At 36.7% G+C, this 247,559-nt stretch overlaps 1 protein-coding gene and 1 non-coding gene across 5 annotated transcripts; one reads left to right on the top strand and one right to left on the bottom strand.

Annotated features, from left to right (window-relative positions):
* Positions 1-26,862: 26,862 nt before the first annotated feature.
* On the bottom strand, positions 26,863-187,728 carry SNCA (synuclein alpha). Of its 4 annotated transcripts, none has more exons than XM_044388082.3 (7): positions 187,654-187,728; positions 186,006-186,150; positions 174,161-174,202; positions 166,269-166,411; positions 71,358-71,434; positions 37,868-37,951; positions 26,863-35,144 (listed from the first exon to the last, which is right to left on the bottom strand). In XM_044388082.3, the coding sequence occupies exons 2-7, from the start codon at positions 186,124-186,126 to the stop codon at positions 35,075-35,077; spliced, it is 537 nt and encodes a 178-aa protein (XP_044244017.2). In that variant the 5' UTR covers positions 186,127-186,150; positions 187,654-187,728; the 3' UTR covers positions 26,863-35,074. The 4 variants fall into 4 exon arrangements, with proteins under 4 accessions (XP_044244017.2, XP_044244018.3, XP_026365507.2 ...); XM_044388083.3 differs by having other exon boundaries at positions 187,686-187,720; XM_026509722.4 differs by lacking the exon at positions 71,358-71,434.
* Positions 187,729-219,181: 31,453 nt separating this feature from the next.
* Positions 219,182-219,288, top strand: LOC113263325 (U6 spliceosomal RNA). Its single transcript, XR_003319135.1, has one exon. It is a non-coding gene; the product is annotated as a U6 spliceosomal RNA (small nuclear RNA).
* The last annotated feature ends 28,271 nt before the right edge of the window (positions 219,289-247,559 follow it).

The raw sequence follows: 247,559 nt of genomic DNA on the forward strand, positions 1-247,559 counted from the left end.
ATGAGGTAGGTTTATTTTATTACTTTCTCTGTCTTTTTCCCATTAAACTAGAGTCTTACTGTGCTCAGAAGACGTAATACATTGAAATTCTACTTAAGAGAATTTTTAGAGATTTTCTTTGTAGCTGAAGAGGTTTTTGTAATTGTTCTGTAAGACTTTGAAAAGAATGTAAATTATGTTTTTTGTCAGATGTAAAGATTTCTGAAACCTAGCTGTATTACAGTATTATACTGTAGTACTGTATAATGTTGGGCTATGCATAATCATTTCTGAGAGTGGTTATGGTAAGCTTGGACCATTGTGGCTTTATTTCTCCCTCTACATCTTTATATTTCAAAAGCATGTTGTTTGCAACACAAATACCATAATTATTTCATATTTCATCAAAATGAAATATCTATTTTAGCCGTTAATCATTTTTTCATACTTAAGACTATTTTTTTTAGCAGTTTTAGATTTACAGCAAAATTGAGATGCGCAGAAAGTTCCCATGTACTCCTTCATACTTGCATAGCCTCCCCATCATCAATATGCCCACCAGAAAGGTACATTTGTTACAATTGATGAACCTATGTTGACATGTAATTATCACCCTAAATCCATGGTTTACATCAGGGTTCCCTCTTGGTTGTACCTCGTAGGGGTTTGATCAAATGTGTAATGACATGATGTGTACATCATTATAGGATCATGCAGAGTATTTTCACTTCTCTAAAAATCCTCAGTGGTCAACCTATTCATCCCTCCTCCTTTCCAAGCTCTGGCAACCCCTGACATGTTTACTATCTCATAGTTGTGCTTTTCCAGCATGTCACTTAGAATCACACCACATGTAGCTTTTCCAGATTGACTTCTTTCACTTGTAATATGCAGTTACGTAAGTTACCTCCATATCTTTTCATGCCTTAATAGATTCTTTCTTTCTCTTTTTCTTTCTTTCCCTCTTCCTTTCTCTTCCATTCTTTTCTTTCTTTCCCTTTACTTCCCTTTCATTCTTTCACATTTGTTCTTTCGCATTTGTTCTTTGCCTTTCTTTCTTTCCCTTTTTTTCCCTTTCATCTTTCCCTATCTTTCCCTCTTTAGCACGGAATAGTATTTTATTGTCTGGATGGACCACTTTATCCATTGGAGGGCACCTGGGCTGTTTTCAAGTTACAAAACTAAACATAAAGCTGCTATAAACATCTGTATGTGGGTGAACCTGTGACCTTGATGGTGTTTTAGGTGCCTTATTCTCATTCCCCTTTCACCAGCTCTGTGGTGGCCTTAAAAACCAACAGCCTTGCAACTGCAGCCATGGTAGCTATGAAAACCACTGGCATAGAAGTCAATGGAGGGGGAAGTAGGGGCTTGGAACTCCCCCCAAATCCCTACCCATATTATTGAGAAGCTACTTGAAAAGCTCAGTGTTTATCTAGCCGTATTCCCAGGGTACATATCTAAAACAATCCGATAGTTATTTCAAATCATGGCTTCCTGAGTGGAGATACCATATGGAGCTAATAATCCCATTGAGGATGACGCTAGCAGTATATTTTTTATATAAGGCCTTTATTATGTTGATGTATGTTCCCTCTAAACCTACTTGCATCTTTTTTAATTTGTTGAGACTTGTTTTGTGACCAAATATGTGATTTATCTTGGAAATGTTCCCTGTGCACTTGAAAAGAATGTGTATTTTGCTGTTTTAGGGTGGAATGTTCTGAATGTATCTGTTAGATCCATTGGTCCAGTGTTTCATTCAAAGTCACTGTTTCCTTGTCGATTTTCTGTTTGGACGATCTGTCCATTGATGTATGTGGGGTGTTAAAAGTCCCCTACTATTATTATATTACTATCAGTTAGTTCCTTCTTGTTATTAACTGTTTTATGTATTTGGGTGCTCCCATGTTGAGTGCATAAATAGTTAAATTAGTATATATTAAAAATCTTCCCGTTGGATTGTCCCCTTATGATTATATAGTGTCCTTATCTCTTGTGACGGTCTTTGTTTTAGTCTGTTTTGTCTTTTGATGTAAGTATTGGTATTCCGGCTTTCTTTTGACATCCATTTTCATGATAAATGTTTCTCCATCCCCTCACTTTCAATCTACATGTGTCTTTAGGTCTGAAATGACTCTCTTGTAGGCAGCATATAGATGGCTCTTACTTTTTGTTTTTGTTGTGTGTGTGTGTGTGTGTGCGCGCATTCCATCACCCCATGTCTTTTGATTGGAGCAATTAGTCCATTTCGTTCAAAATAGTTGATAGATATATATTTATTGCCATTTTGGTAATTGTTTTGTGGTTGCTTTTGTAATTCTCCAATTCTTTCTTCTCTTGCTCTCTTTCACAGTTTTCTGGATTTCTTTAGTGATACACTTGAATTTCTTTCTCTTCATTTTTTGCATACCTGTTATTGGTTTTTGATTTGTGGTTACCATTAGGTTGGTATATAACGTCTTCTGCATGTAGCAGTCTGTATAAAGTTGATGGTCACTTGAGTTTGAAATCATTCTTTATTCTTCTCCCGCCCCCTATTTTATGTATATGATGTCATATTTTACATCCCTTTATTTCGTGAATTCCTTGACTGATTTCTACAGATATACTTTTTACTGCTCTTGTGTTTTCTACTTTTCTTACTCATACTTATTGTCTTTCCTTTCCATTCAAAAAGTCCCCCTTAACAGTTCTTGCAGGGATGGTTTCAAGGTCATGAACTCCTTTGGTTTTTGTTTGAGAAACTCTTTATTTCTCCTTCTAAATTGAATGTTAGCCTTGCTGGATGGAATATTATTGGCTGTATATTTTTCCCACTCAGCACTTTGAGTGTATTGTGCCATCCTCTTCTGATCTGCTAAGTTCATGCCAAAACGTCTGCTGATATCCTTATGGGGCTTCCCTTACATGTAACTGTGTTATTTTCTCTTGGTGCTTTTAAAATTCTCTTTATCACGACTTATTGCCATTTTATTAACTATGTGTCTTGGTATGGATCTCCTAGGGTTGATTTTGATGAGGTATTTCTGTGCCTCCTGGATCTGGATATCTGTTTTCTTCCCCAGATTAGAGAAGTTTTCAGCTATTTTTTCTTCAAATAAATTTTCTGGCCCTCTTTCCCTCTCTTATTCTTCTGGGATCCCTGTAATGCAAATGTTATTAGGCTTGATGGAACCTATGAGTTCCCTAAGTCTATTCTCATTTTGCATACTTCTTTTTTTCTCTCACCTGCCCAGCTTGATTACTTCCCATTACTCTGTCCTCCAGGTCACTGATTCATTCTTCTGCTTCCTCTAGCCTGCTATTTATTCCACCTAGTGTATTTTTAATTTTACTTATTGTTCTTTGTTTCTTTTTTTATCTCTTTGTTAAAGGTCTCACTGATGTCTTCCACTCTTTTCTCAAGTCCAGTGAGTGTCTTTATCATCATTACTTTAAATACTCTGTCAGGCATATTACTTATATGTGTTTTGCTTAGGTCACTTGCTGTGGTTTTGTTCTGTTCTTTCACTTGGGACATATTCCTTTGTCTAACTCTCTGCTTGACTTTGTGTGTTAGGAAAGTCAGGTAATTTAGAAGGCCACATGTATGTGCAGGACTGTGATCATGTCTAAGAAACAGCTGAGATTGCCCAATTCTCTCACCCGTGATCGACCTTGGGTCTGCATTAAGCGATAATTGAAGGTTAAGGCAGAGTTGTAAATTATCTGCTAGAATGTTGAAGATGTGCAAAACAAACACAGAGCACCTCAAAGTCTGAGACTTAGTTGTCCAAGACACTTAAGAAAATCTCTGTCTAATAATTAGTTCATGACTAAACTAGCCAAACAAGTATTTCAGTGGCTGCATAAAGCAGAGACACAGATCAACTGAATTACTTTGGTAAAGTCACAAACAAAAGGAAAGCCATACAAAGAGAACAACCAATAACAAATAGCAACAGCAACAAACCCTGGAAAGTGAAGGGAACTAGTTTTCATTTGATTTCCAGAGTTGCCAAAATTAATTATTTTAAATGTATGTTTTTTCAATAAGGCATTACAAGACACAAAAAAATAAAGTATGCCCCATACATAGGAAACTAGTCAATAGAAGCTGCCCCTGAGGAAAGGCCAGACATAGAACTTAGTAGACAAAAAAGATTGTAAATCAGCTTTATAAGTATCTTTAAGAACTAAAGGTTAGCATATATAAAGAATTAGAGGAAAGTATGAGAATTATATCTCAAACAAAGAATAAATAGAAACATTAAAAAAGAATTAAATTGAAACATTTCACTTAAAACGTAAAATAACTTTTAGGAAAAATTTACTGGAGAAACTCAAAAGATTTTAAATGGCAGAAGAAAGAATAAGTGAAATTTAAGATAGATCTTTTGAAGTGATTTAGTCACTTCCCACGTGGGACACCATCAAGCATGCTGGCATACACAAAATGGGATTCTCAGAGGGAGAGGAGTAAGAAAAAGAGGCACAAAGAGAAAATAAGTTAGGAGTAAAAAATTTTAATGGAATCGCCAAAAATTAGTACTCATTGTCAAGTGAAAAGATACAAAATAAACATACAAAACCCAAGAGTTTTCATATATACAAGTCATTACCGGTGAGATACTATACTGGGAAAAAATGTGTAATTCACAGTAGTACCTAGTGTATAAAATATACATAAATAAATAAAAATTTGGAACAAAATATTTATAGTCTATGTAGTAAATTAAATATTAATGAACATCCAATAGAAATAAGCATACAATAGAAATGTTTCTTATAAATCATGATGAAGACAATACAATAGAAAATAGCAAGGTATACAAAATTTATCCGATAAATAATTTAAAGTGACAAACCACTTTAAAAGTGTGAAAGATGATTAACTTTGTGAGTAAACAGGAAAATACAAATAATATCAAATCTCATTTTGTGTATAACTGCACTATTCAGTGTGTACACACTAGCCACATGTGGCATTTAAATTTAAAATAATTTAAATGAAATTTAGGATTTGATTCCTTAATTTAGTAACCAAATTTCAGGTGCTTAATAACCATATACAGCTAGAGGCTACTGTATTAGCATGGATATAGGACAGGTCTATAACTGCAGTCTGCTTCTCCCTCTGCCCTCTCCCCTGCTTGTTCTCAATCTCTCTCTCTCTCTCTCTCTCTCAAATAAGTAAAATCTTAAAAAAATTTATCTAACTTATATAGCCTATTAGCTAAAAAAAGTAAAACAATATGAATAGTATGATATAGTGTGTGTTTGTGTGTGTATTTGCTTGTGTGTAAGATCTGTGGGTATTTGTAACTAGAAGGAAATAAGCTCTTAAGGATATTCAGGAAACTTTTATAATGATGTAATGGTCTACCTTAGATGGGGTTAAAGATTAAAAAAAGACTGTCATATTTTGCTTTTTTTTTTTTTTTTTTTGGTAGCATTAGGGTTTTATTCCTTTTATGATTAAAAAAAAAAAAAGAAAGAGAGTTTATAGAAGCCAGGTAGTGGTAAAAGCAATGCCCTAAGTATTTTTTCCACCATCATAGAGATTTCCTCCATATCGGGGAAATGGTGTTAAGTAAACATTGCCACATATGCTAAGAAATTATGAGTATCATACATCATTTGTCTTCATTGTTTCATTTAGATGTGGAATACTCAATATGAGGAATTGTACACACTTGAGAAAAAATATTAACGCTTTCATATTTCCTGATGCAGTACTAGAGACAGTGAGTTCGAATAGAATTCAATCAGTGGCTCGATTACAGCTATAGCAAAACAGCCGTAGAATGAACTACTATGCAGTTTTTCATGCCTGACTGTTATGTACGCTGTTAGCTTTAAGCCTGGTTCTTCTCTTGAGGGTTCAGGGTGACATATCCACTTATGTTCTAATACAGCCAAAACAATGGAAAAGAAATGTGAATAATTATTTTTGTAGAAGTGAAGAGTGTATACCTATATTACTCTAGTTGGGACCTTAAATCAGTTAGTGGAAAAAGATTTCATGGTAACATCAAAGCTTACAGTTGTGAGGCATCAAAAAAAAAAAAAACGTATCCAGTTCTCCTTTAATACACACAAACAGTTTCTGGTGGGAAACATTTATATCCTGTACCTCCCCATCCCATCACTTTCCATGTTAATTTTAATAATTTTAGTATGTTTTTTACAAGATTCATACCTAACATTTGTGAAGACTTTTATTTTACTGTATACATGAAAATAAAACAGTAAAATAGTAGAGTGTATTTCTAAGATATCCTTCTCTAAAGTCTTTTCAATATTTCTCTCCCCGTTTTGATTTACTGCCCCCCACCATCCTCTACCCTTAACTCACTTGTGTCTCTGCGTTAGGTTCCCATCACAATGATCCATAATGACCAGCCCTTCCTTATCATGGCTTAATGTTTGTTCCAACGAAATTTAATTATCTTGTGTTTTATAACATCAGAATGTTGATTTCAGTTAGTATTCTTTTGGGAAGCATGTAAAACATGGATGGTAACAAAAAAGTTCTTTTCTGAGATTTTTGTATCTAGATGTAACCAATATGAGTAAAAACAATGGCAAAATTAAAGATAACCAAAGAGGTAAGGCCTTTGGGGGGGGGGGTGTCTCTGGGTTACTCTAAGACATATTACACAAAGCCGTTCTTAGCCCCAAATGATGTTTCAAATTAAGTGTTAAAATTAGTACATCCAATGTGTTCTTTTTGTGGATGTGGAATTTCTCCCATTCATCATATTTCAATAGAGGATGGATATGTTATCAGCATTATTCTTGTCCTATAGACAGTAAGACTCAATGCGTATGACCTCTCAGAGGCATTTCTAAGAGCAGCAACAGAAAATAGACACCCGAAATCCTTAAAGTTAGTTATTCAAGCTTGTTTCCAGGATTTCAAGAGTATTTGCTAAAGATGCTTTCTTAAAGTACAATATGAAGTGATTTTACGAAGTTCTATATTAGTACTAAGAATCACAAAGATGGCTCAGAAAAAAAAAATCATCTTTATTAAAGGCTGTAGATAGAAATACAACAACCCCAGAGTTAGAACAGTAACGAATGCTTAGATATCAAGGACTCCTCTTCAAAAGTATACTTAGATTTGGGTAATAAAACCAAGGGGATTAGGACACAACATTTTTGGCTGGCTGTGTCAACAACTAGCTACATGTTGTCCAAGTCCGTTAACTGCCTTGGGCTTCCTTCTGCCATTTGTGGAATGACTCCTTTATGTGATTTGTAACATAATGGCAAATGAATCATTGAATTTTGAAAATTTCTCTCAGCTGTACCCCTATATTATGAACTGAGGTTCTCCTTCCTCTCATTACAGACTTCTTAAAATCCAACTTTTTGTGTTTAAATAATTGTGGATTCACATGAGTTGCAAGCAACACAGTAGAGCCATCCCATCTACTCTTTACTCAGTTTCCTCCAAAGGTTAACACCTTATAAAAATAGTATAATATTACAACCAGAGTATTTACATTGATTCCATTAAGATCTATAATAGCTTGGTATGGATTTCATTCTTCATTATTTATCAGATAAAGGGATTAACATTTTTGAGAGCTTAATGTATGCTGTGTTTTATATGCTTCCTTTCATTTAATTCTAATTATAGGCTACTTTAGAGGCCCAGCTAAAAGTGAAAGAGTCAGGTTCAAGGTCTGTTGACATCACAGCACTCATTCTTTCTATTATGAAAAATCTCCAAGATCTTTCTCTTCACTTCACGTGGCATTAAGTCGCACCACACACATCGTTGCATATATATGTGTGTTTGTTTCCATCAGGAAGATTTTGCTTATGCAGCTTTGCAGAGCCACAGATCTAGGAAGATTTGAAAACTTTCCAGGTCTAGGTCACCCAGCCCACCATCCATTTAGTTAGGATTAAGTTTGTCATCTGGACTCCCTCCTTTTTTTTTTCCCCCATTTTTATACCATAGCTTCATTCTCTGAATGATAAATGATGTTAGAACACAGCAGAGAAAGAAGCAAGGGCATTTTGAAAGGAGTCATTTGTCTGTTCCAAAGGAAGAAGGATAGTTTTACTACAAGAAAATCTGCTCAGACGAGTTGCTTATTTATGTAAAACAAAACAAAAAACAACAAACAGAAAACCCCACCGTACATTGAACTAAGCAAATTAAAATGCAAAATGGAAAATTTTGCTGTTCTGTCTTCTGCCATCACCCTTTCAGTCTTCTACGGTAACAAAAACTGGAGTCTTCCTGAACATCTAGGAATTCTCAGACCATCGGTGCCTCGGCTTCTTAGAGGTAAATTTGGAGTAATAGGAGTAACAATTGATTTACACAACAAATAGGTATTGAATGTCTACGAAGCATTGGAATTAAAACACTAGGGACATAGGGCATACCAAAAAGAAACAGCTCCTGATCCCTATGGGGGGCAGAGCACAGAATTTTAATGAATAACTGTACAAATAAATACATACTTCTCTTCCATGTGCATTATGAAGGGAATCCACGAAGTATTATGATAACATAGAAAAGGGCAATTTAATTGAATCTGAGAGTTCAAAAAATCCTCTTTGAGGGAGTAGCATACCTAGATACATACATACACACATACATTTATTTATTTGAAGATTTTATTTATTTGCGAGAGAGACAGATGGAGATAGAGCACACGCGGGGAGGAGAGGGAGAAGCAGGCTCCCCGCTGAGCAGGGAGCCTGACATGGGACTCGATCCCAGGACTCTGGGATCATGACCTGAGCCAAGGCAGACACCCAATTGACTGAACCACCCAGGCACCCCAGGAAGTAACATTTAATTTGAGAACTGAAAGATGAGAAGATGGGTTTTATATTCAGAGAGAAGCCTTGGGGACTGGTGTCATCTGAGGATTTGCCCGTTTTACTTGGCAGTCAACCTTGTGGTCCACAGTCCCTCACTGGGATTAGCAGCTGGAACACTTACTCGTGGCCACTGCTTGTAGCCTGGGATTCCTCATAGCATGCTGTCTGGGTTTCAAGGCTGAGGAAGGAGAGGGACTTAATGCATGATAAAATCTACTTGTGAATCAGCCCCTTAATCACTTAATTCCTAGAGATCTAAATATAAAAGACATTACACATTGTTAAAATATATGGAAATTGATATATGAAAAAATACATATATGTGATAAATGTTCCTTTTTTTTTTTTTTTACTGAATATTAAATATAGAGTGGTGCCTGGGTGGCTCAGTCAGGTGAGTGACCAACTCTTGATTTCAGCTCAGGTCATGACCTCAGGGTTGTGACGTCCAGCCTGTGTTAGGCTCCGCACTCAGCAAGGAGTCTGCTGAAGATTCTCTCCTTCTTCCTCTGCCCCTCCCCCTAGTCACACACACTCTCTCTAAAATACATAAATCTTTAAAAAAAATAATGTAATCTAGAATTAAAATTTAGATTTTGCACCTATGGTACCAGCTGTTTTCCACTTGGCTAAAAGCGTTCAAGGTGGCATCTGACCTGTGCTCTGTGTTATAGGTTTGAACTATGATAGTTAATTGTTCTTTACTTTCTGCCCCTCTGAACAAAAAATTACTTGCCTTCTAAATGAATCGGCTCCATTCACATTAACCAATGTTATTTTCTTTTGGTTACTTCTATCTTGCCACTTTTTCCTAGGTGAGCAAACATAATATTATGTCTATAGCAAATATATTCAGCTGTCCTAACAGAGAGAGTCCCAAGTGAAAATGGAAATAAACAGTGAAAGGGAAAACACCGTCCCGCGCTTAGTGGTTGCAGCGCTCAGGCTCTGAGGTCATTTATGTGAGTTTGAAATCAAGTCGCACATGTTACCATTTACGTGACTTGTTTGCTTAACCTCTTTATACTTGGTTTCATTTCTGTGACATTAAGATTCATAAGAGGACCAAACAAATCATTTACGTATAAAAGAAGATAAAGCTTAACCAACACAGCCCAGTGCTTGGCATATTATAAGCCCTCAGAAAATGTTAACTCTTATGCCATAATTAATTTGACAAATAAGAAAACATGCCACCCAGTTGCTTTCCAGTGAGGGTGGGCACGCGGGGAAATAGGGTATGGTATGTGAGTCTTAGCATATGCTCCATCCTCAGGCATCAAATCCTCTGGCAGAATGGGCTTCAAGGAGACCTAGGAGAAGAGCTTAGTGTCACTGCGAATACAGCATAAGTGCAAGTGACACTGGCCTCTCTACCTCTGTGTGAGCTCTCACGCTTCCCTAAGAATCTCATTGGGCTGGCTTCGTTACCAGCCGCGGTGGCCTCTGTGTTTTCAGCAGATATAGTTACTGTAGCACTGTGTCTGGTTGGTTCAGGTTTGTTTGCTTTTCTCACACTGGCTCAGGAGAGAATCATTTGTGCCTTAAAGAGAACTGTGGGCCTGGCAGGCTTCTAGTGTTTCATCAGTTCTCTCTGAAAATAGGCATGTTTGGGCAAAAAGAATATACAGCTGGGTTCTTATCCATCTCAGGGAGAAGAGGAATGCCTTCCCCCAATGTCCTTGTCACTGCTGTTAGTCTCTGGCCATTTAAACATTGCCTCCCTCTGTTGTGAGGCCCTCATTGCTCAGCCTTCCATTCTGGTGACTGTTAAGTCCCAAGTTGACTGGGACTTAACTAGGGTTAGGGTTGTCCAGAGGAATGGGAATGGTGGGATAATATAAAAGATTTTTTTGTGGAGATTATGAGAAGAGATTATGATTGATTTTCTCAGTTATGGAGGATGAGAAGTCCTACAGTCTGTCATCAGCAAGCTAGAGGTCCAGAAAAGCTGGTGGTATAATTCAGTTCGAGTCCACAGGCCTGAGAACCAGGAAAACCAGTGGTGTCAACTCCCTGTCTGAGGCCAGAGGCCTGAAAGCCAGGGGGATGCTGGTGTAAATCCTAGAGTCTGAACACCAGACAACAGCATCTTCACTGTCTGAGGGCAGGAGAAGACGGATGTGTCAGCTCAAAAAAAGAGAACAAGGATTTACACTTCCTTTGCCTTTTTTATTTTGGGGGGGGGACCTCAAAAGATTGCATATAACACCAAACCACTTTGGTGAAGATGGATTTTCTTTACTCAGTCTGATTTAAATGCTAATTTCTTCTGGAAACAGCCTCACACACATACCCAGAAATAATGTGTACCAGCTCTCTGAGCATCTCTTAGGCTAGTCCAGATGACACATGAAATGAACCACCATGTTGAGCAAATGTCTATCACTCACTATCCTGCACTTTTCTGTGAGACCTGAGATCAACCTGCCTCACGTTCTTACTTTTTTTCGCCGTCACTCACGTGTAGATTCTTGGCTAAGTGGTGCTTTTTCTTATTCTCATATCAGTACCACTTTATGTTTCTGTTTTTTGACCCCATACTCTCTCTTCTGTGCCTCCTAAACTCCTTCTTCCCTGAGTCTATCAGTTCCATTAGTAACGAACTCCAGGTCCCCAAACTCTTTACAAAATATTTTGTGCTCCTTGGATTTAAATGAAATCTTGTTTTCCCTGGAAGACCTGGATTAACCTTTTCTTCTTTCAAGCAGAGCTGCGCGTTCTCCCTTTTCTTACCTCTCGGGTTGAGGGACAGCATCTGCGCGCCCTGTGCTCCTCACTGTCCCTTTCAGACTCAATCTTCAGTCCTCTTATTAAAATTCTATGCTCTATTATGGTTCATGCCAGTCAGCTATACACTCCCCATCTCTGTTAGGGCTAAAGAGCAACCCAGAAGTTGTTTTTATTTTTTTTATTATGTTATGGCAGTCACCATACAAAAACATCATTAGTTTTTGATGTAATGTTCTATGATTCATTGTTTGCGTATAACACCCAGTGCTCCATGCAATACGTGCCCTCCTTAACACCCATCACTGGGAAGAAGTTTGTTTGTTTGTTTGTTTCAGTGATGTTTAGTTCTCTGTTGTAGGTACATAGCATTCTCTAGTTCCAAAACCCTTAGGATTTATGCTGTGAAATTCCTACTGGAACTTGCCAGAAATTACTTACATTTTTCCCCCCACTCCAAGTGATCACATTTTTAAGTCTGAAACTGTGATCTGAGATCTTACTTGACTTTCCAGTTAACAAGTTAGCTGGCTTTTCTTCTACCAATCTATCTACAAACAGAAACTGCATGCCTCTGGATACGGGAGGACAATGTATTCACCAAGCATCTTAGCAGTGCCTAACTCCCTTTTGGGCAACACAAGGAGGGGCAGATATTACTCGTGCATACAGAGGTTGCACTATAAATGGGGAGCCCTTCAATTATGACACGCCTGCCTTCTTCCTCTCCAGAAGAGACTTTTGCTCTGGGATACAAACAAATCTTCTCCAGGGAGGAGGAAAAGTCTCTAGTATTTTTTTTTTTTTTTTTTTTTTTACCACGTTGGAATATAAACAGATGGCTCTAGGGACTGTCTCTAGGGTTGCTATTCAGTCATCCTCTACTTTAGCCTGGACCATGCAGAAATGTGGAAGTAGTTTCACAGGACTATGGCCCGGGTAGTAAAACTGCTTTCATAGCAGCTTGGACTTGCTCCAGGGAACTTTTCTCCCCTGGATCCCACTCCCATTTGGTGACTTCATTCCATCTACTAAAAGTCAGGGCACTATTCCCACCAGTGGAATGTGCTGCCACAGACCCCAAAATGCTATCTTCTTAGCTTTCTTCACACCAAAGTCCCCTTAGGTGTGAGATGCAATAATTTTGTAGGGGACATCCAGCATGACCCAGGCCACTGAGCCCCTCAAGACTTTACCAACGTATTGGCCCTGATTCTTCATCAGGTCTACCTCCTATCCTCTGTAGTTTAGGCATTTCATCAAAACTGCTGACATATTGTGACATCTTGCTCATCTGGTTCCATTAACATGATATTATCCATAAAGTGTACTCGTGTGCTATTCTGTAAATGTTCAGACAGTCCAGATCACTTTGAAATATATTACAAAGATGACAGAGTTAATGTAGGCCTGAGGCATAAAAGTGTACTTATGTCTGTTCCAAATCACTACAACTTTGAAAACATTTGTTAGGTCAATGGCTACGCACCATATATCTGAGCCCATGTTAATTATCCATATCCTGCACAGCAAAGAGAATTCATCTACTTGACTAGTGAATTAATGTGGAATATAATGAGGACCATGATTCCTGCATGCTTTGAGCCTTTAAAGGTGGCGCTAATCACTGCCATTCCCTCCAAGATGCAATATTGTTTTTGATTTACCAGCTTGACCAGTGGGGGGAGGGTGGGATGGTGGCAGTTTTAAATGCTTCCATGTAGCCTTCCCCACAGCAATATAATCGATGAATCAGGAGAAGGAACTTATGTGGGAATTCTCAGAACAACCAAGTGTATCCATTATCAATGATCTATTCAGGGCCAGGTAGAGAATTAAACACTGGAAGTTTCTGGGAACCCAGTGAATTCCCTGTAAAATAACCTGGGTAGTATTACATTTATTATATTCTTTACTTTCCTGAGAATCAAATTAACTCAGACCCAGCAACTAACCTTCTTTGAAATATTTTTGTATTCCCTTTTTCTCAATATTACATGGTTACTCGAGTAAATGTCTGTTAAGTCTCTCTGGGGACAATGGGGATCATTTTTCTACATACTTGCCCAGTTTCATAGTTTTGCAGGGTCCTTTCTTCTGAGGAGCTCAGTCTGTATATTTCAGATCTGTAAAATGACTGAGGTCTGAAATCTGGGCAAGCATTTGAAATATTTTATTGGGCCTGGTACTAATGGTCTCCTTTCTTGATTTCTTTTGATTGTATAGATTGAGCAATACCTTTGTTATTTACCCATCTACGTTGCCCCTAGGGAAACTATGTTTTATCAGCCATTTCCACGGTACCCTGTGACTCAGGCCCCCCGTTTGCCCTACCAACCTTGCAGCTCCTTTAGTTCATTGGAACAGCCTAATATTGAGTTTATTTTATTTCTGATAGTTAAGTGCCACCACCTGGTCTCATTATTTGGAAATTCTGTAATTCCCAATTCTATTGAGCCCAGTTGTAATAGAATCTCCCATTGTTTTCTCTTACGGAGTAAAAGTCACACTCGGTTTTTTAATAATACTGGTGCCCCTCTGACTAGAGTGTAATTGGTCATTTTAGTACAAGTACCCTCCAACTCCATCCATGGAGCATGGTCAGCTGGTAGATTTTTCTAACTCATACAGATATCCATCTGGCATGCCTGCTTTTACTCTCTGCTACTGTAGTTATTCCATTTCTATTTCACTTGCTGCGGGCCAATACTGTTTCCAAGCTTCTAAGTGTCACGCCATTTAGAATTAGAACCATCTAATTAGCATATTAAGAATCAGTATACTACTACCATCTTCTGAGGTCCTTGCCACATTATTAGATACTGTATTTTGGAGAATATCCCCTTGTCAATAAACTCTTCATTATTCAACCTTCTGTTTTATCCATATTCCCTCTTCCCTTCCCCACTCTGAACTCCGTGGTCCCATACATAATTTCCAGGCTCCTGCAGGTACATGTTGACTAAATCATGAAGCTTTTTCAGTATGTAGTCCATTTCTTCTCCTCCAGTGCCAGCATTTCATTAGCCATGCTTAGCTCTGGCCTGATGCTATGTCTTGATCTGGTGGCTAAGAGGGAACATGGGACTAGATCCTTACGGTGGGGTGGGGTACAGTCTAGAGACTGTTGCATTGTTTTTAAGCAGGGGAAAACTGGGACCTTTTGATTCCTCTCCTAAGAGAGAGGGACAAAACCTTCTTGTAGACCCAGGGTGTTAAAGGGGGTCTGAGGCTTTAATATTCTCTACACACATGGCCTTCTCCTGTCTCAGAGTCCCAGTGCTATCCAAGCGCAGCCTTGACTTTATGTAGTTGAGATTTCAAACTTCTGTGGAGATTTGCTACTGGCCTAGATCCTCTGCTTTTTCTGTCCTCGGCTTTAAAAGATGAGAATTACTTTACATGCAGCCTAAGAGGATCTCTGAATTTCACATTTGCTTTTGATTTGTGAAATTACCCTCAGCCTTTCTGTGTCTTTCTCCAGTGCATCAATTACACTCAGCAAGAGCCATCCAATTCCATTGTCCTCATAATTAGTACTCCCACTGAACCTTCCAAAAGCTCTGTATGTTCCACAAGCCTGTGCAGTCCCTGTTTCATCCATTTTGACTGAAGAAAGTTTGATAACAATCAATTGCATCAAACCTCATTCTATCTTCTTGTTTGATACCTTTTCCACTAAACAAAATTTAAACTGAGTTGCCAGGCCGTCTTCAGCATCCAGCAGAGCATAATTACTCCATTAAATATGTAAATATTAGATTCGTTTGGACCTATGCGATGATTTTCACTAAGTCCAATCATTTACTCCTTTTTAATATATTGTAAATAGAACAAGGCTAATTTTATTTTGTTTTGAAGATTTTTATTTATTTACTTGACAGAGAGAGAGAAAGCACACAAGCAGGGGGAGTGGCAGAGGGAGAGGAAGAAGCAGGCTCCCCGCTGAACAGGGAGCCCAGTGCGGGACTCTGTCCTAGGACCCTGAGATCATGACCTGAGCCAAAGGCAGACCTTAACGACTGAGCCACCCAGGTGCCCCGAACAAGGCTAATTTTAATAGCTTGTGTATTGGAACTTGGTTCTGTCTACTGGAATGCCTGATTCACATTAAGACACAGATTGCAACTAAGCCAATGGTTACCACTGATCTAAAACTGGCTTAGTCACCCCACCAGATGTGTTGAGGTCTGATCTGGAAGGTTCCAGCCCATAGCTGTTGCTCAAGCTTATTGGGAGTACACAGTAGGATTCTTGACAAAGACCCAGTCATAGTTCTAGGTTAATTTTAGAATCAACTGTGTCAAAATTAGTTGCATCAACCATTTACTTATATGGAGAAGTTAGCCCCATTACATACACAGATACACATACACTTCCTATTAAAATTCAATTGATTATGGCTCACAATGGATACCAGCAAAATTCTAGTAATGATGTCTTAACCTGTGGAACATAATGGAATCGGTTTTCACAGCCTCCCTTATCTATATTCCCAGAAACCTCTGCCTTTCATTCCCAGTGCAATTCCTTTCCAGGCAGCATGGCATGCTGTCACAGACGGAATGCCATTCTTGCCAATTTGCATCCTTCAGGGTGAAGGTCAAGGGCTCCAAGTTTAATTGATTTCCTTCTTCGAAGAAAGAAAGGACAAGAGAGATGGAGCTTTGTGAAAAATCCCTGGTGTTTCCATGCACGTCCTTCGCCAGTGTGCAAAACAGCAAGGCTTTCATCTCTGCACAGACATCCATGCTTGGTTCCTGTCTTCCGTTCACTGCTAGTATCTGGCCCTGAATCTAACATACCACTGAATGTACAAAGGAATCTGTTGTACTTTTTTTGTCATTTCTGTTTTGGCTCGAGCCCCCCTGATGTGGCTCCAGCTCAGCAGTCAGCTGCTCAGACAATGAGAGCCTGTCTCTTCATCTTGCAATTTCCTGCTTTCCATTCTTCACTCGAATGATCCAACCAGAGGAATTCATTAAAAGAGTTAAGTGCTTGGCTATTATCAGAAAGGGGAAAACAAATTCAGCTATTTTTGACCATGGAGGTCTTTCATAAGCCCCTGAAATCAGCTCCTTCTTCACCTACAGTGATCATAAAGGATCACCCGCAATTTCTATTGGTCACCCCAATAGCGTGGGAAGATTTGTGTTGTCCAAAAATCAAGGGCAGATTATGTAATTATTCAAAGAACTCATTGGGTTTCTTTGCTTATTTATGTGCCACTTGTATAGCCCCTGCCTTTCTTGGTAAATTCTGAATGTTGAAGCAAATAAGGCTGATAGATTATTATTAACTTTCTTGGAAAACAAGTAAAACAAAACAAAACAACTTCTTTACTGCCTCCAGCAAATGCAGTCAGTAACAGAGTAACATCCTTTAATCTAAGAGCAGTCAGAAGCTCTAGAATCTGGTAATGCTTATAAAGAAACCCTAGATTCTTTGTTAAAAGTTATCAAACTCACATATTGTTTTAGAGATGCATTCATGTATAGAAAAGTTACCTTATTCTTTTACATACCATTAGGTTTTCAACTTTCTATAAAATGTAATAGAGTTGAATGATTACATTTCACATCTAAAACTTTGCAAAGGCACAAAAGGAAAAATATTGACGCCTACTGAGCTGAGTTTTAAAAATCTGAGTGTTTACTTGTAAAATGAATCAATTTTATTTATATAATGTTTCTCTCTGTGTACTACAGAGGAAGACTGAGCACACATTTTCGTTGTATTGCTGAACTAGGGAATAATCTGCCCATACCTGGTGAACAGTTATTCTTAAAGGTATAATCATCAACTTTAATAATCATTAAAATTTAATTTGTTAGCTATTGTACTCTTTCCTTTCTAGTTTTAGGAACCATCTCTTGGTTTAGTGTCTACATGACAGTCCTTATCCATCTTTGGAAATAAAGGGGGTCTGTCTCAGTCATGGCTGTTCCATGTGGTCTGCTATGGTTGCTTGGGTCAGAGGTGGACACCTCATTTAACCAGTGGTCATCACATGACCCAACAATTCAGGAAGTTGAAATGAGAGACACAGAGACTGGGAGCTTCTAGTAGTTGAGTTTTATTAATGGCAATACCCTGAGGCCTGTGAACTCCCACAGAGGGAACATGCTCTGATACCTGCTTTCCCTGAGACCCAGTTCAGCTCTAGCTTAGCTTCTGTGAGATGCAGCAGTGTTTTCCTAAAAGTATGTTTATTTGTCTAATCAGTTGGTGTCTGTTACTTGCAACCAAATAAAACTCAAGCAATACATTACGACTATATTTATCATGTGTATACATTTGTTTTCACATTGTAAACATTAATGACCTTTTACATTTCTCCTACCTACTAACAAATGTGTGACAGGTATGTTTCTCCAAAAATCTGTACTCAAAGTAGAATGCTTACATTAACTATAATGAAACAAAATTCCAAAGGTATCCATACTAGGAAATCCACATTTAATACTGCCGTTTTCTGAAATAAAATTGTTGATGGAATATACCTTTAATATAACTATACAAAAGGTAGTCTGTCTGAATCTAGTGAATTTAAATCAATTCAGTTATTATATTTTTGGACAGCTATATTCTTACCTCATTTCAGTACATTTTCAATACACCACATAAATATTTTCATAATTCAGTGTTCTATCCAATAACAGATAAAAGATAGTTATCAAAGGATATTTCAATAAAAATCAGGTCAGCATTTAAAATATTGTTTTATGTCTAACATAGAGCTTTTTAATAATGTAGACTTACTAAAAATATTCGTAATTATTTTTTAAATGTACAACCTCTTGCCAGTTTACCAATGAGGAGCAATAGCTTCCCAAGCACACTTTAGGTAATATCAAAATCGCATTTTACAAATGAGAAGTAAGTGAGTCTTTCTCTCATTTACTGTACACACAAAAAAACTATCAAAATTTCATCTTATTCTTGTTGGATAAAGTAGCAGCTATTTTTTTCATTTACCCCCTTGTAAGGTTGTCAACTTCATCAGTCTTGAAACAAATCTTCCCAAATGGATATATTCGGTCTTGTGCTCGTCATGGGTGCTCCGTAAATATTGTTGGATGAAAACTTACCTCTCTGGGAGGCTAATGAAGAACAGATGTAGGCAAAAACAAGACGGCGCAGTTAGGGGGGGAACATAGAAGCTAAAAGACATCAGTGTGAGCAGAGGGAATAAAAGAAAAATACCAGTTGTCAACTTAAATGGAGTTCATGGATATAATCGAACAGCTGATAAAGTAGGTAGGGAAGAGCATAACCTGCAATCTTATTTTCTTTCTTTAGCTGTGTGTTACAGTTGTGATTCTTGTAGAAATAAAATGTGTTTCCAATTCATTCATAAGGAACATCAATCCTATAGGTCTTTATAACACCAGAAGCAGTTACATAGAATGTTTGAGTCTTAGGAAGTATGACAATGGAGACCAACTATTCTTCAAGTTTAATTTACAGAGTGTTTCTTTTTATAAACGTCTAGTTTGTTTTGATATAGGTTTACAATGGATTGAACTTCAAATTCTGATAATTCTGTAGCAAAAAAATATAGCTCTTGGCTATACTTATCACATTTTATACAATTTCTCCAATGACTAATACCTGCAGCTTGCTGATGAAAGTCTTTTTTTTTTTTTCTGCCCTTTTACTATTCTGATGTGGTTTTTGTTTTTTTGTTTTGTTTTTTGTTTTTTGTTTTTTTTCTGTTTACCTACTGACTGGTTAGGGAGGAGGAAGAAGCAAGGATCTTGTGACAAAAGAGCCAGACATTATACTTTTCAGAGGTAATTTGCCCATATAATTAAGGAATATGTGAAGAATTACTTATCAGTTGGGACCAGTCAAATTACCCAGTTACACAAACTATGATTATTGCTCGCTGGAGAATTAGCATGGTGTCACAGGCACAGTTGCCGTTTTTCTCACTAAAAATTGGTTGATTCTAACGGTATTTTGAAATTTTTACTTTGTTATCTATCACTGAATGTTTTGTCAGGAAGTGCATTTTTAAATCATCATTTCCTTAAGTGTTTTCCTTAAAATACTGGAGCTGGACAATGCTCCCTAGATAAAGAAGTTTCTCTGGGTACCTGAGTTTTTGAAGCAGTGCCCTTTATGTTGCAATGAACATATGTTCTTGGCGATGAACAGGGTTAATTAAAATATTGATGGCTCTGAAAAGTACTGAGGTTATAGAAGTTTTATTTATCCAACAAATTCTTTTCTATCTATTTAACTCTGCAGGAGCTATTCTTTTATGGAATACATTTTGTGAAAGTAAGGTTTATAGTAGTTGGTTCTGAGATGCATCTAGTAATTACACACAATATTATTCTTTAATTTCTTAACCTCTCCTGAGTCACACCCACTTTAGAAGTAGATGAAGGCCATACTATTTTTATCCACGAAAAGTTACACAGACATATATTAAATTTTACATAAAGTTCAAAATTTTGCATGTACTTAAGGGCGATAGTTAAAATCTATCATCAGGGTGTGCCTGGGTGGCTCAGTTGGTTAAATGTCTGCCTTCAGCTCAGGTCATGATCTCAGGGTCTTGGGATCGAGCCCTGCCTCGGGCTCCTTGCTCGGCAGGGAGCCTGCTTCTCCCTCTGCCTGCCTCTCTCTCTCTCTCTCTCTGACAAAGAAATTAAACAAATCTTAAAAAAAAAAAAATACAATCTATCATTGGTACCACGTGAAGAAATTTGACCTTTTGGTCCACTCACAAATGAAGCTTCCCCTTTGGAACTGCTACTATGAAGCATAGTCCGCTCTTGGTAAGTCAAGTTTTGCAGGTTTACTCCTGCCCTTCACATTATGTAATATGTGCCTTTTACCTTTGTCGTTGCCCTTTTGAATCACCTGCAAGTGGAAAGATAGAGCCATTATCAGAGAACCAAGAACAAGAAAGCCAATGATTCCCCCTGTTGTATATATTCTGAAATACATTATTTAGAAACCAAAATTTTAAATATATTTCTTTAGTGGATAAAATGTAAGGATATATTAGAATTTCCTTACTGCATTTATATTACTGATCCTCACAAGCATAATATTGAGACAGTTCAACAGCTTGTAAAACATTTCTGTGCTCTGTTGCAACCAAAAGTACAAAATGCACGCTATATTTGGTTAGCGTGCGGTCTATTTCAGATGTATGTCTAAGGATGGAGTGCTTGTGGTTTTCTATAATTTTTCTTTTTCCTCCACATAAGTTAGGCTGGTGTAAGTAAACAAAAAGATTTTACTTTGCAATTTAATTTAAATTTCTTTGTTTATGTATCTCTTACTGAATCAAAGGCTTCTTGGAAATTATCCAGTTTTCTCCAACAAAATGTACAGAAAGGTATTTCTACACTGATAACAAAGTTGGAATCTATTTAAAACATTTTTCTTTCCATTTCTTTTGCCCTAAGCTCTTATTGTTTAAGGTGTTCCCCCCTTTTTAAATAATATTCACCATAGTAATATAAAGAATTACTACATTTTAAATTCAAACAGGTAATAAATATTTGTAATGCACATTTATTTGAATAATATAACATTTTAATTATATTACATCTTACTCTTATAATTTTGACTTTTATAACAATGAAGATGAGAAAATAGAAATGAGGAAATACTAGATATTAAGAGTAATTTAACTATAGTAGAGTTTATTTGATTTTTACAACAAAGTATATAAGTTCCATTATATCCAATTTCCATGTTATTTTCAGAGGGATTAAGATATTTCCTAGGATGACATAGGTAGAATGTGGTAGAGGTAAGATTTGAACCCAAGGATTCTGATTTAAAAATAGTGTGTTTTCATTTTTTTTTTTAAACAATTTCAAAATAACTGGCAGAACAAGTATTTGGGATGAGGTTGTCAAAATAAGTAAGAATTTGCCTTTAGAGAAACCTATTCTGAAGATGGAAAGTAGACTGAGTTCGTTTGCACAATAGCTGGGAATGAGGTTCTTCCTTTTTTACTTTGGTATCTCTAACCTCTGCTTGCACATGCTTATTGTCTCTGTCCTAGGAGCTAGATCCATGGTACGTCACATAGAAAAATACATAACTTTTAACGCCTTACATGCGTGCGCGCGCGCACACACACACACATGCGTGCGCGCACACACATGCACACACACACACGCACACACACACACTGTTTGATGTCTTTTCTAGTCTGTCTATTCCCTAACCTCAATTGTTGAAGGCCTTAAGTGGCTGGCCTAGTTTAGAATCTTGTCTCTTGTATATTTGCTGAGTTCACACCTGCTGCTATTCCATCTGCTACAATTTTAGATCACTAAGACCTTCTTGAAATATGTGGAAAATGTCAAACATACTCCCAAAAAAAGTGCTGCCTTCTTTTATGCTGATGGTGTCCTGAAATGACTGAGTTTTTCTTTTCCTAAAGATAAGCACTCGCCCCCCCCCCCCCGCCTTTTTTTTTTTTCCCCAATGACCTAAAGTCCCTTTATTTAAAGGATCAGGACAATTGGTCGTGGTTTCAAGGACAGAGAAATAGCATTTCAAAAGTAAGCGTCATTCTACTTGATGGTAGGCACTTGAAAGGTTATCTATGCTATACTTATGTTAATTGTATACCTTAATATAACATGTTTTAATCATATTTCCATATTTAGTGAATGTACAAATGGGTTTCTTTCTATCTCAATCTTTATATATCCCAATCTTAATATATCCAGGATAAGATATTTTATGTTTATGAACAACATCTAATAGCTGATTCATTCATTCAGATATTTACTCTTGCAAGAGTCTACCTGGAACTGTACAATAAGGGCCCCAAAATGTGTTCAGTAAGGAATATAAGATTATATTTGTATGAGTATATGGATCATTCTTTACTTAAATAGTAAGTTCTTATTTTTGCGTTTAAAATTCAGACATGGAATTTTATGTTTCTTTTCTTGTACACTTACATGCCAATTTATTATACCTTTCTTAAATTACTTAAAAATTACATTTTTTCCCCACAAGCAATAAGGAAGGTATGGGGATGGGGTGGATACAATGGCTCAAAGGAGCCGGAAGGAGTGAATCCCGAATCTGTTGTTCAGAAGAATTATCACCATTTGGGAGCATTATTAGGCTTCCAGTGTATGTTGGATTTTAGTGTTAATATTTTTTTTATTCCTTCTAGAAATTATGTCTTAGCGTATTGCTATGAATTAGGGTAGAATTCACGTTTAATAGGTTTTGCTACATTTTATTGGTTGAAAGTTTGTTTTAATTCTTTCCAAAGTGGCAAGACCATGCAATCTTGGGTGTTCCTTCTTTATAAAACAAAGGCATTGGACAGTTACAAAATTAGATGATTTTCCTGACCCTCAGCCAATCTGTAGCTTCGTGGTCACAGTGGGGCAGGGTTTCCCTACCACTGGGAGGAAAGGTAACATTAATCTTCTGGAAAAGCTGTCAGCACTAACTGATAGATTCCGATGTACAGAACGATGGAGATTGATTTTTCGTCCTACATCTCTGTTGGATCCTAAGTCTTGACCTGGACTCACTCTTAATTTTTTTGTAACTTTTAACAATCTAGACTGTTTTGAACAGTTGTCTCTTTGCTGTCACTTGGGGAATTTTACTACAGTAGACTCACTCACAACTCCTGTCTGAACTTAAGATGAAGGCATCCATCAAAAAGGAAATTAACTAGATCAGCACAGGAAACATAAATGCGGTCAAGATTCTACCCAGGAATTTAAACTTTTCAAACGTGTGCTTTGAGGATTTTCTTTCAATCCCATGGCCCTGGGAAAGCACGATGCTACTTAATCCGCTCCCTGGAATTTATAGTTGGGGGCTTTGATTCTTCTCTGCAAGAAAACACAGCAAAAAATTAACTAAAGAATGCATTGTATCTTAGAGATTGTGAGGCCCAAATACATGTTCACTGAAACAGCATTTTTCATATTTCTGCTTTACCTTGGCCTAAGATATGTATGAAATCTTTTGCTTCTGTATGAGATTGTCAACACCAATTCTTCTTAAAATTTTTAAATTTCTCTAAGTATCAAAAGCATGGTAAGAACTCTGCCAATTATTTTGCCAACTGCTTCTGAGTCAAGGCTCACATTAGCTTATTGCTAACCTATGCAAAACTCTGGTTTTTTGGTCTATAGCCTGACCTGGGTATTGCCAATGTACTGAAAGCTCTGGAATTGCATTACTAAATTTCTGGGTTGGGGTGGAGGGAGGGCTGCTCCCTCCTGTCAGACTTCTGTCTTGCTTCCTGGACAAATGGTACTTGTTCCTATGTTCCTAGCACTGCATCTCACCGGAATGCTCCTGGCTTCTTGTCAGACCCTTCACGCACTGTCATCTGTTGCATAGTTTCCTCCCTATTGCCTCCATCTCTAGACTTCTTCCCAACATTTCATTCTTCCTAGAGAGGAGTAAATTTCAAAACGTTGTTCCTCCCAAAGTGTCCTATACTACAAATACCTGAGCCCCCTCTACCTGAATGTCATAAGATACCTTTGCAATTTGTACTGATCACCTCATAGGACCTTCTCCTTGAGGAAAAGTAATGCTTTTAATTCTGTCGCTGAGTAGGCAGTGCTCGGGACTGTGGCTCACTGCTTTTAGAAACCTGGAAGGGATGATAAACGGAAACATCTGTCCCTGTCTGTTCTGCCCATAATGTGGGCCTGCACTGAAGGGGAAGACAGTATGGTTTGCCCAGTCACTCATCCTTTGGATGGCCTGGGACTTTAACTATTTCTTTCTCAGCAATGATCCTGGTTATGAATATGTCTTTGACAATAGGGAGTTATGATTTGGAAGGGTTCCACTCGACATGTTTTGTTTTTAAGAGTTGTTTGGTGAGAAATTTCTACTGGACATAAAAGCAGGAAAAATTAAAAGAGTTTTTCTATTCCTCTGCAAAGTAATAATAATCACCGCCTCCATCAACAAAATATCTTCTTTCTGCAGACATTGAAAATTATATAATCTTTGTGTTTCCCAGATATTGCTACCAAGAAACTTAGATCTCAATGTAGAGTTTAAACATATTATTCCATAGCATATTCTCAGTAGACTTATTTCTCTACTCTATAAATAATTTGTCACTTAAAAAAGTTTCAGGGGGCATGTGGGTGGCTTAGCCAGCTGAGCGTCCAACTCTTGGTTTCAACTCAGGTCATGATTTCAGGGCCATGGGATTGAGCCCTGCATCAGGCTTCATGCTCAGTGGGGAGTCTGCTTGAGATTCTCCTTCTGACACTTCCCCCCACTCAAACATGCATTCTCTCTCTCAAATAAATAAATAATCTTTAAAAAAATTTAGTTTTATTTTACAATTTGGTTTGATGGGTTTTTTGGTTTGGTGATTAGCTTATTTGTTTTATTGCAATTCTTGTCTGAATTTTTTTGGAGGTAAATTTGATATAAATGATAAATACATTCAGAATCTGGAACATTATACAGATACTAAATGTTAAAGATCAAAACATCAACACCTTCATATTGAATGTATTCCACTGTTAAATATGCAAAATTATAGATTGGTCTGTCTTAAACTGGTGATGGGTGTATGTGGGAGTAGGGGTGGGAAGGCTTGTCAGTAAAGAAACTGCTTGAGGAATTCAAGTCAATTACAAACTGTCAATATGAGTTATCATTTATAAAAGGTGTCTATTATGTAAAAATCCTTTTTATTCCAGAAAGAATTACTTTGAGCAAACTGTTTCTGCTGCATCCAGGAATTGTTGGCATGAAAATGATGACTAAAAGCTATGTCTAATGACCTGGAACTCAGTCTGATAGTGAAAAACCCAACAGAGTGTAGCGTTTGAATGTCTATTCTCACTATGGGCAGTAACAAAACGGCCAGATCAAAACACCTTAATATTGGTTTGCAAAGCTGTTCTTAAACACAACTTTGAGTTGTGCCAAACTTCTTATCAGAATGGCACCAAGTACCCCCAGTATTTCATCTCTAAACGTTGCTATGATAACTAGAGCTCAGAATCCTTTATTAACAATACATAATTTACAATTGCTTTAAATGATGTATTTGCTTCTGGTTCAGATGAGGTTTTAACCATTATAGAAGAGGACTTTATCTCAGCTTTACACTTTTGCTCATAATTGTCAGGCAAACAGCCTAGCTGAAAACTTGGTACAAGCCACTAAGGGTGCTCATGGCTTATTGCTGGGGAAGTTTGCCAAGAAGACTTGCCAGACTTCTCATCGTTCAACATGGCACTTCATCTTCAACAGCAGGAGTCAATCCTGCTGAATTACAAATGCTTGGCAGCCTCTCAAGACTTGCCTTAACCATTTCCACAGAGATTAGGGCGAGGTCTCATATGAGAAATAATATGTTCTGGATGCTCATCTGTGTGGATTTAATCTTTGGTTATTTCTACCACAAGAGTTAATCTTTGTTAGGAAATACAGCATTGAATAATAATTTTTTGCTACTCTAATTTAGTTCCCTAGGCTGTGTCAAACAGTACTGAGGGTTAAAGGGCAAGTGTGTGTTGTCCCACTGATGAATGATCAGTGTGCGCTACAGATGATGATTTGATTTGACCAAACAGAACCATGGCAAGCATCCTACCACATCCCTTGCTCTTTTGCAGCAATGATTTCCAGGGACTCACTGAAGAGCTAAAGAGAAACAACACTTTTCCTGGAACCATTGTAATTGCTGGTGTTTCTGTGGCTTCTAGTGTAATGCAGAAGTGTTAGGTAAAATGTTGCTTCCTTTTGGGTCAAAAATAAGACCACCAAATGACAGAAGGTTGGGGGAAAGATATTAGGGAATGGATGAGATTTAGGAAATGGGTGGGTTCAAGTTTCTTTTTGTCCCCCGTGGTCGATGATAACCTGTTTTGGACCAATGAATTTTACTTCTATATATGCTTCTCCTTTTTTCTGGTGATCAGAACCCAAATCAGTGAATATATGGTACAAACAGAAGAATATCTCACTTTGATATGAAGCTAATGTGGCTCGATGAGCACAGCTGAATCTAAAGACAGATGTGTTCTGTAAAGCTAGCATTTACAGATTTGGTGCATGTTCACCTCTTAGTAAGTTATGCTTTCCCAGTTTATTTGGGGCTTATTGATAGTCCACTAATATCCATACTGGTTATTAAACCATTAAAATGCTCTCATAGCTATTAATTAATAACCTCTATTCAAGTCTCCGCAGTGTTTCTACCATCATCCTAATCTTGATTACTATGAGAGATGTGTGTGTGTGTGTGTGTGTGTGTGTGTGTGTGTGTATTTGAGATATAATTAATAGATAACATTATATGAGTTTCAGGGGTACAACATGATTTAATATTTGCACATACTGCAAAATGATCACACTCAGTCTAGTTAACATCCATTGCCATAGACAGTTACAGATTTTTTTCTTTGTGATAAAAACTTTCAAATATACAATATTATTAGCTATAGTCACTATGCTATACATTACATCCCCATGACTTACTCGTTTTATAACTGGAAGTTTGTATTTTTTTGACTCCCCTTACCCATTTTATACCCTCCCCCTCTGCTCACCTCTGGCAACTACCTAATTTATTTTCTGTATCTATAAATTCCACTGTTATTTTAAATTCTACATATAAGTGAGATGATACCCTCTTCATCTGTCTGAGTGATTTCACTTAGCATAATGTTCTCGAGTTCCATCCAAGTTGTCTCAAATGGCAAGATTTCCTTCTTTTTTATGGTTGAATAATATTCCATTACATAGACACATCACATTTTCTTTATCCATTCATCCATTGATGGACATTTAGGTGGCTTCCATACGTGGCTATTGTAAATAATGCTGCAGTGAACATGGGACGCATATTTCCTTTCAAGACAGTGTTTTTATTTCCTTCAGATAAATACCTAGAAGTGAAATTCCTGGATCATATGGTAGTTCTATTTTTAATTTTTTAAGGAAACTTCATATTGTTTTCCATAATGGCCCCACCAACAGCACACAAAGATTTTCTTTTCTCCACTTCTTCTCCAATGTTTGTTATCTCTTGTATTTTTGATAATAGCCATTGTAACAGGTGTGAGGTGATATCTCATTGTGACTGATTTCCCTGATGTTGAACACCTTCTCAAGTACCTGTTGGCCATCTGTTTGTCTTCCTTGGGAAAATGTCTGTTCAGAACCTTGGCCCAGTTTTAAATCATGTTAGTTTTTCTTGGTTGTTTTTGAGTTGTGTGAGTTCTTTGTATATTTTGGATATTAACCCTTTATCAGATACAGGGTTTGCAAATATTTTCTCCCATTCATTAGGTTGCCTTTTCATTTTGTTAATGGTTTTCTTTGCTGTGCAGAAACTTTTTAGTTTTATGTAGTCCCACTTGTTTATTTTTGCATATGTTGCCTTTGCTTTTGGTGTCAGACCCAAAAAATCATTGGCAAGACTGATGTCAAAGGGCTTACCACCTATGTTTCCCTCTAGAAGTTAGATGGTTTCAAGTCTTACATGTATGTCTTTAATCCATCTTTGAGTTCATTTTTATGTAGAGTGTAAGGTAGTGGTTCAGTTTCATTCTTTTGCATGTGGCTGTCCAGGTTTCCTAATATCATTTATTGAAAAGACTGTCCTTTCCCCTTTCATATTCTTGGCTCCTTTATTGCAAATTAGTTGACCATATAAGCATGGCTTTATTTCTGGGCTCTCTATTCTGTTCCCTTGACCTATGTTGTTTTAATGAAATATCATACTGGTTTGCTTACTATAGTTTCGTAATATAGTTTGAGATCCTGAAGTTTGATGCCTCCAGCTTTGTTCTTTCTTGAGATTGCTTTGGCTATTAATACTTTTTTAAGGATAAGATACAAATAAATATATCTGCACATTTTAAATCTTTCTTATTGGCCTTTAAAAATACAATGTATTCTACTACCACTGCTACCAGTACTACTGCTACAAATAGCATCATTGATTCATTGATCACTTACTAAGGACTATGCCTAACCCAAAGTATTCTACTTACATTAACTTATTTAATCTGTATGACAATGCTATGAAGCACTATTCTTATTATCTGTGTTTTTACAGACAAGAAAATAGAGGCACTGAGGGATTAAGGAACTTGCTTAAAGTAAAAAAGGTAGGAAGTGACATAACTGAGTCAGCCTACCTAGTCTAGTTTTAAATCCAATACTCTTAACTACTACTCCTGCCAGCCTAATTAAGCAAACATCCTTGACTATTTTAGGTAAAGAGTATTGTATTCTTTTCTAAAATAAACACATAGACTTGCTACTATTATTTGTTTAGATTTGACTTTACTGGAGCCAAGCTTAGCTTTGACATTTGCAGACATGGGTTAGCTTTCATCTCACTGCAAGATATAGGGCAACCTGGTATTTAGTTTACCTACAAAAGGCAGTTAGGAAGCCCTAGAGGAACCTAATTAAAATGCAGCACATTTCCAAGGCACCTATCTTGCTGTGTTGCCATAGAAACAGTGGAAATTTCTGGTCATTGACCTTTAAGGGAAATTGAGGATACATTTTCATAAGGTTCATAAGAGAAGCTACCCCAGTATATTAACTTATAGTGGCAGGACAAATTTGGAAATCCCCTATGCAATCCTACCTGAATTAGAAGTATATTGTATCAGCAAAATTCATTAGAGGCTCAAACTCAGGCTTTTTTGAAGAAACATTTTTTTAACTACTTCCAATATACCATCTGTGTTATTGGTTTTAAAATAATCAAATATAGTGCTCTTGTAACACAGAAACATTAAAGGAAATCTTAGATAATTATACAAGAAACATCAGAACCAATATCATATTTCAAAATAGTTTGTATTACATCTATTCTGCTTTTGGAGTCTTTAAATCTAGGTTTACTCAAATAATAAAATGCAGCATTACTGTATCAAAAAGATACACCTCGAAAATAAGAGTTTATTATAAAATATTATGTTAATACTATTTAAAAATAGAAATTCTTAATTCTTGCCCTTTCTGGTTTATTCATATGTAAATTCAGACATTATATTACTAAGTATGTATAATTGAAAATCTTATATGATATGTTTAAATATATACTTCGTATGTGTATGTATATATACATACACATATATATATCCATTTGACAGAAGGCAAGTGCCCATGATTCAACAGAAAAAATGAGGAAGTTTTCCTTACTATAGACTGTTTTTACTATATTAACATTTTTACTTTCCACCTAAAATGAATAACTTAGTCTATTGTCATGCTATGCATAGTTTAATTATAAGGAAATGTCAGTCAGGGGGAATTGGGGCTAGCTAATTTCTCCTAGAATTAGAAATATATCTCCAGATATACGAGTATCACTTATTCTAGACATAGACATCTGAAGAAAAATAGAAATATTCTAAATTATATGTAGAAAAGCTAGGCCACTACCCCATTCCCTAAACTTCTGCAAGGTTCTTTTACATAACTGTATGTCCTCGCTCGGAGAGACAATGGGGGCTAGGGGAGAACACAGACTCTGGCCCTATATGGATTGGGACTCCTGGTTCTCCCACTTACTAGCCATGTGGCTGTGAGAAAGTTACTTAGTCCACAGGAACCTCAATTTGCTCAAGTATAAAATGAGGATGATAATGGAACTTCTTAGGGTTGTTTTGAGAATTAAATGAGCTAATATTGATAAATCATGTATCTATATTTGGCACGGTAATAAAAAATATATTTTGTCTTCCAATGCCAGGGACAGAGCTCACAGGGAAATGCCATCCCTGTTGCACTCCTGTCCAAGACAGAAAGAATGCAGTCAGATGACTCATCCCAGATAACAACAGAGTACTGTCAGTACAATGGAAGAGGAGTCTATAGTTTGCAGTTAGGAAAATGTTTTTCTTTCTCAGTATGGATATAGACAGCACTATCTCTGAGAATTAATGGTTGCCCTTGAGGGGTGTGTGTGTGTGTGTGTGTGTGTGTGTGTGTTGAATCCAATAGTTGCCTAATGCATGAGCCAGAAAGATGAGTAAACATATTTTGCACCTCACACTAGGGGAGAGATTTTTGAAAACCCAATTTATAAGGCCAAACCACATATTAGATTGTTATGTTGCCATTTGGGTGCCAAAGCCCACCTGCACTTGTTTTGTTAAAGCCCCCATGGAGTCATATGAGGCTGAATAACTCAAACTTGAGGGAATGATATCTGCAGAATAAACCTAGAACCAGACTAACCCTCAGGCTACCTGTCAGGTGGATGCCTCAGCAGTGGATATGAGATAACCTTCCTGAAAAGGCTTGTGTGCCTTATACAACTTTTTGTTTAAGTGCTTGGCACAAGATAACCACTGCTGGTGTGTATTAGTACGAGAATACTTTTTGAACAAAGATATTTTAATTTTCCAAGTTGTTTTCCTAATTAGGAATACTCATTAATGTACCGAAATAAAACAAGAAGCCTATCACTTTTTCCAGTTTAAGACTACACAGACAGTTTAACACTCATCGCGGTCCCTTTCCAATGAGACAAAAAAGGAAGTTTCTATGGTGATCATGCTTATAGTCATTGCAGTCATTCCTCTTTCTTTCCTTGCCAATGCCCAATATACACCAAATTACTCACAATTACATACAAACTGCCTTGCACCTCTGAATCTTCTTAAAATTATACTTTTACTGGTGACTTTAAAAAGTAACTGCTATTTTTCTCCTGAATAATTAAAAGGATAAACCAAATAAATTTTCAATTAATTTATGTAGGGTTTTCATAGTTAAAATTACTGTCAGCACCCGTGGAGAGTTAATGAATCTCCCAAAGAGAAAAACCATCCCCAAAAAAGTATCCTGAAATTCATATATTCAAAATTTAAAAGAATTCAAGAGATTTTTATAAATCTAGAGAATTAACATTTTTTTCCGTTAATTGTGTTCCCTATGCTGAATTTTCATCTCCGTGACTTATTTATTTGATAACTCAAAGTTTGGACCTCATAATCTCTTTTATCTGTTTCACCCATTCCCTTACCTACCTCCCCTCTGGCAGCCACCAGTTTGTTCTCTGTATTTATGAATCTGTATTTTTGTTGTTTCTTCATTTACTTGTTTGTTTTTAGATTCTGCATATAAGTAATATCAGATGGTATTTGTCTTTCTCTTACTTCACTTAGCATAACACCCTCCAGGTCCCTCCATGTTGACACAAATGGCAAGAGCTCATCCTTTTTTGATAACTGAGTAATACTCCACATGCCACATTTTCTTTATCAATTCATCTGTCAAAGAATACTTGGAGTACTTCCATATCTTAGCCATTGTAAATAATGCTGTAATAAACATAGAGGAGCATATATCTTTTTGAATTGGTGGGTTCCCCCCCTTTTGGATAATTAAGCAGTAGTAGTGGAATTACTAAATCATATGGTATTTCTTCTATTTTTAATTTTTTTGAAAAAATTCCATACTGTTTTCTAGACTGGCTGAACTAATTTTCATTCCCGCCAACAGTGCACAGGTGTTCCTTTTTCTTCATATCCTCACCAACACTGTATTTCTTGTCTTTTTGATTCTAGCCATTCTGACAGGTGTCAGGTAATATTGTGGTTTTGATTTACATTTCCCTGATGATGAGTGATGTTGAACATCTTTTCATGGGTCTGTTGGCCATCTATACGTCTTCTTTGGAAAATGTCTATTCAAGTCCTCTGCTCGTTTTTTTATTGCAATTTTTTTTATTGTATAAATTCTTTATATATTTTTGACATTAGCCCCTTATCAGATATATCATTTGCAAATATCTTCTCCCATTCAGTAGGCTGCCTTTTAATTTTGTTGATAGCTTCCTTCACTCTGCAAAGCTTTTTATTTTGGTATAGTCTCAATAGTTTATTTTTTCTTTTGTTGCCCTTGCCTGAGGAAATTGGTCCAAAAATATATTGCTAAGACCAGTAATAGATTACTGCCTATGTTTACTTCCAGAAGTTTTATGGTTTCAGGTCTTATATTCTAGTCTTTAGTCCATTTTGAATTTCTTTTTGTATATGTTGTAAGACAGTGGTCTAGTTTTGTCAACACTATTAAAGGGACAGTTTTTTCCCCGTTATATATTCTTATCTCCTTTCTCATAGGTTGACTATATAAGCATGGGTTTATTTCTGGGGTGTCTATTCTAGTCCATTGATCTATTTGTCTGTTTTTGTGCCATACCATACTGTTGTTATTATTATAGTTTTGTAATATAGCTTGAAATCAGGGAGCATTATTCTTCCAGCTTTGTTCTTATTTCTCAAGATTGCTTTGGCTATTGAGTCATTTGTGTTCCATAAACATCTAACGCTTCTTTGTTCTAGTTCTGTGAAAAATGCCACTGGCATTTTGATGGGAATTGTATTGAATCTGTAGAGGGCTTTGGGTAGTATGGACATTTTAACAACATTAATTCTTCCAATTCGTGAGCACAATATATCTTTCCATTTATTTCTGTAATGTTTAATTTCTTTCCTCATTGACTTAAAGTTTTCAGAGTACAGTCTTTCATCTCCTCAGTTAAATTTATGTCTAAGTATTTTATTTTTTGGGTGCATTTATAAATGAGATTGTTTTCCCAATTTCTCACTCTGCTACTTTGTTATTAGTATATAGAAATGCAACAGATTTCTGTAAATAATTTTGTATCCTGCAATTGTACTGAATTTATCAGTTCTAGTAGGATTTTTTTTTTTTTTTTGGTGGAGTCTTTAGTGTTTTCTACATATAGTATCATGTCATCTGCAAATAGTGAAAGTTTTACTTCTTATCAATTTGTATGCCTTTTATTTTTCTTGTCTGATTGCTGCAGCTAGAACTTCCAGTACCATGCTGAATAGAAGTGGTGGGTGGACATCCTTGTCTTGTTCTTGATCTTAGGGGAAAAGCCGTCCATTTTTCACAACTGAGTATGATGTTAGCTGTGGGTTTTTCACATATGGACTTTATTATGTTGAAATATGTTCCCTCTAGGCCTGCTTTACAGAGGGTTTTTAGCATGAATAGATGTTATATTTTATCAAATGCTTTTTCTGAATTTATTGAGATGATCATATGGTTATCCTAGCTTTTATTAATGTGATGTATCACACTGATTGATTAGCAGATACTGAACCACCCTGCATCCCTGGAATAAATCACAATTTATTGTGGCAAATGATTTTGTAATGTATTGCCAAATTCTGTTTGCTAATACTGTATTCAGGATTTTACATCTATGTTCATCAGAGATATTGGCCTGCGGTTTCTTTTTTTGCAGTGTCTTTGTCTGGTTTTGGTATGAGGATAATGCTGGCCTCACAGAATGAACTTAGAAGCGTTCCTTCCTCTTTTTTTTTTGGAATAGTTTGAGAAGAACAGTTATTAGCTCTTCTTTAAATATTTGGTAGAATTCCTCTGTTAAGTTATCTGATCCTGGACTTTTGTTTGTTGGGAGTTTTTGATTACTAATTCAATTTCATTGCTGGTGGTCATTTTTTTTTTCAAATTTTCTATTTCTCCCTGATTCAGTTCTGAAAGATATATTTCTAGGACTTTATCCATTTAAATTGACATTTCTTAAGGTAATGGTTTGGTAGTTTCCAGAAATGTTTAAAGGCATTTCCAAGGGTGATAGATGGGGGGATTTGCTTAAAAAATAAATAAATGCTGGGTTAACAAAGTTAACCAGATTCTTTGAGAGCCTTAAGGTGCTAATATGTTTTATTAATACTTGAAGTAGACATAGTCAAAATCATTTCTTAAACTTACTGTTCCATGGACCCCGTTTTTTCTGTATAGCCTCTTAAGACACCACCGCATGTCGGGACATACTTTGGGTAGTGTTGCTTCAGTGAATTAAGAGTAAAGGGTTAATGATCCATCTTGTCTGCTTACTTCTTCTAAAATTCCTTCTCCTTCAAATGGCTGTCAAGAACTTTAATTGTGTCAGTTCTCAGTTCATATTATTATAAGCATGATTTTATTATTAAAGTGAGATGGGATTAAAAATATTTGTAATGAGATAACATTTTAATCTTCACCATTTATATATAAACACAAGTTAATAAAACACATCACAAAACAGTAAAACTTCATAGTTAATATTTATAGGTGCATAGTTTCATGCTCACATGTTTTTAGGTATTGTATATATTAACAAATTGCACAACACATCATTATTTTTAAACAGAAATAATCATTGAAAGACACCTAGAAATCTTATAATATATGATAGTAAATCACAACTTCTCAATAACAGCAACAAAAAATAGTGAAGATTTAGAAATAAGTGGTAGTCACTTAGGTGTTTTAATTTAACATTTTAGATTTGAAGCCACAATATCCACACAGCACACTAGGACCCTGCTACCATATAATCACTTCAGTGAGAGGGAAGCACTGAAATGCTGACTAGGGGCAGGTACAGAGAACTTCAATCACTGCTGATGGAAGAGTTTAAAATACACTGTAAAAACTTTGAGAAAATGTCATGGCTGGGTATGTTGGAACTGAGTACTTGTACAGGATGGAACATCTGTCAGTAGGTCTCAAGAAACTGGGAGCAAAAGTATTTCTTAGGCTTCGGGTTCATAGTCTTGATACCCTTCCTAATATGAAGAAAATCAAAGAAAACATGCAGTATTATTAGTTTTAGTCATAGTAATGAAGGATTAGGGTGAATGAGATCGGACATGGCTCACTACCTTGAATGAAGGTTATACTCACAACAGCTGTGCAACTATTCAGTTATACACAATGTAATTTCATTTTTAATAGTTTTGTCTGCCTGTCAAATATAAAAGTGAATTATGCTGCTCAGAGTTCACGTATCTGAATTTTACTCTCAGGTGACATTTAACAATCATATGTTCTAGTCCTGTAGGACAAGTTAGTTTGTCTATCTTGCTCCCAGTTTCCTCAACTGTACATTTTGAGAGCCAAATCAAGTGGCTTAAAAAGCCTCTTCCAGGGGCGCCTGGGTGGCACAGCGGTTAAGCATCTGCCTTCGGCTCAGGGCGTGATCCCGGCGTTATGGGATCGAGCCCCACATCAGGCTCCTCCGCTATGAGCCTGCTTCTTCCTCTCCCACTCCCCCTGCTTGTGTTCCCTCTCTCACTGGCTGTCTCTATCTCTGTTGAATAAATAAAATCTTTAAAAAAAAAAAAAAAAGCCTCTTCCAGGGCTAAGATCCTCTAATTTTTAAAAGGAGACAAAGACATTTAAAGACAAGTGACATTTTCTCTCCTTTTGCTCTCTCAACAAAAATCTCTTCTTCATCCATGGCTTCAATTATTACTTTTATTCTAACCCCCCCTCCCCATACAATATATGGATAGCATCCACAATAAAAATATTAAAGATCTTAGCTAAAGTGGTCAGATTAGTCCTAAACAACAACTCTAATTAGGATCTTGCTTTAAAATGAACAAATGTACCTTCAATAACTAAAGTTGCTTTCTGGGTATAGTACAAACTTAAATGGAAATGTTCTTCTAGTATTCTACAAATTGTCTTTGACCCATATCTGCAGCCTTAATCTGTCAACTAGTCTCTCTAACCTCAAATCTTATTTATTTATTTATTTATATTTTATTTTTATTATGTTCAGTAAGCCATTGTATAGCACATAATTAGTTTTTGTTGTGGTGTTCAATGATTCATTAATTAAGTATAACACCCAGTGCTCATCACAACACATGCCCTCCTCAATACTCATCACCCTGTTATGCCCTCCACCCACCCTCCTCCCCTCTGAAACCCTCAGATTGTTTCCCGGGGTCCATAGTCTCTCATGGTTCATCTCCCTCTCTGATTTCTCCCCCTTTGGATTTTCTTCTCTTCCCCTGTGGTCCTCCGTGGTATTGCTTATGTTCCACATATGAGTGGAAACCATGTGATAATTGTCTTTCATTGCTTGACTTCTTTCACTTAACATCACTTACTGTTCCTCAGACACATCCTTATGCATGTTTAGACACGCATGCCTTTGCTTCTGATATTACCTTGTGCTAGGATGTCTTCCTTTCAGTTTGGCCTATCATATCTCCCATCCCCTCCCACACGGATCAACACCAACTCTTCTATAAAACTCCTGATCACTCTAACCAGATCCTGTAGAACATTATACTTTTTTGTGTGTCTTGAATATTTTTGCCTCTGTGATGCCTGATACATAAAAGACAGTCAATAATGTTTAAAGGAATCATCATGAATAAATGGAGTAAATTTGTATTTGTTTTTATCTAATCTATTAGAATGTAAACTCCTTGTGTACTGATATTATCAATTAATCTTTCGTACTTTCTGTCATATCTAGCATTGTGCTCTGCATAAATATTAATATGCCTTTAACTGATGCCATGAAGAATATATAACCTAACTACAAAGACATTTTAACTTAATTTTTAATTAATAGTAATTTCTTGTTAATAATCACATCTTTTTGATGTCTGATGCCGGTATCAGGGTAACACTCCTCATGGAATTAGGTGGGGAGTAATCTTTCCTCTTTTTTGGGGGGAAGAGAAATTAATTGGCATTAATTGGCATTAATAGTTATTATTCCTTAAATGTTTGGTAGAATTCATCAGTGAAGCTGTCTGGTCCTGAGATTTTCTTTGTAGGTAGATTCTTTTTAAACAATAATCCAGTCTCTTTACTTTGTTATAGGTCTATTCAGATTTTTTATTTCTCCTTGAGTCAGCTTCATTCATCTAAAAGTATTTTTAAATTTTACTTAAGATACATTTTCTATTAAAGAAACTTATTTTCAAATTAAAATTAATCATCAAAAGGCTAGATTGAAGTACATCAGTTGCTGCAAACCATGCATTTGTCATATTTCTACTCTATATTTTTTGTGGGTAACTTTTATTTTACCATGCAAATACCTTGCTGGAAATGTATGGCAAATAATAATTACTTTAGGCATTCAGTTGATTTCTCTAACTTTCCATTTGGGGGATTTATTTTAGAAAGTAAGGTTTTTAATAAGATATTTTTCTAATGCAGGGATCAGCAAACACTTTCTGTAAAGGGTCATTAAATACATATATTAGGTTGTGTGAACCACAGAGTATCTCTGATGCTTTTTTTTTTTTTTTTTTAAACAACCCTTTATAAATGTAAAAACCACTTTTAGCCTTCAGGTTGTCTGCACAATATATATTCTGGATTTGGCCAATTTGTCCCTCTAGAGAGTAAATCACTTTCACTACGGATAAATGGAAGGAAAATCTGACAATGACAGATTTTTGGTACTGCTTATTAAAAAGACCCAACTTGAACTCCTGAAGTTTATTTTCAGAGTTGTGGGTATATAAAATTTTACCTCAGAAGGCATTTCATATGCCTCATTGTCAGGATCAACCGGCATATCTTCCAGAATTCCTTCCTGTGGGCCTCCTTCTTCACTCTAAATGGGAAGCACAAAAGGAATATGATGAGGTACCAGTTTTTACTTTTTAAAAATTAAGCACGCTTTAAAAACATCTTATATATAATACTGGTAAGAATGTTGTAAAAGTGGAACTCCTTAATATTACTGCTGGCATTCTAAACTATATAGTACCTTTGCAGAAATATTGTAGTGGTATGTGTTGTTAACACTAAAAATGTACAAATTTTTTGCCCAAGTAATTTACTGCACAGGAAGTAGTCCAAAGCTATTGTCCAAAGATGTTTTTCACAGCATCAATGACAGCGGTAAAAGAAATTGTTAACTTAAATGTTCAACAGAAGATGAAAAATTTAGAAAATTATAATTAATCTATTCAACAGATTATGAAGATATGTATTTACTAGGGCATGAGAATTATATAACAAAATGAGAACCTATTTATAATAGCATGTTTAGAAAGATATAGAGTTGTGTATCCTATGGACATAACCAATGTATTATTCAGATGTAAAGCTAAAAAGATTGAAGAAAATCCAACAAAATATTAAAGCACTTTTTATTGGGTAACTTTTTTGTAAATTATATAACCATTTATAATGTAAAAGCATACGTATTTTATAATTTATTTTTAAATGCTGGCAAAGAAATTATTTTCTAAAATTTCAAAATTGAAACTATATAAACTGTATAAATAATATATTAACTATATATATATGTATATATATATATATCACTAGAGAGAAAGAAAGAGAAAGAAAATCAAATACATTATCCACAAATTTCCCAGATCTCTCTCCTTAGAAATAAGATACCATAAAACTCGAACTCATGTCTTTACTAGTATCCTTCATTAAATACCTTTTGTTGCTTTGCATTTATTCCAGTGAAGATCACTGAAAATTGAAAAAGCAGAGAGGCAATGGGAGCCTAAAATGGACTTACTCAGAGATCGAATACTTCCTCAGCCAATGTAGTTGATGTTTAAAAATATGCCTGATGTAAGTAATTGCCTGTCAGTCACTTTCATGATGAAGACAGGAGGAGCTGAGAGATGAAGAAATGGCTCCCCATGTGAAAAGTCAAACTAAAGCTCACGCTTACGTTAGCTGGGCTGAGAAGTTTATAAATCCTCTTCTCCTGCCCAACTCCCTTTTTATAAACCAAAAAAGACCAAGTTATATATAAATAAAAAATAAACACTCCCCAGAATACCTTACTTATAAATGTGGAATAAAGATACTGTTTCCGTAGTGTTTCACCTCTTAGGAAAGTCAAGAATATAGGTTCTCTTGTATAGTGGTTAGACATGAGGTCTGTAGCATCATAAGACTTGAGTTCAAATATTAGTTTCTCTAGATTCTAGATTTTTTAAACAGAAGTACAATTAACATATAGTGTTTTATTAGTTTCAGGTGTACAATATAATGATTCAACAATTCTATACAATACCTTACTCAGTGCTTACCATGATGAGTGTAATCACCATCTGTCACCAAACAACGTTATTATAATCTTATTGACTATGTGCCCTATGTACTATTCATCTTTGTGACTTATTTATAACTGGATGTTTATACTCTTTTTTTTTTTTTTTTTAAGATTCTATTTATTTACCTGACAGAGACAGCCAGCGAGAGAGGGAACACAAGCAGGGGGAGTGGGAGAGGAAGAAGCAGGCTCACAGCGGAGGAGCCCGACGTGGGGCTCGATCCCACAACGCCGGGATCACGCCCTGAGCCGAAGGCAGATGCTTAACCGCTGTGCCACCCAGGCGCCCCTGGATGTTTATACTCTTAATCCCCTTTAATTCACCCATTCCCCCACCCACCTTCCTCTGGCTACCACCTATTCTCTGAATTTCAGTCTGTCTCTTTGTTCGTTTCTCTTATTTCTTAGATTCCACATATGAATGAAATTATTGGTATTTGTCTTTCTCTGACTTATTTAACTTAGCATTATACACTCTAGCTCTTAGAAGTGTTGTTGTAAATGGCAGCATTGTGTTCTTTTTTGTAATACTCCATTGTGTGTGTGTAAATACACCACACCTTCTTTATCCATTCATTTTACAATGGACACTTAAGTTGCTTCCATATGTTGGCTATTGTAAATAATGCTGCAATAAACATAGGGGTCCCTATATCTTTTCAAACTAGTGTTGTTTTCTTTGGGTAAATACCCAGTAGTGGAATCATGGGGTCATATGGTATTTCTATTTTTAATTTTTTGAGGAAACTCCATACTGTTTTCCAGACTGGCTGCACTAATTTTCATTTCCGCCAACAGTGTACAAGGTTTCTTTTTCCTCCACACCCTCACCAATACTTGTTATTTCTTGTCTTTTTTATTCCAGCCATTCTGAAAAGTATTAGGTAATATCTCATTATGGTTTTGCTTTGCATTTCCCTGATGATTAGTAATGTTGAGCATCTTTTCATGTGTCTGTTGGCCATCTGTCTGTCTTCTTTGGAAGATGTCTAACAGGTCCTTTACCCATTTTTTTTTTTATTGCACTGTTTTTATATTGTCTAAGTTCTTTATATATTTTGGATATTAACCCCCTATTGTATATATCATTTGCAAGTATCTTCTCCCATTCAGTATGTTGCCTTTTTGATAGTGCAAAAGCTTTTCATTTTTGTGTAGTATCAATAGTTTGTTTTTGCTTTTGCGTCTGTTGCCTAAGGAGACATATCTAAAAAAGTGTTTCTATGGCTGATGTCAAGGAAATTATTGCCTATGTTTTCTTTTAGGAGTTTTATGGTTTCAGGTCTCACATTTAGGTCTTTAATCCATTTTGAGTTTATTTTTGTGTATGGTGTATGAAAGTGGTCCAGTTTCATTGTTTTGCATGTAGCTATCCAGTTTTCCCAATACCATTTATTGAAGAGACTGTCTTTCCCCATTGTATATTCTTGCATCCTTTGTTGTAGAGTAATTGACCATGTAAGGATGGGCTTAGGTCTGGGTTCTCTATTCTTTTTGATTTATCTATGTGTCTATTTTTGTGCCAATACCATACTGTTTTGATTACTAAAGCTTTGTAGTATATCTTGAAATCTGGGAAGGTGATACCTTCAGCTTTGTTCTTCCTCAAGATTGCTTTGCTGTTTGGGGTCTTTTGTGGTTCCATACAAACTTAAAAATTCTTTATTCTATTTCTGTGAAAAATGCCATTGGTATTTTGATAGGGATTGTACTGAATCTGTAGAGGGCTCTGGGTAGTATGCACATTTTTACAGTATGAATTCTTCTATGAGCATGAATATCTTTCCATGTATTTGTGTCATCATCAATGTCTTTCCTCAATGTTTTACAGTTTTCAGAGGGCAGGTCTTTCACCTTCTTAAGTTTATTCCTAGGTATTTAATTCTGTTTAGTGCAATTGTAAACAGGACTGTTAATTTCTCTGTCTACAACTTTGTTATTAGTATATAGAAATGCAACAGATTTCTGTACATAATTTTGTATCCTGCAGCTGTACTGAATTCATTTATCAGTTCTAATAGGTATTTCTTTTGGTGGAGTCTTTAAGGTTTTCTAGATGTAGTATCGTGTCATCTGCAAATAGTGAAAGTTTTACTTATCAGTTTGTATGCTTTTTATGTTTCTTGTCTGATTGTTGCAGCTAGAACTTCCAGTACCATGCTGAACAGAAGTGGTAGGTGGACATCTTTGTCTTGTTCTTGGTCTTAGGGGAAAAGCTGTCAGTTTTTCACCATTAAGTATGATATTAGCTGAGGGATTTTCACATATGTACTTTATTATGTTGAAGTATGTTCCCTCTAAGCCTAACTTTGTTGAGAGTTTTTTTTTTTTTTTTTTTTTTTTTTTTTTATCATGAATGGATGTTGTCCTTTGTCAATGTTTTTTTGGCATCTATTGAGATGATCGTATGGTTGCTATCCTTTCTCCTGTTAATATGTATTATACTGATTGATTTGCAAATATTGAACCAGTCTTGCATCCCTGGGATAAATCCCAGTTTATTGTGCTGAATGATTTTTGTTAATGTATTGTCAAATTCTGTTTCCTAATTTGTTAAAGATTTTACTTATTTATATGCGAGACCATGCGAGAGAGAGAGAGAGAACACACACGAGAATAGCAGGGGGAGAGGCAGAGGGTGAAGAGAAGCCGGCTCCCCACTGATTAGGGAGCCTGACACAGGGCTCAATCCCAGGACTCTGGGATTGTGACCTGAGCTGAAGGCAGGTGCTTAACCGACTTAGCCACCCAGGTGTCCCCTGTTTGCTAATATATTATTGAAGATTTTACATCTATGTTTATCAGAGATATTGGCCTGTAGTTTTTTTCTTTTCTTTTTTTTTTTTTTTTGCACTGGTTTTGGTATCACGGCAATGCTGGCCTTGTAGAATGAATTTGGAAGTTTTCCTCCTCCTCTCTTTCTCCCTCTTCTTCTTCTTTTTCCTGAATACTTTCAGAAGAATAGTTATTAACTCTTTAAATGTTTGGTATGCACCTATGAAGCCATCTTGTCCTGAGCTTTTGTTGGGAGTTGTTAATTACTGATTCAGTTTCATTGCTAGTAATTACTCTGTTCAAATTTTCTATTTATTCCTGGTTCAGTTTTAGAAGATGATATTTTACTAGAAATTTATCTAGTTCTTTTAGGTTTTCCAATTTGTCCTATAATTTTTCATAATATTCACCTATAGCTTCTGTATTGTTATGGTATTATTATTTCTCCTCCTTCACTTCTAATTTCATTTGAGTACTTTCTTTTTTCTTGATGAGTCTGGCTAAAGGTTTATCAACTTTGTTGATTTTTTTGTTTGTTTTAACTTTGTTGAACTTTACAAAGAACCAGATCTTTGTCTCACTGATCTTTACTATTAGTTTGTCTAGTCTCTTTCATTTATTTCTGCTATAATCTTTATTATTCCTTTCTTTATACTAGATTTGGGCTTTGTTTGTTCTTCTTTTCTAGCTCCTTTAGATACAAGGTTGGGTTGTTTCAGATTTTTCTTGTTTCTTAAGGTAGGCCTATGTTGCCCTAAACTTTGAAATCCTTTTGCTGCATCGAAAGATTTTGGACTACTGTGTTTTCATTTTCATTTGTCTCCATTTATTTTATTTTTCCTCTTTGATCTTGGTAGATCCATTCATTGTTTGGTAGCATGTTGTTTAACCTCAATGATTTGTGGGTTTTTTCAGATTTTTCTGTAATTGATTTCTAGTTTCATACCATTATAGTCAGAAAAGATATATATTTTCATTCTTCTTGAATTTATTGAGACTTGTTTGGTGGCCTAACATGAGATCTATTCTGCTATCCTGGAGAATGTTTTCATGAGCACTTGAAAAGAATGTGTTTTCTTCTATTTTTAGATGGACTGTTTTATATATATAATGTATGTATGTATATGTTAGATCCATCTTTGTCTAACGTGTTGTTCAAAACCACTGTTTCCTTGTTAACTTTCTGCCTGACCCATCCATTGATGTAAGTGTAATATTAAAGAACCCTACTACTACTGTATTACTGCCAGTCCTCCTTTTACGTCTGTTAATAGTTGCTTTACGTATTTAGGTGCTCCCATGTTGAGCACATAGATATTTACAATTGCCTTATTCTCCTCCCTTTTTCATTACGTAGTTCCCTTCTTTGTCTCTTACTACAGTCTTTGTTTTAAAATCTATTTTGTCCGATAAGTATTACTACTCCAGATTTTTTGTTTCCATTTCCATTCTCATGGTAAATGTTTTTCTGTTTCTTCAGTGTCTCTTTAGGTGTGAAGTGAGTATCTTGTAGACTGCATATAGACGGGTCTTGTATTCTATCTGTTCAATCACCCTGTGTCTTTTGATTGGAGCATTTAGACCATTTACATTTAAAGTAATTATTGAGAGGTATGTACTTACTGCCATTTTGTGATTTATTTTATCGTTGTTTTTGTCATTCTTCTCTGCTCCTTTCTTCTCTTGCTCTCTTCCCTTTTGATGGCTTGCTTTAGTGTTATGCCTGGAATCCTTTCTTTTTTTGTGTGCATTTAAGTTCATGATTGGTGATTACCTTTAGGTTCAGATATAACATCTTAGGCTCATATATAGCATCAATATAACCCAGTCTCTATTAAGTTGATGGTCAGTTAAGTTTGAACACATTCTAAGAGCACTAAATTTTTATAACACCTCCCCCCCCCCCCAGTTTTTGTGTATGTGATGTCATATTTTACATCCTTTTATTTGTGGGTCTCTTGAGTGACTTTTGTAGATATATTTGATTTAAGTGCTTTTGCATTTTAATCTTCATTCTGGTTTACAAATAATTATTCTGCTATCTTTATTACATGTTTGCTTTAACCTGTGTTTTTCTTTCATAATTTTCTTTTAGTTATGGCTCTTTCCATTCAAAGAATTCCTTTTAATGTTTCTTAGAAGGCTGGTTTAGTAGTGATGAACTCCTTCAACTTTTTTTGTCTGGGAAACTCCTTATCTTTCCTTCTATTCTGAATGATAACCTTGCTGAATAGAGTATTCTTGGTTGCAGGTTTCTTTCTTTCTTTTTCTTTCTTTCTTTCTTTCTTTCTTTCTTTCTTTCTTTCTTTCTCTTTTTTTTAAAGATTTTGTTTATTTATTTGACAGAGAGAGACAGCAAGAGAGGGAATACAAGTAGGGGGAGTGGGAGAGGAAGAAGCAGGCTCCTAGCGGAGAAGCCTGATGTGGGGCTCCATCCCAGAACGCCGGGATCACGCCCTGAGCCAAAGGCAGGCGCTTAACAACTGCGCCACCCAGGCGCCCCTGCAGGTTTCTTTCTTTCAGCACTTTGCATATATCATGCCACTCTCTTCTGGCCTGCAAAGCTTCTGCTGAAAAATCAGCTGATAGCCTTATGTGGTTTCCTTGTATGTAACTGTTTTCTCCTCTCTTGCTGCTTTTAAAATTCTCTGATTATAACTGTTTTCTTGCCATTTTAATATTTTTGCCTTGGTGTGGACCTCCTTGGTTAATCTTGTTAGTTCTCTGTATTTCCTGAATCTGAATGTTTGTCTCTTTCCCCAGATTAGGAAAGTTTTCATCTATTATTTCTTCAAATAATTTTTTGCTTCTTTCTCTGTTCTCCTTCTGATATACCTATAATGCAAATGTTATTATACTTGAAATTGCTGAATTTCCTCAACCTGTTTTTTTTTTTTTTTTTGAGTGAGTGAGTGGGGGAGGAGGGGGAGGGAGAGAGAATCTTAAACAGGTTCCACACCCAGCACAGAGCTTGATATCACAACCCTGAGATCACGACCTCAGCCAAAATCAAGAGTCAGCTGCTTAACTGAGCCACCCAGGTGCCCCATAACCTATTTTCTTTTTGCTGTTTAGCTTGGATTCTTTCCCTTACTCTGTTTTCCAGATAACTGATTAATTCCCTCTAATATATATTTTATTTTAGTTATTGAGCTCTTCATCTCTGACTGGTTCTTTTTTTATATTTTCTATCTTTTTGCTGAAGGTCTCACTGAGACTGTCCACTCTTTTTTCAAGTCCAATGAGTATCCTTGTGACCATTCCTTTGAATTCTCTATCAGGCATATTGCTTATCTTACTTCATTTAGCTCTTTTACTTTGATTTTGTTCTTTCATTTGGAACATAGTCCTCTGTTTCCTTATTTTGTCTCACTCTGTGTTTGTTTCAATGTATTAGGATGGTAGCTACATTCTGTAGCACAATGTCTCCTGGTCAGCAGAACTGGGCATTTCAGGGGTGTCTCCTTTGTGGGCTCTATGTACCCTACTGTTGTGGCTGAGCTACATTTGCCTTCAGTCTAGTCAGCTGCAACGACCCACTTGCTGACTGTGGATGCACCAATCAAGATTTGGTCCTTGTGCTTTTGAGGGGTTTACGGATGCCACAGGCCTTTAGATGTGGCATGTCAGCAGTCAGGCTAGCTGTGTGCACTCTGTCTGCCATAGACACACATGCACCAAACAGCAAAATGCTCTCCTGGTTGGGCTCCTGAAAGGCTTTCAATGGTGGACAAGATTGGCAGTCAGACCCAATTTCTACACATAGTCTGTCTGCCAGGAATGCAGGTGCACCAAAAGGCAAAGCACTATCCCTGCACACCCAGCTGAAAAGCTCCACTGCTGGAACTGTGGGTGTGCTGGTGTTTTGTAGTTTTCTTCCCCTCCTGCCAGGGAAGGAATCACTTTGGAATGGCAACAGCCTTTGCTGGGGCTACTTACAGGGTGTGTTGGGGCAGGAGCTGCTTTGGAGGGATGCCCTGCTAACACAGGTGAGTTAGACAGAGTGGGTCTGCAGAGGAATATGGTGCCAGGCACTTGGTGTTAGCAAGAGAGGCGGAGAATGTTCACACTGATTCTTCTAAGTGTTCAGCTATCTAGTCTGCGAGATAGGAAGATAAATGGTAATCCCTGGCACTTTTGTTTTTGGATAAGTCTCCTCAAGATCCCTGCCCATTCAGCACATGTTCTGAGGCTAGTAAATAACTCTTCTTCATATATATCACAGGTTTTACTTAAGCTGCTGCATCTATGCTTTTTCTCCCCTGGGATATTTACTATGCTGATTCTTTAAGAGCATGGACTCAGGTTCTTATCACTCTCTAGCTCTCCCAGAATTAAGCCTGCTGGTTTTAAAAGTACCTGGAGTTAAGCCCTGCTGATAGTGAAAGCTCACAAAGTATGCCCCACTCCTTTTCAGATCCCAAAGGACTCATCTTCCCAGTGCTAATCCACCATGTCTGGGGTGGGGTTTGATCTCGTTTCTTCTGTTTATGATATTGTCCACCCCCCCAATCCCACTATTTGTGATTAGTCTCACTGGGGGTTTGGTTCCCAACTATCTGTATCTGCCCATCCTACACTCTTGCATGTGGCCTCCTCTTTATTAACTGTGGAAAGTCTGTTCTGCAAGTCTTTTAGATACAGATGTAGCTGTTATCTTGCTGTGTCCATGGGACCAGGTGAGTTCAAGATCTTCCTACTCTGCCGTATCTTCCTGATCTCCCAGATTCTAGATCTTTTGTGATGTTGGGCAACTTTCTTAAGCTTTTTTCTAAGCACCAAATAGCCTTAGTGAAAAAAATGGGGCAGCAGTTCATCTTTTAACTGGGAGGAAAAAAAGACATCATTAATCTACTAGTATTTAGGTAACTTTTAGTGATAGTCAAGTATGAGAAAAGTAAAATAAACCTATTATTAAAAAGAAAACCACAGGCTCAAGACAGAATCACTTGTGTTAAAGACCTATGTCAGTAAACCAAGTCTTACTACCTAACCTAACTACAGTTTTAACACCCCCAAGAATATAAATTTAACCAGCTAAACAAATTTCCTCATCAACACAAGGAGCTAAAGAGCATGACCTTGCCTAAACCAATGCATTCACTATTAATAATTTCCTTCCCCCCACCTTACCTTTCTGCCTTTACAAATCTTTCCTTTTCTGCAGCTTGATGGAACTCCATTCTGTTTGCCTGACTCATGAATCACTGAGTAAAGCTAATTAGTTCTTCAAATTTGCTCAATTGAATTTTGTTTTTTAACAGATTTGGTGGTAGTATTGACAATTAAAGTGACTTCTGACAGCCTTCAAGGACAACAAGAAACAAAGGCACAATGCCTCACCATTCCTTTAGAGTTCATTGTCTTTTTCACCATTTCTGAGGGCCACTGGTGAGTTACTCTCAATTTGAGCTCTATTCTTTCTGTACCGAGCTTCCAATCTAATTGGCTTTACAGTCTTGAGTTAATGGGGGAGTCTAGACTGACAGGAGTCTCTCTAACAACAGAGTGCCAGTCCTCAGCCCTTGTTTCAGTCTGCAATTTCAGTTTGGAATCTCTTCCTCAGTTCCAGCTCCAGTCTCCATTACTGGAGTCTGCTGGTTTAGTCCACATTGGGAATTGCTGGTGGTGCATGTAGGAACTTCCATTGGCAAGTCCACAGTGACTTCTTTAAATCCAGCCCTTGGTTCTATCCTCAGATTCCACATGGAGAACTGCATCTGCCACCAAAAGTTCTCAATTTGTTTGGCACCAGTCCAGAGTCTTCATTCTTTGAGGCCTGCTGGTTTAATCCTTTTCCCAGTATCTAATCTGTGCTTACTGCTGGTGTCCATGGTTCTGTTTCCTTGGTAACTATTGGTTTCTGTTAATGGGCATATGAGGTAAAGGCTAATTGCTAAAGGGAATCTTGGATGCCAAAAAGCTGCAAAAATTGGTGGCATGGGTTGGGCATTTAAGAGCTGTAAGTGACACACCATCTAACTCAGAGACTCCCATGTTAGGATAAGTTGGTTACACAATGGGTGAGATAGACAGACACTAGGTCACCCAAACACTTCAAGAAAGCTGTGCAACCAGGTACACTGTAAAACATGTATAATTCCCACCCCAGCTGCATATCCCTTTTAGATATTAGTTTGGCTCTGAGAAACCCAAAGACTTGGCTAATGGGATCCTTAAATTTGAAGCAGTCAAGCACACCACCTTCCATCATGCCTGCTTATTTCTAAAAACTATAGTCTCAGAACCTGTGAATATCTACAGAAACGGTGAAATTTTACTAAAAACAATCTAGAATTACAATGGCCATTAAGAGGAAAGTTCCAATTAAGTAAGATCATTTAAGGAGTGTACTTGAATGTAAAGCCTTCAAAATTCCAAAAATTGAAATTGAAAATTTCATTACAGAAAAACAGATGAAAATTTTTTAAAAAGATGCAAGAGATAACTAATAGAAAAGACTATAAAACTCAGCAATTCTCACTACTTCCTCTATCCTCTTTTACTTCAATAATCATCCTAGTTCTCTGTCTGAATTGCCTTAACATGACCATAAACAGTTCACCAGGTTAATAACCTTACAGACACCCCCGTTATCTACCTTAGACTGAGGGCCCCCATGTAAGTTTTGCATCATCATATCTGTCTCTTTTAAACACTTTTAAAACACTTTTAAACAACAAGGTCTCTGATTATATTAGAGTGTGATATTTTCTACCTCTAGATGGTATTACTAAAATATGTAAAGAGCTGTTTACTTGGCCTAAAAAAAGCACCTCTAACTTAATTTTTTAGAAAAAAATCTCAGAAATACAATAGAAACTAACACAAATGCTTTTCAGATTCACAAGCCCTGGGACAATATTTGGTATTAAGGGTACTGTCAGGTTGCTGGTTGATGAAAATAAACATACCTTAGACTTATCAACACTGACTATAATGCAAACTTTTTATTCTGCTTAGGTTTACTAATCAAATAGGTTCATGTTAACTCTGTTGCAAAATTTGTCAGAAAAAAACCCTTAAAATTAGATTTTGTCTAATGTTTCAAATCTAAATATAATTAAGAACAAGTAAATTGAATAGGTGTAAATAAAAACGTTTTAGGTGAATTTTAACATAAATCATTTTGGTAACCTGAAACTTTAAAGTTTTGCTAAGCAATGAGTTAAGTTAAATTCATTAAATATCGTTTCCAAATAAAACATTAATCACTGAAAATAGGCTTATTTACTTTTTGCTTACTTTTACAGAAGAATCAAAAATATTTGCACCTACTAGTAAACGTTTTATAACACATTGAGAAATTTTCTATGAAAAAACAAATCATAAAATGTTTCTAGAAATAAAAAGTATAAGTTTGTTAATTCACAGAATGCTAATATAAGAGCATTCATAATTGTTTCTTAGTTAAGGTTACTAAGAGTTGAAAATTCTAATCAATATAGGTAATTAAAACTACTAGAAATAATAAGGAAATCATCTCTGTACAGAAGAAAAGAAAGAAGTTTGCTTTTGGTAAAGGAAGGTATAAGGAATGGAAATACATTCTAGTTAAGGGAAAAGAAAGCAATTTTGGGGAGGGAGGAGTTAAGATGGCGGAGGAGTAGGAGACACCGTTTTCAGCCGGTCCTCCGAGTCGAGCTGGATAGGTACCAGACCAGCCTAAACAACCACGGAACCAGCCTGAGACGCAGGAAGACGCATCTGGATCTCTACAAATGAACATCTCCAGCGCTGAGTATTGAGGTACGAAGCGGGGAGCCATGAAACTGTGCACAGATATCGGAAGATAAACGGAAGGGGGAGGGAGCCGCCGCGTTCAGGCGCCGGGAAGCGGTAGCCACCTGCACGGGGGAGCGGGCGGGGCTCGCGGACGGCACCCGCAAAACAGCAGACTGAGACCGTGAGCCGGGTGCGCGCGCCACCAGGCATCTCGCGGAACCCCGGAATCACGGTGCGCTCACCGGATCCAGACTGAGACCGGGAGCTTCCGGAGCGTGGGCGGCTGGCGGCTGGCGGCGTTAGAAACACAAAGGACAGAGACGCGCCGGCCCTGGAAGTGAGGGCTGGGACCCCGGGTGTGGGGCGCACATCCCGGACGCTGCAGGGTTGAGCAGCACCAACAGAAACAGTTAAAGTGGCCAGAACATTAGTAGAAAACGGGCCGCAATCCCTCAGTTCTGAGACAGAGGCTGAAATTCGGCGGCTGCTGCTCTGACTCTCAGAAGAGGCACAGCAAACCGCCAGGGAAAGCCGCCAGAGAACAAAAGCCTGGAAATACCGGCTCAGGGAGTGCCCATCCCCATCCCCCCTCGCAGGGGACGCCGAGACTCTACCCAAACATGGCTGCCTGAGTATCGGCGCGGCAGGCCCCTCCCCCAGAAGGCAGGCGGAAAAATCAAGAAGCTCACAACCTGGGTGCCTGGGTGGCACAGTCATTGAGCGCCTGCCTTTGGCTTAGGGCGTGATCCCGGCGTTCCGGAAAGGAGTCCCTCATCGGGCTCCTCCGCTGGGAGCCTGCTTCTTCCTCTCCCACTCCCCCTGCTTCTGTTCCCTCTCTCGCTGGTTGGCTGCCACATAAATAAATAAATAAAATCTTTAAAGAAGAAGCCCACATCCCTAAGATCCCTATAAAACAAGGGGCACGGCCTGGGACCCAGTCAATAATTTGGGCTCTGGAAACCCCGCAACCTCTCTTCATCAGAATGACAAGAAGGAGAAGCCCCCCCCCCCCAGCAAAGAAAAGACAGTGATTCTGTGACCTCTGCCACAGAAATAATGGATATGGATGTAACCAAATTATCAGAAATGGAATTCAGAGTAACGATGGTCAAAATGATGAGTAGAATTGAAAAAACTATTAACGAAAAGGTTACTGAGAATATAGAATCCCTAAGGACAGAAATGAGAGCGAATCTGACAGAAATTAAAAATTCTATGAGCCAAATGCAGGCAAAACTAGAGGCTCTGACGGCCAGGGTCGCAGAAGCAGAGGAACAGGTTAGTGAATTGGAGGATGGGTTAATAGAGGAAAAAAATGAAAATAGAAGATGGTCTTAAAAAAATCCACGCCCACGAATGTAGGTTACGGGAGATTACTGACTCAATGAAACGATCCAATGTTAGAATCATCGGCATCCCCGAGGGGGTGGAGAAAAACAGAGGTCTAGAAGAGATATTTGAACAAATTGTAGCTGAAAACTTCCCTAATCTAGCAAGGGAAACAAAAATTCGTGTCCAAGAGGCAGAGAGGACCCCTCCCAAGCTCAACCATGACAAACCTACGCCACGTCACGTCATAGTGCAATTCGCAAATATTAGATGCAAGGATACAGTATTGAAAGCGGCCAGGGCAAAGAAATTTCTCACGTACCAAGGCAAAAGCATCAGAATTACGTCAGACCTGTCTACACAGACCTGGAATGAGAGAAACGGTTGGGGGAGCATATTTAAAGCTCTTTCAGAGAAAAACATGCAGCCAAGGATCCTTTATCCAGCAAGGCTGTCATTCAGAATTGATGGAGAAATAAAGACATTTCAGAATCGCCAGTCACTAACCAATTTCATAACCACGAAACCAGCCCTACAGGAGATATTACGGGGGGTTCTATAAAAGTAAAAAGGCCCCAAGAGTGATACAGAACAGAAAGTCACAGCCAATACAAACAAAGACTTTACTGGCAACATGGCAACATTAAAATCATATCTCTCAGTAATCAGTCTTAATGTAAATGGTTTGAACCATCCCATAAAACGCCACAGGGTTGCAGATTGGATAAAAAGAAATGACCCATCCATTTGCTGTCTACAAGAGACTCATTTCAAACCCAAAGATGCATTCAGACTGAGAGTAAGGGGATGGAGTACCATCTTTCACACAAATGGACCTCAAAAGAAAGCTGGGGTAGCAATTCTCATATCAGATAAATTGGATTTTAAACTACAGACTATAGTTAGAGATGCAGAAGGGCACTATATTATTCTTAAGGGAAGTGTTCAACAAGTGGATATGACAATTATAAATATATATGCCCCCAACAGGGGAGCAGCAAGATACACAAGCCAACTCTTAACCAGAATAAAGAGACATATAAATAAAAATACATTAATAGTAGGGGACCTCAACACTCCACTATCAGAAATAGACAGAACACCCTGGCAAAAACTAAGCAAAGAATCAAAGGCTTTGAATGCCATACTCAACGAGTTGGACCTCATAGATATATATAGAACACTACACCCCAGAACCAAAGAATACTCATTCTATTCTAATGCCCATGGAACATTCTCAAGAATAGACCATGTTCTGGGACACAAAACAGGTCTCAACCGATACCAAAAGATTGAAATTATCCCCTGCATATTCTCAGACCACAATGCTCTGAAATTGGAACTCAACCACAAGGAAAAATTTGGAAGAAACTCAAACACTTGGAGACTAAGAACCATACTGCTCAGGAATGACTCGATAAACCAGGAAATCAAAAATCAAATTAAACAATTTATGGAGACCAATGAGAATGAAAATACAACAGTCCAAAACCTATGGGATACTGCAAAGGCAGTCCTAAGGGGGAAATACATAGCCATCCAAGCCTCACTCAAAAGAATAGAAAAATCTAAAATGCAGTTTTTATATTCTCACCTCAAGAAGCTGGAACAGCAACAGAGGGACAGGCCTAATCCACGCACGAGGAAGCAGTTGACCAAAATTAGAGCTGAAATCAATCAAGCAGAAACCAGAAGTACAGTAGAGCAGATCAACAGGACTAGAAGCTGGTTCTTTGAGAGAATCAATAAAATTGACAGACCCCTGGCAAGACTTATCCAAAAGAAAAGAGAAAGGACCCAGATTATTAAAATTATGAACGAAAAAGGAGAGGTCACGACGAGCACCATTGAAATTGGAAGGATTATTAGAAATTTTTATCAACAGCTATACGCCAATAAACTAAGCAATCTGGAAGAGATGGAATCCTTCCTGGAAACCTATAAACTACCAAGATTGAAACTGGAAGAAATTGATTCCTTAAACAGGCCAATTAATTATGAAGAAATTGAGTCAGTGATAAACAACCTTCCAAATAACAAAACTCCAGGCCCAGACGGTTTTCCTGGGGTATTCTACCAAACATTCAAAGAAGAAATAATACCTATTCTCCTAAAGCTAATTCAAAAAATAGAAACAGAAGGAAAGCTACCAAACTCATTTTATGAGGCCAATATTACCTTGATCCCCAAACCAGGCAAAGACCCCATCAAAAAGGAGAATTACAGACCGATTTCCCTAATGAATATGGACGCCAAAATCCTCAACAAGATACTTGCTAATAGAATCCAACAGTACATTAAAAGGATTATCCATCACGATCAAGTGGGATTCATACCTGGGATGCAAGCGTGGTTCAATATTCGCAAATCAATCAGCGTGATACATCATATCAACAAGAAAAGACTCAGGAACCATATGATCCTCCCAATCGATGCCGAAAAAGCATTTGACAAAATACAGCATCCTTTCCTGATTAAAACCCTTCAGAGTGTAGGAATAGAAGGTACATTTCTCAATCTCATAAAAGCCATCTATGAAAAGCCTACTGCAAATATTATTCTCAATGGGGAAAAGCTGGAAGCCTTTCCCTTAAGATCAGGAACTCGACAAGGATGCCCACTCTCGCCACTATTATTCAACATAGTACTAGAAGTCCTTGCAACAGCAATCAGACGACAAAAAGGGATCAAAGGTATTCAAATTGGCAAAGAAGAAGTCAAAATGTCTCTCTTTGCAGATGACATGATACTCTATATGGAAAACCCAAAAGAAGCCACTCCCAAACTATTAGAAGTTATAGAGCAATTCAGTAACGTGGCAGGATACAAAATAAATGCTCAGAAATCAGTTGCATTTCTATACACGAATAACGAGACCGAAGAAAGAGAAATTAGGGAATCCATCCCATTTACAATAGCACCAAAAACCATACGTTACCTTGGAATTAACTTAACCAGAGACGTAAAGGACCTATATTCTAGAAACTATAAATCACTCTTAAAAGACATTGAGGAAGACATAAAAAGATGGAAAGATATTCCATGCTCATGGATCAGAAGAATTAACATAGTTAAAATGTCCATGCTACCCAGAGCAATCTACACTTTCAATGCTATCCCAATCAAAATACCAAGGACATTTTTCAAAGAACTGGAGCAAACAGTCCTTAAATTTGTATGGAAACAGAAAAGGCCCCGAATCTCCAAGGAACTGTTGAAAAGGAAAAACAAAGCTGGGGGCATCACAATGCCAGATTTCGAGCTGTACTACAAAGCTGTGATCACAAAGACAGCATGGTACTGGCACAAAAACAGACACATAGACCAATGGAACAGAATAGAGAGCCCAGAAATGGACCCTCGGCTCTTTGGGCAACTAATATTTGATAAAGCAGGAAAAAACATCCGGTGGGAAAAGACAGTCTCTTCAATAAATGGTGCTGGGAAAATTGGACAGCTACATGCAAGAGAATGAAACTTGACCACTATCTCACACCATACACAAAAATAAACTCCAAACGGATGAAAGACCTCGATGTGAGACAGGAATCCATCAAAATTCTAGAGGAGAACATAGGCAACAACCTCTACGACATCGGCCAAAGCAACCTTTTTCATGACACATCTCCAAAGGCAAGAGAAACAAAAGATAAAATGAATTTATGGGACTTCATCAAGATTAAAAGTTTCTGCACATCCAAGGAAACAGTCAGAAAAACTAAGAGGCAGCCCACGGAATGGGAGAATATATTTGCAAATGACACTACAGATAAAGGACTGGTATCCAAGATCTACAAAGAACTTCTCAAACTCAATACACGAGAAACAAATAAATCAAAAAATGGGCAGAAGATATGAACAGACACTTTTCCAATGAAGACATACAAATGGCTAACAGACACATGAAAAAATGTTCAAAATCATTAGCCATCAAGGAAATTCAAATCAAAACCACACTGAGATACCACCTTACGCCAGTTAGAATGGCAAAAATTGACAAGGCAAGAAACAACAATTGTTGGAGAGGATGTGGAGAAAGGGGATCCCTCCTACATTGTTGGTGGGAATGCAAGTTGGTACAGCCACTCTGGAAAACAGTGTGGAGGTCCCTTAAAAAGTTAAAAATTGAGCTACCCTATGATCCAGCCATTGCACTACTGGGTATTTACCCCAAAGATACAGACGTAGTGAAGAGAAGGGCCATATGCACCCCAATGTTCATAGCAGCAATGTCCACAATAGCTAAATTGTGGAAGGAGCCGAGATGCCCTTCAACAGATGACTGGATTAAGAAGTTGTGGTCCATATATACAATGGAATATTACTCAGCTATCAGAAAGAACGAGTTCTCAACATTTGCTACAACATGGACAGCACTGGAGGAGATAATGCTAAGTGAAATAAGTCAAGCAGAGAAAGACAACTATCATATGATTTCTCTCATCTATGGAACATAAGAACTAGGATGATCGGTAGGGGAAGAAAGGGATAAAGAAAGGGGGGGTAATCAGAAGGGGGAATGAAACATGAGAGACTATGGACTATGAGAAACAAACTGAGGACTTCAGAGGGGAGGGGGGTGGGGGAATGGGATAGACCGGTGATGGGTAGTAAGGAGGGCACGTATTGCATGGTGCACTGGGTGTTATACACAACTAATGAATCATCGAGCCTTACATCGGAAACCGGGGATGTACTGTATGGTGACTAACATAATATAATAAAAAATCATTTAAAAAAAAAAAAAAAAAAGAACAATTTTGGCCTCAAGTAAGGCTGCTTATTTAAAGAGGAAAAATATAGGACAAAAATCCAAATGTAAAAAAGAAAGTTGAAGAAGGTTATGGAAACAAAATATGTGAAAAGAAATTTTAATGTATAATCAAGCTAAAATTAGTATGAATTTAAGAATGAGTTTTAATATTGAGTACACAGCTATAAAACTAGAATGTGTTTTTTCTGTTAAAAGACAGTTTTCTTAGATTATTGGTCTGTTCATTGTTTACAATTTCTAGTTAAGGTTTCTTCTTTAACATAATCTGCTTAGAAAAATAAAGATTGTACGTTTTGAATTTATCGGGTCTTTGATTACTTCATTTGTTTTTGTTCAGATAACAATCCTTCAGAATCTTTTCAATATTAAAAGAGCCAAGGCTTAACTCCTAGGGAAGATGGCGAAGTAGGAGGATCCTAAGCTCCCTTGTGCCATAGATACAACTAAATACCCACATCAGTGTAAATGACCCAGAAAATGGCCCAAAGACTGGCAGAACAGACTCTCTAGGGCTAAACGTAGAGAAGAGGCCACATTGAAGAGGGTAGGAAGGGTCGAGACTAATTAGGAGCCAAACTAACCCACAGGACTGTCCATGGGAAGGAGGGACCATGCTGGCATGGAGAAAGGAGAGAAACAGATCCTCTCACCACCCACCCCAGGCACAGGGAACCCACATGGGGAGCAGGAATACCTCTAACATTTAGCTTTGAAAACCAGAGGGGCCTAATTTCATGAGTTCTTACAAATAGCAGGTCTTAATACCTGGAACTTTAAAAATGAGCATGCTTGGCTCTAGGAGAGCCAGGAAAGTGATAAGAAACAGTCCATGCCCTTAATGAGACAAGACAACAAACAGCCCCATGGAGATACAGCAGAGAAGCAGCAGTTTGTAAAACTCCTGGGTGTATAAAGGAGGGAGATTTGTTTACTAATCTCAGAGTTTATTCTTGAGGGGCAGGGATCTTTGGGCGACTTATCCAAGAACAAAAGAGCTGGCAGGTGCCATTTCCCTACCTTGCCCACCAACCTAGATACACAGACAACTGCAGGAACCAGCAAAGTGCCACCTCACAGGGTGCCCTGCCACTACAGGCTTCTGCAGTTCCACCCCGTCAACCCTGCCAGCCTCAGCAGAAGGGCTTCAGGTCCCTTCCCGCAGCAGACCTGCATAGACCTTGCTGGCACTGTGCATGCCACCCCCACACTCTCCTGTGGACTCTCCCATTGCAGCCCTGTGGCAGGAGGTCCCCTCCTGCTGCAAACATGCACAAACCTCGCTAACATCACACGCCCTATTGCTGTGTTCTCCTATGGACCTGCCCCCTCCAATATGCCCTTGGCCAGAGCCTATCCAGAGCAGTGCCACAAGCCTGGCAGTGTGCAAGCAGCCCTGAAGGTGCCAGCACCACTTCAAGGGGATTCCAGCCCCAGGGCGAGGGGAAGATAACCACACAGACCACTCTGACTGTGGACTGTGGCAATGGGCTGGGGGCAGACACATGGTCTGAATGTAGGCCCTGCCCAATAACAAAAGCTTCTCAGGGGATAACACAAGGAAAGTGCCCTGAAGTAAGTTTGGTACAACCATGGCTCTAGCAAATGCCTGATCTGACTCAACTCAAGCCCAAGTGGCCACATATGAGCCCACTAACAAGACAGGGACCAAACGCTGCCCACAACAGGCAAAGACACTGCAGATGACTGGGCTGAAGGCAAAAGTGGCTCAGCTGCAATAGTAGGACACCCACAACACACACAGGAGGCACTCCTGAAGCGCCAGTTTCTGGGGGAACAGGGGACACTGCACTGCAGGGCACTAAGGACCTCTTCTCCATAAGTCCACTACTTCCAAGAGCAAGAGACATAGCTTACTTTCCTAACATATAGAAACAGGTTTAGACAAAATGGGGAGACAAAGGAGTATGTCCCAAATGAAAATGAAAGAACAGGAAAAAAAAAATATCAAGAGAGCTAAATGAAATAGAGATAAGTAATATGCCTGATAGAGAATTTAAAGTAATGGTCACAAAGATACTCACTGTACTTGAGAAGAGTGGAGGACCTCACTGAGACCATCAACAAAGAGAAAGAAAACATAAAAAAGAACGATTCAGAGGGAAAGAACGTAATAACTGAAATTAAAAATATGCTAGATGGAATAAATACAGAAAAGAGGCAGCACAAGAGCAGCCCAGTGATCTGCAGGCCAGAGTAATGGAAAGCAAGACAATAGATGTAGAGAAGCATTTGACAAAGTACAACATCCATTCATGATAAAAACCCTCAACAAAGTAGGTTTAGAGGAAACCTACCTCAGCATAATAAAGTATTTTTTTTTAAAGATTTTATTTATTCGACAGAGATAGAGACAGCCAGCGAGAGAGGGAACACAAGCAGGGGGAGTGGGATAGGAAGAAGCAGGCTCATAGTGGAGGAGTCTGATGCGGGGCTCGATCCCATAACGCCGGGATCACGTCCTGAGCCAAAGACAGACGCTTAACCGCTATGCCACCCAGGCGCCCCAGCATAATAAAGTATTATATAAAAAACTCACAGCTAACATCATCCTCAATGGGAAAAAATGGAGAACTTTTCCCCTAAGATCAGGAATAAGACAAAGATCTCCATTCTCACCACTTTTATACAACATAGTACTGGAAGTCCTAGCCACAGCAATCAAACAACAAAAAGAAACAAAAAGCATCCATATCAGTAAGAAAAAAGTCAAACTATCACTATTTGCAGATAGCATAGTACTCTATATAGAAAACCTGAAAGACCCCACCAAAAAAAAACTTCTAGAACTTATAAATGAATTTAGCAAAGTCACAGGATACAAAATCAATCTACAGAAATCTGTTGCATTTCTATACACTAATAATGCAGAAAAAGAAATCAAGAAAACATTTACAGTTGCACCAAAAATAATAAAATACCTAGGCATAAACCTAACCAAAGAGGTGAAAGACCTGTACTCTGAAAACTATAAAACATGATGAAAGAAATTGAAGATGACACAAACAAATGGAAAGATATCCCATGCTCACGGATTGGAAGAACAAAGATTATTAAAGTGTCTATACTACCCAAAGCAATCTATACATTTAATGCAATCCCTATCAAAATACCAACAGCATTTTTCACAGAACTAGGACAAACAATATTAAAATTTGTATGGAACCACAAAAGACCCCAAATAGCCAAAGCAATCTTGCAAAAGAAGCAAAGCTGGAGGCATCATATCTTTAGACTTCAAATTATATTACAAAGCGGTAGTAATCAAAACAGCATGGTACTGGAACAAAAACAGAGACATAAGAAAACCCAGAAAGACTCTCACAACTATATGATCAATTAATCTTTGACAAAGCAGGAAAGAATATCCAATGGGTAAAGGCTGTCCAACAAATGGTGTTGGGAAAACTGGACAATGTGCAGAAGAATGAAACTGAATCACTTTCTTACACCATACACAGAAATAAACTCAAAATGGATAAAAGACCTAAATGTGAGATCTGAAACCATAAAAATCCTAAAAGAGACATAGGCAGTAATTTCTCTGACATTGGTTATAGCAATTTTTTTCTAAAAACTCTCCTGAGGCAAGTAAAACAAAAGCAAAAATAAACTATTGGAACTACATCAAAATAAAAGCTTCTGCACAGCAAAGGAAACAACCAACAAAACTCAAAGGCAACCTATAGAATGGAAGAAGGTATTTGCAAATGATGTATCTGATAAAGGGTTAGTATCCAAAATATTATAATGAACTTATATAACTCAGCACCCAAAAAACAATCCAATTAAAAAATGGGCAGAAGACATGAACAGACTTTTCTCCAAAGAAGACATACAGATGGCCTACAGATATATGAAAAGATGCTTATCAGTTTTTATCAGGGAATTGCAAATCAAAACTACAATGAGATATCACCTCATACCTGTCAGAATGGCTGAAATCAACACAAGAAACAACAGGTGTTGGCAAAGATGTGGAGAAAAAGAAAGCGTCTTGCACTGTTAGTGGGGATGCAAACTGGTGCAGCCACTGTGGAAAACAGATTAGAGTCCCTCAAAAAGGTAAAAATAGAACTACCCTATTGATGTGGAAATGTTGGGGTTCAGAACAAATGGTCAAGAAATAATTCTTGAGATATCTTTGGTGTAAAATGTGGTTTTATTAAAGCACAGGGATAGGACCCATGAGCAGAAAGAGCAGCAGTGGGGTCATGAGGAGTGGCTGATTGTATACTTTCAAGTTGGGAGGGGGCCAGGAATAGTACAAATCTCCAAGGTTTCCAGGACCCTGAAGGGTCTAGCTATTGTTAAGAAAAGTTCATTTATTAGTGTTTAGTAAAACTCAGTCATGGGACCCTTCAGATGTATATCAGTGGACCATATGTTTGGAGGATGATTGCTAACATATATCTTGGGTGGTAGAGATAAAGGAAGTTTCCAAAAGAATTTTTTTTTAAGATTTTATTTATTTATTTGACAGAGAGACAGCTAGTGAGAGAGGGAACACAAGCAGGGGGAGAAGGAGAGGAAAAAGCAGGCTCCCAGCGGAGGAGCCCCATGTGGGGCTCAATCCCAGGATTCTGGGATCATGCCCTGAGCTGAAGGCAGACGCTTAATGACTGAACCACCCAGGCACCCCTCCAAAAGAATTTCTATATGCTTAAGATAGATTCTTAGGATCCTGGGGCAACGGGTAAAGATTGCCTTTTGTCCTTAGCAAAGTGTCAACATTGAGGCAGCTGAGCTCCCAGAAGAATGTCACTCTGCCTATTGTCAGTGGGCTGTGAGCAGCAAGGAAATTTAAATTTTTTTTCTTTTGCCATTTTTGTTTCCCACATCACTATGATCCAACAATTGCGCTATTGGGTATTTACCCAAAGAATACAGAAACACTAATTCAAAGAGATACATACAACCCTATGTTTATCACAGCATTATTTACAATAGCCAAGATATGGAAGCAATCCAAGTGTCCATCGATTGATGAATGGATAAAGAAGTGGTGTGTCAAGCACACTCTGGAATATTATTCAGTCATAAAAAAGAAACCTTGCCATTTGCAATGACATAGATGGAGATAGAGAATATAATGTTAAGTGAAAGAAATCAGAGAAAGACAAATACTATATGATTTTGCTCGTATGTGGAATTTAAGAAACTAAACAGATGAGCAAAGGGGCAGAAAAAGAGAGAAAGAGAGAGAGAGAGACAAATCAAGACACAGACTCTTAACTAAAGAGAACAAACTGGTGGTTACCAGAGGGGAGATGTATGGGGGGATGGGCGAGTAGGTGATGGGGATTAAGGAGAGCATCTGTTGAGATGAGCACTGGGTGATTAAATAAAAACTTTAAAAGAAAATGTTATCCTTTCTGGTCCAGATTTAGACATACTAATTTTTTATTCTTTCCTGCACATAAGTATTTTCTTTTTACTTTTCTCATTTTACATCTTAAGAACATGGCTTGACTTTCTGCCTGCCCGGCACATGCAGGCTGTCAGTTCCTTTTGGCTATCTTTGGGAGTAACTACGGATGCCGAAAAAAAATTAGTATCTTTTACACCCTTTTTGAGGATGCCTCTCGGGTCCATCAAGTTGTTTAATATTGCCAGAAATATTTACTGTTTGTCCTAGCTAAAACCTGACAAGATATTTTAAAAGACTTAACGAGTCTATAATCAGAAATTTGGCCAAATTGGAGGCTGATATTCAGAACCTGATATAAAAAATTTTAAGCACTCTCACTTCAGGTGAATGTAACCAGAAGACAAGAAGACATTCTCATAAGTGGATGGGTGTGTCTGTGCTTTGATAGCATACACAGCAACCCAGTTCCTTGAGGAATTAAAAACAGCTGTCCTTATTTTACAAGTTTAGTCTTACAAGACCAAAGGTGCAATTACAGAACCAATTCAAAGACACCGAGATCGATCGATCGATCGATCTATCTATCTATCTATCTGGGTTTTTTTTTTTAACCAATCCTATAACCTCCCCTATTTATCTCAAATTTCATGTATAAGTATTATAAAAATCCTGGCCTTAAGGGAAGGAGAGTCATTCTAGAAAGAGCTTGCATTTTTTTCCTGTGCTATTGAAATGTCAATGTTCATTGTTCTACCTGGTCTTTTCCAGGAACTTAGTCCATCTCTCTAACACCAATTCCAGGGAGGTAAGTTTTATCAAGAAGAAAACAAGGGGGAAATCCATTTAGAACTTTACTTGCCAAGGACAAATACAAATCTTAAGTGTCTTCTCCACAAATATTAAAAGAAACCGTCAGCCATGTAGGCCAATAACCTTAAATTCATCTATCAGAAAAAGAAACTCATCCAACATTTATAACCAGTAAATTTGTACCTATTTCATGGCAGCGATTTTAAAATAGAAGCTATAAGATCTGCCTCTGTCTGTATGTTTATGTCTGTCTATCTATGTGTTGTCAATGTGTTTCTACCTCTGGATGGTATTACTAAAATTAATTTGTAAGAGAGAACTATTTCCTTGGTTTGAAGACAGGCTCTTCTAAAGATTGGCATTCTTTAACTCGGACAGAAACTAACCCAAATGTTTTTTTTAAATTCATGTGATCTGAAAAATATTTGAGATAAAACCTAGCTTAATAGTTTAATTTAAAAATAGTTTAATTTAAAAAAACATGTTTTTAGAGTTGTCAACATTAAATATAAAATTTTTATTCTACTTGAGTTTAGTAGCCAAATAAGTTTATCTTTTACAAAATCTGTCAACAACAACAAAAATAGTTTAGGGTAATGACTAACTTTGTGTAATGTTTAATAAAGTTTTTGTAAGTAATCTAAACAGAACTGTTAAGATCAAGTAGATTAAATAAAAGACATTTGGAAATGTTAATGCTACATTTGAAGATTTTAAGAGACATGCTTCTAGGAATTTTAAAATGTATTCATAAATTTGAAATTTTTAAAAATGCTGATATGACCATTCACAACTGCTTCTTAGTTTTCACTAGAAATCAAGGTTTCTAAGGGTTAAAGTTCTAATTAATATATGTAATTAAAACTACTAAAAATAAGAGAAACCTCTCTTTATGCCAGGAAAGTAGGATAGGTTTTCAGAAAAAAAAAAAAAAAGAGGTATGAAAAATTAAGATGCATTTTCTTGTTGAGGGAGAAAAAATTAATTTTGTCCTGAATTGAAGTTAAAGAAAAAAAAAGGACAAAGTCAGAATATATATAAAAAATTATGAAAGGTTTGTGAACAAGAAATCTTTTAAAAATTAGTATGAGGTCAAGCTGGCTAAGATTAAATTTATTTTTTTTTTAGGTTTTATTTATTTATTTGACACAGAGAGAGAGAACGCACACAAGTAGGCAGAGCAGCAGGCAGAAGAGGGAGAAGCAGGCTCCCCACTGAGTGGGGAGCCCAACGTGAGGCTCGATCCCAGGACCCAAAGATCATGACCTGAGCTGAAGGCAGATATTTAACCAACGGAGCCACCCTGGCACCCCCGAATAAAATTATTTTAAAAATAAGTTTTAATATCAAAATAAGCTGGTGCAAAGTTAAAATTTGGTTTTCTCTCTGTTAAAAGGACAATTTTCTTGGACTTTTGGTCTGTTTTGGTAAGATTATTATATAAGATTCTTTACCTTTTGATTATCAAGTTTCATAATGATCTGTGATCCTATTTAGATAAGTGCTTTAAAACCTTTTTTTGGGTATTTGTGACAAACTTCCAAAATCAGTTCTTTTAAATATGCCTGTTTTACCTGGAATATTCCAAAAGATTTGTCAAACAAATTGGATGTTTGATATGTAATTTACATGGAAGTGTTGCAAATAAGTAATAATAAGCCTTTTTTATATCACATTTGTAGGATTGTGGCACATGTAAAGTCTATTTTCCTGTAGAAATAGCCCCTCATTGCCAGACTTTGCCATCCTAATGTGCTTGTGACACAGAAGCAACAGTCTGCTTCTGAATCAGAAAAGCTGCTATGGACAAATAATGGCTGTAAATTCAGTGAAACACCTGCAACTAGACTTCATTAAACAGCTACTTAGCATGGGTTATCAATATGTTCTTGTTATTGTATATGCATTTTCTGGATGGGTTAAAGCCTTTTCTTGCTCCAAGTCTGATGCCTTCACAGGAGAAACAAAAAACTTAAATGTGTTTCCCACTTGAAGTGTATTTTCCACTATCTCCAGTGATCAAGGGACCCACTTCACCAGACAAATCCTAGGAGCCTTAACAAAAGCTTTACCAACCTGAAATCCTACCAGTGTTACAGCCTTTTGCTGATCCCTTGTTGTCCCATGCTAGTATGATCAGCTACTCTAAGTCTCCAGTGTTTTATGCTCAAGCCTGCCATCAATAAACGTTTTCTAAATCTTAATTTTTTTCTTTTTTAAATTATTTTTTCAAATTAACATATAATGTATTACTTGTTTCAAGGGTACAGGTCTGTGACTCATCAGTCAGATAATACCCAGGGCTCATTACAACACATACCCTCCCCAATGGCCATCACCCAGGTAGATCCTAATTTTAAAGGAGCCCGTCAGTCACCCTCTGGACTGTGGTGACTGGGCATTCTAAAATGGTGATATGCCCGTGAGCCCCCATTGAGAGGGGCCTTAACGAGTGCCTCTGAGCACTGACACTGCTCCCAAACTAAAAGGATGCTCGAACTGCTAAATCAAACCCACAGTCAGAGAAGTAGCTGACATGGAGGTAGATTATTTCCAGCCAAGACGCTGGGGTAAGACTTCATAGTTTAACTGAACACAAAACTTCTTCTCCCTCTTTTCCTCTCCTTTTCTCTGGCATTGGCCTAGAAAGAGAACACCCTTATCTGTATCTCCCAGGCCATTGCTAAGGCAGGGAGTAACACCTTTGATTTCAGGCTAGGAGAAAACCTAAATGTACCCCTAATTTTTCACAAGCAAAATAAGACATCTTATTCGTTGATTCTCCTAAATTTACACTGTTGAGTTAAAAAGGACCTCTCAGGAGGCTTTTGAGATTGAGGATTCATTCCTTTTGGCAGGTCCTTATTTCCCCAGCTAGGGATAAATATGTTTATATAAATTTATATAAGATTACATAAATATAATAAAAATGTCACCTTCTTAAAATTACAAAATCTTCTAAAGCAATAGCAGCCCCACAAAGGTCCTTAAGCTCTCTAGCCAAAGTTGACGTTGATAATAGAATTAGTCTTGATTATCTTGTAGGTGAGCAAGGAGGTGTCTGTGTGTTTTGTCCAAAACCACTTGTTATACCTAGCTTAATGCTTTTGAGAAAGCTAAAACTCAAACAGGACAAGCTGCTTGGCTTTAAAAAGGTGATTCCTTTCATGGGGTTTCTCTTTGACTTATTTGATTTTGATGGTTTAGGTCTTGGGGACCGTGGTTCCAAAGTATACTCTAAATATTGGGAATTATCCTGCTTATAGTGATCGTAATAATCTCCTTGGTGTATTATATTCTCTCAAAAACTTTAAATGTATGTTTGCAACCACTAACCACCAAGCAAATGATCTCCCTACACCTGGAGCACCCAAGGAACAACAACAACAAGAATTATCAACTTAAAAAATGTCAACTGGAAATGTGACCTATGGATATCACAGAGGTTAAGTAAAAAGGTCATGGCCTATGGATGCCTCACAGAGGAGAAACAAAAGCTGTGGGAACTTCAGTGCGGTGGCTTAGAGAGATGCTAGTGTTTTAAAGTTTGATCACATCTGTCAGTTAAGCTCAGAGTCTGCTCAAAATTGGGGGGGGGGAGGGGAGGGGGATTGTTAGAAAGAAAACCACAGGTCCAAAATGGCATCAGGGCTTGATACCTATTCTAATTGCTGCTTCGACCTCCCCCCAAAATGTAGTCTTAACCAGTCAGGAGTATTTCAGTCAGTGCCAATCAATCTGCCACTTGGGTCCTCTTCGTCCCTCAAAAAAAGAGGTAATCTGTATGACAAAACACCTTGTCCCCCCCCCCCCAGAAAGTGGCCTCCCTGAAATAATTCATTTCTTTTGTTAATATCCTTCTCGCCCCACCCTCCTTCTATAAAAACCTTTCATTTTGTGCATCTCCTTGGACGGCCCCCCCACTTGCTAGATGGGATGCTGCCCCATTTATTGTTTAATAAAGCCAATTGGATTTTTTAAATGTACACAGCTGAATCTTTGTCATTTAACAAATGGAAGAAAGAGGGGAAAGAATAAGAAGCATAAGCAATCAAAAATAAATCCCAAGATGTTCAATAACTATCAGCATATAGCAAGAACAGGCTTATACTTTCAGAAACCTTTAACTCATTAAAGGCATAAATATATTGCACTCACAAGCCTGACTGCTGGGCTTTTTAAGTGTTGTTTTCTCTATTGATAATTTTTTTTTTAAGAGAGAGAACGAGAGCACTCACAAGCAGGGGTGGGGAATAAGTGTGGGAGAGGCAGAGGGAGAGCGGGAGAGAGAATCTCAAGCAGGCTTCAGAGCAGAGCCCAACGAGGGGCTTCAATCTCACAACCCCAAGACCATGTCCTGAGCTGAAATCAAGTTGGATGCTTAACCAACTGAGACACCCAGGCTCCCTAGTACATTAATATTTTAATAAATTATTAACTGTAAAAATCTTAAATAACTATATTACGTTAAATACAGTGGGGGCAGCTCACAGAATTCCTGTGAGGCACACTATCCCTAGCTACATCTTCCCTAGAAAACTTGGTCTTAGAGAGGTTTAGTAACTTACTCAGAGTTGAATTGGCAGGGGTGACTTCTGACTGCTCTTAACCACTATTCTGAAGTTCTCCAAGAGTTCTGGCATTCAGATGTTTTAATTGAAATATCTATAGATTCCAGGAACTGAGAAATTAGACTTTCTATCATGTCTTATGTCCAAATTATTCTTTTAAGACTTAGTTAAGAGTCTTTTCCTGGGGGCACTTGGGTGGCTCAGTCAGTGAAGCATCTGCCTTCGGTTCAGATCATGGTCCCAGGGTTCTGGGATCGAGCCCCAAGTCAGGCTCCCTGCTCAGCAGGACGTCGGCTTCTCCCTCTGCTTCTTCCCCTTCCCCCTGCTCAAGTTCTCTCTCTTTCTCTCTCTCTCTCTCTGTGTCTCTCTCAAATAAATAAAATCTTAAAAAAGCATCATATGTTCTATAGGGCCATTGCATCTTTTATATTATAGAAGCTTACCTAGAAGGAAAAACAATATTCATTAAAGCACAGGTGAGAATTGTCTCTATCAAACTACTCTGATGAGTCACCTGTGTGTAGAAAAATCCACCTCAAAGACATTGCCGGGGGAACTAGCGAGAGCCAAGGAACTGGTGGGGCTGAAGCGACAGTGTGGAAGATCGGCCTACTCCCGTGATGATTCCTGCTATGTAAGTAAGCAAAATCCCTTATGGACAAAGATAACTGATATTCCGTTTCCTATTTTCTGTTGAGTCCTGTGCTGCAAAATAATTTCACTATCCCACCGTGCCCCCCACACATAACCTGCTGTCCCCAAATCTTCACTAAAGTTTACTACACAGTGGTCAGAACAGGATGGTGCAGGATGAGAAAGGCACAGATCAGGTAGGAGAAAGATTATTTTATGGAAAAAAATTAGAGCCAGAATTGACAAGAAACGTATCTCAGAATTACCAGGTACGTATTTTGCCTTTCCTGTACTAACTGCACCTTAGGTTAAACAGAGTGAGTCAAGTTTTTCTCTCTAATCTGGCTAAGAAAGGAAAAATAGAGCATCATCTTTCTACAAGGAAATTAGGCAGTGCTTGGCAATGGCTGCGAACATGACATGAAGAGACAGAAACACATATTCTGTGCTCCTTATGAGGTATCCTTGCTGAACATCTGAATTGGATGCACGTCTATTTCTCGATCTGAAAATTTACAGCAATGTATGCGGTGAAGATCGTGTTCACATTAGATGCAACTGGCAAAATTTCTGACTCTGGTGTATGATATAAGACAAATGATACAGTTACTTCACCAAAGTAAATCTCAAGGAAAACAAAAGTTTTGAGGAACCTAAAGATTAGATGAGAGAGCATCAGAAAATTGCAACTTAACAATGTTTTTTTTTAAAGAATGTTATTTTATTTTTATTTGAATCCTGATTTAAGCAAATATGAAACTGCTGGGGAAGTTTGAACACTGGGTAGGTATTTAATTAAAGAGTTGTTTTTTAAGTATGAAAATATATTAGAGTTTTGCATTAAAAAAGTGTCTTTAACTTTTAGAAATTAAGTAAACATTTGATTATTTAATCATTGTAAAATAGGTATTTGCTTTGAAATTATCCAGGTTTTGGGGGGGGGGAAATGGATGGCATATAGAAAACAGCATCTGTCAGTAGATGATCAGTTGTCTATGTCATTTTTCATATCAAATATAATAAAATGTACACATTCATTTCAATAGTCTCTAACCCTATGTTTTTCAGAATATGATTATGTGATCTATATTTGTCAACTCCACGTATTAATAGATTTTTAAGCTTACTAAAATATTTGGCAGCTATTCCAAAGAGAATACTATAAGATACAGTTTAATCACTAGATATAATTTTATCCTCAATTTGTATATTTACCATTTTATAAACTTATCTCTAAAAACGTTGAGTATTATCTAGAAATATCTTGATAGATTTCAATTTCAACTCCAATTTAGAACTGTGCCTAATTATGTTTTGCATGTTAAATAACATTAAGATTTTGTATTTATGGATATTAAGTAAGGACTTGTTTTCAAAACATAATCCCATTGAGAAAATATGAAATTCAGCTTCTGTTCATTTTTCCACAAAGGAAAATGGGAACATTTTGTTCCCAAGTTTTCATTATAATGTATTAAGCCAGAATATATTAGGGTATTAAAATACATGAGGAAAAAATGCTTAGATTATGGCGCATGCCTGCATGTTTAGGAAGAGAACTTGTGTGCAAAGTTCAATAGAGTAAATAGATGAGTAAGAGAATACCTTTTTTCTCTCTTATAGGCCCTATCTCCAGAAGATCTGCGTTTTCTTTTTTCAAGTGAGATTGTCTTTTTTTTTTTTTTTAAGATTTATTTATTTATTTGACAGAGATAGAGACAGCCAGCGAGAGAGGGAACACAAGCAGGGGGAGTGGGAGAGGAAGAAGCAGGCTCATAGCAGAGGAGCCTGATGTGGGGCTCGATCCCATAACGCCGGGATCACGCCCTGAGCCGAAGGCAGACGCTTAACCGCTGTGCCACCCAGGTGCCCCTCAAGTGAGATTGTCTTAAGAACAATGAAATAGAGTAAGTTTAGTCTCTTACTTCTGCATATGACCCATGGACAACCCAAATGGTTGTCAAAAATATTACAGTGGAATGGCCCTCCATTGCTAAATAAAGGTATAGACTTAGACATGGCTGTGACCTCTTCCATCTTAAAACACAAACTCAAGTTCTTTCTAGATTAACCTGTTATGTCAAACAGCTGATATATGACCAATTACCAATTGGGAAGTACGATTCTAAGAACAGGAAAGTGAGGGGAAAGGGAAGCAAGCAAAGGAGGAGTGAAAAGCGACGAAAAGCATGAGGAGAGAGTCAGGCCAACTGCTCAGCTCGCTCGAAGGCAAGGGCATGAGCACCCACCCAAATGGCTGTTGCATCCCCAGCAAGTTGGTGGTAGCTTCCCTGACTCTCAGTACCTCTGTCTTTCTGTTGGTTATGGAAGGGGCTGAGTCCCTGTATTAAAAACCTTCATATTTGGAAAATAGTAGAGAGTCTGTTTCCCTTGGTCAAACTGTGATTCAAAAGGCAACTCAAATTTCACTAACTTTGCTTATATTTACATCTGTTAGTTTTATTTCACACTGTTACATAACTTTCGGTTAGCATTCTATTTTTAATGAATACCACTATATATGTACTGATGTATTTTTTATTCATGTTATACTTAGCTATGTTAAGAAACAAGACAACAGGCCCAACATGAAGTTACTTAGGTGAAGTTCCATTTCACCAAACCAAGACTTAGAGTTTCAATTCTCCTAGAAAGGGAATCTTAAACCAGTCCATCATGAATCGTTTGATCAGCACTAGTTAGGTTAACTGCCTCATAGACCCCTGCCATCTCCTAAAGGAAAGTAACTTTACCATAACCAACCCGCTTTTTGACTTAAGTATAACTTCTTGTTCCCACTCCCTTCTTCCTGTAAATCTTTTATTTTGTACAATGAATCGAGCTCCTTTCTAGTTCGGATGCTGCCTGATTCAAGTTAATTTTGCCCAAATATATACTTAAATTTTTTAATATGCCTTGGTTTATCTCTTAGCAGTTCTGTTGTCAGAAGTGGGAACCAAAGGAGACCTCTAAAGCCCCCAGACAAGCAAGTAAGCAGGGAAATGGACCAAATGTGCCTGTTGTGCCTATTGAGCTCATTACATTCTTGCCATGTGCCTGGAGGTCATGGAAAGTCCCTTTTGAATCCTAGCTCTGCAGTTTTGGGCTATAAGCTTTCAGACTTTGAGCATTTCTTTTCCTGGAATGGGCCTAGAAACTAACTGGAATCGAACTGGGTCTGGGTTAAGCTGGACATGGTCCAGTGTGAGGCCTCAGATGAATAAAACCTTATTTTAAGGCTGAACAAACAGGTCAATCTTACCAATGATAATCTTGAATTTTAGTGACTATGGTAGAGAACTTTTAACCTAGATAACTTATCCATTTAGGAGGTGCCCTAGAGGAAAAGGGGTCACAGCCAAGCATTCACCATAAAGAGTAGAGGGAAAATTAATTTTGCTCTCTTAGTTTCAGGTGACCAGGATGAGACCTGCAAAGATACTTCACTCACTCCAGTGCCTGCAGACAAGATCCTGGGAAAAGTGGCAGAAGTCAGCAAAGGGTGAGAATTCTCACCGAAGTCAGTTCTGACAGATCTCTATCTGTAGTGCCTGGTTAGGACAGGAAGGTAAAATTTCATATTATCCCTTTCTTTCCAAATTCAGATTGGAAGGGAAAAAAAAAAGTAAGAATGAGGTTTTTGAATTGTGACTTGTGAATTTGCTTTCAGGTACCCATTCTTTGTTGATTTTTCTCTCTCAGGTATAACTATTACCTTCTTGTCATATTTTATGTACTGAGAACTTGGCTTGGCAACCTTCAGGTTGGGGTCTCCAAAAATATGGCTGGACAGAAATGCATGTTGCACCCCATTTGTGGCTATGGTCCCACTGACTCTTGCCAGCTCTTGGGAAAATTATCTTTCGTCTGTCTTTTGGCTGTCCTTGGGAGTGGCTCTTGTTCTTAGGAGGATAGTGTCTTTTGTACCTTCTTTGGGGATACCCCTTTGTCCATGGTGTTGTGCAGTACTGCCAGGAATAGTTCATGTCTGTCCCAGCTGAAACCTGACAAAATATGCAAAAGAATGTTTTCTTAAGTTGTATGCTTAGAAGTTGGACAAATTAGAAGCTGATACTCATAGCCTGATTAGAACTCTTTTTTAGGCCTTCTCCACTAAGCTAAAATGAAACTACGTACCCAGCGGGAAACATTCTGAAACCTTTGTGGAAGGACTTATTAAAACATTCCAAGACACACAACTCTAAATCTAGAACATAGGGATCTTTTGATTTAGGTTTTAGTTGAAGATCTTCCTGATAGAAAGAAGCAAACAGGGGATAATATAGTTGGATGGGTGGGTCAATCTCTTACTATCATTTTAGGAGTTGCAAGCCAGCTCTTTGAGGAATTAAAAACAACTCTAGTTGTTTTACAAATTCAGTCTTTACAAGAACACAAATGGGACTCTAGAAACAATTTAAAGCCCACCTATCCTTTTTGCCAATCCCCAAACCTCCCCTATTCATCTCAGAAGGCTTGCAGATATTATAAAACATCTGAATTTAGGGAACAAAAGTCCTTCTTGGTGGAAATGGCATTCTTTTTCTGGGTCTTTTGAGATGTAATTATTCTACTTGGTGTTAAGAACCAAGATATTTATCAGAAGAAAAAAATAAAGAAAAACATTATTTCAAAAATTAGGCTTAAGATAAATCTTAAAAGTCTCTCGAATATCAGTAAAAAGCTTTAGGCATCTGAGCAGGGAACCTTAACTTATTCTATCTGCCATAAGCACAATTTGGATTCAACTGTTGTTTTATAAACTAGTGAGTTCTTCATATCTTACCTATCTCATGGCTAAGATTTTAAAACAAAAGCTCTAAGATCTCTGTTGCATTTATATATATATGTTTATGTATGTATGTTATAAATGTGTGATTTTTTTCTATCTTCAGGTGGTATTGGCAAAATTAATTTGTAAACAGCTCTATTTAATGGTCCTAAAGACAACCATTTACATGAATCAAGTATATGCTCAGAAATATAGAAACTAATCCTAATGTTTTTCTAGGTCACAGGACCTAGCATAATCTTTAGTAAGTAGAAGCTAGTTAAACTTCATTAGTTTAATTAAAACAGGCATGTCTTTAAAGTTATCAGCATTAAATATAATACTTTTATTCTACCTAGGTTAACTAAAAGTCAAATAAGCTCACACTGTCTCTGTTACAGAATTTGTTAGCAAGAAAGATAGCATAAAATGAAGGTTAGTTGCTTAATGTCTCAAAAAATTTTCATGACTATAATCTAAACATAATTGGTAAGAACAAGTAAATTGATGTAAGTAAAATTTTACGAATGGAATTTTCAACAATAACTATGCTTCATCATATGTCAACTTTTAAAGTTTCCAAGATCTTTTTGGTAACTTGAAACCTCAAAGTTATACTGAGACAAATTAAAACGCATATTCATTGACTATCTACATAATTTCCAAATAAGATAAAATACTAAATCATTAATTACTGATCACAGGTTTATCCACTTTTGGCCACCTTTTACAGAGGAACTAAAGGTTATTGTGTCCATTAATAAACATGCCACATTGGAAAATTTACTATGAGAAAGAATATGCTTCTAGAAATTATTAAATTTATAAATTTGCAAGCCCACAGAATGCTGGTGTAACAATCCATAACTGCTAACTTCTTAGTTTTCACCAGGAATGAAGAATTCTAAGAGTTAAGAATTCTAATCAATATATTTTGTTAAAACTACTTAGAAATAATAAAGGTGAAAGGAAACCATTGTATATGAAAATTTGGTAAGGAAAGTAAAATGATTGTTTCAGAGTGAGAAAGAGGAAAATCTGACTGGATATACAAAAGTCGTAGGTTTGTGGAATGGGAATATTGGAAAAGGAATTTTATGTGTGATCAAGCTGGCTAAAAATAGAATGGATTTTTTCTTTATTTTTTAAAAATGAGTTTTAATATCAAAAGTGCACTGGTACAAAGTTGGAAATTAGTTTTCTCTGTTAAAAGGACAAAATTTTCTTAGATTATTGGTCTGCTCTTACGAAGTTTTTAAAAAAAGATTTCTCTACTTTTTAAGTAATCTGCAAATCTGGTCAGCAAAGGTTTTGTGTTTTACCAAAAATAACCTACCATGCTTCACATTGTCTTTTTCAGGTCTCTGATTACTTAATAAGACCCAATCTTACCACTATTAAGAGAGTTAAGTTTTGTTTCTAACTATGCAGCTTTTTATATAGCTTTTAACATCATCTTTTGTCACTTCTGTTTAATAATTAAGTATTATTTCATAATGATCTATGATCCTAATTAGTCCAATGCTCAAGCCTTTTGACATTTTCTTGAAATCAGATTCTAACTTCAAACTAATTTTGAGATTTCCTCCTTGAGGAACCCTGGAAAATCTCAAAGGATTTGTTTCTCAGATTGTAAAAGAGAGATGTAAAACCAATTAGGTTTATTTGGTATGTTAAATTATGTGTTAAGCATTGTTAAATAGTAATGATAAACCTTCTCAGGTTATACTTTTGGACACAGATGTGTGTGTGTGTGTGTGTGTGTGTGTACGCGTGTACCTATGTGAACATACATGTGTATATACATCTCTCTCTATATAGATAAATGCATGTTATTAATATAAATGTTCTCAAATTTGTACAAAATTCATAAAAATATGGTATGTTCTGATAGAATGTTATCAGTCATAATTCCAGTTATTTTCTTAAAATGTATGTCACAGAAATAACCAAGTTTCCTCAACAATTCCATTATAATGAACTCTCCTCAGATCTTTAACCATGGGCATTTTAAAGCTTTTTGTCATTTATAGATCATTTTGTTACTCTAATGCTTTTGCAAAAGTGGGATTCATGGAAAGGACCCTACCAAGTACTCTGGACCACTGACACTGCAGTCAATTCCAAGGTATTAAAATTTGTGCATATTTCACACCTGAAGGAGGCTCCACCTGACATCTGGTCCTGTGCAAATGCTGAAAACCTCAAAATCAAATTGGCCAGGAAGAGAAAACGCTGACATCGAGGAGGACTGCTTCTTCCTAATATGCCATATCAAAAACATTTCTTTCTAGTTCTTTCTTCTCTGACCACATGAATATCTTTATGATTCTTTTGTCTATCTTTTCCTTCTTCTGGCCTGGAAAGATAGTGCCGCTATTCATGTATCTTAGGCCATTGCAAAGGAGAGTAATCCAACCTCCAAATGACCGTAGGATTTTCCACAACACGGGCGGATCCAGTAGCTCTGCCCACCACAAACTTCTCCCTGATTATCCAATGCCTCAGTTTCTCTGGCACAAACTCAGCCTCATCTCTATGGTGTCCAACTCCCTAACCCTAGATGTCCATTTTCCTATCTCTAGCTAATAATCTCAAACCTGGGAAACTTTTCACCCAGCCTCTATACAATGAAAGGGACACAAGGCAAGGCTAAACAAAATAAAACCACTGGTATGGTCTATAGACCGTTACTTACATATTACCAGCCTCATGGCTGTTGCATTTCCAGCCCTGAGCCACAGACTCAAGCAGGAATTACCAGTAGACACTCATGATTTAAGATTCACTTCCTTCAGCAGATCCCTACTCCCCAGATTAGAAGTGCAAATGAGGCTATGATCAGGAAACTCTCCTTAATTCTTGAAGATGTTGCAGAATCTCCTGCTAAAGAAATACCCGCCTAATAAAAGTCCTCAGATTCTCTGGCCAAAGTTGTTCATGATAAATAGAAGAGCCCTTAATTATCCCTTAGCAAAGCAAGGAGACATCTGTGCTGTGGCCAACAGCACTTGCTGCACTTAGATGGACGTTTCTGGGGAAGCTGATACCCAGCTGCATAAGATCACTCAACAAGCCAGTTGGGTTAAGAAAGTGACCTCTTCAAAGGGGTCTTTTCTTGGCTTATCTGAGTCTGACTGGTTAGGGTTTTGGGGACCATGGCTTTAAATTGCACTCCATACATTGGGAATGATCCTGCCCGTAATAATCATTGTAGTCTCTCCAGTGCACTATATTCTTTCAAAAGATTTAAATGCATGTTCACAGCTGCTAACCACCAAGCAAATGACCTCCCTAAGAATAGAACATCGTAAAAGGAACAAAGAGAATGACCAACTTAAAAAACGTGAACCCGACATCGTGACCTATGAGTACTATGACGAGATTCAATAAAAACCATGAGAGCTCCAGAGTGATAAACGGGAGTAGTGCTAAAGCCTTAAATTTTTTATCAAGTCTCTTAATTAGACTGAGATCCTGATCAAAAGGGGGAGATTGTTTAAAAAAAAAAAAAAGGCCCCAAATGGAGTCATTTAGGCTAAGCCCCACCTAACCAAAGCAAGATTCAACTCAATTGCAGTTTCAGCTCTCACAGAAATGAAATCTTCAACGAATCAATAAGGAGTCCCCAGATCAGCACTATTTAGGGTAACTGTCTGATAGATGCCCCGCCACTCCCTAAAGGAAAGTAACCTTGTCATAACCAACCTGCTTTTTTGTGTAAGTGTAACTTACTTGTTCCTACTCCCTTCTGCCTACCCAGTCTTATTTTGTACACCATCTCGAGCTCCTTTCCATCTGCTAGGTTGGATGATTCCAGATTTGAATCAAATTTTGGCTCAAATAAACTCTTAAAAATTTTAATATGCCTCAGTTTATCTTTTCACAAATGTAAATTAATACTTTGTGTAATAAAATTATTTTTGTTCAATTGCATGACTTTTAATTTTATTGTGTATTTATTCTAATGCACAATGGAGATGAAAATTACTTCCCCAAACCAACCTCTTCGGCAAGACTTACAATCATTAGGGGTCCTTTCTTGTTAAAAATGTAGGTTTCTAGGGCCCTGTGAATATTTTATATGTTCCTAAGAAATTATTACTTAACATCATCAACTGTTTGTAAACTCTGTGGCATCATTTGGTTTAGAGTATAGCAGTGTACTTGCTATCAGTGTAAATACATAAAAAAAAACATCTTTTTTGAATATCTTTCATTTTGAAATCTATAAAAAAAACTGTTGGCAAATGTACAACGTGTTCTAAAGACTCTGAGAAGCAATACATGAAAATATTTATAATAACATGGCTTCCTGCCCTGCCAGGCATTTAGGCCTTAAACATTTCCCCACTGTTTTTACACTGAAGGATATTTTGTGTGGGAATATTTTGCTGCATTGCGAAACAGTGTTAATCAACCTCAAATAACAGATCAAACAGTGGGGTAGAAGAGATAGTAACCCTAATGATTAAGAAACTAAGCAAAGAACTCTATCTTAAGAGGGAAAAAAGGTACAACTTAGCACTCATCTTAAAGGATCCAATGTTTCTATCATGAAATCAAGCTCAGAACTCCTGTTCCAGTGAAAATAACATAGACTTTTAAAATGTGTATATCATATACTCCCAATTTTTTAAAAAGGGAGGAAATGATGTGTGTAGACAGTGTTAAGTACCATTTATTTTATTGAAAAACTAAAAAATGAAGTAGGCAGGTATGAGAGTTTTGTTTAAAATAGGGCCAAAATACATTCAATATATTCAAATTTTTGCTATTAATTCTTAGTGTTCTAATAATGCCATTTGAAATGGAGAGCAAAGGGCATCTGATTGAAAATCAGATTAATTTCTTTTTTTTTTAAACAGCTAAGGAAGTTTATAAAGAAAAGAAATTGAATAATTTTTAAAAATTGGACAATGTTATTTAACCTTTAAAACCAAAACAATACATGTACTTCAGAAATACCACTAACATCTAAAGTCCTAATGTTATGAATAGGGAATTCAAAAATAATGTAATGGTCATATTTATTGTTTACAGACTATAAAGACTGTTTCAATGCATTCTAGTAATTAAGTGCTATGATAATGAGAAACCATGAAAACTGACATATTCTGGTATAACCAACACCCAAAGAATAATGAATATTGTTAAAGAACTCTTAATGAAACCTTACCGCTTTTTCCAATTACATATGGATAAATTAAAATTCAATTTTTATTTTAGGGTAAAATACAGTTAGGGTTTAGATCTAGGGCAGAATTAAAGTGACCAACAGAATTGGTCTATTCAATGCTATACCTTTAGGAATGCATCAAATATGGCAGAACCAGCATTAATGGCTATCTGGTATTGGAGGCCTTGTGCTTGAAGCCTTTTGGACTAATCTCTTCCTTTCGAGGCAAAAGGGCAAAGAGTTGCAACATGGTGAAGTGAGACAGATGTAAAAGAGAATGGGTAAGTGGGAAGGCAAGGCATCAGAGGAATTAAAAGGTGATAGGCCTGGTACAGTAATAGAGACAAGTCTATAACTACAATACTTTGAATTTTTTGTACTGCTATTTCGATGCAGCAGTATTTTAGATTCTGTTGGCCTAACTTTTCAACAAGATAGAAAATTTTAAGTTTTGATACTATAGTATCCTGTTGTGTTTTAGATGTCTTAGTCCATAATTTTTCTATCAACATTTACTGCTCGCTTGTATAAGACATTCTTTAGGGTGTGGGAAAACACACACACATATCACACATTATACTTGACCATTGATGATCTCTGGGGCTACCTCCTGAGACCATCCTGATTCTCTTAATTAAAAAGTGCAACTACAGCACATGATTTTCATCATAAATTGCATATGCTACAATAAACAAAACCTAGCAACAAGGCTGAGTGAAGATATAGCTCCTGGTCATCTGCTGGGCTTTCTTACTGGCAAAGCAACCTGCGCTCCTCATGTGTTATACACCAACTCAGATTGTGTCTCAGCAAATTTACTGATTACTATGTCATCAACCATCTGGATCACTTGGGAACAGTCAATTGATGAACACCATAAGTCTATAGTAAACACATTATACTACTGTACATAGTTCATACCTACAGGGGAATCTTTTCAAATTAAAAATACAAATCTATCTTAATTTAATGATACTTTTAGAGAAACCAGTCTTCCATAGAAATATATATTTAGAAGCCATTTATACCCTATTCTGGATAATTAATTAGCATACTACTTATTTTCTTGCTGTTTGCCCTTCTATTTCTTTAGTTTTGGTGATCCCCTCAGAGAGAAAGATAAAGGGAACAGATACAATTAATTTGACTCTAAAATGTTTAAAACGAAGGAGAAAGTGAAGTTAATACATTAAATCTCTTTGGGGGTTATTTTTTTGGATGCTATTTATCTATTATCCTTGAACCCAGTTTTAAATACATTCAACCATAAATTACAAAATAACCAGTCTATAAATCAGGAATCAGTATGAAATCATTTTTTAGAAGAAATTTCCATTATATAGCAAAGTGGTAGTATTCTATCTCAAAATGTTATTCTTCTTGTAAACATTAACAAGCAGCTCAGTGACTGCCATATTTATGATAGTGCCATGTAATTAGCTGACTCACCTAATAAGACTTCACAGGAGAGCAACACTGCTAGCTTTTTTTCCTGCTACTAGTTCTAAACACTAATATATAATGGGAAGTCTGGAAATAAACTATTTCTCTCTTCATGTCTAAAAATGGATCTTCCTCTTCCATTAATGAAAAAACACTACTATACATTATATATATACATATATATATATATATGTATATATATATATATGTATATATATAATGTATGAATTTAATACATTAATATATAATGTATGAATTTAATACATTAATATATAATGTATGAATTTAATACATTAATATATAATGTAATGAATTTAATTATTTCAAGTTTGCATAGATAGGATTTTTGCAGATCTGTCCCTCGGATAGTGACTAAATGAGACATCAAAGTAAAAGTGGGTCAACCTGAAAAAGATCTACCCTTATGTTGAGCTCAGAAGCAGCCAGTCATTTCGTCTTTGCAAACACATTGATATATATGGAAGCAAGTCTAAAAACTAGCAACTGGGCATAGAATCAGTGAGGGGTAAGGGTTAGAAAGAAATTAGGAGTCTGCCTCTGTATTTTAGGTATCTTGGGAATGCTAAAAGTCTCCCGGAAAGAGGAAATCTAACATCAAAATCTTAGTGATCAAAGGCCCAAGTGTTTGTTTTCAAAAGTAGGTGGGAAACTGGTCTTAGTCTCTGACTGGCAGAAAATACGTCAGGCAAAATAAACTGCTTGTACACCAAAGGGTGGCTAGGACTTAATAGGGCTCTGAAGCAGAGTGAAGACAGTAACTTCCAGATCAGCGGACATGAAATCTAGGAGGAGAATCTTAAAGAGCAAGATAAAGATGTGTCTCTTTGTCTAAGAAAGTAAGACTAGGCAAGTCTCCCAGAAAGCCAGAACACGAGCACAGTACATCCAGTCAGATGCATGTGACACCTGAGGGCCCAGGAGTCTCCTTACTACTGGGAACAGATGTCAGTCATGAGTGAAAGGCTTTGAAGATCTAGAAGACAAACTTGGTAATTAGAAAATGGGCAAAAGGGGGCACCTGGGTGGCTCAGTTGTTAATCATCTGCCTTCGGCTCAGGGCATGATTTCAGGATCCTGGGATCGAGCCCCGCATGGGGTTCCCTGCTCTGCTGGGAGCCTGCTTCTTCCTCTCCCACTCCCCCTGCTTGTGTTCCCTCTCTCGCTGGCTGTGTCTCTCTCTGTCAAATAAATAAATAAAATCTTAAAAAAAAAAAAAAAAGGGCAAAAGACATGAGGAGAAATTTCACCAGGACGGATATATAAATGGCAAATAAGCACTTGAAAATATATTCAACATCATTTGGCTATCAGGGAAATGCAAATTCAGACCACAATGAGATATTGCTACACACCAATCAGAATGACTAAAAAATAGTGGTGACACCAACGGCTGGCAAGGTCGCAGAGGAACTGGGTCATTCATATGTTGCTGGTGAGAAAGGAAAATGGCTCAGGCACTATAGAGAGCAGGTTGTCGGTTTTCTAAACCATAAACCTGTAACTACCATATGATCCAGTACTCCTGAGCATTTAGCCGGAGAAAAGAAGACTTATGTTCACATGAAAACCTGTACATGAATGTTTATAGAAGCTTAGTTTTAATAGCCAAAAACTAGAAACAATCCCGAGGTGGCATCGACCCCACAGGGTGAATGGTTATGTAAACTGGGCTGGATGCTTGCTGTGGAGTACTAGGCAGCAGTAAAAAGAAAGAAACCATCGATACATGCAGTGACCTGATGAATCTTCAAAGAGTTACACTCCATGAAAAAAAACCAATCCCCAAAGGTTATCTACTGTGTGATTCCATTTATGTAGTATGATGGAAATATCAAAATTATAGAAATGCAGAAGGTATTAGTGACTGCCAGGGCTTGAGGGCAGAATGTGGGACGGAAGGAAGAGAGTGTGGCTCTGAGTGCAACATGAGAGATCCTTGTGGTGACCGCAGTGTTCTGTGTCTTGACTGTTATCAGCGTGAATACCCTAATTGTGTTATTGGATTATGGTTTTACAATGTGTTACTATTGGGGGGAAAGTGAGTGAAGGGTACAGGGGACTTCTTTGCTTATTTCTTAAAACTGCAACTGCAACTTCAATTATCTCAAAATAAAAGTTTAATTAAAAAAAAAAAGAAGACAAACTCTTCAAGTGGATCTCAGCTTACAAGTTTAGTATCTCTGACAGAACGGGCCCAGGAACAATGCCCCACAGGCCACAGTAGTCACTTTCTGTAGGTGTTGCGGTTATTTTACCCTGTAAATTCTTTCATTGTTAAGCTTTGTCACACAATTGTGGTTGTTACTTTCTTTTATTTACTTGGAAAAAGTTTCCTCTGAAAACCTCTATCCATGTCTCAACAGATGTGAGATAAAAAGAAATCTACTTAAAAGATTAGGAAGAAAGGTAATGGCTTGGGTGTATCCTTAGAAGGTGGTTCAAATACAATATTAAAATGCTTAATTTTTGGGGCGCCTGGGTGGCACAGTGGTTAAGCGTCTGCCTTCGGCTCAGGGCGTGATCCAGGCGTTATGGGATCGAGCCCCACATCAGGCTCTTCCACTAAGCCTGCTTCTTCCTCTCCCACTCCCCCTGCTGTGTTCCCTCTCTCGGCTGTCTCTGTCTCTGTCGAATAAATAAATAAAATCTTTAAAAAAAAATAAAATAAAATGCTTAATTTTTAATTTTCCATCCTACAACTGAGGTTTATTTGGTGTTTATCTGTATTTGGTCCTGTTCCAGGAGTTTCACAAGCATTATCTGATCTTAAAAAACAACCCTATGAGAAAGTTACTACTGTTATATCTATTTTATCAATAAATGAACAGCGATAGGCAGTCTGGCTCCAAAGGCACACAGCTACTATGGCTATGTCTTACATAGACAGAATGTATTATCATATGTTTATTAAATCTGCAAACACTGCTAATCTATTTTTTCTTAAAGAGAAAAATAGCTTATTATGAATTCAATGCATAGCATTTTTTTGGTTTAGACCTTTTCATTAGTGTCTTCTAACAAAATAAAGATAAAACTTTCAGAAATAAATTGTTCATTTCCCCCCAAATATGTGGCACAGAAACTACAGTTTTTTAGAGTGCTTTGCAATATCATCACTTGAGCTTCTTTCCTCAATCCTTTTTTTTTTTAAAGATTTGGGGGGGGTGCGAGTGGTGGGGGGAGGGGTAGAGGGCGAGGGAGAATCTCAAGCAGATTCCTTGTACTCAGCTGAGCATGAGTGAGAGCCAGACACAGGGCATGATCTCTGGACCCTGACTTTCAGACCTGAGCTGAAAACAAGAGTCATATGCTTAATCGACTGCACCACCCGGCACCACCAGCTACCCCTTTCCTCAATTCTTTTGAGCAACCAATAAAGCTTTTGCTTGGGTCACAGGCCTTGTCTTCTTTAACTTTATTCTGGAAATGGCAATCTCAAGCCCCTACACCAAATTCATTTTGATTATCACAATAAAATGTAATGGCCCATCAAGTCCATGAGGCAGATATTACACTTAGTCATGATGTTTATTTATTTATTCTGCCTTATTTCAACAGAGAATTTGAAGGGGAATCAAATATTATTTCCTCATCATGACAAATGATACCCTTTGCTCTGGTTGATGTCTTTTTCTTCTTTCTTTAGTTAGGTACTAAATGTTTATTTGTGTTCTTTAATTACTTTTAAAACATCCCTTATTTCTGGATTACACTACAGAACTCTCAATACAGAGTTCTGTATTTGTCAACTATTCTCCTTTGTTTTTTAAAGATTTATTAATTTGAGAGAGAGAAAGAGAGACGGGGGGGAGGGACAGAGGGAGAGGGAGAGAGAAACTCAAGCAGACTCCACACTGGGCCCGGAGTACCATGAGGGGCTCAATTTCACAACCTTGAGATCAGACCTGAGCCAAAACCAAGTGTCAGATGTTTAACCAGCTACACCATCTCGGTGCCCCAACCATTCTTCTTTCTTTAATTTGGTTAGTTTACATCTCTGGTTTATATTGAGTGGAAACTCCTCAATTTTGGTATCAAAGGGAGAAAAACAACATACAGAATATTCTGTATTTGGGATGCTGCAAGTGTGTCTATGGTTGCAAGGAGAAGGTGGTATGGGTACACATGTGCATGTATGTGTATGAGTTGGAAAACTATATATTGAGCATAATTTCTAATCCTATTACTCTTGAGGAACTAAAAGTGTGGTTACACAATCACTATAAATATTGTGTCATAGTCTCCTCTCTCCACCAACTGTATGCACTATTTGTTGTTGAGAAGACAAGGAAAAAAATATGCTTTTAAGAGCATGGGATTTGGTGGCCAATTGACCTAGTGGCAGATGGTCTCTGTGAGATTTTGAGCAATGTAGAGGTCTCAACTGGAAAATGGTAATAATAAAACCTTTATCAGATTATTGTTGTATTAAGTGAAATGATATACATAAAATAGCCTATAATGACCAGCACATATATACAATGGACTATTACTCAGCCATCAGAAAGAACGATTACCCAACATTTGCAGCAATATGGATGGGACTGGAGAAGATTATGCTAAGTGAAATAAGTCAAGCAGAGAAAGACAATTATCATATGGTTTCACTCATTTATGGAACATAAGAAATAGCAAGAAGATCTGTAGGAGAAGGAAGGGAGGAATGAAGGGGGGTAAACAGAAGGGGGAATGAACCATAAGAGACTATGGACTCTGGGAAACAAACTGAGGGCTTCAGAGCGGAGCGGGCGAGGGATTGGGATAGGCCTGTGATGGGTATTAAGGAGGGCACGTGTTGTATGGAGCACTCGTTGTTATACACAAACAATGAATCATGGAACACTACATCAAAAACTAATGATATACTGTATGGTGACTAACAAAACATAATAAAAAATTTTTTTAAAAAGACCAACACACAGTCAGAAGAATACAAATATTTACTAAGCATCTCTAGAATGTCTTAAGCACTTTATTTTTGTGATCTAAGTATCCCGATAAATGTATATCCTATATTGTCTCAAAACACATTACCTGCTGTTGTTGTTTTTATTGTCATTTTACTGCTAATTTTTTTTAAAGATTTTTTTGGGGGAAAAGATTGAAACAAACAATTATTTTAAGAATGGAAGTTTTTGCCTTTTTCATTGTCTGGCTACATGTGACTCTCTATTGTCAGTATTTTGCCTTTCTTAAACTGGTTTACAAGTCCCCTTTTTTGTTCCCTCTCACCTGCCTAGAAATGCAGTTGAAAACTTTTAGTACTAAGTGATAGATAGGCCTTGCTATGTTCTGAGTATACCAAAGTGAAATAGCTCTATAACATTTGCTTTTTATCTATCAGTGCAAATGCTACAAGTACAGTGTCCTAATTGTTTTTAACTGAAGACTTGCAAGTAGAAGTAGTGTTTTATTTAGACCATAGCGAGAGTGAGAAATATTCACAGCACCAGTACTTAAAGATGAACGTATTTTTCTTCATGTTTATAATGCTGGCAAAGAAGCACCTCCTTGCAATAACTGGCTTCTCATAATCAAAGCAAAAGAAGATATATATTATGACCATTTTTTTGTAGACTCTTGGGTCAGCCTCACAAAAGGCTTAGTACTGTGCTTGTGAAACTCTAGACTGCTACATCAGTCAATTATAAACTTGACATAAGAGACGTACATGGGGAAAAGTATAGAGTACAGAGGTCTTAGAAATGGCAAATGTCAATAGTGTAACATTAGTATTTATAATATGTCACAATAACTGGTAACACTGTGACTTGCTTCCAAAAACGTGCAATTTAGTTGTATTTAAGGGATTTTAAGATTTGAGGAGGCATATGTAGAATTAACACTGTTTTGTACAAAGAATTGAGCAACTAATGATAATTTTTGTATTATTTATCAATAAATGCCTCCAAATTATAAATTATGAAACAGAAAATGTTATTTCTTTATAGTCTAATTCAGAGATAGAGCTTCCATGCATTTTGTGTTATATTGTTATCAAATATGCAATCTTAGCCAATATCGACCTACTCAACTAATGGAAATTATTATTAAATGGATGGATCATGAAGTAGATTAGCTACAGCAATAATCTGGAGAAAGGTGGTGAGGTGACTAGAGGAATGGGAATGGAAATGGAGCAAAGTGATTGCTTTGGTGAGATGTAGAAGTATAATGGACAGAATTTAGCAACAGATGTTTAAGAACTGTGATAAGTCTGAGATTTTTTCCTACTTGCAAGCTAATGAGTTAGTCTGCCACGATTTTATAGATGCTGGCTAAAAACATAAGAGTCCTGGGTCAAAAGTGAATGCCTTTATTACCCATCACAACAGAAGTAGCCAGAGTATCATCATTTTCTTGAGCTGATTCTCTAAGCCCTAATTCCCATAGGGAAGTTCAGGTGACACCTACACAGCAAGCAGATTGCATTACAGAAGAGGAATCCAGGATTTAGGGAACCTGAATCTTTTATAGTAGGCAGTAAACATGTCTTCCCTTTGCTCCAGAATGAGACACTATCTCTAACCAAGGCTGTAAGCATGATTGCCCTTTGCTTTAGACAAAGAAACTATTTTTATCTTCTAAGGCTGTTCCCTCTATTAAAATCTTTGAAATATAGTCCAAACAAAAAGCAGTTAATGCCTGCTTCCAAAAGGTACAGAAATGTGAGACTCTTAAGCTCCAACAGTGCTTGAACATAGTCAGATAACACAAGGCCAAGGGATAAAAACAGTAAGATTTTGAGTGTGACTAGGAAGATGGGGACTATTAGTAGTAGTGATAGAGAAAAAGAGAAAAAAATAAGTTGTAGTGTCAGTCATTTTTTATTATGTTGAGTCTGATATGCCTCCATAAATGTATGTTGAAAATAGGAGATTAGAGTTGAAACTTTGGATATATATTTGAATATTACTCCACAGAGGTATTTGAAGAAGTCATCAGAGTCCACAAAATTAAGAGAAAAAGAGACAAGAGAAAGAAAACATTATGGTATCCCATGAAGAAACTTCTTAGCTAGGAGGCAAGGTAGGAAAAAGAAGGAAAAGCAAAGGCAAATGGGAAATAATATTTTAGAAGCTAAATGAAAAAGCTGTTTTACTGACAGATTGGTACCATCACTGGCAGTTTCAAGAACTGAAAAAAGAAAATCAGAGAAGTACACATGTGCACTTTTAGTACTCGAACTTTTTTTTTTAAGATGTTATTTATTTGTCAGCGTGAGAGAGAGGGAGCACAAACAGGAGAAGCAGCAGTCAGAGGGAGAGGCAGGCTCCCTGCTGAGCAAGGAGCCTGATGCTGGACTTGATCCCAGGACCCTGGGATCATGACCTAAGCCAAAGGCAGATGCTTAACCGACTGAGTCACCCAGGCATCCCAGTACTCAGTCTTTTATGCATGGGGGATATATATATTTATTAAATATTTGAGTTTGTTGAAGAATCCAGAAAAGATGAAGAAGTCAGATATCAGGGAATAAAGGAATAAACAGGACCACTGGAAGCCAGGATGGTAGACAAAATTGAGAAGTGATGAGTAGAGAAAGTTGTTGGGACAATTAATTTTGAGGGTAACAGGATTTGCAATGACTACTAGGTTTTTGTTCTGTTGTTTTGTTTTTCTTTTTAAAGAAATGGAGAGACTCACTAATGATTTTAATAGGAATAGAGTTTCACAAGACAGAGGGGTTGATTGATAATGTAAAATCTCAAAAGAGAGAGAAAAGAATGGAGTCAAGAGCACAGGGGATGTTTACCTTGGAAGAGGCAGGACACATTAACATGCAGTGATATTTCTAGGTGGAAACAAGAGAACCAAAAGGAGCCTGAAACATATGGTCTCTATTTTTGCAGTAAGATAGGCAATGAGATCATAAAGATGAAAGTTCTAAGGGTGGGAAAGGCAGGAGAAGGAATTTATATCTATTTATTGAATAATTTTGTGGTTAATCGTCCCATTTTATTGATGATAAACATGAATGTTGGATTGCATTTTTGCCTAAAGTCACAGAAGACGTGAACAGACATTTCTCCAAAGAAGACATACAAATAGTCCACAGACACATGAAACATGCTCAACATCATTCATCATCAGGGAAATACAAATCAAAACCACAATGAGATACCACCTCATACCAGTAAGAATGGCTGAAATTAACAAGTCAGGAAACGACAAACGTTGGCAAGGATGCAGAGAAAGGGGCACTCTCTTACACCGTTGATGGGAATGCAAGCTTAGTACAGCCACTCTAGAAAACAGTATGGAGGTTCCTCAGAAAGTTTAAAATGGGGCTACCTTATGACCCAGCAATTGCCCTACTAGGTATTTACTCAAAGGATACAAACATAGTGATCTGAAGGAGTATCTGCCCTAATGTCTACAATTGCCAAACTACAGAAAGAGCCCAGATGTCCACCAGCAGATGAATGGATAAAGAAGATGTATGTATCTACAAGGGAATACTAGCCAGCCATCAAAAAGAATGAAATCTTGCCATTTGCAGTGACACGTTTGGAACTGCAGGGTACTATGCTAAGCAAAATAGAGAAAAATAAATACCATATCATTTCACTCATATGTTGAATTTAAGAAACAAAACCGATGAACATAGGGGAAGGGAAGGAAAAATAAAGTAAAATAAAAACAGAGAGGGAGGAAAGCCATAAGAGACTCTTAATTATAGGAAACAAACTGAGGGGTGCTGGAGGGGAGGCAGGTAGGGGGATGGGATAATTGAGTGATGGGCATTAAGGAGGGCAATTAATGTAATGAGCACTGGGTGTTGTATGCAACTGATGGATCACTAAATTCTACCCCTGAAACTAATAATACGCTATACGTTCACTAACTTGAATTTAAATAAAAAATTTTAAAAAAGTATAGTACTGCCAGTTTCTTGTCATAGGGTGACTTTCTGGGCATCACAGCTAGTTTGTAAACAAATCATTTGGGTGGCCCAGTTTGTTACATTAACTAAAAGCCAACTCTAAAGCATAGGTAGATAGATAGATATAGATATGTACGCACAATATATACAAAACCACTTTCTATTTGCCCACATTCCTAAATCATACAATATTTTTAAAAATAATTCCAAGCATTTGGAAACAAGAAAAAGTCACTTTGCTATACAAAGGAGACTGTGTATAATGTGTTTTAAAATGAAATGGAAGAAATGAAATTTGATCTTTGAGATTAAAAGTAATTCAATATAAATCTATATTTAATTATTCTGAATGACCATTTTATTTGTTTTGCAAATTCCTACATGACCTTTATTGTTTACTTTCATTTTAGATTCCTCTTACTCTTAACTTTGGTATCTCTGGAATTTAAGTCTGAGAAACTATTTAATCTTCTCTAGCCCTAACTTTTCCAGGATTGGCATTCTTTTTTTCATCTGCAGACTTCCTATCCCATTTTTCACAACTCAAATCATAATTTGGTGTAGAGTACCCATGCATCCCATCTCTATGGAAACCAAGATGTAAGCAGCACAAAGATGATTTTATTAGAAAGTCCACTAGAGCAGAAGAGCCAGTGCACACAATTTACTTTCCTAGAAGAATCAGCGAGTTTAACCTGGAAAAGAATGTTTGCCTCTGTTGAGTTTCCCTAGGCAAATGCACAGCCACTGAATGTTCCAAACAAAACAAAACAAAAATCAGGTGGTAGGACTGCGCTGGCATTCTCATGTGCTTATGTTCAGAAAACAGAAGGTTGGTGCTTCTCTCTAAGTGTTATTACAGCATAACAATTCCTGCCCAAATTTGACAATCCAATCATTTTCAACCTCTGTATCATCATCATCAAAGCATGATTATTAAGTATAAAATACTATTTCTTCACAAGAAATTTACGATCTCTGTGGAAATAGATAAAAGTGGTTCCATCATCCCCTCTTCCCCTGGGACACGGGATTTAGGCACATCAAAGGAATTCGGAGAGTTCCTTGAAGCAAGTGTGAAAACCACAATGATCAAACAGATAAATCCTTCATCAAAAGAAAGATACAAACATACTACTTCAGGAAAAAGGCAGCATGATATAACAGAGTATCATTAAAGACTTTAAGCTACTTTCAAGGTACTACTGATAATTATAATTAGACAAGTTATCCAATCTGTATTTCATCTGCATACCTGTAAAATAAGACTTTAAACACATATACACACGCAGGTGTTCTAGAACAAGTATTCAGTGAGTGTCTAAATGTGAAATTTTACTTTCAGTTTTATTATCTTCACAGCGTAGCACAATATATATTGAAGGAGTTAATAAATCAACAAACAATTAACATGGGTTAGTTTTAATCATATTTAGAACAGAAATTATTTCCTTAACATTTTTAAAGATGGAGCTGTACATTCATTATCCCTCAATCTCTGTGTAACTGATGTCCCAATTTCACTATTAGCTCTTCAGCCTTGGGTGTTAAGGACTGCTCTCTCCTCTGATCCTCTCTCTAAATGTCACAGCTATTTCTGGCAGGTAAGACAACTGCTTTGGTTGTGCAAGGACCTGAGAGAAAAGGCTGCTAAAATAGGGAAATAACTCAGGGGAAAAAAAGATAGGAAACTGAAATTATAACATCCATGCATTTGTCTACTTATAATCTAATTTATATGGCAGTCATTTTTAAAAGAATATAAGGTGTTTAGAAAATGTAGTGTTGCATCTGGCTATACTTAATATGGCCACTTAATACAAAGCAGTGTCCTTGCTTGGTATCACAAAGGACAATTCAGAATTGAGAGCTCAATCTGTAAGGATGGTTTATATACTCTGTATCTTGAGGCACACCAAGGAGAGAGTTTATCATTTTTCAGAAAACACTGCCATTATTCAAGTTAGAGAGAGGGCTGATGAAAGACTTTTTAAAGATTTAGAGAGATCATGAAGGCAAGCTGGCTTTTAACAAAAACACAATATGTTTATGCAGTTTCTGACTGAATTTTTAAAGTCCAGAAACTCATCCAAAGACTTAATTTTTTTTAATTGCAATGGGGAAAAACTGAATATTATTTGGACTATCAATTGTGCAATTAAGCAAAAAGGAAGTTTTACTAATGGGTGGATTTAATATTCATGAATGTGATGGTTCAGCATTTTCTCTGTTTCCCACAGCAAGACCACTAATTAATGATCAGTTATGCAAATGCAACATATCATTGTCTGATACTATTTTTTTCTTTGCCAAGAGTTAATACTTCTTATTTTGAATATGTTTTATTATTCCACTCCACATTTCCCTGTTCCTACCCAAGCATTACTTGATTTTCCTTTCATTAAGTCTTCTTCTTCTCACTACAGGTTTTTTTTTTTTAAAGTGTGGTTTACTATCTTGCAATCCTCCAGCTGTGAATTGAGTAATGTTGTTATTTCCAAGGATTGGTCTGACATTGGGCTGACTTTATGAAGCATAAGCATCAACACGAAAGGAAAGACTTTTAAAACAAAATGCCTGATCAAATGAGAGGTCAAATTTTGCAGAGTGTTTTGTGTCTTGAAAATCTTCCTGCTGTAATTATCTGAAGCCCTTGGCTAGATAATTATTAAGGGACTCTGGCAATTGTCCCTTTTCTCCACATAGATCACCACATTAATTAAGAGACAATCACTGGAGACAGGTTGCTATTCTGCATCTTTAAGTATTTTTAGGTTTCATTTTCAAAAGAGAAAAAATACATTAAGAAAAAGATTGCTTCTTAGCTAAATTTTCTGATATACAGATATTCTCAAAAAGGTCTCTGGAATGTACCTTAATCTTCTTTCTGCACATTTTTAAAAGGAGGTCATTATGAATTTTGCACATATTTTATGACCTATAATATACTTTCTAATCTGATTTCAACTGAGCTGGTGAAGAAATATGAATCAACTGCTTGTTGTGATCAAGGTGCTAAAGTTATGTTTATACTAGATCACTACCTTAAGATGTGAAAGCTTAGTGAGACAAGAAGCAAACTGATGATTCATTAGCCTGAGAGCAGTACAGTAATTACCTTTGGGGGCCTTCCTGGGTTAACATAGTGATCGGAGAACCTGGCTCTCGGTTACAGAAATGCCGACCAAAGCTGGCCCTAGACTTTGGAGTCTGTCTTATTACATTGTGTTGTGTTAAATTAAAATGCAAACAAAAGCAAGCAAACTGAGTGATGAGAACTTCTTCAGTTTCTTCACCAATTTCCTTAATTACCTTTTTCTGAGACCAGCTCTCATGCCAACTAGAAGAGAAGGGATCCAAGAGGAGCGACCTAAAGTCTTCCTCATCCCCATACCCTTAGATCCTAGAACAGCATATGTACCTAGTAAATACTTTGTAAATAATCACTGAATAACTACTTTTTCTGTAAGTTTTTTCATGATATGCTTTGACAGAGCTAATCTCTCTTTGTTGTGTGCCTTGCTAAACACTTTCCCTATGCATCTAGTTCAGCATAAACTATCATGAGATTATTGGTGTAGGCCGGAGTCCTCTACTGGGGAATAAGTCCCTAAGAGCAGGGATAAAAATCCTATTTTCATCTTTATCTTCTACAGTTCTTTGCCCAGTGCCTAGCAATAATGCCAAGTAAAAAATCTGAAACTGAATAAATACATATAAGGACACAAGTGGAGAAAACAGAAAATCAAGAGTTATTAAAATAAAAAAACACCTCAAATTGTGTAAAATAGGAATCCCTTGGTGATTTATAGCAGAAATTAGGATTCAGATCCAGGTAAAAAGAGATACTATTGCCCCATAAAGATGTGATTTGTTGTAAGATAGGTAAAAATATATATTGTTTGATATTAAGTGCTTATACATCCATACCAGCGAGCTATTTGTTTAATCTTTCTACCAATGTTTACATTAATGGTTGGAGTTCAGGCAAATGAGAAAATATTTGTACCTTTTAAACCACTAAAATTTTAGTAGGATTCATTAACAGTCTCTATCCCTGTGTATTTCTCCAGTACCTTTAAAGTTTAACAGGTGGGAACTTTTATACGAATTAAACACAAGTACAAGCAACATCAAAGAAGAAACACTTTTCCATTTAACATCCACTCATAAATCTTTAGTTTCCTCCAGATTTGGCTTTAAATCTTGCCCCGTTTCCCAGAAATTGTGTTCTTCTAACTGACTTCTATTACAGAATTTACAAAAAGAAAAAAGTTTGAATACAATGCGATTGTTCTAATAACGTTTCATTCCCCCATTCTCTCTCTCTGAAGCACACCATCTGCTCTAATGCCATTTAATAATGGTCTCTCAGCATGTTTTGTTTCGTTAATATACAAGTGCACAAATACATGTGTAAATACACACACACTATAGACCATGCCTTTTTGGAGGGGTTTTAGGGCCGATGTGATATCTCTATTATTTAAAAATTTCATAGCACTTATGCTCATGAGGAAATTTAAAGCTTGGGAACAAAGGAAAAAGATTACTATATGTTTTTTAAATGTTTTGTTTTTTGGATTTTTTTTACAGACTTACAAAATGATTAAATTATCTGAGAGAAATGATCTGAGTTAGATTTTGCAATTAACTATTTGTCTAGGGACCAAACACTTCGGAGTTTTATGTTAAATTGTAGATGTTTATTCAGTAGAAAACATAATTCCAAAGGTTCATTGGTCACTAAAATATCTACTAGTTTTACAACTATAAGCCAAGTCATTTTAGAATTCCTTTGACTGTTTCCATAAATCTTTATTCCTCAAATTCTCCTTCCAACCAGTCTTACCAGCTTCTTGGTTCCTGTATTAGTTGAATAAAATCTTTTACTCGTATCCATATTACTTTTGTGTGAAAGACATTTTCTTACTTTTGAAACCATAATATATTGTAGAAAGGCCAATTTCTAGGTTCACCTGAAGCATTGTTGAATTATTTTTTTCCTCTTTTAGTTTTAACATTCTATATAATTTTAGATTAAAGACTTAGAAATGTTTTATTTATAGTCTTCCTAGGTAATATAATCTGTTACCTAAATTAGATCAGTAAAATTCTTTGGGAACTTTCATACTTAAAGGTAAATACATAAAAAGGTAAGAACTATTTTTTAGATCTCTAAGTCCTACTCAATATAATATACTTAGTAGAAACTCAACAAGAGGATTAGATGGTTTTTTTTTTTTTAACACACATCCCATGGTGTGTTTCTATAAATTATTTTTAAAATAAATTACATTTTCTTTGTCATTTCGCTTTCCATTTGGAATGTATTATGTACTTTGCTGTTTTCAGAGAAAGCATATATCCTATTCCAAGCATCTTTTCCGAAGAGCACAGGTAAAAATATGCCAAAATATGAGCAAGAACAGTGGCTAGCCATCCAATGCAGTGGCTTTAGAAGGACAAACACCAGAGGATCTAAAGCAATGATGGATTCTGACCATTGAGGAAGCCCCGGGGAAGTGGCTGCTCCATTTCCTTTTTCAAAAGCTTTTTATATAGAACATCAGTCTGCTTTCCTATAGAGATGAGGTCAACTCCCTAGACAACTACTTGTCCTCCCCCTCCCCCATCTCCGGCCCACATACAGACCCACAGAGATTAATTAACACTTGCTCCAGGAAGAAACACAGATGATAGCATCCGATATTGGAATAGTCCTTTGTGAGTAAGTATAAAACTTAGGAGATATTTTGAGAGAAGAAAAAAAGCATTGGATTTTATTGCATAAAGCCAAAGAAATTTGTATTTGTGATAAAAGTATGAACAAAACATACATTTTTTTGAAAACAAATAAAACAATGACATTTTCTCCTGCTAATCTACTGTTTTTATGTCAATGGTCTATTTCTTAAAAGGCTTATGTAAAATGAACAACTGTAACTAAAGCCGCGGGCAAGATCCGGAGGACCTGCCACCCCCGGCGGTCGTGATGCGACAGGCAGACCCACACTTGTAAAGGCACAAGGAGAATGGTATTCCTGTTCAGTATGGTATAAAGCATTTTACGGAATACAGTTATAAGTACAGTTTGTTTCTTTCAAAATATAAGACAGTCAGATTTTAAAAAGCTCTACTCTGACATGGATACTTAACAATTTAAACTCAGGGTTCCTTATTTTTGGAAGAAATTTATGGAAACAAATTCTTTAGAGAACATGGCTGAATCGGAGCCATTTCAATAAGCAGATTCCATGTTTACTTTTGAATGAGGACTTTGGAAGTGGTCAGGACCTACCAGTTGCAATTTTTCTACTATAGAGCTATTTTCTTCAAAGAAATGAAAATTGTTCTATGGACATTACTTAACAATTTCTTCTCACAGCATTCCAGGAAAACAAAAAATGTGCATGCATTACCTCAACAGGCATTGAGATGTTTCCCCCTAATAAATTTCATTCATGCAATAAATCCCACCATTAGCAACATTCCCCAATAAATCTTAATATTCATAAGCTCACGCATGTTCAAATTTGTATTAAAAGATTTTTTACATTGTGGAAATGGGTATATAACATTTTGTGACCAAAAACATCAGCAGTTTTATTTTTGTTTCCATTTTTAAAAACCTGGTTTCTTACACATTTTTGGTCATAAATCATAAGTGACATAAAGAGGGCAATGTTAATCCCCTTCGAATAAAATTTAAATGCCTTGCCACAAGTCTATACATAAATCCTTTTGACTATGACTTATACGTTCTGGAATCGTTCTTATCTCCAGCCTCTGTGTCTTACTTTCTCTCTCACACTTGCTCTACTGTAGCTAGTCTGGTCTCTTTCATGCCTTTAAAACCACCAGATTCTCCCTCTCACATAAGCTTGTTCTGCCTTCTGTCCTGCATTTCCATCACCCCACCCCCTCTTTTTTTTCTCTCTCTCTCATCATATGCTTGGCTCCTTCTCACCCTTCCCATCTCAATGTGACCTTTCTGTATAAACTTTCCATGAACTGGATTGTCTGAATCCAAGTGGCTAATGGGCTTCTATTTTTATTATGTGCTCAAAGTATCTATTTTATGATGCTTTGTTAAAAAATAAATAAATAAAAGGGAAGGGAGCTGATCTCCAGAGAATGGAAGTGTTGTTACAGAGGTGCAAGAGGGGAAACTGTGGTTTGCTCCCCAGCCTGACTCTCGGGAGCTTAAGAAGGAAGAGAGAGGGGACCACAGCAAATGCTGAAGGCACTGTTTTGATTGAGGTCACAGGACACAGGAAGTAAGGTCACTGGCAAGGGTGGCAGTGGAAGGATTCCTCTCTTAGCAACTTGAGGGCAGCAGATTTCAAAAAGCAAAGCAGATAAAAGTGAGCAGACTTGTTCTTGAGCACATGTGAGATACCCTTGGAGATGCCAATAAATCATCGGGGAGGCCGAGGGGAGGCCCAGGCCCTGCAGATGGAGTTCCGCAGGGGAGAGGAATCGTGTTTATCCTCTGGCTGTCAGATCTGAAGTTACTTGGGTTAAGTAAGTGACCCCTGGGATGGTAACGGCCAGCGATTATCAGCAGTTGCATATCTGTTTCTATACTAAAGCAGATAACAGCATCCAGGAATTATCAAAGGCCACAAATCAATCCCAGGGTCCTGTCATGCATCCACCAAGCACTTTCCCCTTTCCTCACAGCTACTTAATGGATACTGGCAAGGCATCAAATAGACAAAGAAGTGAGGACAAATGATGCTCCCCAAATTTAAGGTGAGTCATCAGTCAGGCTTGGTATCTCAGGGAATTCAGTCTGTTTTCTAACTAGCTTTATTTTAGCACAGCCATAAATCTAGCTGCAATTAGTCTCTAAGTCCAATGACTCAATATATTTAAGCATTTCATTGGACTCTCAACCGTGAAAAATTGCAACTGATTTGACAACTAATGTGCGCTCACTGGCAGGCATAGGATACTGTCGGTGCGTGTTTCCAGTGTCGTCTTCTTTCCTATGATATTCATGGACTGTCATGAACCATCTTCTGTGGATTTAGTAGGATGCATTTGAGAGAAAAGTGACTATGGTAGAGTTTATGGTCAGTGGTTAGATTCCTCCCCCATCCCAGCATCCAACAAGTTTAGATGGAAACTGAACAGAGCATGGGAACATTTTTTTAGGCTTACCTACCTGAAATGTTACCTTAGTTAATGAAAACTATATGTTCTATAACTGCTAAAGACTATTTTTAACTAAGATATAAGAGGCAAGTTGCTGTTATAATCACTAGGATTACCGTTTAAAACAAACAGGTAAACATTTACTTTTCAATCTGGAATCAAGTTAAAACAAATGATACTTTATATTAAATCATATTTAACAAGTTTCAAAAGTAATAGTAAATGTTCTAAACTTTTAGAAAACATATTTGATACCTTGTGGATATTCCTGCGCATTTTCAAGCTTTTCATTCGCCCAAGGATTTTTATTCACCCACAGAATCAAAATATCAAGGCTTAATAAGGTTTCATCAAGTGCTAATATAACATCTAAGTTTTTATTAATTAACTTGTAAAGGAGATAATAATGACATTCAAAGGAAGAGGCATCATCTGTGGACAGCTCCATTTCCAGATTTCAAGAAAACTAGTAAAACATTTATAGCACTGAGACTGACTCAGATGGGTTTGTCTGTTCACTTGTGTGGCCATATTGTATGACAGTGGGAGGTTTAGAGTGATAAAGTTCAGCCATCCATTTCCTCTCCAATTGGGGCTCAGGCAACTGTACTTTACTGTCATGATAAAAATTTTTTAAAAACTGCACTATTTGTCTACCAATGTTAAAAATTGTTCAGTGGAACTAAAAAGTCACCAGTTTTGAATGTAAAAAGGCACAAATATACAAGTGCAAAGTAAATTATTGGAGGATTTTAAAGGCTTGTTCTAAACATAATTATCATAAAATGCAAATAGAAAATAACTCAGCATATATTGGTTATTATATTTTCATTTCATTAGTCCCACTAAGGCAAATATATGAATTTTTTTATATACCAAAAATTAAAAAAAAACTTTCACAAAGTATACTCTATATGACCACTGGGTAAGACTGTTTATGATGATTAGCACGGGAAAAGTATAAGCACTTAGATACTTTTCAAAACTTTAAATTATTTAATATATTTAACAAAAAAGAAACCTTATTTTACCAATAGTTTGAAATCTTCAATACATCTGCAACCCTAAAACTTGCAACACTAATTTCTACTGAAAATAATAGCTTTAAAATAACTTAAGCTTAACTAGTCTCCTGAACTGCTTTGTGAAATGTAAAATATAGTCCTTCAGAACTTCTGACAAAGGGGATAGAAAAGAAATAAAGATGTTTGTAGTATTTAGGGAAAGTTGAAAGACGGCTTTTGTCATATATTCTTTACATTGTAAAAGAGTAAATGGTAGTTTTCTAGGGAGCCTGCAAAATTGCTAAAATTGAATGTTTCGATGTACATATAGAATGTAGTTATATTCTTTAATATTTTCAAAGGAAAATTGAAAGGAATTTTTTTTTTAAAAAGCATCCAACCCTAAATGAATATTATAGGAAACCTAAACTTATAAGAATAATATATTTTAAGGGGCCTAGATGACTTACAACATAAAAATAACTATATTTACAAATAGTGCATTTATTTTCATTTTAAGAGCAGTTGTCTAGGATTTCAAATACCTTTCTTTATTTGACCTGTTTTATTTTGATGTTCAGCAAATGGGTAGGCAAAAAATTAAGTGGAATAATTGGAAAGAACCACTAAAATAAATCAGTATCTGATAACCTAAACAATAGTAATATGAGAGAGAAATTTTATGAATTATTTGGGCTTATTAATAGCCTAATGTTCTAATAATAAACATAATGGTTTATTCAACTAATTGCAGCTGTCATTCTTAGAGGCTGTTAGCAACTCAAGATAGTGAATTACACCCAAATAAGGGGTACATTTGTATAGATTATTGTTCTTATTGTTCTCCAATTATTCACTAATATCTTTTATTTATTTATTTAATTTATTTAATTTATTTGATGAGGGGGTAGGGGTAGAGGGAGAGGGACAAGCAGACTCCCTGCTGAGCAGGAAGCCAGAGGTGGGACTCAGGGGCTTGATCCCAGGACCCTGAGATCATGACCTGAGTAAAAGTCAGATGCTTAACCAACGGAGCCATCCAGGTGCCCCTCACTAATATCTTTTAGGCAGCGGTTACAAAGATGGCTAGAAATATAAATTCTGTGTATATAAAAAGAGAACCAGCTGGTCATTTAATAAAATCAGGTATATAATGCCAAAAACCAATTTTTATTTGGATTCTAAGACAATCTGGACTGGACGAATATATTTCTTGTTGGAGCCATGTCAGCCTATAGTTTCAAACACTTCCCACACATTTACACTGGAAGTTTGGTTTATTACTTCTCACCCCTAGTATCTTAAGCACACTATATACACTTGCAGCAGTATAAGACATTTTTGGTGGAAAGAGAAAGATTAAAACATAGATGTTTATTTCAAAGATGCTGAAATGATTTATACAAATTCTGTGACTATAAGGAACACATGCATAATGCAATGTATCAGGAAAGAAAAATGTTCTCTTTAAATAAAAATAATAGGTGTATATTTTGAGAGGTTGGAATTCATTGTTCTAGGTCACTTTTTAAGGGATACTTGACTCACAACTGACAGCTTTGGCAAGAAATGGTCTTTAAAACAATGTCTGTTTTAATGCAATGAATCCTGACATGGAATTTTTTGGAGCTGACCATGGTACTATGATACTGAAAGTATTTAAAGCAGGGAATGAAGATTTGAAATTTAGGCACTAGGGGGTTGCTAAGATAGTTATTTTAAACAATTCACTTAAAAAATGAATTTGTCAATTCTACTATCAAATATTTTAAAGCAAGAGGTAAAAACATTAGGTAATTTAAAAACTACAATAAAACCTACTTCAGAAAACTGCTCATTTCCTAATATATGCACTGTTTCCAGTATCTTTGAAACCATAAACTCTGCCAGTGTGACTAGCCGATGACGAGCAGATAGCCTGTGTAATACTATCAATTCACAGTCAGAAATCAAAGTCTTTTCCTCCTACTTTATAAGCTGTTTGGGAAGAAAGGATATGGGTGTATGCATATATATATATATGTGTGTGTGTGTGTGTGTGTGTGTGTGTGTGTGTGTGTGTATAACTGGGTGCAAGAGGAGATTAACTTGTAAGCCATTATCTGATGCAAAAACAGACATTTACTAAGTCATCTATGAGGAGATGGTTCGATAACGGCTAAGCGTTCATATAAATCTTCAGGGACCCAAATGCTCTCAAGTGTGACAGAACACTCATCTTGACTGCCAGCACTCCTATTTAAAAAGATCACTTTGGCAAATGGCTCTATTGTTTCGAGTTCTGTTCAGTGACAGGTTTGTTTTCAATGTGATTAACATTATCTGAGGACTAAAATGACCTTCAATTAAAACTCCTTTTAAATTTTGTCCGTGGGAGCCCTACCATGGATGGTCTTTGGCTGGACTTTAAGAACGATTAAAACATTCAAAGGTGATTATGAAAGAGAGGCCTTGGAAGCCACAGAAAATAACTGATGTTTAATGCTGTTCTGTGCACCCCTAGTAGCGCTATATGGGAGCATAAACATTTATTCCAGAAAAAGAATATTTTTTTAAAGATTTTTTTTTAATTTATTTATTCGACAGAGATAGAGACAGCCAGCAAGAGAGGGAACACAAGCAGGGGGAGTGGGAGAGGAAGAAGCAGGCTCTTAGCTGAGGAGCCTGATGTGGGGCTCGATCCCAGGACGCCGGGATCACGCCCTGAGCCGAAGGCAGACGCTTAACCGCTGTGCCACCCAGGTGCCCCCAGAAAAAGAATATTATCTAACCACCAGAGTTCAAGTGGATTCAGAGTTAAGCGAGCAAAGCATGAAACAGATTTGCGGTGAAAAACAGTGATGTTCAAGCGCCTAGTCTCAAGTTCTCGCTCATTTCCTTTCCATCAGTTAATTTTTTGACATCTAGTCTTTTTATGAGGCAGTATGTGAAAAAAACCCTTATTACAGAAATTTTAAACATACGTTACACATTAATTGCACTTGTATAATCACAAGCAGGCAGATGCTTCACTGGGCTACATCAGCTTCTCTGCCTACACTTCCACGTGGGTTCGTGAATTCTGGTGTAACCTACATTAAGAATGGCTCCCTCTATTTAGGGCCCCAGGAAATAAATAATGCTGATTGAACTGGGACTTTTTATATTCTCTCATAGAGTAAGAAAATTTAATCAATAACCTCCCTTTTGAGGAAGCCATTTAGAAACACATATAGAAAAAAAGCCTGCTATTTACTTTGGCATTCTTTCTTATGAGAGAAAAAAGACAAATCTGAGATCCACACAGAGGAAACAATCCAATTTACAGACCCGTCTGTTTATATGTTTCCAGACTTATGACTGAACATACTCCTTTTGAAAGTGTTTTTTTGTTTTTATTTCTAATGCAGCCCCTTTCTCTACAATAAGCTGTTTTATACATGCATACTATCATTTCCATTACTTATAGTTACATATATCTTCCATTTAATTTATCCTTTTAACCCTGTTTTATTTATTTGCTAATATCTTAGCATAATTATATTTAGTGTAATTAACAAAACATGAAAATACAAACTACTACCATTAGGAAGGAAATAACTTAAGATCTTAAACTCTTTCATGCAAAGGAAGAGAGTGGTTTGCCAAGAACCACAAGCTTTTTAAACTTGACTTCTATCAGCGTCAGCTGCAGGTTCAAAAGAAAACCATGTGAAGTGAAGAGATGGCAAAGGAATGGGTCAGTTCTGGTGGATTATTCTTCCTCACGCCGCTTTACCTAGAAGTGTTGCCTTTCCTTATAAAACCATAATAACAGATGAACACCATGGACCTGGGTAGGCACAGCCAGTCACTATCCTAAGGCCCACTTGGTATGAGGTATACGCACAGAGGACTAAAAGCGTCATGTGAACAGTACGGTTGCACTGGCTGGGAGTCAGAGTAGATATGTATCTGAATATGGTCTAGAACAAAAGGACAAGTATTAGAGGAACTCCTAAAATGACATCTGTTATTTAGAAACTGGGTCAAGAAAGCATATAATTACATATCTACTATATTTACATGGTGCTCATTCATCAGAGAGCTCTTCTAAGAAAACAGAGGACAGTGCATAAAAATAAATTCTATTTCTTTCTCAACTCTAAAGTACATAAAACTTGACACAGGATCTCTTCTAGCTAAAAAGCAGTTATATAATCCAGTATCAGCTTTAATTTCTCACACATCTGTTTTCTCTATAATAAATTGACAAAGCCATTTGTATTTCATGCACATTTGTTGTATCTTATTCTTTGCTTTGCATTTAGATAAATAGGCCTTTATACCCGAGGTGCTATGGGAAATCCCAAAGCTCAGAAAATCACTAATGAGGATGGAAGGAATTAACCATCATGAACGCTGAAGCAGGCAGCTACCGAGCAACATGGCTCAATGTTTGTGTAACAGGGTCATTGATGTAGCAGCTGTTCAACGAGCTTTGTTGGAACTGGAGTTTCACATCCCAAATCTGAAACATCTACTCTTAATAAAGATGGTAACTTTATGCCTTGCAAAAAACAAACAAAAATATTGTCCTCAAATGTCATTTTTTAAATTAATTAACACTTTGTCTTTCCTCAGACCTTTTCTCTTCTTTTTTTAGTATCTTCATTAATATTTCAAGGGTTAGTATAAACTCTAGGCTAAATACAATGCCTCATATATATTGTAGGCATTCAACTGATATTCTTTCACTAAATAAGTGAAGGTTGAATGGAAAACATCATTGAATTTAAAATGGGTTTAGAGACCATCTCTAAATCAGCTGAATTATGAGGATTAACACACTGATATATTTTCACTACTAAATTTCATATTATTCATTAAGGAAAGGAGGTATTGGAGAGTTGTATGATTGATAGAAGAATTATCTATAGCTTCTAAATATACCCAGAGATCGTGAGTTTTCCTAACATGTAACTTTTAAAATATAAATGCTGTAACATTTAAAGCTGTAACACTTTTGATTAGCCTTTTAACTTCAGATCATTGTTTTCTTCCTGTAGGTAAAAGTCTATTAATACGTATGATGAAATTTAGTACTGTATAAGTCATTTGTAGTAATCCTATAAGAAATCAGTAAGAGTAAAATTATGATTATAAAAATCAGCAGACCCAAACAAAGAAATGCATCTTTCAGTAAAGTTTATGGATACAAAAAGGCATCCAACTTTTAAAAATCCCACTCTATAAAATCAAATGGAAAATGGTAAAAGGACCAAAGCTAGTACTATAATTGCTGCCTAACTACAAACTAATTTAATAGTTATGCTGAAACCAGTATGTTATCTCTTTTAATGTCAGATATAGAATATTTATACACACATTACTATGCAGAACTATCTTCAACATGATCATACCATTGAGGAAAAAGCAAATGGAAAGATATAAAAGTTCTCACTTATTTCTAGTCCCAACAGATATTATTTCATTGACACTGGATTTCTGTATACATTCAGGTAGAATATTAACATTCCTTGCTTCTCAGTTTTACTGACAATCAAATTGCACAAATTATTTTTGGTGGTATCCAGAGATATTGTATTGTTAATTGACACCATTAACATTTTGAAATTGAGTACTAGCTAAAGGCTTGATTGGACATTGATAAGTCATGTACTTGATCTCTAAAGAGATGGCATTCATCTCTTAAAAGGCTTTATCCTAAGTGAAGTAAGTCAAGCAGAGAATGACAATTATCATACAGTTTCAGTCATAAGTGGAACACAAGCAATAGCAGGGAAGACCATAGAGGAAGGGAGGGAAATCTGAAGGGGGAGAAAGCAGAGAGGGAGACGAACCCTGAGAGACTGTGGACTCTGGGAAAGAGACTGGGGGTTGCAGAGGGGAGGGAGTGGAGGAACGGGGGTAGCTGGGTGATGGGTATTAAGGAGGGCACGTGCAGTGATGAGCAGGTAACTAATGAATCACTGAATGGTACATCGAAAACAAATGATGTACTACATGCTGGCTAATTGAACATAATTTTAAAAAGGCTTTATCCTTACGTTGCCTGTCACAAATTTGGAACCTTTTCTTTTAATTCGCAAACTTTATTTTTATATTGGAAACAAGCTACAATTTTAATAAGTAGAAGATGATTTGAAATGAAATGCTACCATGGCTGCCTCTTATCCTTTGGGTTTCTTATAGATTCTTTTTTAGGGATAAGAATTACTTGGAAACCAGATGTTACAATTGCCCTATTTTTTCACTCCCAAATTTCTCATTTCCATTTTGGCAAGAGAGGCCAAAAAACATGAATAGCCTTTTTTCTTAAGATTTATTTATTTATTTTGGAGAGGGAGAGCAAGCAGGGAGAGGGGCAGAGGGAGAAGAAGAGTGAGAATCCTCAAGCAGACTCCCTGCTGAGCACAGAGTCCAAAGTGGGGCTCGATCCCAGGACCCTGAAACATGACCTGAGCCAAAATCAAGAGTCAGATGCTTAAAGGACGGAGCCATCCAGGAGCCCCATAAATAGATTTTTTTATCTTTCCCCTTACACGAGTTCTTGCAAGGCCAGTGGCTTCATTCTTTCTGCTACTGCAGGTGCACACTCTGCAGTCTTCATTTATTCTTGCTATCACCACCTTCAATCATCCTGCAGCCAATTCTTTCCAGGTCATTCTCTAACCTTTGTTTTATAGCCACAGATCTATACATAGCAGACTATTTTAAACACGAATCAAGAGTCTTCCCTTTAATAATAACGCTACCACTGAATCTGTAATTGTTATGCTAAACACTTAACATTGAACAAATGTACTATGTCCAATGCTTTATTTAAATTCTATTAAGTAGTAGTAACTTTTATCCTCATCTCACACAAGAAGAAATTGAGGCACAGAAAGATTAAAGCATCTTACCCAATGTCTTACAGTCGGCAAATGGTCTGTGTAACAGCAAAGATCAAGCTCTCACCCACTATATTATAAGGCTTCCTGTGTTATCACTGTAAACCTTTCGTTGCGTGGTCTTTACATTTGGGATCTTTAACTTCAGATTTATTTATCATGCAGTCATGACTCTAGGTTTTCACTTGCATTGGAAGTCAACTGCTAGGAAATTAGTCTGAAGAAAATAAAGCGATGCCATAGGGTACCTGGATGCATTAATAAGAAGTCCGGACTTCATCGCGTATGGGGTGAGTAATCATAGAAGTGTGGTAGCCTGGATTATGCACAATTGCATTTGTGGAGACTTCTAGCTAGAGACTAAGGGAGAGATGAGGAGGCCTACATGCACTACATGAATGTTGATAAACTTGGGAGGAAAGACAGAATCAGAAAATATTTGGAAAGTGAAATTTCTAGGCCTCTGTAATTGACCAGATAGAGGGATGAGGGAGCTGTTGACAGCTACACGTCCAACACCTGGGCTGTCACTGTCTCTGCACTAGAAAGTGGCTTACTCTCAATCCCACTCTCAGCCTTGACTGAGCCCTCCCCAGGGCTGCTCCCCTACGCAAGAGAACTCCTATTTTCCAGTTGCCCAACATATCTGGATCATAGAAATGGGTGAGAAAATGATGAAGTCTGAGGATGCTGGGCTGTGACTGAACAGATGGGCTGCAGGTTTGCCTGTGTATTGGTATATCTCAGCCACTGGCAGACTTGTTCCAAATGGGATTTAAGTGGTTTCTTATATTTCTAAGTAAAGCTCCTCTTTGCACTAAAGCAGCATTAGAGCACCAGAGAGGCTTACCGAATTTAGATGACTAATTATCATGGCTATGCTTCTATAACTTAAAGGGATCTATAACCTATTAATACATGCACACAGAAATCCTAAATAATTAAAATCATGTGATCCATAAGACACTTCCTTATTTGCAAAAATAAAATAGGTATAACTCTTTACCTCTACTACTTCAGCAGAAGAGCTCATTTTAAAATGTGTCTTTTTTAGATTTACTTATGGAATCCTGTGATAAGCCATGCTTCCGGCCAGATAGGTTAGGCCATGTTAGAAGGACTCTGGAGTCCCATAGTGCTCAACTAGGCTAATACTCAACTAAGTCAAGACAATATCAAGGAATTAAGTAAAAAGCAAAACTGGCTAAAATTAATACATTAATATAAGAAAATCCCCCCAAATTATGTACATGAGTACATTTGTCTAGATACAAGCAAACATTTCTGAATGGTACACTGCGAACACTACTTTAATTGGGATGGAATATATATTTTTGATAAAAAAATATAGTTCGTTTGAAACATGGTTTTGATGAGAAGACAGATTTTCATTTTTTTCACTCCGTATGTTTATGGTTTGAAGAGTGAGGGCAGCAGGAAATGGCAATATAAGAAAAGGCAGATCAAATCAAGGACTACCAGAGACTGACACACAGTAGGCACTTTGCGAATAGCTGGTAAAGAATGAAAGTCAAGATAGTAACGATTAGGGCTTTTACGCAAGCGACACACACAAATTGACTTGGTGAGATGTCGATCTAAGTTGTGACTTTGACTCTGGTTCCTGACTGAATATTTTATTCTCAGGAACTGTAGAACTATGTAATGAAAAATATACCACACACAGAATTCCTTGGCCTTAAAAGTATCTCTACAAGTTATAATAATTTAGATTGCATGAAGGGGACAATTGCTTTCACTTGGTTAGGTACCTGGACTGGATCAGACTCTGGGACTGGGGGGTTGAAGGGGTCTACCTGTTTCAGGAAACTTTTTACAGACAAATGAAAACTCCAGCTCTTCTCCCATTCAAGCTTCTGTATCTCAAGACAAGGCAGGAAGGCTAACATCCAAAGGTAGGAATTCAGATACACCCTTCATTTGAGCTCACATGGAATGGTCTTATCCTAAAACACATGCCAAGCTCTCTTAAACAGACCAATAATTATTTCCATATCTATCACTTAGGAGGATTCTAGAAACATAACTTTGATAACCCCACTCTCCATTTCCAGAGAGGTAATAAAATCCAGCCCTCATTGGAGGGTGTTCGATATGTGCCAGGCACATTTCTAAACAGTTAATAGCTGTTGGTTTGAGGTGAGTATTTCTATCGTCCTCCTTTTGGAAGATTCGCGAGAGAGGCAAAGTGACTTGCCCAAGATGGTACAGTTGGTAAGTGGGAACGCAGAACTCTAACATCAACACCAACCCAGAGACCACTGTTCCAAGTGGTCTATGCCACCAGGCGGCTCTATGCCGTCTAAGAAATTAAAGCAAATTAAAAGTATGGCATGTCCTATTAATCTGAAACAGGCAGAAGAAATCTCAGAAAAAAAGTCGCAGTATCTGACAGAACATTGTAAGTAGTTAAAGAACAGTCTGTATAAACATAGTGGTCTTTTTATGAACTTTGCATGAGAAATGTTAAATGTGTTTTGGTTGTTATTTTTCCAAGTCTATGATTGAAGAGCCTTTGTTCACTGAAATACTTCACATGCTTTCTCTCTCTGTTGTAGGGGCATTTATTTCTCTTCAGATACCACAGGCCTACTGATATCTATATACTAAGTTTCATTTCTCTGTTATGTTCTGCCATTGTGAAACAGCATAGGAAATAGATATCTGTAACCATGCCCGTGCATAACTATAAATGAGTTCCTGTTATGTAATATGAGAATAGGCTATGCTCATTCATCTATAAAGTAAGATAAAACCACCATTTGAAGATAAAACAGTAAGTGGATACACTGGTGCTACGAAGTTTATGATTTGCCTCTTCACATTTGGGTTGCAAATAAATCTGGGGGCTAATATAGGGAGTATAGGGGTTAAAAGCATGGGATTTAGAGTTCGACATGTCTGTGAATTCTAATTACGGTCTTCAATCAAAGGCAAATTGTTTAACTTCTCAAAATGCCTATAGCCTAGCTTTCTATGAAAAATAAATGAGATAATACATGCAAAGGCCATAAGCAAGTGCCTGGTATATAGTAAGTGCTCAATATAGGTCAGTGATCATAATGATTTCCTACCAACTCCTAGTATACAAAGTAGTTTAAAATATTGTGTTTCTTGGGGCACCTGAGTGGCTCAGTCAGTTGAGCATCCAATTCTTGGTTTCACCTCAGGTCACGATCTCAGGGTCGAGAAATTGAGCCGAGCCCCATGTCGGGCTCCATACTCTCTGTGGAGTCTGCCCAAGATCCTCTCTCTCTGCCCCTCCCCCTGCTCATGCTCTCTCTAAAATAAATAAATTTTTAAAAATAAAATAAAATACTGTGTTTCTTTGATTCAATGACCCATAAGTTTCCTTTTTTTTTTTTTTTTGGTTGCTAATATTGGGATACATTTCTAAAATTAGTACATATATTCTCCTCTTTGCCTGTCTCCCCAAGTTTTATTGGGGAGTATTATTAAATTAATAGTGTATTTAAGGAGTAAGTGTTAGACTCAAGACACATGGAAATCATGTAATGCTGCACATGTGGTTCAGTCGTGGGAATCAAAGGGCTATTAACCCAGAGATGAGAAGATACTGCTGGTTCCTCTGAAGATTAACCCTCCAAAGCTGCTCTTTTATCTTTTTACATCTCCTCCAACAATGCTAATTCTGTCCCTTGTACATATCCTTGTTAAAGTCTTCAGCAATCATCTTCTCTGTGACCAGCATAGTGCTAGATGTTAGAGATTCTAGGAAGAATGAGATGTTGTCCCTGACCTACAGGATCTCAAAGTCTATCTAGTAGGGGAAAAAACACATGAAGACATCCCTACAGCATAGCTGTCTGTAGCAATAGACGAGGATCCACGAAATAAAAATAATATGAAGGAAGAATTTGCTTGAGGAATTCTTATTGTATGTTTGAATGTAATTAAAGTGCTCAGCTACTGGTAGATGACAAATTTATGATTTTCGAAGTTGATCCCCTCAGTCTTGAAGATACTGAAGGTTTTTCTCACTCAAATGTGGTGATGTTGCTAATTCCTTCCATGAAGGGGGTATTGCTCCCAGTCACAATAAGTTAAAATGAAAAATGAGTGCAGAGCTAGTTTTGAAAGTGATGAGACTTCATTGTAATTCTTTCAATTATCTGTAGATCTCCGCTTTTAAATTATCACTGCTTTGGTATTAATTATTCTTAAATGTATAAATTATATTCAAGATGCTTACAATTGATTAAGCAAGAGGAGATTTGAAAACAGAACAAAAGGAATTATTCAAGTACAGAAGTAGATTCTTCTCCATGAACTGGCATTCTGTTTCTATTTTATCTTAGTCTGAAATATGCACTTCCGTCCTTACCAGTACTTCTGCAGAAGACTGAGGTCACAACATTTGCTGAAAGACTCCAGCAAAAATAATGGTTAATGAGATTAAGAAAGAAATGAGGTAAACAAAAATAGATGGCTACAAAAGTGACCTTTATAAAGTCTTTAGTCTGTTAGAAATATTTGATATTCACATGGAAAAACAGTGTCTTTGTATAGTTGATTGTAGAAACTAAGACTAAAAAGGTAAACTACATATATCCATAAACTGGCAAAACTAAAAGTTTGGATATGTTTGATGCTTCACTTCTACTTTTCATATTTGTGTATATTGTTCTGTCTTTTCAAATCTGATCTTGCTCAGTTGTAAACATATTGAATCTATGCTCGGAGGCATGGAGACCCATCCTCAAGATGGGTGGCTAGTTTTTACTGGGTGGAGTTACAGAGTTGCCTTGGTAACAGCTACTATCACCAAATTGAGTGTTAACAATGGAAAAAATTTAAAGTACAGATGCCAAAGTAGGACAGTGTAGGGAAAGAATATTTTAAGTTCCTTCCCCCAGCCCCATCTATTTCACACTGCAAGATCTGTAGTACTTTCAGCAGTTTTTGAGAGCTTAACATGTATACATATAGAGTGTTTCTTATAGAAGTAGTCACCTTAAAAATTGTGAAATGTAAAGAAAACCAGAATGGTAAATGATTAAAAAGCAAAAGACACTTCTTCTGAAAAACATGTAGGGTCACATATCATTGTGATTCTGCCTCTTGCTTCTTGTGAATTTGTAGCCAAAACCAGAACATTTCTGGCATTTAGTCTGGCATCATTTTGAAGGGTAAGGCTGATTCTGTGATACTAAGCACAGACAATTTGGCATTTGGCTCCAAAAATATGCTCAGGATTTGTTACTTCTTCCCTCAGCAACAGGCTTCCAGCCAAATAAATTTTAACCAAATTTCAGAGCCCAATTTTGCTTCAGCTACTGAGATCCTATTTCAAGTTGCTATCAAGATGGGGGGGGGGGAATACTGACACTTGTGAGATCCCAGGACAAACTCAATCTATACTATTTCTGTTTCTGCATTAAAAATAAAAAGACAGAGGGAAGAAAGTGTGATATTTTCAAAACACTTAATTTTTTTCTTCCACCTTGAAGTCCAAATGGGTTTTCTTTTTTTAACCTAGACTTAGTAGAAGGCAGAACATGAACATTTTAAGGAAAATATTATTTAAAGTAAATTACTTAAAAACAAAATCTTAGACTTTCCTTAGACTATCTCAATTTAATTTATTTATTTTTTTTACAGAAAGTAAAGGGCAGTTGAACTTCTAAAAAGATGCAAGACACGTGAACAAAAGATACTTTGCCTCTTTAGTATACTTAATACCGAATTTTTTTTTCTTTTAATACTGTGTAAAAATTCTGTTTTTTTAAATGACAGTAAAATTAAACATTTTCCCTTAATGTATAAATCATATAATTTAATTAATAGTTATGGAGTACCTTCTATCTCACAGTATAACTGTGTAGCTGAATTTTTTTAGCCTTTATTTTCTTTAAACATCAAACAACCGTCCACATCATAACTATGTCCTTAGATTTGAAGTTTAAATTAGGGTCTATACCGTCTTTGATTTAATCTTTAAAATTTTAAGTAAATACAGCCTGATGTTCAAAAGATGCAGTGTTTACTGACCTGTAACAGTTGTATTAAGTTTTCATTGAACGACACATATTTTTCCCTTAAGATTTTTGTTTGAGGATCATATCTCATAACTCACCTCTGAATCCATAAACACCTGTATAGGTGTATAATACAAAGTCTGTTAGACTTTCTGTGTGTTATGTTCTTTTTTTTTTTTTTTAAAGATTTTTATTTATTTATTTGAGGAAAGACAGAGAAAGAGAGAGCACTAGCGGGGGTGGAGGGACAGAGTAAGCAGGAGAAGCAAGCAGGCTCCCTCCCCCCCTAGCAGGGAGCCTGATGCCTGGATGCCTCAATCCCAGGACCCTGAGATTATGACCTGAGCAGAAAGCAGATGCTTAACCCACTGAGCCACCGAGGCACCCCCTTTCTGGTTCTTTTTAAATAGCATTAACTTATGTTTTAAATTATAACTGTTTTCACAAGTCACCAAATAATACTTATATTTCTATGACATGAAAAGGGATATTTACATAGTTGAAAGGACCTTGCTTTAAAAGGAACAATGAATTTTAAATTCCTATTTTGGCAACAAAATTCTTATGATCTTTTCTAAATTCTTTTAGTATTATACCCATTTACTTTTATGATTTGTAATCATATTCGTTTCCTATTGCTGCTGTAACAAATCACAAAAGAGGTAGTGGCTGAAATAATAGAAATGTATTACCTTACAACTCTGGAGGTAAGAAGTCCGAAACGGGTCTCACCAGGCTAATGGGAAGACGTTGGCAGGGATGCATTTCTTTCTAAAGAAGCAGCAGCTTTGCCAGTAGCAACTATTTCCTTGCTGCTCCTGCTTCCGGAGTCTCCCCACATTCTTTGGCATATGCCCCTTTGGGTTTATGGCTTTCCTTGGAAAGCCAGCAAGGACTTACTCTAAGCTCCCTCCTGCCTCTTTCACTTGTAAAGACTCTAGTGATTACATTGGCCCCACCTGGATAATCCTACGTAATCTCGTCAATCTCCAGGTAACTGATTAACAAACTTAATTCCAAATGCAACCTTATTTCCGTTTTCCATAAAATAACATATTCTCAGTTTCCAGGGATTAGGATGTGAACATCTTTAGGGGTTAAAGAAGGGCGAAGAGAAAGCATTATTCTGTCTACCGCACATTAAAATAACATTCTTCAAAGAAAAACAGAATCTGTTTGTTTTGGTATTGTCTTCCATTTCACTCAGGAATTCAGCTAGAAATTAAGATTAACACATATTAAGTAGTAAAACGTACCAATGCTAGCAGTAAACATCCAAACTAATCCTAATATTTCAGTAATATTAAATAATGGTGACATTTGTATTGCATCTGGCGCTGGCTTATTATATTTTTTACCCATTAATAGCTGATTTATGGCTGACCATCTTTTCTTAATTCCAGGTCTCTCCCACAATCACAGAAAAGAGTCCACGGTGACACACACAAAAAGTCATCTCATCGTTTCTCTGTATTCCTTTCTTTTCAACAGGCTGCATAATTTGAACTATTATACTAAACTAGCTCTAAAATTCACCCGGCCACCTTCTTTTGGAATTCTTTATGCAATTATTTGTTTTTAATTAGTATATAGTATAAATTTATGTTTATAGGACATTTCCAAGGGACTAATATTCTACATGAAGTGGTCAGGGATTTATTTATCCCCCAATAATAAGAGTTCCGGGATTTCACTTTAGACTAATCTTTGGAGATAAAAATGGGCCTGTGTTTCTCTTTCTTGCATTCTGATATAACACACCCACGCACCAGGTTCTGCTAATTACTATTTCTTCAGTTTCAAATCATTCCCCCACCCCAAACCACCTGTGTTCACACCCATTTCCTCATTTGCTTACCAGTCCCTTGTCAGATTACCCCATTAACAGTATCTCCATTTATGGTGCCCTGCTTTCCTGATACAGGGTAACAGCTGAGGTGCTGAGACTAAGGAGAGAAAGAGGGCATTACTCCCATCTGCCTAGAAAGAAAACAACCAGCAAACTGTCCTTTATTTAGAAGAAAGTGGCTTCACCCCAATATACTTCCAAGGTATTTCAAAATTGCAATGAATTCTTTTCCATTACTTACTTGCATCTATTACAGAAAGGCCACCATTTCGATTGAGGCAATGGCAGCCGAGGTATTGTTTACTGGAATGGCCTTTGCGCTTGCGAACTGACTGCTGCTTCAACTATACTTCAGTGATTATCCTTCCTCTACATCCATTTAGAGAGGTCTGATGCTGGAAGACCTAAGAGCTGCCTTTCTCCTGAGCGAGGACTGCATTTACAGGTGAACAAACTATAGATTTTTCTCTACTCTGTTGGTATTTTCTGCTTTGTGCCACTACATAGTAGCCACACAGACTGCATGTTTAAATGTGTTTTTTAAAAAGTTGTCAGAGAGGATTACTTGGATTGATCACAGATTTCTAAGTTTGCAAAAAATGGAACAGTAAAACATGTAACAATGGTAGCAATAATTAGAGAAACATTTTCCAATTAGCAAATATGAGTCTATATATAGAAACCATGTACAAAAATCACAAAGTGTATCGTCAGCAAAGAATTACACCAGGTCTCTCCCCTCCCTCCAACCAGGGAATTTGTTTTATGCTTTACAATTTTTTCCCTAACATTTATATTGTTCATGCATTTTAAACATATATCATTGTCTCCTCAATGAGACAAGCATGAGTACACAGAATTTTTCTGGTACAAGTGTTTATAGAGTTCATCCACACTCAGAGGGAGAGAATGAGTGGAAGAAACAAAACAAACAAAAGCAAACAAATGACTTGCCTGCTCCTTCTCCTTTTGTATTCAACCTGTTCAATCTTCTTGAAAATTATCCTAAGTAGCTTCATGCTTTGGTTCCAGATGACATTTTCTCATTTCTGCATCATGAATCATCAAAACGGTCTTTCTGCCCTCAGTTCTGCTGCCCCTAAGTCAGACCACAATATTGGCGAGAAGATGCCATCCCAAAGTACACATCTTAAAATCCGTCAGGAGCTTTCCTCCCCCGTAGGATAAATTCAACTTTCTCCAGCAGGAGGTCTCACCCCACCTAACTTTTTATCTCAACTCCTTCCTCTCTTTCACACGCATTCTCGTTCTGACTCTGAGTCGGGCAAGGCACATCTTGACTTCCCTATGATCCAGCCATTGCACTACTGGGTATTTACCCCAAAGATACAGACGTAGTGAAGAGAAGGGCCATATGCACCCCAATGTTCATAGCAGCAATGTCCACAATAGCTAAATCGTGGAAGGAGCCGAGATGCCCTTCAACAGATGACTGGATTAAGAAGTTGTGGTCCATATATACAATGGAATATTACTCAGCTATCAGAAAGAACGAGTTCTTTTAGTATTATACCCATTTACTTTTATGATTTGCTACAACATGGACAGCACTGGAGGAGATAATGCTAAGTGAAATAAGTCAAGCAGAGAAATACAACTATCATATGATTTCTCTCATCTATGGAACATAAGAACTAGGATGATCGGTAGGGGAAGAAAGGGATAAAGAAAGGGGGGTAATCAGAAGGGGGAATGAAACATGAGAGACTATGGACTATGAGAAACAAACTGAGGACTTCAGAGGGGAGGGGGGTGGGGGAATGGGATAGATCGGTGATGGGTAGTAAGGAGGGCACGTATTGCATGGTGCACTGGGTGTTATACACAACTAATGAATCATCGAGCCTTACATCGGAAACCGGGGATGTACTGTATGGTGACTAACATAATATAATAAAAAATCATTTAAAAAATAAATAAATAAATAAAATAAAATAAAATTGAAAAAAAAAAAAAAAAAAAAAGACTTCCCTGAATCTAATATAGGCTCTTGGCTGCCGTGCTTTTGCACGTGTTAATGCATTTGTCCAGCATGCTTCTGCTCACCTGTACACAGCAAGACCTACAGACCAGATCAAAAGGAACATCAAAAATGCCACTCTCACCGTCCTCTGCCAATTCCCCTGCTTATAGCCAGTGCTGAAGGTACCTTCTCATGGGCTTGCAATTATTTTGCACCATCATCTTGCCTTAAAAATGCTATGCCTTTTTGATTTCTGCCTAGGGGTTTCTCCAGTGCCAAACACAAGATGGGACCCCTGAAGAATTTCAGGGAATTCATATCCTAGTGGCAACTTTCAATCAATGGGAGACAGGAGCTCATGGGTTTCCTCCTCTTGTCCTTCAGGCAGATAATTCAGGGAAACTGTCCATATGATTTTTGAGATAACAGAGAATTTGAGGCCCCATTGCCCTCAATAACATAGCTTTATATTGGTTTTTTCTCCTTACCTATCTATCGCACTCTCTCCTCTTCACTGAGATTTCCACCCAAATCAACTACCTGCATCCACCTCTTTATTTCAGATTCAGCTTTTAGATTCCAAAAAAGCTAAGACAAGGCCCAGCTGCTCCTATGAAAACACACCCTGCCTCTATGCTCCCAGGTTCCAGAACCTACTTCTGTTATAAAACAGCAATAGGGGCACCTGGATGGAGCAGTTCGTGAAGCATCCGACTCTTGGATTTGGCTCAGGTCATGATCTCGGAGTCCTGAGAGGAGCCCTGCATCAGGCTCCGTGCTCAGCAGAGAGTCTGCCTAAGACTCTCTCTGCCCCTCTCCCGGCCCATGCTCCTGTGTGTGGTGCATGTCTCTCCCTCTCAAATAAATAAATTTAAAAAAAAAATAAAACTTATTACAAAATTTCTTCAAGCCTAAGGTTTCTGTTGTTCATCTTTGAATCACTAGTGTTAATATAGTGTCTGACAAACTACAATGTCCAGTAAATATTTGATGATTAAATAAATGAACTCGTAATTCTCATTTATGAACTTTTTGTTAAACTGTGAGTTTCAGGAAACAGACCTGTCAAACATACGCGTAAGAGTTACAACATCAAGTCCTGAGCGGCAGCTCAAAAATATTTGTGCACTGAAAGATGAGGGCAGCTGACTCACCAAAAGCACAGACAGAGCTAAAGTCTGGAAAAAAGTACTATCTCCCCCAAATGCAACTTGAGATAGGTGTTAACGAGGAAGAAAAACAGGATGGGCTTCTTTGCTCAGACCTCACACCTCTAGATATTAGCCTGGGGAGGGGGAAAAGAGCAGCGTGAAGGAAAAAGGGACAAGAAGCAAGGGTCACTTTCCTTCCCCTCCAGACAGTCAGCCTTGCTGCAAAGCCATCCTGAGACAACCCTGTCTGGGCAAGGTGCCAGCACTCTGCAATTTACATTTTTATTCATCAAGACCCAGAGCTGTCAATATCAAGTGCTTCCCAAGTTCTCTCCTTTGTCTTTTAAAGTTTCAGGGAAACATTACCAGAGAGCACAGACACTGACATTTTGCTGGATCATGCATTGTTCCCTGCCCCTTTGACCCTCTGATTGCCATGGCCAGCCTTAACCCTTATTAATCACCGTCTCCCTATACACTGCTCCCTAATCCACCCATGAACGGTTTGAGACTTGTAATAATCAACCCAGAGTCTTCTGACCATTTTATCAGCATTCTATAGGTTTAAAAATAAATTTTATATTTTTGGATTGAACATAAAATATAATGAAATCATTTACCTGATGGTATAATTCATGCATATTCTTACAACTATATTCACATAATATAGTTGTGAGACTCCAGTATGTGTAGACTCCAGTATGTGATAGTGGTATAAAAATGTGAAATTATATGAAAAGCATCCTTAGAAATAGCTAGCAGACAAAACTGAAGTATTTTTGTAATCATACTACTCTTAAAGTGACCCGAAATATTTTACGTAATAAATATTTAAAAATTAGTTAGTTAACTCTAAAAATATTTATTATCACATTTCTATGTTTCTTATGGGAAAAATACTTTTACCCAGTTGTACGTTTTTCAGTTAGGGAAACAATCTGTTTACTTGAAACACTGATGAATATAATGGTTATAGTAAAAATTTACTACTAAGGTAAAAGATCTACCCATACTTAAACACATGATTAGGAAAAAAGGCAGTAAACTTATGCAGTATTCTTGGGGTAAGTAGAATTTCTTTGTTTTACTGGCCTTGGATTTCAATGGAGTTTGGACACAATGGGACTGATTGGACTCCTTTGTCGAATCAGGTATACAAAGGAGGTTGTGAAATGAAGATATATATATATCTATAGATAGATAGATAGATAGATAGATAGATAGATAGATATATTAGCCCATGGTTTAAATAGTAAGTTGCAAGCATTTTTGCTTTGTTCAAAAGTGGGTATGAGGCCTGATTAGGTCAAATACTCACATTTTTATTTGCTTCTTAAAAAGAGTTCCACACTTAGTCATTCTTCACCTTCTTCTCTCTCTGCTCACACTCAAATTATTAACATTTCTATCCATTCCCACATTTGAAATCTGGGTCAGACCTGCAGTGATCTCTCACCTATACTTGTGCTTAACTTTCTTAATTGGAATTCCTATTTCTAATCTCTTCTTTGATCCTATGTATGTCTTCGGAGTTTTCTTTCTAAAATCACAATGTGATTTCACCTCACCCCTATTGAAAAACTGTCAGTGTGTCATATTGCTACCAGCTAGAGTTCAAATGCACATGATCCAAAGAATGACTCACTGTATGGCCCAACCTACTTCCCAGCTTCACCTCTGTGTGTTCCCTCTCAGGGTCTCAGCATGATGTCAAGGATATAAAGGGGAATGCAATAGTTACTGCTCTCCCGAGCTCAGAGTCTAACTGGAGGAGACAGAAAAACAGTAAAGCAGCATGGTAGTGCAATGATAGCAGTGAGCACAGGTGCCACGGAAACACAGAGGGAGGATATATAATAAGCCAGGCTGGGAAGAAGAGACAGTTAGGAAGACTTGCTGGAAGATGTGATGTCTGCAGGAAGTCTTGAAATGGAGGGAAGAGTTGCCCCAGAGAAGGGGAAAGAAGGCCAAGGAGAGAGTGGCACAAGGGCACCAAGGCAAAAAAGCCTGGTTAGAAGTGGTTTGGTGCTGTGGCTGTACAAATGACACTTCCGTGAAGCTTTCTACCATCTTCTCACTCAGAGTTCAATTCTTGATTCTCAGTGTTCCCATATCACTCGATACTTAGTTCTGTGGCTCTACCTCTCACACTGTATTACATACTTTGAGACGCCATGGCCTCTGTTTATCTTCGTATCACCAACCCATAGTATGAACCACAAATGTTTGGTGAATGTATGGGTTGTATAAGATTGGACGGTAAGTGGGTCTGAATATTTTCAAACCTATTATGGAATCACAAAGAAGTGGAGAGAAAAAGTGCTAGCTGTTAAGCATGTGCTCATAAACTATGCTTGCAAACTATGCTGAATTTTGAAAACTATATTTAAAAATTTGAGGCAAAAAGACTAAACTAAAAGAATATATATTCCCAGCAATTTAATATTTGGGGTCTCAAACTATGGTGAGGCTAGTTATAATCAAAAACAAACTGTTCCATACCATTTTTCTGAAATTGCTGTAATTGCCAGACCCACTGATTTCCCATGATGCTTAGTCACCTTTCACATTCCAGAACCAGCCTGATTTATGGTTCTAAATAGTTAAGCAGCTTAAAATGCCTACAATATCACTGTAATGAGTCTCATCCCTATTTCTTTGTCCATAATATGTTCTTAGTTTACTTCTCTTTGGTAATCAGACCTGGGACACAACAGACACCAAGTCACTTTTCTGTTAGGTTCATCATGGAAGTCCCCAGCACTGATCATGAGGCATCTACCTTTTTCTCTAAGTCCTCCTTAATATTTATCCGTTTGCAGGACAATGACAGTAACCTGGCTCACAGAATCATCTCCTGTTGTCTATGTCCCAACATACAAACTCTGCATGGCACGCAAGGCCCTGTCCAGGGAGGAGTGGGTATTTTTAAGCCTATATTCCAGTGACATAGTTCCCCTGCTCAATGTTCCTCGATTTGTACCCCTAGGATCCTGCTTTGAATCCTGCTTCTCAATGCCAAGTACTTGTGCTCACTTCAGTTGGGTCCATGCCATGTTCCTGTGGAAACAGAAACCTGTTCCTAAACAGCCATTCAGAATGCTTGTCTATTCTGTCATGGCCCTCCCTTCCTACCTCATGGATGCCTACTGGTCCTGTATGTGTGCACGTTCGTGTGTGCGAGTGTGAAGGAACGAGGGAACGTGCATGGTTTTCACACCAGACGAGGACCTTTCAGGGATCTCCATCCATGTGCTTTCATACCTTTTTTTTTTTTTTTGGTAAGCTCCCAGTGTAGACCTCTGGTGTCACTGGGTTTTCCGACCTATGCTATACACCTTGGATCCCTATTCTTTTTGTTGTTATTATGAAATATACAACCGGTAATCCAAACCTGAACATAGAGATAACAGATGTTAAAGATGACAAAAATTCTAGAGTTTTCAGGAAACATCTGAATTTACAGAATAGTTTGTGGTGAATACCTCAGAACCAATAAATATTTTTCATATTATTTATAATGGAAACCTTAAAAAATATTATACCAGCTTATCATTTTATAAAAGTTCAATTAGTAATATGTAAATCATTTTCAAAAGCCATTCTAAATCTGTTGCATAATCTATAGAATATATTATTGTAAAATTATTATATAAAAGCCATCATTAGCAGAATTTGCTTTTCTTTTTTTTTTTAAAGATTTTATTTATTTATTTGACAGAGATAGAGACAGCCAGGGAGAGAGGGAACACAAGCAGGGGGAGTGGGAGAGGAAGAAGCAGGCTCATAGCGGAGGAACCTGATGTGGGGCTCGATCCCATAACACCGGGATCACGCCCTGAGCCGAAGGCAGACGCTTAACCGCTGTGCCACCCAGGCGCCCCAGAATTTGCTTTTCTTAAAGAAATTATCCTTTAAGTATTTAACTGCCAGTTAGAATATATAAATAAGTACTCCAAAATCTTGAGATTTCAGATGAATCTGTTATGGCTTTTGAATTATTATTCCTACACTTAACTTCTTTCTTCAAAGCATTTTATACATTGTCATCAGATTATTTAAAGCCTTCAATTTCATCATGTTATTTCTTCCAGTAAAAGTTTTCAAGAATCTGATTAAACTTCACTATTGTATGACTAGTTTTCAGATAACCTACCCTTCACTGTAACTATTCTTCTCCAAAGTTATTGCCTATAACACTCATAAAATATTTATTAACACATTGATTTAATTTATCATTATTTATTAAATAAATTAAATGTTACATTATTAACTGGTTTCACTCATCCATCCACCCATCCATCTATCCATCTCCACTTGTCAATTAGATTTAAAACCTTAAGGGCAGTTGAGTAGAGGCCCAATAAATGATTGACAAATTGAATTATACTTCTTTGTATAGAGAGCCTCACATATAGGGCCTCACATATATATTACATATAATACAAAATCAAAAGCAAATCAGTTAACTGATCAACTGGTTGTAGTTTGTAACAAGATTTGCATAAATAATATCTCATAGGAAAAGTGTGAAATATATTTCACTAAACTGTAAAAATGCAACGGGAATTCTTGTGGTTTCCTGCTTTAGCACTCTGCTCATAGTCAAAGACTTTCTAGACCAATAGCATCACACCAGGTATCTCTCTTTCACACAGGGAGAGAGCATGTTTAAGCCTGGCTAATTGCATTGCAATAAAGCTGTGGTCACAAGACAGGTACATATCTCAGTATCTTTCAATACCACTCACGGAAAAAACAAATTATATGTCCCAGTGAATGTAGAATCCTGATTGTAGCTGATATTTAATCCTAAACAAGAGGCCCTCTCATATTCTCAGCTATAGGACTTTGTATTAAGACAATAGTGCAGGGTTTCACCTAATGGCTTTGGCACCCAACTTTTTCTTTACTTTAGGCTTATATAGTGGCCCTGCATATTTTAAAAATTCTTTATACCTTGTTCCTAAACAAGAACATAAAAGGAAAACATTTCCTAATATTTATCTTATAAACATATTCTTAAAGCAAATATAGCCAAATACCCGACTTTCCTATTTTTTCTTTCAGATACATGTTTTCTTAAAAAAAACCCAGAAAACACCCAGGACTCGTCTACCCAAGTAGCATAGATGTCACTTGGTTCGTTTCTCAATCTCAGAAGGGAGTATTTCATCAGGAATTCATCTTTAAAAATAATGATGTGGAAGGCATTACTTTTAGTTTTCTTGTCTTTAAACATGGTGAAATCATTTCAGTGCTGTGAGAATGAACATAATCTAGCAAAGAAAAAAAAACTTAAGATTTGAGAACAGATGGTTAAAGATCATGACAATAAAGAACATATCCAAGGTTAATGACCTACATGCTGAACTTGTTTTAATTTTAAAAGCCATTACCAACTGAAAATATCCTGCTTTAGCTGAACCAACACTTAAAGACTTTTTTTTTTTTCCTTTATACACCTTTAGAAAAGAACTCTTGCTGCTGGTCTCTCTGGAGCAATGGTGGGATTCTATGTGGTTACTTCTTTGTGAATAAAAACATCCATATGGAATTGTTTCTGCATGCATGGGCAAACATGTTGTGTCATACTAATGACTTAAATACAAATTTCTCTAGAATTATTTTATTCCTTAGAATTCCAATCTTAATTCTAATTGCCCTCGGACTAATTGCCCACTTCCATCAGTGGTTAAATTATTATCTGCTAACCAAAAGTTACATTAAAGACCCACCACTAGGATATTGGAAGAATCAGGTAAGACAAAAATTGTTTATTCCAGTTATCAACAGAAGGTTAAGAAAGATTTTAAGAATAAGAATAGTAGTTCCAGGTTCCAGTTATTCAATACATCCTACCAGGGAATAGGAAAGGCAAATAGACTGGGTTTGTGATGAATTTTCCAGGTCAAACTTTTATTCTTCCATTTAAATTTTTTGAGAGAGGTAACTTGAGAAAATCCACATTTCTTCCTAATTTTTGCATATACATTTTTTATGGATCAAAGAAAGCTATCTTTTTCTTTTTTTAATTATTGACCTGCAAAATAGGGAGGTGAATTTTTTTTTTAAGATTTTATTTATTTATTTGGCAGAGAGAGAGGGAGAGAGAGAGAATAAGCAGGCAGAAGGACAGGGAGAAGCAAGCTTCTAGCTGAGCAGAGAGCCCGACATGGGGCTCGATTCCAGGGCCCTGGGATCATGACCTGAGCCAAAGGTAGACGCTCAACCGACTGAGCCACCCAGGCGCTTCAGAATCTTCAATACATTGAAAATATAGAAGGCTTAGTAGTGAGAAGACTGTAACACTTAGGAAAGCAATACATACTCTAGCACCCATGCCACTACCTTCTAGTTTTGTGACCTTGAGCAAATCAGTTAATTACTCTGGGTCTAAAAATGAATGTGAAAATGAGGGCCTATGGTGATCCATTCCAATGGTAAGAATGGAGATTCTATAGCCACAGGTAAACTGAAATTTCCCTGGCATTTTGGAAGTTTTTCAAGAGTATCAGGATTTTAATATGTGTTTATAAAATATCTTTGGTAGTACTTCCTAAACATAAAACTTCCACATATATGAAGAGATGTCTTTATTAAAATTTCTCTTAAGTTATTCCTTCCTAAGGTAGTGGAAGCTGAAAAAAATCTTAGAAATTCTTTTAGGATTGATCAATTTACTTGACTATAAAATTTAAGAAGCTAACCACTTTCCTTTAAGATAAAAAGATATTTTAATTGAAACATATGAATAGTTATTTAGTCATTTTAATCTATATGCATAACTTCACCTTAAATGAACTATTTTGGGGGGACTATCAACCAATATTTACTAAGAAATGTTTACTCTTTTAAGTTAGTGTAGGCAGAGAATGTGGAAGTCTAGCAACATAAAAGAGATTGATCCCACAAATCATATAATATAGGTTTGCAGCTTGGAGTGGCAGAATTTTATTGCTAGTAACAAAACATGCTGATCTCAAAGAGCAAGAACACTGAATTTTCTGGTTTTCTTCTGGTTCCACTATGCCCCTAACATCATATAAGTGTGCCAATTAACTGCATCCGGAAGGTGGGGTAAAATTCCAAATTATACTTCTGGCAGGATTCCAGAGATTCTCAGATTTTTTTTTTTTCTTTCCTTTTCTTGAAATTGTACCATATGAGCTAGGTTTATTTTGAAATGTCCATGAAAAATCAGATTTTTCTTGAAATTGGCCCCTCTTAGAGATGAAATGTTTTTGGACATGCTTCATATAAGTGCATTTGTTCATCCTATTGTTTTTAATCTTGTTCATAAATTTGTCCTCTATAAAGAGCTTCGAAATTTCACCGTGTTCTGACATTACTGTAAAAATATATCCAATACGCTTGTTGAAAGACAGTGGTCAATATATTTAAGAGAAATGTCTTATTCATTAATCTTAGGAAATGTTAGAGGGAAACCTATAATAACCAGAAATTGAAATAAAAGATCATTCAGTGAAGCTGACAGTTTTATCTATCAAACATTAATGACAGTAATAAAAATACATACATATATCATTTTACCACTTGTAAAGGAGTTTCACATGTATATTTCCATTTGATTCTCACATAACACTGCTAGGTAGATAATATCATTCTCTTATTACACAAAAAATCAAAAGGTGGTAAATGACACAAATAAAGTCACAGAGCTCTTAAATTATGTCATGCTGGGTACATTTCCTATATATACTCAGGTAGGATCAACTACCTATATTGACATCAAAAGATATGCTCAGTTATAGGACTTTGTAAAAGTCTGCTAACTTTTTGGTGACTTTGTATGTGTTTGTTCAGGAAACATTTCAAAAGCAAGAAGGTGAATAAATTTAAACATGAGAAATATTTACCAATATAATGTTTTTATTGTACATCGAAAGTTTTCAATATTTTGAGCAGCAGACATGCATCTTCAATATTTATTTATCCAATCTTTCCTAAAGAATTGATGAAGCTATAAACAAAAATTTAAATGTAAGGATGTTTATTGAAACATTATTTATAATATATACTACTATAACACTCTATACCGTAGTATAACTGCAGGATTGATGGTTTTCCCAGTTATTTTTTGGATGTGGGTTTATGTATAATGTGATTAAAATTATTCTTTTTTTTTTTTAAAGATTTTATTTATTTGACAGAGAGAGACAGCCAGCGAGAGAGGGAACACAAGCAGGGGGAGTGGGAGAGGAAGCAGCAGGCTCCCAGCGGAGGAGCCTGATGTGGGGCTCGATCCCCTAACACCAGGATCACGCCCTGAGCCGAAGGCAGCCGCTTAACCGCTGTGCCACCCAGGCGCCCCTAAAATTATTCTTTTTTTAAATAAAAAGAAAGGGGAGGAAAAATAGGTCATAGCACAGCCAACGCTAGGTTGTTATGCTGCCATACATACCAAGTGCTAGAAAATATACTTCATATTAAATATATTTTTCAAGGTGTAGAAGGAATGTACCTCAACATAATAAAGGTCATATATGACAAGTTCACAGCTAATATCATACTTAGTGATGAAAAGTGGAGTCTCTTCCCTAAGATCTGGAAAAAGAAAAGTATGTCCACTGTCACCACTTCTATTCAACATAGTACTAGATGTCCTAGCCAGAGCAATTAGGCAAGGAAAATAAATTAAAGACATCCAAATTGAAAAGAAGGTAAATTGCTCTGTTTGCAGATGATATGATTTCACATATTAAAAAACCCAGAGACCGCACCAAAACACTTTTAGAATTAATAAACAAATTCAGTAAAGTTGCAGGATACAAAGTTAACATACAAAAATCAGCTGTGTTTCTGCACACTATCCAAAAATTATCCAAAAAGAAATTAAGAAAACTATTCCATTTACAGCAGCATTAAAAAGAATAAAATATTTAGGAACAAATTTAACCAAAGAGGTGAAAGATCTATACACTAAATACTGTAAGACTCTAATGAAAGAAATTAAAGAAGACACAAATAAATGAAAGCTAACCTGTGTTCACAGATTGAAAGAATTGTCAAAATGCCCATACTACTCAAAGCAATGTACAGCTTTTGTGCAATTCTTACCAAAATTCCAATTAAATTTTCACAGAAATAGAAAAAATAACCCAAAAACTCATAGAGAACCACAAGAGACCCCAAATAGCCAAAGCAATCTTTCAAAAGAACAAAGCTGGAGATATCACACTTTCTGGTTTCAAACTATATTACAAAGCTATAATAATCAAAACAGTATGGTAGTGGAATAAAAACAGACACATAGATGAATAAAACAGAATAAAGAGCTCAGAAATAAGCCCACACATATATGATCAAATAATCTTTGGCAAATGCCCCAAGAATAAACAATAGGGAAAGGAGAGTCTCTTTAATAGGGTGTTGAGAAAAATGGATATCCACATGCAAAAGAATGAAATTAACTCCACTTATACCATTTACAAATGAAACAGATTAAAGACTTAAATGTAAGACTTGAACTGGAAGACTCCTAGAAAAAAAAATATAGGGAAAAAATTCCTTGATATTGGTCTAGGCAATGATTTTTTTAGCTATGACACTAAAATAAGCAACAAAAACAAAACTAAACAAATAGGACTACATCAAACTAGAAAGCTTCTGTATAACAAAGGAAGTAATCAACAGATTGAAAAGGCAACTTAAGGCATGGGAGAAAATATTTGCAAACCATATATCCAGTAAGGAGTTAATATCCAAAATATATTTAAAAAAACAAAACTTCTACAACTCAATAGCAAAAACAAACAAACAAACAAACAAAAACCCACAAAAAACAAAAACAAAACCTAAATAACCCAATTAAAAAATGGGCAAAGGACTTGAATAAACTTTTTTTTTTCCAAGGAAGACATACACATGGCTCAGGTACATGAAAAAGTACTCAACATCACTAATTATCAGAAGAATGCAAATCAAAACCACAATGAAGTATCACCTTACACCTGTTAGGAGGTCTATCATCAAAAAGTTGAGATTATGAGTGTTGGTGAAAGTGTGGAGAAGAAAGAACTTGTATACTATTGATGGGAATGCAAATTTGTGCAGGCACTATGGAAAAGAATATGGAAGTTACTCCAAAAACTAAAAATAAAACTGCCAAATGAGCTAGAAATCCCACGTCTGTGTATATATCCAAAGGAAATAGAAATGGTATCTTGAAGACATATCTGCACTGCCATGTTCATCGTAGCACTATTCACAGTAGCCAAGATATGGGTAAAACCTAACTATCCATTAATGAATGAAGAAAGAAAGAAAATGTGTGTGTGTGTGTGTGTGTGTGTGTGTGTGTGTGTGTATCATGGAATATTATTCAGTCATGAGGAAGGAAAAATCCTACCATTTGTGGCCATGTGGTTGAATCTAGAAGACATTATGCTAAGTGAAATATACGTGGAATCTAAAAATGTGGAACTCATAGAATTAGAGAATGGAATAGTGGTTGGCAGGGACTGGTGGAATAGGGGAGATGCTGGTCAAAGGGTACAAACTTTTAGTTATAGGATGAGTAAGTTCTAGGAATCTACTAATGTACGGCATGGAGACTATGGTTGATAATACTGTATTATTAGTATTGTATTAACATTGTATTGTATACTCGTGTTCTCACAAGTATAAAAAAAAAGAAAATGAAACTATGTGGGTTGATAAATGTGTTAATTACTTTGTGGTAATCATTTCACAATACATATGTATATTAAATTATTACATTATACACCTTAGTTGATCAATCTATATACAATTTTTGTTAATCATATCTCAATAAAGTTAGAAAAGATAAATATATTTTTAAGGTCTTTATCTCCATGAGCCGTCACAATATGGTATGATACTCTGATAGGAACTAAAAACTGAAAGCACAGCTTCCCATTTGTATCACAACTAAATGACCCTTAAAAGGGTCTTAAAATTAAGTTTATTAGAAGGTTAGAGATAAGCCAAAGTCAATACTTCACCTGATTTTTCTTCATAAATAAATTTTGCTTTACAAAACAATACTTTGGATTCCTTTAGGAAAACCAGAGCAATGACAGAGAAGAGATAACTCGGAGATCATAAGTGAGAGAAAGTTCTGAGCTAACATCTACAGAAGCTTTCAATGTTCTTCTGGCACTAGATTCTGCTAAGAGTGAATTCTTTCCAAGAAGCCAAGTTCAAGCTGGTGCAAAAGCTGTATATTAATTACTTGAAAAAACTCCCAGTAGGGCAATGTCTAAAAATATTTCAGTGAGCATAGCATATACATTTGTTATAAAAGTGATGATCTAGCCAAGAGGGTGTCTGATCTCCAAAGTACATTCACTAATAAAAATTTAAGGAGCATTTAGATAAGAGTGGGAAAGGAAATTTGCAACACAGATGGGTTCTCCATATTTTGGCCATGTCTGCACATTTAACCAGATCAATCTAATTGGTCAATTCAGTCCAAAGCAGTCAACATGATTTAGTTGTTTATAAAAAAAGTAGCATGTGCATGACTAACATGTTGTATTCTTGTCATGATTATAAAAACAGTTTCTACCTTCTGAATGTTAGCAGGTATGTTTCAACCTAGACAAGACTAAAAAAATTAAGAACTGTTTTTAACTAGAATTATTAACTTGCAAACCCAAAACATCTTCTCCTTAACAAAATAACATTCAAAGATGAATTTTAACCATCCCACAGAAACTTACTGCTAAAAATTGTACTCATGAATATTCATTTTACTTAAGTGACACAAGCCCTATGTAGGTATGATTATATTACACATATTCATCCTTTCTGATCTCACTGACAGAAGTGACTATGTCTGCTTATAAAATTTGAATATTCCCATCACTTAGCTCAGTTCCACCAAAGAAAATGCGTTCAATATATGTTTGTTGAAGGGAACAAAATCTCCTTCTAGTTAACATCTATCCACAAACAATGCTTAATAATAGGCTGTGTCAGAGTTTGCTAGCTGTCCACCAAAACCTGTTTCCTCTTCTTTGTCAGGGCATGTGGCTATAGACTGCATTTTCCATTCTATCTGGAATTAACTGTGCCCAACATCCGATGGAAGAAGAGAAGAAATAATGTATGTTACTTCAAACCGGGAACACATATGTCCCCCTAGAGGATGGCGAGGCTGTAAAATGGGAATCATGTGGGTCCCTCAATTATTCCATGGAGGAAACTCACCCACCAGCCCAAAATCTATACCACAGATCTATGTGAATGAGAAGTAAGCTTGCCTTGTTTTTCAGTATTTTTATAGGAATTCATCTTATGGTTTTTAATATACAGATGTTCAGTAGGTATTCAGAATTAACTGAGTTAATTTTTTTTAATTCATCTTTAAAACAAATTCATTTTTAAAAACTCCAAATATATTCAAACATACAGAAAAGTGTCAAAACAGTACAAAAATCCCAGTATCCTTTTCATCTGGAAGCCTTAATTATCAGCATCTTCGCGTCGTTTGCTCTCCCCGCCCGCCATACGGATGTACACGTATGTATTGCATCATACGTATATGTGGGTGCATATGCACATCTATATCTATCTATACCTATATCTATACATGGCATGCAAGATAGATTTTTTCCCAACATAAAAATATATTTTTTTTCCAGCACAGTGATGCATTAACCTAAATATCCAATAAGTACCTCCCCCAAACAAAAAGACATAATATAACTGACATTATACAACTCCTGCAACCAGTAAGTCAACACGGATACAACACTACCATCCAACCCAGAGAATGTCGAAATTATTATGTACTTATTGTGTGTTCAGTTATCTGTCCAATGTGACAAATATTATAACCACTCCGGCTACCTTTTTCAACAACCCTCTCTACACCCTTCCTTTCCCTCTCCCACTTCGCTGGCTCTGGGCACACTGCAGCTGACCTCTGTCTGACCTCCTTCCCCAGGCTTGCTCAGACCTCATGCACCCACGTTTGCATGTCTCCACACCAAGGAAGGGAAGGAAGAAAAGGAAGAAAAAACAAGAAGAACAAGGGAAGATGGATGAATTAATTCATTTTTAATACGGTGCTACATGAAAGAAAATGTTAGGAAGTAACACTTTTAAAAGTTAATAGTAAAAACATCCCGCAGAGACTACCTAATATGAACACTTACATGTCCCTCAAAATTCTATCTGAGTTGAAAAGAATATCTGAGAAGTCTGAGAAATCAGAGCCGGATACCTAGATTTATAATTATCTTTGATGACCAGAATCTTGCTACCTTCCTAAAGAGCAGGACCAAGTACACAAAACTGAATTTTTTACTCAGATTGAAATCAAAATCTTTCTTCTCTCGTTCCCTTGCTTGTAAAATATCTTCTTAGACTTGAGAAAGTCAAGGGCCACATGAGAACACTGAACATTCTTTTCAATTGTCCAGTAGCATAACTCAGATTACAAAGACCTTACTTATGTGTGTTTAAACATCTTATCTTTTTGTTTTTTTGTCAAAACCAAAACACTGCTTACTTTTAGAATGTATATGTAAGCCAACACGATTTTTTTTTGGTAAAAGCAAATATCATTACAAAAGAGAAAAGGTTATAGGAATTGTGTAGTACACATTCAGAAACATTTTGTCTCATAGTTGTTTCCAGTAAATGCTTCATTTCTATGTAGGAGGTATGTAAGATTCCTGCTAAAAATATATTCCCTTCCTTGAATATTGACAATAAATGCCAAAAATTATCTCAAATGAATAAAGACAGGGCTGATTAGCAGTGTTTTATTCAATGGAACAATAATTCAGATTTATATAATTTCAGCATCTATTCATTATGCTAAATAATCTTATAAAAATCTCATGGTTAATATACTACGTATAAAATTTTATGAAGTACTTTGATAAATTATTAGAAAAGTAACATCGACAATACTACAACTAAATTGGGCTCAGAGGAACCAATACATGTGAGGATAAATAAGAAAACTAATTATGACTTAACGATTGTAACAGGAAGAGGACATTGTTGCCGAGGCACTGTCTCTTAGTATAAATGTGTCTCCTCCAAAACCGCGTTTGTAAGTCATTTGCTGAAACAATGACCTTATTTCCACCACAGAAATTACATTAAGGATATTTTTTAGTTCCCCAAACAAGTCCATAACAGTCTGTCTTATTATGTCATGACACTGTAACTGCATTATCAGTACTACCTACCTAACCAAGAAATACTAAAAGTCCATTCTCAAGATCCAGGTTTCTCTACTAGTTCTAATTGTACTCGTTATCTTGGTTCTCAGCAGTTAAGCTTTCCTAGTTCTCAATAGTAAGGTAAGAAGCCTGGAGGCTCTAGGCAGGGGAAAGGGGTTCCTGGGTGCTGCAGAAAGGGATTGAGTCTTCAGGAGCAACCTTTGCTGACTCATGGTCTCCTGGGAGGTAATGATTGCTGCCTAAATCTCTGTGCCCTATGTCTCTAGTAGCATTTGGCAGGGAGACGACCATGTCTTTGATGATAAGTGATGGTGGAAAGAGTAGGAAGAGATACAAACAATGGCTAAAGACAAAGGAAGGATGGAAGGATGATTCCAGCAACAACCTATGTGGGTAACTGAATCTTGGCATCTAGGAAATCACCTCTGTTGTATATGTGTGTATACACACACACACACACGCACGCACACACACGCACATTCAAGTCTCAATTTAACACTGATAATTGGAACATCACAAACTAGTTCAAAATGATAGTTACTATTCAATATTTCAAACTGCTTTAATTCATTATTTTATAGAACACTTTCTGATATTAATGAATACTACTTGTACTATACAAATTTAAGTAATGTCGTGGTATATAACAGCTATTGAAGATATTGTGCGATATAATATTTGTGGTCCTTTCTCCTCTATCTCAGGGGACACATTGATATAACTGAGACAGCTCAGCATGTCATATGGAAAAATCTCTTATAAAATAAAGGTCAAAGATTAAGTAGATAGTCATTGAATTAATTTGTTTTTCTGAAGAGGAGCTATTCCACAGGTCAAAACTAAAGTCACTGATAGATATGTTTCTCATCTTGTTTTCTGGGTGTGAAGAGAACATGTCATTGATTTCCTTTGGTGGCTTTTTGCTTGTCTCAAAAGAATACATTAATAAATTCTGCACAGCTGTGATTTACTAGTTTGGCAAAAATGAAGAATGTGTTTCTCTGTCCACAAAGAAAACACAGTACAAATCTCCTCCCCTTGCTACCCTCCCCCATCATCATCACTTAGCCTGGTGAAGTGTTTTTAACCCCAAACACTTTCAAAAGTAATGATATACCATTGCTTCAAAATCACACTGATTATAATTTTCCAACATTTTATAAATATACCCACTACTGAATTGCTTGCTCCTATGCTTTATGGCAATGGTTTCTATGGGTAAAAATGTCTTGCAAACAAGTAATTTTGACCTGGCTACCTTCATGTATAAATATTGACCCTTCCAAATTGCTTTCATTTGGAAAAATGAAAAGCACTCAAAAATGAAAAGGGCTGTCTAGCTTCAGAAAAGCAAATCTTTCCAACTTGAAATAACAACATCATGACATTTTCTGATCTCTGAATGGTTTGTATCATGGATACTTATGAAGGGAAATAAAGACATACAGAAATTAACATTATTTCTAGGGTACTTGTTTTTTTTAAATGAATGTTCCTGACATTGTGTACATTTAGAATATTTGCAATGTAACAGTAAATGTTCACTGTGGAGGCAATGGAAAGTTACACAATTTGACAGCTGGAAAAGAACCTTAGAGATCCTGTAACAAACACCCTCGTATTTACAAACGGAAACAGGATACAGTCTAAGTGACTTGCCCAAACCATAAGCTAGGGGTAGAACTGGGCTATTAAGCCCACCTTGTTTAGTTTCTCCCTTGTGAAACCCAGTGATGCAGTATGTATGAAATTCCTTCACAACAGCCCAACATCTGGCCAGAGAATCATTTTGTGGACACTCCTGCATATTATCACAGTCTCCTTGGTTTACTTCTGGTAGTTATTTATTTATGTGCTAATTCTCTGGTCATGACTTTGTCACAAGTATATCGAGTGCTTCAATCTAGTCTCCCAATACTTCCGTCGTGTCATTTTTACACGTACTGTAGCGGAGACTATTCAATCGTTTAGCTTGCATTTTGCTCTCAAAATCCTTTACAATTAAGATTTAAGCCAATAAAACATTCAGTTTCCTCTTATTTGATAGATGTTATCTACCAATATATACTCTAGTCTAACCTCTACTTCGGCAAGAAAATCTTATAACACCTTACATGTATGCCCTGTGTTTTAAGCCCCTAAGTTTTGCTAATAATGATAATACTACAGCACGCAATATTTTATGTCAAATACTGTCCTTAAAGGTTTAAGGCCATTCTCTTCTTTAGCATTTACAATAATGCCATAGGTATTACCTGTCACATTTGTATTTTATTGTTCCATGATATAACTATTTTGACATAGTATTATTCTACTGTGGCTATTAAATAAATTTATCACAATTTGGTAGCTTAAAACCACACAAATTTATAAACTTAGAGTTCTATAGGTTAGAAGTCTTACAGGGATCCCACTGGGTTAAAATCAAAGTGTTAGCAGGGTGTGGTTCATTTCTGGAGGCTCCAAGGGAGAACGGTTCCCTGTCATTCCTAACTTAAGGCCATTCATAGCTCTTATCATGATCCAACATCATGTATATTATACTTATTTTTTGTTTACTGTTTGCCTAACTGCTGTAAAAGTGTTAATTCCTTGTGGGCAGGACATCTTGTTTGTTCTGTTCATAGCTATATCCTAGTATCTTAGAATAATGCTGTACATATAATAAGTACTTGGTCAAGCTGGGCTAATGAATGAAAACGAAAATTTTTGTTCTGTCACTTAATAAGTATATTATTCAGAGGAAGATAAAGATTTCCAACCTCAGTTTCCTTATATGTAAACTGAGGGTATTAATACCAAGATATTGTCTTGAGGATTAATTGAGGTCATGTTTATGAATACCTAGTATCATATTACCTGACACATAGTATAAATAAATGGTATTATTATTATTAATTAATCAAAATAACATATTTTGGGGCACCTGGGTGGCTCAGGTGGTTGAGCATCCAGCTTTTGGCTTTGGCTCAGGGCATGATCTCAGAGTCATGAGATCAAGCCCCACATTGGCTCCTAGCTCAGCACAGAGTCTGCTTGAGATTCTCTCCCTCTCTCTCTGCCCCCCCCCCACTCATGCACTCTTTCTCTCCCTCCCTCTCTCTCTCTAAAATAAAGAAAATAAAATAATAGGCTTTATAGCCTACACCTCTCCAAATTATTCTTTACCCATTTATTAACTGTCCCATGAAAGCAGAATCTTGTGTGCTTCATCTGTGTATCTCTAGTGCCTAGAATAGCAACTGGTAGGAGCTGAAGAAATCCTTGTTGAATTAATTTTAGTTGTGTGTAGGAAAAGAACCTTAGGAGCCTTTTATTCTACCACTTAAAGCTGTGCCCACTATTATGATGGTTCTGTGTGTATTCTTAGAGATTCTTTTGTAGAACTCAAAATGGGAGAGAGTGATGATGATGGGGAGAAGTTCTGAATTCTTCATACTGTAAACATTCTTAATGTTTTCTGTGTTGTTTAACCCTATTAAAACCTGATAACATACACGAACACTTCCCTCAAATTGTGCATCCCTACCCTACTGATGGTATTTTGCCTAAATGCCCAAAGGCCCTTCTTCAGAGGTCCTGAAGACTCTCCATCAATGTAACAGATGATCCGAGTCTCAGTCTGTTAGGACAGGCTCTTACCTTGAGGTTATAGTGTGTGACCAATATAATATAATATATTGATATAGCAGGAATGTGCTATATGACAGAAAACAATTAGAAAATTATTATTACAGGCCAGGTGAAAAATTTTGAAGACATGAATTGACACCTGTGGTGCTGGAGGTAAACAAAGAAAAAACTTAGGCAAAGCCAGGTCAGTAGCCTGGATGTTCTGGAGAGCAAGGGAGAAGAAATCATCCCGATCCCAATATTTTTATCCCTTGTAGATCCACATTTTGTGTATTTTTTTAAAAGTAAAATGAAGTATTTTTTACTTGGCTATGACAAGAACTTGTGAAGAAAGAAATAAAAGTCAGGAGCACTTTAATGTACTTTCCCTCTATTTATTTTGGACATAAAAAAGCTAACGCTATTTTAGTTCCTATCTCATTATAATCTAGAACTTATTTACCACATGATTATTATTTGGGGATTCTCTGACCTATAAACAGTGAACTTAACAACTGTTAAAAAGCCGTAATAGATGTCCCCATGGAACTGTATCAATTACAACTGTAATACACTATTATAGCTAGAAATATCACCACTTCATGCAACAGACATACTATTCCTACTTCTATTGTCAGAGTGCTAAAAAATATTCTGAGCTGCTTACTCATCAGAGATAAAAAGCAGCTGTTCACTTCACATGACATAAACCACAGGTCATGGTAAATCTTGTCCCTTTTTTTTTTTGGATGGAGGACTGACAACTAAAATTTGTTCAAATATATACGGAGGAATTAACTGGAAAAATTAAATCTTCTTTTCAATATTCCAAGAGAAGAAAATAAACCTTCCACCCCAGAAGCAAATTCCAGTTTGGAAGTCTTTGTATCATATTCCAATGAAACATTAATCTACATTAGAATAGAAAAACCTAGGGGTGCCTGGATGGCTCAGTCCTTTGAATGGTTGAGCTTCTGATTCTTCGTTTTGGCTCAGGTCATGATCTCATGGATCCTGGGATCCAGACCTGAGTTGGGCTTTGCACTCAGGAGGCAGTCTGCTTGAATATTCTCTTCCTCTTCCCCTCCCCCAACTCGCTCTCTTTCTCTTTCTTTAAAATAAATGGATAAATCTTTTACAAAAAAAAAAAAAAAAGAATAGAAAAATCTAGGTTAGGAGTCTGCCTATTAAATGTGGTGAGAGTTCAAATAGCTCCTGAGCCTTATATGTCATAATAACACTTCATGGAAGGATATTGACACTCAAAATTTTTTTTCCTATTATGTTGCATTTTAAGAAAAAATTTTAGGAAGATTATAGAAAAAAAAGTTTAAGAAAGTAATCTCTCTAGTTTCCCTAAATTTCATGTCAAATTCAGATTAGGTATTTTACATAATAAAAAACATCATAATTTTCACTTTTTATTAAAAACATGTAAAGCAAAAGAGAAAACCTGCTAAATGAAAATTGATTTATTTAATTTGGGGCTCTTCTATATTTAAGGACTTGGTAAAATGCTGAGGACTTTTTAAGAATGAGAACACAATGAATCCTAGGCTTTAGGAAGTTCCTTGTCAAATTTTGGAAATACCTTACTTAACAAAGTTACCACGTATCATCGGCCAGGAAGCTCTGGAAACATAGGCAGAGCATGATGGGAGAGCACCAGACAAGCAGAGGGGAAGACATGGGGCAGCAGAGGTAAGAGGTGAGGTAAGAAAGAAAGCCTGAACTGGCGCACGGAGGGCCACCCAGGTCAATACCTGGGAGCGTGTCCTAACTGTGAAGGAGACTGCCGATGGGTGTGAGGCAGGGGACAACTCTGAGTTAGGAGACATGAATTTGGATGGCTGCAGGGACAGAAAGAGAGAGATGAGTTGGAGATAATCACAATCATCCACCAAAGACATTCTGAAGTCCTGAGATGAATTCCAGAACTATCGTATATAGAAAGTAAAATCACAGACTTTAGGACCAACTGCAAGCGAGGGAAGTAGGTGAGTGAGAGGAAGAGATGGAAAAAACTGAAACAGCAGATTCCGGGAGTGAGAGCAAGCTGAGGGGCAAGAAGATCAAATCATCACATGACCAGTGAGATGCAAGCACCCCTGCATAATTAACACAACCTCATCCCACAGGTTCTGAAGGTTAAATATCTCGTCTAGCAAAGAGATCTTTCATATTTTATTTCTCTAGACCCCTTAATAGATCTTCAAGGTTTTATTTCCCTGGACAAATAATCTAACCCCCTTATAGAGCCAAAATTTTATTTGTTTGTTTGTTTGTCAGAGAGAGAGAAAGACAGCGAACAAGCAGGCGGAGCAGCCGGCAGAGGGTAAAACAGGCTCCCCACTGAGCGAGGAGACCGGTGTAGGACTCGATCCCAGGACCCTGGGATCATGACCTGAGCCCAAGGCAGACGCTTAACTGACTGAGCCACCCAGGAGTCCCTAGAGCCAAAATTTTATATTGTGAAGATACTGCAGCCATTTCAAAATGTATGTTAGTAGCAGACTTTTTGAAATTTGCTAACTTAAGACAGGTCCACCTCTCCCCACCCCAGCTTGCTCAATGTCACATTTCATTCATCCGCCACAAGGTACCTTCTGCTGGGCTGGTCATAGGCAACTAATTTTTGGAGGGAAGGTTGCTCTTAGATTTGTTCTCATATATAAAGGAAAGTCAATAATTTAAAAATAGTGAACTATATTGAGGTAGAATTTACCTATAATAATATACACACAGTTTAAGTGTGTATTTCCAGAGTTTTGATGTATTAATAATTCCATATAACCATTACCACAATCAAGAAATTACATATTTTTATTATCTCCCCCAAATTTCCTTTGTGCCTTTTTCTAGTTAATCTCCTCTCCGCACCTCTGCCCTTGCCCAATGTGGCAGCCGTGAAGGTACACCTCTTGGATCTCTATTCAGAAGCCAAAGAGTGACAGGGAGTGCTGTCAATCTCCTGCGGCAGCCGCTAGGGGATCCACACCAGCGTATGAACCAAGACAGCCTTCTGCCAATGACTGAGAAGAGCATGGAAACTAATGCCTGGAGATTTCTGCCCAGTGCATGACTGAACCAGCAATCTTTGTACCAAGGCCACTGTTGGGAGCCAAGACCTCTTCAGAGCTGCACTGCAGTCTGACATCTTCCTACCCAATTCTTCCTTCTGCCTCCCTTTCCACAGGACAGTGAAACTGCATTGTGGTCTCAAGACTTTCTGGACCTACTTTCGCTCCCATTCTCTTTTTATCTTTCACAGATATTGCCCCTAATAAATCCCTTGCAATTCTAACACCTTCTTGGCATCTGCTTCCTGGATGACTGAATTGATACTCACCTCTGCCTCCAGCAAACAGTGATCTACTTTTTGTCACTGGAAATGATATTCGTGTGTTCTAGAATTATAGTACGTACTCATTTCTGCCAGGTTTTTTCACTCAGCATATTTTCTAAAGATTTTATTTATTTATTTGAGAGAGAGCACAAGCAGGAGGGAGGGGTAGAGGGAGAAGCAGACTCCCCTTTGAGCAGGGAACCCAATGCTGATGCTGGGCTCGATCCCAGGACCCTGGGATCATGACCTGAGCCAAAGGCAGATGCTTAACCAACTGAGCCACCCAGGCGCCCCTCACTCAGCATATTTTTGAGATCCGTCCATGTTGTTGAGGTTACCAGAATTCACTCCATTTCTACTGCTATGTAGTATCCACTGTATGAATATACAATTGTTGATTATATTACATATAATCTGTGATCCACACAGAGTTAATTTTTGCATATGGTATGAGGAAAAGGTAGAGACTCTTCCTCCCTCCCCCCATACAGATATCCTGTTGTTCTAGCACTGCTATTGAAAAGACTTCTTTTCCCCAGTGAATTGCATCTTTGTTGAAAATAAATTGACCATACACAAGTGGGGTTACATCTGGATTTACTACAATACTCCACTTTTTTTTTAATTAAGGTTTTAATAACATATAGTGTTACATTAGTTTCAGGTGTACAATATAATGATTCAATTCGATACATTACTCTGTTCATCTGGATAAGTATACTCTTAATTCCCTATTTTACCCATCTCCCCAGCCACCTAACCCTGACAACCACCAGTTTGTTCTCTGTATTTAAGAATCTGTTTTTTTGTCTACTTTTCTCCTTGTTTTGTTTCTTAAATTCCACATATGAGTGAAATCATATAGTATTCGTCTTTCTCTGACTTATTTCACTTAGCATTATACCCTCTACATACATACATGTTTTTGCAAATGGCAAGATCTCATTTTTATGACATATATAATATTTTCTTTATCCATTCATCACTGGGTTGCTTGCATACCTTGGCGGCTATTAATAAGGCTGCAGTAAACGCAGGGGTGGCAGGCATCTTTTTGAATTCGTGTTTTCATTTTGAGAAAATACCCAGCAGTGAAATTACTGGATCATATGGTAATTCCATTTTTACTTTTTTGAGGAATGTTTACATAGTTATCCACAGCGGCTGTACCAATTTGCACTCCTACCAACAGTGCATGAGAGTTCATTTTTCTCCACATTTTCACCAACACTTGTTATTTCTTGTATTTTTATTGCAGCCATTCTATTGCCCATCTGTATATCTTCTTTGGAAAAATGTCTATTCAGGTTCTCTGCCTATTTTTAATTGAATTATTTTTTTGGTGTTGAGTTGTACAAATTCTTTATATATTTTGAATATTAACCCCTTATTGGATATATCATATGCAAATATTCTCTTCCATTCGTAGGTTGCCTTTTTGTTTTATTGATCTTTACCTTTGCTGTGCAAAAGCTTTTTATTTTGGTATAGTCCCAACAGTTTAATTTTGCCTTGGTTTCCCTTGCCTGACCTGAGGAGACCTATCTAGAAAAATACTGCAAATGCCAATGTCAAAGAAATTACTGCCTAAGTATTCTTCTAGGAGTCTTACGGTTTCAGGACTCACATTTACATCTTTAATCCATTATCAGTTTATTTTTGTATATGGTGTAAGAAAGTGGTCCAGTTTCATTCTATTCTTAAGTTAATATGACTCTGACCTGATTATTGCAGCTTTAGAGTAAGTCCTAAAATTTGTTAATGGAGCTCTTCTAACACTATACCATCCTTTGCTCTTTCAAACCTGTTTTGGCTACTCTAGGTCCTTTGAGTATCCTTATAAACCATAAATTTAGTTTGTCAATGTCTACAAAAACCCCAGCCAGAATTTTCTTAGTTTTTAGTATAGAAGTTTTGTATATCTTTTATTAAATTTATCTCTGAAATAGTTTATTATTTGACACTATTGGAAATGATATTTTAAAAAATTCATCTCCTAGTTGTTTTTCCTGGTATATAAAAATTCAATTGATTTTTTATATTGATCTTGTATTTTATATCTGGCAAACTTGAACAATTCTTTTCACTTGTTTTATTGATTCATTAGGATTGCCTACATTTGCAAACAGATCATTGGTGAATGCAGACACTTTTCATTCTTCTGTCCCAACTTTTATGCTTTTAATTTTCTTTTCCTGCCCTGTTGTATTTCTAGGATCTACGATATGGACCTACTATAACATTGTTGAATTTATTGACTTATTGTTATTCCTGATATTTCTTTTAAGTAGCAATGGTGAGCATAAGATTCCTTGCTTTATTCTCTTAGAGAGAAAGTATTTAGTAGTCCATGTTTACATATGATGTTAGGTTTTCTTTGTTGCTTTTTTATTTTTGTTTTTTTGGGTTGTTTTTTTTTTTATGTTAGGTCTTTGATAATTGTCTTTCATCAGACTGGGAAAGTTCCCTTCTATTCCTAATTTGCTGACTTTTAAAAAAATAAATCAGGAATGGGTGTTGTTTTTGCCAAATGCTTTTCTGAATCTATAAAATGGTCAAATGTTTGATAAATTACATCAATTGATTTTTAAGTATTTATTCAATCTTGCATTCATAGGATAATCTCCACTTGGTCATCACATATTATCTTTTAAAAATATTGCTTAGATTTGTTAACTTTTATTAAGGAATTTTGCTTCTAATGGTGTTAGGATCCATAAAAGATATTTGTCTTTAATTTTCCTTTTGCAGTATGTTTGCCAGGTTTGGCATCAAAATTATGCGAGCCTCACAGAATGAGTTGGGAAGTTTTCCCAATCCTCCATTTTCTGCAAGAGCTCATTTAATACTGGCCTTATTTTCTTTCATAAATATTTTTTGTAATTAACCAGTGAAACCAGGTACACCAGGAATTTTCTGTAGGGAAGGTGTTTCTCCCCCCATTTTTTTTTTGTTTGTTTGTTTGTTATTTTAGTTCCAGTATAGTTAACATACTTTGTTATGGTAGTTTCAGGTGTAAAATAGAGTGATTCAACAATTCTATATATTACTCAGTGCTCATCAGGATAAGTGTACCCCTTAATCTCCATCACCTATTTTACCCATCCCCCCACTCACCTCCCCTCTGGTATTCTTCAACAGATAAAGATTAGATTTTCTGTTTCACCTTGTATCATTGTGATAAGCTATATTTTCAAAATAACTTGTCCATGGCATCTAAGTTATATGCATGAAGTTGTTTAAGCTATTCCATTATTATCCCTTTAGTGTCTATAGGATCTGTAGAAATATGCATTCTTTAATTTCTAACATTGGTAATGTGTGCTCTCCCTTTTTTTGATCAGTCAAGCAGGGGTCCATCACTTCTTTTGATGTTTTCAAAGAATCAATTTCTGGCTTTTTAAACTTTTCCCCAGCTATATTTTGTTTTCTATTACATTAATCTCTGCTCTTATTGCTATTATTTTTTTTTATCTACTTTAGTTTTAATTTTTTTCTTTATTTTTCTACCTCATTAAGATAAAAGCTTAGACCAATAATTTTGGACCATTCTTTTTTTCTAATACAAGGATTTAAAGCTACAGATTTCCTCCAAGTATTGCTTTGGCTGCACCCTATAACTGTGTTTTTCATTTTTATTCAGTTAAAAATAATGCCTAATGTCCCTTGTGATTTCTTCTTTGAGCCATTCATTATTAAAAATCTTATTATTTAATTTCTAAATATTTTGGAACTTTCCAGTCACCCTTGTGTTATTGATTTCTAGTTTATTTCTGTTGTGCTCAGAAAAAAAAAAAGTTTGTATGATTTCAGTCCGATTAAATACATTGAAAATTGTTATATGGTCTAGAATGTGATCACTCTTGGGTAATGTTCTATGTACACTTGAAAAGAATGCCTATTATTTTTATTTTAAGTGGAGTGTTCTATAAGTGTTTATTAGGTTATAGCAGGTATAGAGATTCTCAGCCTCTGGCAGATGAGAATCCTTTTTCTTCTGTAATGCAATTTTTATAAATGGTAATATATATAAATTCTTACCTTTTTCCCATTATGCCAATTTGGTTAAGAAAGAATTAAAATGTACACTACATACACTGCAGGGATTGGTAAGATTTTCAAGCAAAAATTTTCAAAAGGACAGAACTCAATACATTTCCAACATATGGTTCGGTTCTCCTGGGTATTTCAATTTCTATTTTTCTTTTAGGTTTAAAAATTTATAATTATACATGTTACTTAATTGGTTTGAGTAATGAAAGTAAGCAAAGAGTTTTGTAATAATCATAATAACAATGCCAAACTGATCAGATGGAGTCCTTATGAACATTGACAGATTTAGGATGCTATAAGAAAATTTTACAGAGTATAATTTTACCTTGTGCAACTTCACGTGAAATTTCTCGTAAATAATTTGATAGCCTCTAAGGTCAGATTTTTTAAATTATATTTTTCTTATTCTATTCTAAATCGATGTTCAGAAAATAGAAAATATGCAATCACTTGGTAACCTTTCATTGTTTATCTACAAGTTTTATATGAAATATTAACTTTAGCTTTATTGATAGAGAAGAAGCTCAGATTTTTAAAGGATTGAAATACCAGTAGTAATACCTTACATTCTTTGAGAGGTTACTATGCATCATTTATGTTCTAAGTGCTTAATCTCATTTAATCCTTATGACAACACTCTGGAATTTATTGTTGTTATTATCACGCTACAGAAGAAGAAACAGGACCACAGCAGGTGGATACCTTTGCAAAGGCAGGCAGGAGAGGCTTTCTGACTCTAGACCCAGTACTCTGAGCCACTGCACTGAATAGCTCACTGTGGGAAGGGCAGTTATTTTTGCTGAGCCATTTAGAAATTCCAGAATGCTTAATCAAAATATTAATATTAAATATTCAGGTTAAAAACAGCAAAAGCTGGGACACAAGCTGTATGAAACTCAAATAAACACCCCAGGGGTTTGAAACATTAGAATAATGAGCATTGAATACACGTAGTATAAATTGTGCAATCAATCAAATTGTGCAACACATAGTACATGACGCAAAATGTTCCTGGAAATCACAGTGATGTCGAAAGGTAATCATAGAAAACAGGAACAAGTATGAATACCACGTACTCATTTTAAGGAAAATTCTCACTGAGACAGAAAAGTTAAAAGCAATATGAAGGTACAGAAACATCCTTGGAATTTTGCAAGTGAATACGAATTACTTGAGGATTCAGATACTTTGGCTCCTCACATACAGCTTTATAAGTTAGTCAAAAGATGAAAACCGATTGTTACCCTGCTCTCTTCCATTACTAATGTTAAACTGTACACATACACATAAAGAGCAACGTTAAGAATAATGTACCATCAAGGAATATGAAATAGCTTATCCGATCACATTTCTTATAGTGCACGTTAAATACTCATGCACATTATTGCTTAGAGCACTTTGCAATATAATTATACGTGAGTCACGTATGTAATTTAAAATTTTCTAGTTGCCACATGAGAAAAGCAAAAAGTAACAGATGATTTTTATATTTTACATAATATAACGTTCAAAATATCCACATGTCCTCTATATAGAAACTATTAGGAGATTTTATGTTTTTTTTTTTTATGCTAAGTTCTTGAAATCCCATGTGCATTTTATAGCACATCTCAATCCAGGCTAGCTACATTTCAAGAGCTTAATAGCAACATGAGTCTAGTGCCTACCATATTGGACAGTGCAGAGAGATCAACAGGAAATAGTTATTGAGCACCTATTCCATGCAAGAAATTGTATTAGCCATTAGGAAAACAAAGAAGAAAAAAAATCACAGTCCAACACTAAAGTAATTACAATGAAGATATGGAAAAAGATTTTGTACTGAAAAGATAATTAACATGAACAGCTATTTCTGACAAGTTCAACAGGAGTAGTGTAGGCAACAGGTTGTATAAAAATTTATGGCAGGGCTTTTTGTGATTTGGGGCAAAAGTATGTGCCTGAGATAACTGAGATTTAAGAAAAGGTTTTAGGCATAAAATATATACAACATATACATGAACATAGGAAAAGCCTGATACATTCTAGTAACGATGAATGAACCAGCATTAGAGACTTCATATATGGTAGGTATTAAATTTCCTGGATGTTCAAATGTTAGCCAATTCTTAAACGTATGAATAAACAAATGACAAAAGACATAACATTGTAAAAAAAAATGTGAACAGTAAAATACCAGTCTGATGAAAACCTTTTGCTTCTAATGAATGAAGAGTCAGTTAAATATGTTTGAATGGGAGATGATGTGTGAAGCAATACAGATGGCAATTAAAACTTTACCGGGAGGACGAGGTAAGCCGCAGATAGATGAACTGAGAGCCTACACGCTAATGTAGGCATAAGATAATGGGAGTTCCAGCCAAACCGTAATGGAAGAGATGGGAGAGAGATTGGAAGAACGAGTGGAAAAAATGAGGATCCTAGAATGATATTATGGCCAGATGTGAAAAAGAGAAGACTGTGAACATACCCAAGATTTATACCAGAGGTCATAGAGAAAATACTGGTGTCTTTGGTGATAGCTGTTATGGAGGGACTCCTTGTTTGGGAAAAAGATTATACCCAACTTTAGACCGGCTGAAACCAAAGCAATGACATGATGTCTAAAAATGTGCACTGCACAAAGAGAAATATGAGAGTGTATATTAGGAAAGAGAACCTACTAGAAATGTAAAAAAGAATAAATAGTCATGAGAATATATGATATTGCTGAGGAAAAAGCAAAACTCGGAGAATGAGTCAGGAATCTACAACCTTCACTTATAAAAATATGAGAAACGGTTTCTGTAGAGAGTGCTCTAGGAGATAAACTAGGGATGAATAAAAGAATCAAATGTCAACTAGATAGAAAATCCATGAATATTGGTGTGTGCAACATATATAGCTGCATAAATGTCAAGTTTACTGTCTTACGGGGCTATATCACTATGTCCACATAGCCTTTCACAGGACCTAAATGAAAGCGAGAGGATTCACTATGTAGTCATGAAATTCTTTGTTCCATTATGCTCTTGTCTGTGATTTGCATAACATGACTGACTATAATCTGAGTATTGTGTGTGCCCTTTATTAATCGATCCTTGTATAAATCTCACAAGGATTTTTATTTCTCTAAAGATAAGCCTGGCTAGCTAAATATTTGCACTCCAGGATAAATTTTAATAAATTCCATAAAAGACTACCAGTCATATTTTTGACACTTCTATGTTTTCAGTGCTATCTCTCCTCATGTCTGCTATTTTTACTGGTTTCTTTTGTGAAGTATGCTGGTTTCTTCCTTTCTCTTCCTCAGAGACTCTCTCCACTCTACTCTCGTGCTGTGCTCTGGAAAGATAACTTGTATGAACTACATCAGGGTTTCTCACAGTTGGCACTAGTGACAGTTTGACTTAGATACTTCTTTGTTGTTGGTGGAAGTTTAGCAGAATGCCTGGCTTCTACCCACTGGAAGCCATTAGCACCTCTCACCTTCCTCCCACAGTTGTGACAAACAAAAATGTCCCTGAGAACAAAACTGCTGCCTCCTCCTCCCAGCACTGAGAACCAGAGGGTTACAGCAATGTACTCCTTTGCCTTTTGGTTGCCATATGTGTTTGGCCAACGGGAGCACCAGAAGAGCAAATGGAGGAAGGAAAGTAAGATAAGGTTGTTTGTTTCCCAAATATCCGTTCCCTGCCAGGTCAGTAGGTCAGTGCAGGCAAGCTGGGTCACTCCAAAGGTCACAGCTCCTGTCAGGCAGCTATCTTTAAACAATTTCTGCTTCTTCATGTGTTTTCTCCCATTCTCTCCTCACGCTCTGATTCTCTCTCTCTCTCTGTCTCTCCACACACACATACACCTCTTCTCTTCCCCCTGCCTACTCCCTCAGAACCTGTAACTTCTCTCCTGCCCCTGTTCATTTAGGCCGAGTGGTTATAATGGTGCACACTGTTACTATCTTGAATTACTACTTTACACCCGAATTCTATCCAACCATTCATAATTAATCACTTTATGAAAGTCTGCACAAATTACCTAATTTGTTACCATCCATTTCTGCAGGAATTATAACTGATACAAGATGCGTTTATATCAAAACATTTACAGAAAAGTAAAATTACCAAATAGTCATTGAGGTGTTTCCTCCATTTTAGCCCCAATCGTTGCAATGTTTTGTGCAGGCAACCTTGCAATAGTCACTGACTGACACTGATAATTACCTCTCACACTTGGATTTGATCAATTAAAGCTAGCTGTGGATACTAAAGATCACTAAAAGCACTTTCTTGCCCTGTTACTCTCATGTGAATAGAGGTACAAACTTACAATGAAGAGCAGCAACCAGGTGGCATAGTTCTTGGAACTATTCCCAAGAAGAAAATATTGAGATTATTAAAAAATGAGACTGTTGCAGTATTTTATAGTCACACCTTGTAAAGAAGCAGGAAAGTATATAGAGATGTCTTTGTTAATTTAGTCATGCACTCATTCATTGAGTCAACAAATTCTCAGAGCCTACTGTTTCTGAAGACATTGTATTAGATACTGTGGAGGTTACAAAGTTGACTAAAATGTAGCCTCTGTCCTCAGAATAATTTATAATCTCTTTTGTTTGGGGTCCAAACAAAACAAAACAAACAAAAAACAAAGTAAGACTGTAGGTAAAAGTGGTATTTGTACATTACATCATCCCGATGGCAAAGAGAACATTCGGTACTGGGTGAGGGGCAAGATCCCAAGCCCGCAGTTAAGTATTAGTTGAATGTGTGGCTAAATGAAATTTGAGAAAGGAAAAAATAACACACAGTGCCTCACAGTTGTGTGTGGGAGCTGTCAGTATAACATGCTTCTCCCAGTTTCTAATTGCATTCCTGGCTTATCTTATGTACATCAATCTTCTATGATTAAATGAAACACTGACTGCTCTATTTGTCTTACTTTAGAAGAAGAACATTAAGAATTATTTTGAAATTCAAATAATTTCCCTGTAAATCTTAAATTCAGAAATTTGTAGAGAGTCTTAACCAAAGGGAAGCACAACTATATCTATCGCACAGGTGAAATAACGTAAAACAGGGTTCCTACTACGCTGTTACTGTAGCGAATCTGGGCTGTACAAGGTTTTAAATGGATTTTATTTTCTAGAGAAGTTTCAGGTTTATAGAAGAATAGTACAGAAAATACAGATAATTTCCATATACTCCTTTTTCCCCTTCCCCCAATTTTTCCTATTATTAACATATCGCATTAATATGATACATTCATTAAAACTGATGAACCAATAATAATACATTTTTATAACTACAGTCCATAGTCATTCACGGTCATTCTTTGTGTTGTATAGTTCTATGAGTTCTACAAATGTACGTCACGCACCCACCATTACAGTATCATAAAGAAGAGTTTCAGTGCCCTAAACAAGCTCTGTCCACCTATTCATCCCTCTCTCCTTCCCCCAGAGCTCTGGCAACCACTGATCTTTTTACGCTTTCCCTGGTTTTGTCTTTTCCAGAAAGTCACAGAGTTAAAATCATACAATATGTAAACTTTTCAGACTGGCTTCTTTCACTTAGACATATGAATTCAAACTTCCTCCATGCTTTTGTGGCTTCATAACTCATTTCTTTTTATCACCAAATAATTTTCCATTGTCTGAATGTACCACAGTTTATCCATTAACCAACTGAAAGACATCTTAGTTTCTCCCAAGGTTTGGCAATTACATATAAAGCTTCTAGAAACATCTATATGCGAGTTTTTATGTGGATGTGCTTTTAACTCTTTTGGGTAAATATTGAGGACTGTGATTGCTGGATTACATGGTAAGAGTATTTTTAGTTTTGTAACAAACTGCCAAAGTGACATTCAAAGTGGCTGTACCATTTTGCATTCCCACCAGCAATGAATTAGTGGAGTTCCTATTGCTTCACATCCTCACCAACATTGGGTACTGCCAGTGTTTTGCTTTTTGCCATTCTAACAGGTGTGTAGACAGCTTTCAACACATTTTCACATCACTATAATTAAAAAGCAGAACCTTTGGTGGTCTGATCTTTTCTTGGCTACTTGCCTGTCCTTTTCAAGCTGTAAAGCTGACTACACACATAGGATATAAACCTTTCCTGTCCTTTCTTACATTCATATCAGTGTTTCATTTGGTAAGCAGTAATGACTAACAGTTCGTGCTAATTGTTAGCAGGATATTTTTTTCTGATATGCACAAATATATAGCTAAGAATCATGTGATGCAACATTGGAAACACTGCTGGGATATGTGATAGTTTCAGTGGGAGTGTAGGGCAAGCACTGAGCTTAGAGTCAGTGGATTCAGTTTGTTCCATCTGAGCCACTCACAATCATGAGACCTTGGTTCATTTGACTTCTTTCAGCCTCGAGAATGCACTTGTAAAATGAAAAAATATATTTTCTTTCTGCCCATCTTACTGTGAAACTGTTGTAATAACAATATGCATTCAACTATGCTGTGTATTTGATACTATGCAAACAATCTGAAAATCACAAAACACTACATAAAATATAGGGTCATATCTGTGATTGTCCTTACCCCAAAGAGCTCACAATTCAGCAAGAAAGCACCGAACTAACCACATTACAATTGATCACTGCTGTAGATGTGGTTTGACAAGACAGCACCCAACTAACTACGTTACAATTGATCACTGCTGTAGATGTGATATGACAAGTTTCCTTTAGAATACTAAGGAAGAATCATCAAAGACTATAGATATTAAGCTTTCTTGTGCCAGGTCTGGGCCCACATTTATCTCATGTAGAGTCTATTGCATCTCTGAGATGTGAATTTAATTATTCTCATTTCATACAGAGACTATAACTGAATAATGAAGCAATTTGTTCATGGCAACAAAGCTAATGAAGTTAAGGTAATTCCACTTTTTATGGATAGTTGGGAAAAGCTGAATTATATATCCTTAACTGTAGGAGCCATTTCTAGAACTCAATTTTCTAGATTTCAAGCTATACCATACACAATAGATTACTCCATAGCTATTGACAATGGATAGGTGTAGGATCTCTCTCTTTTTTTTTAAAGATTTTATTTATTTATGTGACAGAGAGACAGCCAGCGAGAGAGGGAACACAGCAGGGGAGTGGGAGAGGAAGAAGCAGGCTCATAGCGGAGGAGCCCGATGTGGGACTCGATCCCGGTACACCAGGATCACGCCCTGAGCCAAAGGCAGACGCTTAACGACTGTGCTACCCAGGCGCCCCAGGTGTAGGATCTCTTTACATGGAGATTCTTAAGGGTAGGATCCCTATTTACTCGAGAATCAGTTTTAGACAATGTCTCTGTGTTCACGCTGCTATTTTATTTTTTTTCTTCTATCAACAAAAGAATGAAAGGAAGAAAGAAAGAAAGAAAAGAAAGAAAGAAAGAAAAGAAAAAAAGAAAGATAGAAAAGGAAAGAAAAGAAAAGAAAAGAAAACACACACACACACACCCCAGCTACCTCATTCTCTTCATGACCTTCAATACCGAGGAAGACTGAATAGAATATCAAGATAAATTTGTGGCAGATTTAGTATCCTGTCTGTCTCATTTTCATGGTTGCCCAGAAGGTAAGAGGTTTGGAATGATTATAGCCTGATAAGGAGAAAAAGACATTGAACTAAGTGTCTAGAGTCTAAAACAGATCTGAGAAAACTACCCCTAGCTCTACTGAGATTTGTCAGAGTAACTTATGTACAGAGATGCTATGTCGCTTTTCCCTAAGATCTTAGAGCATTTCTTACTCATTCTTATATCCTAAAATTTACCATAGTGTATGGCACTGGGTAGAAATTCATCGAACATTAGTTGAATATCAGATGTGAAAAGTAGGTAGTGACGTAAACAGAAATTCATATAATTTTTTGGGCTCATTTTAGTTCTATATTTGCTACAAGGTTGCTTATTAAATTGTTTTGCTGTTAGTATTGGTTGCTATTTAGATCACTTCAACCTTCATTCAAAATAGAATGTTTAAAAAGATAAAAAACTTAAAAAATGTAAATGTGTGTCTAACTTAGATCACACAAAGGTTCTGAAATGGGCAGATCAAAGATGGCAAGTCTTAATACCTACGCAGTAATAGGTCCTAAAAGGAAGTACTGACTCTCAGCTTGTATTCAGTGTGCCTGAGTGACGCCAAACAATGGTATTCCCAGAGATAATGCACTTTAGAAGAGCGAATACCAGCTAAATACACTGTAAGAGTATCATGCCAACTTCTCTTCCAGTGAGGCATAGAGAAAACAATTTATCTCTAACAAGAAAAACTTCAATGCTGTATTAACTGGTGATTGCATTTAAAATATTTTAAAATACATTCCCTAAAGTAATAGAATAATTCTAAAACAACTAATAAATCTTATTTCAATAGTCTGAAAAGAAACATAAAGAAAACAAATGAAGCGAAGTATTTAGAACTGAGAGAAAAGTTAATAGAAACTAACATTAAAAGGAAGTCAAAAATCAAAAATAAACTATTAGGATTTCATCAAAATAAAAAGCTTCTGCACAGTGAAGGAGACAATCCACAAAACTAAAAGGCAACCTACTTAATAGAGGATATTTGTGCAAATGACATATCCAATAGAAGGTTAGTATTCAAAAAATATAAAGGACTGATACAATTCAACACCCAAAAACTAAATACTCGAATTAAAACATATGCAGAAGACATGGGCAGGAATTTCTCCAAAGAAGACATACAGATGGCCAACAAGTACATGAAAAGCAGCTCAATAGCACTGATCATCAGGGAAACACAAATGAAAACTACAATGAAATAGCACCTCACACCTGTCAGATGGCTAAAATCAACAGCACAGTGTGCCTGGGTGGCTCAGTCGGTTAAGCGTCTGTCTTCAGCTCAGGTCATGATCCCAGAGTCCCAGGATCAAGTCCCACACTGGGCTCCCTGATCAGTAGGGGGTCTGCTTTTCCCTCGGCCCTTGCTGCACTTGTGCTCTCTCTCTCTTTCTCAAATAAATAAAATCTTTAAAAATAAATAAACAAAATAAAATCAACAACACAAAAAAACAACAGGTGCTGGTGAGGATATGGAGAGAAAAGGAACCCTTATGCACTGTTGGTAGGAAGCAAACTGGTGCAGCCACTCTGGAAAATAGGATGGAGGTTTCTCAAAAGTTAAAAATAGAACTACCCTACGATCCAGCAATACACTACTGGGTATTTACCCAAAGAATACAAAAACACTAATTCCAAGGGACACATGCATCCCTATATTTATAGCAGCATTTTTGCAATAGCAAAGATATGGTAGCAGCCCAAGTGTCCATTGATTAAATGGATAAAGAATATATATATACATATATATATATAATGGAATATTATTTAGCCAAAAAAATGAAATCTTGCCATTTGTAACAACATGTATGGAGCTAGAGAGTATAATGCTAAGCAAAATCAGCCATGTGGAGAAAGACAAAAGAAAAAAAGAAAAAATATAGAAAATATTAAAAATAAAGAAGAGGGTTACCAGAGGTGGTTGGAGGGTTGGGTGAAATAGGTGATGGGGATTAAGGAGTACACAGGTTGTGATGAGCACAGGTTGATGTATAGAATTGTTGAATCAGTACATTGTACACCCGAAACTACTATAACACTGTATGTTAACTATACTGGAATTAAAATTTTAAAAACTACAAAGAATAAAAAATACAAGCTGGAAAACAAACCAAAAAAAGCAAATTGAAAATCAATTTGAACTATAATATAGACATGTAAAAGGAAAAGGGGTTCACGAAAAACATTAAATTTTTAAAAGGATAGTTTACCAAATTTTAAAAATTAATTTTAAGAGAAGAATTAACCAAAAAATAAAGGAAGAATTAACCATGATGGCAGCAAAAGTCATTTCTTTCTATGTGTTTGGCTGATGTGGGTTCAAATTTTGGGTAGAGAAAAACTAAGTGAAAATTCAGGGCTGAATTAATTCCGCTCAGAATACGATACATAAATCAAACAAAATTTGGCATGTTGATTTACATAACCCATTTCCCAAAATTTTTAATGCGATAGTAAGCATTAACTCCAAGCAAATATCCAAATTTATCTGAACATAAAAAGTGACGATGGTCGCCACCATTGTGGCCATTAATTCTACCTTTCTGAGGCAGTGTGGATAAGGCCACAGTGGGCTATTCTCAGGCTCTTCAAAGTTTGCTCTATCAATAACAAGAGATCTGAGGACAGGACATAGAAAAGGACTGTAGCCCTCACGCCATTTTGCTCACACAATTTGCACTGACATCTAGACCTGAGGGATATGTTTTGGATTAAGAAAGAGCAAATATATGCAAAATTTGCATTGGGTGTGAATCTAGTGGCCCTTACAATTTTGCTGTAGGATATCAATTGATTCCCTCTTACAGAGAAGGGATTGTCGCACTAAAATGGTTTCCACCAGACCAAACATTACAGGAGGCAGAATTTATCTGTACTTTTGGATGGATCCTCATTTGTTTTAAAGAAGATGTATCACACCCAAAGATACTTCCTGAAATTAGAATTTTCTCAATAAATCAGAGTAGCCAACGGATAAGATAATCTACCAAGCCTTCCTTTTGAATCTTGATCAATACTCAGAGATGACTATTGCACATCACAAAGGCTAACTAGTTTTTAATGTTTTTCTCTGCGCTGAAGTATTCTGGAAGAAATAAATAAAGGAGGCTGGTATCTCGGCCAGTGCTTCCCGGAGTTCCACACAGCTGATGAGTCCAGGCAGTGACAAATGACACGCTATTCCTGAATATGCAGCCTCTCTCACCCTCTCATCTTCTTGCAGCTGAACACTGTCACATTCTTTGCAGAGGAAACATACATTTCATAGCTGTCATCGTTGCATAAAAGGCAGAAGGAGGGGGAAATTCCTTTATCAATCTGCCTAAACATTTCCTTTTATTATTTATATATCAATTATCATGAGAAAACATTGAGTGTGTGTTTAGACATAAAATGGGGAAAGTTGTTTTGGAAGGTGTTACTTACAAAGGAAAACACATAGTAGAGAATCAGGAACAAAAGGATCATCCTTTTCAAGAGCAATCGGAAGCTTCCTGCCTTGAAATTCCTAATCTTCTTTCTGGCATCTTGCGCTCACCAACTGCCTAATATTGGATGCATGTGGTTCTGCCCATCTGTCCAACAGTCAATCTAATTTATGTGATTTACTAAGAAAACATTTAATGGAATATGAATAACGTATAGTGATAAGCAGTTTTTTAAATCTCCAAGATTTATCTTATGAGTGAAAGGGTTGCTTTGCTCTTAAGGAGAAAGTTAATATCATGTATTCACATACAATCAAGTAGAATTTCTACACAATTACGGAAAAGCAAGAACTTTTGTGATAGGTATGAAAGGTACAAGTAATTTTATTAGAATTGGCCCACATTCTATAATATGCCAAATCACCAATATGCACCAAAAATCACATGGAAACCTGAAATAGAGAAAGATCTTTGACATTTTACACATTCTTGCTGTCTTTTTAAAATTAGGATCAGAGGGGCGCCTGGGTGGCTCAGTCAGTTAAGTGTCTGCCTTCAACTCAGATCATCATCTCAGGGTCTTGGGATCGAGCCCCATGTTAGGCTCCCTGCTCAGCGGAGAGCCTGCTTCTCCCTCTCTCTCTGCCAACTCCCCCTGCTTGTGCTCTCTCTCTCTCTCTGTCTCAAATAAATAAAATCTTTAAAAAAGAAAAAGATCAGAAATACTGGTTAGTCAGTTTTTTTTTTTTTTTAAAGAAGACTGTAATATTTGTCTCTGCTTTCAGGAGAAGGAAACTGTCTACACTTAAATGAATAAAACTCCTTCCATATATATTTATTAAGCATTGGAAATGTGCCTGGAAGGTCAGCATAGCTGGAGGGCAGTGCACCAGGAGAAAAGGGATAGGACATAGAACTTAATGACAGCCATATAATGCAGGGCCAGTAAACCACAGTAAGGATTTGGATTTCACTCTACTTGTGAAAGGAAGCCACTAGATGAGTGATAGCAGGAGAGGGATGATTTGGTTACTGTTTTGAAAGAGTTACTGCGACTGGTGGAGAACAGAGTAACTGGGTTGTGTTAAGGAGAAGCAGGGAGGTCACCTGGGAGGCTAGAGAAGGAGTCTCCGTGAAATACTTGGAAAGCTGGCCTCGGGAGGTGGAAGTGGATAAGGAAGCCATGGTAAGGTCGGGGCCTACTGTGAAGCACAGGTGAACTGACAGCTAAACAATTGGATGGAGGACGTAACAGAAGAAAAAGCAAGAATTCTTTCAGTGTTTTCACCTAAGCAACCAAATATGAATGGTATACCTGCAGATGCTATGAAAGCTAAGAAAGGTGAAATTATTATGCATCACAGCAGTTAGAGAAGCTTTCTTTGTAGTTCTGGAGGCTTGAGCTGGACATTTTAGACCGGATAAAATGCAGAAAGGAGGCATAAAAGCCTTCTCAAAGGTAAAGCAGAGTTAAAAGTTACATATTATATAAGGTTACTGGGAGATATTTTGAAAACACTTGGGGGTCTGCCTAGACTGAAGAGCTCTGTGGAATGACTGTGAAATATATGATTGAAAAGAAAGGGAGGCCAAATAAAATAGGTCTTTGAATAATGAGATTAAGCCTTGGGGCTTGATTCTATAGGTAGTAGACAGCCACTGGCTAATTTTCTAAACTAATGTAGCTAGTAACTTCCAAGGATGTATGTTAAAGGATGTATGCCAAAGGCCATTTCACAGATTCCAAAGATAGATCAATGTAGATGCACTTATAAAATGGTTGAACTTTGAGAAGACCAAGTAGATTTCTAAAGAAAATGATACCATCGATTTCATTTTACACACCCCCCCCACACTCACACTCATACATATATACACATATACAGTACTAAGCCACTACTTACAACATAAACTACCACCCTCCCCAAGTCAGTCTTTTGCAGTTTCTCTTTATAAAGGTATCAATCAGTTTTAAATTTCTATTTACAACTGATTCTATGTATCCCAAATACATATATCAATCAGTCAATTCTTATTATGTTTCTATAAACTCTCAGGTCCAAAAATACAACATTTTAAAATGTGACCTTAGGAATTTGAGACAATCAGATCTGCTAGTTATGACTAAAAGGCGGTACCTATTAATGAGATATTCAGGGGTTATAGGGAAAACTAAAGGATATGAAGTCCCTCCCAGTCCAGGTACAAGGCCTTTGCTCATATATAAAATAAACTGTACACTGTGGATGGACCTATCTAATTGCAAAAGAAATAAACTAACTACAGTAAAAAAAAAAAAGTCTATCAAAAAAGTATAATTTTACCACTTTCTATATGTTATCAGGTTAATAAAAGCATTAAAAGTTATTTGCAAGCTTAGGGATTGGGGCATGCTGTGGATAAAGCCTACTGAAATGAGAAAGTTAAAGTTTTGAGCACACATGAAAATAAGATGATAGCTTTCTCAGAGCCCAAAAGATTTGTATTACAATTTTGCAAAGTCAAATTGTAAGGTCCCACATGATCAGATAAACTTGCCAAAAACAAAAGAACAAGTAAAATATTACATTCATTCAGGCAATACAGCCATTACTCCTCGAAAATCTTTGTTAAAATTTATCTTGAAACTTGGATGTGGTAACCAGTATTATTTGATAGCAAAAAGACAATGCTGAAATGGTATTTTAATTTGGCTCAGTAATTGGGATCAAGAGAAATAAATGAAAGACTATAACCAGATTTTTTTTTATTTGAGAAATAATAAGAGAGTATTAGTGCTATGGTACCCCACTCAGAGACAGCCTTACTTCAAACTTGAAGGGAAGACAAGGAGGTTGGGGACGAAGTCTTCAGGCAAAGTCTGTAACATTAATAGACTAAGAAACTCCTGCGTATACTCATCATGATTAAGAGTTTGATGCCAATGCCTGGAGCACAAGAAATTGGACTTGAATATCACTGTATTTCTGATGCTTCCTGGCATAGCATCCCACACACAGCATGACTTCAACAGATATGGACCAGATGAACTGACGAATAACTACATGAACGGATGAATAACAAATGTAGAATCGTACTTTTAAGTACCCATGAAGCTGAACTTTTTTTTAATTAGTTGAACAAATGTAAACAGAACTGGGACCCTAAGAAGGAAAATTAGCCTCTTTAAGTTCTAATTGTGGTCAAAGCAGCAGAATGCTTGTCCCATGAGTGTCAAATAGAGTGGAATATTGTAAATACTATTTATTATGCTTTTGTCACGAGTCCAATACATACTTGTTAAAGGAAATTGATGAAAATATAAATAAGCAAGGGGAAAAAATAAAATGACTGTAATCCATGACCCAGGAATCGTCTATTGTAGCGTTTCCTCAAGGACAATGTGGGAGGACATTTTGTGGTCGCTGTAATGCCTGGTATTACTGGCAACTCACAAGCAATGCCTAAGGCTGGGACACTTCCTACAGTGAATGAGAGAGTTCCTCAAAGCAAAACACTACCCAACTGGAAATGCAGAGAATGCTTCATTGAGAAAACCTGAGAGCCTGGTGCATTTACTTCAGATCTTTATATATATATATATATATATATATATATATACACACACACACACACACACACACACACATATATACATACATATATACACACACACGTGTGTGTGTGTGTGTGTGTGTGTATCTCGCACAGATTTTTTAAAAATAAAAATAGGTAATACTATACAAACCGTTCATATTGTTTGGTAATCTGTTTTTTTACTTAATGCAACAAGAGCACCCTTCCACTCCATTCAGTATTTTTCTATGTCAACATTTTAATGGCTGCTCAGCATACCACTGTATGGCTCACCCATATCTTAGGCCTTATCAACCTTATCTAAGACCCTCTTGTCAAATGTCCAACTTTTTTTTTCAACTTAACATTATAATCAATGCTGAGGTGAATATCCTTATATTTAAATTCATGATCATGTAAATTCTTAGAACTGAAACAGTTGATTCAAAGAATACCCTTAATTTCAATGCTTTTAATATAGATTTCCAACATGTCCTCAAGAATGATTTGTATCAACTTATTCTCCAACCATATTGTTGGTGATTGAATGGACATCTCTCACATAAAGTTGCTAGAAATGTGAAACATCAACAGAGAGCACAGCGACCTTGGGTTATAGTTGTAATAGGTAATTCCCTATCCCCCATCTAAACAGGAGGCATAAGGATTGCTATGAAATAAGCTTACAGTTGAGACAATGAAATTAAATTATAAAAGTTCAAGTGAACTTGTCATTATTATTTTCGTTATTTTCCCATCAGTAAAGTTTAAAAAGAGGAGAGAGATTTCCAGGGAAATAAATTTGAAGGGAAATATTAGTGGAGTGTCAGAATCTGTCTTTTCCCTTGAACACTTCTCTATGGAGACAAGTGGTAACTCATGAGCTTGGAGAGGTCTGTGCGCTGGGAAGCTCACATCTCATTCCCTGATGGGATTCTGTCTGAAGAGCAGGACATGCTAGCTTTCCCAGTGCCAACAGAGTGTGGACAAATAACCATAGAGACATGGGAGGCTGACATACCAAGCTGGAGAGTTTAATCTCAGTCACCCCCACATCCCCTGATTCCCGAGAGTTGAGGTTGGTGTGGTGGAGATTCCTAGGTTTTTCCTGAGTCCAGATCAGGCAGAAAGAAGGGTACACAGGCTCTGGTGGCCAAGTGTAGAGGACAGAGGCAGGGAGTGACAAGAGAGCATGGTTGTCCTTGACTCTGAGGTTAGAAGGGGACAGGTGGGCACATTTAGGCCATATAATGTACCACATCAGAGAGACACCCTGAGACATTAGTGGCTGTGCTGAATGAAAACCAGTCCCAATCAAGAGCAAGGATATTGCTATTCCTATACCTCCTTCTTTCCCCCTTTACAGACATAGCATCCCATTTTCAAGTGAACTTGGGGAGAGGAAACTTGGAGCTCATGTTAAGCTCTGGCAACAAACAAATCTTATATTTGGTTGAATATTTATGTAATGAGTCTGTTTAACCCTGGAAATAACTAAAATAAGATTAAATGCAAGGCCTTAAAGATTATAAACTAAGCCTTAGTGCTTGTCATGAAGGTGTCGAAATCAGATAAGCTTGGGATTGTACCACCTCTGGAATTGCTCCCCTTCTAGAAAGTTCTGGCATAGTAAATTAGCTTAAGGAAAACTCTCTGACCTCCTTCCCTTCAATGGGCTTTCCTGCCCTTTTTTTTTTTTTTTAAGATTTTATTTATTTCAGAGAGAGAGAGTGAGTGAGGGAGAGAGAAAGAACATGAGCAGGGGGAGGAGCAGACTTCCTGCTGAGCTGGGAGCCCAATGCGGGACTTGATCCCAGGACTCCAGGATCATGACCTGAGTCAAAGGCAGATGCTTAACTGACTGAGCCACCCAGGTGCCCCATCCTGCCTTTGAGTATAAGGAAAGGGGCCAAGATAACATGGCCAATTCTTACACCTGTCTCTACCCAGGTCAGAAGGTAGCTTCATCTGGATTTGGTACAAAAGCTTCATGTGAATGAAGGACTCTTTGGCCTTGTCTAAGAGATCTTACAGAAAATGGCTATAAAAGAATAGGATTTAGATATGAAATGCCGAGTCCTGATAATCTCTAAACATTTCTAACCCAGGACCCAAACACCAGCCTTATCAAGAAAAGGACAAAAAGAGTGAGCGGGGACAGTTTTAGTCAGCCTGGGTCATCTTAAACCTGACCTCCACTAAACACCCAGACCTACCCTCCATGGGTTTGACATTAAGATGTTAGAAAAGACAGCAACTCTATTCCTAACAAGATATTAGGACTCTGGGATTTTCTTCTGTTTAAAAGAGAAATTTTTTAACTTTATTTACTCCAATGTTTCCCAAAATTATTTCTTTCTAATTACATGTGTATAATATTCAATAGAACCACACTGGGGAAATCAAAGGAAAAATAATAGTAGCGTGACCTCATTTTATTTAGCTAAATAAAGTAGGATGTTTATTGAATGGTTTTTCCACTTTCTGTGTTTACAATTTACTTACATGAACAAGACCTATAATCATATCTCTAACACAATTCAGTGAAAACGCAGGTTCTTCTTAACAAAATGTCCTCACTGTATAATATTTCACAATTGATTGTTTATCTTTTGTCTGCATGATCTCGTTTCATTCACACTGACTGTGCAGTGGCTGGTCAGTTATAGACACTCGAGTAGCTTTGGTTTAGAAAGGTTAAATGAGTTGCCAGAGGTCTGGCAATGCATAATTGAACAAACTGGCCTAAAATTCAAGCCATTAAACATACTCAAAACATTCCAAACTCATTTAATCCAACACTTTTATTTCACAGCTGAGAAAATACGTGCTTAGAGGGGTGAGTGACATCATCCAGCAGACAGAGAGAGACAAGAACAATTCCACGTCCCCTGACTTAAAGCTCATGCCCTGCATACTAAACCATGCTTTTCCTACACAAATGACCAAATCAAATGATGTAGATAAACCAGGAACCCAGTATAAAGATAAAGGCCAGCTGGCCGTCATGATGAGTCAAAGAACAGATATAGAGCATCTTTAGTTAGAAAACATGTGAACTGCTTTTGTTTTAAACTCACATGTGTTAGCTTTTCCTTTGCAGGAAGAACACCATAAAAAGATTATTACTTCAAGCAGTTATTAGTTATTTAGATGAGATTATTTTTAAAGGTACCTACTTTACATACATCATAATGTTAAAAACTGAAGATGCGGTATTTTTAATGCCACTGTATGCTTTGCATGACAACTGTATTAATCCCCAAACTCAGTGACATTGGTAAGAGCATGTGCCTTCTCTGGTTTTACTAGATAGCAAGTAATACACAATCTATTGACCAAAAACTGGACCCTTAAGACAAAATGGTATATACATGCTCAGAAAACTCTTGTGGCATGAAATAGAAATATTGAAAGGGCAATTCTCCACTCTAAGATTTCCAACAATCAAATAGGATAAAGTGTATATATATGTGAATTGGACATGATTTGCTATTATGGCTTGTCAGCCAGCCAGTTAAATTCTATCCTTAAATTCTAAAATTCTTAAATTAAAAGTTCACATTATTCTTCACAATTCACAAAGCTGCCAACTGAATTTATTCTTATGAATTGAGTTGTAAATATATTTATTTTATTTTGTTAGTGTGAGGAATACAAAAGAGTAAGAGAGTTTCCACCTCTAATCAGGAAGATAAAATATATATTCCTTTTTAAAAAACTTTTTTATTCATTCATTCAATTGTTTATTTAACAAACAATTTCTGGCTTGGTGTTCCTTGTATTAATGTATACTATAGTCTCATTAAAAATTAAATACTACTTTGAGAATTTTCAGAATAACTGTTTAGTGATTCCAGAATCACCTAATAAAGAGGAATATTTTAATTATAACTTAAATATTTAAATGTTTTGCAAAGTTTTGATAAAATTCCTTATAAAGGAATTACCTCCTATTTCAGTTGACAAATTACTTATTTTCTATCCTTATCATGGAACAATTGGGTTGATGAGATGTATCATTCAAATCTAGTTCCATAATTATGTATTTGCATGCAAAACACAATTGGCATCTCATTTACCTTTTTTCTGTTCCTTTGAATTCAAGTAAACATATTTTGTCTTAGATTTTTGTGTATTTTGAATATCTATTTTCTCTTGATAAAGCAAACAACACCACCAAATAACTCCCTAAAAATTGGAAAAATAAAAGCCTGTATTTGAAGTGCAAAAACTAAAATTACTTTTTAGGAACAGAAAAGCTGGTTATCAACAAAGTTTGGGAAATGACTATTGTATGTCATAATAAACAAACATCTATTCCCCTTATTCCTGTCACCTAAACATATTAATATTCTTTTTCCAGGTTTTCCATCGAATTATAAGGTAGAAATATGGCTCAGATAGTAACAGAGGTTTAAAATGAAAACACCTAAGTTTGAAATCATTCTATATATAGTAATACCTGGTTCATGAAACTATCAAAAATATCATGATCTCTTTGCATGTGAAGGGACATTAGCAATAGATATTAGCCCCCTGCACAGGGAAGACTGGCTCATAAAAGTATGGTCATGGCTCTCACATTGAATTCAGTAGAATTCTAATTCATATTAAGCATTTATGAAGGAATAAGCCAATTTCACAAATATGAGTTAAAGCTGTTTGCTGGTGTGCCTTGAAGCAGTTCTATCACATTCTTCCTATAATACATTTTCTAACAAACAAAGCTACTATCACAATTGGTTCTTTGAAAACTAAAATTAGATTTGTAGTCATGTATATATTGTGGGGTTATAATGCTTACACATTATTAACTACTGGTGCTAGGACTCAGGTGGAAATATTTTTATGTTTCTGTCTGAACAGCTAAAATATTGCAGCTGTTATCTCCATGTGTGTGAAGTAATTTCATAATCTGCTGACAAAACCAAAATTTAAAGTATAATATTTATTGAGCGTATAGGTCTCTCTCTTTCCTAACAAAAAGTATTTTTTTCCTATGATGGATATATATTTGTTACAAATACATACATATTCTCAAAGAGTAGAGATGCTCCTTTTTCCCAGGAATAAATATGTCAGTTGCTGTGTCTAGACCACGTTTCTTGAAGGCAGGAGTCATGCATGTTATTCACCTCTGTATTCCTCAGAGTGCCCAACCAAATGTCCAGTACATATAAAGTACCCATTAAATAACTGAATCATATTGAATTTTAATGAAAACATAATCATAAGCCTAAGTTTCTTACAACTTCATATATAATTACAGTACACTTCCACATTTACAACCTTACAAGATTAAGGGTCATTAAGAATCATGATTCATCTATCCTGAACCTAGTGAAATATTAGATACAAAAAAAGCCCATCATAATAGATGTGTTTCCAAGTAGAGAGACTTTATGTAATATTAGACTTTCATATGAGCATAAAATATTGATTTTTACCTACCACATTCTAAAATGTTACTGATTATATAATACACGTTAAAAACAAATAAATCAGGTCAATTAGGTTTTTTCTTTAATTACGACATGATTTTACCTAAGATTACAATGCTATTAATAGTATGGGCCACTCCCAACACAAGTACAAACCAGGCAACTATCTGTGCCACAGAGCTTTTGGTTTAGGTTTAAATAGAACTAACAGTCACGCTGGTTATCTTCAGAGGTCAAGCACAAAAGCAAGACTCAAATTTCTAATTATTTGAGAGAATATATTAGATCTATCATTATTAAACATTTGAGGAGAATGTACTATAAATCAGAGTATTTCACTAATCTTGACATCTCTTGTTACCTTGTTATAAACAATTCAGTATTAAGAGTACACCTATGATACGTGTATGCTTCTTCAAAGAAATCTGAAAGATTGCCTGTAACCTCTGGCTTATTTGTGAAATCGGCATAAATGAGTTAACTTATGTCAACATCCATCATCTGATTATTTATTTTTATTTTATTTTTTTAAAGATTTTATTTATTTATTCGACAGAGATAGAGACAGCCAGTGAGAGAGGGAACACAAGCAGGGGGAGTGGGAGAGGAAGAAGCAGGCTCTCAGCGGAGGAGCCTGATGCGGGGCTCGATCCCATAACGCCGGGATCACGCCCTGAGCCGAAGGCAGATGCTTAACCACTGAGCCACCCAGGTGCCCCCATCATCTGATTATTTAATTAGAAGGTCAATAACACTCAAGTGTTTAAAAATAAGTCTGCATCAAGCTAAACATGATCGCTCTGGTAAGTCAAAGGAAGTAAGGAGAAGGATGCTTAAATGTTACCAAAAAATGTCGCCCTCCTGCTTTGTTTTACTCCTCTAGCACACACGTGGTTAGCTATCCTCTTATGAGTGAAGGCAGGAGCACAGAGTATGTGTGCTTCTACCGCTTTGAAATCAATATTTTCTGGATAACTATGCTGGGGATAGTAAAAAATTTCTTATAATTTGATCTAATTTTCTCAAAATGGCACTGTTAAGGAACTTCACTAATTCTGAAGAAAAAAACAGATGAACTTGAATATTTCACATATCTGAGGCTATAAATATTTCAAGCTTGTTTCTTGCATGAAACTTACTAATTTCCACGTAGGTAGGTCTGTGACTAAATGGGATGTGATGATGAAGCTTACTGCTATACTATTTGTCAGGCAGTGGCTCTACAGTATATGTAGAGCTTTCACTCTCTATAAATAATAATTTAAAAAAATACAAAAGTATAGACCTCAGGGACACTGAGGATCCAACTCTTCTAGGGCATTCCAGATAGCATTAAAGAAATGCTCATTTGTTCATCAAGGATTTATTTGAGCAGTAACCACATGCAAAGCACTGTTGAGGGGTTTGGGATGGAGCAAATCTTGTGACCAGCTGTATATTGCAGACATACATGTACTACAGAGCAACTCTTGCTCATTACACTTGGTTATAGTAGTCTCGGTACAAGCAGATAATTTGTTCTTAATAGAAGTGGGAAGCAATTGAGAATAAAGGAAAAAATCTTCAGATTCAATGGTTTTGTGTAGCATCTTGTCTATCATGTTTTGTAAATACTGGAGAAGCTTTGACCAATTTGACTTAGAGACGGAATGTAACTCCACTTACAAAATTGCTATTAAACTCCTGCTTAAGGTGTTCTACTTTTCTGTGAGCACACTAAAAGCAAAAAATGTGAATAAAATGTAAAAAAAAAAAAAAGTAGGAAACAAATTTCATCTATATAATACCACTGTTTGAACTTAAAACTTGAGTATTTCTGCCAATGCATTTGCAGCCTGTTTTTACTATGCCAATCAAATGAATGAGTTTTGGGAAATGAATTATATAGCTGATAACCTCTTGTGTGCACACAGGTAAAAATATAGATCAGTAGATGCATTATTCTAATGTATTCAGTAGAGGAGCTAATAATATTTGATAAAGCAAATCTTAAAATTCAAGACATCCCATTTGTCCTTTAATCTAATGTCTTATAATTAGAAATTATTAGTAAGGATAGCTTCATTCATATGAAATTCAAATTTTAAAAAAATACTTAGGTATCTGTCATCATCTCTCTCTGTTAACATCAAAAGGAGATAGAGTACACCAAAGCAAACATTCCCAAAGAGACGAATTTAGCAAATAAAAACACAAGAATCAAAATGAGCTATTAGAGCCCTTGGTTTAAAAAAAAAAAAAAAAAAAAAAACAGAAAGAAAAGAAAACACCAAAGGGAGGAAAGAAATAAAAGAGGAAAGGAAAGAAGGAAGGAAAGGAGAAAGGGAGGGGGAAAAGGAGAAAGGGAAGGAGGAAAGAAGAAAAAGATTTGTTCCACTATCAATCAGGGAGTAATGAGCCAAATATCTTCAAAGGGCATGAGGGCTAAACATCAATGTAGCCACTCCTTTTAAAGCGTTGCTGATATTTAAGAGAGGCACCAACTGCCAAGAGAATGGCACAGCCATTAATCCACTTCAACGAGCTAACACCCAGTAGTCCTGCTAACCACATCTCTTTTCCCCCAAGCCTTATGAAATGCACCACCAAATCTTGTTGATATTACCTCCTACATAGTCTTTAAATTAATCCATTTCTTTCTTTTCCCCCACCTACACCTTAGAATATGCAGTCATCTCCTCTTTCCATCACAGCCCACTAACTGATCCCTGGTTTCCACTCTTCCCTCCCTTTAATCTCTTTCCTGCCTGGCGAACAGAGAAATCTTTTCAAGATGCAAAATTATAACCTGAAATCCTTGCTTAAAATTTTAATAGGTTCCTTCATTCTTAGAATAAAGACCAACATTCTCAACATGGCCAACCAGGATGTGACCCCTGCATATTTCTCCAGCTTCTTCTACCTTATTTTCTGTGCCTGCAGCTGCAGTCCTCTTTGACTTGCCAAGGTCCCTCTCCTACCACATGAGGTTTCTTCATGTTGTTACTTTCGCCTGCAAAGTTTCTCTTCCAACTCCCACTTGTTTATTAATTGCCAGTCATTTTTCTAGATCTCAATGCAGACATCACTTCCTCAGGGAAGCCTTTGTAATGCTCCCCCATATCCCGACCCCATACTAGCTGGGATATTCTTGGCATTATGTACCCCATAGCATTTCACAGCTTAGAACTGCATACCTATTGTGTGGTAATTAGATGATTATTATTAATCTTTGTCACTAGACTGTAAGCTCAATGAAGAGAAAAACCATGTATGGTTTTATCATCATTGTAATCACGATATCTAGCAAAGTTTTGGACACATAGTAAGCAAACATTATTTCATGAATGAAGAATGAGTACGTCAATGGAGTCATTAACAAGTGGTTAAAACAACAAAAATCTGCTTATTTCCATTTACCAGAATCATTTTGATCAGAGTTGGAATGATGAAATTACATTACTTCAAATCTCATAATGAACAAATTGAAAGATTTTATCTAAACTCTCTAGCATTTTCGGCATTTCATAGATATGGCCACAATGAAAAGATTATTAGCATCCTCCTTGAGTTATAATAAAAACTCAGAACATTGTTGCTAAATTAGGCTTTAACAATTTTCTGGTATAGTTTCTCATTATATGAGAAAGAGTCTTAGGAGATCCTCAAAAGGTCATCCAGCCTGTTGGTGACAGAGCAGGTATGAAAATCAGCCATTTAAACTCTCAGTTTAATGTGGTTTTTTCTATAACTATGCTGCAATTTCTGGATTTTATGGCTTTATTTTCATATTAAAAATTTGAAAGAACTTGTAAATACCCGTAAGAGAAATATCTCCAAATGGTTAATTTTGTCATACTGCCTAGATTTCTGCTTTAAAGTATTATAATAAATAGCAATATTTTTAGAAAAGTAAAAAAAAAATTATAAGAAATGAAGCAATTCATGCCTTATTTGTAATTTACATGGTGTGCTTTAAAAAGGGATGAGAAGGGAATGGTACATGTTTCCCTGGTTTCTTAATATTCTGAAGCACAGAATTTTTCCAGTTAAATCTGGTTGTCCGTAATTCAGTTTATGAAAACTCAAAAGGAAGGTAGGTTTTGAGGAAGTGGTTGGGGAACTGACATAGTGGATGGAAAAGCAGTACCAGTATCCAGTCAGTTACAATTGGCCATGTGACCTTGGACTGCTCACTTCCCCTCTGTAGATTCTATTTTCCTTAACTGTACAATCAGAGGATTGGTCTAAATCATGGGCTTTGTCTGTTGATGGACTTCCAAGATCCCCCTAAGTTCTTTATCATGTGTATTTCTGAGAAGAGAGTCCATAGCTTCTATGTGATTGACAGAAGGCCTTGGGACATTAAACATGTTAATTACCTCTGTACTAATAGCTGAGGTCCCTCCTAATTTTTAAAATGTAATAAGGCTATCATTATAAATTCAGACAGAAAGTAGAAATTTGTATAATTATTAGCATAAGTAATAAGATCTTTTGAAGAGCATAATCTACACAAAGGAATACTACTGTCACTAACCATACACTTAAGTGTTAGCTGGAGAACTACACTAGAAGCCCAACCCAGATTTTCCATAAGTAGCATCAATTGCCCAGATGATATAAATACATGTGATAAATCTCACCATGTCACAGGCTTTTAGTCCTGCCTTTTTATTATCAGTGTTTTAATGATCAATCAAGGCAGGCCTGCTACATAGAATTACGTGGAGTGGAAACAACCCAGAGTAGTCTGTCAGCAAATAAGGCTACTTTCTTATATTGTTTTCAAAGTATCTATTTGAAAACCATTTTGATTATAACTTTCAGTTAATTGAATAGCCACAGTTGCTATGCAATGCATATAATTATTAGACACAGAAATAAAAGTTACTCTGCTTATTTACTTAATTTATTCTTACCTTCCCTTCTTAATAAATATTTCTAATTATCCACCATGTGTCAGGCACTCTTCTAGACACCTGCAAACTATCAGTGAATAAAATAAATACATTCCACCCTCATGGGGCTTATATTTTAGGAGGGTACAAATAAAATAATAAACAACATATAGAAAAAGTAAGTAAGTTGGGGGCACGTGGGTGGCTCAGTCAGTTAAGCATCCACACTCTTGATTTAGGCTAGGGCATGATCTCAGGGTCTTGAGATTGAGCCCCACATTGGGCTCCATGCTTAGTGTGGAGTCTGCTTGAGATTCTCTCTCTCCTTTTCCCTCTGCCCCACTCCCACTTATGCTCGCACACACGCACGTTCTCTCTCTCTCTCTCAAACACATAAATAAATGAACTCTTTTTTAAAAGTAAGTCATTTATGATTCTTAAGGGTAATACATGTAAAAAAGGAAAAAGTAAAGAGTAGGGAGACTGGGAACATCAAAGGTGAGGAGGATGGTTCTAATCTCAAATAGGTCAGGGTAGGCCTCATTGAGAATATATCATTTAACAAAGACCTGAGGAGATGAGGGAGTGAGCCCAGTATATAACCTGGGGAAGAGCTTTCCAGACAGAGGGAAGCACCAGGGCAAAGGAGTACTTGATTTGTTCAAGGAATAGCAAGGAGGCCATGGTGCCAAGGAAATAGCAAAAATCTCTGCTGTGTGGTCACAAAATCTATGAAATTTCATCTGCCAGCTGACACCTCATTTTTTATCACTTACCTGTTTTAAATGAAAGTCATGATATCTTTAGTGTAATCCTACTAGAGTTTCATATTTGTCAAAAATGCAGTCAAAGTTCTTCTGAGAATTTTAAAATCACCCCAAAACCACGATCTCTGGTTGGTATGCAATTTGACTCTCAGTCTCCACACACATATATCTGCAAATGAACTGCTATGTGATAAGCAACTAGGCCATCTAGTAAGAGATGATGTCATTATAAAGAAACCAAGCAAAAAATCTTCAGTTTGACAATTTGTCAGCTGGGCACAAAGCATTTGTTATATTCCAACAAAGAGAGATTGCAAGATTCATAGCTAACATGAAAGCACCCATTCTTTCTGAAATGTCACTGTTCTCTTGGTATTTATTACATTGTTCATTTCATTAACTTTCTTCCAGAAAATGAAACAATCACAATTACTGTACTATTTTCATAGCATTTATCTGGGTTACACCTCCAAAAAGAATATACACATAAAAGTAGTCGTTTTTTTTGAGAAGAGTGTCAGTCAACCCTCCCCCAAGGAAGCACCTTAATCCTGCCTAGTGCCTTCCATGAAAATGCGCTGTGATCCCGAGACTTTATAAATGTAACAAAATGTATGCAACCATACCTTGCCCAACTGATCCTTTTTGCCAAAGCCAGTGGCAGCTGCGATGCTCCCTGCTCCCTCCACTGTCTTCTGTGCTACTGCCGTCACCCCAGTCACCACCGCCTCACCAACATTGGTCACTTGCTCTTTGGTCTTCTCAGCCACTGGGATAAATCCAGAACAACAACAGATTAAGGGACAGTGGAACAACAGGGACTGAAAATAATTTCACTTCCACTAGCTGTCAACTTCTAAAGACCTGTCCTTGCACATACTATAAATAACTGTAGTGTCAGAAGAAATAAAAGCCTCAGAGATATTTAAGTGAGTATGATTTAGACAAACATTAAATCTTTCCTAAGATATGTTGCTGTCATCATGCAGATATTAAAACACGCTTCAAGTGTAATGATCACAAATAGAATCTTTGAGCAACTAAGGTTTGGTTAAGATTTTATTAAGGAAACTTTAGAGAAGGCAATAATTACAGATGCAGCTATTGTGTATCAGGTATTTATTTCTTTACTTCATTTCCAATGTCAATTCTTTAATCTCACCCAGCATGTTCATTTTCACCACACCTTCTGAGTCACACAACACATAGGTGCTCATGTTACCATCAGAAATGAACATGATACAGATGACATGATATTATATATAGAAAACTTTAAAGACTCCACAAAAAACTACTAGAAATGATAAACAAATTCGATAGTTACAAGATACAAAATCAATCTACAGAAACCTGTTGCATTTCTATACACCAATAATGAAGCAGCAGAGAGAGAAATTAAGAAAACAATCTCATTTACAATTGCACCAGAAACAATAAGATATGTAGGAATAAATGTAACTAAAGAGGTGGAAGATCTGTGCTCTGAAAACTATAAAACACTGATGAAGGAAACTGAAGACAACACAAGAAAATGGCAAGACATTCCATGCTTATGGCCTGGAAAAACGAATATTGTTAAAATGCCTGTACTACCCAAAACAATCTCCACATTTGATGCAATCCCTATCAAAATACCAACAGCAGTTTTCACAGAACTAGGGCAAACAATTCTAATTTGAAAGAGACTTCAAATAGCCAGAACAACCTTGAAAAAGAAAAGATAAAGCTGGAGGCATCACAGTTCCGGACTTCAAGTTATATTACAAAGCTGTAGTGATCAAAACAGAAAATAGACACACAGGTCAGTAGAACCGAATAGAAAGCCCAAAAATAAATCCACAACTATATGCTCAACTAATCTTTGACAAAGCAGGAAAGAATATCCAGGGTGAAAAAGACAGTCTCTTCAACAAATGCTGTGGGGAAAACTGGATAACTACGTGCAAAAGAATGAAACTAGACCACTTTCTTACACCATTCACAAAAATAAAGTAAAATGGTTTAAAGACTTGAATGTGAGACCTGAAACCATAAAAATCCTAGAAGAGAACACAGGCAATAATTTCTTTGACATTGGCCATAGCAACTTTTTTCTAGATTTGTCTCTTGAGGCAAGAGAAATAAAACCAAAAATAAACTATTAGGACTAGATCAAAATAAAAAGCTTCTGCACAGCAAAGGAAACAATCAACAAAACTAAAAGGCAACCTACAGAGTGGGAGAAGATATTTGCAAATGACCTATCCAATAAAGGGTTAGTGTCCAAAATATATAAAGAACTTATAGACCTTAACACCCAAAAACCAAATAATACCATTGAAACATGGGCAGAAGACATGAACAGACATCTCGCCAAAGAAGACATCCAAAGGGCAACAGACATATGAAAAGATGTTCATCATCACTTACCATCAGGGAAATGAGAATCAAAACTACAATGAGACATCACCTCACCCTGTCAGACTGGCTAAAATCAACAACACAAGGAACAAGTGTTGGTGAGAATATGGAATAAAAGGAACACACATGCACTGTTGGTGGGAATGCAAACTGGTACAGATACTGTGGAAAACAGTATGGAGGTCCCTCAGAAAGTTAAAAATAGAACTACCCTATGATCCAGCAATCACACTACTGAATATTTACCCTAAGTATACAAAAACAAATACCAAAAAAAAAAAAAAGAATTCAAAGGGATACACGCACCCTGATGTTAATAGCAGCATTATTTACAATAGCCAAGAAATGGAAGCAGCCCGAGTGATTGATGAATGGATAAAGAAGATGTAATTAATATATATATACATATATGATGGAATATTATTCAGTCACCAAAAAGAATGAAATCTTGGCATTTGCAACAACATGGATGGAGCTAGAGAGTGTAATGTTAAGTGAAATAAGTCAGAGAAAGACAAATATATGATTTTACTCATATGTGGAATTTATTTTTTGGGTTTTTTTTCATATGTGAAATTTAAGAAACAAAACAAACAAGCCAAGGGAAAGAAAAGAGAGAGAGAGAGACAAATGAAGAAACAGACTCTTAATTACAGAGAAATAAACTAATGGTTATCAGAGAGGAGGGGGGATGGAGGGGTTCAATAGGTGATGGGGATTAAGTAGTGCACCTGTGGTGAACACCAGGTGACAGATGGAATTATTGAATCACTATATTGTACACCTCATACTAATACGACACTGGATGTTTACAAACTGGAATTAAAATTAAAACTTAAAAAGCCAAAAAAATGAACAATAGAGTAAGGGACGGTTATGAAGAAACTTTGATCCTTTTATCAAACTTCAAGTGGTTGAAACACAATTTTTAATAAAAAGGTTGATTTTCACCAATTTTAATGGTAACAAAAGAGCTAGGCATTAAGTATGAAAATGAAGTTTGTTGAGCAAACTTATAATTTCTTTTCACAAAACAAAATACAATATGGTGATTCAGTAGATTTTTAATAAGTTAAAATTTTAGAGAAGACAGTGTAAATAGTTTGGGATTAGATTTAGAAGCAGACTTAATCTCATATCAAAAATTCTCCAAGACTATATCTGATATAATTGCTGAATTAATCTTTCTATATTACCTCCATGCAATTGCCAAATAAAGGAAACTCTAATAAAAAAGTTTGTTTCAATTAAATGAAGAGTTCTATGAAAAAACAAAAGACGAGAGCTTCTGCTCTTTTAATAATCTGAAGGTCAATAGAGAAATAAAACAACTGCTCTTCATCTAAACCTTATGACATTTATACCCATAAAACCTACATCTTGCATCTCTTATGTCCAACTATACCTTCTTTCCTTTTTGCCTCACAAACTCCTTTTTCTCCAGATTTCAGGAATTTGGGTTTTTGAGTGATATTTTTCCTCGGGCCCTCTCCTAAGCAAATAGAGACACTTTTGGGGGGGGGGTATGCTTTGCACTTACATACATCCTCTCCAGATAATCCCCAGTCCGAGGAATTGGATGAGCTCCACTGTCAGGTATTAAATTGGCAACTGTTAAAAGCTAGTCACACGATTATCGTACAGATCGCGTGTCACCCCTTGCAGAAGGCCAACGATTGAATAATGTGGACAAAGCAACTGGATTTTGATAGCAGGTCGTGGAAGTAAGGTGGTAAGGACAGGTGCTTATTCTTCAGTTCTGGGCAATGTGGGGAAGCAGAAGTGACCCTAGAGTCTAAAGTCAGGAAGAGTTGCCACCTTTGGGGATACAGCTGGTGCCTCCTAGCAAGTCATGGCTATTCCCAATGCAAAGTTCAATTTAAATGCCAGTGAGAAGCTCAGATCTCATGTTTTTAAACACTTTCAGAATGTTGATCCTTTAAAAATTGTGAATTATGGGCTCTAACTTGTCATTTTGTTTTTCTTTTCCAAGAACATGAATAGAAAATTTTACTTGAAAAATGAACATTTTCTTGTTACAATATCTCAAAGACAAGAATAAATTTTGATCTTTTTACAGATTCGTGATTTTTCTACCAGCCACGAAAGGTTATTTTTATAATATCTAGACGTTCCTTATATATGTATACACATTAATATAATTTGATGCACATAAACTTCACAGTAAAATACACTTTGTCCTTCATCATAACTTCATCAGGTTACTCATCGTTAAGAGTAAATTAGTTACATTACGAAACGACAGAGTGTACACGTAGCAATGATAGACGCATTTTAAAAGATTCCTGTGGGACTTGTTCACCTAGCAAATTATCCAGTCACCTTGAGCTCCTTTGCCCCCCTGTTAAGGCCTTTTACACTATTTCTCTGTTCACTGACATGCCAAACAAAAGGGTGACAAAAGAAAAGGAAATAAGACACATTCAAATTGGTAACATTTTTAATCTAATAAATGAGACTCATTTTTAAAGGAAAAGACCACAAAACTAGGATCGAAAGGGATACTTTCCTCCCAACTAATCATAGTATTATATGAGTATTATATGAGAACATAGTATTTTATGATCTCCCCCAAATATGCCAGTCTTTCGCAATTTTATTCATACAGCTCTGTCTGGTCAGAAGCTTTGATCCTTCTCAGATATCTCCCTATCTGTTTACTCAGCAAATTCAAGCTGCTGTTAAAACCCATTTCAAATGTCATATTCCATATTAAAAACCTTTCCTCCCAACAAGTTCCTGTTTCTCCTCCAGTGATCTCATAAAATTTTAGATATATCTCTGCTATGGAACTTTTAACATTGTGCCAGAATTATTCATTTCCCAGTGTGTCTCTCCACCCCCACCAGCCTATTTGGAATTCATTAAAATCAGAAATCCTGTTATTTTTCTTTATATTATTTCACAGCAGATTCTCAATAAATAATTTTGAATGCATTAAAAAGGAATTTTGTGTATTCTGTAATTTATTCATTAACTTTAGTAATTAGATTTAATCTGGCTTTAAATAAAAAAAAATTTAAGAAAATGTGGCACCAACTTTTCAAATAGATACAGTAAATCTAACCTTTGATATTAAACACAACCATAAAATTAAGAAGATCTAGCTTTGAATTGTACAAATTCTATATCTAAGGAAAATAAATTTATATTATAAAACATTTTGATAAATTATAACATGTTGAAATTAGTTGTGCTCATTATCATGTAACAAATTTCTGTTTATAAGAATCAAAACTCAGAAAATCTGCAATAATAGGAAATTCTTTAAACCATACTTTCATGAGGAAAAAAATTAAGTAAGCTTTTATCAACATCTATTTTTTAAAGTGGCTTCAAAGACATGTCATTCAGTACATCCAGATTCAATACACTCTCATATTTTTCTATAACATAATGCATTAAGTTGACAACTGCAACAATAATGAACTGAGATCAAATAGCGAGGGTGTAAGGCAGATTTTTAGATTTTATCATGAGATTATCTAACTGGGAGAAATTCTTTTTCTTGGAATTTTTTAGGTAGAAAACTCCTGGCCTAACTAAGTTACTAAAGTCTGTATTTCTGAAAAATAAGTAATGGGATGAATCTTGAGGAAATTTTTCTTTTGACATCAGCTGATAATGTTATATACTGTATAATAGTTTCTCACTTCCCTGTTTTAAGACTAATTACAATAATAACATTTATTTAGTACCTATATTTATATAGCCAATATAAACATTTTAGACCAAGTATAATAATCAATTCTTCTCCTTAACCATGGAGGTAATTATCTTAAACTTATTTTTTTTTAAAAGATTTTATTTATTTATTTAACAGAGATAGAGACAGCCAGCGAGAGAGGGAACACAGCAGGGGGAGTGGGAGAGGAAGAAGCAGGCTCATAGTGGAGGAGCCTGATGTGGGGCTCGATCCCATAATGCCGGGATCACGCCCTGAGCTGAAGGCAGACACTTAACCGCTGTGCCACCCAGGCGCCCCTATCTTAAACTTATTTATCCTTATTCTTGGAATTTAGAATTTTATATTCAATAATCCTACTCATTGCCTGATACGGGAGAAAGATGGTATTTATTGCAGATTTATCCCATTTCATTTCTCATAGTCAGGCTACTTATGACATTTTTGATACTTGGCTCTTGCCAGGATAGTTGATTGGTTCAATGGCTGTAAATATTACCCACATCAAAATCATCATGGTCTTGCTGCTTAGTGGCATTTTCCATAGTGTTCTCTGGACACCGGTTTCACTCAATCCTAGTAACTATTGAAATAAGGTCAAACAAATTTAAGAAGCCCTGGATTCAACTATATTATGAAAATTTCTTTACTATGGAATATCTCAGATTCTTCAATATGCTAAAAAAGACATGATATGCAAAGTTTCTTAATATTATTAAACCAGGGAAACATAAGGTGACAGGCTACTGTTCTTCAGAAAACAAAATGCTGCCTTATTGTACAAACTTCAGTAGTGTACGTACACACACACACACACACACACTCCTATTTACTTTATGTCATTGCAGAGAAGATGAAAACTCCGACTTTGTTAAGAGTTACCCTTGCAGCCCATCTCCATAGCCTTCATTCAATGATGATATTATTTGTATTGTTTAATTTTTACCACAGACTCTAAATCTGGCCGCAAGCTTATCTGCTTTTTAAACCACATGGATTCTTCAACTCTCAAATGGAACACCATTAATCTAGCGAGGCTCTTCAGATAGTACAGCCTCCAACTGTCTGCTACCTGGGTCTTATTAAAATCATGCTTAATAACATCATATTTACAGACGGTCCCTAGAAATCAACGCAGTTCATTTACTTGCCTAGATCCGGGCATCACATATTGACTGGATTGCAGCAGAGCAAATACAAGCAGCATACTTTAATTTAGCTTCTAGCAGAATCAGTTTCAAAGGGTTCTCCTTTCATTTTGTGCCCTCATTTATTAACAAAGGTATATATACAATAGTCATCTGAAATATTTTTCTCCACTAGCTGTAAAAATGTTGTTCAAGACAGACTCACTATAAAGTGATGATAAATAACACTTGTATAATACACACTACTTAATTTCATTACTCTAGGTACTTGTGTACATTAATTCTCTTTATCCTTTTACAGATGAGGAAACTAAATCACAAAAAGATTATGAATCCTGCAGAAAATCACATAGCTCGTAAGTGGTAAGCAGAAATTTGAACCAAGGAAGTCTGGCTCCAGGGTTATGGTATCAACCACAAAACTGTATTAATACTCCCATTTGATTTTCTCCATTTCCATTTTTATAATTCAGTAATAGGAACATGGTATTTTTCTGAGACACTATTACGTTTACTCCTATCTGATCATATGAATTATGTTTCTGATTATATATCCTGTTTTACCCCATCTGTCAGGCAGCTTGGAATACATACAACATGAAACTGAATCACGGCAAGTCTGTGGGCTCTAAAGATTATTAAATTTTGGTTCTCCTTTCCTTTTTCTGTCTGTCCCTATCATACTCCTCCTCCTCCCCCCCCATCCGCAATTTTCATCATTTTTGATATTAATTTATCGCAATCTCCCACAGACCTATTCAAATTCTTGGTAAAATTATGCCAAATAGATATAAATACAATAAATACTTCACTGATCATTCCAAGGGTGTTTCCTAAAATGTTTTCTGAATCATCAAGGAAATGTTATACTGAGTATAGTTTAATGTCAGAATGTTTTATTATACTCTACAGAGAATTTGACATTAATCCTTTGAAAACTGGCAATTCTTATATGTAATTTATGGTAGCAGTTTGCCAAAACATAATGTTTCAGAATATTTAAATGTGATACTACCACAAATTAAACATATCTGGTCAGTTCAGAGGCATCATTCTTGATAGTGGGATATATTGTTTTATTTATCTATAATAAATATTTACTTTTTAAAAAATACTTAATAAAGAATTAAAATTAAACAAAGCTGATGTTCCCTTAGAATATTTCTCTATGAACACAGTGGCTGTTTACAATTACATTCTGAATGAGTAATGCTTACTAGATATTTTCAATATCATTCTTGGATACAGGCCCCATGGAGCTTACCTGTTGTCACACCAAGAACCACTCCTTCCTTGGTTTTGGAGCCTATAAAAACAAATTCAAAACATACACATAAGTCTCTCTGGCCTTATATTGCTGATTAGCTATCTTTAAATACAACTAATAAAAAAATCTCAATCTTTAGAAGCCCATATAGAAAAATATAAATAGGGAGCAAAAAACCTGAAACAAGGAATTCCAGTAATCATACAACAAACAGAAGAAAGCAAAACTAACAGGTTCTTTCCAATTAAAATTTTAACCCACAATGATGACTTTTTTTAAAGTTTTTATTTTAATTCCAGTTAGTTAACATAGAGTATTATTAGTTCCAGGTGTGCAATGTGGTAATTCAGCATTTCCATATATTGACAGTGTTCATCAGGACAAGTGCCCTCCTTAATCCCCATCATTTATTTCAACCATCCCCCTGAATCCTCCCCTCTGGTAACCATCAAATTGTTCTCTATAGTTAAGAGTCTATTCCTTGGTTTGTCTGTCTCTCTCTCTCTCGCTCTCACTCTTTTTGTTCCTTTTGCTCATTTATTTTGCTTCTTAAATTCCATGTACATGTAAAAAATCATATGATACTTGTCTTTCTCTGATTGACTTATTTCCCGTAGCATTGTACTTTCTAGCTCCATCCATGTCATTGCAAATGACAAGGTTTCTTTCTTTTTATGGCTGAATAATATTCCATTAAAAATATATACCACATCTTTTTTATCCATTCATCTATCAGTGGATACTGGGGCTGCCTCCACATCTTGGTTATTTTGGAAAACGCTGCTATAAACATTGCGGTGCATGTATCTCTTTGAATTAGTGTTTTCGTATTCTTTGGGTAAATATCCAGTAGTGCAATTGCTGGATCATAGGGTAGATCTATTTTTAGCTTTTTGAGGGACCTCCATACCGTTCTCCACAGTGGCTGCACCTTCCAATGACTTTTTATCCCCTTATGTCCCCCTTCAATAATGGGTTTTGCCCAGTAATAAACCCACACTTAAGTAGTCAATTAACCTATACAATAGGGAAGGCAGTCTCTTCAATAATCAACTTACAGAGGAAAAAAAAAAAAGTGAGATAACACTGGGGCTGGGTGGGAAGATGATCCTGGGTTCAGAACTACAGAAGCTATACTAAAGTATAGGACAGCAGAGAGATTATTCAACCCATGAAACTCAAGTAGAAGGGAAGAGAAAGAAGAAATTAACATTCGTTGAACACCTATTATGTAAAAGGCACTTTAATCTTGCTTGGTTCATTTCATACAGGTGAATTATGCCCACTTTATATCTGAAGAAATTGCAATTCAAAGTTAAATGATTTGCCTAAAGCCATACAGGGAATAACTGGCTGTAAGTACATTAAGGTCCATATGACCCTAAACCTATACCCTTTCCACTAAGCCAAGTAAACCTTTATGAGGAATACAGCTTTTATATAAATAGTTCATTAATATATATTAAAACTAAGTTTACTAATTTTATTCATGAGCTCTCTAATGTTGGATTTTTCAGTGTAAGTGACACTATTTTTTTTTTTTTGAGAGAGAGAGAGAGCTGGGGGAGGGGGAGAGGGAAAGAGGAAAGCAGGTTCCACGCCCAGTGCAGAGCCCAACATGGGGCTCAATCTCAAGACCCTGAGATCATGACCTAAGCCAAAATCAAGAGTCAGATGCTTCTTGGGGGACCTGGATGGCTCAGTCAGTTAAGCACCTGCCTTCAGCTCAGGTCATGATCCTGGAGTCCCAGGATCGACCCAGGGAGTCTGTTTTTCCCTCTGCCCTTCACCTCACTTGTGCTCTCTCACTCTCTTTCTCTCAAATAAATAAAATCTTTATTTAAAAAAAGAAAAAAAAAGAGTCAGCTGCTGAATCAACTGAGCCACCCAGGCACCTCTACACCAGTTTTTTAATTAAATTTTTTTTGGAGAAAACTACAGCGGATTGGAAATTCACTTGAAAACTACCCTGTAAGTCAAATAATCTATTTCTACCAGAGATAGGTGAATATAAGGAAATGAGGGCATAAAAACTGAGAAATGTTTTTTGAAGATTTAATTTATTTATTGGACAGAGAGAGAGCACAAGTAGGGGAAGCAGCAGGCAGAGGGAGAGGGAGAAGCAGGCCCCCAGCTGAGCAGGGAGCCCGATGCAATGCCGGGTTCAATCCCAGGACCCTGGGAAGACAGACCCAAGCAGAAGGCAGATGCTTAAGGACTGAGTCACCTGAGTGTCCCAAAACTGAGAAATTATTTAAATCTATATTTGGAGATTAAACTAGGTACTAATCCTTAGTTTAAAAATGCACTGTTTTAAAAAGCCTTCATAAGCATGTTAGAAATAAAGTAAACACTTTAAAACAAAGGAAAAAAAGCATAAGGGAATCTCAGGTTCCCCACAGTAAGATGACTACATGGGATTAATTAAATAATCTGTAAGAACCGGGTCCTAAAACTGGAGAGTGCAGCAGAACCAGTCAGGTGGGGCTGCTGGTTGAAAATGCTGACTGTTGTGTCAGAGCCTCAAATAGTCGGGAAATATCAGGTACAGATATTTGCATTTTCTAATAACCCTCATTATCTAACTCTAATAATTCATGGATTGAATTTGTAAAACACTGATCTTAGACAGCTTCAATTTCCAAATTTATTTAAAATTTAGAAGCTCATATCCATGATTTCAATAATATGATCAATTAAATGACCTAAGTGAATATACAAGACAAGGTTGAAAATGTTCACTAAATGTTTTTATGAAAACATAAATAAGGCATTAAGTGAAATTTGGATGCATCATATTTAAATTTACATTTTACTAAACAGTCAAGAAAAGTATCTATGTTTAATAAAACCATTTAAATATAGTTAAGAAGTTTCAATTTGAATATATTTAAGGACCTCTGATAAAAATAAAACATAAACTATAACATTGTAGTTAAGAATATGGGTTTTGCCCAGAAATAAACCCACACTTACATGGTCAATTAACCTACAATGAAGGAGGCATGAATATAATGGGGAAGACAGTCTCTTCAATAAGTGGTGATGAGAAAACTGCACAGCTACATGGGAAAGAGTGCAACTGAAACACTTTCTTAACACCACACACAAAAATTAACGCAAACTGGTTAAGACTTAAGTGTCAGACCTGAAACCATAAAACTCCTAAAACAAAACATAGGCAGTAATCTCCTGGACATTGACCTTAGCAACATATTTACACACATGTCTCCTGAAGTAAGGGAAACAAAAGCAAAAATAAACTATTGGGACTATACCAAAATAAAAAGATTTTTCACAGCAAAGGAAGCAATCAACAAAATTAAAGGCAACTTAGTGAATGGGAGAGAATTATTTGCAATTAAGATATTTGATAAGGGGTTAATATCCAAAATATATAAAGAACTTACAGAACTCAATACCAAAAACAACAAATAATCCAATTTAAAAATAGGTAGAGAACCTGAATAGTCATTTTTCCAAAGAAGATATAGATAGCCAACAGACACATGAAAAGATACTCAACATTATTAACCATCACATAAGTGCAAATCAAAACCACGATGAAATACAACCTCACATCAGTGAGAATGGTATCAAAAAGAAAGAAATAAGTGTTGGTGAGGATGTAGAGAAGAAGGAACTCCCATGCACTGTTGCTGGTAATGTAAAATGGTGTAACTACTTTGGAAAACAGTATGGAGCTTCTTCAGAAAATTAAAAATACAAATACCATATGATTCAGTAATTCTACTGTTGAGAATTTACCTGAAGAAAATGAAAACACTTAATTCAAAAAGACATATGTATCCCTATGTTTATTGTAGCATTATTTACAATAGCCCACATATGAAAGCAATATAAATGTTCAATGATAGATGACTGAATAAAGAAGATGTGGTATGTGTGTGTGTGTGTGTATGTGTGTATACACACACACACCATGGAATATTACTCAGACATAAAAAAAATGAGATATTGTCATTTGTATCAACATGGATGGACAATAGAGGGTATTATGTTAAGTGAAATAAGTCAGATGAAAAAGGACAAGTACCATATGATTTCACTTATATGTGGAATCTAAAAATCAAAGCAAAACAAAACAAAAAAACAAAAATACCCAGAAACATAAAAACAGAGAACTGGTGGTTACCAGAGGGGAGGCGGGTGAGGGATGGGTGAAATAGGTGAAAGGGATTAAGAAGTATGACCTTCCAATTATAAAATAAATAAGTCATAGAGCTGAAAAGTACAGCATAGGAAATATACTCAATAATATTGTAGTAACATTTTTTTAAAGATTTTATTTATTTATTTGAGAGAGTGAGAGAGATCACACAAGTGGGGGGAGGGGCAGAGGGAGAAAGAGAAGCAGGCTCTTCACTGAGCAGGGAGCCCAACATGGGGCTCGGTCCCAGGACCCTGGGATCATGACCTGAGCTGAAGGCAGACCCTTAACTAACTGAGCTACCCAGGCACTGCTGTAATAACATTATATGGTAACAGATGGTTACTTTACTTACAGTGGTGAGCACTGAGCAATGTACAGAATTGTCAAATCATTATTACAACTGAGGCTAATATAATATTGTACGTTAAATATATTTCAACAATAAAAATTAAATGAAAATAAACTTTTAAAATGTAGGCTCTACATTTAGATTTCCTGGATTTAAATCTTTACTTCACCATATATTAATCAAATATACATCATTCAGTTAACATGAAAAATCAAAGGAAATACACATAAAGATTTCAAAAGTGTTTAGTACATACCAAATAGTAAGAGATAATTATTCTTCACACATATTTGTAAAGGGATTTGCAGTTTAAAATAGAACAAATCATTAATCATAAATTCATACAAATGAAATCATGCAGTTATTAAATTATGAAATATATTTCATGGATATATATCAGGATAACAGTTTACATATGTAATACGATGTGTCAATGTGTTCGTGTATATATGCATACTTTGCAGTCAATGGTCACTTTGCAAGTACTATGGGATTGCAAAGTGACCAAGCACAAGCTGAGTTGTCTGTAGAAAGTGGCCTTAAATATCAACGAAGAAAACAACAATTAATTGATAGTAAAAATTACAATTGTCCCATGACCTTTACATTTTTTTGTCAAAACATTAAAAATTCTCTTACTCATTTATAAATTTGTAGGGAAATGAAAAACTAGCAAAATTAATTTTTCTTTGTATATCGTAATTTAAGACATTGAGAATTAAAGTGTTTTCTTTGTGAAAAACTTAACAAGATTAATTTAAACAGTGCTGTATGCTTCTCATTGTATAACTTCATATGGCATGAGCACCTTTCCTAAGTCTTAGAGAATTGTCATACTCTTTTGTAAGTTTGAATCAGTTTCCAAAATGTTACCCTTTGCACTTTTAACATCATGCTAGATCTCTGATAGTTCCTTTAATGTGAGTTACTTTTGCAGCAGCACTTCTTCTGAAACATCTTTAACTTATTCATCACAACCTTTTTCATTTACTTATTTCAACTTGAATAAGTTCCTCTGGCTACCTATCCAGAGTCTTCTGAGCAGTAGCAGTGTTACCATTCCCAAAGTCAACTATTTGCTGTAAATAAAACATTCTTTGATTCAAATTTTACTTCTGGCATTTTCACTTCATTTCTTTGCTGCGCTTTCATCTTTTTTGGCCAATTTCCTTTTTCAATTATGCATTTTTGTAAACTATCACACAGCTTTATCACTGGGAGACAAGGAAGCAACACAACTATGGCCTTTGCCGTCTGTGTGAGCTGAATAGCAGATATGCAATGACCAATCACTGGCAAACTTTGAAAAAAGTGATATAATTTGATCATGGATTATAATAAGTTTCTGTTATTTATGTAGCAATTTGTGGGCTGAAGAGCTAGAAGCAGAAGTTGTACTTTATGTAATCACAGTTTATGTACTGTAGTAACAATTTGAACTGTGTTGTGAGGGACTGGTATCATTCAACTAACTGTCATAGATGGAATTCTTCTATACTGGAAATTTGCAAGGTGAGAACAGCTTGTATTTAAGGGAATATTACTTATCACTACTCATCTACCACTCCTTGTACCCCATATTTTTAAAAATGACTATTTGAAAGAAATGTTTGCCAGTTGGTCTGGGGATCTATCCTCTCTGCCTGAGTAATACCTGAGAATTGGACATTGGGCTAAATCATAGAATTTATCCTGATTCAAATATAAATGGGGGTTTTAATGAAGTTGCTTCATATCAAACCAACCACCTGTATTTGCTGTCAGTTGTTCATTAGTATCTATAATTAGTAATTAATATTTAATTGCTGAGTAAACTGTAATTGAAAACATATAGCTACAAAGTAGGTACCAAGTAGCTATGTGATCAGTAAACTGAAGAGAGACCGGAGCTGATAGCTTCCATGACCTGAAGTGGCCACAACTATCCCATCTTATCTCTCATGACTTCACAAGGCACAGTGGAGAAGGTCTAAAGTAATGCCTAGGAATTGCAAGAACTCATAGTCAGACTATACTAGTCATAGTCAACTACACTGCTGTTGTGCATGATACATTGACTTTGTCAGCTCGATGGCCAGGTGAACCATATTGTGATTTGAGAGCTGATATTAACGCATACTCTGGACCATTGCTGCTTACTGGGCAAAGTAGCTTTGAGAGAGTTTTGAAGATAATTTTCTCACCTTTACTGTTACAATACTTGGCATTATATAAAGAAAACTAAATTTTTTTGCTTTTCAATTGGACTCTATAATTTCTAAGCCATTTGATTGAGATAATTGTTATTTATTAAATTGAAGTATATTGATTGAAAATTTATACACAAACATCACAAACAAAAAAAATCATAAAATAACACTGATCCTTATGGTATTTCCTCAATTTGTTAAAGGATAGTTGCCCAAAATATATTATAAAGGAATGAGATTACTTTTTTTATTAGGCTTAAGAAAACAGTGTGCTAAACATCTTCAGTCATATTGAAGTTAGAGTCACTAGAGTCACTAGAATGAGTCACTAGAGTTACTTCCAATCTTTCACTCCAGTTATTTGTGAGTTTTGTAATGACAAATGAAAAGATAAAAAGAAAATATGTTGATAAAGTAATTATTCTGTTGGACAGCTTATCTGATAATAACCATGGCTCCTATATACAAAAGTATGCTTTACAAAAATTCTCAACAAAATATTAACAAATCAAATCCAACAACATATAAAAAGAATTATACTTCACAACCAAGTGGAAATCATGCCAGGTATGCAAGGTTGGTTCATTATGCAAAAATTAATTAAAGTAATCCATCACATCGACAGGATAAAAAAGACAAATGACATGATCATATCAATAGATACAGAAAAAGCATTTGACAAAATGCAACATCTATTTCTGATAAAAAAAACTTCTGGTAAACTAGAAACAGAGGGGAACTTCCTCAACTTGATAAAGAATATTTACAAAAAACCCCTAGATAACATCATATTTCATAGCAAGAAACTAGAGCTTTCCTACTAAGACCAGGAACAAGACAAGCATCGTACTGGAAATCCTAGCCAGTGCAATAAGATAATAAAAGGAAATAAGAGGTATACAGATTGGGAAAGAAGAAATAAAACGATCTTCATTCACAGATGATTTGATTGTTTATGTAGAAAATCGTAAAGGATCAACAAGGACCAAAAAAACCCTAATTTTTGTAAGATTCTTGGATACAGTGTTAATGAACACAAGTCAATCACTTTCATATATATGAGCAATGAACAAATGCAATCTAAAATTTAAAACACATTTATATTAGCACCAACAAAGATGAAATACTTAGGTGTACATTTAACGGAATATAAACAAGATCTATATGAGGAAAACTACAAAGCTCTGACGAACAAAAGCAGAAAACAAATAAAAGGAGGTGAATTCTGTGTTCATCTTGACAGATGTCAGTTCTTAACTTGATCTATAGTTCAATTCAAACTTAATCAAAATCTCAGCAGGTTATTGTGCAGACATTAACAGACTCTAAAGTCTTGTGGAGAGGCAAAAGGCCCTGAATAGCCAAGATGATACTTAAGTATAAAATCATAGGTCTGACACTACTTGCTTTTCAGACTTTATATCAAGCTATAGTAATCAAGACACTGTGATAAGTGCAAGAGAACAGACAAACAAATCAATGGAACAGAATAAAGAGCCTAGAAATAAAACCATGTAAATATAGCCAACTGATTTTTGACAAAGGAGCAAAAGCAATACAATAAAGCAAAAAATGGTGCTGGAACAACTGGACATCCACATTCAAGAAGAAAGAAGAAACAAGGAGAAGAATAGACAACAACGCTTCACAAAAAATTAACACAATAGGGATCATAGACCTAAGTGTAAAATACAAAACTATAAAGCTCCTAGAATAACATAGGAGAAAACCTACATGACCTTGGGTATGGCAATGACTTTTAGATGTAACAATAAAAGCACAACCCATGAAATAAAGAATCAATAAGCTGGACTTCATTAGAATGAAAATTTTCTGCTCTGTGAAGTGTTGAGAGTGAGAAAAGCTACAGACTGAGAGAAAATATTTGCAGAAGATACATCTGAAAAGGAACTACTATCCCAAATATACAGGGGACTCTTAAAACTCAACAATAAGAAAACAACCAGATTAAAGGACAGGCCAAATACCTTAACAGATACCTCACCAAAGAAAATATACAGATGACAAATAAGCTTATGAAAAGATGCTCCACATCATACGTCATCTGAGAAATGTAAATTAGAACTATCAGATAAGACAACACATGTGTTAGAATGATCAAAATCTAAAATATTGAAACACCAAATGCTGACAAGTTTGTGAAGCAACAAGAACTGGTACTCATTATTAGTGGGATGCAAACTGGTCCAGCCACTTTGGAAGATAGTTTGTCAGTTCCTTATAAAACTAAACATATCCTTACCATGTGATCCAGCAATAGTGATCCTTGGTATTTACCCAAAGGAGTTGAAAGCTTATGTCCATTCAAAAGCCTGCACATGGATGTTTATAGCAGTTTTATTCACAATTGACAAAACTTGGAAGAAACCAAGATGTCCCTCACTAGGTGAATAGATAACTGTGGTACATCCAGACACTGGAATTAATATTTAGCATTAAAAAGAAATGAGCTATCAAGTCATGAAAAGACATGGAAGAACCTTAAATGCGTATTACTAAGAGAAAGAAGTCAATCTTAAAGGTCTACATGCTGTATGATTCCAGGTATATGACGTTCTGGAAATGGCAAAATTATGGAGACAGCAAAAAAAGATCAGTGGTTGCCAGGCGTTGGTGGAGGGAAATGAGTAAGTGATGCACAATTTTAGGACACCAAAAATACCTATATGACACTATAATGATGGCTACACTTCATTGTACATTTGTCCAAATGCAGAGAATGCATAACACGAAGAGTGAACCTTAAACTAAGCTATGGGTTTTGGGTGATTGTGATGTGTCAATGGAGGTTCATTAATTTTAATAAATGTACCAATCTGGTGGGGGATGTAGGTCATGGGGGAGGCCATGCATGTGTGGAGGCAAGTGGTACATGAGAAACCTCTGTTAATTGCCTCTCAATTTTGCTGTGAACCTAATTGCTACAAAAAATAAAGTCTTTAATTTTTTTAAAGTGTGCTTTATTACTCATGTGTTTTGTTTTATTATGACATTCTCACAAAAACTCTGCAAGGTAGTTGCATTTATCTAACTCATATTTTTACAAATGATGGAAGTAAAGCTCATAGATGTTAAGGAACTTTTATAGTATTCTAAAAGCAATAAATGATGTAGCCTGGGCTAGAATTTAGGTTTGTGTGACATCAAGACTGTGTTCTCTCTACTTTTCCAGGAGTCACCAAACTGCAGCCCTATGGGCCAAATCAACTCACCACCTGTTTCAGTAAGTAAGGTTTTATTGGATCACAGCTAATTATTGTCTATGGCTGCTTTCACACCACAATCACAGAGTTAATTAATTGACACACAGAGATCTTATGGCCTAAAATATTTAGTCTATCACTTTACAGAAAAAGTTGATCAACTCCTGATCTATATACTCTGTTTTTTCAAGGTCAATTTTCATCTTAAATCCTGTGTTTGAGTTCGAATTTTAACTATCCTTCAGAACACAACCAATAAATAATTTATAGACTGCACTATATGTTAAACACCATGATATGTATTGAAGATGATTTAAAAATACACATGACATGTAAACAAATTATAATTTTATATAATAACAGAATTAATCTCAAAAAAATAAAATCATTATATTTGCCCAAACGCAGAGTTGACTATGCAAAGAAGAAGTTTTCCAGATGATAAAACCCATTTGTTACCTAGAAAACAGCAATGTATTACATTAATTTTCAATAGTATCTGGACTCACTACCAACTAATGGAGTAAATATTAGCATCCCAAAAAAAAAAATCTTGAAAGTTACTAAATTATAACATAATGGAAATCAAAGAATAGTTGCAAGCACACACTTGCATGACTTAGAAAACTGAGGACAAGTATAAAGATATTGATTATTGCACAACACTGATTCAGAATTCCAAATTCCATCTAAAAAGATATAATTCACACTTCACAAAAACACTTGAAATTAACTCATCATTTTTTCCTCTGGGAACATTCTTTAATTCAGTGATTTCTCTGAAAACAGGTCTTAAGAGAAAGAATAATTTAACTGAAGATTTGTAGCAAACTCAACCAATATAGAGTCTATGAGTAATGAGAAAAAAATCATATGAGAGGCATTCATAAAAATCATTTCAAGTCTAACTCTTTTTCAGTGCATCCATGTTGGACAGACAATGTAGCTGTCACCCACAGACACAGGCATAGCGCCTCATGCCACCCAACAGGTTCGTCCTCCACCTTCCTGCACGTCCTGTGCTCCTGCTGCTCCAGGGAATCTGCAAGAGCTCAGAGCAGCAGCAGAGAAAGAGGAGAGGCAGAATGGGCAGAAGGTGGGTGTGTGCACGTGTCCCTGTGGATGAGTGTTTGTCTATGTATGTGTCTATTCCTTCCCCAAAGAATTTGAAGGGATTTGTAAAATAACACCTCACCTAGCAAAGTTCAAGATAAGAAAAAGAGAGTCAGGATCTCCATGAATACTACAAAGTGGTGATTTAGGAACAAGTAGACAAGATAAGCATCAATCTCATTATTTAGTATGTGTGTCATTTGATAAATTAATTATATATATAAATGTCTCTGAGATATTAGCAACAGCCTTCAAGCACTTTTTTGGGCAATTAGTCTTCAATTTACCAAGTGGTCACAAGGAGGAACTCTACCAAAGACTTTTCTGTCCTTTCCTTTTTAGGGCCACAGGACTTTTTTACATATCCCAGGGCCATATTGAAGTCTTATTTTAAAATATGAATATGCTAAAATGTGCTAGTATTTTTCACGATAAAAAAAATCAAAGGCCCATGAATGACTTTGATTCTTAAAGATATTCTTATTTTTTGAGACTGAGTTTTAAAAACTTTTGATGAATTATAGTCTCTTATGCACAGAAGCATTCATTTAAAAAGTCCTAAGTATTACTGAAAAATCAAATATTCTGAAAAAACAAAAGGTTATCCTCACTTTTTACTAGTAGCTCAAATACACACATTTACCTACCCACACAGTCCTCTGACTCAGTTTATCCTTTTGACAAGTGATGATACAAAAATGAATCAAGCAGGAAATACCAGCATTTAGAGCACCAATCATCCTAACCCATCAATCATAAATAAATATCAAGATGCCATGTAGGGCTTACCTACCTACATAGAGAACACCCTCTTTTGTCTTTCCTGCTGCTTCTGCCACACCCTGTTTGGTTTTTTCAGCAGCAGCCACGACTCCCTCCTTGGCCTTTGAAAGCCCTTTCATGAATACATCCATGGCTAATGAATTCTTTACACCACACTAGAGAACACAAAATATAATTTCAATGAGAACTTTTGGGTAGAATAAAATAAAATTAGAACCATCCAAAATAAAAAACCACTGAAAGATCAGTACAACTCCCAAAAGTGCAAGACTCTTTTATTTACACTCTTATTTCAACCACTGGACCAAAAAAAAAAAAAAAAAGCCTTTTTTTTTTTAAACCAGCTTTTGCATTAAAAATTTAGCATCCCTCATCCATCTTGGCTAGTAAAAGTCTAGCTGCCTAAACATGGATCAGGATGAATCATCTGGGTTGTTCTTACTGTTTTTTCGAAGTGTAGTTACATGAAAAGATGGACCCCTCTTTCAACTTCCCAGAGTCCAAACGGTGACAAGGTAAGTTAGAAGTACGTTTAAAAGACAGCACAGGAAAAGAAAGGGAGCTGAAGGCATCGGGTCAGGGACAGTCTTAAACTGAATCCCAGAAGAAGACTAACTGGTGGATCACCCAGAGGGGAAGGAAGAGAACTACTCACTCTGGGTGTGGCTACACGTCAGGCCCACAGTGAGCCCACACACACCCGCCCTAATCCACCCCACCAGCCACCCCCGCCGCCAGCTATCCACTCTGAGCAGGCGCCTGTGCACAGCCGGGAGCGGTCTCCTGACTCGCGCCGGCCACCCGAGGGGGCGTTCTCCGCGCGCGTGAACTCGCTACCCAGCCGGCGCCCGCACCTGTTAACCCCTTACCACCTGTTGACTTGCCCTCCCCGCACTTCCACTTAATGATCTACCAAACACGGCTTGCTTACTTCACCGAGAAAACGAGAGGGCGGACTGGGGCTTTAAGGTAAAAGAGAAATAAAAGTTGGCAGCTCACGCTCCATCGAGCATCCTCGCGTTTCCCAGGGGAAAAGCGTATCCCAGAGAAGCAACGTAACCTCTCAGCCTTTGGGGACGAGAAGAACGGAATGTCGGATGCCAGAGGAAAGCCAGGTTAACTTACTTTCCTCAAGCTCGCTGACGAGATAAGCACCCACCTCGAGAGACTCGACACAGCGGGTCCTTATTGCAGCAACAACCTCCCTCCCAGAAGTCCACGACTCCTCTCCTCCCGTTTTTCCTCCAGTATTGCCAAAGCTGCCCGTTTAGATCCATAGGTACTTACCTGGGATCCCTCTGATCCTCACAACTACAATTCCTCTCAACCACCCCCTTATAAAAAAATTTTTTTAAACAATTCCCAATTATTATTTAAATGGAAAGAGGGAGAATAAGAAGCGCACAGGAAGGGAGGAGGCGGCACCACGAGAGGGATGGTCCCCAGAGGAGGCTGCTGTCAGCACAACCCGGTGATGAGAGAGGCTGGGGGAGTGGGAGGCAAACCCACGAACCTGTCGTCGAATTGCCACTCCCCGTCCCCCGCACAATTGGATCCGAGAGAAAGAGACAGAGGGTCGGAAGGGAAGGCAGGGAGAGAGCGCGAAGGACGCTAAGGGCCAGGCTCGGTCCTCGGGTCAGTCTAAAGCCAGCACACACCTCGCCCCACGCTGCCGCGCACGGTCTCTCACCCCCTCTCTCGGGTCCCCTTCTCGTGGTCGTGGTCTTCCTCCTCTTCCTCTTTCTCCTCCTCCTTCTCCTCCGCTCACCGCCCCCGCAGCTGATTTGTCAGCGCCTCTCCCCGCCCCTCTCCCGGCGCTCGCCGCTTTCCCAGCCGCGTGCACTTCACTCCTCTACTCGAATGGGGATGGGGGCGGGGGAGGGGGGGCGGCTGTACCTCCAACTCCAGCAGCCAGCCTGGGCTTGGGGAGCGGGGAGGTGGGGGTATTCTGCGCTTCCCCTCAAGTTCAGAATCAAGGGGATTCTTGTGGCGATCTGGAGCTGTTAGGCTTAGGCTGATGTTTCTCCCTCTTTCCCATCCCCCCCCTCCTTCGCTGTCTCCGCCCTCCCCTCTGGTTCCTCACGGGACCCCCTTGTCGGAGCCACCCTAGTGGAGTGGAGGTCTGAGGGATCGACCACCAAAGATAGAGCCATCCTCTTGGGAGGCTACTGAAGGAGGCAGGCAGCTCGGGAAGGATGTTCAACCAGTACTACCAAGAGCACGTTTCCCTCGGATCGCTGAAATTTTGATTAACGGTGGTCGGACACAATGTTAAGGATGTTTTTGTTCAAATATTACTCAGATTTTCGTTTGCTCTTAACCTCTTAACCTCGGATGAGCCCGAAAGGGTCCCGCGGATGGAGAGGAGACTAGTAAGGAAGAGTTACAGGTTGAGGCAGGAGGAGCCTCTTCGAATCCTCTTCCCACCCCACTATCACCATTTTCTTGTCCACCAATCAGCTGCTGCCAGACGCCGATTTTTCCCATCAGTGGAACACGGAATAAATATTCCCCAGCCGTCGATACCAAGCGGTCTTAAGGTTTTTCGTTCTCGAAATGGAATTTACTTTCCACACTCAACTGCCTGATGGAGGAGACGAATCCAGCGTGCCTTATTCTCCTGAACCATCACATCTAATTTCTTCGTCCCTTCTACACACTACTCACCTTTCTCATTTGATTCACGTTGCCCTCGGAGCTGACACCCCACACATCCCTTCCCACACACAGACACGCAGCCATACGCGCGGGCTTGAAGACAATTTTTGCATTGCTTAACACATTTCACCTCTTGCAGAGCTGGAGGGAAAACAGCTGTTCCTGGATCACACCAGAATGGAGAACCAAGCTCCTCCCTCTAACAGAATGCATTTGCTGTTTTTGCCTGAATTGGGAGGATGATTTTAGCACTGGAAGGGAAAAACAAGTCTTTGCTGTATGTTTTTTGTTTTGTTTGATGTTTTTTTTGTGTGTGTGTAGAAAAAATGCTTTCTATAACTCCTTTCGGTTCTGAAATCCGAGTAAAATACAATTTAAATCTACAAAACAACCCTCTGAAACCAAAACCAAAAACAAAAACAAAACAGGAACCAGGGAACCAGAATATATGTGTGTGTACACACACACACACACACACACACACACACATACACTGCTTAAACAAGTCTTTGCACTATTGGTCTGCCTTTTGTAAAAGCAACCTTTTCAAATGCTCATATTTTGTTTCCTTGGGATCAGAAAAAGGTTAAACTTAGGAGCTGGTTTGTTGTCTGGCTTTGAGACTTTGAACAAGTTATGTCCTCTGTTCACAGTTTTCTTTTGTAAATGAGATGAACACAGATGAACCCTCTCTTTTCAACTTTTTGCTATGAAAAAAGTTTAGCATAAACAAAAGCTGAAAGAATGAAGGACTCCGTGTGAATATCACCCAGCTGTCACCATTTTTTAATATATGGCTAATCATGTTTCATCTATATGCTCACCCACTCTCCATTTTTTATCACCACCCTTCATGTTTTACTAAATCCCAAGAATTACATATATCCTTTCATCCGCCAATATTTCAGCCTGTATGCATAAAATATAAGAACTGTTTAAAATAACCACAATAACACTTAGATGATCTTTTAAAAAATTGAAATGTAATATACATATAGTGAAATCATCGATCTTAAGTATTCCTTTAAATTAGTTTTGAAAAATATATGCATTAGTGTAACCCACACCATTTTGAAAACAGAACATTTCATCACCCCAGAAAATTCTCTTTTGCTCTTTTTAGTTGTACATATTTCAGAATTGCACAAAAATGAAACCAGTATGAAATTTTTTCCCTTTCACTCAAAATATTTGTGAAGTTCATTTACATTGTAACATGTTTCAGTAGTTTGTTTCTTTTTAATACTTTTGCTTTTTTTCCTCTTATTACCACAATAATATATCTTTTCCACTGTGATCTATCACTTCAAGTTACCTTGATAGACTATTCTGACAATATTTAATGTATCATATGACATATTTATAATTTAACAGGGACCTCCTTGAAACCTAGTGTTTAAATCAAAGGGGCATATTCTTAGGTCCCATGACAGACCAATGAGAGAATTATTTTGGAGTGGTTGTTACATTTTTGTGCTTCTTATAGCATAGCATGATACTGTAACACCTTTATATGATACTTTATGCTTCACAAAAGACTAATGTACTGTAATATAATCACAACAGGTGGGTAAATTAAGTTTTATTATGTACCTTTTACAGTCAGGGAATCCGAAGCTCAAAGAATTTTAGTAAAAGGCTGAAGTTGCCTAGCTTTTAAGTGGCAGAGCTGAGATACACCAGCAGGAACCATTCCAAAAGGCACAATTGTCTCCTGAGTTGTGAGTTTCTCTCTAAAACCTTACAGACTGGGTGTGGTATAGAGTGGGAGGAAGAGGGTGAGACCCAGTTCTGTTAGAAATAGCCTTTGGATTTAGATTTGACTGTAGAAATCAAGAAGAACTTCAGATATTATAAAACAGAGCATTCATATTTGGAATTCTATGTTGATAATTCTTAATAGGAGAAGATGATTCCTTATCACCCATAAAAAGAGGGAGAGAGAAAGAAAAAGAAAGAAAAAGAGAAAGAAAATTATAAGCCATTTTTTGGTCATTTAGAGTTATAGTTGTAATTCTATATTCTACTCCTTTCTCCCCTCAAAGTGTCTTGGACACAGTGATCATTCAATAAACTTTTAATTACTAGTGATATCAAGAGTGACATTGCTTACATTCTACTTATAGTCTCAGCTCTGTATTCTTAAGGAAATGGAATTACTCTAAGGACAAAAAAAAGAAACTGGAAGTTAATAAAGATTTTTTTTTTATTTTCATCATTGATTGACAGCATAGCCTTAAGTAAATTTTTAACTGTGTAAATATAACTTGAAAATTTAAACTTGAATAAAATTTGACTCATTGAGGGGCACCTGGGTTGCACAGTGGTTAAAAGTCTGCCTTCAGCTCAGGGCGTGATCCTGGTGTTGTGGGATCAAGCCCCACATCCGGCTCCTCCGCTATGAGCCTGCTTCTTCCTCTCCCACTCCCCCTGCTTGTGTTCCCTCTCTCGCTGGCTGTCTCTATCTCTGTCAAATAAATAAAATCTTTAAAAAATTTTTTTTTGACTCATTGAATGACCTGTACTCCTAAAGAATATGGAAGAATAACCTATTGGGAGACATCGCTGATGTGCACATTTTGTTAATAACTACTACATATGTGTTTGATTTTCTCTTTGATAAATGTAATCTAAATACTTAGCAATTCTTCAATAAGATTGTTTTATCTGAATTTAATACAGTAATTTAGCTAGAGATTAACATTCTATGAGCTGAATGGTTAACCTAGACTCTCTTTGTCTTCCCCTTACAACAACTAATTTCCTAAGTGTGCCATGTGGTAATCTTGTGCTGAAAAGTGGAATGGCATGAAAAATAAGGACGGTTCTTGTGACCAAGTATTAAAGAGTGGATAGGAATTGATTTAATATGTTTAAGTGAGAAAAATACAATCTTTACTATCTTTGGGTAATATTTCAGATTTGTTGTGAACACAAGGGGTAATGTAATGTTGATTCTTGGGCCACCTGTATCTTATTCTCTGTCTGTACCTTTCTTTCATTTTCTGCAGATGTATGAAAAGCATGGGGTAGTGACATCTTGGTGGTCTTCTCTTGTAATTTCATAGTGACCATAGAAGGGAAAGCTTAATGGATACAGTTTGAATGATAATTGTATACGATTTTTAAAAGAGGTTGTGCTTGAGACAAGACAATAGAGTTACTCCAAAAAGATATAAAGAACAATGAAGAGGGAGTATAGCGTCCAGAGGAGATTCTCTAATTTGACCCCATGAACAACTTCATATTTTTTCTACAATACCATAGGCAGCAAAAAATAATGGACATTTATCGTATCACAATGTAACTTATCATATCGACTAATATTGTAGTATATCCTCAAAAATGTAGAATGATTGTAAATCATGACCACAAGAAAATACCATGTGAAACAGGTAAAATTCAATTGCAAATCATTTTAAATGTCCCTGTGGTTTTTGTGGTGCTAAGGATACAAAGACACACACGATTCTAAGATTAAAGACTTTAAAGCCAGTTAGAAAAGATATTTAAATATTTTAGGATTTTAAAAGTTCAAATACTTTTGTATTAGAAGAAAAAAAAACCGTATTTATGAGCTCAAGAAATGCACTAACTCCTGGTAAGCCTGGTAGATTTCTGAGAATAAGGGTACCAGGTAGAAATTAAACACAGGGACTTAGCAAATTTCTACCACTTAGTAGCAGTGACTGAGAGCAAGTATCCAACCTCTCTAATCTCGAACTTTCTATGAACTGAGGATGATATCTCACTTGTGTGATCATTATAAGGAATAAATAACCTGGTTCTTAGCAAGGATCTAAGCACAATGGCATCTCTCAGGATAAGTAGGCGTTATAATTACCTAGTCCCCCTGTTTTAGGGTGCCTTTGGGAACACTTTCGCATTAGAGCAGTTTGAACCTTATTCCCAGCCCTCCCCGACGTCCTGTTGCACTCACAACATATCTGAGGTATTTGATGACTCCTATCAATAGTTTGGCTTATTATGGTAAATAAAACATTTCCAACCAGGTATGGAAGTTGTGGGAAGACAGAGAGGGGAGAGACAAGGAGGATGGATAGGGATCATTAATTAAAAATCTGCTAATATCACTTTTCTCTCTTTAGGGTATGGATTACAATAACAGCATCACTCATATCAATTTGCTTCAGCAGCTTGAAGAAATAACAGTGATCGTGATAGAATTAATGTTTACTATCTTTATTGGCAGTTTTGCCTTCTTGAAACCTGGTTTCTTTAAAGAGGTGGTGGCAGAGCTCTGTATGAATTATGTTGATTTGCCATGGGAGAAAAATAAAATGACACCACAAATGGTTTCCAAATTTGCCAGACTCATTGAGACAGCAGCTCTGAAAGGCTTCAGAATGAATATCCAATTCAGAGATAAACTCAGCCTCTAATGTTCCAGGTGAGTGAAAAATGGACAGACTGACAAGAGAGTGACAGATCTACTTTTCAACAGCATTTAGGTTCAGAGGGGAGAAAATAAATGGATGAAAAATTTTTCAGGAGAAATTATAATGTTTTGTGTAGCGTTTTGAACTGAAGTTATAATGCCTTTGTAAACAGAAATCAAAGCAAATTAATAAAATGAGCTTGCTTTTCTTATAATATCAAAATTGTCCAAACATCTAATATGTTTCCCTCTGTAGATAATTTGACAGTATTAAGTGGTATTTAAGAAATTTTCTTCAACTGTAAATAAAAAATAATACTTTGAAAGCTTGTTATTGTACCTAAAATCGAAAATTTACATTATTAAAAAATTAAGAAAAAGAAATTACTCAGAGAAGAAATTCTTTCTTCCTTTCTTTCTTTCTTCCTTTCTTTCTTTTTTAAAGTAAGCTCCACACCCAGGGTAGAGCCCAACAAGGGACTTGAACTCACAATCCTGAGATCAAGTCCTGAGCTGAGATCAAGAGTCTGACGCTTAACTGACTGAGCCACCCAGGTGCCCCATGAAGAAATTATTTCTTAATTGCTACTTGATAAACAGATTAGCATTAAAACATAACCACACCAATAAATATGTATTTGCAAAATCATTTTTACTAGAAAAATTATATCTTGTAATCAATCTTCTTTTTAAAATCATTTTTAATTTTTTAATTTTTATAAACATCACTTGAGTTCAATTTCTCTTCTACTATATTCCCAAAAAGGGGACAAGAGCTTGTCTATATATTCAGCCTAATAATTGTTCATATATATTTATGTATTACGAATGAGCTCCTTCTCTGGTGAGCAATGATTGCTCTTTAATTCTCACAGATTCTTTTCTGAGTCAATTTCTGTTTAATTCCCCTTCACTTTCCTCATTAAAATATTAGACTAAAAGCTGCTTTTTGTTTCTGTTTTGTTTTTTATTTCCAGATAGGAAGAAATTTCAAGTAATCAGGTTGTCACAAAGATTTTTTTTTTTCGAAAGCAGTGAATATTAAACACTTGAGAATAGTTAAAAAATAAAGCTGTATATTCTTATTTTACATTATCAAAATGTACAGGGCAGAAATAAATCTGCTTAAATATGTAAATCTTCAATTCCTACAGGAAATCTAACTAAAGGTTTCACAAATATGTCTTCAAATTCATGTATAACAAAAGAAGTAACAAACATCTTCACATAATGTAATCATCACATAAAAAATTCTCAATGACATTACTGAAATGTGTGCAGCTGATTTTCAAGTAAGGAAGTCGTATATACCTACAAGATCATTAAGATATAGACAAAGGAATTTAATGCACACACATTCACATAATGTAGGTGTTAGTTAAGAAAGAATAGCAGTGAAATGAGTTGCCAAGTATTTTCAGATGTAAAAGCAACCCATGTTTAATGGCTTAATTTATCTCTTTGTGTCTATAAAAACAATCAATTAAATGAGAAGTCAATCTCCTTAATCATCTTGGATTATGATCTTAACCTGTAGGGAACATTTAAATGGCTAAAATAACACTCTCACACATGTTAAAAATCAAAGTGGATTTCCATGACAGGACTGACCGAAAAGATATATAAAGCACTTACATTTTTTGTTTTTATATAAATAATGCATGCACATTAGAAATACATGCATACAAGAAAAAGGAAAAACAAAGTATCAGTGCGTCTAGCAACATGAAATAACATGTCGACTCTCCTATTAAGAATTACCTATTCTGAAAAGATCACTTAAAAATATGTACCAATGGGGCGCCTGGGTGGCACAGTGGTTAAGCATCTGCCTTTGGCTCAGGGCGTGATCCTGGCGTTCTGGGATCGAGCCCCACATCAGGCTCCTCTGCTATGAGCCTGCTTCTTCCTCTCCCACTCCCCCTACTTGTGTTCCCTCTCTTGCTGGCTGTCTCTATCTCTGTCGAATAAATAAATAAAATCTTAAAAAAAAAAAAATGTACCAAAAGCATTCACTATCTTTGCACAATTTCACTTAAGTACATTGCTTTTTTCTAAAGATTTTATTTATTTTTTGCAAGGCGGGGAGAGAGAACGAGCACGTGAGGGAGGGGCAGAGGGAGAAGCAGACTCTCCATTGAGCAGGGAGACTGATGTGGGACAGAGAGAGAAAGAGAGAGAGCACAAGCAGGCAGAGCAGCAGGCAGAGGAAGAGGGAGAAGCAGGCTTCCTGCTCCGGGAGCCTGACGTGGGACTAGATCCCGACCTGAGCTGAAGGCAGACACTTAAATGACTGAGCCACCCAGGAGCCGAAGCAATTTCACTCTAGAGATATATACTAAGAAAATAATGTCATATACTCCAAGGAAGGCATTTATGGTGCTTTATACAATTGTAAGAATACTCCTGCATTTTCCATAAAAAGTTTTTAGGCAATGCAATTTTCCAAGTTAAGTTTCTTTTTTAAGATTTTTCATTTATTTATTTGACAGAGGGAGACAGCCAACGAGAGAGGGAACACAAGCAGGGGGAGTGGGAGAGGAAGAAGCAGACTCCCAGCAGAGGAGCCTGATGTGGGGCTCGATCCCAGAACGCTGGGATCACACCCTGAGCTGAAGGCAGACGTTTAAAGACTGAGCCACCCAGGAACCCCATCAAGTTAAGTTTCTGATTAGGTATTTCTCTAGGACCACTTACTCTTTATGTGATATGTGCCATAACTAGTAAGTGATGAAGTCTGTTGTCTCCATCTTCTTTCCTCTTAAGTGGGACACAATGCAGCTTGAAATATTTGCAGGTGACCTTTTCCTCCACTTGCCTTCTGCTCTTTAAGAGAGGTTAGCTATATTTACCTAATAAACTTGTGAAAATGGATAGAGCTAACATATATCAATTACTACTATGATGGTGTGTGAAACAGTTAATTCTACTTGTAAAGCATACTTTGGAGGGGAAGAAAGGGATAGTTGCTTTACTGCTTTTCTCCTAAGATGAATGCCGCCTGTGATGAAATAATGCTTGTGGAAGTAAAGGATAGTTTTAGTTCTGGACGTGGAAGAGCTACTAATTGAATGAAAAGGGAGCGAGGATGTAAGTACTTTCCAATTAGGCAGAAAAACACCACAACAAGTGTCCAGCAATCAAAAAGAGTCTACCTAGAAGCAAAGGCGAATTTGCCCATGTGTATCTTGTTTTTATTACAAATTTCTCAGAATAACTTGTTTAAAACCATTCGATTTTATCGTCTATAAAATTAAAACTCCTGGAGCGCCTGGGTGGTTCAGTCGGTTAAGCGACCAACTCTTGATTTCCACTCAGGTCATAATCTCAGGGTTGTGAGATTGAGCCTTGGATTGGGCTCCGCACTAGGTGTGGAGCCTGCTTGAGATTCTCTCTCTCTCCTGGTGCACCTGGGTGGCTCAGTTGGTTAAGCGTCAGACTTTAGCTCAGGTCATAATCTCAGGGTCCTGGGATCAAGCCCCCCTTGAGCTGTGCATTGAGCCCCCCTCCTTTGGCTCCACGCTTAGTGGGGAGTCTACTTGTCCTTCTCTCTCTGCCCCTCCCACTGTTTGTGCTCTGTCTCTCTCTCAAATAAATACACAAAATCTTTAAAGAAAAAGACTCTCTCTCTCCCACCGCCCCTCAAAAAAATAAAAAAGAAATAAAAAAGAAAATTAAAATTCCTTAAGAAACGATTGGCATCAGGCTGTGAACTGAAGGAGGTAGAGTTCCGCCATTTGCAACAAACCGTGTACACTATCAGATTTTAAACTAGAAATCTCAGCAAGTGTGAAAATTTGAAACACTTTAGAAGAGCCAAAAAGTTACATCAGAGATGAAAATATTTGAAAACGTTGAACTTTCTCTGTCTACAACAATTCTCTTCCTGCCCTATCATTAAGGCCAGCTCTGCTAGAGTAAGTTCCACAAAATCTGTCAGAGTGCGTCCGTACTGCCAGGCACATCTTGGGTCTCACCAGCTCAAATAGAGGAAGAGCTTTCAACTTTGTTTTTATATATACAATATTTAGTCAAAAAATCACATATATGTATGTATTAAAAGAGTTATTTAGCATAAGTATATTTAAAATACACTATTTTTCTTCAGGAATTTTCAAACTTGGAGAATATTACAAGGGGGAGTTTGCCCAATCTCTGTTACAAAGTTGAGGATGCGTCCGGCAGTGGTCCACATCAGTCTCCACAGAGACTCATGTGAAGATGAGAAGAGGCTCACCAGCATCCTGTGTTATCATGGCCCAAAACAACCTAGCACAGTGGCAGAGAAGGGGAGAAGTAATGAAACAGGGCACATGCTCAAATCCATGGTGGAAAGGATGAATTTCAGAGACTGCTCTCTAAAGAGAAACATCTACATGGAGTCACTTGTCCCTGTGGCAGAAAGGAACATGCTCTTGAATTCCTACGCAAACAAGACAACATTGCAGAACTTGTGTTCTCTCAACTTCTGCTCATAGTCCTTAGCTAGCATCATCCATGGAATTATTTTTATGTGATATTTTTCTCCATTAAAGCTTTAATTACTTGATCTACATGATTTATACTCTCACGATAACTATAGCTCTACTTCTCAAGATTTCTTCCACATTTTTCTTTTCCCCACGAAATAAAATGCATTTAACACCTTTCTGAATAGAGCTTAGTTGCATAGAAAGAATGTTATACATTTTAGAGTGCTAATTAGAGCCAGCAATAATATAAGTCTCATCTAAAACTCTTCTGAATCATTCTGTCAGTGTTGGAATGGTGTTCGGCTTTCGCGCACTCACCAAACACGCAAATTAATTTTTGCTATGGATTTAGAGAAAGCAATTTGAGGAAATTTCTCATATGGGAATTGTATATTCTGATTGACATATTGAGACTTTTAGTGACGGTAAAGAGAGATACAACATTTCTCTGAATACTCAGATGGTAGAATTTAGAAGCTTCACATAATTAGGGGCCTCTCAGCCAGGATTTTTCTTTCCTCTTTACCTTATCTTTTTTTTCAGTCTTTTCCTTTTATTTCTCATGATTTGCCCTTTCCAAAGTATTGGTCTTTGGTTTTGTTGTTGTTGTTGTTATTTAGGCTTTTTAATATTTTTTCTAAAATATTGGTCTTGATTTAAGTAGTAGAAATTCGTTTATCAAAGCACCAACAGCCAATCGAGTTAACATCCCAAGTGTTATGGGTTGAATTGTGTCCTTCTCAAATTCAGATGTTGAAGTCCTAACCTCCAGCACCTCAGAATATGACTGTATTTGGAGATATGATCTTTAAAGACGTAAGTAAATTTAAATGAGGTCATCAGGGCGGGCCTAATCCAATATGACTGACTGGAGAGGAGATTAGGACACACACACACACACACACACACACACACACAGGAGGCAATGTGAAGACACTGGAGGAAGATGCCCATCCACAAGCCAAGAGACCAATGCTGCTGACACATTAGACCTCCAGTCCCAGGATAATCAGAAATAAATTTCTGTCCTTCAAGCTGCCCAGTCTGTGGCACTTTGTTATGGTAGCCCTAGAAAGATAATACATCAGGGTAATAGTTATATTTTGAAATAAAAATTGTGTAGCTACGTGACGAGCCTAGTACTTTGGACAGGGAATCTGAAATTTGTAGAAGCCATGGAACTGGCCCAAGATTAACCAACAGACATTATAGCAGTGGATAATGCAGAGGCCATATTTTTGCCATGGACACTAATCCCTTTGTCCACTCTCATAAGCAAATATGCCAGAGGATAAAATACATAGAATTAGCATCATCCCATCCTCTCCTTTTCAAGTGCTTGTTTTGTACTCTGTAGGCTTCAGAGAGTGGAGAACAAAATCTGGGGGTAGAGAACAAAAGCTAGCACTATAAATATGTTGAAATAAATATGCTCAACTAAAAATAAATTTAAGGCTTTGATTTTTTTTTTTAATCTAAGGCTTTAAAACCAGCTTCACCAATATCATTTGGTTATTACCATTTCAGCTTGTCATTCTTTAAAAAGAATGGGGTTGAAGAGATTCACTTAAAATATCATTTGTATAATAAACAAAGTTTAGGACTGTGAATTTAAAGAACTGAACTATAATCGGGTTATAAAGAATGTGTTTTCTGATTTTACCTTTCTTATAACCAGCTAGAAGATCAAAAGCACCCATTATTCATTTTTGAACTTTCTACCTTGTAGGACTTTCCATTCTACGCTGCCCACACAATTCGGTAGAAATTACACATGTTGATGGATGAACAGGGTATACACAATAGAGAACATCACTTATATTCTAAGGAATAGACTTTTTAAATGTATTTTCCTGGGCTTTGAATCTGATTGTGGTCCAGTTGTTCCTAAATATTTAGTTCAAATTAACGGCTATTTATTAAACAACCGAGGACCTCACATTTTTTTACATCTCCAGTGCCCCTAGAAAGCACCCAGAAGGTTCCCCAAGCACCTCTTCTTCTTCTTCTTCTTTTAAAGATTTATTTATTTATTTATTTGAAAAAGAAAGAGACAGAGCACGAGCATAACTGGGGAGAGGAACAGAGGGAGAGGGAGAGAGAATTTCCAGCAGACTTCCTGCTGAGTGCAAAACCCTACAGGAGACTTGACCTCACCACTCCGAGATCATGACGTGAGCTGAAATCAAGAGTCAGACGCTTAACCGACTGAGCCATGCTTAAGGTGCCCTGCTTAAGCTCTTCTTTACCCACTAATCTCTCTGCTGCTTCTTTGGTTCCACTGTTTCCTATTATAGGAAACTGGCTACTTATCCAAGGGACCCCTGTGAGGACTAGGGTCCTGCTTTGACTTTGACAGTACTTATCTTTAGAACCTTGTAATCTCCAAAGCTTCTTAAATATCCACTGTGTACATGAAAAAATTCAAATAGAAAGATGGCAAAGAGGCTATTTTGATTTGGATTCAAAATATTATTCAAAAATATTATTGTACCATTCTCGTTTGATTACTTGGTATTTTTTTTTTAAGATTTTTTTTTTTTATTTATTTGACAGAGATAGAGACAGCCAGCAAGAGAGGGAACACAAGCAGGGGGAGTGGGAGAGGAAGAAGCAGGCTCATAGCTGAAGATCCTGATGTGGGGCTCGATCCCAGAATGCCGGGATCACGCCCTGAGCCGAAGGCAGACGCTTAACGACTGCGCCACCCTGGACTCCAACCATCTCCCTTCATGCCAGCAGCATCAATTGATTCCCTCCTCTAGCTGCTTTCTACACTTCCAGTAACAACCTTGTTGCTGCCTTCCTGGTTCCTAGGACCAGGAGGGCCACCGTGTTCTCTCCTCGGATGTCTGAGGCGAACCACGTGATCAGCACGAGCCATCCAGGCAGTGCCCCTCCCTCTTGGGTCAGATTTCCTCAGGGCTGTGATTGCTGCTCTGAGCTCCTGAGATGCCAGCTTGAGCCTGGTGGCACTGTCCCTCGGAAGTGAGAATGCCAACAGGACAGCAGTCCTGCTTTGATATTTTAGGTTCTGATAATCTAAACTTTGACCTTCATTGCCCCAGTCGAACAGGTGCCACCTGTTTCTTGTACTTAGTTATCCCATTATGTCCTTGTTCAGTCCTTTGATACAATGTAACCAATTCTTATGTTATCTCTATTGAAAAATCTATTATTGTTCCTGTACTCCTAACTAAATCTTTATTGATATACTCAGTGATTTTAATAAAAGAAAGTTAAGACTATTCTGAGCTAATGAAAGTAAAATTATAGAATAGTTCATTAAAAAAATTACCTTAAAAACAAAAAACAGGGTGCCTAGGGGGCTCAGTCAGTTAAGCATCTGCCTTGGCTCAAGTCATGATCCCAGAGTCCTGGGATTGAGCCCCACATCAGGCTCCTTGCTCATCGGGGAGACTGCTTCTCCCTCTCCCTCTACATGCTGCTCCCTATGCTTGTGCTCTCTCTTTCTGTCAAATAAATAAATAAAATCTTTTTAAGAAGCATAAAAAACAGATTGAACGAAGTTTTCAGACTATTAGGCGTATTTAATACCTAAAATATTAATAATAAACATATTAATTAATCAAATGTACAATAATATTTCTAGTACATTTTTTCAATGTTATTTTTATAGTTTTTCAATAGGCCAAAAAAAGTAAAATTTAGTCTGTACCTCAGTAACTAATTTAAACATTTAAATTAGGAAGATATGAACAAACAAAGTTTAATTCTTTTAAAATTCCACAGTGGAAATTCTGCTTAAATTTACAGATGTATGAAATTTCGTTTTACTCTTACCACACCAAATTCCACAAACCAACACTCTCACTAGTATAGCACACTCAATGGACAAAGATGATTTGATTGGGGGCGCCTGGGTAGCACAGTCATTAAGCGTCTGCCTTCAGCTCAGGGCATGATCCCGGCATTCTGGGATCGAGCCCCACATCAGGTTTCTCCGCTATGAGCCTGCTTCTTCCTCTCCCACTCCCCCTGCTTGTGTTCCCTCTGTCACTGGCTGTCTCTCTGTCAAATAAATAAATAAAATCTTTTAAAAAAAATGATTTGATTGAAAACATGTTTTCTCTAAGTCGCAAATTTCCAAATAGCTCATGATAGTGTCTTGCCTTCCCTTACCTGTATGTAAAACAAACAAGAAAATGTACAAAGATTAAGAACCCACTACCTCCCACAGTGAAAAAGAAAGGGGATAATATTTCTTGAATGCTAACCCAAAGCATGTAATATGCTCATGGCTTCATAGAGCATTTAATCCTCACATTGATGTTTGAGATATGAATGATTAGTCACTTTCTACTTTTTACTTGGAGCATGAAGAAACAGAGTCTTTAGAGCTTTGAGTGTTGGTCCCAGATTTTAACCAGATCTCCCTCCGTCAATTCCTGTGCTTTTTCTCATAATGTAACCCTAGCCTAGTTGGTACTCAATACAGTCATTAAACTAAAGAACAAGTCAAGGGGCACATGGGTAGCACAGTTGGTTAAGCGTCTGACTCTTGGTTTGGGCTCAGGTCATGATCTCAGGGTCATGAGATTGAGTCCTGCATCAGCCTCTGGGCTCAGCATGGAGTCTGCTTAAGACACTCTCTTCCTCTCCTTCTGCCCCTCCCCCTGCACTCTCTTTCTAAGATAAATAAATGAATCTTTTACCGAAGAAGAAGAAGAAGAAGAAGAAGAAGAAGAAGAAAAAGAAAAAGAAGAAGAAGAAAAAGGAGAAGAAGAAGAAAGACAGAAAAAAACAAACAAGTCAAACCTCTAGCAGCCAGCAAGTGTCACTTCTTTATTACAGGACATTTTCAGAATGCACCAACTTATCACGCTGTTTATCCATGGGGTACTTTCCATATCCCTTCTCCCCTTCCTCCCTTTCTTCCATCTCCAGCTCCTCTCCACCTCTAGCTTCTCCTCTTCACTCATTTCACAAATGGTTCACTTGAAATCCATGAAAAGTTTGAGTTTCTTTCCTTCTAATGCATAGTTATATTTTTAATTCAGTTAGCATATAGCATTCATTATATATGAATACGTACATATGTATGTATGTACATGTATTTATAGTCAACTTGGCAATCATTAGAAATTCATAGCAACAGCCATAATTTTCATCACCCATATTAGTTCCTAAAATGGCCAATCTCACAGTAGATCCATTTGATTTTTTAATTGGCTGTCTAAATTGGAATACATGATTTTAATTAAAAACACCAAATTAAATTCTCATTTGTGTTTGAACATTTTGTTTAGTATCAATTGTTGAGTAATTTTTGACTCATCCCCTTTTCAGAAACAGCCAAGTATATTAATATGTACATCTTATGTTTTTTGAACTCATTTCAGTAGTTTAATAGAGCCATTGCTTGAATAATTCAATTGTCTCACACATTCTTTGTTGTTCTTTAAACAACAAATTACTCTTTATTATTTATGGGCAAAGCATTTGAACTTTTAAAATTCTTAAACTAGGTCTTTAATGCTCTGAGATTTCAATTTTTAATTTATTGCAGTGTTTTTCACCTGATTTAACATTTTAACTTTCCGAGTTAGCAGGTGTTAAAAATCTCAAAATGGCAAGACGAGATTTGACATGCATTAACACTGTTTACTTAAAATATAAGGGATTCCCACAGGACAAAGTGCCAGACAGTTTCTACCCAGGGAGTATGCTGAATTCAGAGGAACTAGCAATAAATTACTGAATTCATAATGTTAGATTTTAAGTGATCAAAATGACAAATGGCCACTTCAGCAACTTTCTTGGTAAATATGGAATGTTCACAAAAAAGAACGATATTTCAAGTGGTTAAAGTAGGATTTTTCTCCCCAGAGTAGTGAGTCCACGTAAGACTACTACTGGCTCAAGACTTTCATGATGGTGGGGCGCCTGGGAGGCTCAGTCATTAAGTGTCTGCCTTCGACTCAGGGCCTGATCCCAGGGTCCTGGGATTGAGCCCCTCATCGGGCTCCCTGCTCCGCTGGAGCCTGCTTCTTCCTCTCCCACTCCCCCTGCTTGTGTTCCCTCTCTCGCTGGCTGTCTCTCTTTGTCAAATAAATAGATAAAATCTTAAAAAAAAAAGAATAGAAATATTAAAAAAAAAAAAAAGACTTTCATGATGGTGTCATCACTCAGGCTGAAGAAGTAGCTCTTCCCCCACCTCCAAACACTTTTTTTTCAAGCCCTGTATCCAATTGACATTGACTCTCCAGTATATTATGCTTTTAGAACTTGGAGCACTACAGTCCAGTTTATCAACCAGCCTTAAAAATTTACACACCATAGGAAAGTTTTATTATGCTTTAGGTAGCATAAACCTGCCCATGTTTAGAATAGCTAAACTACTGGGGCGCCTGAGTGGTTCACTCAGTTAAGCATCTGACTCTTGATTTTGGCTAAGTCATGATCTCAGGGTTATGAGATCGAGCCCCTCATCTGGCTCCCTGATGAGCATGAAGCCTGCTTAAGATTCTCTCCTTCCTCTTCTGACCCCACCCCCATCCCTGGCTCATTTTCTCTCAATCTCTCTCTTTCTTTCAAGAAAAGAGCATTTAGAATAGCTAAAGTGTTGCTACTATAGTTAAATTCAATATTATCACCCACTGTGGCCGTCAGAAAGTTCTTACAGAACCTGAAATGAGAGTATTTATAAATATTCCATCTTCTCACCTCAGGTTTTGAGTCACAGGTGTGGCATACCATGGAGGAAGAGGAAGTTTTGAATTGGTTATGGTCTTGAAGCTTTAACATCTCCTGGACTGATTAATGGAATAAATGAAATTTGTCAGAAAAATATTCTTTCTACCCAGATGCTATTAAGGGAGGAAATGAACATCATATGGCTAAGGGCAATAGAGAAAAGAAAAGCTTCACATTTATATTCAGACAAGGTGAGGTCAGTCAATAAAGTGGCCACCTTGGCTTGCATGTTTGACTTGTCCTGTGGACCCTGAGTCCTGGAGGCAGAGCTTGGTCCTATTCATTTCAGGATTCATGGATCCTAGTTTAGAACCTGAAACTTCAGAAGAACCGAATAAATGTGTGTGTAACGGAATAAAATTTTACACATTATACCATGATTTTGCCAAAGGCATTATTAAACTCAGGTATCTATATCTGAATATATTTCTTATTCCCTTCAGTCTTCACAATCCTAGGCTCGTCTGTAGCCTTGCTTACTGTTGATAATCTCCATAGTTTAGAATCGTACAACCCTAAATTTCTACGATGTGGTTCTTTTCTGATTATTTTCCTACTTCTCCATTTCTTCATAGTCTTCTTTTTAGACCCTTTTTTCCCTATTCATTACTCCTCAAAAACTCACTTCTCATTCTGATGTTCTTATGTTGGCAAATGGCAGCACCAAACACTAAATTAATCAAAACAGAAAGCTATAATTTATCCTTTGGTCACATCTTTCTTTTCCCTTCCTGTCCAGTCAACGAGCCCTTCAAATCTGCCTCCTTAATATTTTGCCCATCATTGATCTCCTTCTATTTTCTATAACGGAGTCTAAATTCACACACTAGGGGAGCCTGAGTGGCTCAGGTCATGATCTCGGGGTCCTGGGATCAAGCCCCACATCAGGCTCCCTGCTCCGTGGGAAGCCTGCTTCTCCCTCTGCCTCTCCCTCATGTTTGCTCTCTCTCTCTCAAATAAATAAATAAAAATCTTTAAACACTTTTAAATAAATTCACACACTGTTTTTCTTTTCTGGGCATCTGAAATAACCTCTGTTATCTAAGGGCAAGTACCTCCCTCCTTCAATATTTGCAATAATCAGGCTGAGCTTTCTGATTTTCTGTACTGCTCAGGCCCTTTCCTCATCTGACATCTGTGAGAGACTCATCCTTGTTTACAGGGACTGGCCAATAATCCTCCCTGGGCTCGGTCTCTGTGTACCTGTCTAGCCTCATCCATGGCTCCTCTTATGTCTTATTCCAGTTCTGCTAAATAGTAGTACCTCCCTGACTGTGCGTAGTTACTTCACATCTTCATGGCCAGGCCTGGAATCGCCTCCCCCAAATGGTCTGTCATAGAAACAACTGCTCATCCTCCAGGACTCAGCTCAAGAGTCATTTCTCTCGATCATGACCTCTTTTGTGCCTTCACAGTACGTGGAATCTAATTCCAGCATCTTCTTATAACACTTGTGCCCTTATTTGGTTACATTTATTGTTTTCAGTTTCTCTGGTTCCCAGTATGGTCAGGACATTGCTCAACTAGTACATGCTAGGTGGTCAATAATAGTTTGTTGAAGGAGTAAGTGAACATGTTAAAAAAGAATATAAAACACCATATGTCTGGACCTAGTAATCCAAGTATGGTACCCACAGAATATCATTAGTAACAAAGACTTTAATTTAAAATGCAACTATTCAAAATCCAAAGGTCATCATGAAGTGCCTACTCAATGGCAGACGTGGTGCTGAATATTAGAGGTACAGACATGATTAAGACACAGTCCATGATGTTGATGCACTCAGATGGTACAGCAGGGAAATCAGGGTGCGGGATCAATCTTGCCTCCCTTAGTAGCAGGACATAACATGAATGAAGACTTTGTATGTAAATGATAGAATTCAAATTAAGTAATAAAGGCAATGAAAAGAATAACCATATAAGTTATTATTCAAACCAGGCACTTGGAAGAGCGAAGGAGGGCACTACGAATAATCACAGCTGGACAGCAGGAGTAGCCGCTGGACTGTCTACATTTGGACAAACTTGGCTGTATGTTTATTCAAGTGATAGGAAGAGTGATAAAAGTTTAAGAAAGAGAAAAATGTCATCTGATTCTTTTTGCTTCAAGAGCACACACTGATGTTATCCTGTAGATGTTTGAAGGGAATGAAAACTACATTCAGGGAAAGCAATTAGGATGTTGTTATAATTACGTAGAAAGGAATTATGAGAGCTGAGGAGAAGGCACTGGCAATGAGAATGGAAAGGGAGGAAATATGTTTGGCAAACATAAGAGGTGTGACAGATATAATTTAAAGAGAACGTGCATGTCAGAACTGAAGGAGAAGAAGTCCGAAGGCTTTCTGGTTTCTGTGTTGGAAGTTTGTGAGGATGTTAAAGGATTCTGAGTAGAAGACGGCTCCATGACATATTTGGGAATACTTTTAACTCAAGGAAACTTTTATTTAAAACAAAGAATAAATGAGACGAATGTATTTTGGTCTTGAAAATGTGATCTGAACAAATTTGAAGAAAGCATGCTATTTTTAATACTGATAGAATGTGTAAATGTTTATTGCCTTTTGAAATCATATTTATCAGTTTTAAAATAGATTCAGGTTTTATCCTTTTCTCTTAAAAAATCTCCCCTGATCTGTGAAGTTGGCCTTCGCATTCCCATGCCACTGTGTATGCTCTTCTGTTACTATACCAGTGACCATTTGGGTGCACTCTTCCAAGGCAGGGAGCATATCCTACTATTCTTTCTACCCAGTGCTTTGCCAAATGCCTGGTAGGCATTAATGCAGAAAATGGCATTGCAGAGTTTTAAATTTGAATGCTGGTGGTGTTCACTGTGTGCCTGTGAGGTGGCATGTACTGTTTTGGAGAAAAGACTTGCTTACAATCTAATGACCAAGGCAGTCAATAAAAAATATTATATAATATAGAGACAATTAATTTAAAAATAAATAAAACAAAGGGATGGGTTGGAAATTTCCTGAAGGGAAAGGAGTGGCTTTTTATAATGGAGCGGTCAGAGAAGGACTCCTGGAGAAATGATATCCGAGCAGAAACTCTACTGAAGAGACGGAGTGAAGATATGAAAATATGAAGAAACAATGGTCTGGGCAGAAGGCACATCATGGACACAGAACCACCATTCCTAAGCTAAAGAATCTCTCATTCCTCATGGAGACTTCATCTCTGGGAGCTTCTCTGGGCTCTCTGGTAGAAATGAAGGCTCCGGCAGTTGGGACTGGGAAAGAGAAGAGGACTGCATTGGTCAGCATATTTGGATATGAATAGGCTGAGGGCTCCGGGGAAAAGAGTTCTGTGAGGCAGGGGGGGAGACTAGGGGTCCAGGGAGAAGGGGGCTGAGGAGAGAGATATATAAGTAGAAAACAGGCTGATCCTGTGTTTATATCTGGGTCCAGGGACGAGCATTTCCCTAAACAAAGATCACAATACAGGAAACCTATTGTGAAAAAAACCTTGCAACTTTATTGGTGACTATATAGTTAGATCTGGTTTCTACAAGAAGAAACATTTAAAGGTGAAGAAAGTACTTATCAATATCAGATTTCTTTTTTTTCCCCTGAATGACGCTAAATAAAGTGCTTTGGTTGGTTTCCTCCTAAATACATTACATCAGTGGTTCTCGGTGGGCCTGGAATGGGTGCCTAGAATGTGCATTTCTAACTCATGACCCAGGTGATACTGCTGCTATTGGCCCAGGAACCATACTTGGAAAAGCCCTGAATTAAACTGACGGAAATAGCCACTTGACTGATGTCAAATAAACACAGGTTAAAGTAAGTGACAATTTTACTACTTTGTTTTCAATTTCTTTAGCACCTTATTCTAGAATAGTTTTTCTTAATATTAATCCTGTGAATATACAAGTTATAAATATATTATCATTCCATCATCCAAGCAAAGTGAAGATTGCTAACACCAATGCTAAGTGTTTGTTTTTTTATCTTTTTTTAAGATTTTATTTATTTATTTGACGAAAGAGAAAGAGAGCACAAGCAGGGAGAGCCGTAGGCAGAGGGAGAGGGAGAAGCAGGCTCCCCGCTAAGCAGGGAGCCTGATGCGGGCCTCCATCCCAGGACCCCGGGATCATGACCTGAGCCAAAGACAGACGCTTAACTGATTGAGCCACCCAGGTGCCCCTGCTAAGTGTTTATTGATACCTTATAATGGCTCAAGCTGTGACATAAGTGCTTTAAATTAATTAACCTCATTCAACCCTCTGAATTGTGCTGGGTATTAATAATGATGTGCACTTGCCTATGAGAAAACAGAATCACAAAGGTCATACCTTGGGGCAAAGGACCTAGGTTGGGCTAATCCAGAATTTTGTTCTTTTTGACATGTTTTTTTGTTCTGCTTTAGGCAGTGAAGCAGACAACATATTCACAAAGGAATCATGGACATAACCTGCTCCTCTTTTCTGAGCACTAATGTTTCCTGCTTTGAAATATCCGGTCCTTCCGGCAGCATCGTGGTTTAACAACATGTTGGTAATCCTGTGGAAAGCACACTGAGCTGCTGTGCATATTTATATATTTAAATAGTATCAGGAATTTCACTTTCATGGTCCATGATTTGTTCCCTAGAAAGTAACAGAACCCTGTGCAAATCCCTAGTTATGGGTTCTGTGGCACAGATCCCAAACAGGGAGGGAGAGGCTGGGCATCAAGAATGTATGACCATGCTCCAAACTTCAGTTTGAAGGCTACCCTCCTCTCACAAGTCAGCGGACGTTTATGGCTGAAATCAGTCATCGGACCGAAGTTACTCGAAGCAGGGAAGAAGGAGGATTTAGCCTTGTCCAGGTGGGTTTTAAGTAGCTACCTTTCATGTGAACCACACTCTCTGTTGACATAGAAGGTGACCATGCACAACTGAGGTACTCGTACCTTCAAACCTGAGTAAGAGAATTAAAGATTACAATTTAAGTAAGCTGGTTTCTTAGGCATTATTTATAAGATGATCAGAAAAGAGCAAGGATTAAAAAGGCAGCTATTTCTACTGGAGGGTCAAACAGTTTCCTCACGTTTCTTGGGCTTACATAAAGACAGATTTTCCCTAAATTCTCCTCAATTCTTCCCCCAACCTTCACTCTGCCCCAGGGAAGATGAGATCATTTCAACAATGGGTAAAAATAGAAAGGATACACTATTAGGCTTGGCTCAACTTCTTCTGTTACCACTTGGGGAAAAGCTGCTTTCCTCTTATTTCTTCATCGCACTGACGCTGCCCGTACTTTGGAGTGCCTTCCTCAAAATTCTCCAAGTCCCTCTCCCTTCAGTACTAGAATCTACCGGGTCACCGGAGCTTTCCAGAAGGGGCACCCCCAGCATAGAACAGGATTTCCATGGGCTAGTCCCTTCTCCCTCTTGAGGTTTCACTCTCTGACTCTCTAGCCCTGGTCAACCAGATGTCCTGAAGAACCCTGGAGCTCGCATCTATAGATTCTTTCTGGGGCCCTGTGGTCAGAACAGGTCCATGAATCACTTCCTACTGGCTAGAAAAGTGTTTCTTTAGTACGAAAGATTCAGTCAGAATGGTGTTGATGTGTGTCTTTCAGGGTGACCCACTCATGTTAGACACAGGACGAGTTTAGGGCTCTGGGCTACCTACAGACGCTCACTTACCCTAAGACTTTGAGCCCTATGTCTGTGTTCTTGCGTGCAGTGTCACCTATCCGTGTTTCCCTCAGGGTACCACCTCTGGTCCACAGCACACAAGAGGCGGAAGTGCTGGAAGGCATCCTCCGCCCCATAGCCCTTGTGCCACTTACTCTGCAGGCCCCAGACAACCCATCAGGCAAACCTTCAGGGAGAGCGGCACCTATCTGCTCTGAGGGCTTTCAAGACAATTGCTCTACATTGCCTGTGGATCTTTCTGATGAATGTCCTCTCTTGCTTCTCAATGGCGTAAAGCCCAAGGTCATATTCTCAGGAAGTTCATCTTAAACGGAGCTGGAGATGGAAATAGATATTTTTGTGCAAATGTGACTGCTATAATCTCTCTGTTCCCAGCTCCTCCCTTGTCCTCCTCCTTGGTGGTGATGTGTGAGAGGCAAGGTGAGGTCGACATTGAAAGAGATCACATTCTAGGAAGGCAGTGATTATATGATGTGGAGTTCAAGAGAGACATGGACAATGAGCTCTTCTAGGCTTACAATATTAAATTCCCAAGAGTAAACTTATTTATTTTTTAGGTTTTTTTTTATTATATGTTTATCACTGACAGGAAAATTAACATGAGGGGAGAAAGAGTTGTTCACGTTTTCCTACATACTGTACGACTTGTATGTGTGGTCGTCATTAACAAAGCATAGTAATAACTCTTGAGAGTCTTCAGAAGCCAGTATTCACAGGCAACATGGTGGATGAGGCTGTAAGCAGCATTAAATAAATACTATTAGGCAACTGCAGAGGCAAGACGACCCATATCATTTCAACACAAATGGATTCTGAAGAGCCAAGGCCTTGTGAATAATACGTTATTACCTTTTTCTCAAAGCGGGAGAGAGAAAATTTACTGGGAACCATGCCTTTGACAATAAACATAGAGACATAGTTCCTGGATCTGAACAGGAAAAACGACGTCTGATACTATGAAGAATCTTCACCTGTACTAAATATACAATAAGAAAAAAATCATATACCTCTTCTCTGCTCTAAACTTTATCAATAAATCACTAGACCCCACAGAGACCCATGTATTGTGTCATACATTTCTAAAGGAATTTTTCTATAGATAAGCCCAGCACACCCTAGGGCCCTGTCCTAAATCTTACCTGTACAGGCCCTGTGAGGAGGGTTTCAGTTCAGTGCTGCTGAGGAATGAGAGAGTCAATTTACCAATTCTTTGATTCAGTTAGTCGGCCTTTCTGTTTCTGAAATTAAGCTACGTTTTCTAACTTAGCGTCAATACTAATACAAGTAATATATATTTTTTTTTTACTCTCGGCTTTCTTCTCTTTTGCCTTATTCTCGGTAGGTTTAAAATCTAGGTGAAGAGGGGCGCCTGGGTGGCACAGCGGTTAAGCGTCTGCCTTCGGCTCAGGGCGTGATCCCGGCGTTCTGGGATCGAGCCCCACATCAGGCTCCTCCGCTATGAGCCTGCTTCTTCCTCTCCCACTCCCCCTGCTTGTGTTCCCTCTCTCGCTGGCTGTCTCTATCTCTGTCAAAATAAATAAATAAAATCTTTAAAAAAAAAAATCTAGGTAAAGAAAAACATTATTATATATCCGGCCATCTTAGGCACAAAACCTGCCTTAATGTGCATTCTTTTTATATGTGAAGATTTAAAAAAAAAAAAAAAAACCTGAAAGCTAAAGGAATACAAAAAACTTCCAGTCAACTTATTTTTTTAAATGTATTTCTCTGCCCATCTGCTTCATTCCTTTTTTTGCCCCACTCAAGAGAATTAATCTATTATTTAAATGTGTAGCTTGGAGGCATATATCTTACCTCGAGACTGATTCCCATAAGAATGTTAAGAGGAAACAATGTCCAGTACTTTTCAAACACTGTCATATAAATTATGTTGCCAACCTATCTCAAAAACCTGTGGGAAGGGTAGTTAGATTAATTTATTAGGGCTGTCATAACAAAGTACACAAACTGGGTGGCTTGAAGCAACAGAAATTTATTGTCTCACGGTTCCAGAGGGCAGAAGTCTGATTGAGGTGTCCACAAGGCTCTGCTCCCTTTGAAAGCTCTGGGGAAGAATTCTTTCTTGTGCTCTCCTACCTTCTGGTGGTTGCCAGCAACCCTTGCCATCCCTCAGCTTGTGGACGCCTCACTCCAGTTACTGCTTCTGTCTCCACATGGTCATTTTTCCTCTGCATGTGTCCACATCTTTGCAACCAATCTCCTGTCCTTTCTTTGGTGAAGATGCGAGTTATTGGATTTAGTGCCCACTTGAATACAGCATGACTTCATCATAACTTGATTTCATCACAAAAACCCTATTTCCAAATAAGGTCATATTCTGAGGTTCTGTGGAGACATGAATTTGGGGAGACACCATCCAATCCAGCACAGTATTATTTTTATTATCATCATTCCTTTTATAATTAGGAGACCTGAGGCTCAAAATGATAAAAAGGTGAAGTGACTTGTTCAAATTCACCTAGTGAATGCAAGTCGTTCAGCCTTGTGATTCTGTGTACAGCTGCAGTTTAAACGTTTTACATGAAGCATAATATACATGTAGATAAAGTGAACATATCATAAGTGTGTCACTTGATACATTTTCACAGACCTAACATACCCATGAGACCAGCACTCAGATCAAGAGACAATTATCATGACCCTCACCAGGTGTGCTCACCCCCGAGGGCACCCACTTTCCTGACTTGAAGAGCATAGATTCCTTTTACCATTTCTATTTTTTTTGTTATATAAGTGTAATCATGCACATACACTGTTCATATATATATACACATTTCTTTAGGGTATTACCTTAGTTTTATTGCTGATGTAATAAGTTAATTCAGTTAACACAAATTTGCTGTTATAGTTCTGTGGGTTAGGAGTCCAGTGCAGATTTCACAGAGCAAAAATTAAGGGGTTGGTCAGCTGGATTCCTTTCTGGAGGCTCTAGAGGAGAATCTGTTTTCTTGCCTCTCGCATATTCTGAGTGTAACTACAGCCCTTGGCTTATGGCCTCCTCCGCTATCCTCAAAGCTAACAATGCTGCGTCACTCTGATCGTGATTCCATATAGGTACATGTCACTCTCGCTGCAGCCAGGAAAGACTCTACATTATTAAGGACTTGTGCAATTACATTAGGCCCACCTGGATAATCCAAGATATGCTTCCTGTCTCAAGGTCTTTACCCTTAATCATATCTATAATTCCCTTTTGCCACATAAGGTAATATGAGTGGTATGTCTAATGGAGAGGAAGTGAGCATCTTCAGGGGCCCTTATTTTGGGATGGAAGTGTTGATTATAAGGTATGCATATATTCAGATTTAGTAGATATTGCTGGTTTTTCAAAGTGGTGATATCAAATTGCACTCTTACCAACTGTGGATAAGAATTGTCAATACTCGATGTATTTGTCCTTCTTGGTTTTTCCTATGCTGAAGAAGAGGACCATGATGTGTACCTCAGTTCTCCTAATTCCAATTTTCTAAATTTTTTAAAACAGAGTTAAGAACTATGAAGGGTCTGAGATTTTACCCTACTTGGAACCGATAAGTTAGCCTGCCACAGTTCATAAATGCTGCAGAAGACTCAAGATTCCTCAGTCAGAGCCCAAAAAGAATTCCTTATTCATAGTAACAGCAGGGCCCAGACCATACACCCCAATCCCCACAGGACAACACGATGTTGCCTGTGCGTGCAGGAGTTTGCATACAGGGGCAAAACCTTTATATTAAGACACCCCAAATATTTTAAATGGAGAATATACATGTCTGCTTTTGCCCTAGAATAAAACACTATAACTATTTTCCAGAGCTGTCATAAAACCTACCCTTGTTCTGGAGAAAGACCTTATCAACATAGTCTAAGGCCATTCCCCGTACCAATATCCCTGGAAATATATTCCGAAACAAAGGCAGTGAATGTATCTGCTTCCAAGATAGGCAGAAAGGTAAGAGACCTATGGAGAATTATCTGTCAGCATGTTGCCTACCTTTAATTTATTATTGGGTTTGGTAAGTAGATTATGATATATTCAACAAATAAAATTCATCATATGGCTGTGTGGAGTATAACAGAAAGTAGTACGAAAAAAGAAAATTAAAGGACATCCTTGCTTTCTCAAGAAACTTACAAACTAGTAGAGGATAAAGAATACAGATGAGGATTATATTAGTATTAAATAGAATCTGCTAAGAATGGACCAGAAGGCTTTCTCCATGTCTAAACAATTCCAAAATTTACTATTATTAAACTTTGTTTCTGCAAGCTTTGATTTGTAGAAATTGAAATTGTTATATAATAAAATCTCTTCATTTTTTTAATGTTTCACGTCCTTGAACTCGTGTAACTAAGAATTCTTTAAAAGCAAATGGGGAGATCATTTGTTGCTGTATGGTTTAGAAAAAAAATTGCAATGAAGATCCTTCAAATAGATCTTTATGGATAACTGGAAAGAAAGAAATGGGGAAAGGGTGGGTATTTTAAGTGAAGAGAGAAGAGGTGTGCAGAACAGATCTAGAGAGCTCAGAGTCCATTTTTCCTAAAATAGACTAAATTTGGACAGTAGGAACGAGTACAATGCTGGATGGTCAATTCCCCCACTGTTTTCACAAGTGCAGGCATTTGGCCTTAATTCTTTGTGAATAAAAATGTTTAATCCACAGCCTGTAGTAAAATATGCTTTTCATTTATTGAACTGAATAGAACGAATACTGGAGCTAAGTATTAAGCCTCAAAATCTTTGACTATGTTGGGGGGAGAGCACATCAGGGCAGCTCCGAGATATTGACGTGCACTAGAAAAAGCTGATGGTGTTTCACGGAATGAATTCTGTAATTATAAAAGGTAGAGACTATGGGGGAGCAGGCACTAGGCAGTTCAGATCAAGAGCTGAATTGGAAGGTTTGATGGAGAGAAGGGCTTGAATATAAATACAGACCTGTATTTCAGCAACAAAAATCATACATTTCTATGTTAATTTAATTTTTTCTCTTGGGCACCTGGAAAAATGGTGATAGCTTTAATTGTGAAAAAGAAGATAGGAAAGAAACTTGCATTATGAGGAAAGCTGAATAAGGGTTTTGATTTTTTTTTTTTCACCATTTTGATGAATCACCAGGGTCAATACTTCTTTCACACTTGCCTTTCAAAGCTGTAGACCACTGCTCATGAATGCAGGTTATGCTTTCTCTAAGGCAGCCTGGCATAGGTGGAATTTTAGCATTTCCTGATACATAGTGAATCCTTGGTATCTCAATGCTTCTGCTGTTTGCTTTAAATATCCACTGTAACCTAACCGTGTGTCTGGGCTGGGAGGTGAAACGGATCAACTTGAGGTAAAGTAGATAAAGCTGAATGTGAATGACTTAAAACAACAGTCATATTCAAACTAACTTTTTCACTCTCTGTCTTTCTATATATAATATTATTAATATATTAGCCATAAGACCGATAAAACTTTGAATGAACATTTCTAATGTATTTTAAGACTGAACATTTTAAAAACATGTTTTATTTTGAAATAATATGAGATTTGCCAAAGTCTATCAAGTACAGAGAGTTCCTGTATATCTCTCACTCTGATATTAACATTTTATATAACCATGGTGCATTTGTCAAAAACTTGATATTTGAAAGTTTCCACTGTGGTCAGAAGTTTAAAACTTGCCCTATCTTTTACAGCTTTATATGCACCTATCCATAGGCACATCTCGTACACTCACATGTCATAAGCAAAAGGTTGACTTTCCAAATATGGGGCTGTAACATTTTGTGGACTCGAAGAACATAATCTGTAGGTTACTTTAAATCCCTAGTGACACTGCAATTGGCCATGTTCTCTTTGAGATGGTTCATATCCAGTAAAATTACTTATTCATTCTCTTAGTAAATCGCAAATGAAAATTTTAAGTGTTCATCCAATAAATTCAAATTTAATTTTCTTCTGTTTAGACCTTTCAATTTTATTCCTATTACTCATTGTGAAAACAAGATGACAATTTAATTAAATCAAATACATTACAGAACTGTTAAAAATGTGTCAAATTAGTCAAAACTGTGATTTTTGCCAACTAAGAAACAAATATTCCTTTGTACTCTAGCTATTAGGCAAATACTGCAGCAATTTGTTTTAAAATACATGGTTAGAACTGTATCATTTATGCTGTGAAAATAATGAGTGCATTTCAACCATTCTAGTTACCATAACAACAGAGTATAATGCATTTTCTTTTATTTTAGTTTCAATCAAATTCATTTGGATTTGATAGTCACAACCAAAAATGAGAGAGACAATTAACACAGCATTTGTACTTCTACTCAAAGTTAAAGGACCAGGTTTGTGTCTACACTGACTTTTTGGTATTGGTTACATAGATCTCCGTGTTGAGAAATATTCAGGGATAACATCCAGGTAGAATGGAGAAAGGCACATTTTCTCGTGGATACGAGACCATGTTCTGGCCAAGTAAATGTTAGCGTAAGTGTCATATGACAGCTACTGGAACCTTCCTTTAAAGACAGCTGCTGCACAGATTTTCCTTCCTTTCTTTTCCCAATAATACTTCATTCTACTTCCTGAAATACAGAGACGATGGGGAAAGCTCTTACTGCCATTTTGGATCCTGAGGACACAGGACATACACTGAGGCTTGCAGAGTAGTAAGATGTAGCTTTGGTCTTTGAAAACCTTCTGGAACAGAGTTGCCATCCCAGCACCTGACTGTCTCTGCATTTCTCCACAAGAGAGAAATTACTTTTATTTATTTAAGCGATTGTTATTTTTCATTTTTCTGGCTTTTTTGCAACTGAAACTAATCCTAACATACCACACCTCTGGAAAGTAGAAATAGGAAAGACAGCACTACATAGTTTTCAAGAAAAATTCATCTTCCTTCATAGATGTATTATTTGTCACCTGTGAATACTTGAGTTTACTATTTTTGTCCCCCTTCTTATTCTCTCGGTGGAATCCAGACGGTGAAGAGGACCCCAGCAGCTATTTCAGTGATGTCAGTCCTACCCTCACTGAACTCCAGACACCATTGAGTTTTGTCTTGGTTTATTCAAGTGTTTGTCTTTTAAAACATCATGACACCCAAAGGTAATAACACTCTGGAGTTCTGCCCAACAGGAATGGAGAGGGATTTACTTAAGGCCTTTGTTTTTAAATCCTGGGGAAATAGATAAAGGCAATTAAATCTTACTCTTGATGTTACTAAATCAGTAGAGCAAATGCACACTGTTTATGGTATAGTGGAAATAACTGAACAAGCCATTTATACAAATTCAGTAGAGAAGTGACAATAGTGAATGCAGAAACCATAGTGGGGGTCTCTTCTAAGTTACACATGAGGGATATTCTGAAACAGAAAAAAGCATATGTTAAATGGGATTAAAACAGTTATGTTCAAAATCTATTTTCTCAAGCATAATAAGAAGTTGAAAAGAATGAGGAAACATGGAAAAAGCTAAATCATTAATATTTTGCTAAGTGATACATAATTCACTTTTGATTGACAAAGAAAACAGAGGAAAAGTACGTTTTTCTTTAAAAAAAAAGGTGTAAACAAGAGAAATGGGATAATGATAGATCAAGAGAATATTTTAGGCTAAATTTCCAAAATGTTGCTCTAAGAAAATCACTTGGCACAACAGAATGATATATCACTGGCATTGCTGAAAGCAGGACAAAATAGAACACATAAACAGATGAGCACTTGAAGTTGGCAACTTTACCTCTGGCCCGACTTGGCAGCTCTGGGATGGACCAGAATAAGATAAGGGAGTCATCAGGAGAAAGTTGCTGACTAAACTCTTCTACCAGAGAATTTGTGTTTACGGCATAATTCCACAATAAATAAATCTGTTCTTCCTATACCAGACTGGAATATCTCTCTTCTGTGAGCATGAACCTATTTTTTTTTTTCCATCTTTCTTCCTTCTCCTCAGCCATTGCCCCATATGTTCTACCCTAGACTACAGTTCTTGAGGGAAAGAAAAGAACAGTTTGGCACATTTTATTGTTTTATTTTGTAGTTTTTATTTTATCTTTAGAATCTCTGTGACCATTAGGCCTTGGGCTTCCCAGTGGCTACCTTCTTCTGATGTACTTTGATTCAGGCTTTGCGCTCACCGGCCCTACTAATCTCTGCTGATGTCAGAAGAGATTAGCCTAGGGGATTTTTTGTTTGTTTGTGTTTTTGTTTTAAGAGAGGGAGGAGCACAGGAGGGACAGAGGGAGAGGCAGGGAGAGAATCTTAAACAGGCTCCACACCTGGGGAGCCCAACTCGGGCTCAATCCCATGACCCTGAGATCATGACCCCAATCGAAATCAAGAGTCCCTCGCTTAAACAACTGAGCCGCTCAGGCGCCCCCAGATTATCCGAGTTTTAAAGTGGAGTGTTCCAGGGCTATTAGTGTAATCGATTGGATTAAGAGTTTGATTTCATTTGTTTTGATGTTAATGCCTCTAAAATTTGATCAGTTGGCTTTTCAACTACTGTCAGATATTAATTCTGAAAAAAGTGTTTTGTTCTAGATATTGCAAACATTTTTTTTCAGGAATTAATGCCAGTAAAACTGTATTTCCTGAATTAAAGCTAATTGTGTTTCTGAGGTTAAGCCAAGCATTGCATTACGAACTTTAAAAAAAAAAAAAAAAGTTTAAGGAAAAAAATAGAAAAAAAATTGTGAAGTGAATCTAGAATTTGATACTGCCATCTTCTGTTTAGAAACAAAATTGCATGTGCTTTAAAGCTAAAATTTGTTAGTTTTCAAGAAAAAATAGTATAAGATTAATTTATCCTATGCTACAATACATTAAAAAGAGAGAAATACATGGTGTTTTACTCATTCTATATTTCTAAATTTGGATTTAAGGGCTCGTGTCGTTTCTTTTATATTGTGTAACATGTATTATAGCTTTGAAATTTTATAAATACAAATATTACATAAATATCTACTTAAAAGTTAGCAACTACTTAAAAAGATGCCTAATTCAGATTATGCTTAAAAATGAAAAGTAAAATAGCAGATATAGGAAACAATAAGAATACTTTCAGTTTCAAAAGATAATGGATCTCAATTTGTACATAAATTTTAAAGATCAGAATGGCTTTTCTGAACAATGAAGATAATCAGCTATGAATGAACATGTAGCTATGGCAACATAGATATATGTTATACATGGAAGAATAAATATTTTAAAATACTAAACTTGCTTAATAATGGAAATTGTATTATTTAAAGACAAGTATCAGAAATCTTCCAATACTTGTGCTCACTTCAGCAGCACATATACTAGAATTGGAAAGATACAAAAACGAGATCCTTGGCCCCTGCACAAGGATGACACCCAAATTCGTGAATTGTTCCTTATTTTTGTGGTATATATATATACACCACAGCCCTAAAAAAGAATGAAGAGGCACCTGGGTAGCTCAGTTAAGCAGCTGCTTTCTGCTCCAGGTTCCCAGGATTAAGCCCACAACATCCGGGCTCTGTGCTCAGCGGGGAGACTGCTTTCCCCTCTGCCTGCTGCTCTCCCTACTCATGCACGCTCTCTCTCTCTCTCTCTCTGACAAATCAAAAAAAAAAAAAAAGAAAGAAAGAAATCTTGCCATTTGCAATGACATGGATGGAGCTAGAGAGTATAATGCTAAGCAAAGTAAGTCAGAGAAAGACAAATACCATGTGATTTCACTCATATGTAGAATTTAAAAAAACAAAACAAAAAGCAAAGGGAAAAAAAAAGAGATAGATAGAAAGAGAGAGACAAATTAAGAAACAGACTCTTAACTATAGAGAATAAATTGCTACCAGTGGGGAGGGGCATGGGGGGTGGGTCAAATAGGTGATGTATGGAGTGGTGGATTACTGTATTGTACAGCTGAAACTAATACAACACTGTGTTAAATAACTGGAATTAAAAACTTAAAAGAAATCTTCAAATAACTTTAATCTTGTGAATATTCATAAAACTAAGAATGCCTTTACAGATGCACTGAAAGTATTTGGAGCTTTTTATGTAAAATAATTTTTATAAGAAATATGTAAATATATTCTTGGTTATTTGAATGATACAAAAATATTTTTATTTGATTATCTTTAATTGCTATAGTTTTTGTTTTTACTCTGCCAGATGATCTTAAGTATTGATAATAGCAAATCAACTAATTAAATAAATGTTGCTATTCAAGGAGAAAAAAATTCAAATCATACATGATTATTGACTATGATTATTTGTTACTAAAAATCCTGAGTTTATTCAATATGTTAAAACATAAAACAATTCTAGGATAGGGTCTATATTTTGGATAAATAGAAGCAAAATCCCGAAGAAATGTATTAAATTCTCTGTTTCATTTTCCCTTTCATAATTAGCCAATATTCTGCATATGTAAATTATCTAGTGCTCAAACCTTGTCACATTCATCTCCCCATTTAGTCAAAAGGGTTTGTTGATATAATGAATTTGTTGACATACTAACAGATAAAAGAAAATTCAGGAAAGTTCTGAATAATTTAGGTTTGTGATATTACAAAAGGATCATTTGGGCTGCATTTCAAATCACTTTATGTTGTTCTCAGAGGTAGTTTAACACTTCCATGCTAGGTCATTTCAACTTAGTTTGAGTCAGGGTCTTTTCTAATGTTATTAAATTTGCAAATGGAGTTGTAAAACTACTTTTAGATTATATTTTAATAGTTACTCTAAGAGTACTCTAGAATAGTGAAAAACAAAAAAAGATTCCCAATTTTTCCAGAATGAAGAAACACACTCATGTCCTTGACATTACTAATAGCTTACATAAAGAAAGATTTCATGAAGATTATTTTCTTCTCTTATGTTTGATTCTGTATGAGATTCATTACTAATAACCTAGTCACAGGAATAAATTGATTTTAGAGTGTTGTAATATATGAATCCAAATGTTTAAAAAAAGTCTTCAGTCTTACATCTCTCCAGCAGATATAAACCCCAAAGGAAATTGAATTAGCAAACTTCCGTTTCCAGCCAACATGGAGTAACAGGGATTGACTCTATCCTCTTGCTTGATACAGCTACAAAAAAACAGAAAAATATGTGAAACAATGGCTTTCTGGGCATTGGATATCAGGCAACGGTGATTGCTAACACAAGAGCAATGACCAAGGGGAGCCTTGTGGTTGTCCAGATTACTGCCTGGAGAAAGGGCCCAGGCCGTGGCACAGAGAGAGGACCCTAAACAGAACTGTGCATTTTTGGAGTTTGGTAGATGGACTTGGGAAATTAGGAAACCAAAGATGTCTGGAGTTAACAGGACAGAGTACTGGAAAAAGGGAGTAGCGCTCTACAGAGAGAAAACAGCAGAGCTGTGCGGAGGGCCATCCTCAACTATGTAGTTGGGTACTGCTGAGTATAAACGTATGAGGAAACAGTCTGACACCAGGAAAAGGACCACAGAGAAGATGTAGAGGGGATGCAAAGGCATAGGACCAGGAACAGTGCCTGTTCCTCATACCCGGAAGAGAAAACTACATATTTCACAAGGCATCCGAATAATAGAAATCATCTTGCCTCAATAGTCAAGAAAAACTAGGCCTTAACTAATGCTTCTCTGATTCTGCCTGACAAAGATTAAAAGCAAAAATTGAAATGAAAGCACTATTTCCAAGTAATTTAACCGTACCCCAGAACAACACTTAATATTTAAAGGAATACGAATATATCTAATACTCAGCAGGACAAATTTGCAATGTCTGGCATACTATTGGAATTTACCAGGCATGCAAAGACAAAGGAAAATACAACTCATAATGAGAAGAAAAACAAATCAAAAGTAACCCTGAAATGACGCAGAAGATAGTTTAGTAGACAAAGATATTGAGCACTTTTAACTGTATTCCATATGGTCAATAAGGTAGAAGTAAGATTAAGCATGGTAAGTGTGGACAAAGAAGACATAAAAAACACTCAAACAATATCTGAGACGGAAAATACCCTGGGCAGGATACTGATAGCAGATAAAACATCGCAGGAGAAGATTAGTCACCGTGAAGACCTAGTAATCGAAATTACCCATGATGAAACCTAGAGTGAAAAATAACAAAAAAACAACAAAAACAAACAAAACAAAACAAATCATCAGTGAACTGTGGGATAGCTTCAAGGGCCCAAATATATATGTAACTGGAACCCTCAAAGGCAGAGGAAGAAATAATGGTCATTGCCCCCAAATCTGGTGAAAACTTTAAACTCACAGATCCAAGAGCCACAAGCACAGGGAACATAGAAAACACACCAGGGCACGTTGCTGTCACATTGCTTAAGACTAGTGATAAAGAAAACTCGTAGAAGCAGCCAGAGAAAAAAGATACATTGTATAGAGGGGAGCAAAGAACAAAGATAAGGATGTCAGCACTTTTTTTTTTTTCCAGAAACAATGCAAGCTAGGAGACTTTGGAATAACATCTTTATAGTACTGAATGAAAAAGACTATTAGAATTCTTCGCCCAGCCAAAATACCTTTCAAAAGTAATAGTGATTCATTAAATTGCAAAATAATAATAATAATAGTAAAATAAGGCTTTGTCAGACATGAAAACTGAAAAAAGTCACCAGGAGCAGACCTACACAATAGGAAATGTTAAAGGAAGTTCTTTAAGCAGAAGGAAAATGATACCAGATGAATATGCATTCTTAGGCAAAGGAATGAAGAGCACCAGGGATGATAACTACATGAATAAATATGAAGGTTCTTTGTCTTATTATTTAAATCTCTTGAAAAGATAATTTTTTTTTTAAGATTTTTTTTTTTTGAGACAGAAAGCGAGCACAAGCAGGGGGAGGGGCAGAGGGAGAAGCAGACTCCCCACTGAGCAGGGAGACCAACGCCGGACTAGACCCAGGACTCCCAGGACTCTGGGATCATGACCTGAGCCGAAGGCAGATGCTTAACCAACTGAGCCACCCAGGCGCCCTAAAAGAGAATTATTAATTCAAAAATTAATGATGACATATTGTGTAGTTTATAACATATGTAGAAGAAAAATATATAGCAGAAAAATAGCACAAATTCTGGAAGAGCAGAAAAGGGAAAATACTTTTGTAAGCTTCTTACACTTTACAAGAAGTAGTATAATATCCCTTAAAGGTAAGTAGTGATAAGTTCAAAATGGATACTATTAACACTACAGAAACTAAACTGATAATATAAAGAGTTATTGCTAATAAGCCAACAAAGAAAAATCATAAAGTGTATCATAAAACATAATTAATTCAAAAGAAGGCAGGATAAGGAAAAAAGCCGGGGGTGGGGGAAGTGGTGGCAAGGAACAGACAGGATGAATAGAAGACAGACAGCAAGATGATAAATTTAAATCCAAATATGTAATAATCAAGTATAATGATGAGTCTAAACATCCCAATTAAAAGGCAGACAACGTCAGATTAAACAGTAACTATATGCTGTCCATGGTAAATCCAAATTAAATATAAAACACAGAGTCCTGGGATCTAGCGCACTCAGGCTACCTGTTCAGCAGGGAGTCTACTTTTCCCTCCCTCTCTTTGTGCCCCTCCCCTCCCTAGCTTGCACTCAGTCTCTCTCTCAAAAATAACAATAACAATAATAATGATGATGATGATAATGAAAATAATTATGCCAAGCTTAAGAAGCCAGATATAATAGTGTTCCAATAGTAGAATTTCACTCATGAAAGTCTAGAAAATGCAAAGTTATCTGCAGTGACAGAAATACCATCAGTGTCTGCATGAAGATGGGGTATGGCGAGAGGGAGAGGGAACACTTACAAAGGGTATGTAGAAAGTTTTGGGGGTGATAGATATGTTCATCAGCTTGATTTAAAGTGATGGTTTCATGTTCTGCACATATATGTAAAACTTACTAAATTATATATCTCAAGCATGTGCAATTTATTGTGTGGTAATTATGTCTCAATTAACAAGTGAAAGCAAATAAATTGAATTTGCCTTTTTTTAGTGTTATTAAAATGACTTGGACCCCATGGCCTGGAGTTCTCAAGCATATTTCTAAATTCATGAATATATAGGCATACTCTAGATTCTACCTTAAAAAAATTAACTCCCAATTAAATTTAAAGAGCAGAGCTATACATGCAGCAAAATTATTGTATAAATGAGTCTAAAATACTTTGATTATATTTAGTATTCATTTAAAGAGTTCAAAGGGAAAGGTACCATTAAGGGAATCAATAAATCAGAAAGTTGAGGTATTGTTGAAGTTTGGGGATATATCCATATTCATGTAGTCTCGAGCCACATAATTTAGATTTGGAGAGAACCCCAGTGGTGTGCTGGAGCCAGCTCACACCAGTTTATGAAAAGCAAATTTGCATTCAGTAACTTCATACTGGTATCTTGATACTTACACCAAGGTAGTTATGGCAGGAGTGTTTATGAGACAAAAGTGGCAAATGATAGAAATCAAGTCTCCTCCTCACCCTCTAAAGAACCAGTGGTTAGACATTTGACCATCACTAACTTTAGGGATCATTAGTTGAACTCCTTTAGTTTATACCTAAGTTGAACTCCTTTAGTTATACCTAAGGAAACGGAGACCAATTACTTGCTCAAAGCATACTGCCAACTAGTGCAAAAACGGTTTAGAAAATCAAAATAAGAAGGGTGCCTGGGTGGCTCTTTCGGTTGACCATCCGACTCTTCATTTTGGCTCAGGTCATGATCTCAGGGTCGAGGGATGGAGCCCCACCTCAGGCTCTGTGCTCAGCAGGGGATCTGCTGGAGATTCTCTTTCTCCCCTTCCCCCTCTGCCCCTCCCCTCCTCATGCTCTCACTCTCTCTCTCTCTCAAATAAATAAATCTTTTAAAAAATCAAAATAAGAGAACCCTTTAAATGATTATCATTGTGTTCCTCTAATCAATTTTTCCTTATCTTTTTGCTTTCTCCCTTTCTCCTCTATACTCTTTTGATATTAAACTTCTCTTATTTAGTATCTGTTTCAGTATCTCTGATATTTGTTGAAATGGGTACCTGACAAGATGATGTAATATTATATATGATGAAAATCTTGTCTCAGCATTTAGGAGCAAGACAATTTAAGCATATATTCAGGTGAAATTTCAGAAAATATGAAAAACCACAAGGAAATAAGGATATTTCAAAGAATACTTCTGTGAAGTACAAGATCATACGTTTATTAAATATATTCAATCACACTTTAAAAATAGGATAAAGATTCTGGTTTCAGATTTTTTTACCCCCTTTTTTTTTATACTGATGCAATAATTCCATAGATTACCTGGTGCTCATCACAAGGGCTCTCCTTATCGCCATCACTTATTTCCCCCCATCGCCCTCCCCCCCACTCTGATAAACATCAGTTTGTTCTCTATAGTTAAAAGCCTGTTGTTTGATTTCTCTCTCTTTCTTCCCCTTTGCTTGTTTGTTTAGTTCCTTAAATTCCGCATATGAGTGAAATCATATGGCATTTGTCTTTCTCTTACTGACTTAATTCATTTTGCATTATACTCTCTAGCTCCATCCATGTCATTGCAAATGGCAAGATTTCATTCTTTTTTATGGCTGAATAATATTCCATTGTTTAATATGTATATATACACACACATACACACACATACATAAGAAATGTAAGAATATGTATAAGTATATATATGTGTGTGTGTGTGTGTGTGTATATATATATATATGTATATATATATACACACATACCACTTCTTTATCCATTCACCAGTTGATGGACACTTGGTGTCCACTCCATGTCTAGCCTATTGTAAATAATACTGCTATAAATATAGGGGTGCATGTATCACTTTGAATTAATGTTTTTGTATTCTTTGGGTAAATACCCAATAGTGTGATTGCTGGATCATGAAGAAGGTCTACTTTAAATTTTTGAGGAAACTCCATACTGTTTTCCACAGTGGCTGCACTAATTTTCATTCCCACCAACAGCGCCCAAGGGTGTACCTTTTTCTCCACATCCTTGCCAACATCTGTTGTTACTTGCATTGTCGATTTTAGCTATTTTGATAGGTGTGAGGTGATATCACATCGTAGTTTTGATTTGCATTTCCCTGATGATAAGTGACTTTGAGCATTTTTCCATGTGTCTGTTGGCCATCTGGATATCTTCTTTGGTGAAATATCCATTCATGCCTTCTGCCCACTTTTTAATTGGATTATTTGGGGATTTTTGGTGTTGAGTTTGACAAGTTCTTTTTTTTTTTTTTTTTTTTTTAAAGATTTTATTTATTTGACAGAGATAGAGACATCCAGTGAGAAAGGGAACACAAGCAGGGGAAGTGGGAGAGGAAGAAGCAGGCTCATAGCAGAGGAGCCTGATGTGGGGCTCGATCCCATAACCGGGATCACGCCCTGAGCCAAAGGCAGACGCTTAACCGCTGTGCCACCCAGGTGCCCCGAGTTTGACAAGTTCTTTATATATTTTGGATACTAACTCTTTTTTTTTTTTTTTAAAGATTTTTTATTTATTTATTTGACAGAGAGACAACCAGCGAGAGAGGGAACACAGCAGCGGAGTGGGAGAGAAAGAAGCAGGCTCTCAGCAGAGGAGCCCGATGTGGGACTCGATCCCGGAACGCCGGGATCACGCCCTGAGCCGAAGGCAGATGCTTAACGACTGCGCTACCCAGGCGCCCCCTGGATACTAACTCTTTATTGGATATGTCATTTGCAAATATCTTCTCCTATTCTGTGGGTTGCCTTTTAGCTTTGCTCATTCGGTTCCAGATTTTAGATATATCTTTTAAGCTATCAATTTCATAGCCATAGAATTTTGTTATAAAAGTTTATATATTAATATTTATAGATATTATGTTTATATTGTTTTATTTCATAATTAATATATTATTATATTTTATGTAACATATATAATATATACTTGTATGTTATATTTATGGATATATTTTATATTTATAGGTTACATTTATAGATAAAATAAAATTGATTAAAGTGCCAGTATTTTACGTACTTGGGGGCCCACTTCCATTTTGTCCTCTCTGTCTCCCGCAGGCCTACATGTCGGAGTGCTCCATCCTGTCTTGTATATTCTCCAAAATGTCTCCATCATTGACCCTTTTCACATGAAAATATTTGTCATTTCTTGATTGTCAAGGATATCTTATCTAAGAAATTCATCATAAAGTATGAAAATATAAAAGATTTAATGTTCCAAAGAGGTTATTTTAAAATGTAACTTTTGACCCAAATGGGATCTTACGGTGTGGAACGTTTCTGAGATATATGCCATGTGTTTGCACCAATACCTAAATTCAATGGCGCTTCCTAAAGAGTAAAGACAATTTTACTGTCCATGTAGTCTGTCTTGAATCACCGGTTTTTTGGTTTTTTTTTAAAAGATTTTATTTATTTTTTTGGCAGAGAGAGTACATGCAGGGGGAGCGGCAGGGAGAAGGAGAAGCAGGCTCCCCACTGAGCAAGTACCCCCGATGTGGGGCTCGATCCCAGGACCCTGGGCTTATGACCTGAGCTGAAGGCAGATGCTTAACCGACTGAGCCACCCATGCACCCACACCTTGAATCATCTTATTAAAATTTTTTCATCTTCTTGAGTACTAAATTAAAGAATTAAGCAGTTAATTATAGTTACAAGCATCTTAAATTCTATACTGTATGCGACTTTAAATGAAGATGCCCCAAATTAATGCATTAGTATTATTTTTATTGTTGTTATTAGTAACACACTAATTCATTATACTATTACCTAAATCATAGATCTGTTGTTTTATTATTTTTTTTAATCATAGAGGGCTTAGCTTACATACATATACCTTAGATACATTTAAACTTTATGTGAAATCACTTCAGAAAAGAAAATAGGAAAAGCAACCCGGGTGATAACAGCATAGAAAATGAAAATGGTCCCAGCAGGGATAAGTGGAGGCCCAGTGTCCTTTCAAATAACCATTTATTTTGCATATTACAATTAGGAATGTTAGGTCCTAGTTCCAACATTATTGTAATGACTTTACAAAGCAGCACTTGATTTAGGTCATAGGAACACTTAGCAGGATTTTTACAAAGCCTTCAATTTTCCCTTCATATATTTCCCTGAAGCTTACACATGCATTTTTATAAAAATTAAGTTTCTCTCCTTTTTTAGTTCAAAATCAATGACAGCACCTCTCATTTGTCTCATGTATATATTGAGTTTGGCCTTCCTTTATTAACTATTCTTCAATAGCAAACCCCTTGGTGTAGAAAATGATTTGATGCTGATGGCCCCATTTATCAACTACCAGAAAAACAGAATTTAGTGTCTTCCTCCAGTATACATTATTGAAACTGAACTGAGCAAAGGAGACAACTTTAATTAATCCTCCTCTCCTTTTCCAAAAATCATATGCTGACTGATGCTAAACTTTCCCATGTCCTTCAAGTTTGAGGGAGAAGGGATTTAAAAGTTCTAACATATTCAAGTCACACATGTAAACTTTTCATAATGTAGATTGATCTCCGGCTGACATTGAGAATCATAACATCAACTCCCCACAACTGCAATTAATTTTCCACCTTCACAGATATGCTTTAAATGTAAAATATTATGTGTGTTTTCATTGGAGTTTGGGAATACAAAGTTGAAAAGATGGGTTATGCCAACCTCATTATTTTTCAAATAAGTAGTATGATCTCAAGAATTAGGAAAAACTGAAAGATCCAAGTCAACTTATTATAGGGTTGATATGTAAAGAAAAAATATGTATTATGTACATCCCATTTAAGAGAATTGAGATATAGGAACTTGAAGAACCTCACCAACATCATACAGCAAATAGATGCTACTGTCAGGATTTGAACTCAGATTTGACTGAGTTCCAGCTTCAGAGTCAACACCTGGGACTATTTTTTCTTCCCTTGTATAATGACATATTTTATCACAATGAAATTTCTAATATAAATGAAATCATGCTGTGGTATCAAATTTTCTTTTTCTTCTATTGGCAGATGAAAATTTATATTTGAGTTCTATTTAACTAGGACACTAGTTTCTTAGAAATCAATTGTTTTTCACCAAGTGCAGAGAGAAATATCAACTTTTTTGGCATGATTTATTCTTTTCAAAGTTTAATCATTTTAATAGTATTGCTCTTAGAGGATTGTATAAAATACCCTGTTTTTTTAGGCCTTACCAAATATATCTTAGGAGGTATAAAATCATGTTTATGGTAGAGATTCAAGCGAAGAGGGAAATTAGGGAACTGTGAAGAGAATACATTTTTTTAATAGACTTATTCAAGGTCATTTAAATCAAAGTATAACATTTTCTATTGTCTTTTTTTTTCAGTCTTCGAATATAAATTGTTAAGGTGCCATTCATGGAATAGTCCCATTGTTAAGATTTCTTTGCTGCCTTCTGCTCTCCCGTTGTCTCTCTCTCTTTTTTTTTTTATTTTGTTATATTAGTCACTATACAGTACATCCCCAGTTTTTGATGCAATGTTCCATGATTCATTATTTGCATATAACACCCAGTGCACCATGCAATTGTGCCATCCTTAATACCCATCACCGGCCTATCCCAATCCCCCACCCCCCTCCCCCTGAAGCCCTCAGTTTGTTTCCCAGAGTCCACAGTCTCTCATGGTTCATTCCCCCTTCTGTTTACCCCCCCTTCATTCTTCCCTTCCTTCTCCTACTGATCTTCCTATTTCTTATGTTCCATAAATGAGTGAAACCATATGATAATTGTCTTTCTCTGCTTGACTTATTTCACTTAGCATAATCTCCTCCAGTCCCATCCATGGCTGTAACCTCTTTGACATTGGCCACAGCAAGTTTTTTCATGACGCTTCTCCAAAGGCAAGAGAAACAAAAGAAAAAATGAACTTGTGGGACTTCATCAAGATTAAAAGCTTCTGCACAGCCAAGGAAACAGTCAAAAAAACTAAGAGGCAGCCCACAGAATGGGAGAAGATATTTGCAAATGACATTACAGATAAAAGACTGGTATCCAAGATCTACAAAGAACTTCTCAAACTCAATACACGTGAAACAAATAATCAAATCAAAAAATGGGCAGAGGATATGAACAGACACTTTTCCAATGAAGACATACAAATGGCTAACAGACACATGAAAAAATGTTCAAAATCATTAGCCATCGGGGAAATTCAAATCCCATTGTCTCTTAATCATATTCACAGTGAAAATTTGCCTAAAAGTGGTAACTCTCCTGTAATTATATATTCATTTATTAATTCAACTTTCAAACCAATATTTGAAGCTCTGTGTCACTCTCTATGTTATTTAGCATTTAGGTTGGATGCCAATCACTGGAATTGCCTATTAACTGTGGCTTAAACTGGATAGAAGTTTATTGTTCTCTCTATTCGGGAAGTCTGGACATGCCCAGTCCAGCATCGGAGTCCAGCATCACTATGTCCAGGACCCAGGCTCTTCCATGCCAAAGCTTTGCCCCAAGTGGATTTTGTTTCCAAGTTATTCTCATGATTCAAGGTGATTGCCAGAACTCCAGATAGTCTATGCTGTAAGGAGGAAGGAGCAAAGAAAGATGCAAATACAATATTTTAAGAACATTTTCTGACAGGTGGACACACAATTGCTCTTATAACCCGCTAAATTTAGTCACATGGCCACAACTGACTGCAGGGAACAGTAGGACATGTGGCCTTCTTTCAGCTAAAAATAAAGGGTCCTATTACTATGGAAAAGGGGGAAATAAGTATTTGCAGATGTTACAGTTCAACATCTCCTGGAAACAGATTATAAGATGGAGATTACTTCCAAGGAAGTTTATTAGAGAGTGTTCCTGAGATCAATACTTACAGAAGGTTGAGGGAGTAGTTGTGGGCTGAGGGACAAGTTGAGCTGTTCTTTAGTCCCACTAAAGACCTGGGTCAATCCCATTCAGAATTATCCCTAGTCATGTGAGGAAGCTGAGTCTTCATATTTCAACTTTGGTCACGTGTTGAGGGAGACCGCTGGAAGGAGGTCCGGCACTGAGGAAGACAGTTCCTTTCAGCTGAGATCATTCCCAGAGAAAGCCGACGGTTGCAGCCCTCTTCCACCAGTCGGGGGAATGAATTCATTATTTCTGAAGAGGAACCTTGGTAGCATATCACGGCATCTTCCACAGCAGACTGCAGAACTGTGCTATGGACAATAAAAAAGGAAATAAAGAGCACACCTTGCCCTGGACACTTGAAGACTTTAGGTTCCAGTTAAATTCCAAATAGCTCTAACACGAGTAGCAAGGATTAAATCTTTAAAGAGAAATACAAATAAAGAACTATGGGTGTGCAGAAATTACTTTTCATCTCAGTTACAATTCTTATTCAAAACCTACTGTTATGTTGGATTCCATGCTAGGCAATGAAGATAAAACAAATGTGATTGACATGTTCCTTTGCCATCATGGAATTTAGTGGCTCATTTGGGGGAGAATGATTGAAAACAAATAAATAAATGAAATAACAGCTAGTTGTGATATGTGATAGGAAGGAAATGAACAGTAAATGAACAACTAATTGTGAAATACATATTTGAAGGAGATACTTGTAGGGGAGAAGGAACTATACAAGTTGAGAATTAATGATAAGAAGAAAACAACCTTAGGAAGACAGATTTCTAGGCAAGGGGCTCCCAAATGTTCAATGACAAAATGACAAATTTAAGAACTGAAGGAACATCAGCATGACTGGGACAGAGTAAGCAAAGAAGAGAGTGATGTCAGGTGAGACTAAAATAAGATCATTAGGGTCTGAGAATCTGGGTTGCATTTTAGGCATAATGGGAAAGACAAGAATTTAACAAACGCAGGAACACACATAATCTGATTAGCATTTTACATAAATCACCCCTGGCTGCAGTAGACAAAGTGATTTTTAGGGATTGAGAAGGCTTCAGTAAACTTGACATTACTTTTTTTTTTTTAAGATTATTTATTTATTTATTTGAGAGAGAGAGAGAGCATGAGTGGGGGGTGGGGGGAAGGTAGGAACAGAGGGAGAGGGAGAAACACACTCCCTGCTGGGCAGGGAGCCCAACAGAGGGCTTGATCCCAGGACCCCGAGATCATGACCCCAGCAGAAGGCAGACGCTTAACCCACCGAGCTACCCAGGTGCCCTAAATTGACATTACTTTTGCAAATTGATTTCAACAATTATTCTAGAAATCCAGTGATGAGATAAAAAGAGAAAAAATTTAACTCATGAAGTTACTTTACCACAAGGAGATTCTCTGACTCTCTCCATACACACACACACATGCACATAAATTTATGAAAATGAATATAGAAGAGAAGTAACCTCTGAATGACTCCCATGTCTCTTTATTTCCTTCTGGCTCTTTAAAATGCTTATTCCTTGGGGTGCCTGGGTGGCTAAGTCAGTTAAGTGTCTGATTTAGGCTTAGGTCACGGTCTTGCTACCTGGGATCTATCCTGGCCTGTCACCTGTCTGGCTCTGCACTCAGCTGGGAGTTTGCTTCTCTCTTTCCCTCCCACTCTGCCCCTCCCGCTGCTCATGCGCTCGCTCTTTCTCTCTCTCAAATAAATAACTAAATATATATATTTATTAAATGAAAGGCTTATTCTTTACCTTGTATTCGAGTTATTTGGGATATATATACACACACAAAAAAAATTATTTATATAGTCTCTAGGCTATACATGTAGCTTATACATGTATCCATGTCTATATTACGCACAGATACGATGTAGTATATACATTATACCACATAGACATTACATAAAATACACTGTATACTAAATTACGTAAAAATATTGTGTTGTCATGTTTTTTAAAAATTTGAGTAAGATACTAACTTTACTAGAATAGTTTGAACAGTAGGTTCTCAATTCTGTCATGCCCAATACTAAGCAACAGGCTCACACAATATTTTTTGTTGAATTCGCATACTTCTGTTTATATATTTCTATGAAAATAATTCTATATTTTTCTTGTAATGAACAATTGATTTAAATATCTTTGCCTCACGTATTGCATGGTGCACTGGGTGTTATACGCAACTAATGAATCATCGAACTTTACATCAGAAACCAGGGATGTACTGTATGGTGACTAACATAATATAATAAAAAAATTAAAATAAAAATAAACAAATAAATAAATATCTTTGCCTCTTTTTCAATTTTATGTGAAATTACATCCATCCAAGCATAATTTTTTTATTTTACAATATAATGTTTAAGGCAGACATTAGTGTCAAAGCAAAAATATTTTTATTTACTTATGACTCATGATCTAATTCATTCTATTTGTGATGTGATAATATATTTATAAAGTAATTCAGAAGTTTTCTACCCAGACCCTAAATAGGACCGGCCAATGGGGCACAGAGGAGAGCTGGATGCAATGCTCTTCATGACATTGTATTTTTATAGAATTCTGTGATAGAATTTTGAATTACTTTATGTGAGAGATTAACGATAGTATGTTCTGGTTCTACCTACTTCCTAAAAGCTGGGTAACTAATGGAATACATGCTTCAAAAGCAGACACTAAAAACTCACTGAAATTTAGTTACAATGACATTTCTACCCATATGCATCTAAACTTTCAAAAACGTTTCACACAGACGTGTCCGAATGCGGTAAAATCTGGAGACTGTATTTCAACAATGAACAATGTGCTTAGTTGGGGAGTCTCGGCTGATTGGAGTGAAAAATCTCTAAGGGAGCGAATTATACATGAGGAAGAACGCAAACTTACACCAAAGCTTCCACTACTTCTCGCTACAGAGGCAGGCACCATATAGTTATTGATCACCTACCCTGTGCAAGGCAAGTCCTGAAGCATTTAAAAGACAACAAAGCAGACGTCCTCCCACTGGCTTGCAGAAAAAGATTTGTTTACTCAACAAAAAAAGGTGACAAATGCTAAAACAGGCAGAAGCTGAGTGAAGGGATTCAGCTGACTGAAATCTATGTTCTAGAAAAATTCTGTCTAAGATGCAGACTTCCAAGAACTCATTTTCCACACACCTGAAGGAGCTGTACAAGAACCTATAGAACGCTCTAGCAAAGAATTCGAACAGATTTATCAGTAAGGTGTGGCTGACTATGAAATGCTCTCAGGAGTGCAGCCCAGGGCTGCAGTAATGGTGTGAATCAAAAAGCCAGAGCAGTTTACCCTAGTTTCCATTTCTGTTTTTCTTGTTTCTGAATGGGATAGAATTAAAAGTCTCACTCTTAATACCTACGATTACAGACTATGCCTGCTTTCATGCAGGCTTAAATATTACTAATTAACAAAATATATTGCCGTCAAGAATTTTGAGAAAAGTCTTAGCCCTGCATTATTTGGAATATGTTAATCACGATGGTGACTAAACCTTAGCTTGGATAACACTTTTTAGTAAGAATCTAGGATCAAATGCGACACTGAAAGGACAGGAGGCGGGCCGGGGTCAGTGCCCTCAGGCATCTTAGTTTCTTGGTCTCTGGGCTTCCGTTGCTAGGCATTCACAGAGAGAATAATGGCAGGGCCGTTGTAAGGGTGCTGTCCCCCTGCCCCTCTTAAGCTCCTGTTTCTCTGCTTCTGCAAGTAAGTGAATATTTGGAGACAGCCTAAAGAGAGACCCACAGAGGTTTCCACAAGTTAGCATCTACTATACATCACGTGCAAAGGATATTAAGGTAAGAGTGACCCATGGATTTATTTTTAATTAACATTCTGCTTGAAAGGAAAAAAAACCCCGTAAAGATAGAGAACTTTGCCCTTATTGCTTCTAATGAGCTTATAGGTCTATTTTGAGTATTAATAGTGTTAGTTATTACTTTGTGTAACATACAATGACAAAGAATTTTGAAACATTTACTTTCCTTTAAAATGTGTGACACATCACAATCCAGTAGGAATGTGGGGGGGGGAATCTTCTGGCAGAATTTAACAATATTTATGAAAATAGCCTGAAGAAAAGCATTATATTGGAAACTGTTGTAATGTTATTATCACTCATGGTACAGTCAATTGTTAAGCTATTCTTGTAGTTGATAGACTAAATCATCTATGAAATCAACAGACTTCGTTTTGTGAAACTGTTATTTTTTGGACGTAGTCTATTGCTGTTTTAACTTTACAGATACTCTGATTGCTCCGGGTACAGAGGCCGCAGGGTAAGACAATCCGTGCATTTGTAAATACAGCAGCTTTCTTTGGAAACCAAGCTCTGTGTTGGCTGTTTCTACTAGTTTCCTAATGTAACAGAAGTTGACCTCTATTGTTAACAAAAATTAAGAATCTAAATCAATATGTGAGATCAGGTTAACCTGGGGGAGAGGGTTTAGTTGAAGCTGTAGACTTAAAGGATCTGGATTCAAACGGCAGTTCTGTCATCTTTCAGTGACCATACCTTGGCCAGTTACTCGATTTCCTGGTAAAATGGGGACCGTGAGTCACAACATCACAGGTTGTTAGAGAAATTAAATAGGATTCATATAGTTTATGTGCCACTCAATGCAATGCTTAGCACAGAGTCAGTGCAAAATGAGCTAACAATCATTATAATTGTCAGGGGAAGGCAAATCAGTGTGAATCTGTCCTTCTATTGGCCTAAGATCTGTCCATTGAGAGTTTCTAGAACAGAGGAGCCACACAGAAGGCTTTCTAGTGCGTTGAGTAAGAATAAGGATTAAAGACATGCAAGGATAGGTGGGTCCAGGCTCTTGCCTTGGCAAGAAGAGAGGAAATGTAATGGAAATTAAGCATAGGATTGGTAAAGAATAGCTCTGGTTTCCTGAGATAATAATATTCCAACTTTTACCAGTATTTGACTTTACATTGTATAGAACGGTCCCACATGCCCTGAGCCATGGAATCATTGGACCAAGAATACAGAGGAGGTAGTGGAATCTTGGTGAGATCAAGAGACATGTCTAAAACCATACGAGCGGTACATGACAAAACGGGATGAGAAAAAAGATCTCAGGTTCAAACCTGCAGCCATTGGACATGCTGCCCCCTTTCTATGCTACCCTGCCTATGGTTCTCAAAAGAATAGTTAAAGGATTCAGAAGAAAGTGGTCCATGAAAATAAGAGAGAAACTTTGTGTTTACTAGGCTAGACGTATTCAGGAAAGAATCTCTTGGGATTTGGAGGCAGAAGCATTGATAAAATTAAGGGAAGGTTATTTGTTGGCTTTTTCAATGAAAATCTGGAGAGTTTCTTTGCCTATATTCATAGGAATGTTTTAAGCAGGTAAATTCCTTTTCTGTTTCTTTAACTTAACCAGTGATACACAGATTTTCAAACAGTAAGATAAGCAACAAACTGTAACTACCGATGGAGGTAACTTCTTAATTTTATTGGTGTGTTGTTAGCATCCAGTTAAATTTAAATTAAATGTGAATTCTAATCTGGCAAATACATACTTCAAAACTAAAATTTCATTTGTAAATTTGAAGCAAACACATTTATAACATTTTTCTTAAATTTAGGAACCGCTTATTGTAAGTTATTAAAGGAGCCCAAGGGAATGTGTCTCTGTCGTGACATACAACATTTCTAAAAATTGAGAATTCATGTTGGGTGTACTTGTTTTGTAAAAGTGAGTTCTTCTAACCATAAAAGCGAGTGTTCTCATTTTGTGTGAATGATAATACATGAATAAATTATACGCCTTTTCTTTCCTTTTTTTTTTTAATGAAGGGCTGAGAAAAGAATATTAATGAAAGGTGTTTTATGTCTGTCAGAGTTGCCCAGGGCGACTGTAAGATGTCATTCTAATCAGTACTGTTACTACAACTTTAGTAATGGTGTATCTAGCGTTGATTCATGTTCCTACCCAGTTAAGTATTGTATACCTTCTTCGATCTACTGATGTATTGTTGCAAATTATACATTGAATCCATTTCCACAGGGCTACCTTTCAATTTATTATTTAGCTTTTGAGAACTGGACAATAATGATACAACTGATGAAGGAATTGGGCATAATAAGTTATGCATCAAAGTTACTAAGAATACTTCAGACGAAAGTGTAGTGTTTTGTGAGCTATTTTTGTTCTAATTATAACACTTGTTTACGACATCTGGCTCTTTCCTAAATTTATTACTAATCAGAGTTTGTCAGCAGCTGATATGTCTCTATATTTAAGCTACATTTTTTTAAATCGGGGTGTTATCTGAACCATTTCCTGCTGCTTAGGAAAAGTAACCCTTGCAGAAAGATTACTTTCATATTTTGATGATATCTATATGTTACAATGGCATTTCAGTAGAATGAGCGTTCTTCTTTAATTTAATTCTATTAGATGGGTGAAATATTATTGGCTTTTCATTTTTCTACAGTAAGTGTGTTTTGTCATGGCAAAAAAATAATAATAGTTGGATTGCTTTTCGTTTACGTTTTTGTTGTTGCTATTTTTTTTAATAAATCCATGTTCTTGATATTTAAGTATTTTTACCAATATTTTGGCTTAAAAGTAAATATGTATATAGACATATGTAATTACATATATATGTGTACATATATACATATTTTATGTACGTGTGTGTAAATATATCTATTGTTGAAACAGTACTTTAACATTTTCCCCCATTAATAAAATTAGAACAAGTCTAAGCTCTAAATTTAATTGGGTTTAGGTGGTTTTAAGACAATGTATTATGAGGACAAAGTTAAGTATAGAAAGACTACTGACTTGGTTTTAGAAAACCTAAATTTTAGTCCTGATTCTAACAGTGAAGTTTTCTCAGTGTCCCACTGTATTCTTACCCTCTGTTTCATGTTCCAAGCATATGAAATTTTTGGTAACTATCAAGCCAGCTTAAGTTGACTTTCTGTCCTACAGATCATCTCTGCTTCACAGATGAATGTAAGAATTAGATTTGTTCTATTTTGAAAAGGAAAGATTGTACACTTGATTTAAGAAAGATCAACTCACTGCTAGAAAGGGGCAAACGTTCTTGATTTCAAGCTTATTAAGTTCTTTTTCTTACACTTAAAAAAATAATGTGTAAATTGCATACAACGATATGCTCAGTTAAGTGTTCAGTTCCCTGATTTTGACAATTGTATATACCCAGTACCCATAACCCAAAGCAAAATGTAAAGTATTTCCATCATCCCAGAAAGATCTTTTGCTTCCGTTGCTAATAAATCCTCCTACTCCCAGAGGAAGCTACTTTCTGATTTGTACCATAAATCAGTATTTCCTGATCTTGGACATTACATACATAGAACTATAACATAGGTACTCTCTTCTGCTTCAAATCTCTCACATAACATATTGATTTTGAGATTCATTCATGTTCTTACATATATCAGCATTTTATTCTTTTTTATTGTGGAGTTGTATGCCATTGTATGGATATTTCATTCTTCATTTATATCTTCTTCTCCTGATGGACATTTGGGTTGTTCCCAGTTTGGGGCTACTACTGTGAATAAGACTTTTCTAAATCCTCTTGAACAAGTCTTTTTGTGGACACGTTTTTATTTCTCTTGGGTAAATATGTCAGTGTAAAATTCCTCTGTCAGGGGTGAGGGTCATGTACTTTTGTTGCAGGATCGCATGGTTCTTGTCTCATGGAGTCAAAGAATGAATCCCGGGGACGCAAAAGGGTGAAGTGAAGAGAAAGTCTATTAAGTGAAGGTGAGAGCAGAAGGGAAAGAAGAAGCTCTCGAGAGGGAGAAGGGTCCCGAATGGATGCCACTGAGGTATTTAGTGGCAGTCTTTTATTGAGAACTGACTGGGAAGCTTGTGGCCTTCAGCCTCTTGTGCCATCTTGGTTTGTTCTCTTATCTCTATCTCAGCTTCTCCACCTGCCAGGAATAGTTTGGGAGCCCAGTCAGGGGAGTCAGGGACCTCCTATCTCTCCTGCCTAGAACTTAACCCCTTCCCTACTCACGGGGCAGGGCCTGTGGGCAGAAAGAGCACTGGGATTGTGAGGAGTGACTGCTGGTATACTTTTTAGTTAGTGAGGATTAGGGATAGCGCAAGTCTCCGAAGAATCTGGAAGCAAGGCTTTTAGGACCTTGAGGGGCCAGCTGCTACCAAGATGAAGTGACTTTTAAACATTAAGGCACTTAGGCGGCCATGAGTTCCTTGAGGAAGGTCACGCTTTGCATGTTGCAGTGAGCAGCAAGCTGTAAGGAGATTTTAACTGAAGCTACATTTCTTTTGCCTTTGTTTCCCACATCACTTGCAACTTCATAATTGCCACACTGTTCTCCAAAGAGGTGGTACCATTTTACATTTCTACTAGAAATATGTGAGAGTTCTGATTGCCTTACTCCCTTCCAGCACTTAGTGTTGCTTTTGTTTTTTGTTTTTTGTTTTACTTTTAGTTCTTCTAATGTCTGAGAAATGGTATTTAATTATAGTTTTATTTGCTTTGCTCTGATAACTGAATATGTCAGGCACCTTTTCATGTGTATGTTGGCTGTTTGTATATATTCTTTTGTTATGTGTCTGTTCAAGGGGATTTGCCAATTTATTAATTGGATTATTTGTCTTTTTATAATTGATTTATAGGAATTCATTTTATATTCTGGATGGGTAATTTGTTCAAATATCTAAATTCCTATTATTTTTATCCAGTGTAGGGATTGCTCTTCATTTTCTTAATTTTAAATAGCTGAAGCTTTTAATTTTGAAGAGGTTCAATGTATCACCTGTTTATGGTGCATGCATTCTGTGTTACATCAAAGAAATCTTTTTTAAGATCATGAAGCTATTCTGTTTGCTACTTGAAGGTTATGGTTTAGTTTTTATTTAGTACTTAGTGTACGATCCATCTTAAATTAATTTTAAGTTTAGAGTGTATTACAGGTGAAATTTCACTTTTAAAATTTATATATTTATTTGCTCCAGTATCTTTTTCTAATAAGATTTTTTTTATTATTATTATTAGCATTGAGTTGACAGTGCTTTTGCCCAAAATCAGTGTGGATTGATTGCTGGGCCTACTCTTTTCTTCAAGTGTTCTATTTTTGGAGAAAACTCTTACCCTTACATTATTTGGAACCAATATTCTACTGTTCTGACTACTGCAGATTAAAACTTAAAATCAGATAGTGTGAGCAATTCACTTTAGTTCTGTTAAAAATTGCTTGACTATTTTGCACCCATTATATTGTGAACTTGCCTAAATTCACTGATTAGTAGGGTTCTTTTTTTTTTTTTTTTGAAGATTACATGGAGTTTCTATGTGCGTAGTCACGCCACCTCTATATAAGAGCATTTCACTTTCCTCTCGTCACTTTGCTTCTTGTTCCTTTTGGTTGCCTTGTGATGGCCAAGACTTCCAACACAATAGTGAGCCAAAGTTGTAAGAGCAAACATTTTTGTTTGTTTGTTTTTTATATTGGGAGAAAAGCATTTAAAGTTTCATGATCAATAAAGATGTTATCAGCACGTGCTTTGTTGATACTTTTGTATTTCTAATGTGCAGAAGTATTTTAATATAAACCAGTATTTAATTTTGTTCAATGCTTTTGCTGTACTTATTTGGACATATGCACAGACTTTTTAAAAATTACTTTATTTTCTTTTGATAATATGGTGAATTACATTGTTTGATTTCTAAATGTAAACCAACCTTGAATTCTTGGAACAATCTCCATGTTGTCATGATATATTAGCCTTTTACATAGTGCTATTTAGGTACAGTTTTTGTTTTTATGTCTGTGAAGGATACTGGTCAGTGTTTTAATTTTTCTTAAAATATTTGGTATTGTACTATTTGGTATTAATCTTTTTTGCCTTTCAGTTTGGATAATTTTTTTTGGCCTGTCTTCAAATTAGCTGATTGCTGTCTTTGATATTTCCACTGTGCTATTAAGCTTATCAAATGAGTACTTTATTGCTGGTGTCATATTTTTTATATCAAGCATTTCTATTTAATTTTTTTAACAGCTTTTGTCTCTACTGAAATTCTCTTTGTGGTCAGACATATTGCCTGCATTCTCTACCACCTCCCGTCATAGTTATGTTAAATTGTCTTTCGAATACATCTAATATCTCGGCCTGAATTTTTTCTATGGATGTTTTCTTTCCTAACTATGGGTCACATTTTCTTATTTCTTCATTTGTCTCATGATTTTTGAGAAGCATTATGTGTAAAAGAACTGTAGTAAATAACCTTTGCCTCAGAAAAGGGCATGTCCTTAGTCCTGTCAGGCCTCTAGTGTGGGGGCTGAGTCATACCAATTTGCATTTGAGCTAGGTCTGATCTAAAGTTGTTTCAGGGCACCTGGATGGATCAGTTGGTTAAGTGTCCACCTTCAGCTCAGGTCATGATCCCAGAGTCCTGGGATTAAGCCCTGCATTGGGCTCCCTGCTCAGTGGGGATCCTGCTTCTCCCTCTCCCTCTGCTGCTCACTCCTCCTGCTTGTGTGCTCTCTCACTGTCTGTCTCTCTCTCTCTCAAATAAGTAAAAAAATTTCTAAAAAATAAACTAAAGATGTTTCATCTTTTATTGGTTTTAACTCAACACAATCTTTAAATACTTTGACAACATGATCAGGATTGTATTTCCAACTAAGCTTTCTGAGCACAAACAAAACTCCAGAAAGTTCTTACCCTTTACAACACAGAAAAAGGACTCTCTGAACTTTATGTGGTACGAGGTCTAAAATTAAGGTGCAATATCATGTGCTGCCTTGCCATGTGAAGCCCGGAAGGCCTCAGTTGGCCTAACCACAAGCTGCCTTCCCCACTTTGCCGTGGTGGATAAGGTCCCCTGGTCAAACAATCCTTCTTATCAAAGGGACCAGGCACACTTCCTGCTTGTCCCTAAGTGGTGGGTTTCAATTCCCAGTCAGTACATGGAATTATTTAAACAAGCCAAGTGCATCCTCCCATGGGAGCCAGGAGGCAGCCCACACCCTCATTATTATAAAGCCTACTTCATGTAGCCCCTAGTTGTTCACTCTGTTCCTGAGAGCTTCTTCTGTGTGGCCCTGTGTGGTATGTGATGTTGTCCTCCTCAGTGTGAGTATATGTATGAACTGCTACCAGTCTCATCCATCCAGTGTCTGGTATCACGTGTTCAGCCATCCCCATAACCCTAGGGTGGGAATTCCTCCTCCTCAGTGGGGTAAAGAGGAGGTGATTACAACACCGCGGGGAGGCCTCCTACTTTACAGTAAGAAATCATTTTTCTTTTTTTTTTAATCTCTGGGGAGTTCTCTTATTTTTCCAGATCCACCTGTGAATTTCTACACCATGAAGATATCTCTCTGAACTTTTGCCTTCTATCCAGCTTTTTGGGGACCACTGGAGTGTACTCAGTGAAGACCTGGCATGCCTCAAAGCTATTTTTATTTTCCAGTTCTCTTGCCCTTTACCCAGCCTTTAGAGGGTTAGAGCAGTGACTCAGTGGAGCTCCCTTGATGATGAAATTTCTGGCTTCTCTATTGGCCTTTTTCCAGCAGCCAGGGGAGAGATGGGGGGCTGATACCCTGTCGCAACCTTGAGAAGGTGGAAGTCTAAGGCCCTCCATTCAGCCTTTGCGTCAAGGGTGGGCATGGGATCACATGTTTTCTGTAGCTTTGGTGGGGGTAGTGCAGCAATTGACTAGATGCCTGTCTTTCTGAGCTGGCCATTTTTTAGTCCTTTCTGGGAACTTTTATTGTTTGTGCTGTTGGTGCTCCTAGTTTGCCAAATTCTCTAGCACTAGGATCTGAGACAAAAAGAAAATCCAGAGAACTCAATGTTATGTTGTTCCTTGGGTCCTCCTAGCCAGTCTGCCTTGTTTGTCTCTATCTTTCAGAGTCTTCTTATGTTCATTTGATATATACTGTGCAGGATTTTCAGAGGTGCTTAGCAGGAGGAAAAGGGGAAAATTGCATCTATTCCATATTTTCAGGAGAAGTCACTCAAAGGCCAAAAATAAATTGGGAAATGAAATATTGTTATTTCTAAAATTTTCAAAAGAAATAAATCTTAATTTCATTTGAAGTATACTGTTCTACTACAATGGGAAATATAAATTAAGCACTAAGATAAACTATCAATATAGACTTTTGCTTATGTGGGATATTTTGTCTTGTGTTATCAAGTGTTCTCTATGTTCTTAATTGTAAAGTTAAAAATTTAATATTAAGACTAACAATGTTGTGTTTTCTTTCCTGACAAACTAATATGCTTTTCTCACTTAATATTAAGAATGATATAATTCATTATACTTCCATATTCCCTTTCCTACCAGCCCACAAAGACTTAAATTTTGTTCTTAATTTTAATTTGCATACCTTAGATTTTTTTCTGCCATTACTACTGCTTCATTGTCCTTCATTACACAGCTCTTAGTCTTTGCTTTGATTCTCATGTGCCTGTGGTGGTTTCAAAATAACCTATTTAAGATACATTTTGAAAACAGGTGAGGTAGAAATAATGGGCTTTCTAAATTTTATTTTGGAAAGATTTACAAGAGGCAATCTGGTTGAAGGGGTGGTCATAAAGTGAGTATATTGTGTTTATTTAGATTGTTTTTTGTTTCTTTTGTGTGGTTATGAGTTGGAAAAATAGATACCCTTTTTAGCCCTCTGACAGATGCTGTTACTGAAGTACATTCACAGTTTCATCCATTTATTCATTTATTTAACAATAAATATTTATTGAATACCAACTAGGCACTGTTCTAGGTGATGGGAAAGTAGCAGTTTTCTGCTGTCTTGGAGGTTCCATTCTAGGAAATGAAAGAAGCTAATTATTGTGCTGTCAAAAATAAGGCAATGTCATCCCTTACAATACAGCACAGAAATTGAAAAAGGCACCCAGCCAAAGGGAAAAAAAAACCACAAAAGTTTATACTAAAAGCAAACTTAAAAAAACACAAATTTTCTCCTCTAATTCCATAAACTCAAAGTAACTGAAGTCATTAAATTATTAGTGTATCTCCATATATGTTTTAGCTCTGAGATAAAAGCAAAAAATAAAGAAGTTAAAAACCATTGAGAAAATGAATTTAAGACAATTCGACAGTTATTTTCCTCAAATTTCCATAAATTTAGAAGTTTACTACCTCTTTTATGGGGTATATTATTAGATGGTGGAAAGACTCAGAATAGGACATAAATATCTGTTCTGTCAATTACCAGTGTGTTACTCTAGGACATTATTTAACTTCCTTAAGCTTAATTTTTTTATCAGCAAAATGAGAGTAGAATACTTACCTAGCATGACTGGGAGAATTAAATAATATGCCAAATTTAACTTATCTAGCACATTTTATGGCTCATGAAATTCTTGCTTAAATCTGTTTTTTTCCCTTTCCCTCCCCTTCCCAGCCCTTTGACTGTATGCTTACAACTCCCTTTGTCTGTATATATATTCAAAAGGTTTTCATTACTTTCAAGAAACATAAAATTGAAAAAGGCTTAGAACTTTTTCTTTTTTTTCTTTTTCTTTTTTTTTTTAAGATTTTATTTATTTATTTATTTGACAGAAAGAGAGAGAGACAGCCAGCGAGAGAGGGAACACAAGCAGGGGGAGTGGGAGAGGAAGAAGCAGGCTCCCAGCGGAGGAGCCTGATGCGGGTCTCGATCCCAGAACACCGGGATCACGCCCTGAGCCAAAGGCAGACACCTAACGACTGAGCCACCCAGGTGCCCCTAGAACTTTGTTTTCTGTGATTATTTTTTGGCAGTGACCATTTATGGAGGAGGGTTATAATGAAATATTATTTTTAATGTTTTAGGGCACCTGGGTAGCTCAGTCAGTTAAGTATCTGCCTGGGCTCAGGTCATGATCCCAAAGTCCTGGAATCAGTCCTGCATCAGGTTCCCTGCTCATCAGGGAGTCTGTTTCTCCCTTACCCTCTGCCCCTCCCCTCCGCTCATGCTCTTTCTCTCCCAAAATAAATAAATAAAATATTTAAAATAAAAAAAAAATAAATGTTTTAACCTATTTTTTAAAAATAAGAATTTCTCATGTGAAAAGGAAAGAAAGAAGTGGCTAAGAAATTCTATTAATCTAGTAAAAGTTACTTACACCTCAACGTTCTACAAAGAATAATACTCTTACAGCCATAAAAATTGTTTTAAATAATACATAGCACCATCTACAAACAAGGAAATCCTCAATCTAAGATTCTCTTTTAACTCATTTATATTTTTATTTCAACTTAATAAGCATTTTTTCTAGTGATTAGAAAATCGATCCATGCATATTATAAGGGAAAAAAGAAAAATAGAATGAACCCATTATCTCATTACCTAAAGAGAACTCAATTTGCAATATGTATTCAATCCTATATTTATGATACAATGAAAAATGACCCAAAAAACCTCCTGATAGCACATAATATAATGAGTTTCATAGTTCCTTGCTTATAAAATTACTCAAAACGAATACACGGCAATAGGGTAAAACATAAGGTAAACATCTAGTGAGCAATATGGGGTATAGCAAAATGATGGCATACATGTATATGAAACTCTGATGGTATGGCGTGATCCACAGATAGTATTTAAAGCAGTTAGAAGAATGGATTGAGTATCTTTAGACAGTAATCCCAGGAATATTATTTTTCTTAATTGTTATTTGGTGAGTATCAGTGGGTCTGAGAAAGCAGAAGTTGAGGTTAGGCCTCTGACAGTTTCTGGAGTACAGATATTTTATGTCTCTAATTACAGGATGACCCGTACATCTAAAACCGCCATATGAGCTGGGGATTCTCTGGGGAGTTAGATGGAAAGATGGCTTGGTGGGTTGATAATGAGATGCAGAACCTGTAGCCTTTTGATCACAAGGTCATTTGTAAGCTAGGAGGAGGGTAACCAAAAGTCGTTATTGGTCAATACCTTACAAGAGCAAAACAAATTGCATAGCTCAGTTCAGTGTTTATTACCATTTGAGAGCAATTTGTTACCAGTTATAGATCCAATGAGAGACCCTTTACCACTAAAGTTCACTGTCCTGAACAGGATCAAGATGTATTTTACAAACCATGGAAGCAAAAAAAAAAAAAAAAAGAAAAGAAAAAAGAAAAAGAAAAAAAGAAAGAAAGAAAAGAAAAGAAAAAAAAGAAAAATCTATGTGTGCCATCGTTCTGGTTGTTTCTTAAACTTTCAGGACAGTCTTTTCATCTGCTTTTACTAAATCTAAGAAAATGGATTTAAAATTGTACACCAAACAAAATTTTTTCTTGGGTTTTTCCCAATTACTCGTTTGCTCAAAGCCAAGACTAGTTGTTCGTGTCTTTTACAGATAAAGATGCTGTAATGTCTTTTTCTTACTAGTGAAGAAACCAGGTTTGTGTTGTGAAAATTATGCCCTTTTCAGTGATGAATTGTTGCCTGGATTTTCTGTGCTAGACCTATTTGTTCTTTTACTAATGCAAGGTTTGTAGGATTGTTCCATGGTGTATCCAAGAAACAGATGCTTTGTACTTCATATTAAAGTTAATTAGAGTTGCTACTGGTTAATATGTGTCTTAGTTTAAATAATCTCATATTACATATCTCTAATTTGTCAACAATATACTTGTAGAAATAAATGGCAAAAATTAAGGGGAGAAAAAAGTATTATGACCGAGTAGTTAGTAGAACAGAGAAAAATTAGGCCTTGTCTCAAATCCTGGTGCTCTGTATACATGATTAGGGACAGGAGTGTATATCTGCGGTAATAGATAACCCAACAGGCACGAGGTTTCCGGTTATCCAATTCTGAAAGAAAAAAAAAAATTCTATGACTGAATATTCAGCAAGAGCCCAATGCCTGGGGCGCCTGGGTGGCACAGCGGTTAAGCGCCTTCGGCTCAGGGCATGATCCCGGTGTTATGGGATCGAGCCCCACATCAGGCTCCTCTGCTATGAGCCTGCTTCTTCCTCTCCCACTCCCCCTGCTTGTGTTCCCTCTCTCGCTGGCTGTCTCTATCTCTGTCAAATAAATAAATAAAAAATCTTTAAAAAAAAAAAAAAAAAGAGCCCAATGCCTGGCACAAAAATTAGCAGAAAGATTAATTACACATAGATCTGGCTTTCAGATAACATAATAGACCATAAGCAGGTGGAGAGCCAAGAATATTCTTGCTTTATAATCTCAGCACCTAAAAGAGTGCCTGACTGAAGCTGACTGAGGGTTTGGGTAATTACTGAATAATGAATGAATGGATGAACTGTTATAATGTGTTATTTATATGTCCAAAGAGTCTGTTGTGGAGTTTTTTTACAGATGAGAGAGCTTAATTGAAGCCTGAAAATCAGAGATTTGCTGTAGTAGTGAAATCATAAATCCTATGAAGCATCTCTACTAGGAAAACAACCACAGAAAAGTCTTTAATTGATTTAGTTCTCTATTATCTGCAGCTAATATACTTTTGCACCACAGTAAAAGTACAAAAGCATTATATATGATTCCATTTTAATTTATTTCATGTGACTTCATTCTTTCTTCATCCGTTATTATCCAAAATCTTGATTATTCATTCCATAAACAGTTCTGGTAGAAGTTCTGAGAGCAAAATTTAAAGTAAGTTCCATATCTACCTGTATAATTCAGTAATTTTTACTTTTCTGTTTTGTTATTACTTACCATCATTGAGATTAACTTCAAGTAATGCTTTGGCTGAAGTGTATTTATAAAAATAGGGAGATATATATATGTATGTATCATAATTCAGCCTGTGATGTGTAAAAGGTTAGAGGCTCTGTCAATGAGTTTTTGCTTGTT

Source organism: Ursus arctos, unplaced genomic scaffold (assembly GCF_023065955.2).
Source record: "Ursus arctos isolate Adak ecotype North America unplaced genomic scaffold, UrsArc2.0 scaffold_9, whole genome shotgun sequence".
Classification (NCBI taxonomy): Eukaryota; Metazoa; Chordata; class Mammalia; order Carnivora; family Ursidae; genus Ursus; species Ursus arctos.

Excerpts from the sequence above, each read along its gene's own strand:
- SNCA (XM_044388082.3), bottom strand. The coding sequence starts at position 186,126 with ATGGATGTATTCATGAAAGGGCTTTCAAAGGCCAAGGAGGGAGTCGTG. Across the intron at positions 174,203-186,005 it reads AGAGGGTGTTCTCTATGTAG|GCTCCAAAACCAAGGAAGGA; the intron begins GTAGGTAAGCCC and ends TTGTTTTTATAG. Across the intron at positions 166,412-174,160 it reads GGTTCTTGGTGTGACAACAG|TGGCTGAGAAGACCAAAGAG; the intron begins GTAAGCTCCATG and ends GATTTATCCCAG.